General features: G+C 42.2%; 2 protein-coding genes across 3 annotated transcripts; one reads left to right on the forward strand and one right to left on the reverse strand.

The window, feature by feature from the left end:
- The first annotated feature begins 11,296 nt into the window (after positions 1–11,296).
- CHST1 (carbohydrate sulfotransferase 1) lies at positions 11,297–20,945 on the forward strand. Of its 2 annotated transcripts, none has more exons than XM_056493740.1 (2): positions 11,297–11,656; positions 18,918–20,945. In XM_056493740.1, the coding sequence occupies exon 2, from the start codon at positions 18,962–18,964 to the stop codon at positions 20,219–20,221; it is 1,260 nt and encodes a 419-aa protein (XP_056349715.1). In that variant the 5' UTR covers positions 11,297–11,656; positions 18,918–18,961; the 3' UTR covers positions 20,222–20,945. The 2 variants fall into 2 exon arrangements, with proteins under 2 accessions (XP_056349715.1, XP_056349714.1); XM_056493739.1 differs by lacking the exon at positions 11,297–11,656 and adding an exon at positions 11,876–12,104.
- A 2,334-nt stretch (positions 20,946–23,279) lies between these two features.
- LOC130254257 (transmembrane protein 263-like) lies at positions 23,280–222,763 on the reverse strand. Its single transcript, XM_056493624.1, has 3 exons — positions 222,281–222,763; positions 210,949–211,039; positions 23,280–28,103 (listed from the first exon to the last, which is right to left on the reverse strand). The coding sequence occupies exons 1-3, from the start codon at positions 222,485–222,487 to the stop codon at positions 27,817–27,819; spliced, it is 585 nt and encodes a 194-aa protein (XP_056349599.1). The 5' UTR covers positions 222,488–222,763; the 3' UTR covers positions 23,280–27,816.
- Between the last annotated feature and the right edge of the window lie 5,426 nt (positions 222,764–228,189).

Consider the following 228,189-nt stretch of genomic DNA (forward strand, 5'->3'; position numbering starts at 1 on the left):
AGCCTGTTCCTCACTCTGGTATTTTTTCCTGATGCCACTTGCATTGAGTTTCTCCCCCATCTCTGACTTTTCCACTCCTTGAGGCAGAGGCTCTTGCCTACAGCACCCCAGAATTCCAGTGCCTGCACTCCTTGTGCTGATCTCCTGCAAACCCTCCTTCATTCAGGTACAGCCTTCCCACAAATGCCACAGCTGCTCTCCCGAGCCCCCTACTCACCAATCCCTCCTTCCCTCCCTGCCAGACTCCCCAGAGCAGTTCCAGCCCCTCCATGTGCTCTGGGGGGAGCAGTGGGCAAACAGCCTCTGTTCTGCCACATGACTACAGCACTGAAACACAACAGCATTTGCTCTGACTGATCCAGCAGGAAAATGACAGCAGGGAAATCCCAGTGCTTCCAGCTCTGAGATTTCCACAATAACACCTCCTGTGGCATGGATGTCTCTGTGGGGGCATTGCTGTTCCAGAGCTCCTAGGGATTTGACCCAATCTGACCTGGTATCACAGACATGGTCACCAGGGGAAAAAAGATTTTGGAAGGCTGAAGAGAATCACAGCTTCTGGTGGTATATTACAGACATCAAGAAACCAATTCTGATAAATATGTGGTTTAATGGGAGTCAGTAGTAATAGGTGCTACAAATTTAAATACCTCACTGCACACTCAGTACATAGCTATGCAGAATTATGAAGCACTTTGGATTAATATGCATTTAGTACAACGCACCAGTATATAGTTTGTATTGAATTGCTGCACTTCTGTGTGCATGCTAATATTAAATGGGCAGCTACTTGTGTACGTAGAGCAGATATTCAGATGCCAATGCTAATCTAAAGCTTTCAATGGCCCTGATGCAGTATTCTGGAGGAGCACCCAATGACCAGAGGGCTAAGTGGTGGCCAGGCCCTACTGGCTCCTGTTTGTGGGTCCTGCAAGTTTGGAACAGCAGGGAAGGACAGTCTTGGCTCTTAGATAATGCTTTCTGGGGTGACTTGACACGGACACATCCCAAGGGACAGGCTCACCCACACCCTCTCTGAGCTCCCTGCTGGGGACAGATGCCTCAGCTCCTGCTGCCCAGCCACAGAGCCCTGGCTGCCACTTAGCTCCACGGTGCCACTGAGTCACCACCTGAAGAGGGGATGTCACATTCCAGGGATGTCACATTGTCCTTGCTGTCCCCTCTGCCTGCAGCAGCCTGGGGAGAGCCCACGCCATGGGCAGCCCCCACAGCCTGCAGCTCTCTGGTGCTGATTTCCTGAGGACTTTTGTTCAGGCTGATGTGAAAGCTTTACACTTCCTTCCCAGGGACCATTCTGCAGTCTTGGACCTGGGATTACCAGGCGGCTTTCCCACCCACTTTCACTCTTTTCTCTCTAGTTTCATCCCTCTTCTCCCTCCTCCCTTGTGTATTTGATACCCTGGCTCCCTCTCTTAAGCAGACATGAGGTTCTCCTGCTCTCTATCTACCAGCTTTCCAGCCTGTTCTCCTGTTTTTATACAAACTGTTTCTCATTCAGCTTCTGGCAGCCACCCTAGGCTGGACAAAGTACCCCAGGATGCTGTTGGGGATCTCTAGAGGCACAGATTGCCCATTGATTGCCTCAGCCATGCCAAAGACATGCCCAACCTCAAATCCTAGTCTCAGTTTCACCCTGCAGTCCTGTAGGGACCCATCATTCTTCCATCCCTGCTGCCTAGCAAGACAAAACATGGCCATCAAGCTTTCCCTTCTCTTGCCTCACCCTACCCTTCGCCTGGAAGGTGGATGCCCAGGTCCCTCACACAGTTCACAGCCCAGAAACTGGGTCTGCTGCCACTATTTGAGAAGAAGAATCCCATAGATATCATGGCATCATCCACCCTTGGAGTTTTGACTGGATAATGCCACGAGCAATGCAGTGTGGTCCCATAGCTGATCCTGATTTGAGGAGGAGGAAGGAATTGAAACCTCCTGAAGTCCCTGTGAGTTTCCTTGTGGCCCTAACCCCCTGTCTACACAAACTTTAGAGGTGGTCCCAGACCTTCCCAAGCTGCAAGGGGCTAAACTTTGCTCAGGTTGGTGGCAGCATCTTCTCTGAAGCTCTCCCCTCACAGCCAGAAGCTCTCTCCTCCTGGGAGCCCCTGCTTCCAACCTTCCCCTTTAGTGACTCCCTGAGGGAGCCCCTCTCTCCCTGGCAGTGCCAGGCTCCCACCAGGGTGCTGAGTGAGACCTGGCTCCTCAGGGATGGGAGGCACACATTGCCTGCTGGGGGAGGTGAGTAAAATGAGCAGAAAATGTGCTGAAGCCTTTTCCACTTTTTTATGGCTGACAAATTAGTTTTACATTAAGTTTTTAATGTGCTTGGCTTGTCAGCTCTGCTTGGAGTGTGGTGGGACCAGGCAGGGCAGGGGGAGAGGGGACAGCAGTGGGGGCAGCAGGGACAGGTGGTGTTGTCCTGGAGCAGATGGTGCCTGTGCATGTTGGATGTAACCCCAGTGTCAGATGGCTCAGGCTGCCCCAGCTCCGGGAGAAAGCACTGAGCCTTCTCCTGTCACCCCAGGGCTTTGGGGACTACTGCCTTGGGTGAGGAGGAAGAGGGGACAGTTTTCCAGGGGGCACTGGGCAGTACACAGCCCACTCAGGTGCAGTCAGACACCTGGTTTTGTCCCTTCCCTCGGGAGCCACAGTCATGACCCTTTGCAGAGCAGGGCACTGTTCCAGTGCCACCTCTTCATCTGGCAAAGATAAGTGGGTGCAGTCCATCCCCAACGAGTCCTAAAATCCCTGCTTAGCTCTCCTCTGCCTCTCCAAAGGCTAAAGGAAGTCAGAAGAAACCTTGACTCTGCAAGTACCATGATGGTCTCTGATTCCATCCTTAGGAAGTCACAGGATGTCCTGGAACAGCAGCAGGGAGGTGAAAGCCACAATGAGATGAGATGGCATCCAATAAATTCTTGGGAAGGGGCAGTTTCAAACCCAAAATATCACCCCTCAGTTTCCATCTAATTGCTGCCAGTTGTAGACCAGCTCTAGAGGGGGTGGATTACAGACAAGGCACAGCCAGCTCAGAGGAGGCTGTTTAAACTACAGCAGACCCTGAGCTGCTGTAGTTTACACTGGGGAATAAATCCAAGCCTTTCATCTATCCATCCTCAGGGGTTTTAAGTGTCTCCTTGCTTGCAGGGGTTAGCAAAGCGAGTGTTTTCAAAGGGAAGAGAAGGGATGGCAAAAAACAGCATCCACAGCTGGGAGCAAAGAGCAGATTTGTGGAAGTCACGCAAAGAGAGGAATCAATACAGCTCTAAAACAGGCACGACAAGAGAACAAGTGGAAAAATCAAGTGGCCCACCAAATCAAACCAGAAGGTGCAAGCAAGGAGCTTCACAGCTGCCTGGGAGAGGCAGCAGGAGAAGCCACTGAGGGAGAACAAAGACAAAGTAAGAGCTCAGAATATGTGGTGCAACAAAGTGGGTCAAGACATCACACTTCCAGTATCAAGTCTCAGGAGTCCTGCTGTGGAGTCCAAGGCACTGCTCCCTGCAGAGACCTCCTGCACCTGTCTGGGGAGCCAGCAAGGCCCTGTGCCTCAGCTGACCCCTTGAGCTGGTGCCTCCTGCTCCATGTGGGACCCTTTCTTCTTTCTGACTCCACGTTATCCAACATGCTATCCAACATGTTATCCAACAGGGAAGGATGAGGCCCTGAGACAGTCCTGAGAGTGTTGCTGGCTGCTGTGAGAACTGTGCACAAATACAATGCACCCTGCCTTTCACTTTTACAGCCATGAACTTTTTCCATGGGCATCTCCTGGAGGAGCCAGGCAGTGCCTCTTTAGAGTGGAGGTCTCCCAGCCCAGAGACCCTGCCTGCTTTTGCTTTGGCCTGAGAGGACCCAGGGCATCCTCTTGCCCTCCTCTGGGGACACCAGGCAATGTGCCTGCCCTAGACAGTGTCCTTGACTGCTCCTGTCACTGCTGGGTCAGCAGCCTGGAATCAGTTCCAGTGTTGTGCCTGGAGGAGAAGCAGCACCAGCATGCAGGCTCAGCAGAAGAGGTGTCCTATGGGGAAAAAGGCTGCTTCCCTGTACCCCCTCCAGCAAGCCCTGAGCAAGGGCAGGGGAAGCAGGAAGCAGCAGGAGGTCTTGGGGAGCTGGGTGAACTTGGAAGGCACCTCCTGAGTCTGTATCATAGAGCTAATCCAGGATTTTGATGCTCAGACACTGACAGCAGTAGCCACAGGTATGCAATGCACCTGGCATGCATTCTGCAGCTCCCAAACTGCTCCTCCTACCCCATTCCTGCCGGCCTCACCACCCTGGCACAGCATCACGTCTCTCTGAGCTCTCCAACCTGCCTTTGCTCCCATCCCCAGCCCCTCTGTGTGAAGCTGCAGCTCTGCCCACCCACCACCACCCCAGCGCTCCTCAAAGCAGCTGATGGAGCCTCCCCATGCTGGCTGCTCCCCCTCTCCTTGGGACAGGGCTGAGAGGACCCAGCCTGGCTGGGCAGGGAGCAGTGGCAGGGCTCAGCTCTCCCCGGCCCCTGGAGCTCCTGCAGCCAGCAGCACACACACGAATCAGAGGAAGGAAGGGCTGCTTGGGGAAGCTGCCCCAAGGCTTCCGGCACCTCAGCCAGGGGACGCCAGGCTGCCTCGCAAGGCAAAGCCCCCCAGCCCCTCCCACCCTGCTCTCCTGAGAGGGGTGCCAAAGGAAAAATTACCTCCACAGTGGCCTGGCTGCATGACCTGTCAGCTGGCAAACAGCCTTTTCCTTCCAGCCCCGGAGCCGGCTCCTGTGCCAGGACACAGGGGCAGTGTTTCAGGGATGGGGTGTTTCAGCACGGGGTGAGGCAGCACCTCCAGCTCTGCCAGCAGAGACCCAGTGGAAAGCAGGCTCACCCCCTTCCTCCCAGGGCAGCCCTGCTCTAGCAAGGAGCAGTGCACAGCTGCCAGCGAGGAAGCCCCTTCCAGGCTCGTGGATGCCACCCTGTTTTGGGCAGGGGGAATGGTACCCAACACTGCACAGGGATTCAGTGCACAGCTTTCTGCACCCTCTGAGCAGCAGCTGGGGGAGGCAGGGTCTCCTTGGGGACCCGTCTGTCCTTAGAGAGACGGGCAGATGCTCGGGGCACTTTCTGGGTTTGCAGGGACAGTGCCACCAACTCATGTGCATCCCAGTTACGTGCAGGCTCCCGCAGAGGCTTTGTGAACTTCAGGCAGCTTACGATGGATGAGAGACTCCACTGATGCCGAGCTAATCCAGGGTTCTGCGGAAGTGCGACACCCACATCAAAGGGGAGGCGGAGCAGATGCTGTGCGTGCCGGTGATGTGGGTCACACCCGGCTCTCCAGCTGGGACACAGCTCTGGGATGCTGGGAGTACCACTGCCTGGACACTGCCAGAGACAGCCCTTGCCTCCTGGGGTCAGGGCTGGGGGCACAGCGGGTCCATCACCTCCTGCTGCTGCATTGCCCTTCCTGGGCAGGCACCCTGCTCCCTTATGGCAGACATGCCCTCACCAGTGCCATCCCTCAGCTGGAATAGAGGCAAAACTGCCTCAGGACAGAACTGCAGCCCTCCAGTCAGACTTTAGTCTCAAGTACTGCAGACAGGGTATAGCAGCTTCCACTCTTTCCCTGGGGACTGGTCAGTTCCTCTCCAGAGCCTCTGCTCTATGGAGTCCCTATCAAATGTGGTGGCCATGGACATACCAACCTCAGAGCAACTCAAAAACCCCAAAAGCACTGCAAGTAACAATGAGAGCAAACAGCACCAACACAATCTAAGAGCTTGCATCCTTTTTTCCTCAAATGGGAAACGAATCAGACACAAAATACCTGGATACTGAGACAGACCTGCTCAAAGATCCAGCAGAGCCTACACCTTCCTCTCTGGCCAGCATCCCAGCCTTGGCAGTTTGCAAGGGGGGGCTCTCATTTCCCCTACACACAGGACACACAGCATCCAGGTCTAGCAGGTGGCAGGCTGTTCCCTGTCTTAGTCCTTGCAGAATCTTTTAATGGAAATATTAAGGCTGGTATGGATGCTAGAAAAATGGAAGCTCATGTGTGTATGAACTGGGGGAAAATCAGAACAGGGGCTAAAAGAAGGGCTGTATTTATAAGCAAGGATGCATCTCCAGTTAGTCAAGCACAGCACCACCAACCCCAGGCCTGATAAGCCTTGGGACAAACACTGTGTTAGCAGAAGATAGCAGCGTGTTACTACTTCCTGTTAATCCAGCAGGAACATAGCTGCAAAACTCTGAACAGGCACACAATATCAGCCCAATAAACTAGCTCAGGATTTCCCAGCAAAAGAAACCCAGGAATCATAGGGAGGACCCAGCAACCAGCATCCTCTGTCCTCTGGGTCACAGAGATCCTGGGGAAACCCTGGGGATACACATCTTGGTGTTTGTACATAAGAGAATATGAATGAGGAAACACATGAGAGATTTTGTATAATAAAGTCACCTTCCCCTCTGTAAGACCTTGCAGTCTTGCACCATGATTGAATGATCCCTGCTCTTCAGTCACTGACAGGAATTTCCAGGACACGTGAATGTGGAGCACCTTTACCCTGGCATGGCATGAAGGTGGCACTCACAGGGCTTTGACAGCCCTGTCACTTCTTCTGGGATCAAAGCAGCCCATGATGGTACTGACTGATGGCACCAAACAAGCCACCAAGAATTACTGAGAGTTTCTGAGGGTTTTTCTACCTGTCTGAGGCAGATGGGAAGGCTCTGTGGGGCTGGCAGGGAGGCAGTGGCCCAGGACTGGTTAGGAAGGGGTGTGGGTTGCCAAAAAGGCAAGCTGCTCTTTAACCAGGCATTCAATCTCCAGCCTTCACTGACACTTTCATGAATCCCCCTTTTTCAGTCCAGTGAAATATGGAGTGTCTTAGGAAATTCATACCCAACCCCTCTGCAAATTCATAATATGTGAATGATTTTTATTAAAAACGCAGTGTTAAAGTTACTGCTGTATTTCTAACTTCCAAGGAAAAGGGACTACAAAAGATACAGGCTGAGTAAAAGTGATGACTTGGATACAGCATGATTTACAGGATCATGAAGCCTGAAGTACACCTTCAAAGAGAAGAAAACAAAAATACAAAGGTAGATGTAAGTCTAATATGGCTTTTGATATTGGCTTGGGGTCTCCATCAGTAGACGATTTTTCTCTTGGCCTCACCTCAAGGGAGGTGGGAACAGGCCTGGGAGGGATGACCTGGGGGCTGAGCAAAGGGGAAAACTGTACTGTGTCCCATTTATGTAATTTTCTGTGCCAGGAGTAAGGCAGACCCCAGGAGCTATAAGGCCTGACCTTTCCTGGGAGGTTTCTCAGGAGTGAGATGGGATGCTGGGGGATGAGCAGCCCAGGCTGTTATGGATCACAGTGTGCTAAGCAGATGTGCTGGGCCAAGGCAGGATCCTCAGCTGAGTTAGCACAGCTGCTCTCATGGTCAGTCCTGAGATGCTCTCTGTGCTTGTGGGGTGTGTGTTTTTGAACAGACATCAGGGAGGCTGGAGACACCAGCAAGAATCATGAAAAGCCCAGAAAATTCTGCTTCAGTATGAGAGATAAAGAAGTTTAGTGTATTTAACTTCTGAGAGAGAAGGTTAAGAGGTGCCTTGATCATGATCTATTAATACCTACACAGGAGAAATAGTTCAGATAGCAGATAGCTCTTTAATCTAATAGGCAAAGACATAATGTGATCCAGTGGCTGGAAGCCAAAACTCAATGTCTCCAGCCTAGAAATAAGGGGAATGTTTCACCATCAGGCACATCAAGCTCTGGAAGAACTCAGAGCAGCAAAGGCATCTCTCCTGAGACAAAGGTGTGTCTGTGCTGACAGCTCTAGTGCAGGAATTACTGTGTACAAGGATGTAGCCTGTCACCCACAGGGGCAAGGCTGAGCAGCCACAATGATTACTGAGCACAAAAAAAAACCCTGGGATTTTACAAATGAGTGGTTGATTGAGTTTATTTTTGTATAGAGGAGGAGAATCTCTCCCACCACTCCTGCCCAGCAATTTAAAACTGATCTGTAGCCACGATTCTGTGGGTATGTCAAAGTGACTGCATAACATTGAGGTAGTTACTTTTGTCCCCATCCATTTTCTTTACCTTATGTGCTATATTGACTTCCTGTGGCTCTTGGGAGGGCAAACTGGAGAGGAAGGGGGAGTGAAAGACAGGGGTAAATAAACACATCCTTGGGACATTAGCACTCCTGCACACACAGAATTTATAAGCTACTCAAGAGAAGGGATTATAGCATGAGCTGTTTATCTCCCCTTCTGAACTACAGAAGCATGATAAGTCTTAAGCATTCTGCTAAAGCTTCTACATGAAGGCCAACGAGAAAGAACATTTTCTGAAAGTCAGATGTCCCCAAAATATTCCAGTCTTTGTGCCTTAAGATCAAGGTATCCAAAAATCACTCTGTGAGAAATCTCAACTTGGGAACGATTTCAGCAACCCCATGGGGCTCTGGCAGACTTTGCAAACTCCTCGAAGGGAGGCTTGCCCCCTCCAAAGGGAGGCCCAGGGCGGGGAAAGGCGGCGCAGCCCAGGCTGTGCGATGCCCCAGCCGCGGCAGTGCCGAGCCGAGCGGCTCTCCCTCTGCTTAGGGAACACACCCCATCCTCCGGGATCGGCCAATCTGCACCTGCCCGGCCCGGAGAACCGCTTCCTCCCAGCTGGCAAGGGAGCCGGGCGGGAGGGCTCCTGCAGCCAGGGACAGCCGCCCCTCCTCCGGCACCAAAAGCGCACAGGTGGGCTTGCAAACGCTGCACTGCCACCTGACAGCCTCGCAAAGTGCCGTGACCAAGCGCACGAATAATGCTTTCTATCAGTTTGCCTTTAAATCTGCGTGCCTTAATGCATTGCTCTTTTGCAGGATGGATGGGGTATGTAACATGGCCAGAATCATAACTTGGCTCCCGACTGCATTTGGAGTGATTAGAACAGCAACCTTCACACCACCTTAACAGCCACATTGATATTTTATTGCATGTATTCCCAAACATGTTGTTAAGGTAGGCTTTTTGAACCTTAAGAGAAGAAAATACAAACCCTTGGCAGAAATCAGTTGCTGAAGAGCATGGAAATTGGGTATTTTCAAACAAAACATTTTAGCTCAGATGAAAATTTACAAGGTGAGTTTCTTTGACTCACCAAGTCACGAGCAGTCTCTCTGCTCTCCTGCCTGGGGAAAAATGATGCCTTTTAAGCAGAACCAAGTTTTCTTGATGAGGGTGAGGTACAGCCACAGCAGTCCTTCCCTCTGAAAACAAACTGACCACAAACACACACCACAAAGCCTAATTAATATTTTAATACTCAACATAGAGAGATAGAGAGCTGTAATACGTACTAACAAGCAGCATCCCTCTAGATGAACACTTAAAATACCAGGGTAGCATCAGAAAACACGACCATGCCCAGCTGAAACCATCAGAAGCATCTGTTTCTCCGTCAACCCCGGTTTTATTCCTCATTTTTTTTGCACCATTCTCTCAAATTGCTTTCTCTGGTATGAGACAGCCTCCACAGCACCTGTGGGTATGAGGCCAAGTATCTCTGGGACTGTTCCAAGTTGTGGGAACCCCTGGATTTCTGCAGATGTACTTTAGAGCAGTCTCAGTGATGTGTAAGAGAGCAGCAAACCCCGACTCCTTGGAAAGACTGGGAAGCATGCAGGTGCCTGCCTGGTCTCCTATTCTTACTGCAAGCCCCTTGATTTCTTTTTGGCACCGGTCTTGGACTGGTTTATGCCCCCTTCAGCCAAACTCCTTGAAACCCTGCCATTCCTGCACTTCCAGTGCCTTGGCCCCCAGTGGGAGTGGAGCACAGCCATGGCTGTGGGCCAGCTGGATGCCTGCTCACAGCTGCTCCCCACTTCTCTCTGGAGGTGCCAGGTAAGTGGGAGCACAGGCCAGGTGCATGCCATGGGCACCCGGAGCTGTCAGTGGCCAGTAAGCCACACGGGGTGGCACTCAGGGCCATTGCACAGGTACTGTGGGCTCACAGGTACGAGGTGGGCTACACCATGGCAAATGAATCAGCAGGAAGGGGGTGGCCTGAGCCAGCACATCACCTGAGAAGTAACAGAAACCCCAGGGCCACCAGCTTGTTTCCAGCAGCAGCTGCTGGCATGGCTCTTTCCCAGCTCCAGGAAGAGTCAGACAGGCAGGAGCCTCAGTCCTTGTCGTTTGCAAGGTGTAGGAAAACAAGCAAGAGAGCGAGTGGCTTCAGGGCTTTCTCATTCAAAACAGGGATACACCAATGCAATAGCACTGTACAACGAATGCTACAATGGGGAGCTGTTGCTATGGTGAGGGAAATAATATTTAAGCACCAACTGTTTATAAATATAAAATCCCTACAAAGTTTTCTAAAATTAGATTAAGGGGGCTAGGCCTGTCAGGATATTGTGAAAAACTTGAGAAATACCAGTATTTTTGGACACACAAGATCTGTGTACTCCTAAAACAGCAAATGTAAGACCAAAACGCTAAACAACAAACGTGACAATCTGCTGTTGTGCTTCCTGAGTTTTAAAGGCAATCTCATAGCTCTGAACTCATTGTCACAGCCTGGCAAGCCTCTGAAAGTGAAAGGCAAGACCAGTGTTTGCAGGGATTTATTTTTCTCTTGACACAAGTGCAGCACAGAGACCTGGGTCCCACTGCCACTCGTAGCCTGCTCTCTGCCAAGTGTAGTCCTGAGCTTCTGCTGAACATGCCAGTACTGTGATCCCACAGTTAAACGTTGCAAATCCTAGAGTCAGAGGTAAAGATTTGGAAATCCCTGGGCTGAGGAGGCAGCTCCTTGCAGAGCTCGGGGTTTTTCAGGAGATGAATGTTGCTCACATGGATGTAAGAAGAAAATTGCTGTGCCCAGTGCCCAGGCAGCTCCAAACATGCCTCAAATAAAGCAGGGATATAAAAAATGAATATCCATTGTAGCATCGCCAGAATCATTACCTATCTTTTGCTGGCAGCTGCCATTTCAGCAGAGCTGCAGTTAAACTGCTAAAAATGCAGTTCATTTGGCAAGCGCTGGACGAAAGGGAAACATTCAAAGTTGCCAAAACTAAATGTCTGACCTGTTTCTAGGGGTCGAACAGAAGCAGAAGGAGGAATGTGACTGTCAGAGCACAGCCACTTCAGCTGCTCTGACACACTCTCACGCTTCTTTTCCTCTGCCCTATCCCACCTGCCAAGGTGGGATGGATGGTGGGAAGGTGCCATCACCTGCCAGTATTTTGGCATTGGCACCACTGAGGATTGTTTTGGACCCTGCCTGTGGCGTTGAGCCCTGATTTAGGCGGCACAGGGAGGATTTCTGGCGCTGGAGAACCGGTCCCCATGACAATATTGTTTTTGATGAGCAAAGGCCACCGGAAAACGAGGGAATGAATGTGCACCATCACCGCTAGCAAGTGCGGCAGGGCCCGAGGGGCTGCTGGTGCTCCAGCAGCGGGGCGTGAGGAGGGTGTGAGGGACCCGCTGCCTCGCTCCAGCCGCTCCGCAGGGATCCCGCGTCCCTACCAGCACCCAGCCTGGGGGACACATCTCACGGCGGGAGCCTCACCGGGTCCCCCTCCCGCCCCCGCGACGGGAGGGGCTCTGGCCGCTCCGGCCGGGCGCCTCGGGGAGGTAAATAAGGAAACGGGGAGTTTCCTGCTCGGCAAAGCCGGGGAGCCCGGGCCGAGCTGGGTGAGCGGGCAGCGCGGAGCGGAGCGGAGGCTCTGCCGGAGCTGATGCCGGTGCTGGCGCTGCTGCGTGCGCGCTGCCGGGCGGAGGGAGGAAGGGAGGGAGGGAAGCAGAGAGGGAGGGAAGGGAACGGCGCATCCCCCTCGCCGCCCGCCCGCCCCTCGGCCGGCGCGGCGCGGAGCGGAGGGCGTGGAGAGGCGGCCCCGCTCGGCGGGTGCCCGCTCGGGCAGGGCAGAGCAGGGCAGGGCAGGATGAGCCCCCGCAGCGCCGCCCGCTGAGCTCCGCCGGCTGCCGCCCCCGGGCCGGGCCGGGCTGGGCCGGGCTCGGCGTCCCCCGCCCCAGGAGCCGCGGCCGGGGATGCGGGGGGCAGCCCGCCGGGGCGTTCCGCCAGGTAAGGGGCGCCGGGGCTGGGGGGACAGCGGCGCAGACCGGCGGGGATGCCCGGCGGCCGCGGGCTGGGGCTCTCTCGTAACCCTTTCCGCGCCACCAACTTTCCAAGGCTGCGAGACGTCGCCCGCAGCGGTGGGAAGGACTTTTCCCGCTGGTGCCCAGCCCGGCTGCGGCGGGACCCCAGCGGGAGCTGCGGGGGCACGGCAGCCCTGGCCCCAGACCGCCGGCCGAAGGAGCTGCCGCGAAACTTGGGCTGCTGCTGGGCACGGAGCTGCCGCCCGGAGCGAGTGAGTCCCCGGTGGCACGGCGAGGCCAGATGCCCTGCCCGGCCGGGCAGCCGCGCCACCCGAATGCCCCCGCGATTGCTGTCAGACCTCCGGGCGGTCTGGGAAACCTGCCGGGGGGGCGCAGGCTGGCGAGGAGACCTCGCAGAGTGGGGTGCAGGCACGCCATAGCATGGAGCAATCCTACGGGAAAGCTGTGCGGTTGGAGATTTGGGCTCTTGACGCGGCAGTAGGTTGGGGACGTTGCAAAAAGAGTGTCTTGAGGTGGTGAATGAGCGCGTTCATTCCAAAAAAGCCTTCCAGCTCCTGCCAGGGAGTGCTCTGGCAGCTGCTGGATGGCTCAGGGGAAGGTGGAGAGCACAAAACACCCTGTATTTGGTTTACCGATGTGTTCACATCCTCGGGAAGAGGCAGATGCAGTTCAGCAGATGAGGGATAAACAGGCACAGGTGGATGTTGAGATAAGAAAACTCTGGGACCTGGCATTACTTGATAGTGATTAATTAACTAAAAATGTGTATGCTATCTGCTAGTAGGAAAGAGACCGATTCCCTGTTGAAAGTCCTTAGATTGTTTAAGTGCTGGTCAAAGTGGGCAGTAATCTTCTGGTGTTAAAGGATCTGTTGGTCCCTCTGAAATGCAGAGGGAATGAACAGAGATGCGGGAACAGGGGATATGCCAGGGTGGCTTTGAGCGCAGGAGTCCTGTGCCTTATAAGAAAAGTGTTCCAGGAGGTGATGAATGCAAAAGCAGAATGAATCTGGGGGCACAAAGCACTCGCACTTGGCACACACTTGGCACCTGGGGAAGGTGGCAGGCACGAGTCCCCAGCTGGCATTTGAAGCTGTGACTGTAGGGAAGCTCTTGTCCTGTACAGCTGAAGAGGAGGCAAGGCTGAAAATTCATTCCCACCACGTCAGGATCTCATGTTGGTGGGGCTTGCTGAGGGGGATGCTGGGGGACAGAGACCAGCTCTGCTCACGTGTCTGTGGTGGTGCCCAAAGTCAAGTAGTGCCTGTGGTGAGGGGACAGGGGACAGCTTGGCGCTTCTTCTTCCCTTTCTTCTGGGGAGTGGTGGGGTCCAGCCAGCCAGTGCCCAGGCTGGGGGGTCCACAGGCATGTTTGGTGTCCTTTGCAGAGCCAACAGCATGACTAAGCCACTGAGACCAGCTGGGATGCTTGCACCCCACCAGAAGCCTGTCTTCCCTGCCTCAGTGGCCACAACGTTGTTTCACGGGATAAACTCTTTGCTCAGTGGGAGAACGCCGGGGTGTGTCAGGGCCTTTGCCAGTGGGTCACTGGCTGAGAGCTGTTTTGCAAACCTGCTACTTAACTTTTGTGCCTGGGTGGCGCGGTGGGGAGGAGTGGGGCTGCAGGAGGGAGCTGCTGGCTGGGCAGGGAGGCACCACAGGGTGCTGGCCGCCACTTGTCCCCGCCAGCAGCCCTCAACAAGCCATACTGCTCTGGGCAAGGCGTGCAGGGGTGGTACCTGGTGGGCAGGGGACAGAGGCGCAGGTGCAGGCGCTGAAGTTGGTGCTGTGAATTCTCTGGGTGACTATGCATGCATGAGTCTCTGGGTGGGGAAAGGGGAGGGGGGAAGAGGGGTTGTCTGCCGTGAGTCACATTTTGGGATGTGCCCCCTGGTGAGCCTGCTGCAGTCTCCCTTGTGTCAGGAGAGAGGTTTAGCCTCACAGCTCTTGGCCCTGTGCCTGTGGTGCGGGCAGGTGGGCAGCCCTGCCCACTCCCAGCCGCCCACCCCTCTCCCTGCACCGAGACCCCGCGCTTCTCAGGCGATCTCTGTTGTGTGGAAAACACAGTTGTGTTTTCCAGCTGGTCCCAAAGTCCTGAGTCACTCTGCCGTTTCCATGGAAACAGCCTTGCTGGCGGGAATCGGTTTTGGGGGTAGAGGGTGCCGGTAGCTGGACCGGCACCAGGCAGGGCTGCGGGAAGGACTGGCAGGGCTCAGGCACTCCTCCAGTGCATCATCTTTGTGCCAGGGCTTTTACAGAGGCTGGAGCAGGCACCTCTGTTGCACAGACCCTCACACCTTCTTCCACTCCCTTTTCCCTTCCTCCCTGCCATGGGGAAGCAGACAGGTTTCCCTGGCAGTGGTAAGGGAGCTTAGGATGAGCCCAGCCAGGTTGAGGGTACAACTTCTGGGGAGCTGTTGAGAGAGGGGACAGCCTGGACGGCAACCAAAAAGAGCAGGATTTTTGTGACTGCCCTGTGAGAGAGCCCTGGGAACTGCAGTAAGTATCAGTAACTGCAAGGGCTCCTGCCTAAAGCTGCCATCACCCCTGAGCTGCCTGAACACGGCCACCTCTGGGAGCAAAGGAACCTGCAGGGAGGGCTTGGGGCAGGAGTCAAGGCAGCTGCCCATGTGGAGATGCTGTGGGAGTCCCCCACGAGGATGAGAGTGCCACAGTGCCTGAGGCACTGCCCCGCATAACACCCAGCTGCTTTTGGAGCAGAGAGGACCTGCGAGTTGTACTGACCCTGCAACTTCCCCAGACTCCAGCCTGCCTGGTGGCACCTGAACTCAGCTGCCAGTGCAGCCTTCAGTGCCACGGCCTGGCTGCATGGCTCCAAAACCAGGGAATTCCCATCAAACCTAGGAAGACCATGCCCAAAACAGGAGCCCCGGTCCCTGCTGCACAGTGGCTGGCCGGCTGCATTCACTGCTCCCTGCACCAGTGACTCACAGATGCCATTCAGCTCAATTCATCACCTCCGATCTCCCCAGTGCTCCTGGGCTGTCTTGCTGGTTTCTTGGCTGCTCATCTCCCTCAGAGCAGTGCTGGGAGTCAGTGGAGGAGGAGGAAGAGGAAGGCAGGTGATCACGCATCCGCTGCTGTTGGCAGGTGCACAGGGTGGGGGAGGTTGCACTGCCGGCCCCATCCTCTCCCTTCCTCCAGGCTCAAGGCTGCGGGAAGTGGGGCAGGGGAGAGGAAAGGCTCAGCACCTTCCTCTGCACAGACAATGCTGCTGTCCCTGTGCCAGGCACTGGCTGGCCTCCTGCTGCACTCAGAGCCGGTTGCCGGATGCTGTGTATCCCTTGTGGACAGCCTGGTCCCAGTGCGACTGCAGGCAGCTGCACAGAAATGCAGGCACGGCAGCAGAGTGCAGTCTGGCGTGCTGTGACCATAAGGGGCTGGCAAAGGGGCAGTGCTGGCCCCAGCACGGTACCAAAAGAGCCCACGTGCCTTCTGGCAGGCCCCTTGCAGTACCAGCAGTGCCAGGGGCTGGAGGGTGTGAGTGATGTACCCCCACTCCATGCTCCATCTCATAGTCCCAGCTGCCTGCAGGGACACACTGAACTCAGCTCCCACCCTTGGGCTGCATTTGCTCATCATCTCTGGTGGAGCTGAGCTGGAGACAGAGCAGAGGGTGACTGAGAACACTTTAGCACAGAAACATCCACGAGGCCGGTTTTGGGTGACTCCCATGGTCTGGGGCTGAGGAGCCAAAACGATCCATGGCTCACCAAGGACTCTCAGATGCAGCCCCATGTGGGCATGGCCCTCTCTCCAGCTGCTGTCTGAACTGCTGGCCCTGGCTATCAGTGCCTGAAGAGGAACAGGCCAGTTTAAGAACAGAGGCTGTGGAGCCCAGCACAGCTCCCCTTTGGCAGGTGCTCACACCAGCCTGGCTCTGTCTGACAGATGAACAAGGGGCAGTGGCAGTAAAAGCAATCCTCACTTGTCCTGGCAGCTCCCAGGTGCCATGTGCTTCTGCTGCCCCAGGAGCTCCTCCAGAGCACTCAGCTGCCAGTCCACTGCCCCTGGAGCCCAGGGCTGGACTGAGCAGGAACTGCAGCCCCTCAGGGACAGGCAGTGATGGGAGGAGGCAGGAGATCCAGCCAGGAGGGGAGAGGAGGCTCTGGCTGGCTTTAAAGGCCACAGATGAGACATCAGGGAGGGAAGCCTTCTCCCAAAACCTTCCCTCCCTGGCTGCAGCTCAGCAGATGGGCAGGGCACCTGCCAAGGGTGTCAAGGGGCAGCAAAGGCTGATGCTGGGCTGTGGTTTAGCACTTGCTCAGTGAAGGTGGTGAATCAATGCCCCGTTTTTTCCCCTCTGCCACTTGGGACATTGCGAAGGGGAATGGGTCGGTGTGGGTGGAGAGCTTGAAATGCTCACAGCCAGTGAGTGATCTGGTGGGAATTGGGACCAAGAAGGCATCTGGTCTCTGGTTTGCCTTTTTTGGGGAGCTGGCAGCAAGTTTCTGCTATAACCAGGACAATCTGAGTCTGATATGCTCCAGCATACATCAGCAATGAAGCAAAGAGTAGGAGTTGAGGCTGTGTGTGAGGAATGCAGTGTGGTTGGCCATCACTAGAGAGCAGGAAAGCATTCCCACTGCAGCTTCCACCTAGGCAGCACACAGAAGATACTTCTGCCTTAGCAGACCTGGAGAAACACTTTATCCAAGGCATGGAATATCCTATGTGGACACTGGGGCTGGGTTTCCCTTTTGCAGGGTTTTCCCCTGCAGCAGCAGCAATAGCCAAGCATCTCTGACTTGGATTCTCCAGCCATGTGCCACAATCCTTGGCAGGCAGCAGTCCAGGAGAAGGCAACCTGTATTCAAAGCATCATTTTGGGTCTAAAGCACAGCTCTTAGTGCACAGACACAGAGAGTGCTGGTGGGGGCCAGAGCCCCTGTGCTGGGGTCCTGCTCTAAACCCCTGCTCCCTGAGAGGTCCCTGGAGTTTGAGAGTTCCTGAAACTTCTTGCCTCCACAAATCATCTGGGACAATCAGTAAACAATAAAAATACTGATTTTAAAAAAAAGCAAGGCTGTTTTACTCATCTGCAGTTTTGAGCTGCCCTCCTGGTATCACTTGCTAGGTGACAGGGAATGAAACACATTGAGGGTATGGGAACAACACACCATGGCAGCTGCTATGGGCTCTGCAGGGACCAGACACAAGGAGCATTGCACTGTCCCAAGCCTGTCAGGGATTTCAGTGTGCTCTGAGTTAGAACAGCCTCACATGCTGAAATCCACTGCTGGCCCACTGGTGTCCCTCAGAAATCTTGTACAAGCAGCAACTGGCTCTGACAGTCCCACCTACAGCAACCTGTGTGCTGGGGCTGAGCAGGGGACCAGGCACTCACCGTGAGCTTGGGGCCAGCATGTTGTTCTCCCTGGGGACTCACAGAGAGCAGGGAAGAGGAAGCCATGGCAGTGGTGGTACAGTAGGCTCTGCTGGGTGAGGAGCAGAGATACTTGTGTCTTGTCCCCTTGGTTTGCCTGAGGTGGATGGGCAGGTGAATGTACCACGCTGCAGGAGGAGGGACATGGAAGGAAGATGGGCAAGGGAAAGTGGGTGCAGGGGAGCTTCAAAACCACTGCTAATCCTGGTGTGTCTCCCACACACAGGTGTTTTAGCTTGTTTGGAGTTTCTGGGAGGCATCCTTTATGTCCTATCTCTGTGCCCCACTTATCCCCCCAAGAGCAGTAGTATGTGAAATGTCTGTGCTTTGGAGAGCAGCAGGCAGTTTATGAGCATTATTTGGTTAGTGAACAGGGGGAATACTGAAGCACCACCACTGTTACATCCCCTCCCAGCAATGTGGCAGCTCCCCAGGCATGATGGGTACTCCCCCCCTCATGGTCCCTGAGCATCCCATCCAAGGGTCCTGCTCAGTTTCCCCTACCCTTGCCCATGTGTGGGCAGCAGCAAGGCAGGGCTAGCACCACCAAAGTTGTTCTTTGCAACTACAGCCCCACTCTTCCCTGCACCCATCCCTGGTGCCAAGTGGGCAATAGAGTATGGAAGAGGTGCAGTTTCACATGCATCTGCCTTTGTAGTATTGCTTTTCCCTTTGGTGCTCAGAATAGGAGAGCCCTGAATTCCAGAGTGGAGCAGGATCTTACCAGTCCCATGAACTCATTGCTGAGGGCACAGCTCTGGCTGGGCTCGTGCCCAGAGGCTGACAGACTCAACTGGCTCTTGGACCCCTGTGCAAAGAGGTTTGCAGCTCCAGGAGAGACATTGCCATTCTCCCAAGCAGGAGGTTGGTGGCCTGGGTGGGCCATGCCTTATCCTGAGAGCCGGACAGAAAGGATGGAGACAACACCACCACCTGACCTTTTCCTGCCACAGCTCCTGCACTGGGGGTCAAAGGCATTGGCTAGTGGGGTGACAAGTGACTCATAAGGCAGCTGGGGAGGAGACACAGCTGCTTTGCAGCAGCTGGATGGAGAGACACAGACAGTGTCACCACCAGGTTCTAACATCCCCCTGCCTGGGTTGCAGGGCATGGGGTGAGCTGTGGGCCACAAGAGTTATGTACACCCACAGCCTGCAAGGAATAGGGCTGAAGTCCTAGCTGGACATGTTTCTCTAGGCTTGCCAGCTTCTGCCTGTTATTTTTCCTGTCTGAAATGGGGCTCTGCAGTGTGTGATTGGGATTCACATGGTTAAGACTGATGGACATACATTAGGAGGGTGTTTGTTGGTACGTGCATCAGTTAGATACCTGGCAATCCATGCTCAACCTGTGAATTCTCTGTTGGGTTGCAGACACCAAGACGACCTGCGGGGAAGCTCCATGAAGGTGACCAGCCATGCAATGTTCCTGGAAGGCTGTACTCCTCCTAGCCTTGGCATCCATTGCAATCCAGTACACAGCAATCCGCACCTTCACTGCCAAGTCCTTCCACAGCTGCCCCATCCCTAATCCTGTGAACTGCAGCCTGAGCCAGGACACTGATGTGGCTGACAGGCTGTGCGATGAGAATCCCACTTTCCCGTATAACCTCTCCAGGAAGACTCACGTTCTCATCCTTGCCACCACCCGCAGCGGCTCCTCATTTGTTGGGCAGCTGTTCAACCAGCACTTCGATGTCTTCTATTTATTTGAGCCCCTCTACCACGTCCAGTACACCCTGATCCCAAAGCTGACCCAGAGCAAGAGCACGACAGACAGGCGGGTCATGCTGGGGGCCAGCCGAGACCTGCTGCGGAGCCTGTACGACTGCGACCTCTACTTCCTGGAGAACTACATCAAGCCCCAGCCTGTCAACCACACCACTGACCGCCTCTTCCGCAGGGGAGCCAGCAAGGCCCTGTGCTCACCCCCTGTATGTGAGTCCCTGGGAGCTGTGGATCTCCACCTGGAGGAAGGGGACTGCGTCAAGAAGTGTGGGACCTTGAACCTGACGCTGGCCACAGAGTCCTGCAGAGAGCACGGCCACGTGGCCATCAAAACCGTTCGGGTGCCCGAGGTCAGTGACCTCCGGGCCCTGGTGGAGGACCCGCGGCTGAACTTGAAGGTCATCCAGCTGGTGAGGGACCCCCGGGGGATCCTGGCGTCCCGGAGCGAGACCTTCCGAGACACCTACAGGCTGTGGAGGATCTGGGATGGCACTGGCAGGAAGCCATACAACCTGGATGTGACCCAGCTCACCACAGTGTGCGAGGACTTCTGGAACTCTGTGTCCACCGGCCTCAACCGGCCACCGTGGCTCAAGGGCAAGTACATGCTGGTGCGGTACGAAGACCTGGCCAGGAACCCCATGAAAAAGACTGAGGAGATCTACGATTTCCTGGGCATCCCCATGGACAGCAACGTGGAGCGCTGGATACAGAACAACACCCGAGGAGACAGGTCCTCCTCCAAACACAAGTACGGGACGGTGCGCAACTCGGCGGCGACGGCGGAGAAGTGGCGCTTCCGCCTGTCCTACGAGATCGTGGCGTTCACCCAGCACGCCTGCCAGCAGGTGCTGGCGCAGCTCGGCTACAAAACTGCTGCCTCCGAGGAGGAGCTGAAGAACCTCTCCATCAGCCTGGTGGAGGAGAGAGACTTCCTGCCCTTCTCCTAAGGCAGCCCCAGTGGTTTTGATGCGTACTGTTTCTAACTGATGCCTTATTTTATTTTCTTTCCTTTTGTTTCCCCCTCTCTCTTTTGTCTTTTTCTCTCCAAAATTTGCACTAAACCGTGAGCGGGAATCTCAACGGCCGAGTCCGAGGGAAGTGACTGCTGCCCCTCAATACATTTTGGATGCCAGGAGGAGTTGGGTCTCTCCAAGCAAGAGCTAGAACTCTGGATGGGTAACAATGTTTACAAAACACACAAAATGTATAAAGCAACCTTCAAGCTTTCCAAACCGAAGGGTATCTGGGGTACTGTACTTTTGCACTGTTTACTTTTACAATGTAAGAGGTAAATATAAATATAATTTATGAATTGTGTCATCCCCTCCAGAATAACTCCCCCTGCCCCCAATGAGCAGGTTAGACTGGAAGCTGAAAGTAGAACAACCTCCTCATTTTTTGATCTCAGTGCGACATGTCTGTCTATTTAAGTCCTGTTATTGGGCTGGGCAGTTGGTCAGCTGCTCCTACATGGTTGTTTGGTAACACCTGTGATTATTCTTTGTGCCAAAAACCCACAAAAAAAAAAAAAAAAAAAAAAAAAAAAAAAAAAAAAAAAAAAGGAAAAAAAGCTATTGGGTCATTTGGTAAAAGCCCAACACATTTAATGCTTTATTTCTGTGTTTTCTGTAAATAAAAGTGCAATAAAACTGACCTGGGGGTGAACTTCAACTGAAAGACCTCAGTGAGTGTACTGGGGTGGATGCAGCACCAGGCAATCAGCAGCATCTCCTGGTTTGCCTGACTCCTGCGAGGCTGGGAGCAAGGGTGGGAGCAAGGCTGGGGGAGGAGACACCACAGCCCCCAGGGCAGCAGCCACCTCCTCAGGGGTGTGTGTGTTTCCATCTGAAGTGTGCCAAAATGCAAGCAGTCAACCCAAAAGCAAGAACCCGTGGTAATTTACTGACCTGAAAGTTTGTTGGTTTGCATGGGGCCGTGGGACTTGCTGAAGTGCCTGACTCCAGAGTGCTAATGGCACCATTCCCATCAGGCTGCCCCCCACCATGTGTGACAGTGCTGATGCCAGTGTTGGCATGGCCTGTCCTGGAGGACAGGGAAAGTGCTCTGGGGCAGGTCATGAAACTGCCCTGAAAGGAAAATAAACGAACAAGATAATCCTGGCAATACACAAGTATTCCTTCATAAGCTGCCTGCTGCCTGCAAGACACTTGGGCCTGTGGGCTGGGCAGGTCAGAAAGCTGCTGAATGGGGGAGCCAGGCATGCAGGGCAGGAATATTGAAAGCCTTACACAAGAGATTGCTGGTCTACTTGATCCCTGTCTGATGGAACAGCTGGCAGAGTCCCGACAGTCAAGCCCTTGAGTCATGTCCTGCAGATCACAAGCAGCTGCAGATGGGAAGCCACTGAGGCCAGTCCCCAGGGTACAGAGGACAACAATGGCCCAGCAGTTTCCCAGTTGCTCCTGGAGCCAGGCAGGGCAATGACCCACAGAAAGATGAGACCACAACTTGTGACATCTACTCACAGCTGCACACTCCCAGCTTTGGGCCCACTTGTGGCCCAGAGGTGTCTGAGCCACCCACAGCTCACCTACCTGGGTACGTGTTCTCTCCAAAGGTCTCTTCTGAGCTCTGCTGCACACCAGCCTTTGCCCCACTCTGATTTGGGGGAAGACTGGATGCTGCAATTGCACACAGGGGGATGGAACACACTGCCTGAGTGTGTTCCAGGGCAAAGCTGTAACTGTAGGTGATTTTGCACCATCCTTTCACCCTTTAAAAGACCTCTGGAGGAGCAGCTTGTTAGTGGTGTTTCGCAACTTGGCTTAATGTGGCAAACCAGCTGGGCTGCAGGGAAGGTGAGAAGCTGTGATGTACCTCAGAGCTTCTCAGGGCTCACAGCTCCAGCACCTGTACTTCCTGTGTGCTGTCTGCAAGGCTGCATGGATGGTTCCAGCTCTGGGAGGAGGAATTGGGGGGATAGTGTGCACTTGCTGGGGGATGGGGACTTCTCTCATCTCCCTTCCCACAGTGGGCATAGGGGCACCCCCTGGAAGAGACCATGTCCCCAGGTGTCTTCACCTTCCTGTCATTGCCAAACCTGCTCCTGCCAGCAGCTTGGTGCCCCCCAAGCCACACTGCCTGGCTGAGTCTGCAAGCTGGGACGGAGGAATGGGGCAGAGGTGGCTGTAGACAGCGTTATTGGTGCACTGTGTGCTGCTCTTCCCAAGCAGCTGGCAGCAAAATGCCAACCAAATAAATAGCTTGATTGCCCTGTTATTAGTTACTAAATTAATCCTTTTGTCAGCACTTAAATGCTGAGCTGTTGGCTCCTGGCCTCGACCCAGTAAAAGGGACACCCTGCCTTGTGGCTGATCCAGCGCTTCCCTGGAGTGCAATCCTCCCTGCGGGCTGTGCATTCCCGGGAGCACTGTGTGCCTCTGCCCTGGGTTAAGTGCCCGTGGAGCAGATGAGGTGGCTGGAGTTGCTGGCTGTGGCCCCCAGCACCAATACTGCCAGCCAGCAGGGTCAGCAGGCTGCCCCATGGGAGCTCACTGCAGCTCTGGGGAGAGATGTCAAGCCACCATCTCCTGCAGGAAGAGCAGGCTGCTATGAGGAGAATTTGCTTCCTCAGCTGGGAAAAGTGGCTATGCAAACCTGCCTGAAGGAACAGTGGCTGTAGAGGCAAAATTTCCCATCTTCAGCTGTGAGATCCCACTTTCAGAGCTAGGACAGCTGTCCCCTGCCTGAAAGCCCTCTTATGCCTGGTCTTTAAACCAACACAAAAAATTGAGTTTAGAAGTCTTATCCAAACTGTTCTTACCATTCCAGTCAGGAAAGGTGCCTGCAGCAAAATGGCTTTTGAACCGCGGTTGAAAGCTATGTCCTAGTTTTAGCAGGGATGGAGATTCAGCCTTGCTTGGTGCCTCATCTAGAGCCCTTAGGGGAGAGATCTAATTTCCCAAGGAATCTCTAACATCTTCCTTCAACTGTGCTTCCTCTCCTCATTTCCCCCCACTAGGAACAAGAGCCAGCATAATCACGGTTTTTATCCTCAAATTTTACTGTAATTAAAATACAGAGATGCAGAATATTCCCAGAAACACACTGCAAAACAAACCAAGCAAACAAATTCAGTAGGAAACCAATTACAGACAATGAAATGATAAAGAACAGAAGTGTTCTCTGGAGCCCAGCACTGTGCATGGGACTGTGTGGCCACAGTTTTGGGTTGCCAAAGGCCTCCTCAGCTCCTAGACAAGCAGAGTTGAGCCCTGGCTCTGCGGCTCTCTCTAACCATCTCCATATTCCCACTCATGCTGTTGTTTTTACAAGGATGACTTTGCAATGGAGACACAGAAGTGACCCACCCACAGGGATAAGAGGCAACAAGGAAACCCAGAGAAAAAGAAGTAGTTAAGGTTTTCCACACACAAAACACATGGGGACAGAGTGGGGTGGAAGACATGCACTTCTCTCCCAGGCAGGGGAGCTGTGGGGACAATTGCCCCCTGCCCTCCCAGACACTGAGAGTGTCGATGTTTAATGAAGGTCTCAGCAAAAGCTTTGGGGAGCTCTATCCATGGGCAAGACCAAAAGCTAAGGTAGGGATAACAAAGTAAAGAATAATGAGACTAAGGTCAGAGAAAAGGCAGGAGACCCGTGGGTCTCCTTTCAGCCAGGACATGTTCGTTGGGCACAGGGAAGAACCAGGCAAGGTGGGACACAGGGCTGTGAACAGGGCCACATCCCACTTCACCATGGGGGAGATCCAGCCCCATCATGGGGAGATCATGACAAAAGCCTGGGGGAGATGTGGGAAGGGTGGGTGATAAGAAGCTGGTCTGATGCTTCAACCATCTATTGGTATATCTAAATGGAAATCGCTAGCAATCATCATTACTATGGAAGCAGGGCACAAGCCAGGGGTGGACCACCACCACACACCAAAACTCACACTGACCCACTCCCCTTTCTGTGCTCTTCCCTAGGAGAAACTCCATTGCATCCATCTTCTGATTCAAAGCCTATCCTAAGAAACAAATTCCCTCCATGGTTTCCATTTGCTTGTTCCCTCAATCCTCAGCTCTTCCTGTCACACCACTCTCTCCTCATCTGTGTACCAACTCCCTTTAATCCTTCCCTCTACCCCCATGCCACCCCCTCCTATTTTCTACCAACCTACCCCATCTGGTAGCCATGGGATTTATGCACAACACAGTTGCTGCCATGGGCAGTGAGAGAAGGGCTGCTCTGGTGGCTGGAGTCTCTGTAGTGGGGGAGGAGGAAAGATAGGGCATCTGACAAGAGCCAACAGCTTCCCCATCCAATCCAGATCCCACTGTCCTGCAACAAAAGGCGTCAAAAGGAATCTACTTTTAGACTGGGAAGACTGACCCTGTTTTCCCTCTGCTCCAGCACTGAATACCCAGAAAAGCAGGCTGGGACTGGGTCACCATGGTGAACTGAGCAGGCCTAGCACAGACTTTCTTGAAGCCTTTGAGTTCTGGAGAGTTACTTATTCCTGAATGCCTGTTTAGCAGTGTAGGCCTTGTTTTTGGAGTAGATTTAATCTTCTACCCTGCCTGCTAATTTGATCTCTTGCTACTCATGGTCCCTGAGCTCCCCTTTAGCTGGGCTGTAAGTTAAATGGTTTAGGCTGTGAGTTGTCCTCTCTAGCTCATCTCTTCTTCTCCAGGCCATCCTGCAAGGAAATGGCAGTTCCAGACAAATGGTAGGCTTTACTCTATTTCCTGCAAGGATGCACAGAAGAGAAGAAATAAAAAGATGGGAAACCCTCAGGGCCCCAGTGGCCTTCCTTACATCACCCTTATCCCATTTGCCATGCTTGCTCTGCACACACAGTGCCTGCAGACAACAGCTTGGGCAGGATGTACTGCCTCCCCCAGCGAGAGCCTGTGTGAGACACTATTTAGCCAAAAGCATGATCAGCCTCCCATCACCCACCCAGGGCTGGGGCTGCTGAAGGTTCTTAGATTCTATCTTCTCCTGTCCAGGACCTGGAAGAGACATTTAGGAAGAAGACTTTTCTGTCCCAATTGGCCAGAAGCTATCTTTCTCAGAGGGTTGGTGACAACACAGCTAGTTACACACAAGCAGCTTTCAGCTTTGGGGCTAGAGCTTGCTTCAGGGGCAGTCTGTGATCTGGAATAAGAGATGAGATGTGCTCAGGGAGAGCAGTGAGCAGAGATCCATGCAATGCAAACTGTCCTCCAGCTTTGCAGGGCGTTTGAGACAAAGGGAGAACAGACAAGACTTCTTCTGGCCTTGACAACTGCCACGAGCATCCCAGCAAGTACAGGCACACATCAAGGCCTGATCTTTTCTGTGAAGCTGCTGCCTTCAGAGACAAAACTGACATGTCTGGGTCAACTTGGCCTTCACCAGAACAAAGGACACAAAGTGAGGAAATGCACTCACCTACCAAATGCTGCTTCCTCTTCAGAAACAAAAATGTAAGTTAAACCTCTCTCATGCTATCAAGAGTAGCAAACTGTGGAGATCAGCAGCTTCTTACCACCGCAAATAGCAGGGGATACCTTGCAAAGGGTATGGAGAGTGACTAACACCAGCATGATTATCAGGGGGACACTGCAACATACATCCCAAAATGTGGATTTAATAAAGGTCAGAATGAAAACTGCATCACAAGCCCAAGAACATTCAGCAAAAATAGTGGTGGGGGTGTGTGTGTGTTGTACTTAAATATTCCCTGATGTCTAAGTCCTAAGCACAAGAGAGCAGTCAGGAAGTGCAATGACCTCCGAGGGGAAATGAAGATCAAGAAAGTTGGCTTCAACATCGAAAAGATAGGGCTGAGAGAAAACAAACAGCACAGACAGGAGAAAGGGGATTTTTCACATTCCTTTGGTTTCAATAAACTATGCTCTTGGGCAACAGAGGGCATAACATCCTCTAAAACATGATTTTTCTTTTGACCAGGACCCTATGTAAAAACTTTATGCTGGAAGTGCCAAAGATGACTATATGAACTCCTCTGTGGCCTGGCACAGGTTTGTTTCCCTGGCTGAAGATGTGCCTGTGGACTTACACGTACACATGCACGCCAACACAGATGCATATTTATAAAATACAGCTTGCCTATGCATCCAACACTTATGGACCTAGGCAAATCCCCTGCCAAAGCCAGGAGCAGCAGAGTTAATGGTGGAACCTGTGGCTTTCCTCGTCCCAAGAATTACAGGGGACCTTGAGTGAGTGCATGAGTGCATGGATGTGTTTGTATGTGTGTGTACAATGCCCCATGGCCCCCTGAGCATCACGGGCCAGGCTGAGGGTGGCTGTGACTCCCAGATGGATGCAGATGTCTGGGTTTCTGCAGCACTACAACAATGGGTGGGCTATTTAGTGCAACATGGTCATTTAGAGGAGCCGGGCTGGGGCTCCAGGAGCAGCGTGCAGAAGAAGAGTTGCTGGTGCCTTGTGCAGGCTAACTGCTGTTGGAACACACTCAGCCCCTTGGGAAGTGTTCTCCAACACAGTGCAGCCCACTCACACCCAGGCCACCACTCCCAGGGTGCTGAGTCGTGGAGAGAGCAACACTCTCAGCTTCCCCACCATCCCTGCAGCAGAATTTGGGTGGCATTTGGGAACACACTTGCTCCTGGTTACTACTAACGTCTGTGGAGTGTGAGTGTGGCCAAGGGACTAAAAGCCCTTGTTACAGACAGGGATACTGGAAGGACTTCAAGGGTCAAACAAAAGGCCTGGTCTCTCTGTGAAACATCACTGCCTGTACTGTAATATCACAGAGGCCTGGCAAATGCCACTGTCAGCTCCTTCCCCAGATGGGAACATACAGCAACTTTCATATTCCTCCCTCTCACCAAGAAAATCTGTGCAGAAGTTGATGTATCATACTCTGGTGTGGCATCACCCCAGAGCTGCTTTGCTGAGCTTGAGGGTTCCCTCTCTGAAGGGTTTAATTCAGCTGGGGAGTAAGTAACTGGGAGCAGCTTGTGGGCATGGGCCCTGCAAAGAAAAGGTAAGGGGTGCAGGGCAGGAGGGAGGCTTCCCCCTCTTCACAGTATGTCTCCTTTGTGTCAATGGGACTTCTGCAGTTCTCTGCCAGGCACACCTCCCAAACACACCTCCCAAACACACCTCCCAGAGACAAGGGGTGTTTCAGAGGCTGTCTTCCCAGCTGAAGTTGAATTTGACTACACAACCCACACTTCAAGCTAGGCATAGTTCCCCCCATCCCCTGTTACTCCCCTCACCTCCAGGCAGACGGAGCCTGATGCCTTCTCCCATCCCTCCATGCTTACAAGAGCAAGAAGGGGGGAAGGAAACTACAAGACAGAGACAACTGTGCCTTGAAAGTCCTCAGAGTAAAGATGGTTCCCAGTAGGTGACGGAGTGAAAGGCATTGACAGTGGCTCTGTGAGCTCTGAGCCAGGCAGGCGGTGCTGAGCAGGCTGCAGCCAGAGTCTGCTCGGGTGCTCGACCCTCCCTGAAGCGGCTGGTTCCAACTCAAAGAGGTGCTGGGTAGGGGGAGAGTATGGGCAGGTTGATCTTTTGGAAGGGAGTGTGACAGGGATTAGTCAGCCTTGTCCTTCTTCTTTGCAGTGAAAGGGACTTTGCTGGCGACCGCGCTGCCCACAGCTCCGACGCCGCCGGTCACTGCTGAGACGCTGCCCTTCACCAGTCCAACGCCAGCAGCGGGGACGCTGGTCACAGCTGTTTTGGTGAGCTCCAGACTCTTGCTGCCCACCCAGGCAACTCCTCCCAGCGTGGCCCCCACAGCTCCCCGGGTGATACTGAACAGGCCGCCTGTCACTCTCCAGATGACTCCTGCCTGCTGCTGTGGGTGGTCCTTGCTGGCATCTGTGGGGAGAGAGAGAAAGGGAATGTCAGAAGTGGTCATGCTGGTCAGCCCAGGATGGTTGCCAACCATGGCATGTGCTCTTATATGCATAAGGCCTTGCCTTGCAGCCCTAGACCTCTTGGTGCCTGAAGGAGAAACCAAAGCGATCCCAGGCCTACAGCATAGCAGGAAAGGACTTTGAGAGGGTAGGAGTGGGAACAGAATTTCCTTTGTGATGGAGAAGGCAAGAAGGCGGGTCAGCCACAGCCCCAAACTTGCAAGCCTTCATGCTGCAGCAAATCCCATTTTACAAGAGATGTAATTCCCCTCCCGTGTGTGTTAGCTAATGCCAGTAAATCACAAAGACTAATGCCAGCACAGGAGGCATGAACTACAGACAGCAGCAGCTGACGTTTGTGGGGCCTGCAGGTCCTCAGAAGCATCTGTTTGGAAGCAGGTCTGGGCTCATGTCAGATGTGGAACTGAGGCACAGCACAGACTTATCTGCGAGAGCTGTAATTGAGTGAGCAGAGATAGCAAACTGCAGTAAAGATACAGTGACAGAAACGTCACCTCGGATTGTACAAGTCCTCCAGAGATCTCAGCTATGTATTTAATAGTGTTAAGACAGTGCTTAAGTTACTACACTGTGTCACTGCTGGTTTACCTGTGCCAGCTGGAACAAGGCCAGCATGATATACCCACCCAAGCTGCCATCACACCTGCCCACAACACTGCAGACATAATGTTCACAGCTCACCACTTGTTGGGAAAGGGTTGACTCTGAACTGCTTCTCACGGGATTCAAACCTGACAACTCTCCTGCTGGCCTGCACACAACCCTCTCCCTCTGCATCAGCTAACAAAGCAGTGCGCAGGCAGCAATGCAAGAGCTGCTCTTTTCACAGGGCAAGGTATTTTGGATACTCTGACTTCAGATTCACTGCCAGTTCTGTCCATGAGATGAGTTACTAATAAAGTTACACAATAATGCAATCCTGGCAGGAAAAAAAGGAGTGTGTTCACCCTGAAGTCCACGGGGAGCTGGTGTGGAAGGTCTGCAGGTCCAACTATGAGAATTAATTTTCTGCTTTTATGATGCCACTGTAGCTTGTGCTGTGCTCAAACACAAGTGACAACACCCATAAAAGTAGAGGTGGTGGGCAAGTGATGTCAAATCCACTGAAGTTTCCATTCTGAGAAGGGATTCAGTTCAGAAAGTTGCCAGTCCACCCTACTGTTAATGTTCCTAATTCTCTAGCATGAAATAATACCTCTGACCTCCCAGTGTAAGAACATAGCTTCAGCTAGAGTAATGAATATTGTATTTCCAGCTCTGTTACAAAGACAGCAAAGTGGTGAATGTTTGTGCTTTTGCAACTGCAGATGGTGCTAAGTGGGAATAATTTTTAGATGGACAACAAGTTGTGTCAGAGGAGTAGAAAAGCTAAATGTTTATAGGCTGTGCTTTTTTTTCCTCCCAATGAATCACAAAGTGAGCCTCAGTATAAAAAAATGCAGATAAAAAAGGTAAAAAAAAAGACAGAACATGAGTTAGGTCTGTAAAAAGCTAAATAGCAGTTATTTGAGAATGATGCTGGCATCTGTTTGGTTATCCTACAGCTTCGTTAGATCTTTTCCTGAAAGATGGAAGCTCCCATGGCTTTTTTCATTGGAGCATCTTGTGAGATGGAGAGGAGTACAGAAGGATATTGCTGGCTGTTGAATCACTGCAGTTTTGTTGTATTTGCATAAAGTAAAGCTGTATCTGACTCCAATTTTGTGTGAAAGCATCCTGACCCTGCTTATCATAGCCCAGCAGAAGGTGCTGCAATATTCCCCATTAGCCTAAAAGGAACTCTAATACATCACCATGGGTTTCCATAACAGAAACATGTAGGAGCAGCAATGTTGTTGCCCTGCTGCAATCACCAAGGCAGTGGTGCCAGGCCTTTTCAAGCCCCATGTTCCTAGAGCTGTAGGCTCTTTGACTCTCACAACATTAACCCTAACCCTAACCCTAACCCTAACCCTAACCCTGTTACCTTAACCCCATCACCATGGGTGGTCCAGAACAAAAGGATGTAGGAGCAGCAATGTTGGGGCCTTGCTGGGGTTGCCTTGGGGTGTCTTTTCCAGTCTCAGAGCTCCTGGGGCTGTAGGCTCTTTGACTCTCAACCCTAATTCTAAACTAGAATAGGTGATGTGATGGTCCTTCCCTAGGTATTCTTGTCCTGGATTTCTCTAAAATTCTGCAGAGTTTGGAGTTTTCTTTGATTCATACATTTTCCCCTAAGCTTCTCCCAGTCTGAACAGAGGTCTCCCTTGGGCAGGGAGTCTGATGTTCACTAGCTCTGATGACTTGGAATAAGCCTTAAAATGCACATCTGTCTGATAACACGGACTGCAATATGGAGTTGGAGAAGGGCCAGTACAGAGTTTCCAGTGTACAGTTCTACCCAGTATACAACCTATTCCTTACCTATTCCTCAACAGTTTCTCAAGAGGTTTTCTTTTTCTCCTCTCCCTCAATGTTACTGACACCCATTGGCTCCATGTCCAGTTTAGCTGCTAGTCATTAACTGCTCCACCGTGCTTATCCAATACAGCCATTTCTGTGTTTTGTCTGCAGTACAAGGGCAGGAAGAACTGAGAGGTCCAGAAATCCATGCAACAGTAAAGCAGGACTAGGTAAAAGCCAAAGTGGTCCTCCAAACAAACACTATCCTTCAAGGATGGCAGGTCTTGTGTTCCTGCTCCCTTGTGTGAGGAAGTGGATCCTTTGTGTCCCAGAGGGACTGCAATGCAGAAGCCTTGAGCATTAAGCACCTACTGGCATACTTAGCTGCAGAACCCAGACCTATATCAAAGTAGCAATAATCTTTCTGGCTCTCCCCCAGTAAAACTGCATCTTAGGCTACCTGGAACCTATCTGTAGGAAGATTTATGCCTCTGGAGCTGCCCAACTATCTGAATGACACCAGTGTGATAATCTCTTACATGGTATGTAATGCCTGCAGGAAGATAGCCTATGGGCCAGAGAGAAAGTGGCAACTGCAGATGAGACTGAGGGAGGATAGTTAGTCTGCCAGCAGAGACCTAAAACTTACTGGACAAAGTGTCAGGAAATACTAATGAAGACAAGGACAAAGGTTCCTTCTGATTAAGCTAGGCAGAGACAACAAAGCTGCAGTGAATGGAGCACCAGTACTTGCACACTGCCTGCACCTGGTCTGCAGCCACTCTCACAGTCCTTAAAACTCCTCAGGCAGAAGGGATGGAAGATCTGGCCCTGGGAGGATGTGAGGCTGTTGAGAAGCACTCTAACAGCTCCAACACAAAGCAGAAGATGTACCACACCAAAACCCCCCCAAACCTATCAACATAATGTACAAAAAACCAAACCAAAACCTAAAGATGCTCGGGTTTGAATGGATTTGAACAGAAAGAGATAAATCCCTGGTGACCCCAACTACAAGGGCCACATCCTAACCTGGTGGCAAGCTGAAATGGGTCATATTTGTTCTATATTCCAGATAATGCGTTGAAAGCTTTCAAGCTTTCCTGGTTAGTTTGTTTTCAGGATTGCAATAAACCCCACAGTAAGCTGTCATGTAAGATAAGCATCAGATTTACAGTGCAAATTAGTCTCCCAGACAATGGAGCAAGCTAAGCATTTTGTTGGCACAGAGGAGCCCAGATTAAGAGCAAGACAGACAGCAGAGATGAAATACACAAAATAATCAGAGAGACAGACACACTGCCTAAGCAGGGGAACAGTTCTGTTCCCTGGAGCCAGCTGCAGCCCAGGCTGCTCGTGAAAGCTCTTCACAATCTGTGCAGCACCTTTTCCTCTCCATCAATGACCTGGGCTTTTCAAGGGTCCCTTCAGCTTCACTTCACCCCACGTCAGCTTAGAATAGAAGAATAAGTAGGAGAAAAAAGTTGAATAAAAGGCTCTTCTGTATGAATGCCTGCATTCTGGGCTGGGGCTGGCACCTCATACAACAGAGGTGTGCTCCCACACTCTCCTCCTTGGCCACCACCACCTGCACTCTGCACTGGCTTCTGTTCCAGAGCAGGGAACTGTTCTTCTCACCTGATCCTAACAGCATCTATGACTCGGGCAGAATTGAGATTGTTAATCACAGATACAAGTTTCTATGCTGCCATGACACTCCTCAGTGTGTGGAGTTGACTTGCACTGGAGTGGACCTGCACTGCATTCATTTGGAGAAACAAAATGCCAGCCTGTACTGGTGCCCAGTATAAATGGCACAGGCACTACTCTTGCCCTCAGCCCCTGCCAGCAGGTGGTATGACAGGCAGGGTGAATTCTTTACTTTAAGAAGGACTTGGGCAAGTTGCTCTTTCCTAATAACTTATAAAAACAGCCCCAAGCCAGGAAAGCAGGGTCAGGGAGCAGCACTGATTCTGCATCTTTCCATTCCTGCTGGGCCCTAGACAAAGCAGGCTGGCTGCTCAGAAACCTAATGTAAACAGTCAGTGTTATCAGTCTGTCCCTCAGCAGATGTGAGAGGAAGGGGTGAGGTCACTAGTTCAAACCTGAATTACTCCTCTGACAGCTATTAAGTGGCTACTGGTTGATTTAGGCAGGTTCCCTCACCTAGAGAAATATTTGATATGGAGGAACAAGCAGGGGGTGGAGGGTCAGCTACTCACACAGTTTAGTCCCAGCTTTTCCAAGCTCATTTTTAAGCAACACTGAGCAAGTAATTCTGACCTTTACTGCCTCTGCCCCACTGTGATTGAGAATGTGTGATCTTCTGAAAGCCTTGACTGTTGAGTCACAAACAAGCATATATGGGAAGGAAGTTTCCAGTCCTGATGTTTCTTGGAGAAAAAACTCAAAGTTTGATTCAAGTGCACTCTTAATGCTCTGAGAACCCCAAGTGGATTATTGTTATTTTTAACCTTGTGACTTTTTCAAGCCTACCTCAATTTGAAATGCATGGGGCTGGCACTGATGTTTCTCTTCCCTTTCTGTAAAGCAAAGCTGAAGTTAATGATCCCTATTTCCTTGTATTGCAGTGCTGTCATGAAGGTTAATTAGGTACAGTTGGTGCAGTGCTTTAAACAAGGAAATTGTACTGGCACTGATACGATTCCTATTCCCATCCTCAGTGGAGACACCAATAACCTTCAGTCTGTCTCTGGAGAGGTTTCCAATTTTCAGACAAATCACAAAGGTGAGAAGAGTACTTGCCCCATCCCCATGCACCCTGCTATTGTGGGGCTACACAAGTTTATCCTGCAGCCCAGACCTTTCGTGACACGCTCCTTGGCTAGCACAAGCAGCTGAAGCAGGCAGAGACCACTCTGACTGCTGGCACAAATGAAATCTCACTGTCCACCACCTAGCAGGACCCTTCTCCTCCAGAGAATGACCAACACCACCTCCTTCCAAGCCTGTCTGCTGCTGGAGAAAGCTTAGCTGAACTTTGCAGGGCAAACATCTGTTACAGGCATTTACGTCTGAAAGGAAGGAACTGCTATTCACATCCTTTTTGTCATTTTTGGATCAAAGATCTAGATCCTGCAGTGTTACAGGCAAAATGTTAAAGGGAGTGCTACGAAATGTTTGTTCCCCAAACACTCGTGCTTCACTCCTGCCATCAGGCCCACACTGCAGCTGTTGCAAAAGGCTTTGCAGGCTCAGCAGCTGGGCTCTACCCAGCCCTGCTCTGCCCAGGCACCAAATGCTACAAACCACGACGGCTGCCACCAGCAAAAAGCCTAGAAATGCCACACTGAGTTTAGCCCTGGAGTTTTAAACTTTAACTGTGCAATCAGCAAGACATACTCATCTCTCTGCAACAGGATTGTTCAGGAAGCTGCTGCACACAGCAAAATGGGGGCAGCTGTCTCCACAGCCCAGCTCACCCCAGGGCTCTTCACTGGCACAATGAGCTTTAATTGTTCCTTGCACATGCCCCAGGAGCAGTATTAACTGCTGAAGCATCTACCTTGAAGCACTGAGAGACAGGGTTCAGGAGGGTAAATGAACGGTGATATGCAGTGGCTTGTTTTCCTCAGCTGAGCCTTGGGGGAGAAGCAGCTGAAGCTCTGACTCTGGAAGTGTGAGGCTTAGTTGGTTGGGAGCTTCCTGACTCTCTTTGTTGGGAAGCTTCATGTCACCAAAACAGAAAATCTTTGTAAAAACACGATGGTATTCTTCAAACTTTCACTGAAGAAAAAAATTCAGGGAGATTGGCCTCAGAACAGATAATAACCCAGTGGTCAAGGGATTTGACCAGGCTTGAGTCAGCCCAAGGACACTGCCAGCTACACATACACAAACACACACACTAAATGGCCCAAGCAGCAGCTTTTGCACTTCTTTTTAAATTGTTTCACTTTGCAAGAAGAGATACTAATTGGAGGAGAAACATAAACTTATCCTCTCACTTCCTAAGTGCTTTCAAATACCAGAGCCAAGATCTCCTCTGATACGGGTTTCTGTTTCTTGAAAAATAGTTGTTCCTTTGCTTTGCCATTCATTTGCAGGAGGTGACTGGGTTTTCTGATCCAGAAATATCTATTTTATAGACCTGTAAGAGTTTGTCAGGAGCAGCCAGTCTCCTTCAACCAGGGTATCCTGGGACCCTTTGATTCTTACAAGACTTCAGCTACTCTGGTAGCTGAAGATGGTCTTGACTGAAGCTGAAGACAGGATGTCCCACAGTCCAGAGGTAATGCTCCATGTGCTCCAGAAAAACACAAGAGTTGCTGGACAGGTAGTACCATCTGCTAGAAAGGATGTGGATGAGGCAGGCGCCTGGAGACCTAGCTCTGTTCTCAGCACTACTGCTGACAGCTATGTCTCCTCTGCTTCCTCTCCACGTTGCTGGCCTGTTTCAGCCATGGATGGTGTGACTGCCCAGACAGCATGCTGGGGATCCTGCAGGACTGCAGTGGAGTGTGTTGGCAGGTGTTAATCCCAGCTCTGCGGAGCGCAGCAAGTTGGGAAAGGGAAAAGTCCACCCTTTGCAGAGGGGAAATTAAGGAACACTAACTGGTTGGCCTTGTGGTACTTCTTAGAAACAATCTCCCAGCTCCCACTGACATACTCAGCCTGTCATCTCGGAGAAAAACAAGTGAACACTAGGACAAAGTTCTCCAAAGCTTGCCATCCTTCTGATGCAGCTCACAAGGGCTTAAGGATGAGGATTTACTCTTTCTACAGGCATCTGGATTAAGACTCTTGTCTCATTTGATGCAAATATCATCTCTTACCATGGTGTATAGGTTGTAAGAAAGATGAGCCCACAGGAAAGAACTAGAGCAAAACTATGAGTGGTGTTGGCCCTTCAGGAAAAAAGAAATCTGGACATTCCCCTTCTATTTCCATTGCAATATCTCTCTCCATGTGGAACAGATACAGAAATGGGCTCTTGCTACTGGCCAGATAGGTCACTAAAAAGCCTACAGGATGTCTCAAGGCTGCTGACAGAGTGTAAAGATGATCTCAAAAGGCAAGAAATTCCAGCTTGCTGCAAAGAACTGTGCACAGTGACTGCCTCCTCCCTACCCTTGCCACTCTCTGGGCCCTGTGCTAGGAAATGCACTGGTGCATTATGGCAAGTATGAACAGCAAGGGACAACTATCAGCTGGGTTCTACCTTTCATGTACTTGTGTTAAAAGCATCAAAAGTGACCATCAGACTTGACAGTTTGAACTTTATGTTCCTGCCTGTCTTCAATTTCCACTTTTTGCTCCACCTACAAGCACTTGGATCAGTTAAGAGGCTTGCTTAAAAGCCTGGCAAGAAGGAGTGTATAAAGCTGCACCAGTGGCTCCTTTTCCTTTTGGAGTCTCATCACTGCTACACTGAGATTTTGGATCACAAGGACAGGAATCACCTCTTGCCATAAATACAGACTCTTGATCCCACTTGGGGATCTGTGGGTGGAACAGGAATAATCCAGCAGACTCAACGATTTTCACTGGCCTCAAGCTTTAAGGGTATGAGGAGGAGAGCTTCCCAACAGAAAAATTTATTCCTTACATATAACTCTTCCTAGCATTTGTGCCCAGGCTGAGGAGACCATCTTTTTAAGCCTGCTCTTTGACCCATGCTAGCTCAGCTCTTGTCAGGGTACATCACCTCCTCTGTCAATTCTGTACCAGTGGTTGCACATTCTTGACTGAGCTGCTTTCAGCTGCTTGTGATAGTACTTGGCACAAAAAGACCACAAATGAATCAGAGGATCTTGTTAAACAGTCTTGTTAATTTAGCTCTGATAAAGACACAGTAGAAAAAAAAAAATCAATATTTGTAAAGTGAAAAAGGACAAAATCCATAGAGAAATAAAGGTCATTTTCACGGTTCTGTGAGGCCCTTACAAACAATGGAGAGTAAATAACATAATCCAAGCTTATGTAAGAAATAACTTTTCTTCCATGCTCTAGTGCTACCCAGAGGATTTTAAACAATGGCAGACTCAGTCAAGCCTCCTCTGTCCAGTGAGGCTAAAAGTTCTTCCCATGACAGAATTGCTAACTTACAATTTTTCAAGAAAGCACATGAAGTTAGGCCCCAGCAGCAGTCTGGGGAGAAGCACAGGAGTGAGACTAACTAACAGGAAGGTGCTCTAGGCTGCCAAGATCAGACATAAAAGTCCCCTCTATTTGTTCACCAACTAGCATGAATATTTTGTAAACTCTGCCTTTATATTATCAAAGGCTTAATCTCTTAAATCTCTGGAAACACATGATTGCAACTTGAGCATTTTACAGCTGAGATATCCAAGAATTTGTCCAAAAATACTCCTAGTAATGTTGGAAATTTATCCTGCCTTGGTAGTAGGGAAGGATCCAAGTCCAGACATTTCCTCTTTCCACTCCTGGAGCAGTTGAGCAATGGATGCTGATGCTTTCCAGTGGGATGGCTGGCACCCGTGAAATATTCAGAAATTCTGCATTTATTCTGATTACATTTTCCCTACTCCTCTCCAAGGCACATGGAGGAACTGAAGAAAAAAATGAATGGCAGCTCAAAAAGCAAAGGCACAAATTTTAACTGACCTTTGACTCAAAGAAATGACCCGTTCATCCCAGAGGCTATCTAGGGGTCTTTCTGCCTATCCAAAGGATAACAAGGCAGTTAAGCTAAAAGCTGTGTCCTACACAAGCAGCTGAGCTGGGGATTTACTGGGGAGGATATGCTTGCCTGCTCATGCTCCAGGATGCCAGGAACAGGCAGGATAGGCTTTTATTATTCTGCAAGTGGAAGGTATTTGATGGCCTACTCTCAAAAACTCGTTTCACATCTCAGCTGACAAGGGGAGAGCACTGCAGTCATGAGTGGGCAGGTATGCTGCCTCTGGGAGCAAACAGACAGAGCATCACTCCCCCACAGCCAGGCTGAACAGAGAAGGACAGAACCCATCTGTGTCTCAGACTATTAGATCTATTCTAGTGCAAAAATCATCCCCTAGCTCTGCACCCAAAGCTCTCGCATGTCCCCTTGCCCTGTCACTTCAGAGAGAGCCACCTGGTCCTACCTGCTGTTCTCTCAGTGAGCCCTGGAAATCTGAGCCCAAAATGCATAAATTAGAGATGGCACTAACACTGCCCAAAGAGACATCAAACCTCCACCTCTGCACTGCACAGACAAAGAGCTGCTGCTTAGGAACACGCACCCACAAGTGTGACAGTTCCCTTGCTTCCTTCCATATTCATGTCCTTTCTTTTTCCATGCAGATTTCCATACAGCACAGCAGGGATCCTATGCACACTTGGCTTCTGGGTGGTTACTGAAGGGCTCTCCCTGGTGTTGCAGGTGAATTGACTCCTTTGATACTGTGTTAGGACTGCCATGGAGCCAGGGTCTAGCTTGGCTCTCTGAAATGCTCAGATATCTAGACCTCCCTTTGAGATTAGTGCTTCATATAGTTGGAAGAATATCTGCAATAAGAGAGATTCCTGCTTGCTTCCACAAATCAGTCCCTACACTCTCAGTCTCTCATGGGGGAGCCTGATAAACAGGCTGTGCTTTATCTGAAAGGGAGGAGCCCCTATTGCCTCTTGGCTTTCTCAGTCTTGACTCCAGCTTGGGATATCCCCTGTCACTGCCTGGAGAAGACCAGTTGACCATGAAGTACTAGAATCATGTGTGAAGTGGAAGAGACCAATTCTCTCTCTATTCTGGTTTTAGTTCTACTGAAGAGTTTCTATCCTGCAGTGCATCTCTGTTGCACTGGGAGGGGGAATATCAAACAACCTCCTACCCATTTCAGCAAGACCTTCCATAACTCAAAGATGTCCCTTCAGCCTGGTGAACCCAGCTCCCAGCAGGGATTTAATGTAAGACCAGTTTAAAAAACATTGCTAATTAAGACCAGTTTGAAAAACCTTGCCAATACTTCTGCTCTCATTTGCTTTAACAATTGCTGAAAATCTTCCTATATGCCTGACTGGGACAGTGATGTGCTGCTCAAGGCTGAAAGCCTGGAGAATCCAAGACCCCTGTGGATCACTGCCCTTTTCTGGTATCTACCTGTTGTGAAGCAAAGCCAGGCAAAGCCAGACTTGGCTGTCAGAACAAGGGCTCTGTGAAAAAAAAAATCAGCTGCACACCTACAACAGCTTTTCAGGGCATCAAGTTAAGACATTTACTGTCTTGATTCTGTGATACAGCCAGCCTGGCAATGCTGTCATGCTTCTACTATTGGGAAATGAAGAGTACATTACCCTTCTCTACTGATTCTCCTAAATTTTCCTCTGCAGTTCTGTACACACAGGGGAGCAACAGGGCAGAACAATGGATTTCTTTAAAAATGAGGGAGCATCCAAGGATGCTTCCAAGTACCACACTGCAGAGCTGCAGGATCCGTGTGTCACAGGCTCTTCCCAGATTTCACATAAGGATGCCCTGCTCAGCTTGTAGTCCACATGCATGCACATGCTTTCTTTTTAAATTCCAGATCCCACCATCCCACAATCTAGCTTTGCTAGTGCAATCATTACAGAAACTTGTTTGCACCTTTATTTTCTTCCCTTTGTTTCCAATCAGATGCATACAGGGAGTGTCTGGAGTGATATGAATGTAATCAGAGGCTGATGCCACATCAGAAATCCCATCAAGCTATCTTCCAGTCCCAACAAGCTTACCCCTGAAACAAAACTTCTTGTCATGGCTTGGAGGACTTCTGTGTATATTGTGTTCCCAGCAGGATTTCTTAATGGGCTCAGTAGTCAGAAACTGTAGCTTTATTTTACAAACTACAGATGAAAAACTTTTCTATTTAAATACCCTCCCAGCTCTTATTGGTGTTTTCCTGGACCTTTTCCCTACCAAAACCAACTCTGTATTGAGGGATTCCAGGCAGAGAAATCTTAATTTTCCAACAGCACAGAGCCTAAATGGCCTAGGAGCCCCTGCACTTAGCATTCCATACCTGCTGTGAACAAGTAGGGCCCAGCAGGTGTTGGCTGGGGGAGCCAGGCAACCTCGGCAAATTCCCTTCTCTCCTTCCAGGCAAGTGGAAATCACCTCCTGACCTGCACCTGAATGATGCCATGAGCAAGAAGGAGGTGCAGGAGGGGCTGGAAGCCTCTGGCCCCACTAGCAGCTGGGAAGGGCAGCAGGGTGGGCAAGCTGCCAGTAGCAGAGAAGCAGCCAGCCTTGCCTGGTGCTCTGGAGGAAGAGGGGCACTGCACACCCCTGGCACCTGCAGCACAAGAGGAGACCAGCCTGGCCTCTCTCTGAGTGTCAAGCAGGCAACCCAAACAGAGAACTCTGGCACAAGAGGAACATGCAGCCACTCCTCAAGTTGTTGACCAGGAGACACTGACAGAGATCCCAGCACAAGAGGAATATTCAGCTGCTCCTCAATTCACTGAGCAGGAGTCACAGACCGAGCCCCTGGCACCAGGTGCTGCAGTGAAGCCCTTCTGCATGTGGTCTGAGGAGAGGACTGGGAAGGGCACTGGCCCACAGAGTGGCCACACATCTGGGTGACACATCTCACAGGAGCTCTGGCACATCTGGAGGAGGAAGAGAGCCCCCTGGGCCTGAACCAAGCATTTCACCACATTCTGGATGGTGTTAGCACAGACAAGGTGCCACTGTTCTGTTGCCCAGGCACCCAAGAGGGACCTTCAGCTTGGAAAATCCAGCTGTCACCACCAAAACTAGCCCAAGCTGCAAAATTTACCACTCCTAAATGCTGAGTCCTGTTTCTGAAATGGACTAAAAGATACATGGCCTCCAATCTCCAACTTCCAGACTGATGTTTAAGAAGTTTTATCAAGCCTCCTGAGGCTGCATTCAAGCATCTTTCCAGCTTGGGGCCATCCTGTGCACACATAGCTACATTCTGCCAAGCACTAAAGGCCTCTCTTCCCCTACAGCAACAACTTGGCTGCCTGTTCCCTAGCTGGCTGATGATAGCACCTGGATGCCATCCAAAGGCAGTAAGTTTCTTGCAGCTGAATATGTTTAGTCCCTCTCCTAGGGCATGCTCTCCATTACACAGCTATTGTTTATGACCCCAATTATCTCCCAGAAACTGGTCCTTGCCTGCAGTTAATAACCAAGGCTAAATGATCAAGTGTTAGGGCTCAGGCAAACTGGTTGTTAACTTCTCTGTCAACCAAGTTCAGAGTCTTTTACTGCTATTAGAAACTCAGATTAATGATGCATAACAGAAATGAACTCTCCAGTGACACAGCTAGGTGAGGTTAGGAGAGGGGGAAAAGGAATCACTCCTTTTACCTGGAGGTATCAGCTGGGCAAGGAGGAAATGAGCCCTCCTTTAACTCTCTTCTCAGTCTTCCTGATGTCTGGGAGACATATATCATAGAATATCTTATTTTGCAGAGGATCTGGATCATGTGGGCAGATCTGTAAGTGAAATGGGCTCATTGACCAGAAACTGCTTTCAGAAATGTTTTAGATTAGCATGGCAAGACTTTGGTAGCAGGGGTGCTACAGGAGTGGCTTCTGTAAGAGGCTGCCAGAAGTATCCCTCATGTCTGACAGAGCCAATGCCAGCCCACTACAAGATGGATCCACCACTAGCCAAGGTCAAGCCCACCAGCAATGGTGGTAATGCTTCCATGTAACACACTTAAGAAGGGAAAAAAAATATTGCACAGAAGTACATGTGGCCAGAGAAGTGAGAATATGTGAGAGAAACAACTGCACAGACACCAAGGTCAGTGCAGAAGGAGGGGCAGGAGGTGCTCCAGGAACTGAAGCTGAGATTCCCCTGCAGCCATGGGGCAGACCATGGTGGGGCAGCTGTGTCCCTGCAGCCCATGGAGGTCAATGGGGATGCAAGATCCTCCTGCAGCCCTGGAGGAGCCCAGGCTGGAGCAGGTGGATGCCCAAGGGAGGCTGTGAGCTGCTGGGAAGCCCAGGCTGGAGCAGGCTCCTGACAGAATCTGGAGAGAGGAGCCCATGTGGAGCAGGTTTGCTGGTTGGACCTGTGACCCTCTGGCAGATCCAGGTTGGACACTGGTCTTGAAGGACTGCGACTCATGGAGAGGGACCCACACTGGAGCAGTTTGTGAAGAACTGTGCTCCATGGGAAGGACTCATGTTGAAGAAGTTTGTGGAAGACTGTCTTATGTGGGTGAGACCTCACACTGGAGCAGGAGAGGGAGTCTTTCCCCTGAGGAGGACCACACTAGAAACCACTAATAACCTCCATTCCTGTCTTCCTGCATCTCTGAGGGGGAGGAGGTAGAAAAGTTGGAATAAAGTTAGGCATGGGAAGGAGGGAGGGATGGAGGAAGGGTGTTTTAAAGATTTGTTTTACTTCTCATTATCCTACTTTGATTTTGCTTTGTAATAAATTAAATAATCTCATCATGCTGAGTCTGTTTTGCTTGTGATGGTAATCAGTGAGTGATCTCTCCCCATCCTTATCTCAACTCATAAGTTTTCATTGTATTTTCTGTCCCTGTCCTATTGAGGAGGGGAGTGGAAGAGTAGCTTTGGTGGGCACCTGGCATCCAGCAGTGTCAAACCACTACAAGAGACCTCTTCCAAACTGCAATTCCTACCCTAATATTTCAGATTTCCAACAGTTAACAAGAGCTGGTGAATTCTGTAAACCCCTGTAGGGCAGGAAAGCAAGACCTCACTTCAGAAAGAAAGGCTATATAGAATGAATACACATAGAAATGAATCTCAGGTTTCAAAGGGAGATCTATACCCAATAACAGACATATTGTCTGCTTCATCTGTAATGCAGCTCTCCAACAACTCCTCAGAAAATAGTAGTTTCAACCCAGAAAATGCTGATGCTGAATCCCTTTCACAGATCTTTCTGAACACTAATGGGAGACCTTGTATTTACAGGGGCCACTAGGTACCTTACAGGACATAATTTTCTCAAGAGATTGACCAACTTCTACCCATAAAGTACAGAAGTCTGACTCTGGGGAATTACCACTATGGCCTTGGTAGTTGGTTTGACCCATCCATACAGAGACACCCTGCAAGTACCAGAAAAAAAACCCCAGGCAGTGCAGCTGTGCAACCCTGCACAGGGATCTGGGACAAATGGACAATGGGAAGAGGAAGAGTAGCTAGAACAAGCATGAGGATTTATGTCTGGATATGCATAACAGTAGGAGTTGGTGCTCACTGCATGAATCTTGGAGTATGACTGTCTCCTCCTGCCACCACAGATATACAGGGAAAGGGAGAAGGAAAGGTGTTGAAAAGTCTTCTGCAGCACACCTCTCCTCCTCAGACACCTGTCCCTTCAGCTCTTTTCTGGGACAGATAATACTTTAGACTCCTTCTTTTCAAAATCTACCAGTTGCCACCCAAAAGACATTTAATCTCCTACCACTCCAGGCGTCAGCTGGGAAAAGGCAGACAAGGAAGGAAAATTTGGAACAGAAGAGAACACCTTTCCCTGTCTGATCAACTGCTGGATGATAGAAGGCCACAGATGTGTGTCACCATGTGTGCCAGCCAGGTATGCCTCTTCTATCAGTAGATGGTGAAGGAAACACCCTGATACAGGAAGAAACAGATTTTCTGGTGGTGTGAAGAGGATGCAAGGATCACTTACAGTGCAGCACTCAAAGCATTCAGCATTTCTTGCAAAAGTTTGCTAGTCCTTTTTCTCTCCTGCCCAATCCATTCCCAGCCACAACCTTCATACCCTTCATACACTGTGAACACAGTGACACTCACTAATGAAAATGGAGTGCTATTTATTGTGTTCAGGCTGCCATCAAGGGAGAGGCTCTGACACACCAGCACTCAGCTGCCCCACAGAGACATCTGAAGTGCAGCTGGAAGAAGCACAAACAAATGCTTTGGTGTGAGGCCACGCCTGTAAGACAACAGCCATCAGCTGGGAGCCTGTGGGCCAGCATGGTCCCAAGGGGAGCTGAGTGGCTGCTCAGTCCTCAGCTGCCATCCTCCACCAGGGCCTGGCAAAAGCAACCTGGCCAGCACTCCTTGAGACTGCTCAGGCAGCTTTCAAAACACACTCTTTCATCCCTATGCATGGATTTACTTATTCATGTATTCTCATCAGAAGCACCAACGGCCATAATTGGATCCATTACTGGGTTATTAGAGCTCTCAGTCACTGCCTCTGCAGCTTCACACGGTGCTGGGGGAATGCACAGGAAGAACTAACAGGGCAGAGGCATGGCCAGTGGCAGGGGCTTTAAAAATCTATTAGGTTGTTGCTGTGGCAACTAAAACAAAATTTCTGGCAGGAGCTACTATATGTGGAGAACTGTAAATGTCTCCGTTTGTGGAAAACATTGGTCATGTCTCTGAAAGGGAGGTGGTGGGAAGACAGAAAGAATGGCTCTTTTCAGAGACTGTTACAGCAAGAGCCAAAACTGGTCTGCTTACAAATTTATTCTTATGGCAAGCCCTGAGGATGGTTGGATTCTACATACCAGAGCTTCCCAGGAGCCAGTGCACTGAGACAGAGCTGGCATGTTTGGAGGAGCATTTCTAGGTATTCAGCTGGTCTTGAATGCCAGGAAAGCCACTGAACTGCAGCACAGACACAGCTCTGCAGTCCACTCACTTCTACCTTCACCTGCCTTCTCTGCCCCACATCCTGTCCAGGGTCTCCATGGAAAACTGAAGCTTGTCTGGGAATTAGCTTTCACTAAGATCATAGATTCTGGAACACCAAAGTTTCCATCCATAAACAGTGGGAAATGAAAAAGCAGTTGTTAGGTCTGGAAAAACTAAAATCTGTCTAGAAAGGCTGTCCCTGGTCTCAGAAAATACCACAAGTTTTCAAGAGTGGTTAGCAGGGTAGTAATCATCTGGATGAAATGTCACATATCCCAGCTTTGGAAGGTGTCCACTACTTTAACATCACAACAGGGGTTGCAAACTTTGAGGCATCTCAAGTTCATGTTTAATTATAATGTAAGACCTGCAAAAGCAGAATCAGTGCTGATTTAATGTTGATTGATTTACACTAAACAAGCTGTGCTGTGCCACCTGTTTAATTTTCTGGGAGATCTCCCAGATCATGTCTGAGCCTGCTTAGCTAACACAGACTTGGGCCCCACACCCATCCTTTCCTGTTCAAGGATCAGGTTCATCAGTTTGTTACTTATGAAGTAACTCACTCAGTTTGGAAATTCAGAACGGATTCCTGATGTGTAACTCTGAATTCTCTCAAGTTTAGTGTATAGACTGGAGTTAACTAATGGGCACTTTGCAAAAAGATTCAGGAGTGACAGTGGATACTGCCAGCAGAAAATTTGCCTACTGAGAGATATTGTATAGGCAAAATGACTGATGACAATATCCAGCTTTTCTCTTGAGTCAGCAACTTAAGTACAAAGACTTTATTGCAAGTTATACTCACTTGTGGGACTGATTTCCACTGTGAAAGGAGGAGCAGAGGGAGCGGGAGGACAAAGATATGGGGACTGGTGTTGGGTCAGCACAGAGGAGCAGCATCCAAGCAGCCCCATTATAATGCTACCAGTTTCCTCTCCTCTGTCCCCTGGTGACACAGAGGCTCACAGCTTCCTGACCCTGGCTCTCATGGCTCACATGACTTCACTGCATTAATGATCTCAGTGAGAATTTTTTAAGGTGATTGACAGAAACCTGGAAAAAAATCACCTAGGAGCTATGAAATTGCACCATTGCCAAATGGGAGCTTAATACAGGGCAGAAAAGAGGCACTGGCTAAAGGCACAGGAGGTCTTTAAATAGACACCCTAGGTCTGGTCTGTACAGCATTAAGGATTGTGGTGAGTCTCTGGGGTCAAGGTAAGAAATAAATACTTACAAAGCTCACTGAGGCTTATGCTTACAATACAGCACTAATTATCCTGTTAATCAAAGTAAAACTCCTTCAGTTTTGCAAATCCAGCCAGCATAAAGCTGCAGATCCACAGCTCAGACATTTAACCCCCAACGACCCTATATGATAGAAAGCAAATAAATAGGAAGGTTTGAAAGGCTTTGAAATTTTACCCCGTTAAAACATTCTGCCTTCATTTCTACCTTACACTGCTTGGATAAGAAATTGTTAACAAGGAGGTTTAGAGAAAAAAATATAAGATGCTACCTGTCTGTAGCTTTAAAAATCTTAAATCTGTAGTATATGAATGTTGTTTGTCTAGACAAAAATCTTTTGTTGGCATAAACTTCCCCCTCAGTCCATACTCCTGTCATGCACTGAAGTGTATGTCATATATCAAAACCTTACATATTTTATTTTGGTCAATGCAGTTCACTGTGTGGTTACTTCTAGTGAACAAAAGAATTTTCTTCACTGCAAACTATTTCTTTTAAAGTAGCTTGCTGCTTTGAGACACACAGACTTTGGTTAAAATGCTACAGCAAGGAAGGAAAAAAAAAAGTCAGTCTATCAAACAAGAGAAAGGTAGACCACACACAGATCACTTCTCAATTTTCAGAGTCACTGATGCGGTGAGGATATATGTTGCTTGAGAACAGGCTTGTCACTGGCTTTGGGTGGTGAGAGATCAGCAGCAGTTAAGGTTGGCTGGGAAATTTTCACTGTGCACGAATGACAATGTGAGTCTTGATATTATAGCTGATATTATATCTAAGCATTTCCCAACTTAGAAGCAGTCCTAGGCCTTGAAAAAAAGAGCCTGCTCTCATAAATTAGGACCCTATCATAGCTAATTAGGTAAGAACAAGTTTTATTTTAAATTCGTAATTTTGAGGGCAGACCCTCGTTTGTTTAGAACTTCTTTTTAATTACAAAGAATTAAATAGTGAAATTATAGTGAAGCACACAAACTATACATATGATGTCTCTGACTCTGGAAATATCAGGTATGGAGAATACTTTTTTCAGGCTGATCTTCCCATATGCAAATATAAAACCACAGGATAATAATTTTCAATCTGCCAGTGTCAGGTATGGTAGTGGAGGTGCCACAGCTAAGCACATTTTTTTGTTATTATAAAAGTAACCAAATTCCATTTTAGAAACAGTTAGGTTATTTGCCCTAGTATTTGTACTTGGATATCTAAATATCATACTGTTCTTTGCTTAGAAACTTAATTTGCAGCCTAAATTTATTAATGGGCCATTTATACCCATTTCCTCTTGTGGCAATGTTGTCTTTCAGTTTAAATTGCTGTTCTCCTTCACTGGTGTTTACTCCTCTCACATATTTATAGAGAGCATTCATATCTCCTCTCAGCCTCTGTTTTGCTGGATTAAACAAGCCAAACACTTGTAGTTCTCATGTGGATTCTCCACTGTCCCCCTCATCCCAGAAGCCTTTCCCTCTGTCTATATGGCAGCCTAATGTTGATTTCCTTGCACCTGGTGTTTGGTAGTGTGCAGAGAACTGACAAAGCCATGACACTGCCTTCTCCCTCAAGGGACAGCTTGCCTTATACAATCTAGAATTGCATTTGGTTTTCAGTACACTGATAGGGCATAGGAATTTCTTTCATTAAATAACATACTCTAACCTCTAACCCTTCTCTTCCCTCAACCTCCTAATGAGCTCTCAGTTTATACCATACTTCTTGTTACCAGTCCTTAGGCTATAATCTTTTTTTCTCCTGGTACTCTTAACAAATGTTACATTTCTATTATATTTGCCATTAGTCATCCGTTTTTGCTGTATGACATCCAAGAATTACTCTCAGTATTGGCAATATTCTAATTGCTTTGTATCACGCTTTTTCATATATCCCAAAGAAAAATCTGGAATCTAGAAATGGCGCAAGTCATCCCAGGCAAGTACCTGCTTCAGACTAGGAAGAGAATTGTTTTTCCTCCAGCTCCAGCCTTCACTGACTGAGAAAACCACCATTTCATCAGCATGTGATCTCCTCCTGATACGGCACAAAATGCATTTTGAACTCCCCAAGACTCCAAACCCTCTTACAAACATACTGAGTCCTGGCTGTGTGACAGGAGACCTTGGGAAGAAGCCCAGGTGATGGTTTTTGCATCAGTCCAGTAGCAAAGACAGAAGAGGGAGCTGTCCTGTCCAACAGTGTTTCCTGAGTACCAGCCCACCTTCCACCTCCAACCCCAAGGGCAGAGAGAACCACTCAAAGAAGATCAAGCATGGCTTTCTTGGTCCTCAACGCTCTTGCAGCTATGGTTTTGTGAACCTATTGAGCCCAAGGCTTTTCACAATTTCTTCTTTACAGTATGTGTTGTTTGCTTTTGGATGCTGGGAAGAGAAGCTGCTTTCTTCTGCAGCTACCATATCTGAGGCATTTGCAGCCCTTGTGCTACGAAATTACTTTCCTCCCCTAATTACCTCTCATTTCTCCACTTCTACTTGTTTTGTTGAGTGGAAATTCTTGAGGGCAGCTTGACATTGTGACTACAGCACTCATCAGAGACTGGAGGATGCAACTCTAAAATACAGCAGTAGTAATACTTCTCAGATCACTCACAGCCTTGCTACCATAACAAAAGGCATGTGGAAATGCTTATCAATAACACTGATTACAACCCAGATTCTTAGGCTGGCTAAGAATTCTCTAGTCCTCAAGAAAGCTGTATGGGAGTGATAGTCTTGCTCTAGCAGGACTCAAGTTGTTTTAGATGACTTTGGCCCAATAGCAAATTGGTTTAATTAATACCCTATCCATATGGGCCTGTAAGCTGAAGAGCAGATGAAGCTCTTGTGAGAAAGGAAGAGAACAGAAAAGCCTGGTCCTGAGATGGCTATTTCCAAACCCATTTACTTAACTATTAGCGAGGGTGGCTTCTCTTTAATTTATTTACATAGAATGTTTCTGTAACCATCTGCTCTTAAGCTAAACGAAAAATTATCATCTTTCTCCTGCTGCTGCAGAGACTCCCTTGGATGTTCTTAATAATACCAAAAAATCTATCATTTTAATGCAGACAGCTTGGCTAATAAAAATGATCTGTACCATTAGTAATTATGCCACAAATACAATGCAAACAAGCAGCCTCTCCCTGAAGAGGCCAAGCATAAAACACCTCTCTCACCACCAGGGGCCAGAGATGATGGCACAGGTGCAGGACTTGGCTTCTCAATTCTCTACCACCAAAGAGCAGAAGGCAATTTACTGAAGTTAACAAGCTTTAGGTGTTTCAGTCAAACCTGCCCAGGTCCCATTTTCCTAGGGAGTTTTTCTGCAGACTGTTAATACAGAGCCATATTCCTGAAGGGGGCTATCTTGGTGTCCCAGCTTCTACAGTTCTCACAGTATCAGAACCCTTTATGGCTCTGATGTATCCACCTTTGCAGTGAAGTGAGCTGATGCAGCTGTCCCCAGTTAACAGATGGGAAACTGAGGCAGAAAGCAACTTGAAGGACTAGCAAAGATGATGAAAGAAAGCAGTTAAACAAGAAAGTCAATTCAAGCTGTGAAACCATTAACAAGCAATTGAAAGCATCCCTCTAGGTAAGGCCTTCTTAAAAAATCTCCACCATGGACAGTTTACTAGTAAATGGAAGCACTACTGGCCCCTCTGTTGCCTGATGCTACTTCAGTGTGGCCAATGCCACAGCAACAGACATGATACCTTCATGCTGTTTCTCATTGCTGTTTGCCTCTACAAACAGCAAATCACTTAACCTCCACAAGTCGGTTTTCTCCCCCAAAAGAAGAAAAATGTTTAGAGATTCAGGGATTAATGAAAGAAAAACAAACTAAGGTAACAGAGGGTGAAATGCTGTTTTCTTTAAACAAGGGAAAAGAAAGTTTGCTAAGGGAAAAGGAGTGAGATTAATCCTTACTCAAATTATATCAAATTAATACGAACATACCTCTTTACTAAATTATTCAATTGATAAAGAAATGTGTTTTAAGAAATACAATCAATGTCTTGGGGATTTCAGACACTTCTGCAGAGAGATGAACATTCTAAGAAATAAAATGGGAACAAATTGGAAGGCCAGTACCTGCCCTGTATTCTTGTAGTCCAGAGATCTGGCAACTTCCATGTGCTGCATGAAGGAATGGGAGTGGCACTGGTGGCTGGGCACACTCAAAGAAGAAAAAGATTTAATCATAACTGTCTGTTGACCCTAATTTCCTTTGCTTCTTTGTCTCAGTCCATAAAATGGGGCTAAGGGAAGGTCTGCCAGGGGATTCTGGGATGGGTCATATCTGCATTTCATTTCAAAAGCTAAAACTGCACAAAGGAGGGCACTTCTTTGCTAGGCAGGCTAGAAAAGTGAGCTACAATGGATGATACCAGGCAGGCATTAATTGACTCCTCTGTGAAAGTACTGCAGAAAAGCATCAAAGCTGGTGCATCACAGGACAGATCATGTAAAAACATAACCAGCAATTTCCTCAGCTACAGCTGAGGAAGCAATCCATGCAGAGGGAGAGGGAGCCATGGCTGTGAGCCAGTCCAAGAAATGCAAGGAGCATTATAGAAATATAGGAGCTTAACCTGCCGATGTTTTATACTGAGGTTAGAGACGTAGAGAGATCATTGACATGGATGGTACTCACCCATGAAGGAGATCATAAAGAATAAGCCAGGCTGCTTTTAAAAACAATGTTTTGGACAGTTGAAGAGCAAATCTTGGCTTGGTTAGGGCTGCAAGGGAAGATTGACAACTGGTGCATAGGGATCAGCTACTTTAGTTGCACTCATACCTACAGAGAGGCTGCAAGCTGCAGAGCTGAAATGGGTTTAGGGAAGCTATCAAATTCCCAAGCCCCATCCCCAAATCTGTCAGGGTTGTGAGTGACGAGCTGCAAGCAGAAGCAAGGTGAAAGGGAAGCTGCTGTGCTACACCAGATAACAGTTGCTCAACCCCCACCTCATCACCATTTTTGCCTTGTATTGTTTCAAGGCCTATTAATATTCATAAGAGCCTTTTTATTGTGTTTGCACTTTTCTATCATGCTCACAGGCGTGATCCCTTCTTGCCTTAATAGGATGCAAACCTCATGAAATCAGATCTTATTAGCCAAACTCCATCAGACACCCTCAGCAACACAGTACCTCAGTCCCCACTCCTGCTAAAGTGAAAGGGAAGCCTTTCACAGTGTTGACACGTGTAGAACTCTTAATCTAATACGACATTTCAATCTTAAGAGCAGAAATGAATAGGAGTAAAACACAGTGCAGGGAGAGCCACTGAATGCTGCTGAGTCAAGGACCACAGCATTGCAGCCAAGAGATGCAGAAGTCCTTAGAAAAAAACTTTCTAATCCTGGCTTGCAATAAACTTGATCGAACAAAGGTGTTGGTTCATTAACATCTTTATCTCACTGACAGAAGACTGCTGACTTATCCCCAAATGAATTCCTCCAAACTGTCTTAGACCACAAATCTCTTAGCTTTCTCCCACATGATAGTGATTCTATCCTGGTGTACAACCTCACCTCTGGGGGCTTTGCACCAAGAAAACTGAAGGGAATGAGCAAGAAAAGGCAGTGCTGAGAAGTGGTGATCTTATTCACCATCTCTGCTCCCTGCCCTTTCTAAATTTAAACCTACTGACTTGACCAACTTGCATAAATTCTCAACTCCTGGTCTTGCAGAGCTGGGAGAGGAGGAGGAGATTGGAGCCTGCAGTGCAGCACCAATGAGGATGCTCTGCACTTCTCAGACATGTGCCTTGAGTCCTGCCTTATGTCTGCTCCATACCGGTGATGACAATGCCATAGATTGATTTTTCCAGATCCCAGGTGAAGTCTGTGCCTCTGGCAGAAAGAAAAATCACTGCTGAAGATGGAAAGTGAACAGATTTTGTAAATAAGTGAGTGAAAACAAATACAAAATGCAGAGTGTCACACTGCCACTCATTTTCATAAGTAGAACAGTACATCAACACAATCACTTCAAAAGAATTTCCAGCTGCAATAACTGACAAGAACCTCGATAGGAGGCTCTTACACACTGAATAAGAGCTGCTCAGATCTTGACCCTGAACTGCCCAAATCCTTTCTGCTTAATTCATGACCATCACACTGGATCAACAACAACTGATAGCAATTTGATGGAAAATTGCTGACCTAGTACTCTGGACACTTTGCCAGTCAGGTTTGATACAGAATGGTTCTGTGGTGTATATCTCTCACTCTCAATACAAGAGAGCAGGAGCTCTTGCCAAAAATCACATCTTATTCAATAGATGGTTAAGAAAATGATACTAGGCTCATATGGATCCAAATTGCTGACAGCAGAGCTGGGATTCAAGTCATAGCCTTTCTCACTGTGAAGGGGTAAAAAGCTCTCTCTAATAACCACATGACCAAAAGGTCCCAAGCATAAGAGCTTAGTAGTATCTTATCTTTACTAATTTCTAGCTACAGGCTTTAAAACACCATTTTAAAAAATCTGTTATGTGAACATCAAAGGAAAGGAGAAATCTGTTGCTAATATTATCTATTCAAACATACTGCAAGGAAGTTCAGCCACACTGTATGGCCATTATCTCTAACTACAAGGATTCTTCTGAGTGAGAGGATTAAGGGGAACTGGTACTGTGACCAAAGGACAGCTGTGAAGTTTCAAAAAAAATACTCAGATATTCAGATTTTCAAATTATTGTAAAAGGTATGTGCTGTAATTTATAGACAGTTGGAACTGCAAAAGTTAGCTGGACAAGAGTAGATTATTGTATCAACTAAGGTTTCATACAAGGGTACCACCCCAATTCACCCCAGATCCCAACATATAAAGTTGGGAGGGAAGAACAAGGAATTCTGATACATAAGACAGTTTTAGGAACATTGTTCATCTCAGCTTAATTGCCACTTTCTCTGAATCAAGATATCTCTGATTAATTTACAGACCTCACAAAAGGTTTCTCTAAAACATGGGAATAGGTTCTCCACAGGAATATCTTCTTGGAGCAGAATTACAGGGTACTGCAGCAGCTGCTACCTCAAGATTGTATGTACAGCACACTGAAATCATCTCAACAGAGTATGATAAAGAATGCCCTCTGGATCCCAGATATCTTAAACAAATGCAAGCTTTCCCAAGCCTTTCAATCAGTGTCACAGATACACAAAACCACCCCTCAGTACCACGTGGCTGTCGTTACTTGTGTAGTGCCTGCAGGAAAAGATGTGTTGTGTTTTCCCTGTTGCATTCAACTAAAACTTCAAGAAACCTGTTCCTCAAGCTGTGCCAACATAATTTAGGTTGCTGGTGTGCAAACAAGAGGTAAACAACAACAACAACCACAAAAAATCGTGTTAATTTCAAGCTCCATTAGAAATGCAGGCTTTGGCAGCAAGAAAAATCAATGTTTGTCCACTGGAAAAAAAAAATAAACCACCAGCATTGATAGGGACAAAGGGCTGTTTTTAAGAGGATGTAAAAATCTTGGTACTCAATATCCTCTGAGCTGGGGAAAAGTTCTTTTCTTATCACAGGGACTATTTGATTCTGACACAGGGAGTATTTTCATGTGAATTATCCAGTCCCAGATCCTGTCTGGCAATGTTTTCCTTCTTTATACATCTGATCATCCTCCCTGGCCTCATTTAGGAAAGCAGCATTTTAACTTCTGAGAAATAGCAGGTCTCTATTAGACCCACAGTTTGTTCATGTTTAGGAAAAATCACAGTCATTTGCTGCCATGACTATGTTAATTTGTTTAAATGCAGCAAAACCCTAAAGCTCTGGGCCCTCCCAAAGCATCAGTGTGCATTAGGCTAAGCTGCAGTCTATCTCATGTACGAATTCACCAAACATCAGGGCTGTTGCCTGATGGGAAAATCCCAAGAGTTGCACTCCCCAGCAGCCTACCTGTGTGCTTGGGGCCAGACCCTGCCCTTGGCTGTGCAAACGTAGGAGGCCCCTCTCCCTTTTAATGGGCTCTGCAGGACCAGGACCCTGCCCCTATGGCAGAACTCAGCTCCACCGAGTTGCTCGGAGCATGGTGACAGATGCCCCCCCCTGCAGCTGCCATCTTGAGCACTTATTTTTCCTTACAGAAGTACTCCTGGGGGAAAGAAAAAAAAAGAAAAAAAAAGAAAAAAAAAAAAAGAAAAAGAAAAAGAAAAGGCAAGCCAGAAAGTCTAAACCACTCTGTTTAAAATAAAACAGATATCATCATTTTTCTACCCTTTGCTGGACACTATTAGTTCCCTGCTGGAACAGTCCAGCATGGACAGTGGTAACTATGTATTACATGAGGAGACTGCAGTTGTGCTCTCCTGTCACTGGCTGGAAGTTAAACACTCCTTGCCTGCAGGTATTCCTACAGGAGTGTGAAGACTTAAAGTTCATCCAGAGATGAAATCTAGCTGTTCTGCTCAGCAGTCCTAAAACAAAGAGAGACTTCACTGCCAAGAAACAAGAAATAATTCCCTTTTGTTCTCAACAGATTGTCTGTCTTCACTGTCAAGAATGAAAAATATCCCAGAGAAGATCCATTTAGCAGAGATGACACATTAAACGACCCATACCAGGAAGGGCTAATATCGTCCTCTGGCAAGTGCACCTTAATTTTCTAAGAGAAGTATCACATTGTGTGGCAGCTTTCAGCAACCCAAGGATCTCAAAGTGGAACTTGTGGAAATCAGAGAGCCAAGATCAAAACGAAATACACCAAACACTTTGAGTTGAAGCCCATCTCTAAATGTTGGAGGGTTTCTCACCTTGTATCTCATTATGAGTAGGAATCCTGCTACTACTGAAAAGACCAACACCTGACAGGGAAATGTGGAAGCCAAATCAGAATGGTTAATTTCCAATTTAATGTACAGCACTGGCATGTGTAAGCTTCCTCCTCCGCTTGCAAAGTTAACTAGCTGCTCTGCAGCTTGACTTCCTGCATGTTTTTAAATGAGCTACGGCAAAAGTGAAGATGCTCAGTCTCCAATGTAGACAAATCCTACTGGGATATCAAGGAGAAAGCATATGCTAACATGAGCCAGGGATCCACTAAAGTCTCAGATTGTATCAATAAGTAAACAGACAGCTTTGCAACCCTTACCAGCAGATAAGAATGATGTACACTTCAACAGCAATACAGCATCTGTTATGCACTATCAACTAAAGAAAAGACTAGGCAGTTCTGGAGAGGGAGGGTAAGGTCAGCAGCTGAAGAGATTCAACAGTTCTTGCTTCAGAGAACAAGCACAGCCATGTGTCAATTCATTCACGAATTCAGACACCAATTTAGGCTAAGTCTGTCTTTAATTTATAACTTTCTGCATTTTGAAAGCCCTCTGGGACTGTTAATTCATTTGGTGTCTGTAGAGTATGTATCAAAGGATAGAAAAAAACCCAGCCCAAATATATTATCCAGGCACCAAAGCAGAGAGAAGACACCTTTAGTAGGACGGCATTTTTTTTCCCCAATGAAAGGACTTTCTTTCCTTTAACCTAAAATACTTAGATGTAAGGTTCAAAGGTGATTTTTCATTATAAAGCTCTATTTCTAACCCAACAATTCCTCAAAAGATTAACCTCTCATATTCAAATTTCACAGTCCTGCACCCTCTTCAAAGACACTCATTTCTTAGGACACTTGATCAAATTGCTTTTGACCTTTTCCAGTAAGCTGAGAAACAATGGGGAAAGCAAGAGGGAAAAGGATGGTAGGGGAGGGATATGGAGAACAGGAAAAATTCTCATAGAAGAAGAATTCTTGTTAGCCTATCCTTGAACAGCTCCACAATCAAAAGGTTTTGAAATAGAAATTGGCATGGAAATATTTCTGCCTGAAGGAGTTCAAAGAATAATCCTGGAAGGGTTCCTTGGGCATGGCCGGACTCCAGTGGGAATTAGTTTTCATTTGACCCAATTATACATGTTTAAAAAGCACACACTGAGTATGCCTGTGGGGTTTTCTGTTAAGCTCATTAAAGAGTTGATTTTGTCCTGCACCAAGTGCTCTACCTCAGCCCTGAAAAATGCTTCCTAAAACCATGAGACCCATAGAAGCCCATAGGACATTGCATATTCCTTAAAATTAAGCAGGTGCTTTACTGGATTAGACTTGACCTGTGGTTTTCCATTAATTCAACCTTTGGTCCCAGAATGGCTTTTTAACAGAGATCCTGATCACTCTGAAATTTTGCAAATGTGACATTTTACATGTGTCTGCAAATATTAAGTTATCTTAACAAACTTTGCAGACCCATTCAAAATAATCCAAAGCTGGTCCCAAGCTATATACTAATGATGATGACAATGATGAAAATAATAACAACAATAGTAATACTACCCCAAGTATGTTGAAATAGACATATATGAAAAAAAAAATAACTGAAAGATCTGCTTTAACTCAAGTTCAGTATAAAATCCTTCAGAACAGAGAAGACAGAACCAGAAACTATTGCCTTGCTCAACAGGAAACACTCCAGTTTATCCAGAAAACAACATGCCCTTTATAGTGCTCTTTAGAAGGAAAAAAAATTATGAAAATGAATGGTTGGATTCACAAAACTGGTGGTGCATTAAGTTTTATGTAACAGCTCAGAGGTGAGAGCATTCACCAAGGATAGAGGAAAACAAGGCTTAATGGCCCTAAAGATTCAAATTTTTATCTCCAAACTGCTTGTGGAGTACTATATACTTAGGCTACCCTGTTTTTTCAAATGGACTTCTTTTAGTATTTTGTTCTATGCAAAAATAATTAAACTTGCAATGGAGCAAGAAGTGGAATTAAAGCACTCTCCCTGCCAACTCAGCATTCTCACCATCAGTACCTCCACAAGACTGCAAGAAGCATGACTAAGGCCATTGGCCTCAAAACACTCTCTAGCCTGATAGAAAAGGAACTTTGTTAAAGAATGGAAAGCCCTCTGACCCAAAAGGATGGACTTGCATCTGCCTCTCCTATCTTTTCCATAAGCACTTAAGCCAGAAGCTTCCCACAAACACAACAGGATCCAGACAGTAATTTCTTCTAATATCTCCTTGCCTCCCCCTTGCTGTTTCCTCATTGAACATTACTAGAAAATAGAGGTTTACATGAGAAAATGGTTTAGTAATAACCTCCCATCCCTTTCCACAAACATACTTACATTATAAAAAAATGTTGCCAAGCTCAACTAAATACGAAAAATAATTGCAGTTAAAAGAACATAATTTAAATTTTAGGATAAGCAGACTGACCTTAACAGACCAGAGACAGACTTTACTTCCCTGGGGGAAGAAGGAAGTTGGATTCTCCACAGGGTTAATGCAAGACTGCAGATAATTTAGATCCCTATTTATTTACCTTATTCCCTAAATTACAGCTAAGGAGTACTGCATTCAGTGTATGTATGAATAGTCAAATCAGGTACATCATTAGCTGCCTCAGCTTCAGGAAAGAACATGACTAATAAGGTTACTTGCAAAATTATTAGTGCAAATGATTTACTGAGAATGTCTGTAAGAGGTCCAATTCAGACACCCCATGACAATGAAAACAGGGAAACATAGCACAAGAAAATTAAAATCCTACAAATGTTTCTAAACTTGCATACAAATTACCATATTCCATTATAATGTATTATTTGAGAACTATTGTCAGTATTATTAAATATTATATTGTAATGCAAATGCAGCAAAAAGCAGAGACAGGATTTCTCTGCAAAAACTGATGATAGGTAATTTCAGAATTTTGCACACTTTCTCTTGCCTCCTTAGTGTTCTCCTACATTCTCTTTGACTCTCTAGAATCCTGTACTGTCCACTGATCCATGGTAAGGCACAGACTACAAAGTTCAAGCTCAGTATAAACTGCTCACACTGGAACCCTACGACTCTTGGAAAGCACAATAAATACAGAAACTGCCACTGTACCCCAGACTGCTGCAATAGTAAGAGTTTACAAGCCATCTACTGAGATAGTTTGTAATGTATTTTCACATTTTTACCTGGGGGTGAGGGAAGCAGGGGAGAGAGGCATGGCTGCATGAATGAAACACTAATGGCCACAGAAACTACTCCTCTGCTGGCAACAGCTGCCACTAAAGGAGAAGCTGGAGGAAGAACAGACCCATTGGGTAAATCCATTTGCTGCAAGCACCAAAAGGTCCAAATCTTCTGTGAACCATGAAACAGACAAACAAATGTTTGATAGAAATATAATCTGAGAAAATAAAAGCTCTGCTCATCTTAGCAATTAAATATAGATGTTATTTGACCTGTTGGAGGAATAAATCTGCAGCATGCACCAATTACATCCAGACTACGATGTGAAAAATCTCCCAAAATGGTTCCTGAGGAAGCAACATAACCTTTAACAAAAAAAAAAATTTACCATGTGCTGGGACATTGCATTTCAAGGGCCACTGTTGTTGCAGTTTCATTGCTTGCACTGTAAGTACTGCCCAGACTGTGTTTCACTGAGGTACTATTCTACTCCATGAACTGAGGTCCTGCCAAACTTAAAGCAATCTTTTAGAAGTCAGACATTAGATTTCTTCCTCAGAATGTCTTTGAAAGGAATGATGTAAGACCAAAGACAAAAATTGGGCATTAAAAAGTTGGTGCACTCTAGAAAATGCATTACAACATGAATCCACTCATAGAGAATTTTAGATAGACTTTTGTAAAAAATGGGATTTTGTCTGGTTATTTCTTTGTAAAGGAGAAGAAGAAAGTGCAAGAAATGTGAAAGAAAAATGAAGGTTATTTAATGACATTTGGAAATCAGTGGAGAGCAGGCAAACATTCTACCTCTCACATCAGTTACATGAACCATCAAAGTCTGCATAGTCCTGCCATTATTCTCTAGTTGTGTGAGCTCAGAGAAGTGATGGAGACCTGGTAAGCAAGAGCTAGATAAACAAACAAACAAACAAACAAACATACTGAAGACTTGCTAACGCCACTACTATCTTCACCATTTTTCTAGTGGTCACTGAAGATTCTCTCTCTTTGCTCTACCTCCTGCTTCATTTCACCTGCTCCCACTCCATGAAGACCTGCTTCCATGGGTACCATGAGCAAATCCTGCCTAATATATCACCTAAAGGCAGGCAAACAAGGAGCCTTCTAGCCAATGCAACCATGCAATGCATCACCTTGCACAGCATCTCTCTTCCTCTGGACTTCTGTAAACTTTCTGCAGAAGAGATCTTCACTTATTTGTCATGTCCAATACCAAAAGAGAGAATGAGAAGATCTGAAGAGGTGACTTCCATCTAGCTTCCTGACAGTCACAGAAATAATGAACAGTAGTAAAGCTGATTCATGGCAGGACATGCAGAGCAGAGGCCCATGCAATTATAGTGTGAGCCTAGGTCTGAAGACAAGAATGCAGAACTGTGTCTGCAAAGCACAGGAGGAGCCCTGAGATGAAACCTACTCACTGTTTTGAAACATGTCCACAGAAGTATTGTTTTGCTCTCAGAAGTTAGAAAGGAGATAGAAACAGGGAAGAAACAGAAACCACATAAAGAAAATTCCCCATAGATGTTTCCTCAGGGTTTCTGCAGCTACTGTCTGGTTTGAAATGAAGGGTTTAATTCCATAAGTTCACAAGTACAACACATTTTATAAGTAGGAACAGGAAGGGGATGTAGTTTGGCATCAGGGTAAGAATTTAGGCGAGTATGCTGCTAGTCCGTGATCCAGACATAGAATTAACATCTCATGAATGAATCATGCCATACAGACTGACAATCTGACAAAGATAACCTGAGCTACCACCAAGAAATCAAGTCTCTAGAACTACCTAATCCTTTGTCTTAATCTGTGCCTGTGTCTGGCACCTCTTCATCCCTGGCTGGTTTGTTTATGCAGTCTCCAGGCCCATGCTGGTGAAGCATGGGTGAAGTAATTTTGGAACAAGCAAAAATCCTGCAGCATGGGCTGTCTGAACACATTTGGTTGGTGTCTGTGTCAGAGATGGTTGTGCTCTGATAGGAAAGATCTAAAAAGGCACTGGAGAGCGAAGTATCTAAGAGACAGAGCCAGACAGACAAGCAAAGTCCTTTCATTACTATTTGTCCCTGAATTAAGCCTAGCCTGAGAAGAGGAGTCGTGTACTAGGGATTAGATTCACTAGAAAGAAGAACCATTACAGTTCGTGCATTAAAGGGATCAGGCAGCACCTGTGACCAGCACTCAGAGCATATCAATTCTGCATTTCCACGCCTGTGGCACCAGAGGAGAAAACAATATGATGGCTACAACTGAATCATACTCTTTTGATGATTCACTCACAACAACCCTAGGCACAATAAAAAATTGTGGCTTCCATGGTCTGCTGTTTCTCATAAGGGCTGAAATTTCAGACAGCCATGACTTGAGTTCAGATGCATTGCTAATGCATCACTTGTGCATTGCTGTCAGCACGGGGAGGGGAAGGAAAAGAGGGAGAAAGAAAGAGAGGGAGGGAGGGAGGGAGGGAGGGAGGGAGGGAGGAAGGAAGGAAGGAAGGAAGGAAGGAAGGAAGGAAGGAAGGAAGGAAGGAAGGAAGGAAGGAAGGAAGGAAGGAAGGAAGGAAGGAAGGAAGGAAGGAAGGAAGGAAGGAAGGAAGGAAGGAAGGAAGGAAGGAAGGAAGGAGTTTCATATTTGGGCTTTGTGAGGTGAAGATAGAGGAGATACTCTAACGTGCATTACTGAGCTACACTATATGACAGTACATACAGGTCCTTTGGAAAAAACACTTCCCCACACATCTGGAAAAAATGTTGCTCTAAGAACTTTATTAGAGATGAAGGCTCAGAGGGGAAGAGAAAAGCTAGGATACGCATAATGTTCAAGGTGACAGAAAGTTCAGGTGTCTCTTTACACAGCCAGAGAGGTTTTCTTCCATCACTGCAAGTGACATTACACCACTGGGGACAAAGCCACCCTGCAGACTCACTGTTGTGATCCCTGGTCAGGCATCACGCTTTTGCACTGGACAAGAGTAAATCTCAAGCAGACCTACACAAGGAACTTTCAGCCCATAATTTGGTTTGCCTTCTTTTTTCTCCAAGCACAACTTGTCAGGAGGCTGGCTGCAAAAATCTTCATCTGCTTTAAAGTAATTGCAAATGCCTTCCAGAGCCTGTTGTTCTATATGCAAGCAGTGTGCTAGTGTGGTGGATTTCAAACTATATCCTGTAGAGGGGTGGGTCATTTTTCGTATGACTGTCCATCTCCAGAGTCACTGGCAGCAAAAGGGGGATGCTGAAAAGAAAAAGGAACTTGTGGCTTCATTAAGTAGTAGAGAAAGGCCACAACTTCCTGCAAGAGTTCCAGGACAAGAATCAGTCATAATAACAATTGTCCAAGACACACCACCTTGCTTTTACTCCTCTGGAAAGATTTACTTTCCGTTTGCTGAGTTCATCATTCTGCTAGCTGGAGTTTTCTTAGACAGATGCCACTATGTAGTCCTTGAGCTGCCCATGACTCAACCACCCCCTCCCAAGCACATCTCTCCCACTGGACTTCTACAGCAGGTTCCCAAAAACATCTTGAGAAGATAGTCCTCAAGATCATGTTTTCAGAGCAACGGCACAAGAGATTATCAAACAGTTTAGCAGGATGTGGAGTTTGGAGTAGGGGACAAAAGTGATAGATGAAAGTAAAGGTTTGGTATGTGGATGCAATTTCCAGTATGAAAACAAGTAACATTCTGAACTCAGCAAATCAATTCAGTCTTCAAAACTCATGCTCCTTGAAAATTCAACTCAAAGATTACCTTTCGTGGGTAGGAGGGCTGGCAGAGCTTGAGTGGTGTGAAACCTGCCAAATGCAAATGGGAATGACAAAATCACTCTTAAATTAGAATGTGCACTCATGCAATGTGGCTCATGCCACAAAATAACTGAGGAATATAATTGTTCTCATACTCCTTGATTGGTACCTCTTAAAATAGGAGGAAAGTGGTCTTTGTTGAAGAGATGGGGGTTGCACTAAGTTCATACAGTAAAACTAATTCTAAGCACTCAGCCTTCTATCTTAGAGCAACTTACTATTATTAAGCAATAACTAGAGCACCTTGGTATTATTAAGCAATAACTCCTTGAAAATACAACATCCAAAGTGAAAACAAATAGCTCAGAAAGGCAAGGCATCCAGGAGTTAATTTTTCTAAGTAACAGAGAAGCAGAATCCACCTACATTTCTGACATCTTCCATTAGTAAGTTTTCTAGATGAGCAATTCACGACACTGAAGAAACGAGATCATTAGAATGTGAAATGAAGGGTGATGGATGGAGACCATAGCAAAGAAAATGATAAATCATGATCTGAGCTATAGATGTGCAATTCTGGAGAACGTGGCTGCTCCTGACTGCACTGGACTGTGTTAGACCACAGCTCTCCAATTACATCCCTCTGTATTTTTCTGCTGTGAAATTAAACCAGGAATGTAGTCCTCATGAATGAACTATAACCAAGAAGCAACTAAGAAGTCCTAAATATGCTGCTGTATAAATCACTGTGGAACACACATCTACAATACTATGCACAATTATGATTTTTCCACCTTGAAAAGAACATAACAGAACTAGATAAAATAATGTTGCAATTCTGTTGGTTGAGAGTTAAAAAGCAGCTTCCAGATGAGAACAAAATAAATAGTTTAAATCTCTGCAGCCTGGAAAAGATATGACTGAGGATGAATATGATAGAAAGCTTTAAAACCATGAATGGTATACAGAATTTGAATAGGGGCTGATTATTCATTATTTTTTATACCACACAAACTAGGAGGCAGCCAGCAAAATGATCAAGCAGCAGGTCTAAAACAAATTAAAGAAAGGATTTTTTAAAATAACACACACTTGAACTGGGAATTAGACCATGGATTTCTCTGGAGGTCAAAAGTATAAATGGCTCCAGACATAGTTAGATAAATTCACTGAGGACAGGTATATCAGTGACTATTAGACATGATGGTTCAGACGGAGTATTTGGCTCAGTAAATGCCTAAAATGCAGATTTCTAGAAGTTAGAAGGATATATTGGGGAATATTCACCCTAAACTTCCTCTAGGAAAACACACAATAACATCTCTCACTTCGAAGGCAAGTCTGATGACTGACCCAGGCAGATTCACTGTGCCTATGGAATGGTATGCCTAGTATCACAGATCATCTTGGGAGTGCCAACTGGAAAGAGATTTAACAATAGGATAAATCAATTTCACTGGATTCCAGAACAAAGGCAATTATTTGGTTTATGCAATTGAGAGGAAAAACAGGTGCAGTAATTCTGAAGGAGCTCTGCCATAGACTTTCATTGCCTCCTTGAATCTTGGGAAGTGTCTGTTTTGTGCAGTCTTCTGGGGAAATGACGAGAACAACAAAGTGCATTAATATCTACTTGAAACCTAATTCTGATTTTCTGCTCTGGATTCTATCCAGGGCTTCCTCCCACATCAAGGGGCAGAGGACAAACCTAGCAACACTTCATTCCTGAGTTTTATTTCAGAGAATTCAGTTGGAGATGCTTCCTAAGCACTGGCACAGAGGTCTTGAATTCACAATGCAGTACAGTGATTCACGCATTCAAGTCATGACTTAGAAATATAGTCTCACTAAACATCTAGATTTTTTTTCCTTAGGGCATTTTTTAAGGCATCTGATACTGGCTTTCTTATTCCTCACCCACTCTTTAATACAGGTATGTACACTATCCTGCAGCCATAGTTAAATGACATATAGGAGGAAGGCAAAGGAAACAACCCTAAATGCATCTGGGACCAAGTTCGCTTTTGGTTGTTGGGGGAGACTTTTCAGATGCAGTGATTTCTTATGATTTACCACCTGCTTGGATTATCACAGATTAGGCTGCTTCCCCAGACAACAAAATCCTCCTTCTGATCTCACAGTGTAGTACGAATCACCAAGCATAAAACGTATTCATGCTATAATGATTTTCTGATAATCTCATGACCTCTAACAGAGTGCACGATGCAGCTAGATATGGTACACATCACATTAATATTGCTGACAACTCACTAGACAACAGGGAGTTTACACATCATCACCTTTTTCCTACAATAGAAGCAAAACATCCCATCCTCATCTGAAAGTTTTCCTCAGCTGTTCAAAGAACTTTGGGGTAGACTGTGTTACACTTAAGTGTTTCAAAACTACTATCACAGAATCAGAGAAAAATTAATATTCGATTGCACTTGTGATTTTCAACTTTGGCAGCACATAGAGACATCATACACACAGCAGACAGGTGTCTCTACTCCATGCAGAACTCTGCTTGCCCAGTGGAGGGGCAACCCTGTAAAAAGTCATCTGTGTAAAGCATGAGAATAACAGCTCAAGTATTTGAACAATGTGAGGAACCTATACTGTTACTTAATATACATGTGCATTGTTTTCCTGATGCAACTTGCCATTGAGCCATCTTTCTCATTTCACTTCCTACATTCAAAATGTCACCAGCCATCACTTCCCAATAGGCATGTCACACTGAAAAAGGCCAGTGACTCCCAGACACTAATTTTTTTTTCCAACACATTAGGTATGTATGAAATCCTTTCAGGCCCAGTGTGTCTGAAGACAATGTTGTTCAGATCTCCATGGCCTTCCTGAAAGGTCCCTGTCTGTGCCACATCAGTTCTCAGTCTCTGCAAGATGGGGTTGTTGCTATATAGAACTTCACCTCCTCAACGCTGGCATGTCTTCCCTACCCTTCAGTCTTCTGCACTTTGACTTTGTAAAGTGTTTGTGAATTCTTGATTAAACCTCCATCCCAAGCTCCAAAGTGACAGGTGATCAGCACAGCCTCACTAGGGGTCAGGCAGTTCAGCAGCCCAAAGAGTCAGTGCCAGGAACTCGTAATATTGATGTGGCCTCAGAATTCATTTGGTCCTTTTGCCTTCTATTTCATCCTAAACTTGGATAAATAATAACTAGGGTGCCAACCTGGGATCTTTGCTCTCTCACGCACTTTCTTTCTTACTGCATTCTCACTAGATTGGTTTTCCCTTTACTTGAACTGCAAGCTCTACTGGGACAGAAATAACATTTCACATAGTCTGGGGAAAATCCAACTGATATTGCCAACAACAACAAGTTTCAGTGAAAATCCTGCACATGCAAGAACTATGGAATTAGGCACAATCGGACAGTGTTTGGTCATAACATCTGTGACATCTTTCAGAACCATCTGCTTTGGAAGAGTTACCAGCAAAGCAAAGAGAGAGCACCCACACAGTGTGATTCCATGGACTCACATCTGCCTTCTCTCACAAGCTTCTTGCAGTCATCATGGAAATGCTGAAACACATCTTCTCATGCCAAGATCTCTCACCAGGGACTGATGCTGTGAATGGCACGGACAATGCTGGGTGTAAGCTAACTGGAGCACGGGCTCAAGAGAGCCAGGCTGCAGCACCATGAAAAAGAAGACCACCAGGGCAAATACAAATCTGAAGCAAAGTGTCAGTTCTTTTCTTGCCAGAACTGCTCAGCTTTGTGTTTTGCCAGTCAGGAAGTCAGAGTGCACACTGAAAAGCAAAGATCTGATGCTCATAAAAAATTGTTACATTTCAGACACATTAATTTGCAAGCATCCCCCAAGTGAACAACTTCTGCTACTTAAATTTTTCTTTTAAATGTAATGAAAATAAAACGGTTGCCCATTAAACCAAGAGAAGATGCTGTATTATCTGATTTTCTTCATTGTTGTCCCTGAAGTATCAGCCTCATCATAAGCAATCCTTTTGTCCTCCAGGTACACCACAAACAAATATCTGCAGACAAAATAATTTCCAGCTCTTTTTTCATGAGTGAACGTTCTTTGCACCCTGTAGTGCATTATCTCTAAAACGTCTTCCAAAGATCAAATCCATCCCACAGTTCCTATAAAAGGTCACGTTTTGCAATGTAGCCTACAGAACAATGACATTTCAAGGATCAAAGAAAAGGTTAAAATATTCCTATAAATCTATTCTTGAGACTTTTAAGTATTTTCTACGCAGAGGGAAATGTCATTTTTCTTCAGGAGCAACTGAGGGCTCTGTGATGGGTAATGGGTCTGTTACACTTTATATGGTGAAAGAAAGATGCACTTCACTCCCCAACTCATGCAAATGAAACCTAATTTAATTTTAAACCTCATTTATTTATTTAGATTTAATCTAAAACTCCCACATCAAAGCAAACAGAAAAACAACAAATACTGCTGGGGCCTTAATAAAAAGAAATTGCAGCAAGCCAAAATAAAACTCAGAGGAGCAGCTTCTGCATAACGTTATAAATTATGGCCTTGTAGAGCACCCAAGCCCGTGAAATCCTTTACTCAGTCAGGCTGACGCCAAGTGAATGCTGAGGATTTAATTCAGTCACTTAATGCGCCGTAAATCTGAGCTGGCATTGAATTTTGAGATCTGGAGCTTGGTGGTTAGAATTACAGCAGCGAGGTGGAGAAGCTTTTGTGGCAAGAAAGCAGACGGTACCCTCTCTGGGCTCCCAGGAGGCCATTTCCAGGTTCTAAATGAAATGAGCTTATGGCTCCCACTCACTTCTTAATTAGCACTAAATTACACTCACACAGACGGCAGATACTGTACACAGGGGAAAGAAAGTGGCAGGCTAGAAAAGACTGGGAGATAGTGAGAAGCCACACTTTCTATTCCTCCTGTTCACAGTAGCATGACTGTCTCATCCTGCTGCTCGGGTCCCTCTGGCTCTTGGTACATTTCTAACATCACATGTTCTTTACTTGAAATTATTTGTAAAATGGAAACTGAGTGGCTCAGGAATTAGAAGGGAGACATAAAACTTTATTGTTTTAGCTGGAATGTGATTTATTCTCACCAGTTCCTAGTCAGGCAAAACTCTGCATAACAAAAATCTAAATACTGCAGAATCTAATGGGCTGCATCACTCTTGGCAGTCTCACCAGCGCCACATGGAGGACCAAACAATCAAGCTAGTCTTCAGTTCCTGCACACCAAGGATAAAACCCATTGGCAAGAGAAGCACTGTACATTTTAGCCTGCTTGGATGTTCACAGTTACAAAGTAGAACTATTTAACTTTACAGTGCTGGCATGAAAATCTTTAGGAGTAAGGTATTGAAAGCACGAATCTGATAATGGCTAGAAGAGAAGCTTACCTCATACCTGACCAATGGGAATTCTTCAGAAAGGAAAACAATGTTCCTTCAGTTTCTCTTACGAGTCTGAGATCCCTCTCTTTCATATTTGTGGCTACAACTTAGGTGACTGGCCTCTGCTCCTTCTTGTAAACATCAATATTGAGCCGGCATCGGTGCCAATAGTGGCTTTATGGGGCACCTTAGCAGAGTCAGGCTAAAACCAGGACACCAGGAACCAAGTCTGACAACATTCTTATCACCCACAGCAACTCGCAGACCTATTTGTAGACATCCAGCACACAGACCACAAATACTCCCAGACACAACCTCCACATGAATCTGCAGATGCCTTCGTGTTACACAGACTGTTTTTGTGAATTCCAGATGCTGCATAAAGCCATACTCAGAATAGCTGAGACCACTGTGATCATGTTCTACTTGTAGTTCTAATAACCCATATACTAATCATCTTCAAACTCAGTTACAGGTTACATAACAAGTTTCTGACTCTAGATGGAGAATCCTCACCCCAGCATCTGGGTCTGTGGTCATGCTCTTCTGCACAAAATTTTCCGGCCATACAATTTTCATAATTTATTGAACTCATTCATTGTTGTTTGCTGTTGCTTTTTGTTGGGTTGGTTTGGGGTTTTTTTGTTTGTTTTTCTTTGGGTTTTTTTTCATATTTCCTTTCTTTCTCTGGATCATCCTTGCTTATTAATTACCAGTCATTGAATCATGCCAAAAGACTTTCCAGACTGAACTGCTGAAAGGTTTATTTTTGTACTTCCTCCTCTTTTCTCATCTCTGTATACCCTCACTTACCACACTTATTGTGTAAATTCTGGATATGTTCAGAGTTGCACCAGACTTCCTGTTTGTGTCCTTTCCAAATGTTGAAGCATCCAATTCTGCTCTGTGTTCTCCCTTACACTGATAGTTTACATCCACTTTATAATCTAGACAGAACCCCTGCAATTCTTAAAACCTTTGGTCCTATGTCAGATCTTAGTAATCATAATCTACACATAGGACTTAACTGAGCTGTGATTAGGAGACAAAGGAATTTTAGCCTTAAGATCATCTTTGATGTACAGAAATAATTGTACAATAGAGTACATGGTCATTGGACCTATAAGGACCTGTAAGACCAGGGCTCACTTGTCTTTTGTGCTTTTTAGTGCTTACAAAACATGAGGACATAAACAAAAGATTCCAACCTTCAGCACAGTTCTAATAAAGACTTCCAGCTATTTAGAAAACAAAAAAAGAAAAAAACAATCCCCCCCCCCATACTTCCCCAAAAAAAAACCCCAAACCAAACAAGCCCCTAAAGTTAAAAAAACGATGCTATTTCAGAATTGCCTTCATTACTTCTGCTAGATGACTTTGCTCTGTAATGCAACAATGTATTCTGTTCCACTTTCTTAAAATAAACAATTGGTCTATAGCTTGTCAACACAGCTCCATTTTCAATCACCCAGAGAGACAAGGCAAAGCACATCTTGCAGCGCTCCTATCGCTATAAGAAGGGTTTGGGGGCACTTCAAACTGAGAATTTATTTTGCTTTGCCTTAGAGTGATTTGCTGCCTAAGATATGACAGATTTGTGCTGACAACTGGACCTTACGAGTCTAAGGAAATCCTAAAGCAAGAAGGGTATATTTATTGACAAGCTTATGTCTTGCTCTGGATCCAAAATTCTCTTCCTTCTAGACTCACTAAAACAATAAAAACTGGAGCTGATAACACAGTGGCTAACAGGAAAGTGGACGGTGTAAGGGCAGATCACCTTGCACAACTTGATTCAGAATACTACAATCTGTCACAGAAAGAGTAATGATAGTTTGCTGCTTTCAACAGGACTTGTGGCATTTACTTTTTGTATTGAATTTTATACCTTCACCTTCTGCAGAGTCAGGCTGAGCAGAGAAAAAAGCACCAACTAGGATTTCAGCAAAGAAAAAACTACCAGGGATGCAATGAAAAAAAAAAAGAAAATCAATCTTTCCCTTCTACTAACGAATAAACCATAATCCTACCTGCACATAATGTAGAACATCTTTGAACTTTACAGTGCTGCCAGGATTAAAGGAGATTAATTTTTAAAAAATGGGAAAGATATTAAGATTCTTCAACATGTATAAGGCACAGGCAGCAGCTGAGCTATAGAGTTTGAGCTGAGAAGCAATTTGCATTATGTGTGTGAGGGAAGAAGGCAGTTGCTCACCTGTGCTGTCTCACGATCTTTACAATCAACAGACACAGAAAAGACACACTGACAAAGGCAGAAATTTGCAGGGGAATTCAGAAGACAGGCTGCCCTGTCCCCTTCTTTTAGAAAACTCCAAGAATAAATCAAAGAAAGGATGAAGAGAGAACAAGTGCAGGGAGCTGTCAGCACACTGCAGTTTTTGGCTGTTCAGTTTCCACACCAGGGAATCAGGGAACCATTTCATGTGCTGACCTGACCAAGGAAAATGACAGTGAAGGATAAGGACACGTAGAAGGGTTGCTAGCTTAGAGTTAGTAGTACCAAAGGTCTCAGAACTGGTCTGAATGAATCAGCACAATTAGACCCCAATTACAGTCTTTATGTGCTACCACAACATAAATATTTAATAAGAAGCATGATGACTAGAAGATGATTATTAATCTGCAGCTAAGCAGTATAACTGAAAGCAGAGCTTTCGGACAAGACAAGCTATTCCAAGAGATTACACAGGAACACAAGACCATAAATTTAGAACAAAGAAACCTTGTCACTATAACTGCACATGCTTTGGAGGTTGAGATTCCAGGGAAGAGGCAGAAAAAACTCAGACAATGTGAGGAACAAGCCCCAGATAAGACCATCTTCTCCTTTCTGCAAAGAGATCATGGCATGGGGTGCACAACAAGAGTTCCCTGGAGAGCATGGGAAAGAAAGGAAGGTCCAGAGCTACAGGAAGGAGAGAAGGAGTTGGGAAGGTCCTCAGAAAAACTATAGACCTAGCTGGAACCTAGAAATCCTTTAAAAGCTTTTCATTCCAAGAGTTACAAGGTAGATGTAAACTTTAGTAAGACTAGTAGTTTTGGTTCAAATGTGAAATATAGCCCTTAAGAGACACTATAAGAAATATAAGGCTTTAAAAGATTTTTTTAAAGGCTTTACAGAGTAAAGCAGATTCCAGCTAAAGCAATGTCCCTAAAGTGGCTAATGAAATTCTTTAAAATTCTGAGACATGAGATAAAAGACACACGAGGACGTTGGAAACGAGAAGTTAAATTACAGAACTTCCTCAAAGCAGAGGAAATTGTTCTCTGTAGTTTAAAAGATAAAAAGCATACGGAAACTAAAATAGAGCCTTTAAAAAAGCCCTTTAAGTTGCAGTTGGTATGCTTTCAGCAAGGTACATCTTTCTCACAGTCTTACTGTATGTTTGTGCATAAATAAGATTTCTTAGTAAAAAAGGTCCATTAGAAAACATAAACTTACAAGACTAATTTATTAGAAGAAGAGTTTATAAGAAGTTCTGGGCCATTAGAAGTGCAAGTAGCATGCAAAAGACCAGACCCAACAGTCAGATGAGGATGACCACGTTCTCCCCTACTAGGGGAGGAAAAGCCTGATAAGAAGAGAGTCAAAACAGAAGGCATCTTGCATGACAGGAGAGCAGCAATTGCACAAAGCATGGAGCACAAAGACAGCACGAGCTGTTGAACACAAGCACGGTGCTGCCTGCCTTCAGGCCCTGCAGATGAGAGAGCAGTGGGGACACAGCACACTCACAGGGTGCACAGATGATGGCAAATGCGAATGAAGGCACCCTTTGCTTTTCTTCACAAACCAGGGAGGTGGGCTGTGAAGTGCTGGGTAGTACCTTGGTTGTCATATTGAACCTGCATATGTAGGACTGCACCTCAGCCCTAGGTAGGATGGTGCAGGAAATGTATTGTGCTTTCAGGGAAGCAGGAGAGGAGACAGCTCAGGTTCCCACCCTGGACCAGCTCACTGTCTTACACTGACAGGCTCCTAAAGACACTCAAGTTTTCAAGGAAAGGCATAGGTTGTCTGGAGATTAAAGACAAATTGCCATAAAGCTTTAAGGAAGTTCACTCACTCCTTCCTTCCTTCCCTCCACATTTTGTTAGTCTCTTCAATGTGGTGATGAGGCACTGCATCCTGGGCTGGGAACGTTACAGTCAGACAGAGAAGCACAGCTGAACTATCCTTCTTCACCAGAGCTCTGGCTGCCAGGCTGTCAGCCAGGGAAGCCAGACTGAAAAGCTGCTGACAGAGACAGTAGACACCTGACTAAAAGTCATCCTGATAAGGAAATGTTGCAGCAGACAGCATTCTCCTCAGTTGTCAGAAGAGGTCCTTCCTGAAAAGCTTCTAGCAGAAGTGAAGGCATGCAAACTCTGTTTCAGGATGACACAGAAAGCAAAAGCTGAAGAAATGCATTATGGAAAAATGATAAATTATATTATTAATACAACGCCTATAGAATTATAGAATTTTAAATGGTTTGGGATGGAAGGGACCTTGAAGAGCATTCAGATCTGACATGAATAGGGACACCTTCCACTAGACCAGATTGCTCAAAGCCCCATTCAATCTTGCCTTGAACACTTCTAGTGATGGGACATCCACAACCTCACTGGGCAAACTGTTTCAGTGCTGCACCATCCTGATAGTAAAGAATTTCTTCCTAACATCTAATCTAAACCTAAACTCTTTCAGTTTGAAGCCATTCCCCACTGTCTTGTCACTACTAGAAGGCTGCTATAAAATCTTCCTGGAACCTTCTCTTCTCCAGGCTGAAAACTCCTCCTCATTCACCCTGTCTACACAGGAAAGTGCTCCAGCCCTCTGATCATCTTCTTCATTATCCTCCAGACCTGATCCAGCAAGTTCATGTTCTTCTTATATTGGAGAGTGCAGAGCTGGACTCAGTACTTCAGGTTGGGGTCTCATGAAAATGGAGTAGAGAGGGAGAATCATCTTCCTCAGCCTGCTGTTCACATTGCTTTTGGTTGGTTTTCTGGGCTGCAGGAGCAAGGGTTGGGTCATGCTGAGCTTCTCATCCATGAACACCCCACAGTCCTTCTCCTCAATCCATTCTTTGCCCAACCTGTGTTTGCACTTGGGATTGCCCCAAGCCAGTGCAGAACCTTGCACTTGGCTGTGTTGAAGTTCATGAGGTTCACATACTCACCTCTCAAGCCTGCCAAGGTCATTCTGGATGCCATCCCTTCCCTCCAGAGTGTCAATCGCTGCACACAGCCTGGTGCTGTCAGCAGCCTTGCTGAGGGTGCCCTCAGAACCCATCACTGACAAAGGTGTTCAACAGTGCCACTTGTCACTGGTCTCCACCTGGACATGGAGCCATTGACCACAACTCTTTGAGTGTGACCATCAACTCCCTATCCACTAAGTGATCCAAATAAGTTGTATCACCATGCATGCTACTGACTGAGCTTGTGTTTTGGTGCTTCTACAAGAAGCTTTTCTTTAGAGAAAAGCCAAGTCTCCCAGAGTTAGCCTCCTTCTTTCCAGAAGCAGGCTGTACATTTCATATATATCTCTATATGATGAACTAGAAAAGCTGCGACCCTAGATGGATTAAGTTGGAAAAAGATATTATCTATGACTCCACAAACAAAGGTCTCTTGGCAGTTATATTACCATACTGGGGAGACATCAGGATGTGGTATGGGACCCTGCCAAAGTTGTGCAACGTGCCTCTAACTGGTCAAGCTACACACATGTAGGACTGGACACAAACTAGAGATTATTAAGATCGGACACTAAAGATGAATGGAACTTTTCTAAAGAGAGATATTATACAACAGGATGAGAATTTTTTCACTGGGTAAACTTGTCCTGAAGCTAAAGTAGGGATGCCTGACCCATCATAGGAAGTTAAGGGTCAATAACAAATTAATGGGATCAGTGGCCCCATTAGTCTTCCTATAATGAACACCAGTTCAAATCAAACCTTCTTCCCAGAATATTTTAAGACATTTTATATTGGCAACAAATTTACCTTATTGAACCTAAAATCATATAAAACTGATCTAAATGTACTGAACTCAAGACACTCCCTGAAACACAGAAGGCACTTTGAAACAGTACCACAGCAGAAGGTAGACTGATACCATAAATTAGTGCATTAACCTTCAACTCTTGGAGAGCTGAGTGAGGTCACCAGGGTAATAAATTTTCGTGTTGCCCCCACAGGCTTTATTGGATATTTGCCCGTTGCAGAAGTTACATAGTATGGCAGCATGCTGCAAATGGCATCATCTGCTCAGAAATAGCACACAGCTGGGATAGATGGGGATAGCACAAGCACAGCTATTCTGAGTTTGCAGCCTTGGAGAAAAGCATGGCTAAACAGAAATAGAATATGAAGTTTACAACAATGGAGGATTAAGAAGTGCTGGCAAATTATGGGACAGGACATACCCATTTCCTGCTCTGACTTCCTTTCCTTTTCTGGTTTGTAGTTACAATTCCAGCTTTTATCTGATCTCTTTCACACAAAAGTCTGTGCAAGCAGTAATGAAACCAGGCTTAACTGTTCATATTACCAAACTGAAATGGCACTTTCATTAAGTCCAGCAAGCTAGAAAGACTGGCTAACACAAATTACCAGCTGCATTCCTACCTCTCCTGATTTCAGTGATTTCTGCAGTTAAGACACAAAATAAGATGCCTGAACAGCAGTTTGGGAGTTATATGTTCAGCCTGCTCATCAAGCACAGACTGGAGGTAGATTTTGAAAATATTTTATTTCCCATGGAGGCACTTAAAAGAAATAGCCAGATTCTCAGTGGGAGCTGGATATTGCACTCATGTTAACAACTTTTGAAAAAAACTGGTGAAGAAATGGGGCAAATGGGGCAAATGTAATACTTCTGGAAGTCAGGTTGCCATTACCAAGACGTGACTATTGTCCAGCATGACAAAACATTTTGAGCACACTTGAGAGCAATGAGGACATATTTTCAATCTCAGAAAGACTCATCTCTGTGAAGAGCTACAGCTTCCTGTGTCTTGGTAAGAAAAGGAAGCATGAATTACAGCCAGACTATTGCTTAGGGACTGCTTTAAACTAAACCTATGTTCTCCAGAAACCAGGTACTGAGGGAATTAAACAATAAACCCAAGCAGTATTTTCTCACTTATTATTGATTTATTCCCTTGTGTTGCAGGTAAGGGAAGGTAAAAAAGGAAAAGGGGAAAAGTAGGAAATCCTGGTAAGCAAATATTCCTCCACAGTTCACATGCACTCCTCATATCAGTGCTTAGGACAATACCAGCAGTCAGCATCTTGCCACAGCAGTGGTAGAGTGGTTTTAAGAACAAAAGGAAAGCATGCAGATCACCTGGAGGTTTGGGATTGTGTGAGAAAAGTCTCTCTGTACCACTCAACCTCCTACCAGAGCACACTCCTCCAATGGGACCCTGCCACATTTTACAACAGAGACAATTCACTGCACATGTGCTCACACCTGTACTGCTGTCAGGACCTCAACATGTTTTCCCCAGAGTGTACTTGGTTCTGAACACACCTTGAATCTGGCAAAGCCACAGAAAGCAATGCCACTGGTCCTCCCTCTCCACCAAAAATGACACCATCTGTGGCATTGTTGTGTTGGCTTCATGGAAAAAAAAAACTTTTAAGCTACTCACAACACAATGCCTTGCTCATTAGCTCTGCTTAACAGCCAGAGCTCACCTCAGCTGTGTTTGCCTGGACATTCTCAATTCTGTGTATTTTACACTGTGAATTTACTCCAGTTATTGAATGGGGAACTTGGGTGCTGAATATATAACTAAACCAAATATTCTTCAACAAAGCAGTGTGGAGGAGACTGTTAAAGGATGCTGCTACAGAAAGGCCTAGGATTACACACAGACTCACATCCCATAGAGACCTATATGCTAATTCAAATGAGATCTTAAGAATTTTTTACTGAGAATTTCCATTTTTCATTTAAATACATTGTGAATCTATGTTCTTTGCCAGTGAAATTGCTTAAAATGGCATGAAATTGAATGCCCTCCCAACAAACACCACCTCACAAGACTGATAAAGCAAATGCTGATATTGAGACTAGACAAGATTAAATTCTATTATTTAGAGTGTAACAGTTTGTAATTAGGGCAGCACTGGTCTTTGTTGGAAATGTAAAATGTTTTTGTATCAAATGCACTAGAAGGATCATCAAATTCTATCATTTTTTCATAGCTCTGAATAAAGATTTTATCATATCCTAGGAACTTTCTTTAATAAACACTTAAACTATAAACCGATAAACCTATTAATATTGAATAACTGCCTATTAATCTGCAGATGCCATAAAACAGCAAACCAAAGATCCTGAAAAGGACAGAATGGTTCAATGAAAGTTGCTGCTCAAATACAACTCTTTGTTACACAGAAATTGCACTGAAGACACTGGGCACCAGTGCAGCTTCCTAACTGGCTACCAAAGCCACCGCCTGTGCGTTTGCTGTGTGCACCACACACAGCACACAAACAAATGAGACTATAGTGCTATTTGCTTTGTGATTTGCATTTCACAGTGGTAACAGGACAGGCCAAACAAAGCATTTCCTGAATAACAATTATTTGTTCCCAGACAATTAAATCACTTTGATTTAGCTTGTATTTATATCAGGGTGGGAAGCAATATGCTGCAACTGTTCAAGAACACAGATCCTTACATGGTTGATTCTGTTTTCTAATAAACCAGAAACCTATTTAACTAATACCTATTCAAGTAATTAACCTATTATAAAGAAAAAGTAAGTCAATGCACCAAGGTTATGCATCTAAAAGAACTTTACTTTGTTTCTTTCATTTGAATTTCAAAGTTGATGTCAATGTTGTTTCATATCTACACAGACAATTATTTCATGCACTGTCAGGTTACTTGCAAATCATCACAAATACACCAGGGTCTACCAGGATACTGATTTCAAAGTGCATTGATATTCCACAGTCTTCTCCCTCTGTAGTATCTGGATGGATTGGATTCCCTAGTCTAGCTTTCAGTTATTAAACTTTTCCTTCTTCCAGATGAAGAGAATGAATACACAATGCAGACATGTTATGTGATCCTTGGCTTTTCATGGTTTGGTCTCTGTAACTGCAGACTGTCTCTGAACTGTGTTGCTCATTTTCATATGGACTGACTCCTGCAGTCTCACAGCTCTCTGTGAAGAGATGCTCTTGTGCAGGACTGACACACTACAGTAAAGCTGATGGCTGAAGAACAGCACATTCTTATGCACTATTACTCTTCTCTTTTCATACTGTGTGCTTCACAGCTGCTGCTTCAGGTAACTGAAGATAAGCTGTCCCAGTTTACATCAACCTTCATGTGGGTGCAAACAAAGCTGCTTAAAATTTTCCAAGTACTGTATTTCGGTTGGAGCTTGTTTGGCTCCATCTGATTCTTTTGAAAATAATTAGCCACAATAAGAGCCCTTATAGTGCTCAAGAGCTGTCCTTTGTAGCTCGGACCTCTAGAAATTGAAGTTGCTTCCTAACATAATTTCAAAAGCAGTATTTATTTTAAAATGCTTAAATGCATCTATTGTGTTATGCAGTATTATTCCACAGATTAAGACTGCTTTGTCCTCTGTATAGAGAAAGTGATGGGGGCCCTTCTTATTCAGAGTGAAGAATCTTATCATAAATAATTCTGATATTTGATCCTTCGCTTAAATTGAATCCCCATTAGATCACCCTAAACAATTATCCCCATTCCTGTTACTTTCAAACTCTAAACACAGTTACAGCATGCCTTACAAATTGCCTTGTAGTCATGTTACACCTATGTAAGCTTTTCAACGTCTGTTCTCCTAAGTCACTCCCACACCCTCTTTAGTCATCACTGCTGCTTCTCTGCATGGGGTTTTCACTGAGTGTATAAGGAGATACAGATAGGAAAGACATTCTGTGTTGCCTTGTAAAGTGCAACAATTGAGCTCGTTTATGGGGACACAGTACTGAAAGAGACCTATCAATTTTTGTTTTTTATTTACAAGCTGTGGTTGGACCACTATGGATAGCTCTGGTATACAAGAATAAACATCTGAGGCTGGTGAGCAGAAGGGGAGTGCACTGACAGCCAAGCTCTGAAATAAGGGCTTGCAGTGAAGTCAAAAGCCTGATGGGTTTTGTAACAAGCTATGATTCGGATCATTCTTCTATTCCCCAGGCAACAGTGTGCACCCGCTATCTTCAAAAAGCAATGTATTTGTGGCATAAGCAGTTGCTGTATTGGTCCCCTACCCTCTTAGTGACCAACCTTAGAGATAAGCTTTCCATTTCAAATACCACAGTGAGGCTGCTGTTACAGGCAAGATCTTGACAAACACACAAAACCTGCTGCAAAAGTCACGTCACACTTTCCTGAAGCAACAGAACACGCTTTTTCCTTCCGATGCCCAGCATTCATTCACAAAGATACCTCATTAAGAAAATGACTTTGGTTTCTGATTGCCACAGATCAATCCCTGCCAAGCAACCTTTAGAAATGTAAGCAAGAGAGCTCTTCTGAAGCCCTGCATCCAATGCCACGTGCCAGCAGCTGCCCCTTGCCGCAAGCGGATGGAGTGGGAAAGTGCACATCACAATGAACTGCAGAGCAAACCCTGCTATCTGATGAGCCTTTGCCATGCAATTCTTTCCCCTCCCAGAAAGCCAGGAAAATAGTGCAGACAATTCTTAGGGAGCCCCTTTCCAGTCTAAAGAGAGCCCTTCCTCTCTTTATGCTGCTTCTTAATAGCCAGACAACTCCCAAAATTCAACAGCAGGAAACACTTTACCTTTAACAAGCTCCAGCCACTCTAACCAGATTGTCAATAAACAGAGCATATTGCACAGATGGACTAATAACGCAACCCTAATTCAATTGCCTACAACCATCTTCTGTGCACACTCTATTAAAAGCAGCCATTCGGCTTGCAGCAGCTCAGAAACGAGGACAGGGTCCCCTTCTGAAGGAGAGCAGGGAGGAGCACTGACTTTGATCAGCTGGCAGCTGTGAGGCAGCTCCCTCAGCACCACGCTCACAAGTTGCCTGCAACCTCACGCCTGTGTGTGGTGGCCTGCAGCCACCTCAGTGGAGACAGCAGCTTGCTCTTTATCCTTGGCTAACCTTTCAGCTGTGTGGATTTCAAGCTACCTGAACAAGAAGTCTGACAGCCTCACCCACCATCCTGCATCAATATCAGCAAACACTCAAGCCCTGTTAACCTGTCTTCTCCTCCTCACCCTGTTGTCCAAGCAGCCCACATGGAATAAAGGCTCCCAAAGAAGTTGGTGCCCCAGAATTATGGTCAAGTCACGGTGAGACTCACTGGTCTTTAGCTTATATTCAACTTCTGCATTGATTTCCATATGCTTGCTTTCTCTTAACATTAACTAAGCAGCAGTATGAGCAAGGTTTAGGTTTGCGAAAGAGTGACAGGAACTAAAACCCTCTGGTATTATTTTCAAAGTTTGCTCTACCTCTTTTAAAGCCAGACTGCCAGAAGCCACAGGCTGATGCATAACATTCATCATGATCTTTTGCAGACAGTACCTTTGAAGTGCACAAGATTCAAATCAGTTGCAAATAGGGGACCTGAGGCCCACTGACAGCCATGCTGCTTGGGGCCAGGAAAGTCCAAAGAGCTGGCTCATGCTTCCATCTGCACTCCAGACTGAAGGGATGCAACACAGGCCACGAAGGGTCTGGCTCTCTTTCCAAATGTCATTTCCCTGTCTGCCCTGGATTCTAAGTTGGAGCTACAGAGTACCTGACACAAAGTACACCACTACAGCACACACATGCACAATGAGGACTGATTAGAAGGAAAGTTTGAGAAGAGCTTTTCATGTTATTTGCTGTTTGTGTTTCCTGCCTTGCGCCCCAGAGCCTCCATGCTTCTTCACAGAGGAAAGTATTTATGCAGAGCCATTACAATTTTTACTTCTCTCTTACTCTTCTTTCAGGAATTGTCCCATGGCCTATACAGTCTGCCCCCTTTGAGCATCCTTTCCTCCTCTCTCTGCTCCTGGATGGTGTAGTATCCCTAGGAGAACTCATAGCTGCTGAGCACCCCTTTGAAGTTAATGTGACTAGATGGTCTGTTGTGGCCAGCTGGGATCCATCCACTGCATGCTCATGGCCAAAAGCTCTCTCTAGCCCATGGCTTAGTGGGATTAGCTACTTCTTTGCTACTTTCTCTACCTCATTTTTCAGATGTAATTTACTTTAGCATTACCCTGGGGCAAAAATTACTGAATGTTGTTATGGATGTCATCCAGGGTAAGGGCTTGGATTTTTGCCACAGCTGTCTTCTCCTCTGACATCTTGACAAGCTGTTGGGCAGAACTGGTTGAGAACTAGCAGCACTGTTTGCACTTCCAAGAGCTCTTTTACAACAGCCACCCACAGGAGAAAAGGCCAGTGGATGAGTAACTGAGCAAGAAGAGATTTTTATGTTAATACAGCCATGTCTATGTGTTTTTAAAGCAGTAATCTCAGGAAAAAAAAAAAAGGAGGCTGTGCATTTATAACCAGTTCTTTTGAAAAAGCAGCTGCAATAGCAATGGACAATTCAATTTAGTCAAAGAACGCATTGTGATAATAAAAAAATTAGTTGAATCCAGTGCCTGTGATAGCCTCGATAAGCTGAGCTAGAACTAAGCATAATGTACATAGAGAGTTCTCTCTCATAGAGAGTCCGCCAGTCCCTTCCAAAGGGGGGATTGAGTACTAAATACCCCGTTTTAAAGGATTAGGGCTCCCCAGATACCACCCCACTGCTGACCTAACCTGAAGCCCTGCTGCCTTTTTTGGCATTAAAAAAAACTGGGAAAGATGTAATTTCAAAACAGGTGGCATGCAAGGAGAAAGCATTTAACATGTTCTAGGCAGAATCTTTTCAGCTCATTTCACCTGTGATCCATGTAAAATCTGAGATTCAGTGCAGTAATTCACTGCAATACTTACGGACCTCAAACTCCCTAAAAATGAGCCAGCCAAAAAGATAGAGATGTCTGAAGACAGGAATTTAGCTGACTGATCCTGCATGCAGATAATGAGCTAAAAAAAGTTGTTGCAAAAAGAAAAAATGTCTATCAAAGTCCAAGTATGTTAATTATCAAGAATTTAATGGAAACTCACTTCCTGACAAATTGCATGCTAGGAAATGAGACAGACAGCTGAATATCTTAATAACAGGTCTCTCTGGGGGGAAAAATAAAATTAAAAAAAAGAAAAAAAATAGCTTGTTTTCTTCATTAAAAAAAGAAGTCTCATTGGAAAAGTTAGCGGGGGCTAGATGAGCTCTTGGGAAATAAGGAAATGCACTGCTCATTTCAAGAATGGATGATAATGCTTCTAACTGAAACTTGCAGCCAGGTCCATCCTCCCATAACAACCCAATTAAAGAGTCATCATTCATGCAAGGGAGACAGACTAGTTGAAGAGACACAACAGATAACATGACAAGTGAGCTAGGCCAGTTGACAAGTACTCCAGTGAGTCAAGTCTAAGAGAAAAGTGAAGTTCTGCACACTGGTGAAGTGATTAGAGAGAGCCACGATGCTGGCAGCACAGGTTACGCTGACTGAACTGACTGCCAGAGAACATGCAAGACTTGCTTTCCTTTTATTGATTTTTTTCTATTGCTACGCAAAGTCCTAAGTAAAGGGCATTTGGTTCTGTGCAGACACTTAGGAATGGGTTCTTCAGAAAGCGTGACTGACCAGGCTTCTACACTCAGAGCTATGGATAACCTTGGAGCTTTGCAAGAAGAGCAAACAGAGAGATGAAAATCCCATTGGTCAAGGAACTGGCTGTATTCATACCAATAGTTCTGAAAACAGTAACACTTGGCTAAGTATACAAAGCTTTTCAAAGGTACAGTCAGAAAAGGCTCACCAAGTTTTAAACGCAGATTAACTTAGAAAGAAATAAATTTTTTGAATCACTCCTATTTGCTAATTTATCATTTGGTCATTGCAAAGTTTCACAATTCCTAAACATATGGTATTAGAAACTCACAAGGTACTGTGGTTTGGGTAGCAATTCAGAAACTATCAAGTTCTGCTTTGTGGGTAGGGGTTATCAGTGGGAAAAGTAAAGTAAGGTAACACAAATCCAGTAATCCTCTTTCACGGAAAAGTGAAATCAATCAAAATACCTCCTGTTGGATAAGAATACACATACAAGAAGCTATTCCAGTCTGGTGGACACAGATGGGCTAGGTCATGAATCAGAGCCCTTAGTTTGAATTCCATGTGGTTCCCTGAACACTAGCCTTCGCTTGCCTGCACCTGTAGCGAGAAGCAGCAGCAAACAAAAAAAGGGAATTTGCATTAAATGAAGAAATCTATACAGTGTTAGTTCTTCCCACCCTATCACTGGCCAAAGACTTCCCAACAGCTCAACAAGACTGGCAGTGCTGGTAAAAGGCAGATCCCAGATAAGCAATTGCTTCAGAAACTTCCTGGGGACCAGCAAGCTTTACAAGAAGCATTAGACATCTAGAAATTTTGACTAACAAACAACTTCATCCCTGCTATCTCCACACACCAAACATGATTTGCTACAAGGAACTGTAATCCTCCAACAACCAGCATTAAGTTTCTGTTCAGCTGGGCAGTTTTAAACCAATTCTTAACTGTTCACTTTCATATGGAAGGATGAGACCATCCTGGGTTTCATATTTAGACAACTGAATACAGTTTTCTGAGATCAAAGACAGGGGTTAAACAACAAGGCAGTGAACACAGGGGATTAGAAAGAGCTAACGTCCTCAGAAGCAGCTGTCCTGGATGTAAGGCACCAGAGAGAGGGAAACACCACCAGCAACTCAGATTAAGATGAGTACATCTGAAGTCTCAGCCACAAACATCTCCAGCTGGCTCACAGTATTAAATGGAGGATTTAATTGGCACTATAGGAGCAAACTGCATTAATTCTTATTTTCAAGGCAAGTGATAAACCTTCAATTTCACATATAGCAAGGATATTAACCAGAATATCTCACTGTCTTTAAAAGGGAGCCAGGACTGTGACTGCAGAATAAGTGAAATCCCACACCTGCCAAGGGAAAAGTGAAAACTCCTATTCTATAACTGATCACTCCTTCCTCTGAGCTCAGGAAGATTCCATTCCCTGTTTATCAGTTACTATTAGTCTGTATTCAACATGATCCACTCCTCTCCTAATCCTGCCCTGCTATGTTGGCTGCCAACAATCTCTTTTGCAGGAGGTCAGTGTCAGTATCCTGGGATCACACTGTGAGGTGCCAACACTTGGCATTGCAGCTGAACTGCTGGGACACATATGGTGGGATGGTACGTAACAGAGCTGGTTTACTCTGCCTAATGCTGCAGCAAATCTTTGGGACATCTGTACATTCTGTAACTTATGGTAACAGTACTGAAGTTACTAAGAACTAACTACAGAAGCCTCCAAAAAAACAGTGTTAATCTAATGGCCTGCTAAGGCACTCAAATGATAGCTAGTATTTGCTATTTTTTAAAAAAAGGCAATAAATAGTTTATAAACCCTAAATTCCAGTGGTCTCTGATGTGTGACAGAACAAACATAACACCATTATACAAATATTTAAGAAGGAAACAAACATGAGAGAATCCAGCTGAAACTGCAGAGAGATGCACTGTCATAACTGCATTTGCTGAAATCCAGCCAGAGCACCAGGTTTCAACAGCTCAGCTGTTTTTGAAAAGGGACCAGAACACCTAAGAAGACCTCAGGATCCAACCAGATTAGGAATGGTGTTTTGGATGGAGAAGCATGGGAAATTCTGAATAGTAATATCAGAACTTTGGCAATCCTTAAATCTGAAGTCAGTTACAAATCCCTCTCCAGTACCAAAGTTCCTGGTAGTAGACAAATGCTGGACAGACAAAACTATCCCTAGCACATGCAGGTACTTTGCAAAGACAGTGTGGTTCTAACCACAGTTCAGTCCCTTCCACCACAGCCCAGCCTTAATGTCTGGATGAGGGGATCAAGTGCACCTCCAGTAAATTGGTGGATGACACCAAGTTGGGTGGGAGTGTTGATCTGCTGGAAGGCAGGAAGGCTCTGCAAAGGGATCTGCACAGGCTGGATCAAGGGCCAAGGCCAATTGCATGAGGTTCAACAAGCCAAGTGTCAGGTCCTGCACTTGGATCACAACAACCCCATGCAGCACTACTGGGGGAAGAGTGGCTGGAAAGCTGCTCAGCAGAAAAGGACCTGGGGGTGCTGGCTGACAGCAGCTGAATATGAGCCAGTGTGTGTCCAGGTGGCCAAGAAGGCCAGTGGCATCCTGGCCTGTATCAGGAATACTGTGGCCAGCAGGACCAGGACAGTGATTGTCTCCTTGTACTCAGCACTGGTGAGGCCACACCTCAAGTCCTGTGTCCAGTTTTGGGCCCCTCACTACAAGAAGGACACTGAAGTTCTGGTGTGGGTCCAGAGGAGGGCAGTGAGGCTGGTGAAGGGTCTGGAGCACAAGTCCTTTCAGGAGTTGCTGAAGCAGCTGGGATTGTTTAGTCTGCAGAAGAGGAGGCTCGGGGTGACCTTATTGCTCTCTAGAACTCCACAGCAGGAGTGTGTAACCAGGTGGGGGTCAGCCCTTTCTTCCAGCCAAACAGCAACAGGATAAGAGGACATGGCCTCCAGCTGTGCCAGGGGAGATTCACGCCAGACTTTGGGATGGATTTTTTTATGGAAAGGGCTGTTAAACATTGAAATGAACTGCTCACAAAGGTGGTGGAGTCACCATCCCTGGAAGTGTTCAAGAAACAACACAACATGGCACTTAGTGCTATGGTCTAGTTGACAAGCTGGTAATCAGTCAAAGGTTGAACTCAATTAACTCACAGGTCTTTTCCAACCTAAATGATTCTGTGTTTCTGTGATGTGTTTAAACATAAAGGGAAAAGTTTTCAAAACAGTGAATATATAAAGAAGGTAGAAAATAAACAAACAAAAAGAGCAAGGGAGCATGGCCTGATTTCAAAGGTCACATTAGAAATTGTGTTTCTTAAGTTCTTCATCAACAGAGCTATTGCTCAGGGTGGCAGGGATGATGATACATGTGAGGGGACACACAAATCCTTTTTCAGATCAGAGGTAAAGACAACTCTCCACTCTAAATCTTGTTGATATGCAAAGTTGCTGGGAAGACCAACATTTCATGAGTTGACAATTTCCCTTGCAGTTCCCAGCACTACCCTTGGGCAGCTAAAGTGCCTGTTGATTCTTCCAGGGACCCTAACACCAAATGCCAATATCAGCCTGCTCCCAAAGCCCCTCCTCCTCTTTGAGTGTTTTTGAAAAAGTCTCTACCATGGAAACGAGACTGAAAAGAAAGAGCTGACTCTAAATGGTGCATGCAGTGAAAATAAAGGGACTGACATTTGTGTGTGCCAGCATTCCCAGGAAAGGCTAGCTAGCAGGCAGGACAGTCTTGTGGTCAGTGGAGATTTGCAGGAGTATGAAACACAGATTTATGTGTCCTTATCTGTGGCTGAGGTTGATGTGTTGCCTAGAAATTATGTGCTAGACTGGGTCACAGATGCATTCAAGAGGCTGGAGGCTTAGATAAGCAAGATGATAGGTGTTCTCTCAGTAAGTAAACCTCTCAGAACCCACAAGAATGTAGGCTATACTCTAGCCAGAGAAACAGATGGCTTCTCTCCACCCAAATATTCACCTCTTCATCCCCAGTGTGATTTCTGTGTCTCCATGGGCTGTGCACATGTCAGAATAAACCTTCTGTCTTTTTAGTAACCAAGAAAGATGGGTTTGCTTTCATCTTTCAGCACAAATTCCAAAGGGAGACAGGCAAAAGGGAGGTGTAGGAAGAGACAACATTTTGACAGTATGCAATAATAAAAAAAATGACAGAAGCCACAGACAGAGGAGCAAAGAGCCTCCCTGCTTCCCATGCACAATCACAGATGAAAGGGAATAGATGACAGATCAGGCAGCAGCAGGCTGCATGCAGAACAGACAGTGCACTGCCTCGTTCCACTGGGACCACCAAGTATTGAAGAGTATGCATGCAGTTCCTACTTCAGTTCCAGGCTTTTCCTGAATTCTTAGCTAGCATGGATAAAGACAGTTGGACTTTTTCTGATGTTACTGTAAAGGGTAATAATCCAGCTTTAAATTACCCATGCTGTGACCACATTTGGACTAGCTGACACTCTAGAGAAAGCAATCCCCCTGCCTCCATCGCAAAGTGGGTCATTAATTAAGGATCTTCCACTCTCCAGACTGTACCTGCAAAATGGACAAGTGATTTTGCTGCAGGGCAATATTCAGCACAGTGACCCATTAAACCTACTTAGCCAGAACAGACTAAGTAGCAGTTGGAATTCACAAATGGAGCAAGACCTCCAAGGACTTTGTGGGTGGCACAGGAAAATCCTAGCATCCATCAGCTGAGATCCTCTGCTTCATTTACATTTCACAGCTGCCCAGTAATTTCTAGCATGGAAAACATGAAATAGCTGTTGAAAGATCCAGTCCAGCTCTCAGGAGATAACATCTGCACCACATTACTCAGTAGAGAGGCCAAGGATGAAACTTCCACTTAAGGAAATCTTCACAGTGCAGGAAATGTAGAAGAGCAGGAAAGGGCAGGGGCAGTTGTGAGTACATGCACTTGCCGAGTAAACTGCTGCTATCAGTGTTTGGTGGGCTGGTTCCTTCTTTCTCAAAACAGCTTTGAGCTGCTTTGGAAAAAGAAGATGGAAAGAGTTTTTAGAACTGGCAAGAGATGTTAGTGAGGGTTAGTTATCCCACCAGGAATTGCTCATTCCTTCTTAAGCCAGTTAACTGTGCCCGCCTTGGAAGCATCTTTCAACTGTGGCAGTTCAAGGGCTGTGGTGTCCCTTGAGTCCTTCCCCTTCCCCTTTCCCTGCCTCCCACTCCTGTCAGCATTATCACTGCTCTCCTTTCCAATGCCTGTGATGTCAAACTTCGCTAACTTTTCTCATCTTCTTTTTCTACTCCATATCCAAACTGTTGCCAGCCCTTTTCCTCTTCCTCATGGAAGCAGTATGCTGGCCAGAGGTACTGTCACAAGAAGCACTGTTTTCTGAAGCCCTGTGGGAAAGATGGGATCATTACATGTCAGGACACGTGCTCAGTCCATCATTATGCAAGTCAGTGCTGGAGCCATTTTGTTTCAATTTGCTTCTCTTCAGGGCCCAAGGATCTGCTCACTCATTATACTAAATGAGGTGGTTTCCCAGCTTGAAAGTGCATTTTTTAAAATCTTACTCTGCTTAATGATTCTTTTTGTTAATTTTAAATAGATTTTTAGAATCATTCTTTCTTCTGGTAAAGGAGCCACTGCAGTGGAAACTGTGTGTGGAGCTTCTCCTCCATGTAATGCAACCTTAATGACTCAAATATTATTGTGAAGAAACTTCTCTATTTATGCAGAGGTGAAATGTATTTCACACTCCTGATTAAAACAGCATGTCATTCAGCACAGGAACTGTGAAAACTTTTCCTAGAACAATTAGAGATGTTGCATAGAGCACTGGAACACCTGAAATTCAAACTCATGCTGTCACAGCATTGCAACAGGTATTGCAGGTGACAGGTCTGTTGCTGAGGATCTGGCTGTGAGGGAAATATAACCTCAGAGATCACTTCTTAAAGGCTGCCAGCTGTGAGTCTGATCAGTCTTATGTGCAGAGATAAGGCACAGGTGTGCAGGGCGAGTGCAGCTGTCAGCGCAGGCCAAACCACTCCGCACACCTTCCACAAGAAGGTCATGGATGTGCCAGCCCATGACTTTCCTCAGAGCTGGCTTCAGTGAGGGCAGGGACTGTTCTGCCCTGGTGAGGGGCTGTTCCAACAGATGCTCCTGCTGTTCAGCCACTCCCCACAAAGGCTGTGGTGCCAGGGAGATGTGCTGGCACAACCACAGCTCAGCACAGAAGAGCCCAAATGCTCTCAGAGGAGCTGCTTCCTCAGACCTGCATTTTAGGATGCAGCTAGGTTAAGATGAAAGCTGATAAACTGCAGGAGCAATGGAACTTCCTTCATCTTAGCTCAGAAGAGCTTGTGCTGTGATCTCCATGCTCGAGGGACAATCCACAGACTGCTGGACATTAACTGCTGTGACGTTAATTGTTGCACATACAGAAGGAGGCATTGGAGACACTCTTTGCTAACAGGGCTGAATACTATTAATAGTTTAGCCAAGTAAAAAATGGATTTTTGAACTGGCAAAAGATGCAGGAAGACAATCCATATAATGAAGTATTTGTGTCACAATTTTACTCCTCAGCTTTCCTACTGCATTCACTTGATGAGTTTCATCATAGAACACAGACAAGTGCTTTGGACCAGGAACTGTCTGGTCATAAGCAGGTAAAGCACACACCACAACACTCACCTGAACTTGGTGCCACCAGGTTCTATCTGATGCAAGGCATAAAATCTTAAAATTTGAACAAATCTGAAGTAGTACCACACCTAGTCAACATCTAGCATACATCCAAAACAAAAATACCTCAGAAACAAGATATTCCCCTTTCCAAGCATGTTTAGGCTCCCCGTAGGGGATAAAAAATTGGGAACTCCATGGGAATCAATACATGACAAATGCTTAAGAGCCCAGAAAATGCTAAAATCGAAGTGGTGAGAGAGAGGGGACTACTAAGTGACATTCAAATTGCATGTGACATTGCATGCTACAGACACAATATTCAATTAATATGCAATAATATTTAAATAGTAGGTTCAGTGAATATTTGTCACCACTTGAATAACCATATGTTCATATGTAACAGCAAAAAATACTTGTACCCTTCAGGTTTTAATGGAAAGTTTGTAGGGTCATAATTCTCTCTTGGCCAGCTAATTTAATCCTGGGACTAAGATGTGTTCAGCTCACCTTCCAAGGTTTGTATTTCCTACACTGTCTGCTTTTACACATGAAACTGGAACAACAGTTCAAATTATTTACTCTACCTTTCAAAGAGGACTGTGTTTTAAAAAGGGTTGAAGCACAGGAGTGCAATCAGGAGCATTGTGACAAGTTACCTTGTAGAAAGTGTGTGGCTCACAATATTCCTGAGCAGCTGTTCTTCATTTCAAAGTGGAACCTACAGTTTGTACCTCAAAGCTATACCATATAAAGCTAGATTTCCTATTGATTGCTTCTGATAGCAATGGTAAGCACTAGAGCTAAGCTGCAGCAGTTGGTTAATTTTATTAAGTTTGGGTACTGAAAAGCCCTGAAGACTTACAGAGTAGACTTTAATATTTCTGTTTAACAATCTGAATCCCTTACTGTCTCTCCTAATGTGTTTGTGCCTGTTTAACCTCCTGTAAACTCTTATCTCTGCCCTTCTGATATATACAAAGTACATTTGAAGATGGCAGCAAACAGAAATGAAAATTCTTGGTAAACAGAATTCGACACATCCCTCGAAGGAAATGTTTGCTACCCACAGTCTGCACTGAATGCAAAATACCACATTGTGCAAGTGGGGGTTCACAGACAGGAAGCCAGACTACAGCAAAAGCCCCATATTAAAGCTTGCCTCAGGCAACCATTTATTATTTCAAGATACACCTCTGAAAAATACTGATGCAAAAAATGTTATCAGTTTTGCCACACAAAAACAAAAAACTTAGACAATTCCATTGTCTAAGCAAAACTGGGCATGTTTCTGGCTACTGTCATGTGAATTTTCAATTCATAGATTAAGGGGAAAGAAAATAATTTTGTTGCTTTGATGAAGACGCCTTGCACGTTTTGACAAACTCAAGTCCCTCCAGGATGCTTACTGGCCATGAAGCTCTTTCATATCTCATTCATTATCAGAGAGAGACAGGAAAACACTTCCTCATTTCTCTTGCGAATGAGTAAATTAGCGAAAACCACAGAGACTCAGATTCATTAAAAGTGATGGAGTGAGACTGGCTGCAGCCGCTGCACAGTGGGGACTGGGCTGAGCTGACTCAGTGCAGTCTGCTTGGCAAATGCAGGTAAAAAGATTAACTGGAAATTTCTCTGCTGAAGCACTAACTGCTTACTGCAGCCAAATTCCAAGACAGCTTGATGCCGTAAAACCTGAACTCGGAGCCCTCAACTCAAAAGCTAGTTGAATGTGTCGTGTTCCTCAGCTCCATCACTGCAGATTTCAGATGCCCATATGCTAGACCTGCATTTCCCTGCAAGTTTCAAGCCAATGCTATTACCATCACCAACTGTTATCGTTTCTACTAAGTGACAGCCGATGGCTAATATTTCTGAAGCATCTTTCCTCTCAAGTTTGCCAGGGGAAGAAAAAGCCCCCAAAACCCTGGGGATTAACTTCAAGACCAGCTGTCTCACATTACAAAGCAAGGAAATGCTTAAGATGCAAGTGAAGTGGGACAAACCATTTGAATACAAGCTAAGTCATTCCACTGAATGACTTTGATTCCTCTATCATTCCACTGAAAATTTGCTAGAAACTTCTGCTTTTCCTGAGATTTTTGCTGTTGCTGTGTACCTCCACGTTCAACAGCACCACAAGAAACAAGAGTGAAAATGCTGATGGCAGTTCAGACTCCTGCCTGTGTGGTGCCTGGGCTTGCCTGAACAGAGTGGCAGGAATGTCACTGCCTGATAAGGTTTTGTGTAGATTATGGGTCGTATCTCCTAGTTTTCACTGGTGATGCCCACAAGAGCAGGATAATGCAGGTGGCTGATAAAACCTTACATTACAATTATATGTGAATAACCTGAAATCCACAGGGAGAAGAATCAGAGTGAACTGTGGGTTACAGCAGCAGCCTTTAATTTCAGAAGTAGGGCAGCAAAGGAGGAGGAGTAATTGGAATCACTCTACTCTACACCATAATGTCTTCACACCAGCAGACAGCATGATGCATACCAGTCTCATAACTATGTTCAGCCCTCAAGTCAGGCTCTAAGCTCTCTGCCAGCAATAACTGATTATCTGGCAGTAGGTTCAAGAGAAGCCTAAACCTGGCAGTAGAGGGACTGCTGCGGTCTGTGACTTAAGCATACCCTGATTTCTAAATGTGGCACACTACCTATCTACATTATGTTTGACTCAATCTACTGCTCCAAGTCTTTCAGTTTTATACCTTTTTCTTCCTAGCCCCTGCTGACCTCAAAGATGGCAAAATCAAGGCTCTGCCAAGTAATTTATTCAAGTGTGAGTCTTGATTCCTATGATGAGTTTAAAAAAATCCACATGGATTAGATTGTCATAAGATCCCCAACCAGGTGTAAAAACCGGGTTTGGATGACTTAACACAACTGACTTAACACAACTGACTTCTAGCTCTACTCAGCTCAAATTTCCAGAAAATCTGTGTTCCTATTGAGTGTGATAATATATTGCACATGCTCCTTTTCCAATGCTTTCTCTCAGAGAAAGCTCTGATCCTTTTGTAAGCTGTTCTCAGGAGAACCCTATCACCTCATGGAGTTCACACCTCACAAACTCAGAGGAGTCATGGGCATTTCACAAATTACTAGACCAGATATGTGAAAATGTAAGATTTTGGAACATCCAGCATGCAACTCAACCACCTAGGCCTGTTACCAGAGTATCCATTATTCTGCTGTGCTAACATCCATGGAAAACAGGAAATAACATCCACACTGAGCCATGTGCAAATTCAATCCTTAGAAAAACACAAGGAATGGCAACACAGTCAGAGGAGAATGAGGCAGAAACATGGTGATCACCTTGTCTTTTTACACAATTCAACAAAACAGCCTCTGAGGTGGAAGGGTAAGAAAATAAAACCCCAAGGGGCTTGCTACTACTGGGCATCATAAGGGATAAAGCAGTGCTTTCTTCTATTTTTGAGGTAATTACAAACCTTTTTCTCACTGAAAACTAGTAGGCACAATGCTCCTGGTGAAAATAATTCAAACCACCCCTTCTCCAAGATGACTGGTAAGACAACAGCACAGTGAAGCTGACATGCAAGTGGGTGGGCATATGATGGGGAGGCAAGAGATGAACAGCTGCTCTCTGACAAGATGCCTGATGTATGCTGCCAACAAAACAATGCCAACTACAGATAAGTTATCTGAAATAAGCAGATAGCAAAGCCATGAAGGCTAAAAAAGCTTATTTTCAGGTGGGAAGACAGAACAGTGCATGATGTGGAAGGTATGATGCTGCCCACAATGTACCCATGAATATATCTCTGGTGCATGTAATGCTGTGCAACTCCCAGAGACACTACATGTCCTGTTATGAAATACATTACTTTGAGCTGCACAACCCCAAACCCACCTTTATTTCACAGCCCATTGCCAGTGTTATTCTGTGCAGAAAGTTAGTCTACATGAGTTATTCTCTCACCAGTACTCAAGAGATATATGGGTTGCACTTCCATTTCATGTTTGGAAAGAAATACTAATTCTGAATTACATATAATTTCTGAAGAAATACTATGCTGAAAAGCAACATTTCACCATTAGCAGAAGCAGTTTTCTCAAACAATGTCATAAAACAGCTGCTGTGTTCCATTTGAGAGGCAGCTATACTTCAGCAGTGGGAAACTTGACTCCCACATTGTCAGCAAAATTGTGGCCTTGCTCCAAAGTGTGGTGGTGCCCTTATGAGGCAGATCTAGGGCAACATGGAGCTGTTCTGATGATTCAAGGCAATGTATCCAAGGGAAAAATCATGTATTTCCAGCAGAAATGTCAGATGAAAACCCCTCTCTTGGAGCTTTCTGACAGACAGAAATGGGTGTGTAGATCAGGGACCACAGGTTTCCCTTTGTTGAACCAAACCCACCTCAGCTCTACATAAAGATACCAATACACATTGGGAGGAAGCAATGGGTCTGACCAACACTGTGTCTCTACAAATCAAATATGAAGCAACAAGTGACAGATAGGAAAGAGGATGAAATGAGAGCAATGTTTGAAACTTTCAGGCATAAAACAGTTGGTAAAAGTTGTTTTTTCCTCTTTTTGCTCCTGTTACAAAGCAAGCAAAAAACACCAAACCTATTTAGAACAGTTGGATTCAGTGACTGTACTCCACATCCAGTATAATCCACCAGGATTATGGAGATGGCAAAGGGCCCTGAGCTACTACTGGAAAGCTGCTATTTAACCATCTAGCAAGGACTCAGCTCTCCGTTTCTTTGCTTTTGCAGGCTTGTGTTAGATGCGTGTGTAGCATCATTCTGCTTCACAAATAACCTCTGTACTTGAAACTCTGCTTATTTACTCACTTGAAGTGCTCAGCCTCTGAGAAAGCCTTCATACACCACACAGACCAAACATTTAATCTTTCTTTGTTATTGCAGAATGTTTAACAGAGGAGCATAGTGTGTGAAAGAGGGAATCCTGTGTTTGCCAATTCATACAATTGACCCATTCAATCTTGTCTGTTTCCAACCCTCCAGCACTTAGGTTTATACATAAAAAACAGAAACAAAAGATAATCCTAAATCCAGTATTAATAAAATAAATATATACTGTGGTCAATTTACTCAATATTCACTTCTGAGAATTCCTCATAGACATGGACAATGCTGTTTTTTAAAAAATCTCTGTTCAATAATGAAAACCAGGACTGCCAAGAAATACATAATTCAGCCTTAACTCAAACTCAGTGACTTCATGCTAAGCTTTCATTAAGAAATAAGCCAAACAATTACAGAGTAACATTTAAGAACTAAATCTATGTGTAATCTGTCCCTGGCTAGCCACCTTCTTTCAAAAGGGAAAAAAATACACCCCAATTAAAACTCCTCTCAGTGCACAACTGTAACCATGGCACTGCTACCACTAGGCATCTGGTTTCAGCAAGTTTCCCAGTTGTTGGCTTGCTCTGCATCAACTAGGATGCAGGGAGTTTCCCCTCAGTCACTCGCATTGTATCACATGCTGTCAGGGTCAGGGTTACATGAAAAAAATATCTGATTCCAGCTATTTGTTTTCACCACAGCTTCAATTCTTTCAATCTAAGAACTGAAAACATAAATTCAGTTCTGGAGAAGCAAAGCACAGAAAATCTGCAATGGAGACTCAGGCAGACTTCGAATGGGAGTAGATGACCAGGAAGGGATGCAAAGCCTTCAATTTAACATGCCAAATCATTCCACTGTGAGCAGTGAAGGTAGAACAAAGTGCTTACTGTATTACCAAGTCCATACAAGATTGCTTTATTCCTGTTTGTGTTGAGATAGTCACTTGTTTAAAACCGCTACCTCAAATATTTTGAAAGCCCAGTGACCTCACTTAGCCAGTTGGAATCAGTCTATGGAAAACTCATTCACAACTCTGACAAGAGCCCTCCAAAGACAAATCATACTGGGATGAAGAAAGGGAACACCAATCTTTCATCCCCTTTTTATCCATATGATAGTGTTTCTCAATATTTCATATCAATACTTTTTCAATCTCAGTTCTCTGCAAGAACCTCGGTACTGATGCACTAATCATAACCAATGCCAAGTCAGAAGTATACCAGTAAAGCCAGTAACTTCCCATCTGCACGATCCACACAATATCAGCTACTGTCTACCTGTTTGTCCATTGGCTTCCTTGCAGTGGCTTGTTTACAGTCACTCCTCAAGTGCCAGTGAGCCAAAGAAAACATCTTTAATGCAGTTCTGCTGCAATATCAGCCCTTTGCCTGTGGCTGACACAATCATTATGACCACAGTTATTTTTCTGTTACGGCTGAGATGAAGCATGGTGGTGTCATCCGAGCTCAAAGACCCACAAACTCACCCTAGGAGTTTTTCATATGTGTCTCACCCAGTATCTTGGGACCATAAACAAACTTGCACTGAAGTAAAAGCTGTAAGAATTAAAACTGGTTACTTCTGTTCAAGCTCACAGAGACATTTTTCAATCAAAGTATCTAAAATCAACAGGTACTTATCCAGAGTGGCCTTACACAATGTTTTTCCAAATAAAACGATTGGATGAAAATCTCTCTCTAGACATTCTAATTTAATCATAAAAGCATTTTGCATTTGGCCTAAGTATTACATGTGCTTTCATATATGAATAAAAAAGAAGACAGCTGAGGGATAAAGAATTTACCATGTGCAAGAAGCTGGGGAGAAGATGAAGGGGGACAACCAATTTGGACAACACAGTCAGCATACAGAGATAAATCATACCTCTGGTGTTTTGCAAGAATGTCCCAGGCTATGCTAGGAACAGCAATGCAGAAATCTGCACAAATGTATTTACCCCCATGGCTGGGAGAGGATGGCAGTGGGCTGAGAATAAAGCAATAAGAAATCTGGAAAGCTCAGTCCTGACTCCGATGATTTTTTTTAAAATAAAGAGACCAGGACATGAACGGTCATGCCCAGTGGTTAGGATCAATGTCTGCAGCTTTGGATGCAGAACAGAGACAGGACCTGAACTAGAAAGCGAGGTTAAAGTCAGAATATAAGATGAGGGAAAGGACAGATACAACACAGAACAACAGCCAGAAGCTCAGCTGTTAGGTTGAGAAGCCACCTTTAATTCAGCTTTCATTAATCACCAAAACCAGTAACTCAACATGCTCATCCATATCTGCCACTGTTTAACTGTAAGACCAGCTTACCTTGTAACTGCTTCAAGTCTCAGCTGAGGGGCAACTGGTCTTAAGGCCAAGGGTCACTGTCATTGTTTAAAGAAAATAATTCACTTGTGATGGAGAGGAAGGTGAGTGGTTTTGATTGGCATATTACACTTGGCTTTATAAGAAACTAATTACAGTTGCTTAATCCTGTTTATTTTTCTGTTGGGTGATGGCTACTGATGACAATTTTTTAATCCTCTAGAGAGTGGGTGCAGCTAGGAAAGAACAGTATGTTACTTAATTTACCAGTGCATTCCACATGGGCAATTTATGGGTAAGTCTGAGCTTAGAAAAATATAACAGGGAAGGATATAGCATTTTATATATTGGTTTTTGTAAGAGAGAGGTGGAGAGGGTAGCAATAGATCTGGAGGATACACAGGGTCTTCAGGGAAACAACAAGACTCAGCTGCCAACAGGCACAGATTCCGGGGGCTGCATGCAGAAAAGGGGTGCACCCACGAAGTGTGAGGGCGCACAAAAGGAGGCGGCTGACTCAGCAGCTGTGCAAGTATCTTCCATAGCTATAACAAAAATACTCATTCCTGGAGGATGACATGTTCTCCTGGTGTGGTAGCTCTCTGAAAACCCAATTACTCCATCCAGTTTGATCCATATTAGGTATGCCTCAGTGACGGATAAGCTTGGCAATAACTCAATCTGCAAGAACTCTCATCAGAAGAGTGAGCCCCCAGCAGCAAAAACAATCAAAAAGCAGGCAGGAGCAAGGCTAATCCATTTAAGCGAGACTAAAACAGCCTTTATTATTAATAATAATAAAAAATAGGCTTAACTAGTGATGCTAGAAATTATCTGTGTCGGTCAAGCAAAGCACAGATCATGCAGCTATTGAGTGTAACCAGATCTGTGGGTAAGGAAGGAAGAAAAAGAGAACGGGAACTGAGGATACTTGGAAAAAGACAATACATTATCAGCTCTCTGAGTCTCACAGCATTTCATTGGCTTCACCCCATCAACTCAGAAATCAAAGAGCTTCAAGCATCAGACATTTGCATCTGCTCCATCTTCATCACAGCCAGACACAGCCCTGCGATTAAAAGAATGGAGAAATAAGGAGCTTACAGATTCACTTTCCTCAGCTGATACAGTGACTCACAGCACCGTGGTATCGATCCACAGGTCTGGCCTCTGCCGATAACTACACGCCACAGGGGTTAATTTAACTCCCCACCACCTGGCACTGCCTCAGACACTTTGCAGGGAACAGTTATAAATTATATAGCACTCCAAAGGTGCAGAGCAGGAGAGCGTTTTTTCAGCACATTTCTTTTGTTATCCATCCTCCTGCAAACAGATCTGCTTTGCTGCTTGCAAGTCTTGTTTGTTTTCTTCCTGAACTTATATTGCAGTCATCTACTCAAGCACAAACTGCTCACAGGACACTGTAAATTAGAGTCACAGAAAGGAAAAGGGGTAAAGAAAGAGTAGCCTTCCAAAAGAGCTGGTCATTTTTATCTAATATACCACAGTACAGATGTGCATGCACATGCATGCACACAGACCAGGGAAAGCAATTTCTGCAAGGAAGCTTAAGTAAACATACAACTGATCTTCATCTTACAGAAATGCTCGTGATTTTAGAAATAGCAGTACCTGGAAAGAGTGTAACAGTGAAAAGTGAAAGAACACAGACAGAATTTCTTATAGTGATAGCTCCTCCACTTCAATATGGCAACACTGCCACTTCAATATAGCAGTGTTGAACAGCAAAGGGCAATTTGGAAAAAAAAAAAGATCAAAGCCTCCTCATTTTGAAAACTTCCTTCATCCAGTCCTAGTTTGTACCTGGTTTACCAGTAACAGACCTTTTAAGGTCTAATAGACCTGGGATGAAATTTAGTCCAGTTCAATCCTTGCAAACATTTTGATTGTACGAAATAGATGTCTGAGTTTTACAGATGCTCATCATGGTATCTCTCAGCAAAATTTCTGATGAATCCAATCTCATGGCAGAACTGAACATCTGACTACCCATTAAACTCTATGATCCTAAAATGTTAACCATCAGATTTATGCTCATGATCTTTCCTAAAATCCCATCTCTTCCATTCAGCATATATACAAGCTACTGCACAAATCTCACTGATATCACTGCATGTTACTGCATCTAGGCAAACATTTCCCTTGGATATTACATGGTAGAGCAACTGTTATCATGCACTTTCAGTTGTGGCAAGATGTATAATGTTAAACTGATGCATGGACAAAAAAGCTTTTCTCTTGGAGGGTAGGTTATATTCCATCCTTAATTAGAGTCCAAGGAAATAGAACTTTGTGTTTGGTTGCTTTTTTTCTGTTTGTTTGGTGGCTTGTGTTCTTGGTTTTTTGTTTGTTTGTTTTTTAAAATACAACTTAGCCCACATGTTTCCTCTTTACTCATAGTGATAACCAGATCCTTTATCAAGTTACTGTATTTTCATGTATTTCTGCAGTTTAAGACATTCTCTTCCCTGGCACTCAGGTTTGAGCTCCAGCTTAAAATTTGAGAATTACAAGAGAAATTGCCAGATACCAGTATTTTACATTGGCATTTCAGCTTTTGAAATGCTTGAGTGAGAAGTATTAAAAAATGAAATTCTGTTTTATGCAGTCAGTTAGCCCTGCCTGCAGCCCTGCCTCAGAGGCTTAGCTCAGAGTATAAAAATTCCCATGCTCCTGAATCAGTGAGAGACTGTCAAGCCTGCTCCTCTATCTCTGACAGTAGTCAATACCAGAAAATTTAGATAAGAGTGCAAAACCACACTGGAGCAGACTATTACAGAGTATTCAGCACACAGCATAACTTCTCCCTTCCCCCTTACTCCTTTAATTTCAAGTACTGTGCAGTTTTCTTAAGGATATAAAATTCTTTCTTTACCAGCAGTGATGATTGTTTCATGAACAGAGGTAACTAACCATGCCTGCCTGATAGGGAGACCAGGGCTTCTATCTGATAGAGAGTGACTACTGCTCTCCAGACTCTCCTGAGCTAATATGGCTTATTTCACTTAGGGTATGCCTACAATTAAGGGAAACTTAGGCAAGGTAAGCCAAATTAAGTACAGGTGCAAGTTTAAGGTGCATTAACTAAGGAACTCCCATGCAGATGTTTTCAGTCAGAAGTCAAAATGAGTCTGAACAAGCTAATGAGAACTGAGAGCAATTTATTTCTTGTGAGTGTTGAAGGGGTTTAGTGAGTTTTAATATATCTGAAATTCAACTCTTTTCATTAACTTGGTTTCACTTAACCAAGTACTCCTGGGTAGACAGGCCTGTGAAATCTGTATGTGACAGTCCTTGCTGAACCTTTACAAGTCTCTCACGCACTCATGACTCTCCTGGACGTGGCATGTGAACAAATGGAGGAAAAGACTAATTCATCTTCGCCTGTAATTTTGTCAGATCCTATGCAGGCACTTGCTTGCTCAGGGCTGAGATTTGTTAGTAGCAGACAGAAAAAAGGAGATACATAGCTTGAGATTTTGGCAATCTTCTGCATATAAGCATGTGTAAAATGCAGTATAACAGCCTTTTCATTTCATCTCGTTCTTAACTGTGATGCTTTTAGAAACTAAAGTACGACATTTGTGCATTTCGTGATTATAATTTTATTGACAGAAGAAGATATAATAGTTACATCTAATGTATCCCTCAGGGTTGATAATTGCATGTAGATTGTATTCTGGGATGGGAGATCTGACATAAATGCATCTAAATCTCTGAAATAGACTGGAATCTGATGGGCCGGAAGGTAAAGGCAGGAGAATGATGCATTAGATATGAATATAATATGCACTTTCATTTCATCATTTCCAGCAAAATGTAATAGTTACATTCACTCACTGTCCCACTATAGTTTCCTCTCAAAAGTATATAGCAAACAAACAAAAAGAGGGAATGAAGACTGTGAAAAAATATGACTAGTGCTGGGGCTCTCTAATTTTTATAAGGAGACAAAAAGTATTAGCTCAGTCTCATTCACAACCACCATTTTCTGAGTGTGGACTACAGATCAGACCATTATCCCTCTGGCTTTGAAGCATTTCATTAGGCAAGAGCAGCAACTGGAAATATCACCAGTCAGTCATGCTGCTGCCTCTTCCTGGCCAGTGGAAAGCTGCAAAGTGAACAGGCATAAGGGCACCCGGTGGTTTGATTCTCAGACTAATGCAAAACAGCTCATGCAAGAACACACCAAACTCCTGGGAAACCAAGTCTTTTTTAATTTACTGCAGGGTGAAGTTAAGATGTGTAACACTGGGGGTAAAAGGAGCATTGTGAGACATAAAGGGATAGCAAAGTATCACTGGGACTCAAGGAAAGACCAACCCCTTGGAATGGGAAGCACCACCCTCTCAGCTGCACAAGAAGGGTTAGATTTAATTTCTCAGCCAGAAGTGGCACTATACAGAGATGATAGCTAAACTAGTTTTAACCAATTATCCTGCACATTAAAAGCTGTGCAGCTGCATTTAGCACCAAAGTTCTTATGTGGAAAATCACCTACACACTGCACAGAACAAGTGTAAGCTCACCTACCAGAATACTAAAGGAAAGCCTACAGAAGTCAACAGGAGTCCAGATGCAAAACATGGTGTGTCTACAGGTGAGTGGCAATTCATCCCATGCCACTCCAGAATTCCATACATTCTCCTGAATGAAACCAAGAGGCTTTTCAGATTTTGCTCCAGACCAAGCAAGTAAACTCCTAAGAGCTGCCAAGTAATTTAGTGGCCAGGACTCTCACCTAGTGTTGAAAAGTGAAGTCCAAGCCCTGGTTTCAATTCAGGGAGAGGAAGAAACTGAATTGTGTTCATTTACAGTGCAAGTGGCAACATTGAACATAGAAAGGAGTCTCTTCAATTTTACTTGAAATTCCTTCCTGGAAACAGGATATTATCCCAGTGAAAGTTTCCATATTGCAAATCACTTTTGTTTGTCAAACCATCATTTCCTAAGTATCTAGTTTTCTCAAAATGCCTTCAGGTAGCTTCAGGTATGAGATTTCTGAAATGTCCCTGTGCCATGCTGCCTACCAGACTGAGAAGCAGCCTACAGCAAGTACATGAAAGATTAGGTGTGAAGACGAGTGCAAAGTTTGATCTAGCAAAAACTGCAGGTTAATTTAGTTTTCAATTCAAGAGATTTAAGAGAGATGCAGGTTTCTTCTATTTCAGTAGAATATCTATTGCCACATTTGCTGCAACTCTCACAAACCAATATATTACAGCACTGTTAAGAGAAGTGCTTGGGCTTCACTGTCAAAAATGTTTTTGTCTGTTGCATTAACACTGACAGATTTAAAGGTGATTTCTAAGCGCAGAGATTTGTTTTTCCTTATAGTATATTACACAGTGTTTTTCAGCCTTTGCAATTTACAGACCCCTGAAGGCATTTTCCAGGGTAGGTGCAGAGTCTTATAAGCAAGCCTAAGTCCACAGTCAATTGATTTTTCTTAGTTGCTTTTAACAGACTCCCACTGCTCCCCCTCAATTAGCACATGGGTCCCCAAGGGCCTGCTGATGGTAACTTGAAGGCTGCTGCTTTACCACAGCAAGCTAGTCCAAGGGTTGTTTACATAGAACACAGCACTGGCCTAATGCTGGTGCAGGAAGCTGTGCACCTCTACCAAGTTCAAGAAAACCTGTGGCAGCACAGCAGAGAAGGTACTCAGAAATCAGGTCAAGTCAGAAATCTTTTTACATGTAGTACTTCTGGAATTGTAATTCTGGAAATACATATAAGTTAACAAATTAATAAGTATCAAGGATCGTGACAATCAGAGCATATCCTGTTCTGCTGATAAAAAAATCCTTTGAGTAGAAATGACTTGTCGAGCCAGCTAGATTTTTTCCTACAAAAGTTTACTCTAAAAAAGCCTCAGCTAAACAAAGAAGAATGGGAACTGAGATCCAAGTGAAGCATCATCTCTACTCTAGAGAAACCCAACAATATGCAGATATAACAGCATTAGAAAGCTGCTGCCACCTATAGTTAACCACCGACTTTATCCACCCAGATCCCAGTTTGGAGAGGGATGCAGATGCCAATTGGCTCATACAATATTCGAAGGTGAGCCAAAACATTTTCCCAGTTAATACACACCCACTTCTTATTATCAAAGCAGCTTGTCAACATGCTTACAAAATAATGCCATGGGAAAAGAGCAGAGGTTAATCTGTAAAAGGGACACGACAACTGATGAAGACCCCAGCTGCTGCCTCTGGCAGCCAGGTCCATACAAAGCAGGTCAGCAGCTCCACTGGGAAGACTATGCTCAGGCTGGCTGAGGGGTCATAAAATAGACTCTTCTGTCTCAAAATCACTGTAATCAACTCTGACTAAGAAAAAAGCAACTCTAGAGCTCCTGAGACACTCAAGAACAACAGGAGCACATCATGACAAGAAAAAAGTAGAAGCAGGCAGCACAATAAGTATGTTTAGAGTCTCAGCTGGGAGCCTCAATCTGTGCTTCCAAAGACAAAGTAACACAAAGTGAAAGTCACCAAAAAGCCCAATCACTTTAATTTGTCCTTAAGGGCTGGAAGTGTCATAATAAAGAAATCCAGGTAAAGTATGGAAATTACAAAGCTTCAAAACACTATATTGTACTGAGATAGAGACATTTCAGAGGGAATCTGGTAAAGGAAGCACAATTGGAAAAGAACCACTCAGGCAGGATGTGCTGACTCCGCTTTCAAGCAGCTTCTGGCAGAATTCTGCCCCATCCCAACCCCTTTGGCAATTTTATTGTGAGATACTGAAGTAAAAAAGGCAATTCTTAACTATCAGACATGGAGCAAAAGATTATTTTAAAACATGAAAATACCAAGAAAAGGGGAAGCAAGAGGAGTTCAGGAGAGCCCAGTGCTTCCAAAGAATCAGCTGCTTGCTCACCCTCTCATCACACATCCCCAGACAGACTGTTTGCTGCAGGTACCAGGTACCCAGCACACCACCTACAGACAAAAGCAGAAGGATGAGGAACTACATTTGAACAAAAGCAAACAATGAGGAAAGCTGCCCGAAACCTTTAGTTGCAGAAGCCTGGTGTTTCCCAGTGATTTCCACTGCCAAGGGAAGAAGGATGTGGTGATCTTCTGCACGCGCCGTTTGCCTACTCAATTGTTACTGCTCGTTCAAGCTTTGTCTTTCATACACTACCCCATCCTTCACCTGTCAGAATGGGGGAGGAATCTGATTAGCTTCTAGAAGCCGTTTAAGCAATAAGGGCACGGTAGACTGAATTTCTGGGCAGCAAAAGGCCACCTTGGGTACTATGACAAGGTATTCACTATGTGATTGCGTAGATTAAGGAGGAGCCTGGCTCTTTTGTCTCTCCAGTGTGTGTGCAGCTCCCATTAGCATTAATGCAAGCTGCGTACAGGCACTGAGAGCTTGCCAAACAAGTGACAAACAGCAGCTTTTCATTCAGCATACATGAGCAAAAAGGGGGCACAAGACACTCAGCCATCTATTGCAAGCACCTGACAACCATTTAAACATTGAGTCAAATCCAGGAGTTTTATATAACAAAATGACATAAAAAACATTCACTGAGAAAGCAACAAGAATACAATACATACCCTGCCACATGTTTCTGCATGGAGAGGATGGTTCCAAAATGATGTATCATAATATAAATAATAAAAAACCCAAAACTATGGCTTCTTTTTTTTTTTTTTTTTTTTTTTTTTGTTAAGATTGTCCAGGGCATAAATCCTCAGACTAAAGCTAAGCCAAGTTCTCATGAGACTAATATAAATGATCCATTTTCTCCTCCAAACATAATATTCAATTTTTTGGCCTACACATTAGGCATAAATTTGGAATAAAGGTAACCACTGTTTAAAAAAAAAAAAAAACACCCCAAAACCACCAACCAACCAACTAAAAAAGCAAAGCGAAGACTGAAATGGCTCCCCATCTTTAATTTGACATTGAGACACACATTACAATAGGAAACAAGAATTTTTCAGTCTCTGAGATGCAGAAGAAGAACTACCATATTTCCTAGAGCAGCCTTTCCTAGGAAATGCCACTCCTCTACTAGGAAGGTTTGAAAAAGCATCCACAGCACAACCTGACATTTGTAGGGGCTGTAAGCCAGACAATCAGCATCATCTGATCAATCAAGGACTATCATCTGGAACCTGAAAACCAGGAGCAGCCAAACCAGCATTTTGTTCATTTTGTGCCTTGCAGGTGCACTTAATTTTATGCACAATTTCTACCCCTGTTCCCCAGCCTGGGGCTGGGAGAGAATGTTACCAATTAAAGGAGCAAATATCAATGGTTCTATGCTGTAAAAAGAGACATTACTACTAACGTCTGCAGTTTTATGCTGTACTGAAAAATATTTCCTCAAATGATAATAATAGTAGAAATAATAATACAATGCTGTGTAGGTTTATTGAATACAATACATTCTACAAAGCCCCAGATAGCTTGTTAAATATTTAACAAACACAAATATTTAGTATTTAATAAGAACTAAATATTACAGAAATAAGAAGTAACAGACATTTTTCTGATGCTTTCAAAATTAACTCCAGTTAAACGATGCCCATCTGTAAGAGATATCAGAAACGCTGCTCAAAACTGGGGCATCCAAGATGTTCAAAACTGTTGTAAGGCAAATGCTGGTAATTTTTTAATCAATTCATAGGTATTTTAACAGTGGCTAAAGTTAATTGAAACCAATTCTTAATAAATGGTAATAAATTTACCTTCCTACCCTCAGGGACTGCTGGAAGGATTAGTCGATATTTGCTCATAGCTTTCAAGTTGGAAATACTGTATGAACACAATTATAATATTCTTACAGAACCCTTCTTCAGCAGCTTACTCTTGTCTGTAATTAGATGTACTGATCAGATTATATTTTATATTACAGTTGCATTTTCCTTTATCAACATTCAGCAAGTGGCTCCAGAGGGCACCTATAGCCCTTTAATGACTTTACTGTTTTTCAGTTAGCAACTATCAAATAGAGGAATCACATCCACATGGAAAATGAAGTAACCTGCAGGTGTACACACAGCAAAAAGCAGAATGCTCTCCATCTTAAACGGAGGGGGCTTTGAGAAATTAGCTAATGATAATAAATTAATAATGAAACAGATGATCAACATGACTTAGCTGCTTTATTCACAAAAAACCCTGTAGGAAACCTCCCACCCTTGTTCACTCCACAAGTGTAGTTGGTGGCAGACTGCAGAGCAACCTTCCCTTTTATTTCTCACCTCCTGGAAGTGACAGGCTGTGTTTCACAAGTTCTTGCCATATATTTTCTCTACACAGTCCTCCCTCAAATGGAGTTGAGAAGGCTTATTTCTAATGGAGACTAGCAATCTCCTACCAGTCCTAGAGTAACGGGAAGGAAACAAATAGCAAAAATAACAATTGGACTGGTTCTCACTGCGTACTGAAGGGTACAGTGTCAGAAATAATATTCTCACTGCCTGGTCTATGTCCCTGACTGAAACAATCTAAGCAGGAGAGGAAAGGTTCGTGAGAAATACATCAGCAGCAAAATTGCATGAGGTTTGTGTCTTTGGAGAAGATGGGTTCAGTGCTGATTGCTCTTGTGGGATGAAGACAGTACAGCTGCTTCTGTATTAGCTGCTCAGGGTCACATGCTTCCACCTACAAAATCACTGCTCACAGATACACATGGCACAGAATTTCTGGCCATGAGAGGCCAGTGGGAGCCTGAAATGGCATTCCATCACTAGCCTATATGTGACATTGTCCTTGCATGGCTTGCATTTCTCAGCGTACCGCTGTACCTGTGGAGGCTTTAACCAACCATGCAGTAAATATACCAGGGGAAGATAAAAAGGATGCACTTCTCCCATCTCTTTTTTCCCCTTCCCCTTTCCTCCCTTCCAGGCCCTGAAACATGCACATTCTGTGTATCACATGACAAGAAAGGCCAATCTGCAAGATGTAAAAACGAGAAGCTTCATAACCTGTTGTATATAAATCCCTGAAGATCATGTGTGTGGGACACAAATAAAACCTCACCACCTGTATAATTTTTAGTGAAATCCAACTGCCAGTGCTTTAACACAACAACAAAAAAAATTAAACATTTCTGAGGCAGCTCAAATAATAGCCTTGCTGAATGTGGTAGATTTTCTATTCCAATTCTAGACCTCTACTCTCTCGGTCACACTATGAATGCAAGAGGGAGGCTGCAGGGCATTTGTTTCCAGCCATCAATGAATAAGTGAAGTCTGTTTCAATTCCTCTAAACCAATCAGCTTAAAAAGATTGAAAACAGCTACCATTTGATGCTACTGTGACAGGTCCAGGAGAGGAATTGAACACAGCTAAAATATTTCTCTTTCTGGAAGGCATTCACTGATTCAGGGAAGTAGCATCACTAAAATTTGGAAGCATGATGGTCCAGAGCAGAACTAGGTTTTAGAGCAGTCCATAACAGCCATGTTTCCCTAGTTTTAAGATTAAAGACACAGGAAAGCTGGTGCTACTAATTTCCAGATTTCCTGCTAATCCACCAACTAAGAGTAGAAGAACATTGGACCATCACTGTTTCAACCCAAAGGACAGTTTGATATGTGTCACTTTTGCAGCCATTTTTAGTTCCAGGCCAAATGGCATGGTCACAATTTACATTCACTCTCACTAATGTAGAGTTTTAAATAGGGGTTTTCCAGCCTGAAATCAGTGTCAGCCCATTACTAAGGGAGCATATAGCACTGAGGAATTTAATGGATTTAAAGGGCGGATGTATTGATGGCTGTGAAGTGGAAACTATTTATCCTGTAAATACTGTAACAGCTAAGACAGGTCATTATAATTTATTTGTATCAAATGCTAGTCTAGGGAAGGGCTGGCAGCTGCAGGTTCTGTTACTGGAAGAGATGTACTGCAGAGGCACCACAGGAGCCTGCTGCTGTAGGCACAGCTGCTGGGGGTGACCCACAGCTGGGAACCTGTACTTGCACCTTTTACTCCTGCTAACCAGGAGTCCTTCCCTGAGTAAAGCAGACTCATAAATATCCCATCAGGTCTAGTCTCCAAGCTGTGCTACCTGGCTTTCTCCATACACTGTCATGTATGACTTGGGACTGCTGCATGGGCCAGGCTAGACTGTGGGATTCCCATCCCAGGACACTACAGAGATCATCAGCAAACCATTGCTCCTTTTGGAAAGCACCACATGAAAATATGTAGTTTAAACTGAAAGTCACCATAGTAATTTTCAGTACTCTTGGACAGGCTGAGATGCCAGAAAGCTGGAATGCTTGCTTCCCCCTCCTGTCCTTGCCAAATCTCAGAAAATGACCTTGATAAAAAAATTTTAGAAGTAGGAAAGATAGATTTTTCAGCCAACTAGCAGCACATCCAATAACTATTGAACTGTTCTGGCTGAATAGGAGCCAGAGAGCATTTTAAAGCCCCTAGCTTAGTGATTCCCAGTCTCCAAATTGTTCAGTTCTGTATAACCTTTCAACTGAATTATCTGAGAAAAAATTGGGAGATAATCCCAATGATTTCCACATAAAACCCTGCTAGGTCCTGTGAGCATTAGAATACTGCAGTGGGAATGAGAGAGAGGGAGGGAGGAAGGGAGGGAGGAAGACAGTAAATACTGCACACTTCATTTTCCTTCAAGGACTACAAAATTTATAGTTCTCTTTTAGTTTTTTTCCCTAAGATTTGTTTACTCTGCTTTGTTACCAAGCCAATTAGGATGCAAACCTACCTCCTGCCCTCACAAAAAGATGTCCACAGGCAAGAGGCAGACCTGCTGTTTCTCATTCCATGCTAAGGATGCTGCAAGTCAGCATTCTCTATTAGCTGCTCTTCCAGCAATAACGCCAGTACTGGCTTTCCCTGAAGCTACAATTTTATGCTTTTTGATCATGGAAACACTTTGTTTCAACATGAAAATATTTAATAGTTATCTAGTAATCAATACTTACAAGTTTAGGCAAATGCCTCACCTCTCAGGAAGAAAGGGATGCTAATTTTGAGAACTCTAGAGTATGTGGTATCCAGAACATGTCTCCAAGGCCTGCCTTGCCTCTTGGTCAGCAGTCTCCCTGAAGCCACTCAAGTTGCCACTGAGGCTCTCTCCAACTGCAAGACACATGTGTCAGGTTAAAATCTAAAATTAGAGGTGTGTGTGGTCATACTGTGGTGCTCAGGTCAGTTCAATGCACTTCAAGGCACCAAAATTCATCAACACTACCTCTCATTTTGTTACTAGCAACAAGAACTTCTAGAAGGAACTTGATAAAAAAACACAGGGATGCTTTAAAGCTTCTACAAGAGGTACCAAGACTTGAATTCTCATGTTACTAAAAAAAAAGAAGCCCTTCCACTTTCCCATTCTTGGCTGTTAGCTTTCATTTGTTTAGATGCCAGCACACTACACTTCATAAAAATTAACACTTTTTTTTTTCTTTAAACACTTACAAGCTTATTTTCCTCTTGCCTGTACCAGCTGTTTATCTCCTGACTTGATGATTCTCTTTGGAAATGTGAGTTGACATCTGGGAATGAGCGGATGCTGTAAATTGCCAGCATTTCTGTCTACTTATGCAAGCAAAGATTAGCTCCTCCAACTAGAGTAGCATCTCTCCTAAGAATGCTAACATTATGATACATAACAACCCTCTTCTTTCACTGCTATTACCCCTTTCTTTTCATTCAAGTACCTTTTTCTTTTGCTGAAGGCAAAGCAATGCATTAAGGCACTAGGCAACACAAATAAACATAATTTAAATAAAAAGCTTTCCAGAAAGTTCTTTATACCACTTTCAATAGGCAGTAAGGAGTAGGTGTGAATGAAGCACAGATCCTGAAACAGGTCAGAGGACACAAAATGAAGTGTACCCATGGGGCTCTGCCTAACTGAGCACAGCAGCTGGGGAAGCCTCTGGTCTAGATCTAATTCTTTCCCAGGACAGAAAAAATAGGAAATGGAGAGGCAGCTCCACAAAGCACCAGGTACTTCAGTGGCTTGTTCATTTGACCTGTCAGAGGAAAAGAAAACACTCCATATTTGTTTCCCCTCATGCTCAGTTTTAGCATTTTTTCACAGCTTTTTACGATTTTAGGTATCCCATGCTTGGGTAACAGCAGGGGACATACACAATGTCTATCCCCATGCCTCATGCATTCCCACAGAACTTTACAGAGACTGCTCCTGTGTCTTCCAACACCCAACACACAGGAGAATCCACCTTCTCCATCCTCTTAAAGAATGACATATTGAGACACTGGCAAGGCAACATGAAAGGTATCACAGAGCCAAAGGGTCCCAGTTGAACTGTTCCTCTTTAAGCCAACTGGCTGTTAGCAGGATGGGAAAATCAACAGATGCACCTGAGCTATACTACACGCTACTCAGTCTATTTCAAGCTTTAAAGGTTAAAGCCAATGCCTTAAATTACATGAGGAATGCAAGGCAGGCATGGAACTGAAGTGTCACATGCTCCCTTGAGAGAAATGTGTCTCAGACAAGGAACAACACTGTCAGAAGCAGTTTTACACATAATCCTTGCAGACAGAAAATCAACGCTTTGAGGTTTATTCCATGACTCTTGGATTTGGGAGAATCAGTAGGTAACACAGTGGTCTCCCAAAATAATATTACAAAATAGTAACTGTTTGTCATAAGTCAAGAGGGGATTTTTTTTTGTGTACTAAATTAAAACTGACAAAACTTTTTAAAGCTTCCACGCCCAAACCAGGGAAAACTGACATTCTTCATACTTGGAAACGCTTTCTGAGCTCTAACTCATAAATAATAACCCTGGAAAAAAAATCCCACCGTGAGGAGCAGAAAAGAAAGCACGGAGCAGCATGGAATAAGCTGTGTGATTGTGGTTTCTATTGAAGTTATTATTTATCTACCATTGGATATGGAGTATAGTGAGGAATAGAAATGAAAAAAAGGAGGAGGAAAGTGAGTTGGGTCTCTGCCCAGAGAAGGAGGATGCTATTTAGTTGAACAAGAATCAGCTCCACATAAATGCTGATGGATGGTTGGGAAATAATGTGCTGTTATGAAGGGGGAAAAATACCATACATAAGTTTTATAGGCTGTTATATACGAACGATCCTTTAGCCTCTGCTTAAAGGCAGTTTACCATTGTGGTGTTAACACTGGCGAGAAAAGGAGCTGATGCAATCAGGCCTCCTACCCACTATGAGTATTCATTGCCATTTTGATAACTTTAGAGTGGCAGGAGCTCTAGCTGATCCCTCTGCTACAGAAAGGACTGCTCCAAATGCTCAAAGCTCAGGCCATTGCATTTTAGAGCCTCCTTGTTTCTACACTTCAGGAGGGAAGCCAAGTCCTACACAGACATCTGGAGATGCTATGGGAAGCAAAAATCATGACCACTTAGGATTAAATGTATGCACAGGTTACATTACAATGTAACAGAATGAAACAGTTTTGACTTAAGGAAAAGGAAAGCAAGAGGCACACTTTGCTATTAAATTACATAAACACAGCTTTGATTGAACTGAGACTCCCCTATCAACAGATCAGCTTGCTTGCTCACTTATCTCCTCCTGCTTCACACTGTTCCCCCACACATCTCTCCTCCAAAACAGCCTCCCTTACTCATTTAGCTTGTTCAACCATACGGGAAAATGTTTCTGAAAATAAATCAGTTCTGACATTATTCTGAGATTTTAAGTTCTTGCTTTACCCAATAGCCCAAGTTACGGCTCCTTCCAAAGCAGAGTATTCAGATGTGTTCAGAAGTCTAGGCAGATTTGTTTGCATGATGTGTTATTTGAAGAACGGCTAAATTATTTGTGATTCCCAAAGCCCAGGAGACAGTAGTCAAAGGAAGCACCACAGACAAACTTCACACTCATGGAGCCTCTTTCATGTATTATGCTTATCCATTGCAAGATTGCTGGTCACACTGGTATTTTTCCATTTTGTTTTTACATTACTTACCTAGAGATGAGTATGGTTCAGAGCAGAGATCAAGAAATTTCTCCAGGAATGCACATAACACAGAAAGAGTCAGGAATTTAGTGCTTTCCCCACTTATTCAGTGTTCTTCCCACCTTACTTGTAGTCACACTTTCTGACAGCAGCAGTTTTCCACAGTACTAGTGTGATATGGGGCTCGATGCAACATAGACCTGGGATTTGCTAATGCATTGAACCATTTGGAGAAGTGAGGGGCAAAAATCTTTTTTGAGCACAGATAGGTCTGGCTCTCTTCTCACAGGAGACAGAACAAAATGAAGGATAGTGAAGGAGACTGGGGGAAAAGGAAGAAGATTTCAAGGAATGAAACTGCAATGCCACTGACATTCACCTCACTCTTCTGCTTATGCTAAATAAAGGGAGACAGAAGAACAATCCTGACCCAAGGACTTTATTAGGTTGTCTTGAAGTTGATAAAAAAAGAGCAAGAGTCTACATACACCTCTGAGCAGGGTCCAGCAACTAACTACTTGTCCTCCCACAAGACATACACAAACCAGATGGGAACTCCTTGCTGAACACACAAGTGGTGATCTCTATATTTTCACTATAGGTGTAGGTACCTCTTCTGTGCCTATGCAGTCCCCACTGCAATAGGGTACTGATCCTAGGTAGGTGACTGCAGACAGACCTTCTGTAGGTGGGCTGTGCCACAGCCTGCCCTAGAGAAATCTCACCCAGAACAGGGGCTGCAGCCCATGCTGGCTTCCATTACCTTAGCCAGTAAGGTGATCACCAAATGCACAAAGACAGCTCCTCTGCCAAGAAACACCCCCATTCCTTGCAAAGCACTTGGTATGCCACAGGACTGCAATTAAAAAGTATAAGCATCACTGCCTCCTGTTTAGTAATATTTGGATTGAGGGGCAACAAAGAAGTTCTCCATTACTAATAAGAAAAATAACTAAAACCCCTGAAAAGGCCTGACAGCTCACCAACACAGGGCAAAGCTCTGCAGGAACAACTGTCCCCATGGGAACTGGCAAGGACAGTGCACAGAAAAATGAGAACTGTTTGAATTAACAGGGAACATTTGCTCTAAATAAAAGTTATTTTGAGGAATTAAAGCAAACAAATGTCAGCTCCATGTAGCAGCGCGTTGGGATGTGATGTGCTGTAATGTGTTGTGACACTTCACTTCATAAATTAAAGCTCTTTTTTCTCCCCCAGGGAAACAGAATTCAAGTGCAGTCAAACACTTGCACTTGGAAGGTCTGCAGGCTTGACACTTACCCGTTTGTTACTGCACTGATCCCCCTGAGAGGGGACACCTTCGTGCCTGCCCTATGGGCTCCTCTGTCCTTCCTTGGCCCCAGGAAAGAGCCACACAAGCAGCCTGGAGCTCACAAGCAGACAGCAATGCCATTGCCTCACCCCAGCTGCCAAGCTCTGGATAACACTCATCAGTCGACAAGGTGAAACCAGCTGATGTCACAGCCAAAACTCTTGGTCTGAGCTTACACTTATATCCTGCTTATCCATCCAAGTACACAGCATTCATTTGAGATATTTACTGTATATGAAGCTACCAGTCTCACAAGACTAACTGTGAAATGAAAGGCCAAAACCCACCCACATAGAATATCATCCTCTTCAGCTGGCATGATTCAGAGAAGAAATGAGTGTGGGCTTAAGTAAGTGTCATCACTCAATTCTCTGGCACTGAAAGTTGAACTGCACAATGATAACCCTATTGCTAAACTAAACCAGTTCAACACAAGGGCTGTAATGCTCCATGAGAAAAGAAGACAATTCAACAAAGAGGAGCACATATACCCATCACGGTTCTTTGTCATACACAGGTCTTGGGAAGATCTTCAAAAATAAAGAAGGAGGAAACAAAATGAGAAAAACCCATAAGAAATAAGAGAGTCTAGATGACCTTGTTCGTAAAAAAAGAAAAAGGAAAAAAAGAAAACATCCAAGCATTACCACTTTCTTCAGCGCATTCAGCATTTTCTGGTCTTTGCTTGGAAGGTGCCAATAATGAGCTCAGAGCTGTACAACCTACAGAGACGCCAAGACAGTTCATTAATTAGATATGAAACCCAGAAAGCCAAAAGACACCATGAAATTACACAAGTAGTCAACTTCAGCTCTTCTATACTTTCTTACTTTCTGCATACAAAATCCAGACGAAAAAAGTCTTAAATCTGAGTGTTAACTCAAAATGGACCCTGAGAGGATTTTTGTGACTGGGCCCTGCAAAACAAGAGGTTATAGGCAACACTATGATGTAACAAAGCTGAGTAAAATGCAGTCACAAATCCCTTTTTAAAATCCTTGATGTGCAGTTACCATTTCGCAGTAACAAAAACTGAGGCATGGCTGTAACTGCAGCATAGCATGCAACTGCACCTCTTATTAATGTACTGAACATTTAAGGGTAAATGTAACATGTCAAAGCTTGTTCCAAGTGTGCTGTTGCATCCTTACAGTGCAGCCATGGCAAATGATGTTGATGTGAGGAGAGGTAAGGTTGCCTCCTTGTGTGGTGTGCACAGCAGGGACACAGTTACCTGCCAGAAGCTGGGACCTGGTGGGAAGAGATGCTCAGAAAGCAGACTCTGCATTTTAGCATGTCCACAACAGAACTTTGCCAAGCATGGGGATGCAACTGTTTTCTGGCTTGGACAGACAGTTTTAGAGGCAGCACAATCCCAACACACCACTCTGGATGAGACCCCAGCCCTCGCCCTGTCCTGAGTGTTCCTCCCACGGCTGGTACCACCACAGCCACAGGCCAGCACCAGCCACAGGCCAGCACCACCCATGGTGCCAAAGCCCCACAGAAGCAAGCTAAGGAATCTAAGCCAATGAGTATGGCAATGACCTCTCACATTTCCTCTCTCCCCTCATAATTCTCAGCCTGTGCAGTGCAATGCCAGATGGAAATTCCAGCATAAGTCCCAAAAACAGCACAGACATGTCACTGAAGGTTTGTCCCTGGGTTAATTAGCCCAGTATCTCACTCACCCCTGCAGACCAATTGCTTCCAGTTTTGGAGCAAAGCTGCCCACAACTACCTCACAAGTTTTCATCTCATAAAGGTGTGGATATGCTCTTCTAAGTATTCAGGGGAGCCTCACCCAATACACCACCTCTGATAGAAAGAAAGAGCCCATATCTGCAGATCTCCACATCACTTTTATTTCTGTAGTTAGGCTGTTGGAACTTTTCTGCCAAAAGCTACCAGTGGTCTTTCTTATGCTGTGAAATGGTGTGTTGGCTTAAGACAACAAACTCCTTCTAAAAAAGTCAACAGCAGTATTCTGCCTAGGTTTGGCCATAGCAGGACTATCCTTTTCATGTGGAACTCTGTGACTACCCACACACACAGGCTCACCAAAAAAAAAAACCAGCAGCTTAAACCTGAAGCCTTTGATTTATTGCCTAAACTCTGGAGCAATAAGGGACACTTTGCTCCCACTTGTAAGCTCAGACCACTACTAGGCTCAGATAGATGCATCCTCAGAGTTCTCAAGGGAACATTTCAAAGTTTTAATGGCAGTGGCAGCTGCTCTTTATAAGCTGAAGGAAACGACACTTCATTTTTAAAATGGAGGCAGATTCTGATTTATAAATATGAAAATTGAATGTATGCAAAAGCACAACCCTTCTTCTCTCTGCGCATACACAATTCAGATAACTGAACTGATCAGTCACCAAACTGAACTGAAAGTCATTATGCCAAAGAAAAGACCTTGCTTGCCTAACCTCAATCCAGAATGAATCTAAACCTCTATTTTCCAACCCTCTGAATATGAATAGGGATAGCATGAATATGCTGACAGGTCTTTTATTATAGCTAGAGGGTGTAGCAATAATTAAAAACCAAATCTTGTATGTATGCAGCTATGCAGCTAAAGACACTTCCCAAAGAAATACACTTGACTTCGTCTTTTTGCAAGATTAGGTTGTCAAAATGGTTATTTTTTTTAAGTCAGTAAGACAGCAAAACACTCAGGATTTCTATATAAAGGAAGCTTAGAGAAATTGCAATTGCAAAAGGGACAGATGACTACTGTTGTTCTCCAAACTTCCCTGTACTAGTCTGTGCATGTAACTGTGTGCAAAACACAAGAGCTCAGTGTTGCAGCTGAAATGTGACACACAGAGATAGGGAATTTCCCATTCATGGTTTCTTCAGCAACAATTCACTTCTACAAAGCCTGCATCCATGCTTCCTGGAGAAAACAGCCAGCAATACACTGCCATTTTGACCAGGTTGCTGTAGGAGCCCTAACATTTGTAGGTTTACTACTTCAATTAGGAGGTGAAACATAACCCTCCACCTACATCATTCCAACTAATTTCTCAGCTGATCTTTTGAGCTCTGCAAAGAGCACATTTCTCACTGAGCACTACAGGTAGCACAAGCAAGTGTGTGAACTCAAAAGGGATATGAATTATTAAAACGTCTGAACAACCGAGGTTGAAGGGTAAAAAACAGAGAGAAGAAAAGCTCTTTTTTAACTAAGGAATGACAACATAGTTATTTTAAAGCACTCAAAAAGGTCTTTTCAAGGTTGAGACAAATGGTGAAAGAGAAAAAGTCTGCATATTGAGGGTTTTGGCAGACTTCAGATAAGGGCAAGGGCACATGGAGATCATTAGCTTTGGGATGGAGCTCATCTCCTGTGTCCAGAGAGGCTCTTCCCGTGAATTTCACAACTTTGCTGCTTTCTGGTCACAAACTTGGAGAGAGAATACAAAATTAAAGCAAATTTATGTCTGACTGCTTCAATTCCAAATGTGAACATCAAGCAGCAGCCATACAGACTTGTGTCTCAGACAGTGCTTCAAAAAAATCAGCTGTTCCCAAGGTCTCTGTTAGTCAAACTTAGCCTCATTGTGCTTGGGAGCTGTTTCCACATTTATCACCCTAGAAGATCTCTCAGCTTTGTCTATAAACTGCTTTCAGCGTATTTCTGACTAATAGTAACAACTTTTCTTGGCATAATAGCTTCCCTAACCATTTAGAAATGGCAGTGGGCTAATACCTGGTGCAAGAGCAGTAGCTCTAGGCAGTATCTCAGAATGGCTCCTTGGGTGTTACTGCACACCTGCATTCAGCAGGTCACTCTGCCCTGGCCCAGTAGGTCACAAAATTTTGCCACACTGCTACAGAACTCATCATCTACATCTCACTTTCAAACCACAACCTCATATCTGCTGCTAAATACTTTTTAAAATAATAACTGAATAGCCCATGTTAATATCCAACTCCCCCTTTTGTTAGGCTCCTGAGGGATTCCAGGCAGCTGCTTAATGCTTTCCTTCCACAGGGATTTATATTTTCCCATATGCTACTGAGCTGCAAGTTGAACAGTTGTGTTGTAGCACACATGCCTGGCAGAAGAATGAAACGTGATGGAAACTTGAATTATTGGCTCTCAGTCTTTAAGACTTCAGTTTTTCCTCATTTTCAGAAGACTCTTTTTTTTTTTTTTTTTTTCTTTTTTTCAATCTGTCCTGCTCCTTCTTTTCATAAGAATACTGTTGCCTGAATCAAGAGAGAGGCGAAGACAATCTATATTAGGTCAAGCAAATTGCAGCAGTGGGCAGCCCGGCTGGGGTCCTCATCATGGACAAGCTTTACCTGGGATTGCAGAGTGCCCCTGCCAGGATCCTATCAAGGCACAGAGGACAAAAAAGTATCTCTAATAAGCTCCATTTTCCTGAATTGTTGAGGAGGAGGAGATAGAAAATCATTCCTGTAACACCTCTGGAAAACTTGAAGAGGTTATTGCTATGGAAACTGCTCCAGCAAAGCAGGTGCAGAAAAGGGGAGCAGCAAGGAGAGAGATGCACAGTGCATGGAATAGAAATTCTTAACACTTGAAATTAAACCCTGCACACCTCTGGCAATGCAATCTATTTTGGATAACATCAACAGTCTGCCCTTGGTTTTGTATCAACAAAACCACAGGTAAGTGACAATGAAATGAACATATTAGGCTGTGCAGGAGAGCACTGGCTGCAGAACCATATTAAAAACAATACACACCAGTATATATGGCAGCAGAGAAAATCTGGTATAGAATAGGACTACATGTTTTTAACTCCAGCTGAACTAATGCAAACCTTACTGTGGAGCTTGTCAAATACAAGCAGGGAAGCAATAGAGTTTCTTTTCATCAGCCTTTGATGTAAAATAAAGCTAGGCTGGAGGAAGCCTTTAGCACAAGAATGGAACAGAGGAGCTCTGATTGTGCCACACCAATGGCTTTGCCACAGAAAGAAAATACCTTACTGAAATGGGAACTGAAAAAGGAATTGTTCAGCGAAGAAAGAAAAATCAGTTAAAAAAATGAGGCTACAAACAAGAAGCTCTTTGAGAGAAGCTTTACCCTACAAAAAACCTGTGAATCCACATCAGTGGCTTTGTGTCAGTTTTAACACTGGATATGAAATCCCTTCCTTGAGCATACATGTCTGTGTGTATACTTATATTTTTCCTCCACAAGAGTGTGGCCCCAAGTGTCCCCAAGGTTACTGTGAGTGACAAACATATCAGCTGATGGGTAAGGAAATGGCTCACAGGTCGAGCACAAAGGGTGATGTTGAATGTGTTTACATCAGGCTGGCAACTGGTCACTAATGGGCTGGATATTAGGAAGAGGGTGGTTTGGGCACTGGAACAGGCTCCCCAGTAAAGCAGTCACAGAACCAAGCCTGGCAGAGTTCAAAAGGTATTTGGACAACATTCTTGGGTACATGGTGTGACTTCTGGGGATAACACTGTGCAGGGCCAGGAGCTGGATTCAGTGATTCCTGTGAATCGCTTCCAACTGAGCATATTCCATGATTCTAAACGTAATATTCAATCACCACAGCAGAGTTTTGATACGTGTTGAAATGTTTGCTAAATTGAGGTTTATGCCTATACAAACACATCCACAGTAAATTGGAGGTTTTGCATGGAAAGATGGAGTCTTTTCTGGTGTGACTATGTCATTTTAGTGAGATGAAAATCGTTAGATGAACTCTTTCCTAATGGAGGATATATTACCAAGAAATGGGGGAGTGAAGAACTACAACGCTAAGAAGTCTTCTGAGGTCTTCATATCTTCAGGAAAATAAAAGCCAAATCCCTGGGGCAGATTTAACAATGTGCCCTTAACTTGGCTTGTTTCCTTTTTGGCTGCATGAACATCTGTAATCCCCCAATTCCTGTTGCTATTCCCACCAGCTGCTGAAACTGAAACTAATCCAGCAGAGGAAGTCTGAGCCCCGCCAGCACTATGAAAAATATAACCCCATTGGGCATGACACAGCTCCACCACAATATAAAACCATGCAGTACATTTCCAAACTTAAACAAATGCAAACCATAAACCAAAACATTTCAGAGACACAACTGTAAGGCACGGATGGGATGAATTGTCTGCCTTTCCTTACCAGACAGATCACAAAAAGTTAATAGTAAAGGTCTCCCTAGGAAGGCATAGGTGATGTAAACTACTCTGGGCTACTAATGGTTAACCTCAGCACTGGCAGCACGCTTTCAGTCAAGTGTCTAAGCTTCTGCTAGAGGGGAATTTTACAAATAAACTTACAGGCTTTGCAGATCAATTTTCTACTTGGTTTTATCACTCTTTTCTCCTGAACAGACCTACTGCATCTCAGTTTCTTCTTCAGATGCATTTTAAAGTTTTAGTGCCATTTTTGAAACAATACAGGCCCCCCAGTACTTGAAACCACATATGGAGCTTTGGTAGAATTTCCATTTCCATCAAGAGTATTTAGTAATAAACAGCTATGAAAAACATTACCCTCGGGCTCCAGCAGTGTGGAGCATGCAGTACAGACCTTCACTGACTGAATACTCAGCAAGCATCTAAATGATAATATTACATTAGAGTGGTGGCTGTAGCTGTGTAAATAATTGTGCATTGTCCCTGCTTATTGATTTATTTTCATATGTGCACACGTACACGTCTGAAAAAGCACTTAAAAAAATTCAAAACCCAGACAGCAATAATCTAATAAACTCCAAAGTGAATCAATAGACTACTTAACAGCAGAGAGATAAACTGCATTTAATAAGAGTTAGAGAGGATGGAGAGAAGGCTGTGCAAGATTCAGCCAGCAATACCAGAAGCACAGAGACTCAGAGAGAGAGAGAGAGAGAGAGAAGCCTGAGGTAGGTGGAGAGGCTGACCAGGCAGCCCAGGAAGCAGAGCACTTTTGGAAAAAACCTTTCAAAATGCTGTTTACAGAGCAATAGGTGTCAGGAGATTTCTTGACAGACAAAAAAATGTAACAGAACCCAGTAAATATTCAGGACAGGATGACCTTCAAAGGAGCTCTCAGCAGCTGACAAATTTAGTTTCTGCTAATGCAGGGGCTCTCATACAGCTGTGCAGCAGTCATCTAAAAACTAGGTCTCATACAGTTGTGACATGGAGGTTCCCTTGTGAGAAAGCACTGAACATTTTTATTCCAAAGTTATTTCTAGGGACTCATGGCTTTCAAAGGTATTTGAAACTGAGGCACAAAAATAAAGTGATGTGCCAAAATTTACAAAGCATTGGTAGCAGAGCTGAAAATGGGTTTATTTCACTTTACTATCAGTCTTGTGCTCTGTTCACTGGCCATTTTTTCTGTTTTCACTGTGCCCTACAATCTCTAGCATACAGAATTGACTGCAGAAGATTACAGATTCCTGCATGCAGTGCAAGCGGCACACTAAATGAGAAAGTAATACATATGAGGACACTGTAGCACAATCTCTTCATAGTGTGTCTCTGACTTACAATTTATGCAGTTTCAGCAACAATTCATAACTACCCTTCTCTTAGTCATGTCAGCAAAAAGGCCAAAATCAGAACAGACATGGGATCAAACTGTTTCACTCCTTCCTCCCATGTTAAGTCTAAAGTACCTCAGGCAAATATGGAGAAGTCAGAGGATGCCAGAAAATTATCTCCTTTGCTTATTTCTTCTTACAAATGGACATCTATGCATATCTAATATAGAGATAACACTGTAGTATTTCAGGAATTCTGATCTACTACAGTTTTTATTATTACTAAACAAAACCTTGCAAGGCATTGTCATTGTGACTCTGTGTTACAAGCTCTCCCTGACAGCAAGAGCCTGAAAGAAACTTCAAAATGTTTAAAGAACTACTTGAGTGGATTCATCTCAATCAGCAGAAGAAACAGATGAGATGCCACCTGAACCACCCTGCTCCTCTCATTTCTGGCACTCATGCTCTGATTTCCCCCTTAGCTGCACAGTCTATAAAAATTCTTATTAGACAAACACAGTTCAAAGATCTTATCCTGAACCTACAGTTTGAGTCTCAGACAATCTGGTTTCATCCAGAGCCAGGGTAAGTCTTATTTTCAGTCTCACATTTGTTAAGTTACCTCAGACCAAACAATTCCAAGCATATCACTTTGACAGGATAAATTTTCAGGGCTAATATCCACACTCAAGGCCCATTATCTATGGCTGTAGCACCAAGGTGCTTGTGCCCTGGAGGGAAGGTATGCAAAACACACAGAGATTTAGAAAAGCTTTCTTTAAAGTCTTAAACATATAGAGCCCAGCATATTTTAAGAATTAACTTTCTGAGTGTAACACTCCTCAGAATACCACATCCTTTTCTGCCAAACTTTAGCAGAAGGAAGGAAAAGGGGGAAATGTCTTAGCTGTAGTAAAGAAAATGAGATTTTCCACTGCCTCAAAGACCAACTTCAGGAGTTCTTACAATCGTAACAGAGTGAAAATTCAGTGAAATAAACCATCTTCTAGTGTCTTACAATGTTTGGGAATTTCCTGGGAATGAAAAGAAATGGTACCAACCACACTGAAATGCTAGATCAACTCTCTTCAGTAAAGGAGTTTTTTAAGTTCTAGTCAATCTCAACACAGAGAGTAAAAGCGTTAAGTAACCTCCAGTACCCATTGAAGATTTGTCAAACTACACAGCTGTGGGCCTCTCCTTTACCTTCCATCTCTCCCTTCCAAATAACATTTCCCATTTTCTTATTCTCTTTTCAGTGATTTTCTAGTCTGCTGATTCAAGGAGCAGAATGAATGTCATCACCATTGACACAATAAATGTGTGGATGCACCTCACAACAATGGGGTGATGAGCTGGCAGGTAGGACCAACCACCACACCAGGCAACACAGACTGTGCTCTCACACAAAGCTCCCTCCTCCATCTTCAAGCCACATTTTCTACTGCAGTGGTATCTGGATAATGAACAGCATATCCACGGATGAGCTCCAGATCATGCTGCTTTCAGCAGAGGTTATCCTGTCCAGGCTACTTCCAAATACAGCAGCCAGCACTTCTGTCAATGGACCTACCACTCCCTCCAGGTGTCTCTGAGCATTCACAGCTGATTAACACTACAGATGATGACTCAATCAAAGTCAGGTTTTGAAGGAAGTCACAGTGTTGGGTCAGGAAGAGAAGGAAGGGGAGGAACAGGGCACACCACAAATCTGCTGCTGTTGACAGTGTGGTGCTTCATTTAGCAAAACCTCAGTTTTTCTTCTTTCAATCCCAGTGGCTGGCAGGGTGCACTAGAAGTGGCATTTTGGAGGTACAGCTACCTACTGTAAATATGAGAAATAAAAGTCTGTGGCCTGTGAAAACAAAATACAAAAAAAATCCTACCCAACCAAAAACAAGAGAGAGAAGGAAGAAACAAAGTTTTACGTTAGTTCCGCTGGTTTTACACTGACAAAAAAAATTGGAAGTAACTTCTGTTTTCAAGCTGAGAGAAAAAAAATCCCTTGAACAAATCAGCATGGATTTGTAATCATAATTTTCTAGCTGTCTCATTAAACAAGCCAAAGTCCCAGCTACTTCTTTTCTCCCTGAGTCATACATATGAAGCATTCTGCCAAAAAAAGCAAGTAAAGATTCATCTGTCCTAGGGACTACTGGATTAAAATCTCCAAACCCAGCCCTACCATCAGATCCTTTCCTTAAGAATGTGTTAAACACATTTAAACAGTATCATTTTATTGCTGGGAAAATCTATGGCTTCCCTTGCCCTGCCTCCACTCTCTTTTCCTTTCTTTTGTGGAACAGCAGTTGGTAAGAGAACAGAACGTGCTACTAGGTGCACAACCTGCTGCTCTTCACTGCACTAAAACTTAAGTGAATGTTGTATACACCGAATGGAAACTGAAAATCAGGATTGCTTCAAAGCAGTGTAGAACCCAGCCTCTTGACTCAAGGAGTTGATTGCACATACGCCTGTCTTGAGAACATAAAGCAAATAGGCTATCCTACCTGTTGTGCCATGGATTGAAAAGGGAAGGGAAAAAAAAGCAGGCCCAGATACACAGCTTTTTGGCACAGCAGAAAACAACACTTGAATGCGGTGATTCAGCTGAAAGAGCAGCTCAGATTTACGCAGGTAATTACAGCATCCAAGCACGAACACAACCCTATCTCACACTGAATCTCTTCTGAATCCCAACTCACCCAGATAGCAGATGAAAAACACAGAGAAAGGGGAGAGACATTTTGTAGTATGTCAGTCAGCAAATTCACAGAAAAGAGATAGAACTACACAGTTAATGCAAAGCAAGGGAGCTATGCTGACACTGGTGACTGTACAGTTGAGCACAGAGATCCTTTCTCATAGTTAGCACATAGTCCATCTGCAAGAATAGTCACAGACTATTTAACAAGGTGCTAGCCCAGTCTCTAAGCCATGGAAAACCAAACAACATGCATACTTATGATTCCAGACAGCACATGATAGTAATAAGCATACTCAAAAGCAAAGCTAAAAAAATCAGTAAGTAGAGAAAAGGAGAGGCAGAGGATGCCTAGATGATAGAAGAAATGCATATAAGATTTTATATAGGAAAGAATTAGGGAAGAGGATTGAAAATGACAGGCAAGTAATGATAAAAAAGCACAGTGACAAGCTAATCACTTGCCACTGGAGCAACCCTCACCCTCCCAAATTCAGCTAAAGCAGAGAAAGAAAAAGGAAAGATAAGGCAATGAACTATTTGCCTTTTACCAGGTGCTAAGAATTTTAAAGGAACAGTCTAGAAAACAGAGAATTAATTGAACCTAAATTACTTTTGTTACGTGCACTGAAATTAAAGATTACCTCAATTCCAGATGCTTAAATAGCATCAAGTTCATTAGTTCCATGTATTTTCTCCACAGAATTCTTTTCATTCTAATTAAGTAATTCAATAAAATTAATTGCATTTTTATTTGATTAATGAAAATATACATTTTGTTAAAGCAACCATATAAAAAATTCAGATTCAGATTGCTCTCTAGCTGCTTACATTATTCCACTTGAAAATAGAAAAGATTTTAAAAACCATTCACAGTGAAGAAGAGTAAGGGCAGGTCAGCACAGTCCTCAAGTCAGTCAGGGACACTTATCCATAGATTTTGCTTCAGGTTTCCCTGGTAGCACTGGAATTGCAGTCCACCTTATTTCCCCATCGGAAACGAAGTTGACAGCATGAATAGGGGTTGTAAAGAAACTGGAGGACATCTGTGGCTGCTACCTATTTCTGATATATTCACTATTTTTGGTGATCACATTCATGACTGTATTGACATCTCACACTGAATGAAGTTAATTTGGTTTCCTAAGGCTTTCCTCAGTTCAAAAGCAATGAGCAAGCAAACTGTCCATGCTCTATTGGTGGGCAGCATTAGAGAGCATCTAGATTAGCTGGGGAAAAAGGGCAGAGAACAATGAAACAATCAGCTTATTTCTGCTTAGAAACTTATGTAATTTATTGGCCCTGAAGGTCACTGCCAGTTTACAAGAAGGATATGTTTTTCTAGCTTATCTAGACCAAGATAAAGCAATGAAATGCAGGAAAGAAGCTTTTCTGTACAGTGAGTCATATCAATTAGCTTAGTTGATAGGAAATACAAACACATTTGATCATACATCATTCAAAGGGACTTTTTACTTAATAAAAATGCAAAGTATTTTTTTGGAAGGATTTACAGCTCCTTTCTGTTCACTAATCAGCCATTTACTGGCTTTTATAAACCAGAAAGCTCCCTGATGTCCCAAGAGGGCACAACACACTTGAAAGAAGGCAAGACTGTCAGTGTTCATTTCCAGCTCTGCTATGTTCCTTATCACTTACTTCCAGCTGCAATCCAGCATCTTTACAAAAAAAAAGTGGAAAAAGGTCTCTCTCTGTCATCTTATGTACATTCTATCCTCTTGAACATAATCATTATCCTCATAAAAAGCAATTGCCAGAACATGGGCCCTCAGTTCCTCCCAGACTGGTTACCTGGCAGATGACTAGTGAATCTGGAGGCTCTCTGTGAGCAAAAGACTTGATATTCTTCAGCCCCAGAATGGAATTACAGCTGTGTCGTGCCCATGGTTGACATGATTCAGAGCAGAACTAAGGAGCCTGCAACAAGTTAAGTTTATAATCTCTTGGTGTTGAAGCAGGTGCACACACACATTGAAGGCAAATGTGCACAGGGCAATTTCAAAGGTCAAACACATACTTAATCCATCCAGAGTATTATCGAGGGGAAACTGGTTTCTTGGATTTGGGTAGATTTTTTTATCCAACACACACCACATCGAGCCTATAGTGGCTTGCAAAAGTCAGTTTCATTAAATGACTGATGCTTCCTTTCTGAAAAATCCCAGTGCCTCTGGCTGCAGCATCACTAATGGGCAAAGCTGCCATAAGCTGACATTGCTGCTGAAAGCAGCCCTTCCTCCCTACCCCAGCCTCTTCTTATTACCCTTAGGCTGCCCTGATCAAAACCCCATGTCAGCTCCTCAATCTGATTTACTATAAAGTTGCACAGACTTTTACACTAACAAAAGAGATGAGCAAGGGAAGGAATGGTTGGGGGCAGAAATTACTCCTGTCAGAGGCAAAGTTAACTGGAAACATCTTAACAGAGTCAAATCTCAGCTAAAATACCCAATGAGATTGCTTTATCACAGGAAGTGGAAATTCTTCAAGCTTCTTCTGAAAGCAGCTCTGTCAGCAAATCTTTCTTCATATGAGCACTGTTCTGGCTACAAACAGCTACCTGCATACACAACTGTGTACATGTAATTACATACCCACATGGTAGATCTAACCAGGATGATTCCAGTAGAGCCCAAAGCAGAGCTTCATCTCCTGAAAACAAGGAATCTGCTTCACAGTTGTCAGTGTATTTCACATAAAAGCTGAGAACAGACGGCACTATCGCTGTCCTTAATGAGGAGACGCTCTAAACGCTGTTTGCCATCAGCAGGATGTGTTTACTTAAAACAAAGCCACAAACAAAAATGCAGAAGTCCCAAACCCAGCAACAACAACAAATAAAACCTGTTCCATTTCATATAGACTATATTATCTCCTGAGTTTGTGACAAGCATCAACAGATACAGCAGTGACCTTATGTAAATCGAGTCAAGCTTACACACAGTAGTATGAAACTATTTTCAATCAGGAGTTGGCTGCTTTCCCATACTATAATCTGCACTTTTGAGAACTATTATATTTCATCCCAACATGGAAGCCTTATATTTTACATTACAGAAATTTTCTTGCAAACCAGCAAACAAAAAGCACCACAAAATTTATGCAAGACCAAAGCTAGTTGGCCTGAAGAACTATTATGACTGTAACTTCCAAACCCAGAAATACTCATCATAAAGCTTATGAAGTCTCAGGCGAAGAAGAACTTCTGCATGACAGACAAATTGACATCATTTTGGAAATAGTCACTGCCCTGAAAACTAAATTCATGCTAAGAAAGAAAATACCTCGTGACTTATTTCACAGACAGCATTTCCAAATGAGTTCACCTGGTGCCCCACAGACAGCACAAGCAAGTCAACACTGATGACAAAGCTGCTGACTGCAGAGAGAGAGACATGGCTGGAGCTGAACTGTATGGAACCACAGAACCAGGGAATCGGTCAGCTTGGATGAGGCCTCCTCCAATCTCAACCCCTCTCCTCAAAGAACAACAAATTAAAGTAGAGGTTAGCTATATACATAAATGAGATTAATGATCTTCCATAGAATCATCAGGATTAGGAAAAAAGCAGGCCCTATAACATAAAGACAGCCTAAAACCAGCAAGCCAGTCTAAGTGGGCCTTATTCAACCTTTTGCAGAGTTCAAACAGTGTTCCTGAGAACTCTGTAGGGCCTCACAGACTCTTTACCTGACAAGCACCTAATAAAACGTCCACCTAATTTAGCAACTATTTTTGTGGAAGGTATTATTTTGCTCCATCAAAAGTGTCACATCTTCCTCTGCAGTTTCCAGCCAGTATTTGCTTTCTTGCCCTCCTTCCCCCTGGGCAGCACAAAGGGGCTGAGGGAGCTGGACATGAGTGAGCTGAACAGCTGCTGACTTGGCAGAAAGATAAATGGCTGGAACAGCTCTTCCACATCCTGGGACTCTTCAAATGCAAGGTCACACAGATATGGGAAATTAAGGCTATTCACAAATATAATTGACACATGAAAAAATTATGAGTATTTTACCAGCAACTATTTTCAGCAGTGACTCTACCTGCATCTGCTTGCATAGAGTAGTGCATCTTATATAACAAAAGACTAAATTAATACTGCTGCATCTTTCAGAAGGTTGAGAAGATCTCCTCAGCTCCTCTGTGCTTTCCAGTACACATGACCCTGCTACAGTTGCATCAGCAGAGGAATTTCACTTTTTATAATCATCTTTTTTAAACAAGCTTTTATGCTGACGATAATGGCTTCTCATATAAATATACAGAATAGACAACCTTAGGTGAGAATTGATGGGCATGCCCAGGATTGAATTAAATCAGGTATTAGATCACTGGTCCAAGGCTGACATTCTGCCCCAACAGTGGCAAGTCCAGAATACACATATTTATTTGGTTCTCCTGCCTTCAAGGAAGCATGGTGATGGGTAGCAGGGAACTGAACCACCACTGCTGAAGGTATAACATCAATCAGATCAGCAGAGTCTGTCTGCCTGTCCTTAGTATCTTTTCTATGCCCTTCATCAAAGTTACAAGAAATATCTATTACTGAAAAGCTACCTTTGCCTTTTGGTATTCTGTATTTCAACAAAAAAATCACTAAAAATACTACAAGAATTTTTTAGTACAACAAAAAAGGTATTATACACTTGTGAGTGTTTGTGTGGAAGAATATAAGTTCAAAGTCATACAGGCATCATGAAATTCCAATGGCTTCTGAGAAGGGGGTGACATAGCACTTTTGTGAGCATTCATTCCAGTTTGACATGGACATGGTCAACAGGGCAGCATGCTGTTAAACAATAAAATAAAACAAGCTGGCCAGCTCAGCATATTAGCAATGGAAATTTGAAGTTTTAGTTTACCAATCTGAATATTATTTATACTGGAATCCAGCCAAATGTTAATAGGGCTACATGCAGACTGGGCTCTGGACCCACTTCATGAATTATCAGCAAAGCTAGCCAACCAGATTGTAATTCCAGGATTGAAAATAAATATTACCTATCTTTCACCTACATTAGATTGTGAGGCATCAAGGCAGATGATTTAAAAAGGGAGATTTCCCTCATTTTTGACAAATTTTTCCCTCTTCTGGGAATAATTAACTGAAGAGAGTTTAAAACTCAAACTCTCTCACAAGCTCCAAACATACAAAATCCCTTTATAAATCCACCTTGACCACGTAATCTACTAATAAACCTGTCACAGTCATATAGAAAACTGCTTCTGGGATCTCTGTAGCTTAATAGCATGAAAGCTGTAGGGGAAGAAGGGTTGAATGCAAGAACTTCTTACAAAATATTCCTTTCCATTTAGTTAGAAAGTGAAAATACCATGAGCATATTTCAAAAAGTAAGAACTAATCCTTGTTTAAGAAAACTCCCTAATAAAAAGTGTCTCATTTTATGACTTTCTTTCTTCTACTCAGTGCATTGGCAAGTATTTAGTAGTACTGGGTATTTATTGTTTTTATTTTCGTTTCTTTCTTCAGCTCTGACATCCAGGCAGTCACCAAATGTATGTTTGGGCTCCACACTGCAAACAGTCCTGCTGTTGTACAGTTGAACTGTATTTTATGGGCCTCGTTTCCTGAGACAGATCTCTTGAACCCTTAGCAAGATGGATTCTCCCACCTATCAAGGACAACCTGATAGTACAGGTGGGAACCCTGCAACTGAGCACTGAAAACCATAATGCTATTTATGAGTGAGAAAAGTAAGAGAAAGATTAAAGAACACTTTAAACCTTGAAATTAACAGTGAGCTTGCCATTTAAGTCTGACAGAACTCAAGGTTGTGCTAAATGATATATACAACAGTGATGAAAAACTTCCTCCTGTGCCATTCTCCATGCTGTTTGCTCTCAGATGATTTTCATACACCTTCTTCAAAAAAACAGAACAACAAAAGATTTCTTGAAAGTCATCACAGGTCTTGAAAATTCATTAAGTTTATAATCTGAAGCAACTTAACTTTCTTCTCACAGCACTATCAGTGTTTTGGGTTTTGTCACAAAGCCTGCAATATTAGCATTCTGTATAAAGCTTAAGCTCTCAGAATTGCATGATTAGAGGAGAATCTCATCTGGAGTATGAAAAAAAAAAAAAAAGCTTGAGTGTGTGATCATTAAGAACAAAAATATAAATGATGTGCATTTTTATTTTTTATATAAGATCTGCAACTGCAGCATCTCATTATTATGGCAACCTCAGAACTTGGGTTCAAAGGCTACAAATAGATTTCATTCTCATCCATGTCTGGGGTCTGAAATTCCTGAATCTCATTTCTTTTCATGATAAGACTTTGTCCTGTCCACAGACCACAAGTGAAGGTCTCAAATGCCTAACTGCAATTCATTTAGGTGTGTATATATTTTAACTACTATTACAGAACTAACATCTTTTGCCTCAAGCGTTCACTCTCACTTAAGGATAAAGAAGTGCATCATCAGCCAGCTGAAGCACAGAATTTATTCTTGTCATAAGTCTATCTCAAAGTGTGCACTACAGACTGGGAGTTACCATAAGAGTATAAATGTCTTATTTAATTTCTCCATATCTGTACTCTAATATTCTGAGTTTTTATATTCTGCTTAACAAGTATAGAGCAACAAGTCATGGCACAAGAAAAACTGGAACTCGCAACCTAAGCTATGTCATGATTTGGACAATCTGGCAATGTGCAGATGAAGAATCATCTCCAGCACTGAAGATGACCTCTGTATACGTGTGAGGCTAAAACCTCCATTTTTCAATGTACAGCCTGTTTAGACTCTGCATCAGGTGGCACTTCTCATGTTCAGAATCTTCCTATGACAATCCCCTATTGTGCAGCCCAGTTGTTCTGGATAATAATGTAGCTCTTTAACCAATGTGTATTCCTCCAAAGTGACAATTATTGAAACTTTAAAAACCTTCAGTTAGTTGGTCACTGATAAATATGAGGACACCCCCTCCAGGACTCCCTCCCTCATGAGAAGAGAAACCATAAGCACAAGATGACCCTGGACACCCTCACTGGAGCACCCATTTAAAGCAGACAAGGCAGTTCAACCATCTGAGTGTCCAGGTAATCAGTATTACTTGCAGGGCCAAGCAGTTCAGGTGTCACATCTCAATTCTCTGATAAATTGCAGACCTGCACTTCAAATACTGTCTAAATGCAAAGAGAGAGCACATACCTGAACTGCCCCTTGACTTGAAAAGATTAAAATTACATGAGTAAAATAAAAAGGTTCTCAGATGAAAAAGAATCAAATTATAGATTTAAAATTTCAGAAGTAAAAAAAAAATTACAAAAGATTACATATCCTATGGATCTGAATGTGTCAAATCCCAAACAAAGAGAAGCTGTTGCTTTTTGATGAAAAGTAAAATTGTATGCAAAATCTATTAAAAACTGTGTTGTGAGTTTCTTGGCTGGGGAACAGCATTTCTCAATGGATAGAGAAAATAATTTGGGGAACTACCAGCTCCATGGCTGTTACTCTACTATTGTTAGATCATACCAGAAACTATATAAAGAAAGAAATTGAAAGGTCAGTGCTCTTTTAATGATCCTTTTACAGCTGCACAGAAGCAGGGTATGCTGTGTGACACAGAGTTTATCTCTTAGGTCACTAAAAAGTGCACAGCTTTGCAAGATGGATGGTGCCAGCAGAGCCATCACACAGGCAGACCAGGGAGACAGACACCTTCTTGTGTCTGTATTTTTCATTTAACAGCAAAATGTGATCTTTCCGATGTTCAGCCACGGAGTCAAGCAGGACAGCAGAATAATTTATCAGGCAAGCCCTTTAAGCACCTCTCAGACACCAGTAAATATGAATGTCTCAGTGAAGCACAACCAATTTTAGGTCCCTGCCTCATTCCAAAATCTAAGTTCCCTCAGAGAACTGTGTGCTCTCTATTAGACACAGATGTTAAATGTCAATGATCAGAATCTTCTTAATAGGAAACAGGCTTATCTAAAGAAAATGTGCAGACTTTTGCCACCTGCAAGGCAGTAAATAAACAATAGCTTTGGGGGTTTTTTAAGAATCCTTCAGAATAATATAGAAATTAGACCACTGCTTAGTCAATCAATCACAAGCCTCCCACAAAATACACAGAAGCATTATGTGCTTTCATAAACCCAGTGATAACTGTACATTTTATTTTTAAAATATGACTAAGATTTGGTCATTGAACTGATCCTTCTCTCACTGACACCAAAGGCACCTCCCCTGTGGTCCCTGCCACATGTAATATCTTTTCTAACCATGTTCTCCATTAGGCTAACCAGAAAATATCTTCCCTCTGTTGTTTACCTCTGTCTTTTTAACCTCTCACTTTTGGCATTTTATTATTCTCACTAAATAACATGGAACTGTATTTTTAACATAAGTTTGCAAGAGAAGAAAAAGGACCTGTGCAATCCCCTTTAGTGCAGATTAAAGTTCTTTGCTCTCCTGGGTCACCAGCTAGCAGAGATCCACCCACAGGGGTTAAAGCAGACACTTAAAGAAAAAGCTCTCTTTGTTGAAACAGCAGCAGAATGAAACATGGAACCTTTATCACAGCTGCTCTGCAGAGTTAATCCATTAACTCTCCTTTCCCTTCTGCCTCTTTTCTTTCAATTTCTAGGTCAAGCTATCAGGTTTCATTCTGCTAACCAAAAGAGGGGATTTAACACGGCTTCCAAGCAATCATGCATTATGAATCAACCACAGCTTTTACAAAACTTACCATACAGAAAGGCATGTTCAAAAGATGGCTGCAAGGAAGCACTGCAAGATGGTAAAACTAATGCAAGGGCTTCAAGGCAGAAGAAATCTGATGGGCAAGATCTTATGGGAGGACAAAACCTGCCCTGTTGCTGGCTGAATTCTCAGCAGGCAGCAGGACCTGGTGTGGCAGTGCCTGCAAGCAGCCACAAACAGCAAAGTGTGTGATGGTGCTCAAGGACTCACTGCCAATAGCCCTGGGAAAGCTCTCATGGAGCTCAGCACAAAAGTCACTAGTCTGTTTCTTTAGGCTCTTTATTTAGACTACACCCATTTGCGGCAAACTATCAGCCAGTTTGCAAATAGTAAAACCATGGCTTCACTCTTTTTTTTTTGTTTTGTTTTTTTGTTTGTTTGTTTGTTTGTTTTTGGTTTTTTTGGTTTTTTGTTTTTCACAATGTAGGGCAAAGTGTAGGATGGTGCATTTCCAGCACTTTCTGGTAACCCCTTCTGCCAGTATTTTATGATCTCTCCAACCCTGTATTCTGGCCACCACTGACTCTTCCCTTCTGCCCGTATTTCTTCCCTTCTTTACTTCAAAATCTGTCAGGAGACTAAAAGGTAGAAACATCCTCATTACCATTCCAGACACAAAGTTGTCTTTTATGTCACCACCTAGACAATATTATCTTTATTTCAACACCTCTGAATACTCTCATTAGGCTGTTTTCTCTCAGATCTGTGATCTGTTTTCTGCTGTAGCTAAATGTCATAAAAAGCCAGCATTACCAGGCAGACAATCTTTCCCAGCCACTCCTCCAGTTGTCTTTGATGTAGCACACTGGGTTTCTGGGAAATCCACTAGAAACAGGCAATCGGTAGACACACCTCCTTCTGGTGTATTTAAAAAAAATAAAAAACAATCCAGCTGCTAGCCCCTCTCTCCCCATACAAATTTCTACTCTGAATGACAATTAGATTTCCCCTGTTATCTTCATGAAGTGCAAGGGCACCAGTAAAGTTATCAGTTACACTTAAAAATTCTGCATTTTAATCCAATTTGTCACCCTTAACATCTGCTTACTTTAGTTAATGTAAGAGCAGCCCTTTTTGCTAATGCAATTCATGATACTGGAATAAAATGCTGAGACTTCAAGACTGGTAGGAAAAGTTGCCTTTATCTCTCTTTCTTCTCAGGACAACATGCACAGTAAATAGTAGTTTCTGTGTTCCTGAGAAACAGGTCTAACTGAGGTAAGTGGCCCCTTCAGATTCATCTTCTCCAGCTGACTAAAGCATCTACACAACACCTGAGGTAAGAGAACAAAACTAGGTGTGTCCTTAGTAATGTCACACATCCTTTTCTAACCTTATTCATGACATTTCTGATGGAGCACCTCCATGGGACAGACTGCCCCAGCAGATGGGCTCTGCAAGTTAAATTCAACTATTCAGTTATGCAAAAGTTGGCACACTTGTCCCTTCCACATGTTCATATTCTAATTTGAAATCCCTCTACTACTGGAAATTAGTTTAGTTAGTGCCTGAACTGTGAGGTGCAAAGCTGGCTGTTGGAGGTTTGGCCACAGAAAAGCTGTAACCTCCCACCTGCACATCTGCATACCTTTTCTGATGCAAAAGGTGGCTTCAGGGGCTCCTGATCAGCTTGACTTTTCTCCCACTGCAACTGAGCCTATTAGATGATGCCAACAAGTGAGTTTAAACTTGCCACCTTCCACCTTCCCTACATTTTTTTGTTGGAGACAGGAATGAAAAATCACATGAGGAAACAACAGCTTTTACTTTTTAAATTGGTTGATTTTTACGTCATGTTTGGCACTGGCATCATTTTCCTTCACCATCAATATTAAATATAATTTGAACTATGTCCAGATGTTACCTTCTTCGCAAACAAAACACATGAGCTCATCATCAGGGCTTACCCTTCACTGGAAGGACTGAGAAGTTTTAGCTAGTGCTATATATCTGTTAGAAATGCTTATCAAACTGCTGGCTGTCCTATCATGTCATACCATTCCAACAAAGCTCTGTGTCACCATTACCTGCATTATTCCAATTCAAGCATGAACTGCTGTGTAACTAAACTGAACAATCCATGAGACAGTCACTGAAGGTAGGTATCTTGTCAGGATGTGATGTCTCAATGACTTTCACCTGAAAGAGCATGGCTCCCAAGTATAAGGAGTTCTAAGTGCCCAGCAGCCTCTCCTCCACCTTTGCTGAACACAAATGAGATTTAACTAATTGCACTGTGGAGCCCCGGGTGTAATCAGAGAACAGGCTGGATTGGAAGGGACCTTAGAAGACCCTCTAGTTTATCCCTGCTGCCTTGAGTAGGGACAACTTTCACTGAATCAGGTTACTCAAAGCTCTGTGCAACTTCACCTTGAACACTTCCAAGGATGAAGCACAGTTAACTTTTTGGGGCAACCTGTTGCACTGCCTCACCACCCTCTGTAAAGAAATTCTGCGTAAGAGCTACTCTAAGCCTACCCTCTTTCAGTTCACCCTTGTCTTGTCATTACAGGCCTTGGTAAAGTGTCTTTCTACACCCTTCTTACAAGATCCTTTCATTATATGAAATGCTGTAGTGACAGCTCCTCAGTGCCTTCCCCAGACTGAACAGCTCCAACTCTCTGTCTGTCTTCACAGCAGAGGTGCCCCAGCCCTCTGATCAACCTCTGTGGCCATCCTCTGCACGTGTTCCAGCAGGTCCATCCTTCCTGCTCTGAGGACTCGAGCTGGATGCAACACTCCAGGTCAGGTGTCATGAGAACAGAACTGAGAGGGAGAACCACCTCCCTTGACCTGCTGACCATGTTTTTTTTAGGCAGACTGGGATTTGACTGACTTTCTGGGCTGCAAGCACAGTTGCAAGCTCATATTTATTTTTTTCATCAAGCAGTATCCCCAAGTCCTTCTCAGCTGGGTTGCTCTAAATCCATTCATCACCCATAATCTCTCTTCACTATCCAGTCCTTGCATTCCAGCCAGAAATTTCTAATGCTTTTGAATGAAACAAATACAAGGTAGCACGGTATGATGAAAAGATTTAAAGAGGTGGCAAAAAAATCGTACCGGTCATTTTAAACAGAATATAAAGATTTTTATTTTTTTTATCTCATCCACCATGCTTTCTATTTTAGGCTATTTTAGAGAGTTCTGTGGTATTTTATTGGTACTATTTTCCATATGGCCTATAAAACCAAGTCACCTTAATACTCTTAAGTCCATCTGTGCATGCCCTGGCAGCAAAAGAAAATTGTAACTGCTATGTTTTAAAACCTGTAACATCCCTACGATAGCTGTTAAACATATAAGAATAAACTTCTAGTAAAATTCCAGATAACCAGATATGTAGGCACTTTCCAGGATTAGAGGCAAATGCATGTGTTCTGGCAACATTCTTTTTCCAATAAAAGTGCCTTTTTGTGGCCCATGTAATGCTGGAAATTACCTAATGCAGGCAAGGCTGTTATTTGAAAAAGATGTGTACGACTCAAGCTTATGGTCTGTAGCCCCAACCTTACAGAGCTGTAACCACTTGGACAAATACTTGCTCCTCTGAAGAATCACATGCACTTCATTACTACTCTCTACATGTCACATAATGCATATAGCGAATTCTGCATATAATGAATTTGATGATAAAGGGAAAAAAAAAAAAAAATCAAAGATTCTAAACCATAGCAACAGTGAGAGGAGCAGAAAACAGATAAGATTGGAAGAATGTAAAAGGTACTATCCAAGGGATTTATGGATTGTACACATGTCTGGGAGGCACTATGCAACAAGGCATTTAGATCATAGTATGCACAAATATATTCACATAAAGAAAAAGCAACAAGGCTGTGCTTGCAGTGCTAATGCTGCTATTGCCTGAATTCTGAGCATAAAAGTATGTGGAGGACAATATTCTCAGGCGTTTTTCCACATTGCATGCTCAGATGGTAGAAACGAGTGCTAGAAAGAAAAGTCCATATATAACACCAAGATCAAGAGGGCTTGTCTTCTACTGAACTATAAAGACTACAAATCAAAAGTATTTGTCTTGGTGTTTTTTTCTGAGCTGGACACCTTTTCTTACCGAGGTCATACAATAAATCAGGTAAAAAGTCTTCAAGGAGTCATTCTGTAAGCACCAAGCCAGTCTTCACTGGTAGATGCAAAATCACTTCTTGTCACATGGAAGCACTTGAGTGATAAATTTCAGCTTCTTACTCATGCAATTCTACTGATACAATACAGCTCTGAAAAACCCTACCCACTGTCTTCAGACATTTTATTCACCCCTCTTGTGCTCAGAGAAGCCCCCTTACGATTTCTCAAATTGTATTTACCTTTGGGGAAAAGCAAGTCCAAGAATTAATGCCTAGGCTGACAAGGAAAGCAAAATTAAGTGACCGAAAGCAGATTATTAAACTGGAAATACTAAGGTAACTATGATCCTGTATATGTGAGGTCAGATCATTTATATCAGACAGACACACGTAAAGACACATATCACAGGGAAGCAAAAATGTGTGCCATTCTCACAGGTAACAATTTACCTCAGTTTCAGCTGGCTGAGGTTTCCTCTGCACCACAAACTTCACTGTGGTAAAGGATTCAGAGCCTGTTATAGATAGCACAGATGTTAAACATAAAAGCACAAGTACTAAAACAACATATTCTACTGTGCATTTAAACATATGACATAATAAAGTTAACTTACTCCTGATTTGCTATGCACTTCCTTTCTATTCTTTCAGAACAGAGTTTTAACTTCACAGAGGAAGCCTGAAATATGAAATTTGATCGTGGGTTGGAAGCAAGAACTTCAATATGATGGAAAAGCACCCATTTAGCTTTCCTTGTGAAGTCTGAAATGAGACAGGCTAATTATATGTGGGGAATGCATCCTATCCCTGAAGATAATGACTATTAAGGGGTTTATCAGAAAGAATATGTCAGAAACAGATTTTCCAGCAGTTACATTGAAATTGCATGTGTGAAAATGTGCATGTCTTTCTGCCTATAGCATCACCAAAAAGCCATAATCTGTCCAAAAGTAACTGTCCACTGACATATGATTTGAAGAGCACATAAACATGAGAGGGTATGAAAAACCATTCCCCTCCTACTCAACCAGATTTATAAATGGGCTGGTCATTTCTTAGAAAGAAAAAAAGGAAAATAGCTGATTTCTACAGTCTATTTTCAGAACATCTCTAGCTTGTGCAATCCTAAAGAAGATTCACTATTTGGCATGGAAAACAAGAGATGGGCAATGCACTGGATTGTTTTTCTGAGTGTTTCAGGTACACACAGTCCCAAACTCCAACTGTCACATAATCCTTGCCAGCAGTTGAAAGAGATAAGCAGAATCATACTTCTATAGGTTTTGGAAATAACAAGCCCCTTGAAAATTCCTGGCTAAATGTCTGTTTAACTAGAGTCAAACTTCTCACTCTAAGTTTCAGGATATCTTAACAGCTGCTGAAGATAGATGCCAAAAGCTGAACTCCAAGCTGTATATTTGGATACTGAAAATGACCAACTCCTCATACACACAGAACAGAGCCTATTAAAACCAATATGTGAAACAGATGCCTAGTATTCCTGAAAACATTGGGTTATTTGTCAGTAGACCAACAAAAACTTAAAACCAACTATCAGAAGAGGAATAAGGTTACTCTGCTTTTTGTGGAAAACAGTCAAAAAGGCACAGTAAAATCAGCACAGATTTACGTGAAAAATGCATGTTATAACTTAAAAATAGCATTACTGCTACATAAAATGACTACTGCCAATAAAAGCCTCATTTTTTTGAATAGCAGTGTATTAGTCACCCTCTGATGCCTAACAAAGAGAAAACTGGACAAGTTGCAAAAAAGACCAACTGTGATGGATACTGAAGAGATGCTAACAAAACTGTTTCAGGCTTTATACTTACTGTGTCAGTACTTTAACTCCTCCTGCTTTCAAAGACTCTTCTGTCATTTGTCTCGCATACAATTATATCTCAGAAGGTGGGTGCATTTCCTCTACCTTTCATCACTCTTCTGGCTAGGGATTTATGCGAGTCTAACAATGACCAAACAAAATGAACTGCTATAAATGGCAACTGCACTCAAGTGATTAAAAAAAAAAAATGTCAGTAATTCGAGTTTCAGGGAGGTATAAGTACAAAATTTCTCTAGCAATTTCAAGATTGCACAAATCACCGAATGAGAGATTTTGAAAGGAAAATAAAAAGAGACAGGTACTGAAGTACTATCAGAAGTCAATGCAGGTGGGAAGCCAGCATCTTTAGTGTCTCCCAAGAATTTAAGCCTTGAGGGAACAGCAAACTCTGTTTTCCTTTGATGCACTGGATATAGCTACTGGAGCTTATCTATAGCTTCTCATTCAGTTCTGTGTCACGTATCACAAGTTATTTTGCAGGGCAAGATGATCATTAGGAACAGGCATTGTTGTTAACTAGCACCAGCAAGTATCTGCAGGAATGGCAAACCTATTGTGAAATAATGAAGGTGAAGCCCTTTTAAAAAAAAAAAAAACTTGGTATTTACATATCCTTATTAAAAGTAAAACACATTAATGAGCAAAAACTGGTCTAGCAAGGAACCTCTCAGATACTCTCAGGGGATTAATTAAGATAGACTTATTTGAAATAGAACTGTTTAAAAGGACACATGAAATGTAATCCAGGGCAAGGGAATTCCCTGTTTAAAGAAATGTTTTTTTCTCTTCCCAATGATGAGCTTTCTATGCTTGTTTTGTAAATACATAACGATGATTCCAAAAGACATGGAAGGCCTGATTTGTAGTTTTTCCAGTTGCTTATTACCATATGATGAAGGAACATGTCAACCTGAGAAAGTGACCTTGCATCATTCAGCAAAATATGAAATTCACCTAGGAAGTGGTAACAATAATTTTGCTATCCAAAAATGGTTTGCCTGGAATCTGCTTCTCATGTTTACCTCAGAAAACAGAGACCCTCTTTGCTGAACATTACTGGATAAATGGTTGATGCTACCAGCAATAAAATTTTGAAATTGGGGTGAATCAGGACATGACAAAAACGTAAAGGACTTAATATAAATACTCATCTTGGAAAGGTTTACTTGAGGGACATCCCCAAAGATCCTAAATAAGATATGTTCTCCTGCCAACAAGTGTTGTGCAAACTGTCTAATTAGGAGATGCTCTCAGCTGCCAAACACAGGCAGCTTCACAACCTGGCATTTCTGCCAAATGACTGTAAAGGAAAAGTGTCCCAATCTTTGTAAGATGCCCACTGTAGTTTTGCTTGTTGAAATGCTAGACATTCTTCTCCACAGACCCATCTAGGCAGTATTTGAGTTAATGTTCTAATTAATTCACTTGGCAATATCATTAATTAAAGGCAGATTCTGCCCTGCTTATTATAAGAACCCCTAAGTTCCACTCTCGTCACCAGATTTAATTAATACTGGAGTTGGTTGAAGCTTCTGCCTCTTCTATTCTGCAAAGCCCAATGTTACTTTTGTCATGACCTGCTCTACCAACCAGCTAGGCCATGTTCACTGGCATTTCATAGTATGGGGAGCTGAAGGAGGGAGAGCTCTGAAGTCAAAGAGATGTCTCACAGTTTAGTGCAGAAGCCAAGTTGGAAGAAGAATAAACTGAGATTATGTTCTTTGGTGACACATAACTGTCCTGCATGAAATTTACAACTGGTTTCCCATAATGCCTCCCCTTTTATAGCATCATTATCACAGAATAATTTACAATCAGCCTCACTAGTTGCATTAACAGTCTCTTGCAAGTTTATAAAAAGAAGATTGTAGCAAGAAATGTCAATTAAAACCACATTAAAACAGATGAACTGTGAGAGCCACCAAGGTTCCAGATCCAACTTGTAGGAGGAACAGCTGGCACATGCAGCCTCCACAGCTTGCTCAGCACCCTTCAGGGCTGAGCAAAGAGAGACCCCAAAGGACCCCAGAGGGACCTTCTTACTGGGTTGAAAGGTGATCTCTAGGATGCAAGGAGAACAGAGGAATATAATGAAAAGAAGATAGTAAATAGTCTTAAGGATGCAAAAAAGGCAGTAGGCATCTCAGCTACTTGACACTGCAAGAATAATACAAATTTCTTTGGTTAGGTACAGCTACTTCCTAATTACGTGAAGGTTGGGATCAGAACCTTCCTTCTGAGCTCAGAAAGTACACTAACAGCTACACACATCCTCTGGGTTGTTGTAGATGTCAAAAAAACCTCACCAATACTATGCTAATTGGCACAAAATTAATTTATGTAAATATAACTAAGGCAGGACTGGGATTGTGAGTCAGAGGATTCAGGCTAACCTTCTTTCACTCTCCCTGATTAAAGCAGGGATCTGAAGAAAGCAAGACAGGGCAGCAAATTGTTTGTAGCAACCAGTAACCTCAAGTGGATGTTACTCTCAGAGCAGGGAAGCAAAAGAGGAGTGGAGAAAGGGCTTGTGCTGACAGTGCTGATGGTCCATTAACTACAGCAGTTCTGCTGCCCAAATGATCAAACTCAGGTTTAGCAGCAGTATGTCTTCTCACTTTACAAGGAAAGAACAGAAGGGGCTTGATCCAGCTTATCAATTTTGAGCTTTTAGTCCAACTGACAAGAATCAAGTCATTAACGGAGACCTAAGATCTGAAAGAATTCCTATTACTGACTTACCATATCACCCAAATATAACCTCCAGATTCCCTAATTACACTTGTGTTTCTCTTCACATCACTTGAGCAAGAGAATCAAAGATATAAAGACCACTTTCACGCACTTGATTAAAAGAATACAAACCACACTAGCTGAAAGCCTTTAAAAGCCCTATAGACTTATGAAAAAAGGTGAGGTCATTATGATCTGGTATTCTTCTCAGCTGCCCTCAGTGGGTATCAGTCATCATTACAGCACTTGGAATCATAATGGACTCCAACAGTTTAATAATGACTGCAACACCCTTCCTAATGAGGTTGGTGCTGCCCTCTGATGTGAATATTCATAAAACTGGGCTGGTAATGGGTTCTGTCTTGATTAGCAGGCTGTGGTTCTGTATCATGTTTGAGAGACATCTTTTGATGCAAAAAAAAAAAAAAAATCAAATTAAATCCTTGTTTCAAGCTGAGTAAATGAATTTGACTTTAGGTGATCAAGAGGGGAAAAACTTCTAATTAGAGACGCAAGCAATCATCTCGTTCAGTGTTCTTTCAAAGAAGGGCTATAGGGACACAGAATCCTAATAAACCTTCCCTCAATCACCTTTTAGATAAATGTTAAGGATTAAAATTAAATGTAATTAAAGTTTGTTAATCTGATATGGTTTCCACTGATAGTCCTTCATTTTTTTTTTTTTCCTTTGCCCTGTTATCCTTTGCTTATTCCTGAGTCCCTCTCCTCTCTTACTACCAGTATCATCTCATCTACCAGGAAAGGCAAAAAGGCAAATTGCTGCTTGGGATACCAGACCCCAGCTGTAATTAAATCGATGGATTGGCACTTGCTCACACGACACTGCCCCCACACTGCATATGGCAGTCACTGCTGCATCTGCTTTGAACACGGGGGTTTTCACAGTTTCCATCACTGAAGAATTAGAAGTATGCTCCAAGAAATTAACATACCAACACTTCTCTTTCCTTTTTTTGAAGGCAGAGGTGGGCACCTAGTCCTCTCTTTGCAGTTGTTGACAATTTCACCTCATCACTAGAAAAGTATATGAAATTAGCCTCCAAATATCAGAATTTAAGCTTCTGACCATTAAGTTAATAGAAATACTTCCATTTTTTCCTAGGTCCAGAATGAGGCCATTGCACCCTCTGGGATGCCCTTGAAGCCAGCCGACCCACAGAGCTGGAATTCACGATTACCCTTACAAGTAAGAAGTTTCCTGTCAAATAAAACAAAAATTGCAGCCATCCTGCTGTTAATCTAGCCAGGCGGAAAGAGACTGATTTGAGCTAAGCTGCTGCTCGCTTTTGCAAAGAAAAGAAACCAAACATTTATCCCTCTCTGTTCACACAAGATGTTCACTGCACAACAGGAAAAAGAGGAAGAGGAAGACAAGTTCTTTGTTCACCAGGAAGAACTGGACCAGACTGGAGGAATAATAATAATGATAATAATGGTTTTGCACTCCAACATCAGAGTCACAGCAGAAAGAAGCCTGCAACAGGGAAGGGATTTCAAACCAAATCCCTCTAATGGGCAAGAAGAGAAACAAAAGGAAGAGCTGGAAGTGATTCTAAATGAAGGAAGGTCTTTCAATCACAGTACAAAACCTGAAAGAGATGCCTGGTACCTCCAAACCTCTAATAAGGTGTTAATTTGAGCTAGCTATACCATTGAAGCTTCACGTAGTGCTGATCTGAATAAAGGGGACAAGACTGCCAAAAACACAGGGCAAACAACATCTAAGAGCCAGGTTTTTCCCTGCTCTCCTCCACTTACAATCAGCCAGAATTAACTTGGGCAAAGCATGCCTCCCCATCCCTGGTGGATGCTCAACAGCGTGATGAAATAATGGATTCGTCACGGATCCGAGGCGCTGGCCTGGCAGCGCTTCCCTCCATCAGCGCACGCTGCGCGGGCGCTGCGCTCCCGGCCGGCGCTGCTTGGAACCCCCGGCACGTAGGTGCTCCATTGCACAGCAGCTGCTGTGTCACTGCCAGGCCTCTCCTGCGGCAGACCTGTCACCGGCCTCGGCAGCTCGGTGCCAAGCCCACGGACCACCGGGGGCCAGCAAGCAGATGGCTTATCTCAAAGTCTAATTATCGGTGCTGACTGAAAAGCCTGCAGCCGAGAGCAGCGTGGGGCAGGACTCTGCTGGCTTACTGTTTAGGGGAAATGGTGGCAAAATAGGATGGGTTAAGGATGGATGACTGAGATTTTCCTGACAGGCTTCCAGCGCACCACAAGGTGTTTGGAAAAGCAGGGCTGAGTTCTGGTCTGGGTTCTGCTGACATCTGGCTTGTTGTGAACAACACCCTAGGAAACATGAAATGGCTTTTACAAAAACAGAAACAAAATCAAAATCCTCCTACCGTTCTTTTCAGGTTTCACAGAAAATGGTGCAGCAGGAATTAACTATACTTCCTTCTCTTTTGTCTGCAGTAAACACTGCATGCTGCACTGAGCTGCACAGACCATACTCGATCTGAGCTGACAGCTCAGAACAGATTCCACCCATACCTTTTTTTCCCCTGAGCTTGCAATGAAAGAAAACCCAAATAAGTGAGCTAGCAACTCAATTTTAACCACATCTGTTTCATTCACTATAAGAAAAGAATAGCAACACAGGCAGCCATATTAAAATTTAAAATCAACAAAGAAGTTCTTGGTTTTGTTTTTAAATCTAGGCAAATTTAGAGCTAACTCTCAGCTCAAAAGAAGACAGTAAGGTTGACCCAAGGTGAAATCAACCAATCATGCCAATGCCCCTCTGTGTTTGTCAAACAACCACCTCAACTTCCTCGGGCTGGCTTGGGACATCCCTGTTCTGCACTGGACCTGTTTGTGATGCTGCCTGCTCTCCAGTAGCAGTAGGTACTGAGCCTTGTCCTAGACAACACTGATCTCATACATCCTCCCCCATCAAAAACTCCAGGTTCTACCATCGAGAAGAGTGTGGATCAGGCTAACAGTCAAGGAACTCATTTCAGTTTAAAAAAACAGACTCTCCTTTCCCTTTTCAGGCAAATGACAAGTGGAATACTATCTTATCAGTAACACTGTACCCCAAACTGCGGTAAAAACCATCAGTTTTCTTTCAATTATGTCAGTTACCCTTCTGTATCTGAAAATGCTAATAGCTGCTTTATTCCTGTTTAGCAAGTATGACAATAAGAAATTCTCCAACAACAGAACAAAAGCCTCATTGTGGCAACTCCTATAAAGGAATGAAAAGTCACAAAAGCGAGGAGAACTGCATTATAAGAGATGGCCTTAGTGAGACAGACACTAATGAAACTATTTAAATGAAAAAGTGAGGAAAGGAAGACATATCTGAAACTCAAGCAAAATATGCCCTAATTCTGCAAGTTAATTGTAGTACTAATGAAGAAGACAAAAAGGGCCATATGTTTTTACATGAAAAGGGCCATGTGCTGTTACATGACAACCACATGGCTGAGGGCATCCTAAGGCTTTCTAAAGAAGAGAGCATTTGTATCAACATCGTGAATTCACATTTGTATGTATTGCCTTCCATAGCCTTGAAGCAACCAACATTTGTTTTGCAACTCAGTATGTCACCAATTCTGTGTACTTCCCACTAACCTGCCTTTTTGCACTCGTGTGCAAAACAGTCTGTGACAGGCATTTAGAAACTCCATTCCACACAGCCAGACATCACAGAGTAGAGAACAGCAGCAGGAGATTGTTCACCCCATCTTCAAGGTTAGGGAGATGTATGTAACTGGACACAGAAGGGGAAGGCAGAAGAATTCCCTCTAGCTGAGTATCTGCTTACCTAGAATTTTGCAAAATGTGTTATACTATTTAAAAAGAGACCATAAAATGCTAGTATGACTTGACAAATAAGCTGCTTATTCCATTGTACAGCTTATTCTGAGTGTGCCCCACAGTAAGTTGGAGCAACCTGAGCATGACATAAATCAGCAGGCTGGCAGCGCTCTCCAACAGGCTGCATCCCAGTCGGGGGCTGGAAATGCTACAGAAAGAGCTCTGCAGCACACAGCACAGATCTGCTCAGACCATCTGAGGGGACATCTCTGAGCAGCTAGCTTGAGAGTAAGACGTCCAGAACAGCTGCAGTTCAAAGGAGGTTTGGACCTGCCACACTAACAATACACCACTGCTGCTGCTTCTATGACCATAATACAAATGCCTTTGGAGGTGTTCCTATGCTTGGATATATTCAGTGCTTCATTTGTTTCTCCTGAGTAGTACAAACAGACCAAACATGGGGCAAGGACTGGAACCTCAACACAAGGCATTAAGTAGGACTATGTAACATTTGTGGCTCTAGGTTTCAATTTTATAATAAAGGTGTCAATAAAAAAAGGAAGAGGAATTTAAACACTGTCAGTAAAGCACTCCTAATAATGTATCACCTGTGTCCCTAAGAGCCTGTATGGCTTTGAAGTTCACAGCATCTTTTTAATAATTCCAGCACTTCCCACAATTGCACAAAACACCACAGGTATGAAAGTATTCTACATTTTTATAAAAAAAGAAACTTACACTGGAATGCATAGGCACAGTGAGATACAAAGCACAGGTTGGAAGGGACAATGGGTAGGATACAGCAGATTGCTTTCCACACCAATCATTATCAGATGTTTACATTCTGAAAAGCACATAAAGGAATTAACTAGCCTAAAGGAAACATCAATTATGTCCTAAAGCAAGAACCTTGGATTCTATTTTTTTTTTTTAAGTGAGAATGACTGAAAAACGGATCAGACCAAAACTCCATCTTGCCCAGTATCTCTCTTGCTTGGTAACAACACCTGGGCACAAATGAGGGAAAGAACAAGGCAAATTTATACTGAATTATACTTCTGTATGCTCTCCTAGTTTCTAGGTATTTCCAGCTAAGGCATTTGAACTAAGATACACATGATAACCTTGTGTTTAATAGGTCCTGATGGATTTTTCTCTCTCAAATTCTTTTTTTTACTTTTCAGACCTATATGAAAAAATAACCCATGGCACTAAAATCCCAGTTTACAGATGCTATGAGGAAAAAGAAATATTTCCTTTCACTTGTTCAAGAACTTCATTAATGATTTCCAGTTCTTGTATGAGGAGATACAGTGAACAACTGTTTTGTTTTGATATCCACAATTTAAGAAGCCTGTATCCTTTCCACATAGTTTCTTTTTCACAGTCTAGAGACTCAGCCTACTTGAATACAGAAATTGTTGTAAACCTTGCATTATATTTTCCACTTTTCTCTACATATTTCCCAGTCTTTTTTTTTCCCTCTGAGATGGAGGGACTGATGATAGGAGGGACAAAGGAACACGAGCCACACAAAAAGCTGGAGAGGAGGATGCTCCATGAATTTATTTAGTGCTATAATGATGTTTTCAGTTTTATTCTGTGTTCCTCTCCTAATAGTCACCAACATTCCTAACACGAAGTTTGGCTTTTGAAGCCTATTTGGTGGTAATTTTGAATGCTATTTATATTCATAAAAAACTGAACACCCTGTCTCAAATCTTATTACAATGCTCTGAGTCTCAGCAAACTTCTTTCTTCCCCATTCTTCCTAAGGTCAGTTTGGATGGTCATTAAATTCAGTCAGGATTCTCTTCATTTCACCAGTGAGTCTAACTTATTACCTTATATTCAAAGGTAATACCTAAGAGCAATATATTAGTTTCTATCCTTTTTCTACCTCAAAAAATCTTGTCCTAAATTTCCTTGGGAGAAAAGGGGAAGGAAACTGGATTAATCTGCCTGCTTGTATTCTCCCCAAAGCTTGACAGACATTCTAGATGTGACACCCTGAGTGTCAAAATGATGGTAATTCTGTCACAACTAGACATAATTAAGCACTTCCATAAATTACACAGGCTACTTGTGGCCTCTGAAGACACATCAAAAAAGAAAGGAACATCTCTGCTCCAAAGCCACCTACACTGTTTAGCCTGTGTACCAAGTCCTGCTTATATGTAGCTCATGTTGCACAGTCAGGACACCTCAGGCTCACTCTGCTAAAACCACTTTTACAGCACTTTTACAGCAGGTCTTCATAAGAAGTCCCCTGTTTTAAGGAGCAGAGCTACTAGAGGGTTCCATTCAGGTGTTCATCACTGTCAGCAGCTGACACTGGTTTTCAGCTCCAGTTCATCTGACACTTCATGGTTTCCCAGCTAACCAGTCACCTCCACAGAGCTCCAGAAGAAGCAAAATTGTGAAGTGTTTAATCTCATCTAGCTTTTCCTCCCCAGCAGTTTCAGGTTGAGACTGTGAGACAACACACCTGCCAATAATCATTCCTTGCTATGTCACCTACTTCACTTATTTTACTGCTAGAAAGAATAAGAATTTTTCATCTTGCTTTGATTCAAAACACAGAAGTAAATAATTGTGCTTTGAACTCTCATCTTACCAAGCCTTTGACTTCTACCTATGAAACACTTGAATATTTAGAGTTGTAGCACATATATGTCTTCATTTTTTTCCTAGTCTCTTTCATAGATCTCTAGGCTTGTAGAGACTGACCTGAAATCTTGTGAAGGACTCTTGTCACAAGATTAGCATTAATATTTCTGAAACACAGAGATTATTAAATTAGGTGCAGAAGACTGTTGTGGACACACCTAAGCATAATTCCAGAATCCCTTAATATAAAAATAAAGCTAAACATTTTGACAGAGAAGCTTTAGGAAAGACAAGTATTCCTCTCTTCTTCCCTTACCCTACTATTCTCTGCAGATTCAAAGCAGCATCTCATGAACTCAAGCACTCTGAGAGTAACATTGTACAACATGCTACACCTCGACAGACACCTGTGATTAAAGGCGCCTGATAAAAATATTTCATGGTAGATTCTTGATTGCCTCACACTTGGTCTCTAACAAAGGAGACAGATGAAATCAATATTACAGTATATAGTTCCAGCTCTGTAAAGCAGAATAGTCACATTCTACTTCCTTACATGAATATAAATTAATATAATCAATAAATGAGTATAAATTGAAACATATTTTTGCAGAAGCATCTGGCATGGATGTCTACTGCCTATACTCTCACAAAGAGAAATTAAGATTAAAAAAATCCATTAGTAAAGTGACAATATTATGTCTACACTTTTTCTACTAATAGATGTGTTTCTTCTACTTTATTCCTTCACTTCCTCTCACTTTTGGCTTCTCCTTCTAGTAGCTAGGAATTTCAGAAGAATCAGCAAGTTTAATCACTGGATGGGCCATTAGTCAGTCAATATAAATCTCTTTTTTCAGTGCCAGAAAATGGTCTTGATCTAGTAGAGACTGACCTGCAGAGAAGAGTATAAAATATTCAACCAAAAAGATACTCCCTACACACTAGAAATAGATAATTATGTGCAAAAAACCCTAATATTTAAAATGTCTTTAGGTAGACATGCATTGACTTAGTTTGAATGCGTCTATTGCTTTAAACATTGGCTAAATGGTAAAATTTCCCAAGCACGCTACCCATTACCAACAAATCCAAAGTATTTCAAGCAGACACGATACACAAAAATGTATTTCAGCTGTTCTAACTTTATTTGCATCCATAATGTAATGGAAAACATACCTGTGCTAAGATTTTTTGCCTCTCATAGCAAGCTGGAAGCCTTGTTTGGTAACAATTACCATGCACTTCTCCCAGCAACAAGAAACCAGTCTCTTGTTTTGTCACTGTTCATGCCATCCTAGAACTTTTCCATAGTTTTAGGAGACTATCCCAGTTTTTAGACACATAAGAATGAAACCTGTCTTTTGCACAGTTCCTTCACTGAAGTCTCAGAATACTCAGAGTATCACTAACAGCCAGCTTATGCAAGGTGACAAGCACACACCTTTCTGGAGAGTAAGTAAAGGCCACAGTGCTGCCCTATCTGCTGGGCCATGGACTGGAATTTTGTGCATTATCTCTGGACAGGTGAGGTCCTGGGAAAGGTTTGGGTCCAGAGTCTCTCAGGCAGGGCTAGGACTTTCAAAATTAAATTTCTTTGAATTAAATAGCTTGTCTGTATAACTTAATTTGGATGAGTGTATGTGTCAAAATTAAATGCGATCATGCCTAACTTAGAAAATCACATTCTTGCACTGCAGAAACAGCACATACAAAGCCTGTCTGTGTAGGGCATGTTTGCTATAGGAAACCAACCACAACCATTTCTAAGTTAATTAATATTTGGTGTTAACAGATGCTTCATAACTGAGCTGCCATTTTCAAAATTCCAATTCTTGTGCTGTTCTTGAGTCATTTGAACAAAGGAGGCTACAGGAGCAAAGTGCTGCACTCCACCATGGTTTCACTGATAATCACATTCCTGTATCTGTTCTTCAGCTTTCATACACTATACTTCTAGGATATCAAACTTCTGGGGTTCATGAGACAAAGACTTATTCCTAATGCTGAAAACAATGGTGTTGTATGACCCATGATTACACCTATGTTAGCATAATACTCTGAGGGACTTCAGGCTGTTAGCTTAGAAACTAAGAAACATCAAAAATCCAGTTAACTATTTTCTCCTGTTTTCTCTAAGATATTTCTCTAAGCAAAGGTCTTCACTTCCTTTTAGCACAGCCTGAAAAATGACAGTAGAGAAAACTAGATATGACTCTTTTTATTCTGTCTTAAATCCTAAATAAGGCTACAGGTCCTTTTCTTTACTTGAGATTTTCAAAGCGGTGATTTTATTGTTTGTTTTGTTGTTTTTTTTTCTTTAAATGATGCTACCCAGCTGTGAAGGTGATAAAGAGAAAAATCAAATCATATCTACAGATAGGCAGTGAGCCAAGCAACATGAGCAAAAAGAACCCAGTGGGATTGTCTTCCTCGTCCTACCTGATTTCATAAAATCCAGACTACACTCAGTCAAGGATAATCATGGGGGTAGGAAAGGGCACTAAACTGCAAAGCATACTAAGTTTTTGGTTTTGCTTGGACAGGTTGTTGGGAAAAGGCAGATTAGGAGGGCTACCCAGTGCAGGATGACTCACAAGCTCACTGCCACAATTCCCCAGGGAGAAATGAACTTTTCTCTGATGAAAACAGAGTATGCAGAAAATTTACATGACTGATGAACAGGTAACACAAGAATATTCTACTCATTTCTCCTCTAAATAGGCAACCAAAACAAGATAAGTTATCTATCCTTTATGTGAACCCCTTACATTAAAAAAAAATTGAAGGTTCCCATTTTTTAAGTAACATGAAGTATGACTATTTAAAACATTTTTCAGTCAATGAGTTACTCAAAATTATTCTAAAAGTCATTATTGCTGAACTTGAACATTGTGATTCATCACCTTAATTCTGAAGATTTTCTCTGTTCCCTGACTAGGCTTCCTAACCACTCCACTGAAAATATACAAAAGGCTTTCTGTAACTGCTTCCTTCAATTACACTTCAGAACGATGAAAATACTTCCAATACTTCACCAGTCTTAAATAAATGATGAAACCCAAGACAGACTTTCCAGAATAGAAATGCTGGCTTTACCAACTGCACAATGGCTTTGCTTTCCCTGGTTATGAAGGGCTACATTTTATCACCTTTCTACAGGAAAGTAAAACCTGGAGCAAAACTCAGAAGAGATTCATAATACAAGTAAGACAGCTCCAGAGGAGCTCCTGGCATTAAAGTTACCCAAAGCTTGCCTTGGCTTTCACCAGTATTCTCTGACTGCAGTAAACTCAAGCGAAGATGACAAGGCAACAGAAATATTTTTTAAAAAGTTTTGAAAGTAAATCCAAACATCTTGTAAAAGAAATTTCCCAATAAAGCCTGACACAGAAGCTAGGTATCTTTGCATATTTTAGCAGGTCTATTGAAACAATCTCCACCTTGAGTAAGTGAAAGCAATCATCTATCTTTGTGCTTTACTTAAGAAAAACTCCCAGTGGAGAACTACGGAAGTTCCATGATACTCAACAACCTTAAAAGACTGACCACCCTAAAACAAACCCAAATTCTTCTTTTTTAAAAATTTGAGGAAAGGCAAGAGTACTATAGCTCAGAAAAGCAAATTTTAGTGGCAAGTAAATACGATATAATGAGGAAGAAAGGGAAGAGACAATACAAAGTTCTTGGCAGTGGGAAAAAGGAAAAGAGCCTGCACAGGAGGTAGTGTGATTCTACTGGGAATATGAAATGGAAAGGGCATGTTAAGGGAAGAAAGATGAGAAGCGCATGTGAAGGGGGATAAAGTGTGAAGCAGAACAAAGGCTGCATTTAGGTGAGAACAGAACTGTGTAGGTGTTTCTTTTTAGATGGCAGGACACTAGATGCCAGCTAGGTAGATCACTACTGTTTTTCTAAGTGTCTTAGGTTTCTAACATCATTCATTGCTTTTTCATTAATGCAGCCTTTCCTTTACTGTTTTGCTTCATTGCAGCCAGATAGTTCAGGGCCTATGAAGGTTACACCTCTGACCTGAAGTGGATTTATTCATAGAGCAATTTGTAATTATTATAGTGAACTCCCTGTCCAGTGGCTGCCTATTCCCCATCACATCCATTATCAACAGCTATCAAACAGAGAGAACACATCAGACTTGAGTACTCACACAGATACTCAGCCACATGATCAATGTTAATCATGTCTCAGCAAAACTCCACCACTCAATATGATCTTACATCTGCTTTACACAGTATAGTACAGTTAACTAATATGTTTATTAGAATTGTGCAGGAGTAAATGACATTACAAACCACTTGTCCATACTGACATTTATTTTGTTCTAAGCATGCCAACAAGTCATTAATCTAGACTATTTATTTGTAAATAAACAGCTACATGACCTAAACTTTAAATTAAACCAAAGTTTGAGCCTATATATAGCAATATTTCTTTAAAAAGATCAGTCATCAACACTGTATATTATGCAATGCTAGTGGATCACATTACTGTATACCCATATATTTCATAATTTATTTTTCTAAATATTCCGTCTGAAAATCCTAATATGGTCTACATATAAATCTTCACTAGTCTGCCCTATTGGATAGTCATCCCTGATTGCTGTTTTGGAATATCTTTATCTGAGTTATTCATCTATTCAATTGCTTTTTCAGGTTAATTTTAATTTTTAAGTAAGTTTAGCATACAAAAAATGCCAAAAAAAGGCCAATTTAAAGAAAATGTTAGTTGTTTCTTTACATATGTTAGCATATTTAGATGTTGAATGGTATGCATTACAGGACTACTGAAAGCCCCCTCCAATAATAGTGCAGGAGGTATATAAAGATTTGCATTTCTTCTTAATATCTTTCATAGGTTGCACTACAGGAACAAAAAGGAATAGATATTATGAAAGCCCACAAAACTAAGAAATAGCTAGTTCTGGGAGGTAATACTGAAACAGCAAAGAAATTCAAAATCTTGCACCTATCATATCTAGATGCTTCTCATATATACATCTATAGGTATAATGTGTGCATGCACATATATTTCACAGATGCTACAAAACAAAATTTGAATGAAGGTGCTAAAAATAATTTTTTAAATTAGAAAATTTCTTCTTTCAGGGGAAACCCCAAGCCATTAGATGAATACACTTACAGCTGTTTTCACTGTTAAAAACAAATAAGGCTTTTGCTTCAGGAAACTAATGTATAGGAACATCTTCAAAGTAAAGGGGTGAATGCAGGCACAAGATAAACTGGACAGGCTCAGTCTCAGAAATTAATTAAAGTGCTGACCACACCTAAATTTCTTTGTGGCAAGATGGACAACCTTTTTTATTTTTTCCTTTGTTGTGTCAAGGTAACTAATTTTCATTACAATTAAGTGGACTTTTCTTGTTTATAAATCAGACATTGAAACCAACATGAAGTTGTTTGTGATACTGTCTACATATGATCTCCCTGTTCCAGAGGAAACTAGCTGCCCTCTTAGTAGAATCTCTCATAAAGATTTCCAAGTTTTCCCTACTTTTTTGCTGTCTCTGGCTCCCCAAGAACTCCTGTTTCTATTTTGTCTCTTATAACTAGGTCTGTATTTTTCTTCAATTATGGCAGAATTTACAGGAACTTATGTAAGTTAAAGAGGAGAGCAATGCAATGTCAGATCATTATTGACTAGAGAAGCTTGGAAGGTGGTAGTAAGCCAGAGCCCTGTGGGCAATGAAGGATGTACTTAGAGGTAGCCACACTGCATTGATTGTCGTATTTTATTCAGGAGTTCTTTGTGCAAAAACTTCTAGTCAGTGAATACTGGGCCATATGGACCTGGCTGGGCAAATACCATCTGGGCAGATTAGAGGCATCTGAAAGCAATTGGGTAAATAACATCATAAGAGGAGATACTAAGAGTAATAGCTTTTGTTTGCCTTAGACTGATAAATATTAAAAATGCTTGACCTAGTTGTGGATGGACAGGTTATGTCCTTGTAGAAAAAAAATCAACTAATTCATTTTAATTTTATTCAGACTACATATTTATGGTTTCTTTTAGTTCCATGAAGTGATGGTCATTTTCTATAAACAGCACAGAAAGGACACTGACTCTCTATTCAGTGAGGATAACTCAAAAACAGATACAATAGAAAAACATGCTCATTTTAGACGAGGCAGACATCAGGCATGTGTTTGTCTAGGAAGAATATTACTTAAAGCTGAAGTTCTAAAAGTATGACTATTCCTACAAGGCAAAGAAAACTTCAGATAGACTGCAGCTGAGCTCTTAATGATCGCTTTTCTTTCATTAGCTGTGGGTAGGAAGAGTAAGTAAAGGACTGCAAACGTATTCATGATTGTCATTAGCAAAAATGCCACTGTGCAAATCAATTTCCATGAATCCTGCTAGGATGGGCTTTCTAATTAGTCCATCATTAGACAGCTAACTTCTCACCACTTCTTAGACATCAAACAGTCGATCACCAACGCATCATCCGAGTTAACAAGAATTTTAATGAAAAAAAGTCAAATTGGCTTCTACCACAGAAAACAGACAATAGGCTTTGTTACTAATCTTTCCCTACCTTCATTTCTATTAGTTATTTTAGTTTCTGTTTTTATAAACCTTTTAGTTTGCATCAATAATTTTTAACCTCTTTTTGCTAAAGAATAGAGCAGCTGTAGCATGGAGGGGGTGGGGGAAAATGCTCGGATAAAGCCAAGTAAGGTACAAGCTGAGATTGCTTCTGGGTATTTCAGAGCTTTACATCTTATGATGCTGAAGAGAAATGTCAGCTTGCTGCTTGTGGTTTTAAATGGAAACAGCCTGTGAAAAGCATTTGACTGATTGGCTCAGCAGTGTGGTTTAGATGAGCTTCCACCATGGTCATCCTGCTTCACACAGGGCAGATGCTCCATTCCAAATGGTGGGGTCTGGACTTGAAAATCCTATCAGCAGGCAAAAATAGGGAAACTCTCTAAAGATTAGAAGTGACTTGACAAACAGATACACAAAGGACTAAAAAAATGCTTAACAAAGATTTAAAATCTCTCAATGAACAATGTAGTTATCTCAGTATTTGAGTAACAATACCAGTATTTGCAAATTTTTTTTTTAATTGAGGGGAAAATATTTTAAAGCCTAAATTTTACATGGACATGTTCTTAATTTAAAATAGCTTTTCCTGCCTGAAGGAAAATCTGCTGCCCTACTGTTCAGACACAAGTCTGCCCATACCAATTTTCTGGTTTTCACCTCCCTTTCTTCTTTATTAGCAAGGACATTTACATGAAGCAGCATTTTTGCTTTTAAGAGTTCATCTGTTCCTGCTGCTTATCCCCCCACCTGAAGTCATAATCCTCTGTTTGTGATGACATAATAATTTCCACTGCAACCACTTGTGATGCCACAAACGGAGGATTATGACTTTAGGTTGGAAATAAACAGCAGGAACAGATGAACACTTAAGAAACAAAGATCCTGTTTTCATGCAAATGTCTTTTGTCATCAAGAACAAGGTTAGAGAAATTCAGAAAATATACGATAAGAGCAAGCCAGCAAAATGGGTAGTAAAGAGAAACTCTCCAAATTTTCCAGGAGGCATTCAGCTGCTCTTTCAAATTAACTTCCTACATAACTAGGAATTCGAAACGTTTCTGAAACATAGATAACTTTCTATTTGATTGAATTGCCAGCATAATGTGATCTGAATTACTGACATCATCTCACCAGCAGGGCTAAGGCACTTTGCCATAGGGGTCATGACTGGATGAAAAGCCCCCAGATAGTGGGAACAGAGGGAAATAATCAGAAGTAGGGCCAAGAGAGGTTTCTAGTGTCAAAGCTCAGCTGGGCTATTTTTCTCCCACTTCTTCAAAATGAAAAATTCTCCAATTTCAGAAGTATCACTAACTGAAGAAATACTCAGGTGATCCAAACAGCATGAGCAGCAGAAGCAATTTGTGTTTTAATTTAGTTGGATCAATTTTGAGGTTGCTGCAGTTATAATTACAGGGCTGCAATGAATGGTGAAGCTCCCTCTAAATTTAGTCTAAACACAGCCTATAAGATGCAGTCCAAAAGGACACACCTAACAAAGCAGAGCAAGTATTTTTGCTGTGGTTAATGAATGGATAGGAAAAAATGAATCCATGAAGATGAAAAACATCTGAATTTATCTTTTCTCTTGGAATGAAGTCAACTCCTAAGCAAAAGAGTTTAAGAAAAATTTCCAACATTTTCACTATGAACTTTTTGCTTTAAAATGGCAGGTATTCTAGAAATAAATATTCAAAATACAGGCTCAGAAACAACAACAACAAAAAAAAGTGTTTAAAAATGTGTTTTAAAAATGGTTTAGGTTAATTATATTCGTTTTCGGCTCAAATGCACTCATAACATCACCACAGTGGTGATCAGAACTGCTCTCCTACTTCATGAGAAGTAGAGCTGGGATGGATGGAAGGATGGAAGGATGGATGGAAGGATGGAAGGATGGATGGATGGATGGATGGATGGATGGATGGTGGATGGATGTGTGTGTGTATGACCATACTCCTCTCTCCAATAAAGATTCCAGAAATGGGGGGAGAGTGGGTGCTAGGGCAGCAGGGACTGGCTGTTGAATGTGTGTGTATATATTTATTAATTTTACTACAGTAAGTAGTAAGTATACTTACTTACCACACTGAGCATTCACCTGCAGTAAGTTTCCCATCTGGGACTTTTGCCCGTGTGAACCATGGCAGGCTCTCAAATGCAAACTGTTGTCCCCATCTAAAGCCAGGAATGTGGCCTGACACACACCCCAAGAGCACATGCAAAATGGGACAGGGGCTCAGAGCTCTGGCATCTTGTGTGGAAAGGTCACCTCATGTCCTGGAACAGATCTAACAGACCAAGGCAGGTAACAGTAATATTCTTTTGTTCCTTAGTTTTGACTTTTCACAGATGCAGGGACCTTGGCTTAGATCTATCCAGCCTAGTTTTAAGCAGCCAACTGAATCCCTGAATGAAAGGCACAATTTTCCTTTTCTTCCTACACAAACAGGACCTCTGGAAGGTGATTCACACCAAGTTCTGAATCACCCTTGTGAAGTGCCTCACTGACCACAGAAGGAAGGGAGTGATGAACATTTATAAAGGGCAATGTCTGCATGTACACACCACTCAGCTCTCCAGTTCCCAAGCAATCTAATTCCATCCCAGAAACCTTCCTGCCCATTCAGACATACAACAGATGATCCATGGTCTTGCAGTGCTAGCAGCAAACTTTTCAGCCTGCCACTCACAGCACTATGTTCAGACAACCATCCCATGGAGTCTCTGCTGAGAAGCAGGAAAAAAAAATTATCCTGCTATTACACTGTCACATTTCATGAACCTCCTAAGGTGTAATTTCTGAGAGTATTTTAAATAAATTTTAGGCAAACTACACCTTATCTTCTGGTTTCTATTGCATACATTTGCTTATTTTGGTTTTAAAGTAGTTTTACCAACCTAACTGAAATTCAGAAAGAAAAGGATCCCAGAAAGGAAAGGGGAAAAAAATAACATAAAACCAAAGGCGCAATTTTTAAAGAATTTCTTCTTTAAAAGGTATTCCTCTATACAGCTGTTCCTTTAAGGCAGCAGCAGTGCTCAAAGAAGCACAGAAATCAAATCTCTAAAACCTGATGTTTAATAATTAAGTTACATAAATTGAACATAATTAAGTTATACCAGCTGGGCATGTGTAATGTGTATTTGAATGATGAGGTCAGCAGAAAAGAGCAAAACAGAACAGATTACGAGAAATTTCTATACAATATTCCACTTACATTAAATGTGCCAAGATATTCTGACTCTAAAACAGCCTTAAGTAGGTCCAGGAAGCTAGTTTATATTTAAAATTAATTTAATAGATCAGATTAAAAAGTGAAATATGAAAAATTAAAACATCTCTCCATTATTGCCAGTTTGATAAAATGGAATAGGAAGAGGGACAAATGAAACAATTTTACTCTCAAATCTGCTTGCAGTTTTTAATGTGACCCCAAACCATAATTCTCAAATCATCCCAGAAGAAAAATTACCCATTCTTGATAGTCTCTAAAAGTCTGTTTTCTTAATAAAAGCATTTTTGCTTTTACTACTAAGATCTTGTAGAGAATTGTTCAGAGAAATTTGGACCCAGCAGGCTAAATCATAGTATTTTATACACTTGAAACGATATATACAGTGTCCAAAATATCTCATCCATAAAAGCCCTTGAGATAAATCTCCAGTCCAACATGAAGCTCCAAAAAGAAAAAAACCCACCAACCAACAAAATAAAAGTAATCCAAAGCCCAAACAAACAAACCACCCCCCCAATAAAAGGGATACAAGAAATTATAAAAAATCATCTCGTCTATCCATTGTCAACATAAAAGAATCACCATTTATGGTTTTCTGAGAAAAATCCAGCAGATGAGAAAGAAATCCAACAATCAAAACTCCATGATATCCCAATCTACTTCACAGTTTGACAGAATTCTTTCTGTTAGAAGTATTTTCCCAACTTGCATCTACCTTAGAAAGGACATTTTATTCTTTTTTTAGCAGACTTCCAAGTGTTTGAAGATTATTTTTAAAATCCTCTCTCCTATCTTGTCTTCTTTAGATTAACCAGCCCAGATATTTCAGTTCTCTTCCAGACACCAAGTAATCTAAGGCTGATCATCCTCACTGCTCCACTCTGCACTCGCACTGCCTCACCTCCTCCCAGAGGATGCCCACAAAAAACACCACACTTCAGTTAGGCCTTAGTGACTACTTCACAAGGTTTCTTGTGTGCACTCCTTTTCACAAGTTTAACCCTTCAGCCTTGGTGAACCACAGACTAAACATTAACATCAGACCTTTTTTCTACAGAACTTCCTAGTAGCCAGCTATTCTCTATTCTGTGTTCAGGCATTTTATGCCCCTTATTACTCTAAAGTCTAGGAATTGATGCTTTTCTCTACATGGAGTCATCCCACTTTCCTCCCAAACCACTTCCCCAAGCTGCTAAGATTATGCTCAATTCTCACTGTGTCCTTCAACACATTTGCACTCCCTCCCAAGTGCACATCATTTGCAAACTTAGTAACTGTAACCCAGTTACAGGGTTACAGTTGAATGTGTAAAACAGAATGAAAAGCACTAATGAATGTGCTGAGTATTACTGGTCCAGAACTATCTCTCTCCCTCCAAGAGTGACTCAACAGGTACAGCAAGTAGCCTGATTTCACAATCTTCACACTGGAGACTCAGCTCTTTTCCAGGTACAAATACTACATCAGGAATCTTCTAATTTATTTCTCAAAACAGATCTTTGGCAGACACTCAAGCTGCCTACAAAATGATACCCTGATACTATTAAATGTGTTTCTGAAATTTATATTAGTAGAGACAAAGGGAGCAATCTACTATCTCCTTACCAGAGGACCTCTGTCTCAAGCTTTATCTGAGAATGTACATTTATGTATGAGTAGATGTATCTTCACATACAAGGCAGCTAAAATCAACACACTAGTAACAAATTCAAGTGTTGAACATTTTGATAGGCACCAAAAATATCAGTGTTTTAGTCTTTCTATAACCAGAAAAATCAGGGATTTTGACTACAATTGCACTGCATTCATTGTACATTAATTAATTCTTCTATTCCTGATAAAGATGAAGACAGACTTGGCTTTAGCTTCTCTATACCTCAAATGAATCCAGGCATTTGATTATGTCCACAGAAAGGAAGCACCTTGACAGGCTTCATCAAGGAGATGTTAAACACATATTATATATGCATCCATCCTTACTACAGCTCTTGTTTTGATGTTATCTGACTTTAGAGAAATTGAGAAAAAGGCATCACTTCTTCTTCAGAAGATAAAGTATATTAACTAATGACAGTGCTTTACTGAGACATATTTTAATAAAGTCTGCTAAAGTGCATATTCAGTGACCACCTATGGCAGAGCCAAACACAGAACTTGAGATACCAGCCACTGTTAAGGCAGTTATAAAGGAAATGGGTAATTCTATTTGTCCTGGAATTCAAAAACTAATCACTAGATTTTTTTAAACTCAGGAATGCATCTAGCTCATTAGGATTACTATATATGCCGTATATTTTTAGCATGGTGTCAGGAAAAGACATCTGCTAAAACAGAATGGCAATAAAAAATTAGGTGGACATCTATCAGCCTGCCTTAGAAAACCAATACAGTATTGTTGAAATTTGCTCTCAATAAATGCTCATCAATTAATCTTTTTATATGAGAAGTTTATAGTGATAAGCTTCTACTGATTTTAAAGTTAAAAATATAACTGGAATCTAACTACATGCAGAATGCCTTCCAAAAGTGTAGCACAAGGAACATGTTTTTCTTCCCATGTTATTCTCTGCACAATGATGTACTGAGATAAGAAAGTCCTTGCTCAACTCATGACAATGAAAGCATTGCAGTAAAAACTGCAGTAACTGTGGAAAAAGCTGGCCCTACTGATGCACTGGGAGCTCTTCATCTTAAAGAGGATTTCACACATTCTAAGCTTCTTCAAGCAAAGACGAAATCAATGTTTACCACCCAGAGCAACACTTGGAATTCGTTTTCATCCAAGCTCTGAAAAGTCATTTATTTTCTATCCTTGAAAGAGCTCTACATCTCAGAAAGTTAGAATACACTGAGTAAAGTCTCTACAAATAATCTTTAATCCTCCATTTCAAAGCCTTCACTCTGCCTCCACAAGCTACATTTGGGTGAATAATAACTTTTCTAAAGAGAATTGTCTATTCTAAAAGCTTGTTTTTAACCAACTAATAAAACTGAAACCATTAATAAGGGGCCTTTGCTTCCAAGGGCAAATCCATTGGAAATGCTACTTTCCCCTGAAGCACTCACTAGAAATTAATTGTTTCACAATTTATAATCAAAGTACTTACTGAATCAGATAAAAGTTACAAGCTAAATTTCTTGTCAATGATAATCAAAATATTGGAAAGATACATAACATCAGCTATCAAAAATATTAGACAGAGCTCATGTTAATAAAGCTGACACTGCAAATCCCTTTGCATTTAGATGTCTATCCATGTTATATTGCTGTTGTCATTTATGAACTTGTGATCCATTACAAATTTACAAGTCAACAGAGCGTGCCAGCTGAATTTAGATACAAATGACAGAGATCACAAACATCTACTGACCTTTCTGCCAGAGGGCAGGATCAGGAGGAGGGGGAGGGATTCTACTTCTCCATTTTAACTGCATGCCATAAAAGCACAGATTGAAAAACAATTCCTTTACTGTCTTCCCCACTAATAAAATACTTAAATTCTGGAAGACTCTTTCCAGTACTACTGATAAACATTCCAGGATTAAACAAATGTCAGGTTCATACATCTGAGAAGTCACTGAATGCTATTCTCTCTCCATTACCAACACATTCTTTGCTCCTCTGCTTCCACACAATACACATGAAATACACATACGAGGGATGATGTCTGAGGATTGTCTATATTTGAAATTGATTCATTACAAACGAAACATTACCAAGACTAACACACCATCTGGCAAACCACAGGCTTGCAGCTTTCAGGCTGGCTGGATAAATTTGTTCAAAGCTGAGACTCAGCCTGTGTCCTGTGAGATCACCCCATTTCATCACCCCTCAGTGCCATAAGCGAGGCGAGGAACGCGTGAGCCGCCAGCCTGAGAGCTTCGGCTGCGCCAAGAGCTCAGAGCTGCTGCTCTTCCGCGCAACTTTCATCTACAATCTTGACATAATTATCTACATTTAAAATTGCTTCTGCAGAACGTTTGCAAATTTTCAGCCTGCTGCTTAAAATTCAGACGGGAATCCCACAGCTTGACAAGCTTTAACTTCTTCATCTCTTGAATGAAGAGTTCTGGATATGGAAGGAATAAATACTCAAAAAAATTCCCCATGTCTGCTTAATGGACTAGATCACAGTTCCTTTGAAAACTACTGATGTTCAATTTACCATGATCAGATTTATTTTTAAAATATTTAGATTTACATTTCCAAATCATCTTTAGAGGGAAGAAAATAGCATGACAGTATTATTGGAGAATTGTGTATTATTAAAACCATAAATCCCTCCAAAATGTAGATAAGTCATCTTACTTTTTCTTAGTGTTGAGAAGAGTAAAAATGGTTCCCCAAAATTTCAGTTGACAATTTACCACCTTAGTCAACTAACATGTTTTGGTTTTAACACTTTATTCAACTAAAACAAGTGTATTGTTGCCTTTGTTGCTTCTCTGAGGAATAATGGGTGTTCTCTAAAGACATACAGGTTTGTAAAACCCATGCTCAAAGCAGTCAAACTCATGTCTTAAAATCAATATGTGCTCAAGGTACCCAAACTTTAACCAGAGTTAACTGCTGTCTGAAACACCCAATTAGCAAGTCTGCTTTCCTGAAACACCGTTGAAGTGACCCAACAATTAAAAGCTGCTCATATACCACATCAGAAAACGAGTTTACAATTTAAGTAACATTACTAAATTAGGAGTTAAATTGTCCAGAGATGAGTATAGATTAAGGGCATTTTTCTGTTTGGGGTTTTGTTTGGTTTGTTAACTGCACTAAAAAGGAAGTCTTTCTACTACTGAGTTAATTTAGGGCATAATTTTCAGAGACATGCATCCACAGCATGTGCACATTACAGCACCTAATTAAAACACAATCAATCAACTGCTGCTCTTGCTCAGAAAAGTTACAGCAAAATTCTGAACTCTAATTTCCATCAGGAAAAAAAGTACATTATGCCTGCCCTTCCTCCACACCCCCAGTTCTTTCAAGGCAGTCTTTCAGTCTTCCCTTTCTTCAGCTGCACATGAAAATTACTCCGTTCCCTTTCCTTTTACTTATATATCTATACATATAAAAACCCCGTACTCTACCTATATATGTATCTTTCATACATAGTTTTTCACCTGTAATTTAGTTTTCTGACATGCCTAAGCTTTACCATAGGTTTCATTCAAATTCCACAGCCTGAGAAGAGTATATGTGTTAGCAAGACATCCAACCATTTGTTTCAACCTTGCCTGAGAACTCGAGCTGAGGGTCCAATGCAGCAGAGAGCACCTGCCCTGCTGAGAAGCCCCACTGCACACAGGGGCACCAGCAAACAGGTCACACACTGCATGGGAACAGGTCACAGCTTCAAGGAAGTTGTGGCAAATGCCTTCATCCCACCAAAGAGAAGAGAACAAAATATTTATGTTAGGTCTCTTCTCTTGCAAGTGATCTGTAGTACACACACGATTTTTTTCTATGTGTTAAATGGACACTCATTTGCAAAGTGAATGCTTTAACAAAATGCTTCAGCATGTGCCAAGGTTAAATTCTGTTGTGTGACCACTTCAACAGGATTTGCAAGCTTGCCTGTGCCTCCACTGATAAGCTCCAAACACATCTTAACCTTCCTTTCAGGACTGCTTTCAGTGTTTACATCCTGCTTCTGTGACTGCTGGTGCAGATCCCCTGTCTCACACCTCTGTTGGGCATCTTTTCCTTTCACTTTACAATGTCCTTTTTCTTGCTGCTTTAGTCATGGTCTTCCTTCTGCAGGCTTCCCACATCCAAAAGTAGCCGGAACCTTTGTTTTCTCCTAACCTCCCTACCCTTCCAGCAGCAGAAAGAGAGAGCAGAGAAATAGAAGCAATAATGTATCATAATTTAGCACTGGTGTACAGGCTTAACAGTCTCTATCTGTAAGACTTCCAATGCAAAGATGAAGAAAAAATCCTTTTTTGGTCACTTTTTCATCCCACAGGCAAAAAATACCAATACAGGAGAAGTTCAAAAGGAAGGAGAAAACAAAGATCAATTTCAAAAGGCAGCAAGTATCTCTAACTCTGTCCCAAGTACTGCCACAAGGGATTCTGCAGCATGAGGAAGAAACATACACACATCTGCTAACTTTACATTTGAGAAACTAGGAAGCAGATTTGTTTCCATTTCATCTCCATATGATTTGGGTGCTAAGTAAGCATATGTGTGCGTTTCAGGACAGATTTACAAATGAGCAGTATTTTGACCTTGGTAGCACCTATGCAGAGCCCAAGCAAAAACTACTCTGTATTTACTCCACTGTTTGAGAGCACTTGATTTGCTGTCATCACAAGCCTCCCACTCCATACTTTCATTCTCTCCTCAACAGAGACTATACACTGATTGCTCACGCAAGGAGATGGGAAGGTAAGCCTGGTTTTGGGATGGATATCCAATACAAAACCAGCAAAAGATATGAGCAAATCAGGTAGGAAAGCTTAGTGAAACAGTTGCATAGAGAGAGACTAGGCAGCTGTAAGAGCTCAGAAATTGTGGGAGCAGAGAACAGAGGACTCCAGTCTAGATTGTCAAACCTGGGCTCAGGAAAAACCACTGCTGAACACTTTTCCCCAACCTCACCTCTTGTTTTATTAAGAGCAAACCAGTTGCGAGATAAAATTCTATTTCATGTTCTGGCCTCCACATTTTCCTTCCATGGGGTGGGAGTGTGGGGGTCTGGACACATGCATACAGTAACACTGCAGAAGGCAAACAGAGCCCCACAATGCCAGAGAATGGAACACTCCATGTGCTGCTGCTCTTACTGCAATTGTATGGACAGCAGCCTAAGTGCTGTGACCTGCTCATGTTAGACATTAAATCATTTACAAGAATTTGGAGAGGAAAGAAACTCTATACCATGCCACTGCCTCACAGCCCAGAGGTGTTTTTGCATTGGTTTTTGCCATTTTCTATAAAGAGATATACAGTCTAATTCCTAGAACAATCTACACATTTTGGCTAATAAATGCTATGCAAATATATCAGCTTAACACTGTAGTGATATCCTCAAACTTTCCAGCTCGTTTCATGGCACATTTTAGTTGCAATATCTGATCTTTTATTACAGCTTATCAATTCATACTACATTGATAAGAAGCATATTATCACCCATAGTACGTGGAGTTCATTTTCTGTGACTATTTCGGAGTTTAATACAGCTGTTGCTGCTATGGAGGAGCACACTCAATGACCCAGCAGTCCCTTCTCTCTGTATACTCATGTGCTCATATGCAATAAGAGTGATAATGCTGTGCAAGTTGAAAGTCCCTTGCTGACACTTACTGCAATGTCAACTCTCCTTTTTCAGAGCATGTGCTATTTGGAGGTGTTAAAACAATGTAATTCAAGTGCTAGTATGCATTTAATAAGATAAAAACAAGCAGTGAACATTACCCCTCTACATGCAACACTGGAGTTTTCCAAGGCTTTTCATTATCCAGCATATTTCACTTATTTTAACTAGATAGTTTTAGAACTGCATCTCAAATCACATCCTCCTCTATTAGAGATATTCAAAAGCAATCCTTCAGATTTCTTTTAAAGGCTGTAGAGCACTGAGACACATGGATGCAATCAGCTTGGTGATAGGCACGACTCCCAAAAAGCTACACTCCCAGGGCACTCTTACCATTTTACCTGGAGTTCACACATGCAATTATCTGGCTGACAAGTGAGATCTTCCAGCTACATCAGTGTACACTGCAGGGAAGGCTGGTACTTCTGTTAGCAGATGGCAGCTGACCACTTCCCTGTGTTGTTCCAAAAGGGAACTGAATATCCACAACAGTGACTGAAATTGGAACAATTTTACTGGGAGCATTGGAGAATTATGTTAAGAAATGGCTACAGAAATTACATTTAATTTCCTATTCACTTCTCTTTCCAGTTTTCACTTAAACATAGTGAATAGCTTTTCACAGGCCATGGATAATTATGCTGCATGTAATGGACCTTTGAAGAAGGGTTCTGGATTATTCCTCTTCTCTCCTCTACTTTTGGCACTTCTTTACCAGAGCTTTGGTTGAGAGGGTCTTACACTCTTCCCATGGGAATGGAACTGGCTTTTGTACAGTTGTCTGAGAAGTTCCCAGGACCACTCCTTTCTGCAGGCAGGTAGAAGACATCTCTGTCCTTCCACATCAGTGGCAGGTAAAGTCTTTGGCTGAGATCAGTAACTCAAGAGAAAGCCTGGGCTCCTTTAGAAAACACAGTACTCACATAAGGAGAGCATGCCAACCCCTTTCTAGGACAGAAGCTGCATTAAGTGGTATTTCTTTTCAAAGGCTTCAGAGGAACCTGACTCATGTAAAGGGTCAAAGCCAATCCTTTGTCAGGAAAAGGAAAGAACATGCTGCAAAGTTATAATTAATAGCATTTGTTGCAACTTACTAACATTTATTAAACACAGGAAAACTCTATATAACGTCCCATGGGGATTAGGCAGCTAGAATGGGTTTAGATTTTGTTGGAGGTGGTTTTTAATTGCCTTAAATTTTTAAACTGAAAGGTGGAACTGCAGAGATGAGGGATGTACTTGAACATAAATTGTCCTAAGGACAGAAAGAAGTTTCGAGAATCAATCTCCAAACTTCACTGTGCTGCTCAAATCACAGCCACCCCACTGGAGACATGAACATTTCTGTATTCTGCTTGTGGTCAAGCACCAAATCCACTGACTCTATATGGTCTGCACAAGGAAAAGGAACAAGGTGAGAGTACCAGCCACTTGCATAGCAATGTTTGGTTAGCATGAAAATGTAAAAGAAAAACAAAACCAAGGAAACAAAACTATCAAATCACAGACTAACAAACTGTGTCTAAATTTCATCAATCTGCTCAAAGTATAAATGGTACCCCCGAGATCTCTCCAGGTGGAAATCAATTTAGTTAGTCCACTGAAGGGGGGCAAGGGGAGAATCAGTACTGCAAGCACACAGACATCCTAAATTGTTCCATTAATTCATTTGCTGACTCAGTATGCAGTGGGCTCAACAAGATTTTCCCCAAAGTCATGAGACTTCAGATAAAAAGAAGCAAAATTAAAAGAGGCAGCCATGAATAGCATAAAAAACTCACAGAAGCAGACAAATGAAGACAGAAAAATATTTACTGTTTTGAAGGTAAAGATATGAGATGGCAAGATAATAACCTGTCAATCAATACCTGTTAAGTGTCTTTGGAGAGGCAATAAAATATACTATTCAAGATGTTAGCAAGAACATAACTCTGGAGAGAACTGAGTCTTGCTACGACAAAAAGCTTCCAGAGTTAGAAGAATGAGAATATGGCAAACTCTTCAAGGCAGGAGTGCAAGCACCCACTTCTGGATAAATATTCAGAAATAAAAAAGATAAGTCTTCATAAATATTCAACAGAGACAATCTCACACTCCACAAGGACTCAGGAGAGAGTAGTTGACCAGACATGTCTTCAGCACCTCTTATATCTGGCATTAAATTAGTCTGTAAAATCTAATCAGAGCTGAAGTAGGGACATCCATGGAATAATTTCAGCACCAACACAAAAGAAGCCTCCCTGGAACTGTAAGAGATTATTTTAGCTGAACTGCAGGCTGGATGGCTCTAAAATACATCCTCAGTTTATCTACAGAAGAGATGCAATAGGGACAGGAGCCTCAGGAAAGCAAACAAAAAACAGTACTTCAAGACTAAAATTCAGCTTTCTTGCTCATAAAACCCTGTTGCAGGTGGCAGTGCTAACAAGATGGATAAGTAATACCATGTAGCTCTGGTAACTGGTAAGCAGATCTGGGAAGGGACAGTTCAGTGGTTAAGCCACTCTCATGAGCATGAAAAACTTTGATTTCAGACCTTGCTCTCCATATGTTTCCCAAGAGGCACTAAACAAGCTACATTTTACCAATTTAGACAGCATTTAGTGCCAGATACTCAATCCGACTATGAACTTTGTCCACTAATTTAGTCATTAGGTTATGACTGAGTTTTTCTTTAGTGAGCCTTTCAACCCCCACTTTTCATATTCATTTATACCCCATATCCCTCCAAAGCATCTGGGCATTGCTTTAGATATTCTAATGTAGCATTAATATTATTCTATAGAAACTACAGAAGGGATTGTAGCTCGTTTGTTCCTTGGTGGCATCTACCTTCTTCTAGAGAAGGAATGTATCTAAATTTGAGCTCTAATGAAGCATAACAAAACTGAAAAGAAGAACAGTTTCTCAGAGATCCACCTCAGCCTTAAGCTGGCAGATGCACACAGGACAATGGATCCTCAGAGGTGCATTCACTGCAGAAGTCAGAGCTGTAAACAGCAGGCTCCAGCTATGAGCTTGTGTGGGTGCAGACAAAGCCCCTTTAAAGCAATGCAGATTCTTAGGGCAAAAGGGCTCCTAATGCCTTTCACAACATTACACACTGGTCCTGCCCAGTAGACCTGAAGTTTTCTGATCAGTAACATTCAGCATTGCTCCAGCTCAAGTACTTTCCATGCCTGTTCATGCTTATCTACCTGGTGTGCCCTAAGACCTTTATTTTCCAGTTCAAGCAAAACCCCATCTACAGCTCTAAAGCCTGGCAAGTAAACTCACACATCCTGTGCTTCTGCACACAACAGCTGCAGATTTATAAGCTAATTCTCCTGCTAAAAGCATGCAAGATTGGCTCTGTGCTTTGTGGACTCAGCCTTATGGACACACCATAAAGACAGCAAAGCAACTCCCAGCTGACTTCATGTTCTTTCCTGGCTCCACTGAATGGGAAGTGAGGATTGTCCAGGTCCCATTTGTTTATGCAGCTGTCATTCACTCTTGGACAGAACACTTTGATGCTTCTACTGTGCTTGCCCTCCTGCCTTTATATGTTTTTTTTCCTACATTGCACAAATTTTTAAACTTAGAATTATTTGACTGTCTACACCACTTAGGTACCTTTATGATTATTTTTATTAAATATATTTTATTTAGATATATTTTATTAGAGTTTATAATATTCTCAACTGTTCAAATAAACTCTATTGGAAACTAGTGACACCCACAGTTAAACACAGAAAATAAAGAGGTTTTATTTAGGTTTTTTGTTTGCAGATATAGTACAGAATACCAATTTTATTTGGCACAAAAGCTACTCTAGCACATCAGAAGATAAAATTTAACTCCTTATGACAGTTTTATCCAAAATGGAAAGTGAAAGCTTTTCCACCACTTCAAAGAAAAATTGATTTAATCTGAGGATAACTAAACAAAGTGTTTCACACTACCACATTACGATTGCTACATGTGATGTGATACAAAAAATACCAGTGTAGTAACTTCCCTTGTAGAAAAGGAAGAAAACCAAGAATAACCCTGGCTACAAAGGAATTACCTCATTACACATCATATAAGTCAATAGAAACAGAAAAGAAAACCCTGCAAAAGCGGTTTATCGTCACCTCCCAAAGAAAACTGACTTTATTAAGAAATGTTTGTATATGTTCTCTTAACAACTTCAATTTGCCCTCTGTTTTCTACAAGCTCAGAGATACTCACAGCGGTGTCACCGAGGCAGACTCTATGAAGTTCCATAACACAAGCACTTGTGTGAGGAAAAAATAAATCCCACAGGTTACCAGGGGAGATATTCAAACTTCTGCAATTTGGTATCTAGTTGTTTTGTACTGTGATCAGATAGAACTAAAAGGTTTTGGGTGGCAGGTGGAATTAGAAAATGAAGGTGTGAAAGATTCACACAGACACGTTTTGTCCGTTAACAATTCATTATCAAGGGCTGTCAACACAAGGGTGACTTTACATCGAGATACAATCAAAGGCCAACCACCACTCATTAGCTTTTAAAGATTATGAGAGAGCTGGAGGAAAAACGTGACAACTACACAGCAATTGTGAACCCTGATTTTCCCAGCCTAAAAAATCTAAACCACTGTGGATTTATTTGTTGGCAAGGTTTTGAAAAAATCCATTTTACACATCTCAGCAGGGAAGAAGATCACAGGCTCCCCCTCCACCTGCCTCAGCTGCCTGGAGTGGAGCAGTCACAGCTGTAGCACTACATCAGGTCAAGGCCCTGGAGTAGGGACAGGAGGAGCTCTGCTCCCACCCCACCCTCCTGCCAACACAAGAACACTTCCCATCTACTTGCTGTGACACTGAACACGAAGCACAGCAAATCACAGATCCCGTTATGCTGCAGTTCTGTCGGGATGGAAATACTTAATTTCACTGCTACAAATGCAACTGTACCCACACTTGTCACTGGTATCACAGAAATACTACAGAACCACTCCTGAGAAGAAATTATTTCTGACCGTACCACAAGATTTGCACTGTGTGCAGTACCTAAGATGCAGTCACAGAAAAAAGAAAAGCCAGTGCACCAAGGCAGCTGTTCTGAAAGAAATTACAGCAGTATGTGAACATGTTACATGAACAGAGCAAATGGCTAAAGGTTTAATCAAAGCAGTTTTAGAATAAGTGCAACACTTCACATTCTTTTAATGTAATCTAAGTATATACAGAAATTCTAACACGTATCAGTGGACCAAAATAATAGCCATCTTAATATACAAAAATATTGGCTGGCATAGCTAAGTGCATCTTTTTTTTTTTTTTAAGTACTGTATGAAAAGCAAATAATGATAAAAGGGAGAGGAGAAAGATGAGAAGGTAGCACAGATTCTACACAAACAAACCTCTCCAGTCTTTGTACAGAGATTTCAGTAGAAAAATATTTTTTAAACATTTAAATAACAAGATGATAAAAATGTGACCAAAAAGCAGCACTGAGTTTACAAGCATTAAATGTCACAAAGTCTAGCCTGCTTTCTTTTAGTGAAATTACTGCACTAAGTGAAGAGAGGGATATGATAGATGCAGTTTTCAACAACTGCAGGTCAAATGCATCCAATATTCTGAATTAAATGTACTCTGAAGTACATCTTTTTGTCCCTTATCCCTTCCAGATATTACATTCTCATTTGTCTGTCTTGTGTCAGAACACATCTTTTCAGCAAAAATAGCAGAGACCAACTCTGAAAATCACTTGAGAATATGGGTGCTGCACTCAACTGGCTGGCATTTAGACTTACAAGTATTTTGTCCAAGAGAAGCATATCTAATTTCTGTCCTGTGCAACACTGCTGTCTTTCACATAAAAGCAATACTCTGAGAGGCAGCACACAGCTGTTTCAATACTATTTAATTTACCTGAGAGATGAAGAGCTTAAAAATTTCGAAAATCAAAGACAGGGCCAGGACTGCAAAACATGATAGATGTAAAATAAATTCAAGGCTGTGCAGTATAAGTTTTTTTTCTTGTGAAATGGATTATTAAGAATACAAAGGGGCTGTCAGCAACATATTCATCTAGTATGTGCCCTTTTTAAAACATTCTCTTCTCAGTGTTTTCGCTCTATCTTTTGAGCATGCCCTTTCAAGGAAAACATCAGATCTGACAAAGCCGAGTTGTCATCTACAAACAAACACTGCAAAGAGTCTAAATCCTTCTCACTTCTTCTCTTGTGAAATCTATAGAAAACCCTTACACATAGTATATGAATGATATTTTTATATGAGCATATTCTAGCACTCACAAAGGCAAGCTCATACACTGAAAGCCCAGCAGAGAGAAAGCAGATGCTGTTAAAACCTTCAGACAGAGCCCTGATGACATGCCTCAGCTCTGACCTGCAGTCCAGACAGCTACTGCAGTTCTGACCCCTTGTGTCAAATTTATCTCTGTGTCTGTTTCTCTTATTCCTGGACCAGCAGAAGCTGTTGAAGGCCAATTCTAGTCTACTTCACACCACTCTTCTGACATTGTACATCACACCTAATTTGCAAGCTCCCCAATTCTGTTATTCCTCTCCTGAGACTCATTTCAGCAAACTGATGTTGTGCTACACTATGTACTACCTAGCAACACTGAGTATGCTGTGAACCAAAAGCAATTAAGATCTCATCTAGAACCACCAATCTCATTTCAGCTAAAAAAAAAAAAAGCATTTCATATTGGATGCTGTACTTCTAACACATTAGTAAGAAAGCAGCTATGAGAAACTGAAAATTTGGGTGTGGGATCAAAGCATGCATTATCTGAATCTAAATTCAGAGCCTGGTTTTGCATTTCTCCTGTTACTACAGGAACACAGTTTCAGGAAAACTGTGAAGAAATACTGTAGGTGTGAAGTTTTCAGACCCACACTATTCTTACTGCCACTAAATCCATGGCCAGCTGCAGTGATCTTGCAGTTTGATGTGAAATCTGTTGTTCCTTTTTTTTAAGATGCCATAGATCATGCAGGCTTTGAGTACTGAGTATTGAGTAGTGATTCTCTCCATATCACTAGACCATTTTCTGCCCCAAACAAGCTGAAATGAGACAACTAAAAACAATAAGCCATTCCAGCTGTTCTTCAGGATCAAATATTGGGCATGAAGACTGTATTACCCCTGGTTTCCACAAAGTAGCAGCCTGCCTGATCTCACAAGAGACCTGAACTCTACCTGAATACTCACAATTCAAAGCTTTAAATTATTTTTTTTTAAACAATGAAACACAGGAGTTTTTCTGCAAACAAATTTCAAATTGCCAACTGCTATCAGTGTGTTACTATGGTGGGTTGACCAGCCACAACTTTTACCCTTTAAGCTTGGAAATAGCCACTGAAAGTTTATGAGTATTTCAGAAGTATCATGAATAGTCATTAATGCAGAGATCCTTTTCTTCTGACTGTCATTAGAAATTCAAATTCCAACAACTGCCAACTTCACTGCACTCTCATCTTAAGGGAAAGCAGAGATAGAACTGACTGTCCCCAAAGAGTTATCTGAACAGCTCACCTTTAAAAGGTTGTGACATGAAAGTGACAGAGACAGAATGTTTTCTAATAAAAGGAACAAAAGGCTGAAATCATAAAATATACTCAGTGTTTGGCACAATCATTTCTGGAGTAGAGGAAAACAACAGGATTTTGATTGCTGTATAATTCTGCTAGTCATGCAAATAAAACACACAGTGTTTTAATTTTTAGCACCTAAACCAGGGATTGTGTTCATCAAAAAGGGCTGGTCCCAAAGCTTGAGAAGAAAGTTGTGACTAATCCCTTCACAGTCTCAAGGATCCAAATTGCTGACATGCTCTACTGCCCTTTTACACAGGAAGTTAAGAGATTGTAACTGCAAGAGGAGATACTTAGTACAAGAACCAATAATTTAACTATCCTCAGGAGGACTTCTCATCATTTTATATAGAAGGTTATACGGCCCTGACTGATAAAAACAAGGTACTAGACTTGCACATTATGACACAGGATGAAAAGAAGGAAGCAAACTTATCCATATGCATTTTTAGGAAATCTAGAAGAATCCAGGTTTCTTCTGAAGGCTGTTCACAGGCTTCAGATTATAAAAATACCCAGTCATTCATCAATTGTATGATTTTAACCGGAAATATTACAGCTGAGTTAAAACAAATGTCTATATCAAACATTAGAAAAAACTACTGAAGTGACAGTTCATGGTTACAGTAGACCAGAACTACTGCTTTCAACACTCTCTTTCCTGTTGATTCCCTAAGGCAGACAGGGAATTAATCTGGAAGGTTAAAGCACATATTTTCAGCTTCTCAAGTTTTAAAAAAAAAAAAAAAAATCATTTGAGTCCTGGCCACTCATCAGTAGTCTACATCTGTCTGCTTGATTAGAATCGCAAAATACTGCCAAATTCATCTGCAGTCCAGATGGTTGACAGAGCTTGTCAGCATTTAGCAGCTAGAAAGTCCCATGGCTGAACCTTTACTATCAGCTATTAAAAATACTAGGCAGTGCATAAGCTGTAATGTTTAAACTTCAGAAGAAAAAACTAAAACTGCTTTTTGTAGAGTTTGGACTTAAAAAATGTCTGGTCTGGAAAAAGCCTTCCAGAATCCTCAGAGTACAGGCTCTTTACAAAGCAGTCTATTACCTACTTTTGACAGCTCAGGAGGCAATTTATGCAACTGAGGTGCAGAAAGGAGCCGACCAAGTTGATTCTGACGCAAAAGAAATTAAAATGTAGAGACCTTAAGTCCTGATTGATACAGTGAATTGAAAACAGCAGCCAAGTTAGCTGACTCTGCGAGATACTCTGCTTAAACAACACTTCAAGTCGTTTTAATAAACATTTCAAGGCATCACCACCACCAGTGAGCAGCAGGAGCCTTGCAAGTGATACGGAATCTGTTAAAACTCTATTTATATCCTACCTGCAGAGTGACAATATAATCACATTCTGGCTTTGTATTGATGCTCATTACAGAGACAGCACTACATGACCAAAGATAAGGCTGACAGTGGACACCTGCATGCAGCTGGAATCTTAGAAAAGGTAAATAAGATTTGTTCCCCTCAAAACCTTTGCTTTTATTTTAAACTGGGTTATTTAACTCATGAGTTAAAGAGTCCAGATTCTACTCTGTTTTGACAAAAATGTACCACCACTGTTGGTAAGGTTGATTTTCAGATTAGAGCATAACTTGAATGTGTTTGGAAACCAAGCATACAGCATTAAGAGATCCTATGCAACAGAGACCCACAAAACAGGGAAAAGATATATCGTGGAAAAAAAAAATATGTCCATAAAGTTCTTAGGAACTTTGACCTATAACAAAATGTGTAGATTGTGACCTTTGAGCAACAGAAGACAATACCAAAACAACTTCTGGTGTTATCAAGATGATCAAAAGTAAATCACTCATGTCACCATTTAGTTAAAAAGTGGCATCATTATGATACCAACATTCTATGACTTTACTACCTCAAACCACTTCCATAAACCTTGGTTAAAAATATTGGAAACTGTTTATAAAACACAATAGTAGATTGTGGATTTGCAGCTGTACAACATCCTCATATAGTCAATACAAGGAGATGAATCTTCTAGATTATCAATAACAGTTACATCAGGCTCTTGCTTTATTGTCTCACTTGGGAAAACTTTTCTCTTTCACTGATTGTGAAGAGTTAAGGGAAATAAAGCAGTACAAAGAAGAAAAAAAATGTTACTTAAAGACTAAGAAGTTTTATCTTAAAATCTCCTTAAATCTTCCTTGCCAAATACCAAAATATCAGGGCATGAATACACTGGTAGCAACACACATAAATTAGAGATGGTCACAGCTTGACAAAAGTCTTTGTTTTCCAATCTTGGCCTAATTTGTTCATTTTTACCTGCATCACAGGTGCTCAGAACACATGGACTTTCCCTGGCAGGGATGATAACCCTGCATTTTGGCAGACAATGCTGTCATGACAAGTCCCCAGAGAACAGCATGGGCACAGCACATGGCAACATCTAGCAGCTGTGAACAGTCTGTATTGGCTGGCTTCTCGAGGTTCAGTGATTTGCTAGTTACAAACAAGCTGTGACTTTCAGGATTAAAGTTTATCATTGCATATGGTATTTTCTGATGGGAGAGACTTGGAGGACCTCTTGGGTGAAACATCTTTCATGTCTGATTATCAAGATACTATTCCTTTTTGTGGTTTGGCTGCTAGGAGAAGTAACTTGAATTTGACTGGTGAACCAATGCTCAGAATTTGTAATTAGTGGATACCTATTTTTGGGGCTAATTTTAAAACTAATGAGCAATTCTCTGCATGGAAGTCAGGAGGAATATCATCAAAGTGGCTGATTATAATGGTTTTTCCTTCTCATTTCTAACAGCTCTCCCAACAGTACAGTATTTCTAAAATGCCTTTCATAATGTCTCTCAGTCCATCTACTCCAACAAAAAAATCCAACATTCACATGACCACAGACTGTGGATAAGCAAAGTAGGACACACTTCACAGCAGAATGCAAAGACAGAAGCAGAGTGATGTTTGCTAAAGCCTCACTATCAGTGTCTTCACTGTCAGTGAGGGATAGAAGAATAATAGCAAGCAAGGAACAATTACAAGTTATTAGAAAAGAAAAACCAACATAAAACCAGTCATGAACTTTTACTGTTGATTTCTAACAATACATCAAAGCAGATCTGTAAGCCTATCTGCAGTCAAAAGCCAGTCCCACCTACTGTGCTAGCTATTGGTACAACTCCAGTCTTCAGTACAACTGCAGAAAGTGTTGCTATAGGTACTCACATGATCACTAGAGCTCATCTATATAAACAGTTTTTAATAGATCCCTGTCAGGTGACTGCTGCCTTATCCCTGTGGAAAGCTGGGACACAGGAAGCTAATCTGCTCTACTTCAGCACACAGGACCTTTTGCATCAAGGGAATTTTTAAAAGGGATGCAAATTAAAATTCATGTCTGCTCATCATTGACTCAGACTTCTGCACCAATATGTGCCAGAGACTCCAAGAGACCCAAAAAGGCTATTTAGCAAAAGCATCAAAATCACTTATTCTTGACTTTGAGGAACAGGACTTACTTTTACAAAAGGAAAAAGAAACAAATAGAAAAAAAATCCCCAAAACTACTTTGTGAACAGTCTACACTAAAAAAACTGAAACACAAAAAATGCAGTAGATTTGATTATAGTGTATATTCTGTGGGATTTAAGTGTAACCTGAAGCTCTCCAGTACTTCATGCACAAAAAAGTCACCTGAATACGATGTCACCTGTGAACTGCCTTTACTTGTGGGTAAGAACTGCAAACAGGTGTGAGGCAGAATGCTGCCTCCAGTGTATAGATTTTTTTAACATGAGCCTTACAGTTCTTAGCAACAATGATCTGGTTGCCTCATGAATACAGATAATTCTATAAAAGAAACAGAGATGCAGATTAAGGGAGAAGAAAAGATTGCAAACTTTCCTTTGAAATCTGTCCCTAATTTGCTTGCTTATGGAGGATGAAAAATTAAAATTCAGTACATTAAGTCAAAATCAAATCCCACAGGTTACTTTTCCTAGAGCATTTTGACCTTGAAACATTTGTCGTTGAACAATTTATTTCCTTTCTCCATCTCTGCACCCTCTCCAGCATTCAATAGTACCACCTCTGATGCTGTACCCTTTAACTTCTGTACTTCAGATCTCTTTCAGCTTTTGGTAGTCTCCCCTATTTGTGTCATGGAAACAAGCATGAGATGCAGGCTCCAGTCCATTATAATTGCTCGAGTCACTTCAATTATCTGGCCCTACACAGACCTGGAAAGTCACTGTTGGATCCCTTAGTCAATAAACATAAAGTTGTGCCATGAAGTAACTATGTCTTGAGAGCAGATGCATCCTGAGTGATGCTCAAGCATCAGAAGCCACAGGATCTCAGGTTAATGGAATCTCTGTTTTCACACATGCTGTGTCTTTATCGCATTCCTCCTTCATCTTCTTATTAATATGCAATAGCAAACAGGGGCCTATTGTAATTCGTAAAGTAAGTCAATCTTCAGATTCTTGATTCATTTGTGTAGACTTCACAGGTTTCAACTCTTGTCTCTGCAGGGAACTAAAGACCTTCACTCAATTCTGTATTATTAAACACAAATATAAAAATGCTGCTATTTGGTCTGAAAGTGAGAATAGCACAGAAACTCAGTTATTTGTGTTGCTGCATAGCAAAGAGTTGTCTTAAAGATAGACACAAGAGGCTTAGTCAAAGACTCTGTAGAAGTCTAAATTTTTCATTTCCTTCTTTATAGATTTAAACACTTTGGAAAATGGTTTGTTTCATGCTGTAATACATCTCCATCTCCCAGATGGAAGATTTCAGGTTAGACAAGCAAGATGATTGCCTCAAGCATCTGCCAAGACTTCTGTATACGCAGGCCTCCCATAGTTCTCCAAATATCCATGCCAAACAGCTAACTTCACAGTTGCTGGTTGCTGAGTAGGTCATTAAACTAGGAAATAGCTAGACAGACATTCAGTGACCAATTGCTTACAGGAAAACATTTTTAAAGATCATTCAAACAAAGAATAGGGCAAGTACTGTCCAGAGTGAGCAAGAGCAACAGCCTGAAGAAATCATGGGGGCTAAGATGTGTCATAAGGACATACACATTGAAAACAGAGAGACAACTCATATGATATTCCAAGATCAAATCAAAATCATACTTTTCCATTTTTATATCTGCCAGGACTAAACCAGGAGAATACAGAGAGAGGGGAACAGGGCAGAAACTAAACCAAAAACTCACTCATCTAATTTATGCAGACAGTAAGTTTTCTTCTTTGGTCAAACTACTATAACATATTCCAACAATCTGGCTGCACCCTAAAGTACAGGAGCATTGACAGCAAAGGCTTTTATTTTCCTGAAAGAAACTGGCATAATCATGTCAAGTACAAAAAAAAGGAGTCCATCCTCAACACATGTTTCTTAGCATAAATGCAAGGCAAAGTTTAATTTTATTTTGCCTGACTGAAATATACACCTATGTATGTAATCCATTTAAAGAAGGTTTTGAAAGCAAATGCTGGGAAGCTCTAAAACACTGCATTTCCTACTTACAGTGACATATAATTAATCATTTATTACAAAATCTTAACATGATTTATTATTTTATTAAGGCTACTTTTAGAAAGCCAGATCGAGAGGTTGGCTCGCTTACTCAAGAACAATACAAGCACATTTGAAAAGAGAGAGAGAGACTTCCCCATGCAGATCTCTAGGAAGAATAAGATGATCTCAGATGGAAGAAACACAAAAACTAAACAACTTCTCAGCCCTTTTAAGGACTCTTATTCTTAAAACAGGCTGGAATTTGTGACACTAGACTCTTGTTTTCCTAGCTCTGCAATCATGACCTTCTGTATGCCACTCTGCTATTCTGTTTTCATATGTATGAAATTGATCTACTTATCCTTGGTATCAAGCCACTGATTTGACAGAAGTGCTGCAAGTATTACTTTAGTGTTTGGAAAAGTACTTAAACACTTTCATATGGAAAGTGCTGAAGGCAGACAGAGGATTACATGACATTCTCTGCAGCTAACCTGCTTTTAAGGGAATATTAGGGTGGAGATTGCTTCTAGGCAGAGAACTTCTACATTTCGTTTCAGCCTGAAAGCACTTCAAAGATCTGAGCTTGAGGATAAGGCACTCACTGGGGAGATCTATAATGGAAAAGCTGAGCTGAAAGTACTGTATAGAAGTCCTGCTGGTTGATACTACCATCTTCAGACAAAGTCTTCTATGAAGACTGAAGAAAAGACACAGTAAATTACATTGCAGATATACCTGTAACTATACACGGTTCAGCTTTCTCTCAAAAGCAAAACATGGGAGGAACAGCCTAGCTGGCAAAGATCATTACTAAATTTTAGAGAGAAAGTACAACGCCCACAGTAGAGTCTAAAGAGAAAAAGTACTTTCACCACAGCCAGAGTCACTTGAGAACTTTAAATACCCTGCATTACTTTGCTTCTTAATAAAGAGCTCCCTTTCATCAGATGAAACAGCTACTTCTGTGTCCTTGCAGGAACAGAAAAAACATTAAATAGCCCGTTCCACGACAACAATCTCCTAAACAAAACCAATTTTCAACAGTAAATCAGATATCCTGTTTATTCTTAACAACAGTGGGAAAATGCAGTTAGGAATACCTATGATAAATCTGAGAACACAAATCCCACCATGACTACACTGTGTTCCTTTCAAAGGAATGATTTTCTCCACTATTCCAAACCTTCTTCAAAGTTTCACTATGAGATAAAGGCTGCCCTGAGCAGAAGGCAGAGCAGTGTAACTCAGCTTGAGCACCCAACTCAGAGTGCACTAGAACTGCACAACTGACATGATGGCTCACTGGGAAATAACCAAGTCCTCAAATAACAATGCATTACAATCCTTGTTTGGTCTAATTTAGGGAGCAAGGGAACTTACTCCTTCATGCAGGAACAGAATGCATGCTTCTGGAACATTTCAGACTGCTTCACAATTTTAAGGTTATAAATACTCCTTTGGCCAGTCAGAGTAAGTTGCCAGAATATTAAGGATTCCCCACCTTCATCTCTCTCTTGCTGTGTAGTTTCAGACAATGAAGTGAGCTTCTTTTTTATTCAGTCTTCTTGCCCATGAAGTAGGATTACCTGTGCTTCCTTTCTCAAAAGTCACAGGAATCAACACTTAGAGAAGACTTGCAACAATGCTTTAAGCAAAGCACACACAGAAATGGCCATATCTTTCTTCTTCTAATGACACCTACTCCTGCAGTTTGTATGCTTTGGACTAGGCAGAAAGGAGGGTGGGAAAGAAAGAGCTGTGACAGCCATATTCTGTGAAGCTCTGCTGCACACAGAAATAAGCAAACACCTCAGTCTCTTTCCATCTGAAGTATCAGCTTTACTACGCACAGACCACTTACAGAAATCTCCCAAAGAAGTTTACTGCCAGGAGAAAAAAATGAATTTAACTCTACCCTTAAGAGTTTGTAAATTGACAGTTTATTAAAAACAATTAATATGCAAATACCAAGGCAACTTTGTTCCCAATCTGCTGTGGCTGATAAGACAATCTACAGGGCACCTTGTCACTAACACAGGTTCATCTTTTTACTGTGAACACTTCCTTTGTATCAGTCTTAAGATCTCTCCACAGTCTGGTAAATTCAGAGAAGATGCCAAAGGAAGGAAAATTAGACAATTACATGAGAATTAGTCAACAAACTAGCTCCTGCCTCCACTTTGCTGTTCTAAACATCTTTAACCAAACTAAGGCAGCTTCTCTGCCTATATGCAACTCATTATCTATGAGTTTTCTATCCTCAATATTTCTACGGCTATATTAATACTGGTTATGTATTCACATGTTACTTTTGAAAGATTAACCAAAAAAATCCAATATAATCCTTCACTGACAATGACACAATACATGGAGGTGACTGACATACCAGAAATTTATTCAGGTTAGAAAAGGAGATGAATGATTAGCTTTGAAGGACATGCCCTTTTTTAGGCAGTGTATTCTTGAAGAGATTAAGTTACCTGACACAAGGAAGAATCACAATAATTTTATCCAAGTAAAGGATTTTAGAAGTTTCTCTCACTTAGGTGAAGTTCATCCTTCACATGAGTAATAGCAAGTAATCAGTCTTATTTGTAGGAGAAAAATACAGCTATCTTTCACTGAGGAGGAAAGAGCGTCATGAAGGAGAAAGATAATATAACAGTATGGCTATGAAAGAAAACAGTCTGCTAATCCTGATGAACAGTGTGTTCTCTTTAAGAGAATTCTACACAATTATGCTGGATTGGCTGCCACTGTTCTGCCTGAGCCCACGTTGAAACACAATAAACATGAGGACAGAGGCCAAACTCTACCATACAGTATCAGTGAGCTATGTTTTACCCTGTTATACCCTGTCCACCAAGTAGGTAAAATTAATACATTCCCCACAGCCCTGTTTTGTCTGAACAGGAGACAACTCTTCTGATGGCACAGCCTTAAACAATCACACAAGTTTTGCTGCTCTATTATCCTGGATTGAGGGGTAATTCCAAGCATGAGCATGCATTTAAGATTGCCCTAGAGCCTAGCTACTCAAGAAATTAATTTCTACTATAAGTGGTTGGAAAAACTGGAATCAAGTATCAATTCACTTGCTAAACTTACTATATTGGACAAGCTGTGATTTAGTTGAAGACTGTGAGCTAAGATTGGGAAGTAAGATAAAAAAAGATAATTAATACATGAGACTTCTTTCAACTTCAACTTCTGTTTTCTAGACTATTTTAAGAAAGTTTTCCAAGGCCTTCGTTTATTTTCTCCTAGTGGTAGAAGTCATTCAATGCCCAAAGACATAATCAGATCATTTGAAGAAGTGAAAAAAAAAAAAAAAAGAAAAAAAAAGAAAAGAGAAGCCTGCCTTTGGGCAAGGATCTCTCTTATTTTATTTCTGATATTGGGAACACATACAGATTCATGATCATAAAGACACATTCATTTCAAGGTGGAAAAAATCCATCTGTATGTGTATTCATCAAGCTTTATTATTCTGATGAACACATTCATGCCACTTTGCAAAGATGGGGCACCCACTAACACATCTTCCTTCTTTAACTGAAAAGCTACAATTTAAATGATAGTGCTCCTTATGTCTATGGCTCAAGGACCAGAGCCAGCAGCTAAAAGGAGACAGGACATTAGCACAACACAGTGAAGAAACTTGTTCTCTCATCTTGAGCTTTTTCCATTGATCTAACACCCTGTGCAAAGCAGTAAGAGTGAATTTATTAAAGACAATAAAGCAGTTCATGGGACAATGGCAATGCTTTAGTGCTACAACTCAATAATGAAGACAACAATCAGCAAGCAGATCAGATTTTCCACACAGGGCTACCTAATTAATAGGAGAAAGATAGGAAGGAAAGAAAACCTACACACAAAATGCAAAAGAATAAACATCTGAGACACTGCACCATCTCTGAAATGCTATTTTGGTCATGGCTTACTCTAACAAGGTCTATATTAAAAAACACAAGACAAAGGAGGCGTGGCAAAGGAGGAATTTCACATAGCTCTCCCCAGATCCATTCCTGTTTGTACAAGCTATCAAGAAACAAGGAAGCTCCCAACAGGCAGGAAGCAACCTCTCTGCTAGTTGGCAGGCACATTTTTATTTCACTTCTTCCTGAAGAATCACTCAAAAAGCCTCTAACTGTTGACCAAAATAGCCATGCTTCCTATCTCAAGGAACACAGAAAATACTTACAGATGTGATACAACAAAAAACCAATAAAGACAAAGACAGAAAGATGACCAAGAGCAGCAGCAACAATACCTGCTGAATTTTCAGCAAAGGTTTATATATTAGAGTGTCAGAGTACTTTTCTTTTTGTTTCCTTAAGCGATAAACTGAATAAACATCACCCCCAAAATTAAGTGGCTGTGTTCTGGTAGCCATCCTGAAGGAGAATTATGAATAGCTCAGCTTCCTCACTTCACTATTCATACAACTCCCCAAATCTACCATATCTGTCAAAACAGATGCATTGCAATATCTGAACACGGCACATTGTGTGACAGGAAATGGTACAGATCAAATCACCTTGAACAAATCTGTAAATTCAAGACTTCCTATGAGAAAAGGCCTGGCCCCACAAAAGCTACTCATCTATTTCTATGCATTAGACAGCCTGGCACAGCATCTGCACTCTGCTTCATCTCCCCCTTTTTCTCCCTCCCTAATACTTTTCTGCAGACAGAAATGAGTCAGTATGATATTGCAGCCTATGGCTATGACAAACATCTTTGGACTATTTTTGCTCTTTGATGCTATGAATGTATTTGATATCCACAACCAAAGATATAATTGAATTTGAGGGGGGAGGAAAAGGCCTATTTTCTTTGCCTGCTGCAATAGTAGCTGAAACCAACAATAATCTGCCAGCACAAAACACAAGAATGACAATCATATCTGACACCATTTTCCAAGCCAAGATGATGATGGGTGGATGAACAAATCAGTCTGGACAATCTCATGCTGCAGCATTAACAAACACCACAAGGGTGTAATGTTTCATGACCCAAGCATCAGCTGAGGAATAGACAGGATGACTTCTAAGTCTTTTCCACCTTTAACCCTATTTCATTAAAATTACAAAATCAAACACCTGCCTTGGACTTGCAAACTAGCTATGTGAGGTTACCACTTGCATTAAATCTATCAGAAAGTGACACAGTACTTTCACACAGGGACTGTTTGCCTTACAAAGCATATATCAGTCACAGAAAGGAAAAAACACAGGAAGAAGCAATGCCTTGAGGTGAGGTGGCAAGGATAATATGTTGATTGTGCTTGATTAATATACAACCAGTTTTAAGAATTCCTTTCCCAAAATTAAAACACAGTGAGAACTTATCTGAATCATACCACTGCATCTCTGCTGCACCTCTGTTTAAGTCAAATTTGACATAATCCTAAAGTTCTTGAAGTGTCATGTCCACCCACCAGAAAAGGATTAGAAATGGATTTCTAGCAAAACAATATGGGAAGCATCAATCTGAGAACTGGTAGAGCCAGTCTTTATTGAAGAAACACTAGATCATTTTAAGATTCAGAAATTAGCGAAGTTTGTTTGGAAGGTGTACAGTGACTTCCCACTGTGCAGTGACATCTTACACTTCATTCAAAACTGGAGTTGCACCATTTCACCTTTTTCCTTGATCCAAGACCACCAACATTCATATTGCTACTCTGAACACAAACAATACAACCAAAAAATACCCAAAACACTAGGAGTCAATACTAGTACACTCTCACAATACTCATGTTTTCTCTGCTTCTTTGCAGCCTGCTGGCCTTGTATATTGGCCCTTATACAGCCTACCTACTCCAGCAGCAGCTGATGCCAAATTCTTCCTCACCAAATGTCAGATCAAGGCAGTTACTTGTTGAGGTTTTGGGTAAGTTTTTGTTTGTTTGTGGGGCAAGGGAAGGGGGAGTGGCAATGTCTGTTGATATTGAAAATGCAAAAGAGGATCACACCAATGGAATGGATTTCCCTGCCTTGAAAAGGTAAGATTCAGGGAAAGGGTCCCACCACCACTCTGTACTGCTGCTTCTAGTCTAGGGTAAAGTAGCCCAAAGAGAGTTTCTGGTTCCCAGCTAGATCATAATCTGTGGAGAGCTGGATAATTAATGAAATAGAAACAAAGAATTCCCTCCTTTCAACACAGACTACAACCAGTGCCTCCCTGCACTAGTATTCTCTAAGAATTTGACCTTATAATAATCTGAATAAACAAGAGTACAACCAGCTTCCATTACTGATCAAAGTTTTCATCAGCCAAGATTATTTGCAGTTGTTCTCATTTTAAGTATCCTACTTCACCTGCAACTTTGAGCTCCTGTTTGAACTATACAAACTTTATTTACTGCATGTGTGCTACCAGAATATGCTCTAATTTTCTTACTTTTGTTCTTACTGTGTGGGCAATAGTACACTTCTCCAGAGACATATATAAAAATTATAAAAGCAGAAAAATACCTCCTATTTCTCCACCCACACCTACATAGCTGCCTACAAGTAAAAGGCTTAACATCACAGATGTACTGTATCTGTATATGTAACAATTTGAGGAAATACCAGTATCTTCAATATTAGCATGAAAGAGAGCAAGAATAGGTAACTTTGTAAAATTATATGCTGCCTATGGTACCTAACAACATAGCCAAGAGGAAAAGAGTAGAGACCAGGGTCATTTATGGTTACTGGACTCCAAGATATGGTTTATCCTGCAGATACTCATAGAGTTTCACTATCATTACAAATGATCCCTGGAACAAAGACCCAAATACACCAGTGCTTCATGCTGTTGTGAAAGCTGCCAACCTTGGAGGACTTCTGTCTAGTCATGTTCACTGACAATAGTGTACAGAACAGCATGGTTGCCTTTGTGCATGGCAGATCCACAGCATATTTATCTCATCAGCATTAAAGACAACCAAAAAGTATGAAGAAAAATGTGGTTTGGGTCATTGTTTCTCAAAATTGGAAGGGGAATTAAGACTAAAGAAATAAAAAAAAATTGGAATGCCATCCCACAAAGCAGGGAGCACAGAATCAGCACCTGCATTGCTGAATCAGCATGAGCTACGATAAAGTACTCTTATCAGAGTGAAGACTTCAGCATAGCTGCCCTGTAATACAGAAAAACAGCCCAAGTCTCTGCTCTCACTGTGGGGCAACATCACATCACCCATAGGCTTCTGAGCAAAAAGCCATAGAGTGCTGTGTAAAGGAGCACTACTCTAGCCTATATAGTCAAACAAAATACAACAAGGTCTCAGTGCTAGATTCAATGTAAGAAAACTTCAGAATCACAAAAACTGCCAGGTGACAGACGTTAGGAAGAAACTGGATGACAGGAGCATCAGAGCTCTCACACTGCTTTGTTACGAGTGCCTCTTTGCACTGTTTGGATTTAAATGCAGGGTTGGCAGGCTGGATTTATTTTCATGTTATTTGAAGTTAAAAATTTAGTGCAGCTATCAAAGTAGTAGAGCCCTAGCACAACAGCTGGCTGAGGACAAGCTACAAACAAAATCAAAGCAAGAGGACTTGACTGTATAATTTATATAAATAAATATAATTTATAAGTAATAAGTTTGTTATCATTTACCTTCAAGAAATGTTGTGAAGAAAGAGGGTGCCTAACTACAGTGTAATGTACAGCTCCATGACCTTCTGAGAACTGCAAAGATGAACGTTCTGGACAGGCAAAGCATTTCACACTGTCCCATATGACATCCTTCTTTCAGACTGGAGAGGTCTGGGCTGATTTGACAGATGGATGACTCCATGGGCAAGTAACTGGCAGGATAGTGACACTCAAAGAGTTGTGGCCCATGGCTCAATGTCCAGGTGGAGACCAGGGGTTGGTATTAGGAAAGGCACTGTTGAACACCTTTGCCAGTGATATGGACAGTGGGACTGAGGGCACCCTCAGCAAGGCTGCTGACAGCACCAGGCTGTGTGCTGTGATTGAACTCTGGAGGGAAGGGATGACATCTAGAGAGACCTCAGCTGGCTTGACAGGTGGGTCTGTGTGAACCTCATAGAGCTCAACACAGCCAAGTGCAAGGTTCTGTACCTGGCTTGGGGCAATCCCAAGTACAAGTACATGCTAGGCAGAAAATGGATTGCTAACAGCCCTGAGGAGAAGAACTACGTGGGACTGGTGATTGAGAGGTTCAACATGACCCAGCAATGTTCTCCTGCAGCCCAGAAAGCCAACCACCTCCTGGGCTGCTCCAAAAGCAGTGTGAACAGAAGGTTGAGGGCAATGACTGCTTGTCTACTCTACTTTGGTGAGACCTCTCCTGAAGCACTACATCCAGCTCTGGGGTTTCCAACTTAAGAAGGACATACACCTGTTGGAGCAAGTCCAGAGGAGGACAAGAAAGATGATCAAAAGGACTGGAGCAGTTCTCCTGTGAAGACAGGCTGAGAGAGTTTGGGTTATTCAGCCTGAAGGAGAGGAGGCTCTGAGGGATGTTTTAGCAACCTTCCAGTACCTTAAAGGAGGTCTTGAAGAAAGCTGGAGAGGAACTTCTACAAAGGCATGTAGTTGGAAGGACAAGGGAAATGTCTTTAAAGTGAAAGAGGGTAGGCTTATTTTAGATATTAAGAAGAAATTTTTCACTCTATGAGTGATGAGGCACTGAGATATCCCAGACAAGTGGTGAATGCCCCAGCCTTGGAAGTGTTCAAAGCCAGGCTGGATGGAGCTTTAACCAACCTAGTCTAGTGGAAGAACCATCACACATGTGCCAACTTACTGGGGCCAAGTAGTAAATGATCTTGCTTATCTACATAAATAGAAGCCTTATCACTAAAGAATGGCATCATCTGAAAGGTTTCAAATGTGTTAACAGTGATGAAAAGCAAGGGGTTTGATACACCACATTCCCTCTGCTATGCATCTTCAAGAGTATTATTTTGAGAATGTACTGGAGTGCCAACATCCTTCTGTCTTCAGGCTACTAAAACTGTCAATTTGGCTTCATGACCCAAAGCCACACTACAAATGAGGTGACTAATGAAAGCAATGCAGTACCTTCAAAAAATCAACAGTCCCATGCCTATTTTCCTGGTATCACTTTTAGAGGTCACAACATCCTTTACAAAGCCCAGCCAGTGCGTGTGTGCATGTACCTTATCACAATCCAGCTCAAACTCATCTTTTTCAGCAGCTTAAGACAGTGAAATAGACTGGTCTGAAGCAGCTAAAAAAAGGGATGCACTTCCCATTATTTTCTACCATAGTGGTAGTCACAGCAAAACAAAATGGAGGTAGCTGTTGTTCCTAAATGCATCAGAACTTAAACTCTACTTAAGATCTAAGCACATTGCTCAAGATCTCAGTTTAACAATTGTCTCTTTTGATTTTAAAGAGAATTGCTCTACAAGCAGAATTGGGTAAGCTAATGGGAAGGAAGAAATTAAAGTTGTATATTTAAACTGTATTTATATACACTAAATAAAATAAGTTCACATGACTTTCAGAAGAACGCCATTATAGCATTCCCTGCTTAAATTATTCTCCCACACATCTGAGACATGGTGAAGTTTTACTTTTAAAGTAAGTTTTCTCACATGTCCAAGGTACACTATGGCCTAGCAATGCTTGACCTGTTGCAATAGCATATTGGTTTATTATTCTGAAATCAGAATGGTAGGTTAACACCAAATAGACACCATGAGATGAATCCTCTTACATGGATCAAAGGACCAAAGGAGCTATCAAACAAGCTCTCCAAAAGGAAATTTAATTCAGCCAGCAATACAAATGGGAGAAATGTACCACCTTGGAACCATATGGATTCACATTAGGAACCCGGCATCAGAGTTAATTCATACAAAAGAATCATTGTTCTGGATTGTTATTGTGTGAGAAAAGGAAAAGGTTTTCCTTTCTCCTTTCTGCCAATGACACATAATACAGTTTTATGCAATAGAAGAATTTGCTTCTTTTTGCCTGTGCAGTGGTCACTACCCTTTCTTTTTGTGCCTATTCAATATAATGTTTGCTCTAAGATATTTTTTTCTTTAACCTAACAAAGTTTTTTATTTTATGGAATAAAGGTGTTTATTTCCACCATTCTGTATGTGCATTTTTAACATATATGTATTTATAGTTAGAAGTGCATTTAGTGTTGTTTTACAACTTCTACACATTACCAGTAAAGCAGAAAGGCAGTCACCTGTAGACAAGGGACTTACTCACAAATGACACTGCTTCACTGCTGCCCTCAATATCATCTTTCACAACAACCAAATTCATAAAGGAGGGATACTCATCATAGCAAGAGAATTCACAAGTTAGTTACATGTCTCTATAACTATCAATTCAGACTCTTCCTGATTGTGTCCAGCTTCTGCAGTTTAGAGACCGTCTTTCTACTTTAAGAGAGAGAAATACATTTACTTTGTTCATGACACCAAACTTCCAGGTTTTTTTGAACCACTGGTTAGTTTCCCCAAGCATTAAACACCAGACAGACACTATTAGAATTCAGCTGCAAGGCAATACTCACCACCTTTGCTGTAACAAGTGTTTTATTTCTTTTTGGCATTTTATTCAACAAGGAGCTCCTGCTTTGTTTTTTCCCTTCTATGAATTTTTGTAGGTTTCAGCAAACAGGGGAGTTTGGCATTCTGCACAGGACAAATTAGGAACCTGATGATCAGTCACTGAGAATTTGCCATGAATTTCAGTGGGCATGGTTGCTGGAGTCAGGCAGACAAACACCCCTGATGAACAAACAAAAGAGTTCCTCATCCTCTTCTCCCATACAAAAGCAAGGGGCAAGGTACACCAGCAGATTCAAGACATAGAAATGTTGTATCATTATTTGATAAGTGAGTGCTATTTCAATATTCCCTAGATGTCAATTTATCCAAGCTCATTATGGCAAACTCCAAATCAAAATGGAAGTACAAACATTTTGCATGTTTATTTCCTGCAAGAAGACACTAGTCAAAAACTGGCAGAGGGACTCAGGAACCACGTGGCATTCTCCAAGTATGCAAAAAATACCTAAAATTTGAGAGTGCTGTTCCTAATTACCACTAGCATTTAAAAAGAGACAGCCAAAAGACCTAGAATGGTTGGCAGTAACAAGTAGGTATCATCCCCTTTGCTGCAACACAGGGATTAGATATTTTTTTCCTCCAAAAAGTCCTTGGGAAGCTAAGGAGAAATGACACACTCTGCACTCTTGGGTGTGCTACTCTTCATGCAGGGGAGGGAAAGATGTTGAGTGATAAAGGGCTTCAGAAAAAAAATCCCTGTTCCATATCAAGGGAAAGCAATGAGCCCCATGCCAGAAAAGCCAGATTGTAAGAAACAGAGCTGCACTCTGGGACCACTTGCAAACAAACCTGGTAGCAACTGTGATTCACACTAGCACATATGCTTGTTTCGCTGTTGAAATCTCAGTCAAGGACTCCATAATCCTAAAGAAGGAACTCTAAAAGAAGGAATAAGACAAACAATAAAATAAAAATACCTTTTTCAGCTGTAAAAAGCAAAATATTGCATGTGTTAAAGGGCTATATAAACAGCTATCATCTAACAGAATGGTGAGCAACCAAGCAGGAAAACTAACTTCTAGTACCTGGTGCATCAAATGTTTGTAAAGACCTTGAAAGACCTCTTTTCTACATCCATGCTTTTAGCTTTAGAGATGAAACCCTTACTCATGGTTTCAGAAAAAAAGTTTAAGAGATTTCTGAGCTATAGGATTAAATTATTTAAGCATGTTTCATCAGATTTCTCATTGTACGATAAACTGAAATCTGTCGATAAAAAAAAAATATTAGGGCATTCTCTGCAACCAATGTTGAAAACAACAGATCACAGTGATAAAAAACAAAAGCAGTAAACAACTTTCTCCAAATGTTACTGTTTTTGTATTTCCTGCAATCTGTAACATAACAAGGTGAATTAAGGACAAAGTAGCAGTTCTCTGTTTTGCTCATGGGGAACATAACTTCAAACCATCATTTTAAATGCAGTTTTCAAATATATATTATTTAATACAGCAGCAACACACTGCACCTTACAACAGTGCTGCTCTTATTAATGAAGTTTGCAGTGCTTTAAGAAAAATGTGAAGAGAAGTGCTTTCAGCAGAATCATTACACATTAAAAATTAAGGAATCAAAAAGGAAGCACAGCTCAGCACACTTGTGATAAACATATTTCTCATTTAAACAGATCCAAACCAGCATCCTACCCTTAAAGCTGGTAACAGATGACTACAATGTGTGAACAGCATGACTCGTCAGCGTTTAGCCACCTTCTCCTTTTGCACTCGTGATGTTAAAAACAAAAGGCATGGGGGGAAGGGAATGGAGGAAGAAGATAAGGACTAACAATTTATGGATCAGACACAACTGATTTAATCCAAAGGGCTTTTGAACAAAGATGGCATTAGAAAATCCAAAAATTCAAATAACTTATTAAAGAAAGCTTCTTCCTTCCCTTCCCTAACAAACTACTGTCATCTCTTTACCTCTCTCCAGCTGGACTGCAGACCTCATGAGGAGCCATAACAAATTAGTTCATGGCTGTGTAAGCTTCTGCTTCATTACACAGCATAATGATAATTCAGGGAAGAAACTCCAGCTCTGCTCTCTTTACATCCCCTCTAACTCCCAATAGGAAGCACTGTCTTCTACTGATTTTGTTAATGGGTAGCAAGTTTATCTTATGTTCAGTCTTTTATTAAAACTTCCTAATTGCTTTTAATTTTTAAAATCAATTGAAAAAGACTGATGGCTAAAAGTGGAAAAAAGTCAGGGGAAAAAGTCTATCTTGTTTCAAGGGCAACCTATGCAGTTAGGAATACTGCCTCAAAAAGAGCCCAGTACATCTGTGTGCATTCAGACAGGGCACAGCCCTAATGATGGTGAACAGAGCTCCTAACCTTCAGTGTGGAGAAGCCTAGATTGAACAAAACCACGATTTTGTTGCAGAGTTAAGACTGCAATTCCAGCTTACACCTCAGAGATCTAAGAAAGGCCATGAGTGTATCTCTCAGGCTGCTGTAAGTGCACACTACTATCTTTCAGCACCAGTTGGTATCATTGCCTGCCAGGATGTAATTAAGTTCTGACCCAAAAGTGTGTTTTAGAAAAAACAGATTTCAAACCACTGCCCCCTAAAATGTAACAAGGTGCAGAAGCCACCACCAAGTTATTGATAATCAGGGTGCTACAGATGTCTCAAATGCTGCACCATCTCAGAAGGATCTGCAATGGCAAGACAGGTAGCTAATGCACACACTATGCAGCTATTCAGCATTTTTGGAGATAAACACACACCATTCCCTAAGGAGTACTGTAAATTATATAGCATGTGACTAAACATCTGCAACAGAGACTGCAACTCTTCAGCTGAGGAATATCAAGAGTTTCAGAGTCAGAAGATCTCATACAGCTTCATCCTTGTTTGCTAAGTAACACTCTTGGTTCTCAGCTGCTGTGGCAGAGAGCTGTTTCCCAAGCTTTCCTTTTCAATATCTCCACAGGGAAATAACTTAGTTTGAGAACAAATATTTTTATCAGCTTCCTCATTTTTAAAGAGCCACAGCCATTGCTCTGCAAGCCTGTTGAGAATACATGCAAAGCTGCCTTAGAATGCATGCATTAGATCCTCTAAGTTGCTTTGGCCTCAGTTTCTTTCTCAACTGGAGGAAGAAAGAGATCTGCAGCCAACACGACCATCTCTAAGCTTCCTTAAAAATCTGCTACTCACCCAATATTTTCTAATATAACTTTTTATTTCCACTTGTAGATAGCTGACTTTAGTTCTCAGTCCCACTAATGAGAAAGCAATTTTAGTTGTTCATACACACAAGAGAATTTGCAAAACACTGCACATCTGACTTGAGTCAAACAAAAATCCCAGAGCTCTCACAGATGTTTGACTACTCATGCCAGAAAATATTTTCTCATTTCCGAATATGACCTAAAACTTCCTTTTTGCAATATTCAATAGCTGTGGATGCCTCTTAGCTTACAGCTCTTTGAGAAACACATCAAGGTGGTCAATTTTTTTTTAACTTTCAGACCACATGTGCTGTATTAAAAAGCTGCTTTAGAATAGACCCTAGTTTGGTCACTTTACAGTCACTTGGTTATGGCACCATCTACACAGCTCTGCATTGCTTCTGCCAGGAAGGAAAACAGGGAATAGAGAGGAGGCAGGACACTAAGTGCCATATATCTTTTTTCTGGTGCTTTTTGAAGGTTCTCAATTTAAATAATAAATAATTAATAAATTTAATTTATTAAAGCAGTATTTATTTAAGTAATAATGAGCTTTAAATCTCTCCAGATTTTTATTAGTACAGCACTCTATTTTCCCCATATAGATGGAAATTGTGAAACCACTTTTGGTACAACGTATTTAAATACCACAGTTTCTGTTTGCTTTAATTTTTAAACTAGAGCAACCACATCTACTTTATTTTTCAACCAAGAAGTGGACAAATGAACACAGCCACCTACCGTATGAATTTCTGGGGCTAAACCTGCAACATGGGATCTTAGACAACTCTGATAAAATCAGAAAATATGACACAAACCAGGAAAACTGAAGAAACAAACACATCCTGTTTTCTTTGGTAAAACAATGTTCAGAGTCCCTCTGAGTTCTCTGACCCTTACTCATGCGTAGAGACTTCATTCTTTCCCAGTAATTGCTCTTTGAGATTACATGAAAAGTCCATGAAGCCAGAGAAAAAGTGATAGGACACCAGTAAATGAAGCATGAGTCATAATTGTCTGCCATCACTCAAGCACATGAATGTGAATGCTGGCACAAGCCTAGACATTAAATGCACTGATGACACTGACTCATAGGGTGCAGCAGTGAGCTATCAATGTAGTCATCATCCTCTCTGTATTTCAAGCTTCAAGTGCACTCTGTAATAATGAGATTCTTCATGCTCTAGACAAATTCAGCAGTGGAAGGCCTGAGGCTTCACATCAATTCAGTTTGTGTCAATGGCTTAAAGAAAAATTAAGGAGACCTACAAAGCTTCAAAACCTTTAAGTGTGAAAGAAAAAAAAGATGCAGTTTATTGTATCTTTTACCCTTCCAAAACCACTACGGAAGTAGAACCAAATAAAGCAAGGAGAGGAGGAGAGGAAATGTTAAAAACAGCTCCTTCTGCTCTGGGAAAAAGCCAGTAAAAGATGCAAAGAAACAAAAAACCTAAACAACCACCTCTTCCTTAATATGCCCTCATCCTGAAATGAAGCACAGGAGAGATTCAATTCTAAAACAGATCAAGACAAGTGAGGTTATAATAATAAATAAAAGTGAGGTTGTGGGAAACCAACAAGGGTATACAGCTGCATGTATGCAATGAATGTACAGTAATCTCAGAAACATGCTTTTGCCTGATGCAATTGCTAAAGGGAAAACAATATTTTTCTAAGATGGGAAAGAGGAAACGAAGGGTAAAACACTGATGCTTTTCAAGTCAGCAGAATTTCTGAAATCAACTTCAAATGGATTGACTATTTAACCTGAAGAGAAGCTAAAATTAATATTTAAACTCATCAGCATGAAAAAACACTAACTGTTTCTTTGAAAAACTGTGGTAACAAATTCTGGCTCAATGAAAATTGCTACAATTTCCTCTATCACAACTCATTAAAGATCGAAGTGTCTGTAATTGAACCATAAATCTCCTTTGTTCTTAGAGAGACTAACTGAATAAAACAAAACTGTAGGTATTTACAGTGATATACTTAGCAGTAGCAAAACAAAATATTTTTTCAAAGTAATATTATAATGATCTCTTATTAAAATCCACATCAGGAAAAAAATTGAAAGAAACTATGGAGAACAAAGAGGAATGGCTCTAAAACTTGGAGTCCTTGTGTCTCAGTCACAAGTTCTTGAGGATAACATTGATACAATTAATAATCAATGAATTAATGACCTTTGGGAAAGAGGGATTATAGTCTCTACTTGGACAGTACCCAAGACATTCTGAAGACTACTTTAACTAAATTAACACAAGCTTCCCAAGAAACTCTCTGAAGATCATCTTCAAATTTTGAGCCACTGAGGTTACCCAGTGAATCAGAACTAAAACAAGAAGATAGAAAGATGAGTTCTGCAGAGCAACACACAATAGTAACAGCTGGGGAGGGCTCTGGGAGACTAACTAACCATTTTTACAAAACTGAGTGAAGTTCCTGGCAACTCTTTGAAAATAATAATACAAAATTTATCATCTCTCTCTACAACTGGAATCAAGTTCCTGACCTTCAGCCTTGCAACAGTTAAGCACAGGTTACTCTGCCTTCTGAACTTGCTGTGTAACAAGCAGGTTTCAAGTCAATGGCAGACACATGGCATTGCATGCTCCAAACCTAAGTTCATTTACACTGACAAACAAATTTCCTTCCACCTCACACTGATGAGTATTTGAAAGATCTACTCACTCACGTCTGTCAGGTAGGGGAGCAGCTCAGGCAGCAGCCAGAAGACAAACCTTTCCAAGGCAAATGGAACTTTGTATGCATTTGTCAAGAGCATACAAGTGGGGTACAGTGGGACACAAGTGCACAAGATGACAGGGACTGGGAAAAACAACTGCTTTATAAACTGGCAAACTTTTGCATAACTTCATAGCACTAAGCCCCCACATGAGACTAAGAAACACCAATTGAAGCACCACAGCATTGATAACTTTTGCTCTTTGCTTGAACAAGGAGTAAGCACAATGAGAAAACTTCTCATGCCACTCACCATTACAAAGTCCTGCTGACATAGGCCAGAGTAGGTAGAGCTGCTCTCAGGCAACTCAGTTTTTGGTTTTCTGATTAAACTCAAAGGGTGGTTGTGCCAATTGTTCTTTTGCCCTGAAGTGCCTCTCCTGAAGACAGAGAAGGATCTCACTGTAGTTGAGCACTGTCGGGAAAGTTCATGAAGAGACTGGGGTTGTGGCATGACCAGCATGCTGATGTCCTCAAGCTCTGTACTGCCACTTCCAAAAGGACTGAAACTCAGGAACAGAGTTGTCTTGTCTGGTAGAACATGGAACTTTGAAGGACTAACTAGTGGCACTAGATGAGCTAGATGAAGATGCTAGAAGGGTAAATATACTGTTGATCAAAGGCTGACTGCTTCACATAACATAGGCAACCGTTTTGGGCAAGTTAAGAGTCCTGAACAAAGGCCATCTTTATCTTACAATACAAAATTTTATACAAAACGTTCCTCCCACAAAAAGAATTTGTCTGTGCTTTAGGTTTCAAACATCCTCACCTCTGACATGTAAAACAAAGATTTCACTTCTTGTATCCAACAGCTCCAACACAACAAATAAAGTGAAACAAATTAAAGGTACAACTCAAGTAAGTTGCTACATGTCAATGGCCCCCAACTTTACAGCAGCATTTGATAGGCAAAATATCGATTTCCTCCTGTCAACACAGATGGGCAAAAAGCCCTTCCACAGATATTCCCTATTATTTCTGTAAAGGCTGTCTTTGCTCTCCTTGTAGAGAAAGGGTCATAGCCTCCCTGTGGAGATGCCTTTATGTTCTGTGTAAAATTGAAACAGGGAGTCTAATGGGTCTTGTTAGAGATTAAACAGGCACACTGATACCTAGTTGAAATTGAACTTAACACCTCAACTTGCTCGCATCAATTTTCTGAAACATGGTGAAAAAAGGTAATTGTCAATTAATGAACCATTGACTTGGGGTTGGTAGAAATCAATAACAAGAAACAATATGAAACTATACAATCTTAATCAGTATTCTGTAATGAAAAGGCTTTTAGACAGACACAGAGTAATTGGCTGTTCCTTTGTGGCCCATCCTCTGAGCTATACAATTGTCCAATTAAAATATAACATGAGTAGCAACACAGTTGTTTGTTTTGTGGTTTGGGGTTTTTTTTATATGCACTAGGTTACATTTGTTAAATCAAAAGTTGCAGCCACAAAGAGCACGAACAGAAGGGTAAAACATGAATCAAATCCAAGGGATCCGATTCAGGACAGATACCACAGTTATGAACCTTAGCCTCCCAATTCACTATCCTTCTAATTATATGTAGAGGCTTGAAGATAGAATTCACATCTCTTGGGTTCCACCAGAAACATAACATTGCTCAAGTAGAAATTTCTGCTGTAAAACCCTCTCAGGACAACTTCACATCTTTCACAGAATAAACAAGACCGGTTTCAGATTAAATTCATTTCCACCAAACAGTAAGCATCCACATAGTCTTACAAAACCAAAAAAAAAAAATACCAAGAGTTCTTGAAGAGGATCAGAAAGGTTGGACGTGCACTAGAGAAAGTACGCTCAGGAAAACTCCTCCAGCTCTTGTGCCCTCCTCATGATTTATGGTAAAATGAAAGGATTGTATCAAAATGGTACCACTGTGTTGCAAGATCAACAGAAGTTCCAGAATGAAAGTTAAAAACCTTCTGCAAACAGCGTACCCAGAGGTATTAGAATAAAGGTCATTTCCTTACCTAGACCTGCCCTTTTGAGTTCATTATTGACTAATGTGTTCTTAGACTAGTTTTGCCTACCTGAAAATTTTATAATACAAGGTAAGATAAAAAATTTATTACATACTTGCACTGCATACTGGCCACTAATAATTGAGCAAATTATAGGGGTGTTGGTTGGGTTTTAAATAATATATGATTACACTGCTATCTCTAGGAGTGGGCAGAATGCCCATGATAGAAATAATTAATCTTGGAAAAGATCTCCATGATCATCAAGTCCAACCTCTGACTGAACACTACCATGTCAACCAAACCAAAGCACTAAATACCACACTTCTTGTACACTTCGAATGATGGTGACTCCATCACCTCTCCAGTCCATTCCACTGCTTAAACCCCTTCACAGTGAAGAAATGTTTCCTGATGTTCGACCTGAACCTCTCATGGCCAGCTTGAAGCCATTTTCCCTTCTCCTGTCACTAGCTGCCTGGGAGAAAAGACTGACTTCTCCCATAAAATACAATCTTTTAGATCATAAACCATCCAAACATTTACCTGTTTTAACAACTTGAGGGGAAAAATGAGTCATTTGAAAAAACCAAAGAAGTAATTTATTTCTTTGACAAGTTAAAAATTAAGCTAGATGGTTCTTTTTTAACATATGTCATTTGACAGTCAGCACAGTATCATAAGGAGGTGGTTATTCAGACCCAAGGAGGTAGCTTGGTACTTGAAGAATGAATGGCAGAACTGAAAATTAAGCTGTCTGTCCCATGGCACAAGAAACCCCAAAACCATAGCTGTCCATTATAATCCAGTAAAAATTCTGACTGCTCAGCTGCAAGAAGGAATCCTTCACTTCACAGAGACTGCTCTTCAGCAATCCTGTGTGCTTTATAGGTGTTAGACAATAGATTGTATTTCAGATTTCCTTATATATAATGGGTAGGTTGGAAACTAATAGCACACAGACAAGCACTCCTTACAAGGCTATGTTTTCAGCCAGTCTTACACAAGTGACCCACAAAACATTTAGGCTACAGAAGACGGCAGATTAAGCACATTCATTTTAAGAGAAGAAAAAAAGCCAGAAAAATTCTTTTTAGTTATCTTTGGGAGCTGGATCCTGCTTATAAATTTGGACAGTGCCATGCCAGTGCTAAGGGGTTTTTTTGTAGAAACCCACAAACAGGATTTTCTTTTCTCTTTTAATGAGAAACAACACCAGGTTATCACTTTCAGGCATCTAGATGTTATTATCTCTGATGCAGCACTTGCAAGGAAACACAGTAGTGCTAACAGAAAGAGGCAAACCAAAGAAAAAATGTTGTACTTGGTAAGGATTAAAATTCCCTAGGTTATTTCAAAAGATTATTTAAGCCTGAGAAGGCATCTGAGAAGGAAAAGCATGGAAGAAGTGTCAGCATTCCATTAACAATGCACTTATTATCCACCATCAGCTGGAAATACTAGAGAACTTGGCATCTCGTTAACACCAGAATCACTCATTTCATTACACATAAGATTCACTCTCTCCAAAATGAAATGAATCATAAGCTTTGGGAACATCACAGCACATTGGACACTGTCACACAGGCCATTATGGTTTTAATGCACAAGCTAAGCAGCAGCATGGCTACATTTCACAGAGAGACTGGAAAGCTATATTTGAACAGCAGCATGAAATTGTTTAATTAAGGACTTTTTTTAAGAATTATTGAACTTATTAAATTTAATGTCAGGCTCAAAATTAAATATCCAAACATATTAAACACTAAAAAAGACTCCCAAGAGTGCTACCTTAGTGTCTTACAGTACATCTCAGCTTTTTCATGAGTTCCATATAGACACAGATAAGGAAAAGGAGAAGAGTTTGGGGAGAGCAATCAACGGTTCTGGTCTGGGGGCTAAAGCTAGTGGAAACAATTCAGAATATCACAGTTGTTGTTCTAGTGCCAACACTTTATAGAGAAAAGGGGAAATGCAAAGTAGAACTGGTATTACTGGGAAACTCTATTAAAAAGGTAACAGCCCTTTGAGAAAGGACATTTCTGTAATGGTTATTTCCTTTTGTCTCTTTAGAGCCACTCTTTTTGGGGTTTACATAATTAAAAAAGCTTCATTGCTATTGGAACATTTACCAGCTCTATAACTTCCCTATTTGTTTAAAATGTATGAATCCTACAACCTGGTTGAAAATTTACAGGGCTTGTAGGTCAGCAGGTCAGCAGCAAACAGCCATGAAAGCAAAGAGGCAGTGGTAGATTATCTTTTCAAAGTGAAAGAAGGAAAAAATTCACTAAAGATAAAGGGGTAGGAAAAAAGTCAGATGTCCAGTAGCAGCAAGGAGTGTGAAGAAATTAAATCATCTTACCCTGGCAAGCATCCTCATTCTTCTGTAAATACCAAGACTTTCATCATGCAGCTGTCAAATACCAAGACACTGTTTGTCATGCAATAGGCAAGTGCAAAATTCAGTGGTAGAATTTTCATATTCTGCAAAGGCTTATTTAGACAGATAAAAGGAAGCTTTCTTATAGATGAATTACAGGGGGAAAAAAAGGAAAAAAAAAATCACACACAACCTTCATTAATTTCACTATGAAGTCCAGTATGTTTCATGGCATTTCTATATTAATTTCCTAGTATGGAAAAGTTTTCTATTTTTAATAACAGCACAGCAGACAATGATAGGGAGCAGTCAGCCTCAGAAGATGCAGCTGAGACTTAGAGGGTTCTGTGAAATTAACATACAAGCAGCTTTGATTTGGTGAGATAAATAGAATATGACCAGTCTTTTTCAGAGACTACTAGTTACATTCAGGGTATGTGTCATTAGAGAAAAATCCCTAGAAACGAGTGTCCTCTGCAACCAAGAGGTTGCAGACCAGAGTAAACTTGGAAAAAGCTTAAAGGGGAAAAAATCAGCCTATTATTTATCTCAGTTTCTTAAATCACTATAAACATGTCTCTACTTCAAGAACCTTACAGAAAATGTAGGCTAACTTCCTCAGATACCACAGGTTTTGTGCAACCGTTTTACACCTGCCTTATACTTCACTCAAGTTTTAAAAACTTCTGAATGAAGAAGCAGAGATCCCAAGCAAGTCCCAAATGAGCCAGGACCAGAACTCCAAACATATGAGTGAAACAACGACTCACTGCCCAGCTGTGCAAACCTTTTAAAAACCCCTCAAGTCTGCAGGTTTCTGTCTCACAGTATTCTCTCTGTCTGAAGGACAGGCTGGGCTCCCGAATCTCCTAAAGTAAAGTGGTGTCACAGACAATACCACTGCCTGTTTGCTCTGGTCTGCAGGGCACCACCACTTAGTATCGACTAAAATCTCCAGCAGACCAGGTCTACAAAGAGACACAGTAACAGACTTCAAGCTTTTAGTAAACAAGCTGGGAAAAACAACACAAAGATGCAGAGCCTACCTCAGCAGAGTCAGTAGTTCTCTGAAAAGCCTACAAGAACATAAATGGTCTTCCAGCAGAAGAAACCATAGTTTAGAGATGCCATCCATTCACTGGGAATTTCAGGAGGATTCTCTGAAAAACACTATAGCATCTCACAGGGGCTACCCACCTCTACTTGGGCTTCACCACCTTGCAGGAAGAAATGCTTGAAGAACAAGATTGCATTGGCAGAAATAGTTTGTTCAACAGCTTTCAAAGCATTTGCACACAGGAACCACGTGTCAGGAGGTAAACTGGTAAGGTCACAATTGAAAAATACAGTGCTCTACTGATTCTCACACTTGTCTTTCTCATCCCCTCTCTCCTCCTGTATTCATGGGTGCTCAGCCATCACTGTATCTGACATGTAATTTGGTTACTTCCTCAACACATTTTTGGTCAGTAGCAAAACAGCAGAATAGAAACACTATCACCACCTGTCTCAACATGAAACCTGCCTATATATTCCAACAGGCAGCACAACTTACAAGGGATGACTCCAGAATAGTCTGGACTGTTTAGTGACCAGAGCCAATGAAGAACCCCTAGGGCTTGTAAGTCCTCTTATGATTTTTTTTTTTACTTAAGTTGCTCTACACTTCTCTTACCCACCATCAGAATTCTATGGTTTTGTGTTTTGGTGGGGTTCTCTGTTCTGTTATTCACTGACACAAGACCTCATTATGTTTCTGTATTTTGAAATACAGTAAGCTGACAATGTCAATTTTATATTATTTTGTGTTGGTCCAACTATCTCATTCTTCCCTTCTTGTATTTCCCACTCTTGCTACCCACAAGAAAAAGTAGTGAAAACTGATCTGCCTGCAGTATTTTGAAACAAAAGATATAACTGTCTCTTCTAAAAGGCTGACCACTACTACTTCCACATAACAAGACAATCATACAAAGCAAATTCAGGATATGGAGATCACAGTGATTAAAGAATCTACAGATAGAAGGAGTATATTTGCAAGCAAAGATTTATAAAATTATGTCACAGGAGAAAGAGCATGAATTGGATTTGGGGTGTGTGTGAAATTTTCTTCACTGCTTTTCTTCTTCTTCTTTAAATTCTTTCAAGTAAAGCCATATATATTCCAGATAGCAGAGGAAGCATAGATCTCAGATAGCAGAGGAAATTCATGCCTCAAGTTTCATACAATTCAGTAGCTTTCCCCCCATGCTCCCATTACACATATGTTAGGCACACATTAAGAGTGCAAGACAGGAAAGGAAAATATTTCTTAAGCCAACTCTGTAGCTGATGGCATTCTGCTTCTGTCAGTGTGCCAAATGGAGTCTACCACAGTGTACTCCTCTTTATTGAGAGAGAAATTACTCCTGCCCATCAGTCATAGAACAGATGAGGTACAAAATCCATTCCCATGATGAATAAATCAGAGTTTAAAAAGGTCAGAATGTCTTCAGTGTCTGCTGGGGACAAATGTCATTTAAGATTATTACATTCTTGTCAAGACCTTCACCAGAGTCAGTTTACTTACCTCCTTCTTCCCTTCCTGTACTTCCTCCCTCCTTTTCCTAAAGGCACTCAGCTAGTGCACGTATTTTTTGCTTTAGTTTTTAACATCACATTGTTTTCTCTAGCAAAGTAGGATATTTGCCCTGCCTGTATCAATGCAGACAGCTTTAAGGCTTGAATAATGTCCATTCCAAACTCAGCACTGGAAATGGAAAAATACATGGCATGAGGCTTACACCCCTCAAACTCTCCCTTTAAAGGCTGTGAAACTCCTCATTGTCCAACAAAAGATGGATTTCAAAATCTGAAGGGCTAGATATCTGAAAGGAAAATTCTGACAAGTTTTAGCAACAAGAGCTAAACCTGCAGTTAAAAGTTGCTGTACAATTCAAAGACTACCCTTTCCCTATTTATCAGTTGTAGTGGCCCAAAAATATCCTAGGTACTCCAAGAAAGGATGAAGATTTGCTTTGCTGTCAACTCATTACTCACAGTTCCATTTTCCAGTGTGGCAGAGAGAAGCAATGTAGCTCAAGTGATCATCTGAGAACAAGAGCTTGTTCAGGACAAACTGAGGGCAGGGAATGGCTGGCTTCTCTGAACTAAAAGCTTTCTCATGATCTCAAATCAAACCTATGACTACTAATGGACTCCAACTAGGTCCTTCTGAAAGGCTGTCAGAATATTTTTTCCAAGCTGTCCTTGCAAAACCCTCCTAATCTCCATCTGAAGTCCTCAATTTTTTTGTGCTGCAGGAAGAAGTCAGGTGAAAAAACACTCTGCTTTAGTATTCTGAAAATAGCTTTTAGCCGGAAGCTACTAAAAGTTCACAGGACATTTAAAAGAACTGCTGGTATGTCATGAAAACTCCAACTATTTGGAAGCACTCCTATTTGTTCCACACTTTAAGTGTCTTTACAGATTTCTGGGTTTGGCTGTAATTCATGACAGCAGCAGGAAAATGTGTGTGTGTGTGTGTGTGTGTGTGTGTGTCCTCCCAGCAGTTCATTTGCTGCTGCTGTTTTCCCTCTAATCTAGTCAGTCCTTGATCTGCAAGCATAAAATTTGTTCCTCTGGGGGGAAAAAATTCATCACACACAAAAGACTTAAAAATCTCAACTTGGGAATTAGTAGGTATATTTAAATGTATTTTTCCCCTGGTATATGCCTCAAATGAAAAGAAAGCAGATACTGATATTGAAGAAGAACAAGATAGCTTTATACAAGGTCTGCTTAGCCCTTCACCAAAATACTTTTTAACAAAGTCAATAATCAATTAAGGTACTAGTCTACTTCAGGACCAATTCTACATACAACCTGGAAGCATTCTGCTGCACAGCTCACAAGAACAGCCCTGCCACAGCCACAGGAGCCGTGTGCTGAAGCAACCACAGCCCACGCACCCTGCAGGTGTAGCAGTGCCCTCCTTCCCACACCTCTCCCAGCACAGTCCCTTCCAGGAGGTACTAACAGGGGCCCTCCCAGGCTACCCAAACCCACATCATCGTAGGTCAGCAGTTCCACTCAAGAGGATTCGTGTGTTTTCACAAACATTGCACATCTGAGCACAGGTCAGAGGGCACATTTTGCTTTAAGTGGAATTGAAAGTGCCCACTGAATCAGCAGAAGGTTTTTTGTTAACACTGTGAAAGCACATTTCAGGTCTGAAAATAAAGCTAAAGGTTACCAAGATTTCAACAGCTACTGGGCATGCCATGCCTTTCACTCCTCTGGACGCTTAGTATCCACAAACCCAGCTCCCTGCCTGGGTAACACTACCTTTAAAAACACCCTGCTGCTGACTGAGAAACGAGGAATTGTTTCCACAGCAAAGACCCTAACAAGGAGGGGAGGTTAAAATCTTGTAATAAAGAAGGGAGTGAGAAGGGAACACAAGCTTTGCTAACTCTCCAAGTATTATTTGTGAAATTAATTCGTTAATTATACAATAATCCCGGACCCACTCTTGCTGTCTCGGCATTTAAGCTGCAGGAAACGGCGAGTGTGATGGGGTAACAGAGGCAGCGCGCTGCTGCCGCGGGCATTTGCCCTTCCCACATTTTGTCAGGAGCGCCTTAGCTGCGCAGGACAGCCGAATAAAACGTCTTAAAATAAATACCGGCAGTACAGCAGCGAAGGGGGAAGGTGCCGAGGCAGGCTCAGGAGAGCAGCGGGCGAGGCCCGTCCCGGTGGAGCCGTGCAGGGCAGGCTGCTCCCGCCCTCCCTGCGGCACGCTTGGCAGCCGGCTCCTCAATTTAGCTTCAAGTGTTTGTTTTTAATCGCACATGTCGGCATGCCGGGTGGTTAACTTACAATGTGTCACACAAAACAAGAACAAGCCTCCCAGTTAATCAAATACCAACAAAACGTCTCATGTCATATTAATGATACTTGGATCAGACCCAGGAGGAATAAGTTTGAAAGCCACGATCCCTCTGCTTTCCTCACTATCTTAATCACTGTGCTACACACTGAAGTTGCTAGGAACACGAACATCAAGAGCTGACCTCTTGTATGCTATCACAAAAGTGGCTTTCAGTGGTGCCTGCGGCTGCATCTCTCTTCCTCGCCAGCACCACGGGAAGCCAGACGAGCTCTGCAGCACACGGGACCCCAAGGCTGTCACTGCGTTCCACACAAGCTCCCACGTGTGCAACAGGTACTACTCGGCTGGACAGCCATCCTTCAGTCTCTGGATGGTGGGAATGACGTGAAGGTTCACCCACTCCAGACAGAGGCACTGTGTGTCCATGGGCACTCAGCAGCTTTTGTGCCGGCACCCAAGCACACGTGGCCATGCAGCGGGGTGAAAATGGTAACGTGCAGCCAGAGCTGAGTGCGGGAATCTCTCTTTCAGGAGCTGTGTGAGCACATGTTAAGCTTAACCAGTGACCAAACTGTATTTTAATGACAGCTGGGTTCAGCTAATCACAATCTTTTAACCATCTCCAGATAATACAGAAAACAGATTTCTCCACATAATGTAAAGTAGACTCTTACACAAAATTCAAAATTAGTAAATGTGGGTTTTTTCCTTTTTCAATCCATGGACTGGAAGAATTTACCCACTTTCCTGATCAAGTAAGTCTAAGATTTAGAGCGAAAAAACAACTCTCAAGATGCTAGGAACAAAATACTGCAACAACAATAACATTAACATTCTCAAGCTTTAAAAACATTAAGCTAAACTTGGAGCCTCAATTTGCATTTCCCAGTGTGAGCCCTAATAATATATTGCAATAACATTGTAATAAATCTTGGAGGTTTGTTCTTTGGCTTTTGGAGGGGTGAGTGAGAGGCACTGGGTCTTTTACAAAATCACACTTTCCAGTACTAGATACATACCAACAGCTGGCTCAGCCAAAGAGGATGAGTTCACATAACTAAGTAGAATTATCCCACTTCTGCATCCAAGATATTCCTTTTTAGGGGAAAACAAACTAATAATAGTAAAATAAAAAACACATAAACAAAATAAAACCAAAACAAACAAAAGCAAACAAAAAAACCCAAAACACATCACTACCACACACAAATCTCTAGAGAAAGAGAGGAGGGGGAAAGAAGAAGGAACCAAACAACAGTTTTGGCTTCAAACTTCTGCACAGGGCTGAACCAAACCTTTATTATTTTGATTTATACCTTTACAGTAAAATTTGATTTTTGGAAAGATGAAAACAATAGAGGTCAACAACATTTCCAGTTTCTTAGAATCTTAAATGGATGAATAGGTATTTAGGTGAATGCCTCACTCCAAAAATGAGGTCTCATTTGCTAAGAATTAAAGTTATATATAGTTCAATACCATAAATCTGTTCTTTCTACTGTAACAATATTCCAATACACTCATTTAACAATCCCACAAGCGAAGACCATCTCACAATTCACAGAAATGTCATGGCAAAATTTTTAGCATTATTCGCAAAATAGATGTAATATTTTATATAAAGAACACTTACTTCCTTTTTGATGCCATCTAGAAAAATACATTCATTTTTCCTAATATAAGATCCAAAAATATAGGGCTACCTAAACTTTTTAGAGCAGGTATATTCTACTGAGTATTACATACTTTGGGCAAAACCTGAAACGAGTGGTATATGTTACTGGTAGGGAGAGGGCATAACAAAGAAGACAAAATGTAGCTTTAGATAAATTCTTTCTGATCACACAAGTACCAGATAGCTAGAATGAGGACAGATTCCCCATAATATGCCAAAAAAATGCATCACAAGAATTTAATAATCCTACATATTAGTAAGGAACATGCATTGGTCTTCAATGTGTTCAGAAAATGAAGAAGAGATAGAATTACACAGTGCAAGACCATTCTCTGTAAAAATTGCTTTAGAATTCCACCCAGTTTCAAATTAGATTATTTTATCCTGGAATATTATCCTAGAGTAAGCAAACTGACACAAAACCCCTCACTTTTACAGTTCATTCATAAGTTCATAAACAGCCTTGAAAAAAAAACCTATTCCTCAGAATTAGACTGGTTTCTGTGATACAAAATGATCAGTCCACAACAGGCCAGATTGATGCAATTGTGTAATCATACTGGTAATCAAAGCAGTGGCTCAAATTGTTCATAAACAGCTGAAATCAAGGCAGGCAGCCAGGCTGAGACTACAGATGTTTGTGAAATGTTAACTGGGCATTTCACTCGGTTCCGAGGCAGAATTAACAGCCTCATGTACCGACCTTATGATTTAATTGCCTGCTATAATACTCTGATAGTTTAGCAGTTCAAGATATCATTGTTAACACACTGATATATTGATTCAATTTCACTCCTGACCTGGATTTACTGCATTGATCATTCTTATTTAGCACTTCAGACTGTAGCTATATGTAAACGTGAGACCTACTTGACTCTTTTTTAGTCCATTAGGAACAAGCAGGAACTGCTTCCTTTTTCAGCTTTCAAACAGGACTGATAACTACAAGCCTGAAAGATGGATTGTGCTGCTTTGGGCTGGGGTAGAGTTAATTTTCTTCACAGCAGCTGGTATGGGGCTATGCTCTGGATTTGTGTTGAACACAATGATGATAATATAGAGATGTTTTTATTATTGCTGAGCAGGGCTCACACAGAAAAGCTAAGGTATTTTCTGCTTTTCATACTGCCACAGTGGTGAGGGGACTGGGGATGCATGGGAGTTGAGAGGAGACACAGCCAGGACAGGCGACTCCAGCTGACCAAAGGGATATTCCAGACCATATGGCATCATGCTCAGCATATAAAATGCAGGGAAGAAGAAGGAAGTGGGGGATTTTTTGAGTGATGATGCTTGTCTTCCCAAGGCCCTGCTCTCCTGAGGATGGGTGAGCACCTGTCTCCCACGGGAAGCAGTAAATTAATTCCTTTTTCTGCTTTGCTAGTGTGCACAGCTTTTGTTTTCCCTATTAAACTGTCTTGATCTCAACTAATGAGTTTTCTAACTTTTATCCTTCTGATTCTCTTTCTAAGCCCACTGATGAGAGAGGGAGGAAGGAGCTGTGTGGGCCTTGGCTGCTGATGGGTTAAACCACAACATTTATTTAAGAGCAATTGTCTACACCTTTATGTATTTGCATACGTTCTTTTACACAATTTCATATAACTCTAACTAGTATAAAAACAGTGAAGAATGTCTGCCAGTTCAGCCAGGTAATAAGATACACAGTAGAAACCTCTATTGCTAGAATAAAACACATTCACTAGTAATTGACCAAGATGTATTTTCTGAGAGAGGCCTCCCACTGACATTTCAGGTTGAAGTATCTTTACATTTGGATCTCACACTTTTCTTACAGTTACTGTCTCTAGGCAAATGGTAGAACTACTGTTGCCCCATCCTATGGGCAAAGACTCTCAGGGAAAATCAGATGGTTACTCACACACTTCACAACATTATTGTATCAACAAGATCCACTGATAAGAGGTTTCCCACACTTAAGTTATGAGAACCTTTCTTTTGGAATCCACCAGGCACTTGGAGGCTATTTATGCTGCCCTTAACAACATATGCTGTGCACACAAACAACACTTAGTGACAGAATGATTTGCAGGGCATGGAGTAGGCTCGAAAAAAGGGATGCTGAGCTGTCAAAGTAACCGCTCATTAAATCATATGAAAATAATGGAGAGGAAAGAATAGGACATAGGGAGAAGCGGAATAAAAACAATTTAAATAGCTTTCATGCTGTTTCTAGGAGACAATGTAACATAGCTGCTGAATGGAAGATGCCTGTTGTCAGCAATAAGCATACAGCAACAGGAATACAGAAGGGCAGGGGGCTGAGAGAGGGAGAAAGGGGCACACACAGACACTGTTTATTAATCACATTTGAGACTGTCAATTTCCCCCAGAGAACTAAATTAAATAAAGCATGAGTAAGCCAATATAGCCAATGGAGAATTTAAACAAAGAAGAGCCCTAGCTTTATTAAAACGATGATAATAAATTTAACACATTAGAACCTTTGATGGATATGAAAGTGTTTTATAATCTACCAGAAATACTAAGCCAGGCTTTGTGCACAAAACTGAGCTGACACTAGAGGTCATTTCTTTTGCAGAAACAAGAACTGCTTTGGCCAACACAAGAGCACAGCTACAAGGAATCTGTGCCTTAGAGACAGATGATACTGAAATGCTGCTCTTCAGCCTCAGGGCACTTACAGAAGTAGCTCAGGAAACGCTTTTACAGATGAGAGGACACGCCAGGTACATAAAGTCCCAGTTCCAAAGAACAGACAGCTTCACTGCTAATTTCTTTTCCTGCTTTTTAAGAAACCTGCCTTTCTGTTTAAGATTATCTGACAAGTCCAATCACCTTTTTGAGGACTCAAAGAGACAAAAAAAGAGAAAAAATGGACAAGTTATGTATCAGGCAAAGTTTTGTTTTATTTAAACATTTCTGTTCCAATTCACAATTTCTGTTTCGATTTTCAAGTATCTTCCACCTATAAAAGCCCAAAAACTTACAGTTTGCTTTTTCATCCACTCCATTTATAAACAAGAACAATAATTTCTGTTTCATACACAAATAATACTATGGTTTAAGGAAGGCAAAACTACTTGACTAGAGCCACAAAATAAGTCAACAGTAGAGCTAGGAATCATAGAATATCCTGAGTTGGAAGGGACTCAAAGGATCATCAAGCCCAACTTCTGGCCCTGCACAGGACAATCCCAAGAATCACATCATGTGCCTGAGAGCATTGTTCAGACACTTCTTGAACTCTGTTAGACTTGGTGCTATAACCAGTTCCCTGGGGAGCCTGCTCCAGCACCTAACCATCCTCTGGGTGAAAAACCTTTTCCTAATACCCAATGCAAACTTCCCCTGACTCAGTGTCTGCCCCTCCTCTTCCCCTCACAATGAATTTGCAGCCTGCGATAACATCTCCCCTCAGTCTCCTCCAGGCTGAAGGAACCAAGTTACCTCAGCCTTTCCTCATATGGCTTCCCTTCCAGGCCCTTCATCATCCTCATGGCTCTCCTTTGGATGCTCTCTAATAGTGCCATGTCTTTCTTACATTGTGGTGCCCAAAACTGCACACAGGACTTGGGTTGTGCCAGAACAGAGCAGGACGATCCCCTCCCTTGCCCAGCTGGTGATGCTGTCCCTGATGCCCCCCAGGGCATGGTTGGCCCTCCTGCTGCCAGGCCACACTGCTGGCATAGATTATAGCTGCCACTTTTCCCAGTCTTTTGCTTTTGTTACACAACCACAGAACTGTAGAGGTCAACCCAGGCTGACTGGCCAATAGACAGAAAAAGCATTTTAAGAGGTGCTCTGCAGATGGATTTGACTGTTGGACCTTATGAGGTAGCACACTGAAGAGAGTTGTTTGGCTCAGGAAAGTAGAGGTGGGCTTAGCAGATTCCACAGCTTTGCATCTGCCAGCTTCACAGAACTTCAAGATACTGGTCTGGTAGACTACACACACTTACCTAAGTGTGTAGTATACAACACTAAATGCCACAGGCAATTTTGTTAAGTTACTTCACAGCAGAAAAGGCAACAGAATTTAGCAGAAAGCTTGATACTGAAAGGAAATTGAACTGCTATTAACTACATCATTTTCCAAGGTAATTTCTTTGAGGTTCTTTGGATATAGGCAGTTTGGAGACAGATATACTAAACATTATTTACAGTAAGAAGATGCCAAACATTGCAGATAAAGTTTGCATGATTTAAATCTTGGTATGGCAATTGTTGCAGAAGACATTTGGCCCAACAATAATTAGAAAAGTGCCATCCATTCATCAAAACTGGATCTGTTTATAAGCATATACCCTTTTAACACCTATATCATGGTCAACTGAAGGTCTCATCACAGATGAGATGCCTGAAAAGGCATGTTCCTCTGGCATGTGATGGTTTCGACAAATTGTTATGGTCTTATAAGAGAATACACAAACATGAAGTTAACAGTCTAATTAATTTCAGATATTTCAAATGGATGTAGTACCTCAACTGAAACACACCTGTATTTTATTTTAGTTAGATCCATACAGATCTAGGTAAAATGCTGGTATCAAAACTCAATCCCGAATGAGCCATCCACAAAACTCCCATATTCTTTGGATTGGAGATTCTCCAACTGTGGATAAGGAGTCCTAAAGCTTCCTATAGAAACATGCAATATAGGTTTATACTGCAGAAGATATAAAACAGCAAAGGCTACATGCCTCCATGGAGGCAGATTATAAGGCTCACACAAGATACTATGTTCTAAACTCCTGCAAATCATCTGATTTACAGTAACTATCTCTGTGTATTCTTTACCCACAGCAAGTGTAAAACAATTTGAATTAAGAACACCACAGTTATTTGGAAAGTAAATTTCCCAAGATGTGTTATATACTGCAGAGCTGCTAAGACCCATTGCTTTTAATAAAGCTTTACTCCACATGGCCCAATCTGTCTGCAACAAAGAAGGAACATCTCTGGTAGGTCTGAAAACTACAGAAGAGTTAGCAGACGGTTAATAATAAGACTCAGGCTTATTGCCAAACTGATCATAGCTGATAAAATCTTCATGCTTAGTACTTAAAGGCCATGGAAGAAAGCACTGGTTTGTAAACTCTCAAGAGGGACAACCACTGTTAACCAGTGGCACAGCTTTACAACCAGACCATACCACCTTGAAATGAGCTTTAGTATACACAGTACTACTTAGCAAAGCAAGGCTGAAACAAACTACAGCTATGGTCCAGTTTCAATAAAGTAGACACTCCTGAAATGCATAGTTTTTAGCAGTTTGACAGAGTAAAGCTACGTTTCCCACAAAAAATCATGTAATAAATGGGGTATATAAGAAGCAAAGGAGGTGCTGACATTTCCTAATGGAGAAGATTTAATCACCACCAGATTTTGTTGCTATCACCTTTCTTGATTAATTCAGTGGAAAAGGACAGAAAAGTGAAGTGATCATATCAATTAACACTGCACTGTATTAAATGATCAGCAACAGAACTCTGCAGTGGAGAATAAAGAAGCAACAGATACAGCCAGGTGTTGCTGTACATGAGTAACTAAATCTAGTTTTCTCACAGCGCTCAAACTTCCACTTAACATTCAAGATCACACAGAATCTACATAAAAGTAGCTCAGACGTGTGGCAACACAGACCAGCCATGCTGAATTTCTTGCAAAGAAGGAAGCAGTTCATACCACTTAGGGTAGTGTGCTCCTCTGCAGAGCTCACTGCCCTTCACTGGCTAGTGATGGTAAACCTGCCCTACACAGCCTGCTCTGTGAAGTGCTAAGCACACCAGCACACCAGATACTACTTGCTACTGCTCCCCTGTGCCTGCCTTTCAAATGAGGGGAGGGAAAAAAGTATTTAGAAGGATCGCAGAGATACTAAAGATGAAGGGGGAATAAAAAACCCCCCATGAATGTGGCAGATGGATCACGATGTCAAGAGTAAAGTACCGCTAGGGCATGAACAGCCTTCCCGCGGCAGCGTGTGAAGCTTCCCTTGCAGTCCCACAGAGGGCTGAGGGAAGAGGCGTTAGCAGGCTGGCGTTCTCCGGCGGGCGGGACGCGCGGAGCGCTGCCCGGGATGAGCTGGGGCCGGGCGGCATGGCCGGGCCTGCAGCGCCCCCGCGCGGCCACCGCCCGCACAGCGACCCTCGTCACCCTCGAGGTACCCACCACCAGCTGCGGGCTCCGGCAGCAGCTCTGCTTTTAGCTCATTCACCCTGCTGGCTCAGCTGAACACAGAAAAGTTAAATTCAACAGCAGATAAAACAATCGTATTCAGGTTACACACAGATACCAGCCTCTGTCTTGGCTATGTCTCGTTTGGTATTTCTCTGGCCTCAAATGCTGCCAGGCTGCCACACTGCACTTGGGACCAATGTCTGCTACTCCATACCAGTTGTTACCCACACATACACCTACCCCATTTAGTTATGCATATGATGGACGTGTAAAATCATCCCATTATTTGTAGAAGGCCATGGTGCAGCACTGTTTAGAAATATGACAATCCATGAAAAGCAAACTTTTATTTTCCTGCAATTCATACATAGAACAGTGCTTCCAATTCCCCTCCTTTCAGAACAGCAGTAGATATGCTGTGCAAGATAGGAAATGAAGTTACTGTGATGCAATCTGGTGAAATAATGGACTGTGCTAGACAGAGAGACTCTGGAGAGCCTTCCATCCCTTATGCACTCATTACCAGAAGGCAAGCAGGCATGGTCTCCAATTCATAGATCCCAGGAAACAAGACTGCAGTAGTCACAACAACATTGTTTTATGTATTGCAAAGCATCTGTTTTAACCAGGGAAGTGCTGTCAGAAAAAACAAGAACTCTGAAGAGAAGCAAAGATAAGACAGTACTCTGAATGGTATTTAAGTCAAAGAACTTCAGAGTTCTTATTCTTTCATGAGGTATTTGCAATCATTCCTGCAACTACACGTTCTTTATAGTTATTCTGGTTGGTCTATGTTGGTAGACAGCAGCTTCTAAGAACATTTCCATTACTCAACTTCACCAATACCCTAAGTCAGCCATAAATTCAGCATAATCCTGATTGCTCTCCTTCAGGACAAATCTTTCCACTTCTTCTGTCAAGCAGAATCTAGTTCCAGTTGCACTCTCAACATTCCTCCTATTTTGCTATTCTTGAGGTCATCGTAAATTCAGAAGGTACATACTGCGCTCAGACTTTATCTACTATATCACTGCTTAACCAAATCAGCACAACTGCCATAGTTCTTTTTCATCACACAAGGAAAGTAGGTGTATCCAGACCACATACTTCTCCCAGACCATCCAATAAGTCACAGTAGAATATTAACACAGACATATTTCACTGTCATTCGAACCAGCAGGGCTGCAGGCAGAAGAACTTACTTTCATTTTAAAAAGTTGGTTTGCAAAAATACTAGGCCACATTGAAAAAAAAACCACTTCTGATTATACAAGTCAAAGCCACAGTCCAAAATCTAAGCCTATTCCTGATAACCTGATGAGCCAAGATAGTTTTACATTCCAGGACACAGTCTCCAGGCTCATGAAATCATCAGCTTAGGCTAGTGACCAGAATTCTTACTTCAACAATGAACTATCATTACATGCTGACTTGGCATTAGTTACAAAGAAAGGGAGAGGGAATATTAATACTATATCCTCCATGTATATATAGAATAATCACAACATCCTCCACATCTATTTCCTTCTGGCTTTGTAAGAGTTGCAAAAGAAACCTACCTTTCACTTACCTCTGTATACTGTCATTGTCAACACAAAGTATATGAAATGGCAGAACAAGAAATTACAACTTAATAAGAAAACTTTAACAGAATGCTCAACAAGAAGGGATGGGAGCAGCAAATTACTAAAACCATCCACTTGGTTTACATTCCCTTTAATATTGGCTGTCAGCATAAATGCTATATCAGCACCTTTCTCTCTTAAAGGAAAAATATAAAAACACTTATGTTTCACAGAGACATGTCACGGTATTTTAACAGTAAGTTGCTAATAAGAATCTCAGCACTCTCTGGGTTGTTTAAGCCATCCACAATGATTATGAGTGATTGTGTTTTAGGAGCCACTGAACTGAAGACAAAGCTCAGGATGTATCATCACTTGCAGCAATATTAGCAGCTTCCATCCAAAAGAAAGCAACACCTAATTTTGCTGCATATATACATCTGTGACTTTTGCACAGTGGGAAAAATCTGTTTCCTGTACAAATCCAGGGCATGTCATTGCAAACAAGGTTTTTAATTAAAATTAGCATTTTTGAGCCTCCTGCTGATGGACAGCATCTCATTGCCTCCTCCTCAGATGGCTAAACTGGCTTCCAAGAGAGACAGTGACAAGAAACAAAATCACTAGAATACCTAACTTTGACAAGTCTCTGCTGGGGACAATTTCAACAGCAGGATGCTGCAGAGAGAGGTAGACAGACAAAAGATGACTACTTAGGAAGTCACCCCTAATGAAGGCTCAAAACATCACAACAAGACAGTAGAGAAAGCATTTTATTCCTAAGCCTGAAGACAGGATGATCAAGCAGGACAATTTTAATCAGAAGCCATATTGTTAAAGAGAATGCAGAACTGTGTCTGCACCTCAGTGGGTAAAGCCTCTTCTGAATGCAAAAAAGGCTTAGGGGCTGGCTAGACCTCTGGCTAGGAGGTTGGCCTAACTGTCAGCTCTGACAAAGCTTGATCCCTCTCAGAAAACAGGCAGATACAGGTTCAAGTCAGACAGATAAATCAGATTTCTTGGCCAGAACATTTTCCTCAACTGACTGCAAAGAGTTTATATTGACTGCCAGTACTGTACCTTCGGGAGGCTCTTCCCGCAGATGAGGAGGCAATTCTTCACTTGTAGTCTCAGCTTCATCATCCACCATCTGTGTTTCTAAGCTAGGGCCCTGCAGAACAGAACAGCAAGAGGGGGTAAATTGCAGAAAGCTCAGACAAGAACCACAAAAATGGTTACAGGACTAGAGAACATGCCAGACAGTAAGGACACAAGAAGCTCACTTTAGCTGAAGAAATAGCTGGGAGATTTGTTTGCAGTGAAATTATAAAAAGGGGAATGTTAAAAAGAAAAAAAAAAAAGAAAAAGAAAGAAAAGGACTTTTCAAGACAGCACACAAAGTTACAAGGGTCTTAACTGACTGAAAACCAGAAAATGAACAGTGAAGCAAAATTTCTAAATCACTATTTCCAAAACATAATGAAATAATCAATTAAAATTTCCATTTATCAAGCAGCAGATCCACCATCAACTGGAATTTTCAGGAAAAAAACCTTTTCTTTGTCTTATCAAGACTAGATTCTGAAATGCCACTTTTTTCAAAGGAAAACAAAGCAGACTGGTTTACAACCTTCTAACCTATGCAGGTCCACTGACTGTGGAGTTTTCCCCTACAAGCCCAGTACATCCATTTGTGCCTCCAAGTGTAATATGCCAAAGTAGCCATTCCTGCAAAACTGAAATGGGACTGCCCTCCCAGGTTCTGCATTTCCATGTTCCAGTCTCCTTGACCCTGTAAAGTGCCTGCAATGTTACTGCTGGAAGAACATGTGCAGAGTTAAAAGATTTGCAGCTGAACCGACTTTATACACACAATATTTTCATGACATGTAGAGTCATAAAAGTGTAGTTGCTTAGTTGCTTTTTTAGTTTCAAACTAACACAGAAAAAAACGGCAACATCTTTTTCTACCAAACTTACCTTGTGTTTAAGTAACAGAAGGGTAAACACTAGGCATAGCTAGAGGACTCCCTTTTAGAAAACCTAATTTTCTTTGCAATGTTAGTACAGTGAAGAGTGAAATGACAAACTTAGCAGTCATTAGGAAATGAAGCTTTTGTGCACTCTGAAAACATGACTGGGTTTGTAGTCTGAACTATCTGAAAATGTGTACTAACATACGCAGCTGGAATGTTACAGAAATACAGCTGGTACATCAACAGCTTGCAAAATGTTATTATTTGAAGTCAGGAAGAAAAGGGGCTCATAGCCCTAAAGCTGTAGTATTTATTTTTATTCATTCCAAACCCTGTGACTGCAAGGTTACCCCCAACAGCATTGGCTACTTTCTCTCTTCCCTCAATTTGCACATTATGAAGAGCACTACACTTTTCAAATTCCATCCTTTGCACAAGTAGCTCACATTTTCATCCATTACTCTTTTTTTTTTTCACCAAAATGGACATGAAAACAAGAAGTACCACCATGCTTTTCAGATGTTTTACAGCAGGGAAAAAAGAGTCCACCCAGTGTACAGGTCTACTGTGATGGTGCCAGGGTCATAACCCAGATTTCTGCCATCCATGACTATGTAAGTTTTACCTAGGCTATTTACCTATTTCTCCTCACTTATCAACACTGCCCAGCTTTGGTCAGTGAACAGTTCAAACATTAAGTCATGCCTTGTAGTAGCTATGACAGAAAAGGAAAAAAGTGTTTACCACATGGTACAGATGGGAAAGTAGTAAGTAGCCTTAGTCCAATTAAAAAATAAATAAATAAAACCAGGAGTCAATAATCAACATCAAGATCTTACCATCTCTTCACTTCAACTAAATAACGTGGTCCAGATTTTAAGAACATGTAAACAATTCTGGATAAGAGCAACAAACTGAATATAAAGAATGTATCTGAATAACTTTCTATATCAACTGGCAATATATGAATTTACACTTCTTTCCTACCCATCAGTGCTACAGAGAGAAAAGTAAAAGGAAAGACGAGGCTACAGCAGTATACCAGATCAGACGATTTATTTTTCGTATAAAACATGTGGACATGTAAGACATGAGGCACAAACATTTGCCTTGGAAACATTCTGAACCACAACTACAGAACTCCTAAACTAGACTAGGTCTTGAATGTGACTCCTGTGCCTGTACTTTCTGGTTTAAAACAACAAAATTACTTTAATTTCTTAAAACAAGAGCGAGCCATCTGCACATACTATCTATATGCTGCCCAAGGAGACAATGCAACTTCCAGGGACTACAGAAAAGTGACCAAGAAAAGCATTATCTTGCCTTCTTCAAAACAGTCAGTATTGTCAATTTCCTAGAAGGCAAACCTGCTCAGTAGCTTCTCCCAATGACACCCTATGACAAGTGATGCTCCTCTGGGTCACACTTGTTGTCATCTACATAAATACAAAAAGGATGCAAAATGCTATCAAAAGTGAGTAGTGGCTTTATGTTTTTTTCTTCTTTTTCTAATGTGTTTCATAAAAGGCTATGCACTTATGGGTAGAGGGGACTGCCAGTACTAAACTAAACAAGTGTGACAAATCGCATACAAGCATTTCAGAGCATACCTGGTGCTCTTCCACTGGGTAAAATATTTTGAGAATAATTATGACCAGAACTTTACCTACATGCTCAGATTTTCAGTACATTGAAGACTGTATATTTTATAAGTGCTGTAGTAAATGCATGCATGACAGAAAGCAAGTTCCTATCCAGTCAGGGTCAGCATTTTCCACAAGATACAGGGTTATGTTTATGATGCTGAAACCAAGGGCTCCATTTACCACAACATTTGTACTAACAAATGATATCAGCATGGTCAATCACAAAAAGAGCCATCTCAATCTCAGCAGAGTAATAAGTACTCAAAATACCACACAGTACAGGAGCAAGTCCAACACAAAACAATCAGTGTCAGCTCATTTTGCTCCTAAGTCAATACCAATATGAGACTGTCACTGCAAATGCCCCAACATGGCTCATCTTCCTAGAGAGTCCCTGCAGGCCATCTCAAAGAAACCAAAAAATCCTACCTGCACCACAACCACTTTTAGGCCTTTTAGACTCTACTTTTGTACTTAGCAACACATCAAATATGGCACATAATCTTAAACTGAAGTCTGTCAATTGACTGTTCACTGAATCAGGAATCCATTTTGCTAATAAGTAGCAAAATACAAAACCCCAAAACAGAGTCCAAGAAGGACAACAATGTGGGAGGGCAATCAATTTTTTTTTTTGTTTTTTTTAAGAATGCATCCTGTGAAAAACTATTAATGAAATTGAACGAGTATGGGACAAATAACTAGAAATTTCCTTCAGAGAACCATGTATCTTACAATTCTGCCCCTTCTTGCCATTCCGACTCAACTCACAAAAGACAAAAAATAATGTTTAATCCCCTACCATAAGCAGAACCAGAAGGAAATACATCATGTAAATACTCTTCTCCATTATACTCAAACCTAAAAGTAATCTTTTCTCCCTTTCAAAAAAGAAGCTGAAGGAATCTAAAGCTCATAGCCATGGATTCAGCAGCAGTTTACTGTCTCAGTTCTGAGACTACACCTTGGAAATAATTCTAAAATCTGTAGCTTTAGCTACTACTTTCCCTGTGCATTTTCAAGTGAACATGGTATTTATTTCCTGATCTAAACCTCCATATTTCCATTCTTGCTTCTAAACACTTTATTCCAATTTCTCCTTTCTGTCATTATTCTTCATTCATTTACATTCTGGACTTGAGCCTAGAATCTTACTTCTTCCACTGCAAGAAACTGCCTCATTCCTCCTAAAGCCTCTCCTTAAGAGCCCAGAAGGTCAGACTTGCTTCTTTCTATGCAAATCCTCAACTGCCAGCATAAATCACATGTCCTCTGTCCTGCCTAACAGTGACTTTCAGACCTGGTATTCTATGTAGGCACCCTTCCAATAAAGCAATTAAGCAGAGGAAAACTCATGGGAGCCCACACTTCACACCTCCACATCTGTGATTTCAGCTTCCCAGCATAGGTCCAACATCTTTTTTATACAGTATCATATATGTATAAATATATGCCAACTAATAATCATAAAGACTAGATGCACCCCTAAAGAATGACAAGACTCAGTGGGTCTGTGTGAAGAAACAAGTGAAGTAATCCCCAAACACACGACAGTTTGTTAAGTGCTTCAGGATGCTGAAGTATCTCAGTGAAAGGGGTACTGGGAATTGGCTATTTTTGTATCAGGTTTAAAAAATACTTATTTCAAATCCACATGACTAAAACCCAGTTTCCTGCACATTAGCATACTTGGCCCCTTCCTAACACCACAGAAACAAAACCCCAGCTCTTTTCACCCCAACTTCACTTTCTCCAAATGTGTGAGAGATTACAGATGTTATGACTGGGCTGGATGTTTGCAGATGTCAAAGGGGTTGTCAGATTCAGTAACAATGAAGCTGACCTTCATCAGGCTTTCCTAAAATGACATAAAAAATGACACTGTTAATTTGAGATCTCTCCTCTATCCAGCCATTGTTATGAAGCTTCTCAGAATTTATCTTTGATATTTCATATTTAAACAAATTAAATTGTTCCATATCTGAAAATGGCCTGTGGCTCACAGTGCCCTTTCTGCTTTTCACATAATTATGTAAGGTCTTGATTCCTACAGAAAAAAAGGGGGCTATTGTTTAAAGAAAAATAAAAATTAAACAACCAACAACTGGGTAAGTAGTTCAACATGATGACAACCTTTTCCAGGGAGCTGAGGACCTACAGGTACTTCAGCTGAAGCACACAACCACCCAATCATCTCCTTATTCTCTGCTGCACAGGTAACCATGTTCAGACACTGGAAACAAGTTTAAAACTATCACTGTACTTTTGTTAGGCAGTTTGCAGCTGCAGCTTTTACTTCACCAATGAATTTTCAGAATGTTAAGGAATTAAGACTTTAAATTAAAGTTTTCCAAATGCAACAGGAATGTTCCATTGAATCTGCCATCATTACTTTGCACATCCACACCTTTGGGATTTTCAGTGTTGGTTGGATTTTTCCTGCAGAGGGAATAAAATTGATCTACGACCATAAAGTTCTTCTTTTTTTTTTTGGCTTTCCTCTATGTTAAAAAAGCCTCTTGATGGATGCTTTGCTTTTAGTTTTGTAAAACAAAGTTCACTTATAATGAGAGCTTCTGTGCCAGGTTTCAGCCCAAGGGGAATTTGAGTTGCAGTTATAAATCCCCTGGAACACTAAAGGAAAGTACAGAAATAGAAATGCTGAGTATAACAGTAGTGTAAAATTGTAGCACTTTGTTCAAAGTATACTGTAACAAAGAACAGAAAAATTCCTTAGGCTACTTGCTGTTTTATGAGTGTGGACAAACACATTAGAGAGGCTACAATTTTAACAACACAATTTTGTCTTGACAAAATAGGACTGGTGGATAGAGGCAATGAGAGCAAGATTTAATGTTGCAAATGCCAAATCAAGATTGAGTTCTATTGTTCTCAGCAGAACAGTCAAATCCTATTTTTACAGCAATAAAACAACTTTGTACTGTCAATAATTCAAATTAGGGTTTATTTGGCATAAGTAAATTTTCAAGAGTACTAATGACACCACGGTCTATTCTCCATTCAGCAAACTGATGGTTTATACTTTTCATGTTCATGTTTTTTATGGGGTAGATAATACCATTTATACAACAAACAGCCAATACAGTCTGCTCAGTGGTAGGACAGTTCTGGATTTTGAATTTATTATTGTATTGAATTTTGTCTCGATCGACCATTTATTTTCCATCTGGATTTTACCTACTAAATCAATGTTAGCACAGGAAGAATGTAAGAGTGGTTTTCAAAAACCAAACCAAGCAAACCACATTTCATTTGATCATGCACTGACCTGGCCCAAAGAGAGTAACTAACATACTATACTATATTATAACTATACTATAACATACTATAAATATACTTTTCCAGCTTGGTCCTTGACAGATGGATTTAGTGATTAATGCCAGTATCACTCTGACTAAAGAAATGAGATAATGCACTCTACAGAAAGAAGAGTCTCCATTTTCATAACAAGATGTGGAAGTATCCACATTCCTCTAGGGAATTGCAGACAGCATGAGAAATTTGTCTGAAAAAATGAGAAGTACTTTGCCTAATAATATAGGCATATATGTGACAGAGGTCCTGAAGATTTTCTCAACCACACTAGAGACTTCTAATGTAATATTCTTTTCACTATCCTCAGTAAAGTCACAACTAAAAAAACCACAACAAACAAACAGAAAACCTCATGGAAATATGCATTAAGCAGTATTCTATAACTATGGTTTCATATGACCTGATTTCCATGCATTTATTTCCTTAAAAGTGCACTACTACTGTTTTAGCTTTAACGAGCTAAAATTTAAGTAATTTTCAAGAGCGTTTAAAGTAGGACTTGAATTCAAAGTACATAAACATATACACAGGTTGAAAAATATGAGCATTCTCTCACAAGAGACATCACTGCAAGAGTTTGAAACACAAGTTTTCTTGCCAAAATCTTGATTTCCTTTTTAAAAACTCGACTAAAAAAAAAAGCTGCAAATCTATTTGAAGTTAAAAAATTATTTCAAAACCCTCAAAAGTAATTTTAGATGCTAGAAATTGAGGATAAATATAAAATACTCTATTCAGGACAGAACTTATTCCTGTGCCCTTATTTCACTAGGTACTTCAAAATACATTTTCTGAATTTGGGAATTAGCTAGGACATTGCAGTATGATGCATTTATGACACAACTTTTAAATTTACTTTGTTGATGGCTAGGTAGTTAATATTTCTTTCCTTACAAATAAGTTTTGAGCTCATCAGAGCTTTTCAAAATCAGTGTTGCTTGTCATTCTATGCACTTACTGTAGTGTTTTAAAGAAGAAACATTTCAGATAAAATATTTACCAATTCTACAGAACAAAAGCTACTTCTGGTACTGTTAAGCCCTCCAATTTCACACCTAGCCTGCACAGTCAAAACTTGCCTGCCAGAAGCACTGCCAGCAGTAACACCCTTTTTATTTCAGGCTCCATAGAGACCTCTTTCCCGCAGACTCACTCCAAGAAGTGGTAAGAAAGATCACAACTTGCATGCAAGACTGCAACCAGAGTTACTACACTCAGCATCCAAACAGCCATCGGATAGAAAAAAAACTTGACCACTACAATCACAAGCAACACACAAGTAGAAATCCATTCAGGAAGCAACAGCTTCTGGTAACTGCTGCTTTTACTTTGAAGATCTGTGAGGAGCAAAGGGTCTCCCTCCAAAATTTTTTACAATGAATCAAAGCCCAAGAATTGCACTAGACCTTGAGCAGCTCTGCAGACATATTAAGACTAAGATTTACTAGCACCAGCACAAACCACTTCTGTGTGACACCAAGTTCAATCAGAACATTTCTTTTGAAGAAACTTAAGAGCTCTACTATTTGTCCCCATCTATATAAGTATATACCTTGCCCAGAACTTCAAAGGTAACCCCTTCCCATCCCTCTGAAATTCAGCTGAAATATTGGAAAAGAAAACCACTGCGAAGTTTGTAAGGCAGTTCAGCAATAAAGAAAAACAGATGTGACCAATCAGAGGCAAATATTTAAATCAGAATTATCTACAGAATATGTACTCTGTGTTCCCTTTTACTCTATTACTTACATTCACCCTCCTCTGGATTCCTAGATCACATTTAGGACTACATGTTAGCAACACAAAATATTACTATATACTCCATAGAAAGCAACACCTCTTGGCTCTTATTTTTATAAGCTGTTCCTTTCCCAAGTACTTTTCATTTCAACTATAAAGAAGCCTGCTAAACAGGATTGCATACATGTAAAAAAAAAGTTTACATATACATCATTTTGACAGGACAACCCATGACATCCTTAGGAACAGAGTTGTCTGTAAATACAAGCAAGAAAAATACTTACTTGAGCTTTCCATAAATTTGATACTGCATCTTCAAAATATCTTGCCTTATTCTGATCTCTCAAATTTATCTGTCAACACTCACTATCACAGGCAGTCAGAAAAAGAGAACTATAGGCAGTAAGTTCACATTCCCTCTCTTAAATATAGCTTCAGGTTTCTCAAAGTAAAATGTCACATTTTTGACACTTGTCATATCCCAAACTATATAACTTAACTGTGAGCACACGTCAAAGTACCACAAGCTTTCACTCTACTTTGAAGAATCCTTTCAATAAAGAGGGGACCAGTTACTTAACTGAAATCACATCTTGAGCTTGCTTTCACAAACAAGAACTTCAATATGACCTGTCACTCTCAATGCCTTTCATTTCTCTGATTTTGGATTTAGTTTAGACCAGTGACAGATGCAGTGGTAGAAGCAGTCACCACAGCAGAACCATACCAGGATCCATCCTAATGCCCCAACTCATTCACCCATTGAAGATACAGTGTGAAGAGGTTCTGTTAGCAAGGGCACAAGAATCTTCACCAGTGCTGCCTAGGACTTCAGAAATCCAGCACTTAGCCACAAGAGATTAATACTGGAAAGATATTATGTTGTGGGCAGTAATTAGCAGCTGATTGAGATAGAAAGGCTTTTGGTTATCTCCCCACTGCCTTAATAAATGGAACTGCCCTCCCCACATGGAGATCAGACATGTTACCCAGGCTCCTCATGCAGCCTGAAAAGGTGTATTTCCTTGCCATTAGGATGATCTGCCCTTGAAGGAAAGTAAACTTTATTAACATACTCAAAAGATATCACATTACTACATACAGAAAGGGTCCACTTCCTCACACAATCTGAGCTCCTTGCCTCTCACTCCTGTCCTATGAAGCAGGAAAAGGGACTTTAACAAGTTTCATATTTTGCATAGCTTGGAAGGTCCCAGAGAGACAGTCCTTCAGCATGGACACAGCCTAAAAAACATGGGAACAGAAATAAAGTCCACATGAAGACTATCTTGAATCAAGTCCAGCTGCAACACCAAATTTTAAAGCATTGCTTTACTTCACTCTACCTTGTCAACAGTATACTTATTATGTGATTGTCTTAAACTACATTAGGCTTCAGTTTTCTCAGCAATGATCAGCATTAGTAAAGGATCCTGACAGAATCACTTCTACAACAGAAATCCCCTGATGTTACCACTTACTTCCCTTTGCCTGTTTCTTCACTTCCCTAAGCAGGCAGACCATTTTGATACACACTAGCATTAACCTGTTTCCTTTTGACTGCTCTGCCTTCTCAGCAAGGTGCTAACCAGCGTCACAGAGCTCAGCGCTCGGCATCAAAACTAACGTCACCAGAAACACACAAACTCACATGTATTTACCAAGATATTACAATAATTAGGGGAGAAATAGACACAGTGACTTTTGAAAGTCTTTTGAAAGTTTTAGTTTTGATGTCTTCCCTGCAATGAGGAAAAAGTTAAACTTGTTTTAAAGTCACACCAAGCTCCTCACGCAGGCCCATAAATGTGATTCAGATCCAACTCACACTACAGACACCTCTTCCTTACCCTTCACTTCTCCTTCCCTCACCCTTTTAAAGGGGTGAAAATACTGCACATTTCAATGCACTCCACTTGTTAAATGAAAAGGTAATTATCCCCACCTCCAGCTTAAGACTTTAAATCATGCATCTGCAATGATCTTACCTAGAAGAAATTTGAAGCAACTCCTACAGCAAAAGGTGGCACACATGGAAAGAAATGTGCACTGAAAGAAGTTACTCACTCAGAGAAAAAAAAAAAAAGTGACTCCTTTTATACTGAAAAGCCCTACACAGTGGTTATACCTGAAAAATGATTGGTTAAAAACAAACAAACTACTTTCCCCTCACAAACACACGCACTTCCCTTGCGGTCAGAACATGATTCCATTCACATCTTGTTGTATTTTGAATGAGCTCATCTTAAATAGCCGTGAGCTTTCTCCACTCTAGTGGGGCAAAAAAAGGAATTCAGCAGAAGTAATGGGCTTAGCAAGAATAAGCAGCTGTTTACTCTGCATGCAGTAAAACAGAAGATGAAGAAAATAATTTCATTTTTGACCTCAAGCTGGATGTACTGTTCAGACAGCACTCTGAAGTTTTTGTTTCACAGTGTAAGTCAACAAATCATCCAAAGCCATAGTGCTGTTTATCAATAACATTCTCAATACATACTTTTCATTATCCTACACTATTGGAACTAACAAACATTCAGAGAGAAAGAAAAAAAAACTTTTTAATAAACACTTTTTACTATCAGGCCGTGTACAAATGCATAACAAAATATAACACTGCATAGAAGGAGATGCTCTTTTTACATGTATTTATTGCTTGTATGCAGAGGCTGCCCCTTTTATTTCATCCACCAGCTGTGCAGATATTTATGGTTAAGAGCCCGTGGTGCCCAGAGACAATTGTTAACCTCAGTGGCTGCCACACAGAACACTGCACTTCCCAGAACCCAACACCTGCACAAGCTGAGAACTTCTAACACACACTTACTTTACTCAGAGGCTTGGAGGAAGACCTGAGCCAAATCTCTCCATTGAGATTGATAGAATTTCTGTACAGTTTCTGCCTCAAAGAGCTTACAACCTAGCTAATACATCATTTGTATTACTGCTGGACAAATTCAGGAGTCGGGGAATGCCTGGTGTGCCTCAAGTTTCAGGCTGATCAATGAGAGAAAACCCCTTCAAAAGTCATACACAAAGAGATACGACAACGTAAAGTGAAGAAGAAGCAATACGACAGCATTGCTGACTCCTAACCAACACAACTAAAGGCACAACCTCGCATTTGAGCGTTATATACTGCTACTTCTGTAGTGCAGCCAGCCTCAGCACTCACACCAATAGCCGGCTCAGGTTATAGACATTCTCCATCCTAATAGTTTTCCACAGCACACTACGGAGTGAGGCGCCGATCTCCCCCAGGCTGAGGGCCGGGCCTGCGAGAGCAGCAGCACAGGTGAGCGCCGGAGCAGCCCGGCCGCACTGCAAGGCGCATCCCCACGGGAAAGGGAACCGCGCTCGGGATGCTGAGGATGAGGGAAGGTGCCGAGGATGAGGGAAATGCCGGGGGAAGGAGGAGACACCAGCCTAGAAGGGCAGCGGGCGCAGGCAGCCTCCTCCGGCTCCCACGCTACATCCCTCCGTCTCAGCGCCGCAGGAAACGATCCGGATTTTACGGAGAGGAAAGGGGGGATTCTTCTCGGGAGACGGACCCAAGAAGCGACAGCACATCCCCCGCTAAGTTGGAAGCTTCTGGAAGTTGTGTACTTCGTTACACGGCCGCCACCACCTCCCGCTCCCGGTTACCGCCGGGCCCGGCCCCCGCCCCTCGGCCCCCCACAGCCGCCGGGAGCCCCGGGGACAGCCCAGCATCACCTTCATGCCGCGTCTCCCGGAGCACCGCCCGACGGGGATGCACGGAGGGCGGGCGGCCGGCGGATGCGTGCCCGTCTCCCCCGGCGCTGGAGCTCCGGCTCCTCCTGCCCGATGTAAACACACACCGGCGGGCGGGGGGAGGCTGGGCCGGGGGCAGCGCCATGGCAACCCGGCCGGAAGAGGAAGCGCGGGGGTCAGGGGCGCCATGTTGGCGGGGGGCTCGGGGCCGGCGGTGCTGCTGTGGGAGGCTCGGGCCGGCAGCTCCCGGCGGAGCCGGCGCTGCGCGCAGCCTTCACCGGGAGACGCGCCAGCCAGAACCGCTGCCTGACACGGCAGGATAACGTACTGGCCTCTTGCAGTGTCCGGTGCAAACTGCTGGGGATGCAGCGAAGGGAGATGAGGCAAACATGGAAGCACTGTTTGTTTGGCCAAGATGAGGAGCCAGTTCTCCGAGCTCTGCCCTCGCTGCAGCCTTCACGGAATCAAATAGAATCAATTACGTAGGAAAAGATCTGTGAGATCATTGAGTCTAATGTAAACGCCCCCATGTCAGCTAGACCATGGCACTAAACGCATCCAGTCTTAAAACAACTCCAAGGACGGTGACTCCATCACCATGATCAATCCATTCCAGTGGCTAACCACCCTTATTGTGAAAAAATTCCTGCTAATGTCCGACCTAAACCCCCCCGGTGCAGCTGGAGACTATGTCCTCCCATCTAGTCACTTGTTCCCTGAGAGAAGGGACCGACCCCGGCTGGCTACAACTTCAGGGAGTTGTAGAGAAAGGTCAGCCCTGAGCCTCCCTTTCTCCGGGATAAACATCCCCGTGTCCCTCAGCGGCTCCTCACAGGATACTCAGACCCCTCACCAGCTGGACAATCAGTCCTAGTCCTGGGGTGAGCAGGGGCCGTGGGGCTTTCCAGCCCTTTCCTCCTGTTATCCTGAGCCAGTGGAACATGGCTCCAGCCTGCAGGATGGGGGCCATGCCCATGCTGCTGCTTCACGCCAGGGAGGACTGCTTGGTGGCAGATAAAAGAATTTGGGCATCTTTGGCATGGAAAGTTTTCTTTCTCGTGTATAGCTCTGAAATGATCACTGAGCACAGCCACACATGGGTAGAATTCTGCATGTTCTGCTAATGGATGGTTTGGTGCAATGAGGGAAGTCAGACAAAGCAAAATGAAGAGTGGTTTGAAGTAATGATTCCTGAAATAGGGAGAGAAAACAACATTAACTGAATGATGTGATGAAGAGTTCATTTTTCTCCGATTTGATATGATTCTACATGTGATGCTGAATTAATGTGTAGAGAACATAACTAACTCAATAGGTGGTTGAATCCAAAAGAGGAAAGTCTGCTTTTGTTCCTTTTTTTAACTTCTTGACTAAGAAATGTTGCAATTTATTTTATAAAGAAGTGCCCAAGGCAACCATATGTCTTTTGAGGCATTCTGGAATACAGTGGACGCTTTTTAGTCAGAAACCATAAAAGAAGCAATTACATTGCTTAAAGTCTAGGAATACCTTCTCTCAGTGCACAGTTAATTTTTTGTTTCTCCCATACTGTCATTTCTAATTGCAGAACCTCCTTGGAGTGGTACCATAAGACTGGTTTCCATTTTTCAGTTAAAAAGAAACTCTTGAAAGACACCAAAGTAATTCCCTCACCTCACGTGGGCTGACAACTGAAAAGATTCATTTCCTTTGCTTTTCACAACACATCCATGCCTTACCTAATTATCTGCATCACTTCTTAGAGGAAGTATTCTACAGCCCTTTCCTGGCACAGACTCTCATAGCAGAATTTATAATTTCTTATGCACACATAAAGATACTTCAAGCCTGTGAATCTTCTCAGAAGAGCAGTAGTGGAAGCCAGTGAATTCAGCAAAGGTTTCACATACCACACTAATTTCTACAGATCTGCACATATATGTGTGTGCACAAAGAAGCACACCTACAACGTGTGTAAGATACTACCCTCTATATTACATATATAAATCTGACTGTAATAATGTAACCAAAATGTAACTCCTTTCTTAACAACAAATATATCAAATAATCTTGTCAATAGTATAAGTAGAATTATATTAAATTTTTAATTGTGTAAAGCAAATCCATATTTTGGTGGTAGAAAGATCATATAAAGTTTGTGTTGAGTTTAACATGTAAATTATAGCCTGATTAACAATAAAATAGTATTTCCTTAAGTATAAAGGGTTAAAGAGAAAAATCATTTAACCTCATCCAGGTTAAATGACTCACTCTAGTGAAGTTCAAAATGCAGCTTTCAATTTGTTTACTTTGTGCTAAGCGCAGAAAGTACTTTATTCCTGAAACTATTTCAGCAGCACCAAAATTATTACTTAGTTTCATCCAAAAGTATTTAGTCCATCTAATGCACTCCATTTCTACTCTGGTGAGATTCACCTCAAAGACACCCAAAAGTGTGTCTCTGCTGAAGCAAAATGGCTAATGTATATGCTTTCCATAGACTCCACTGTTAGTAAATTAGAAGTGATGTCTTTTCATGGAGAAATTCCCCTCCCAACCTTCAAAAAGTATAGACCAACTGGTATTGAAGTCAATGAAAAAAAAATTCTTACCTTCAGATTTGGTCACAATACATTCCCAAACTGCTTATTATGAAAAAAAAAAAAAAAAAAAAAAAAAAAAAAAAAGACAGTTTTATAAAGATTACCATGAGAAGATACTCATTTTAGTTTAGCTTTAAATCAAAATAAAGGTAGACAGCTTGTAAATGTAGTATATGGTTGACTTTGAATCACTGAGAAAAAATAAACTAACAAGATATGAAATCACTTCATACCAAATAAGCTGTGAAAGTATCTATATTTATAGGTTTCCAAAATTAAAATTCAAATGAGATTAATTGCAAAATCCAGCCTAAAAAGTTACTGAAAGCTGCATTTCATCAAAAGCCATGTGTTTGGCAATAAAAACAGGTTTTCATAATGAGGGGAAAAAACCTGAAATAAGCAAGTTTGAACTTCTGGCTTCACTTAAACAAAGCTGCTGTATTTCATATGCCTTTAGTTGTAGACCATGAAGTCAATTTAATTTTTATGTAGGCTTCAAAATCTTGCAATAGAAAACTGTTTCTGCCACAATGCCAGGATACGTAACTAGATTCACATATGGGCTTCCCAGATTTCAGGACTTTTCAGATTCATTTTTACTTTAAACTCATGCCAAAGACTTGGAACTGTACAGACAGCAAAAGCCCTGCTAGTAGATTCTGCTGACATTTGGAATCACCAGTGATTTTTTTCTCAGGATGTCAGAACAAGGCTCTTGATAATAATTCACCCCTATCATGAACAAAAAAATTCATATGATGATTTCTCTCTTTACAGGGTGTTTTTGACCTGTTTAAGTATTTTTTTTCCACCTACACAGACAGTAAATTCTTTTACAGGAAGGAGACACTGACATGAAAATGCTTGCAGAGTTATGGTGTTTCCTATAACCTGTGCTTCTGGCCAACATCCTCTAATGAATTTATCATCTACCGTGTGATCTCCCCTCTCCAGGGTAAAGTTTCTTCTCAATGTTGACAACAGGGATGAAAAATCAACTAGCTGCCTTCAAGCCTAAAATCTGTGGTCCTGAAAGAATACTTGCGGCCCTGAACTGAGATACACTTTATTCCAGCATAAATTGTACCTCACAGTATTAAGACATAATGAAATATTGACTTGGTTAACCTTCTGCTGAGTTTCTGTGCTCCTTTTGAGTAAGTGGAATTTTCCTTTATCCTGTTCTTTTAGAGATGAGAGATGAACATCAGTGGCTTGTTTCTCTGCTGGGCACTGTATGAACTTTCCTAAGATCTACTAGTGTACTTTGGGCTGTAACTAAGACCAGATCTGTTTGTCCACTGTAGCTTTAGCCAACTGTCCCTGTCCTGCCCTCTTACTCCCTCTCCCAGCTCATCTTTCCAACCTGACTGCTGATCCACAAAGCATCCACTCACTGCCTTGCATTAGATCCATATTAATGTTCCAAGACACCCTCTGGAATAGAGACACTGTTGTTGAACTGCAACAGTAGGAAACAGGCAGAGACGATTTACCTGGGTATCTATAGCAAAAAGAAAAATGACAGTCAGTGTTACCACATTGACACAGTAAGTGACACAGGCACACTTTTGAAAATACCCACATTCAACAGCTTCTGCTCAAAATACGTTTCCACCAAAAGCAGCTGACAATACATATTAATATCGACAGGAAAGTCCAATCACTAGGTAAAAAAAAAAAAAAAAAATTAAAAAAATCCCACAGACAGCATCCACAGAGGTAGGTCCATGTTCAGCCTATCATGTCAGGCTAGGGCAGATGTCAGCACCTGCAATGATGTCTAGGGTGCTGAACACTTCAAACCAACTATATGTAATCCCAGAATGACTAGCAATAAACAAAGAATAGGGATACATGTTCCCTTATTTGGTGTAATAGTCAATCCATGTGTAGTTTTTGCTGTTTACAGTCAATACAGATATTGCAAGCTGCCACAGTTAACTAACTCCCTTCTTACAGATTAAGGTTAGAGCAAGTCCTAGTCTTCAGATGATTAATGAACTCCAGAGGACTGTCTTTCATCCTGAAGGTGCTGGTTTCACTTTAGTAAGAACAGAGGCTCCCAGATAATTACATGAAGCAAAAGCTGCATGAAAGAGGGAGTAATTTACCACGAATTAAACCGTGCACTGAGGATGCTGTATGAAGAGGAATGATGGGGGCACACGTATTTTAAAAATGCCTGGCAGTACATTAGTCAAAGGATGCACTCTTGTGTATTTCTGATATTTAATTGGGGTTGCACACAAAGTGGGTGACAGCAATGCTTCAGAGCTGATGATATAATACATAACCATGATTTTGACAGGAATCCAGTTCCATCTCAAACCCAATTCACAGCAGTGGATTAGAAGGGGTGGGGGAGGGAGATCACCACAAAATCATACAAGAAGTATTTTGCACAAATTGTTTAAATGCCTGTTATAGATTTCATACACACTTAAAAAACCCTTTGCAGAGCAAATATTTGTTATGTTTGTTTGCTTAGGTGCTTGCAAGAGACACTGCCCCTATGCAAAACTCTGTGCTTCTGCCTTTATGCATTTATGCTTTTATGCCTGCATAAAAAGAGGGGATTAGCACGTACAGTTAATCCTTTTTCTGAGCCTAGTGAAATGTGGTGGGACCATTACTGCCATGAAAGGGAACTTTCATCTCCTTCATACTGTTCTCCATTAATGGGCTGTGCCTTGATAATTATAGCTCTAAAAGGAAAAAAATTGACCTCAGTTTGCCTATTGTAGAGCTACTATGGAGATAAGATACCAGCGTTGCCCTGTAGATAAAAGCACAAGTTATATGGATTCTAGTAACTGTTGAAAAATACATGAACTATTTAAAAAGCAAAATGCTAAAGGTCTCAGCTCTCCACTGCAGCAGGGAAAGTGCTACGTTTGCATAGCAGAAATGCATAAAATGCTGTGGCAATCCCACAGCTGTCAGAAAGCACAGGTTCAGATACAGAAGACTCAGATTCCGTCACCTTAATTTTTCTCTTCCTCCTTTCCTTGCTTTAATTTTACTGTTCATGGGGTACCAAGTTCTTCAGCTGACAGAGACAGCAATGTACCCTTATATAGTAGTTTCAGTTCCTTTTAAGTCTCCAGGAGAAAGACATTGACCAACTGAATTTTATTTTTTTTCCTAGCAGAACAATGACATCTAAAATACCTGACTTAAATATCAACCAGCACTAAGATACGACAGCAGGTTCTCAGATTTCCCTGTTTCAGGTTTGACCTTAATTTCTGTGTAGAAATGAGGTAATAGCACTCAGATGATTTGTAAGTGCTTACAAGAGAA

Source organism: Oenanthe melanoleuca, chromosome 5 (assembly GCF_029582105.1).
Source record: "Oenanthe melanoleuca isolate GR-GAL-2019-014 chromosome 5, OMel1.0, whole genome shotgun sequence".
Lineage (NCBI taxonomy): Eukaryota > Metazoa > Chordata > Aves > Passeriformes > Muscicapidae > Oenanthe > Oenanthe melanoleuca.

What these genes read in the sequence shown, in the direction of transcription:
- CHST1 (XM_056493740.1), top strand. Translation starts at nt 18,962, where the DNA reads ATGCAATGTTCCTGGAAGGCTGTACTCCTCCTAGCCTTGGCATCCATT.
- LOC130254257 (XM_056493624.1), bottom strand. Translation starts at nt 222,487, where the DNA reads ATGGCGCCCCTGACCCCCGCGCTTCCTCTTCCGGCCGGGTTGCCATGG. An exon ending in CCGGGAGACGCGGCATGAAG is followed by an intron (nt 211,040 to 222,280) that starts GTGATGCTGGGC and finishes TCTGTTCTGCAG; the next exon opens with GGCCCTAGCTTAGAAACACA. An exon ending in GCGGGAAGAGCCTCCCGAAG is followed by an intron (nt 28,104 to 210,948) that starts GTACAGTACTGG and finishes CTCTCCCCACAG; the next exon opens with ATGCCAGCAAGGACCACCCA.